Source organism: Triplophysa rosa, linkage group LG6, assembly GCF_024868665.1.
Source record: "Triplophysa rosa linkage group LG6, Trosa_1v2, whole genome shotgun sequence".
Lineage (NCBI taxonomy): Eukaryota > Metazoa > Chordata > Actinopteri > Cypriniformes > Nemacheilidae > Triplophysa > Triplophysa rosa.
The window spans coordinates 23,889,473-24,151,430 of record NC_079895.1 but is presented as its reverse complement, the minus strand read 5'-3'; the positions used below and the strand labels follow the sequence as shown (position 1 = coordinate 24,151,430).

Genomic DNA, 261,958 nt, shown 5'->3' with positions numbered 1-261,958 from the left:
TAAATATGTTTGAACTTCAGCATCACCAGAGTTCAACAGTAGAGTGAAGCTGATATTGCTCTTGAAAGATCCTATAAAGAGAATGCGGAGGATGGTTGATCACTGTCCAACAGGTCTGTGTGTGTGTTGTACTTTGCTATGACTGCTTTATTTCATATTATTAACATTTATAGTATGAAAATCTAAATGTTAAGAATATTTATATACTATATAATAGTTATACAATATTTCTATTAATAAAATATATTAATATTGTTGTCATGCACAGATTGTGTTGGTTAGAAAGTATCACTTTTTCTGGGGGGGTTCTGAAGAAACTGAGTTCATGTTGACAGCATTACACATAATGCATATAACAAAGAATACTTCTGTATGGACCACTACCGTCAAAGATTTAAACAATAGCAATATTTAAGGTTGAGAACTGACGCTATATGCTTGATTTATGATCGAAAATTGGCTGCGTGCGAAAGCTTAGGCAGCTGACTTGTTGCCTCACTGTCTCATCAGGCAAGGACTTCGGAGGCAGCTTTTAGTCATGAAAACAACTCCGAGAAACACATTAGACAGCCTTCAGAGGCAGCGTAACGGAATTCTGTTTGAAATATAAACAGAGGGTGCCTTTGTGATAACTAATCGAATATTTTAAAACTACAATACTACCAACTAATTTCTCGCAAGAAATGCAATCAAAAGTTGTAAAAAGAGAAAATAACTGTATTTGCACAAATACTGTGCTACAGCCACTTTCTTGGCCGCCATTTAATTTTTTTTGAACCCGACCTTTTTTGACCAATCATAGTCCCTGTGCGAGCTCACGCATAGAATTGTGCAACATTGAAGGCAGCAACGGACAAGTATCCCAGAGTGCAGTTTGGACGATGGGGCGGTATGACACATTAGGCGGAACAATGTGTCGCCCCGCCAACGTCAACTTTCATTGGTTCATGATTAGGAACAGTTTATTCGTTTAGACAAGTGTGACGCTTTGGACGGATTGAAACGAGGAAGTAGACAAAAGCGACATTAAACAACAGAAAAAAAAGAACGAACTAGGATAATATATAGAAAGTTCTATTTAGCAAAAACATCAACAATAAAGCATAGTTTGGGTTCCTAGCAAACATTAAAGAAATTTATATGCACGAACACAAACAGTGGTCTGGTTATATCAACAAGCTACCGCAACAAAAGTGATGTAAGAGCAGTGTGTATATATATATATATATATATATATATGTGTGTGTGTGTGTGTGTGTTGTGGTAAAGGCTGTTCTCCATCCAGGAATCTGCATTAGACAGCAACTTCTGCTCCTGTGTCTAGCATATCTTAAGTTTTCGGCTCAATACGTTATGATATACAAACAGAATTGAGATAATCTGTGTCCCGTTTGTGGAGGACAAGGGGCTGCTACGATGAATAACGCTGATATTGCAGGATATGTTGTTCATACTGTACATAGTTAACAGGATTTCAAGATCGTGGGTTCGAATCCCAGGGAACACATCAACTGATTAAAATGATAGCTTGGATAAGCTATGGATTCTGCTTAATGCATAAATGTAAATGTAAAAAATGTAAATGATTAAGGTTTTATAACATATAGTAATAGGCACAGCATACGGTCACAATGTTGTCAATAAATGTAATGTCCTTGCCTTAAATAGGAGTTCACGAGCGAAGACCACGCCACTCTGATATTTGAGAGTAGCATTCGTTTATTGAATGGATGTGGGGATGAGGGGGAAGGGGTAGGATGGTGGAGAGGTCGATCCGAGTGTCCGATGTCATCGGATTAGTGAGACTCAGAGTGGGGGTATTGTCTCTGTTACGTACAACCGAGCAATGAGAACCCCCCGATTCGACCTAGAGAGGAAGAAAAGATGGTTAGTGGATGAAAAGGGGAGGGTTGAGATAACGAGATCAACCTGTCACGGTCCCACCGTCTTGTTTATGAAATTCTAGTCGTGTGGTGGGATCGGGGCAGAGTCCTTAGATTGTATGTGAGAAGACCATGAATTGTTTGTTTATTCCTCTCATGTGTTTTCTCGTGTCTCGTCATTGGCCCCGCTCCTCTCGTTTCCTTGTGATCTTTCCCTGAGTGTTTGATTAACCACACCTGCCCCATGTCGTTAGCCCTCGTTTGTGTTTCCTATATATACCCTCATGTTTCTTTGTCCTGTGCTAGTGGATTGTACTGAGTTCTGTGCATGTGCTACGTTGTGTTTGTTACTGCCCGTGTGTCGAGTTGTTAATTTCGTGTGTGGATTACCCTTATTCCCTTGTGAGTTTTGTGTTCCTACCCTGTAATGTCGTGTTTAATTTTAGACGTTTGGTCGTGTCCTTAGTTTAGTTTCACTGTTCTTGTTTTCATTTTGGCCCCTCGTGGGAAGTCTTTTGTTTAATATATAGTTCTAAGTTCTGTTTTCCCCCATTGTGGGTGTTTTTGTTCTGTTTTTGTTGTTTTAATTAAAGTCTTGTGTTAACCCCTTCACCGCCTGCCTGCATTTGGGTTCTTCCAAACTCGATCCCTGACACAACCGAGCTAAAGGGTAGTGTCGGTATAAGTAAGCTAGGGCGAGAGGTGATTGGATGATGTGGCAGAGAGAGGCGTGGTCTTGCTCCCGAACCTATGTTAAATGATTAACATCCATTAATGTGAAGAAACGTGAACAAAAAACGGGTGTAAAATGTTAAAGAAGGTGATGTTTTCTCCGTCTTTTACGGATGTGTTATTTCCAAACAGGCTGCAAAAACCACGTTCCATTTGTACAGTTTCCAATTGTCATCCACGCACATGGATCTTTACCACATGAGACACTGTGTTTGTAAAATTACAAAACTAGCACAGTTTAATAGATAAAAACATCATATTTTTCTCTGGTTTAAATGGTGTGGTGCTACTTCGTGTTTGTTGGAGATACGATTAGTCGGTAGTTGTCGCTGATATTTTCTAAAGTAGCTGCGTCCGAAAGCTTGTTGCCTTTCTGCCGTGTCATGCAATGACTTCGGAGGCAGCATTTGTTAAGTAACTAGGCTATGACATATTAAATTCTTGAACATTCTCGAAGGATACATCTATGCTGCATTTAAAAATCATCCTGATGGAGATATCTCAGGAGACAGGAAGTAAAGCAAAGATTGAATTCAGACAAGACTAAGGCCCAATTCTATTTTCTACCCCTTCGCCTACCCCTCGCCCCTTCCCCTTGCCCCTTGAAACAAAGTGGCAAGGGGAAGGGTTACAAATTTTCCGCTAAGAAATAGGACACCACTACTACACTGGTATACGTCATCATACGTCGTTGCTAGCTCCTAATGTTACGTCAGAGGACATGTGCCGATGCACCGGGTATATGACATAAAAATATATTTTCTAATATCGTGCCATCAGTGCTGTCCGCTAGCAAACTTTAACGATTTTTTTTTCAAACGTTACAAGAACATCACCGTAAATACAAACACAAGATTGAATGTAACATACATAAAATGAAAAATTGTCATAAAAATCCTTATTAATGCCAAAAATGACTTACATTTGGGTCTGCTTGCTCGAGTGAGCAGCCATGTTGGAAATTTCTCTTAGCCCTTCGTTTGAAGTGAGGTCCCGAAAAATCTTAATTTGAAGGGCTATCTGGCCCTTACCCCTACCCCTCCAACCAAAAGAGAATAGAGGGTATGCACGTGTCGTCACTTTCCCACGTGAGCACGCCGGAATGCACCTGCTTGAGTGGCAAAACACTGGGTACTGGGTAAAATTAATGGTTACAATATCATTAAACGCAATTCCGCGCAACATTTCCGTGTCTAAGAACACCTGATTCCTTTGTAATTCATAAGGTAGTCGTAACAATCACCGTCGAGTCCAGCTGCTTGTAGTTTCAGGAAATAATTGCGTGTTTTAGTCCCGGTTTTTTGTCCCTCCTATTGAACGCATCCATTTTACCTTAGTTTTACCACTCAAGGGAGCGTGTCCAGGGGTGTTCACGTGGGAAAGTGACGTCAATGCATACCCTCTACTGAGACACTAAAAGCTCTAAAATGCTGCCTTTGGAGGCAGCATTTCAAGGTAGGAAGGCATTAAGGCCCAATTCTACCCCTTACCCCTACACTTTCCCCCTACCCCTCCGTTTGGCGCATTCCGTGAAGGGGTAGGGGTAAGGGGTAGAATTGGGATTGGGCCTTAATGCCTTCCTACCTTGAAATGCTGCCTCCGAAGGCAGCATTTTAGAGCTTTCGGACACCATTGTAATAAAGACATTTTAGACACTCATTGTTTGCATTTGGGCACTTGACGTAAGTAAATTTAAACAGTGATCAGTAGCACGTGTGTGAGTTTGTTACTGTAAGTCCTTACTCTTATTATTGGTAATAATCACATTACTGGTGCACATGTAAAACATACTTATTGCCAATTAAAATGATTGCCAATAAGATTATTGCTACATATTGTGTTAAACTACTCAACCCTAAACCAAGGTACACAGCATATCAGCAGTGTATATAATGTCAATGCAATCTCAAGGCAAAACAGAATTATATTATGAGGTGGCTAATTTTGGCTAATTTGTTTGAATTTGTACGATTTCGTGCCAGTGACGTTAGGTTTAGGGGCGGGGCTTTTGTGTTGCTTTGTTTCTAGTAACCATTTTGTACGATTTACAATTAACGTACGACGAATTCATGCGAATTAGCCACCTCGTACAATAGTTACGAATTCCCTTGAGATCAGGTTGATTATCTTCATTGTTATCTCTGTAATTACTGTGCTAAATAAATACATGTAGATGTTTCGTGTTAACATGTTACACAATATGTCTGCTCACAATTTTTCATTTATTTAACTAAACCTTAAAATCATTAGGGCATGACTTTATTTCTGTTTGTGTCATTGTGTTTTTCCTACCATTACTTTCCTACCCTTACCACAACAGCATGTGTGTAAGCCTCAACCAGAGGATGGCGCCCTTGAAAAGGACTTTAATACTTATGCAAGGAATAATAAATTATTACCCACCTTATTTTATAAACGTTTAGCCACACCATGAGAGATAAAGTTTGTAATTAGGAGCACACATTTTATGTTTCTTAGTCAAAAGAATCTTAGTTTTTCTTTCAAATCTGTGCTCTACTGGTTATCAGACTGAGAAATGAGGTGCGAATGATAAATTGACTTTTAATGAAGCCTTGTGTGGGGTGATTATTTGTAATTAAAGAGAGTGCCATAGCCAACAATGCTTCTTCCACAATGACAGGATCATCTATCATCATTACTAATGTGTATGAATCAACACAAAAGCAGCTTTTCAAAGCTGCTGACGCAAAAGGATAATTGGGAGGTTTTTCTTTTCTGCAGTATCGGTGCTATTCAGAGCAAACAACCACTACGCATTTGCTCCTTAGGGATTTTTAACTTTATAAATATCAGAACTTTTGCCACCCAAGGAAAAAGTTTTGTCTGAACTATTTATGTTAGATTGTGTAGTCTGTTTATAAACACATTTCAGCGGATGTCAGTGTTGAAATGACACTGGGCATAGTTGGATTTCTGATGGTTTGGTGTAGGAAGTATGAGGAGTGCTCTTGCACATTATTACATCATAGATGCCCATAGTGGCACTCCAGGCAGAGCTGTCAGTCAAATGTTGTGGAATAATAAAAACCTGGAGCTCAGCAGCTGAGACCCCATAGAGAATATACTGTGTGTGTATTGTAACACAAAGTCTTTTAAATAAATACGTAGTGCACATAGCGGTTTATCTCTTGTGTAAACATGTTGGACTATGCGTTTGACAGACTGCCAAATTTCCAAGTTAGATGAACGTGATTCTTGAAGTGTGCCGTGACATTTCTCAAGTACTTTCCTTTTTTCCGCTGAGGAAACCATTTGACACTTTACAGGGAAGCACGACTACAATTCCTGTGTCCCAGTGCTGAGTTCTCAGACGCCTGGAGGGGAAAAATGACTTAAGTCTTCACAGTCAGTATTGCTAAATCCTACAAAAATATTGGCATAATCTGTTTTTGAAACGAAACTCTTTTCTTCATAATTAGGACTTTACATATTTGTACATAAACATACAAATCAAACTAAAACACAACATTTGGGTTCTGTGGTCATTTTTTACATGAGACAAATGTCAAGGATTTGTACAATGTTGACATAATGCAAAGCACTGCTAGACATTCACTATGCTAATGCGTCACCGTTTCTCAAACATGACAGGAAAGTTGATCGGAACGTCCCTCATGGAAATTAAACACAGACTGCTGGGTCTCCAGACGTCACCGCAGACCTGCTGTGGGACAGTCAACACATAATTCTCTGTCTCTGCATCTGTCAACGTCAAAGATGTTGAGCAATCAACATCGGCTACACTTTATTGTAGCATAGTTTCATATAAAATGTTTATTGTGGAAAAACCTCCTTTGCGTTGTGAGGACTTCTAAATGTGCTGAATTATTGGACACACATTGCTCGATTATAAAGTCCACTGATTTTTTAGTCCTGCACACTCTGTACCATGTGAATATGCATTTAAAGCTGCAGTCCATAACTTTTGGCTCTCTATTGCCGTCTCTGTTTGAAATTCTGTAGAATCGCAGGTTACTTGCAGAGTAATTTTCTTTGCATATTTTGTGCTTCCGCACTGCTCCTCTGCATGCATGGCCTACATGTGCCTTGGTGCAAATCTTTTGTCAGGAATCGACATGACAGTGTGCAGCAGAAAAAAACATCTTTGAATCAATCTTCAATCCATTCTGATCTCACAGCATGTCACCACTTCTCAAAAGCCTGTTGGTGTTAACTCATGCTTTAGCATTGGCTCTGTCGCTAAACAGAACTTTCCAGAGTAAAAGCTGCCATCTATGACAACTGTTGTATGAACAAGCTACAAACACTCCACCATCCTGAGCACACAATACACTAGCCGGTTCCTCTTCTTTCTGTTTAGAGGCGTTGTGTAACCACACAAAGACATATGACGTCAAACTAACATTTCCTGCGAAATCCATCCCAACAGCTCAGATTATAAATCTTTATTGTAAGCTTATCATTGTGAATTTGGTAAGGGAAGGGTGTACTTTAATATACTAAATATATTCTAAATAACCTATTTTTAAACAAATAAAAGTTACAAATTGCAGCTTTAAGGAAGTTAAAAAGTGTTAGTATTAGGGCAGGTCCATTATTTTCAGGGTCCTATTTTGCCTACTTTTCAAAGTCTTTATTATGTTATTATGATGTGCTAAACAATTTCGATTTTCAAAAAATGCTTTATACAGTCCATATTTCACTTGTGCTTTACACCGTCATCTCGTTTCTCAGAAAACAGGTTGTTGAGTTGGTTCTATGAAGTCCCTCCTTTCGAAACGCTCTGATTGGTCAAGCTGAGCCAGTGTTTAATAATTGGTCTACCGCTTAAAATGTGTGTTGAGATGTCCCGCCCATTACCCTATCCGTGTACCAGAGGGCAGGGTCAATGTAAATTTTGGGATTCATGATGTCACTTACCCAGGAAAAATGTTGTTGTAGTCCCAATAAGCTGTTCATTGTAGTCTTTAAAAGGTAATTTCTGTAAAAGTGAATGTTTCCTTTCTTAGAACTTTGAGCGCTGCGACTTGGCAGATGTTGTTTTTGCACAAACAGCTATTCTACTCTCTAACCAAATTTAAAGAAGTGAAATTCCATCAGACCTCCCCTTTAAAGATACAAGCACTGCTTTTAACATGCTGACATAATTTTAACTTTGAATGGATGATGTATTGGCCAAAAGTTCAAGTTTTGAACAAAAAGAAGTTTGATAGGTTGTTATAATATTGCAAAATTAACACTAATGGTTTTTGGACACAGTTACAATAATGACATTTAATGTGAAATGTGGCATATTAAATACTTTTTGGGATTTGAAGAGTAAAAAACTAGGTAAAAATGAAAGCAATAAGGGAGCGAAGGAGAGTCTAAAAGGTTCTCACTTGCTCCAGTGCTCTCAGGGTCATCTGTTAGCTGTATGACGCACATTGAGCCCCGGTTAATATTGCACAGGAGGCGCTGGCGTCTGACTGAGCATTCCATTACAGCCCTTTCATGCTGGGTTCACTAAGCAGCTGTGTGCCGATTTAGTCTGCACCTCTCTCTCTCTCTCTCTCTCTCTCTCTCTCTCTCTCTCTCTCTCTCTCTCTCTCCCTCTCTCTCTCTCTCTCTCTCTCTCTCTCTCTCTCTCTCTCTCTCTCTCTCTCTCTCTCTCTCTCTCTCTCTCTCTCTACTCTACTCTACTCGTTCTCTCTGCCCTGAGATCAAAGCTTGGGTCATTTACCAACGTTGCCAAGAGAAGAGACATGATAGACATCAATGAAATGACATATTCACAGAACAGTTTTAATAGGCTTTTAAATCTACATTATTCTAAAAAGTATGAAGACAAACAATACAATGATAATGCATTAGTAATAAAGATAAAGGTGCTGTGTGTAATTTTTTTGGTGTATCTATTGACAGAAATACAATATAATATACATAACTAAATCTTCAGAGGTGTATAAAGACCTTATATAATGAAGCGTTATGTTTTTATTACCTTAGAACGAGCTATTTCTACAGTATGTCCCCTTATCTGGAATTTGCTATGTTGTTTCTACAGTATCGCTAAATGGACAAACTGGTCTACAGAGCGCGTTTCGTAAATGCATTATCTCATTCAGCAAAGAAGTGAAAACGTGATGACATCTTAGCCTTGTGTCAGCCACCATAGTGCTTCGAAAGGGAGGGGTGGAGTGAGCCATTGGTTGCAATTCGCAACCTCACCGCTAGATGGTGCAACATTTCACACAATGGACCTTTAATTGGACCACTGATTTCAGGGACGTAGCCAGAACTTTTTTTTAGAGGTGGCCAGGTAAGACCCAGTGATTTTATTAGGGTGACCAAAAAATCCTTACAGACAGAAATTCTTTAACTTCTACTATAATTTACACCAATTCTTCATTACACATAGTTTGCTAGTCAAAAACATACACAAAGAACGTAAAGTAAACAATTTATTTGCAATGTTTTCATGTGCTAACATTATTTTTAAATAATTCGCTAGCTATTATTTGCAGTAAGTTAGCATTTTTTATAGAAAATCTTATGTATAAACTAAATATGTACGGAAGCCTCCTAACGGAATAAGCTCTTGTTTCACTCGACATTCTTCAATGATTTACACACATGATAATGCTGACATTTACAGTCACTTACCTTTTAAATTAGAGAACATTATGTGATGACATTTAATTTTTGACTGCTCTAACACGAACCGTCCTAGCGCGCCTCCGTGTGTATATATCTGCCTGTGTTGTGCACGTCAAAATGAAATATCTTCTTTTTATTTAATTGGCGGTTGGAAGTAAAATGAGATCACCCATATTGCATGTCATTTATTATTGCATTAAGTAGGCTGTATTGTTTTAAACAGCATTTGTTTATTAATCTACTTTTAAATATGTTATTCATAAAAGGTAGTATTCTATATACCGTTTTTACCGTTATTATGTTAGGTAAAATAAGTTTAAATCAAGAATGTTTTGAAATTCACAACATTTCAACAAGTTTTTCTCACGAATTTAAAGGATGCTATTGGACTGTTGAAGGTAAATGTCATTATTATGCGACTATGCATTACTTTACGGAGAGCTTACGAACTAGCTACGTTCTGCCTTAAGACCAAATGGTGCAACCGAATAACATACAGATTTAGTTACAAGCTAACTAAACTACTAGCTAGTAGTAGTTACTAAGCCTCTAGTGTGGACTTTACGTTCACGTTTAAGAAAGAACTTACGAATGGCTGGTGCAACCCTACCCTGAGCCTTCTGCTCGCGATGAACTTCCATGGTACACAGACAGTACACTGTCACGAAGCGAAGCTGTTAGCAGCTGTTCAGCTAATAGCGCTCAGACTGTTTGCGTCAGTGCATCAGCGTATGACATCATATTAATGCGAGAGTAATGTTCTCGCGTTACTTTCAGTGCATTCGCTAAATGATCTGTGCAGCACTTTGTAAACTCCGACACGCATCTCAAAACTGCTTCACACAACAGAGGTGGCCAGATAGGTGGCCATCCATCATTCAGGGGTAGCCGTGGCCACCCATGGCCACCATGTAGCTACGCCCCTGACTGATTTATCTGGAGTAATAAATGCGTTCTGAATATATTTTGGACGTTGCAAGACTTCCTATTACAATAGTTTTGATATTGTATTATAAATTCATCATCCTAACATTTGAAGGCAACTGTCAAGACCATAAATGTAGATGTCATGTGAACATACTGTATATCTTTCAAGTGAAGCTGTTCTTCTAGGATAAGTGCTATTACATTTTAGTTTAGAAGCCGTCTGTTTCTAGTTGGTGACGCAAAGCTTTACTCAACCTGCAAATAGCATGTTTTTCTCTATAATCACCAGGGGTATAGCGCAGTGGAAAGGTTGTGTAACTAAGGGAATGGCCAAGGTGTTCTAATGACTTCGTTATCATAAAGGTTCTTTAGACCCCTCACTGTTTCACAACTCTGAACTCCAAGTGACTTTTGATTTGCTTTGTAAAATATTACTGCTATAAAACTAGGGCCAATCTAATTGAAAAAGTATTGTAATTTAGAGCTGAAAAGTTCTTTGAAACTAGAAACTTTCTTTATGTCAATACAAGATGCTTGAAATCATATAAGATTGTAAGTGACATATTCTTAAAATATCCTTACCACTTACTAGCCCACATGCACACCTATACACTTTCTCATCTATGTTAAGTTTAACTGCGTGGACAAAAAATAGCACACTAGCTTATAACATTTTAAATGTCTTTGAATGTGTTTGTCTTAAGTTCAGTGTCGTTCGAGCCCAGTCTCATAAATTTCGTATAAATAACACGCGCATTGCATTATCGTGAAATACGTACGCCAAAGTTCAATTTAAATACGCCTATTTTTGCGTGCATATGATACGCCAATTTAGCGCGTGTGCATTAACCGGCAATTTGTCTTATTAACATGTCCCCTAACCCAAACCCTAAACCTAATGTTAGCGTGCGTGCATATTATAACCTCTACCCTAACCCAAACCCTAAACTTAACAGTATTATTTTCATTATTTCAGTGTTTCCTCTTCATGTACGTTTCAAAATGGCTGCTCTCCAGCGAGGTGCATGCAATTGATACATTGGCATATCATATGCACGCAAAATCGAACTTTGGCATACGTATTTCATGATAATGCAAGAGCGTGTTATTTATACGAAATTCATGAGACCGGGTTGGTCGTTCCCAAACAAGTGCTGAAAGCTGCTAGTGTCACAGAGCTGGCCCTAAATGACCTCTGACAGATTCAACACGTCTCTCTCTCCTACCTATCTCAGCTTACAATCCTGGCCACACCATGTCCCAGACGGGAAAGGGAGAGATATGTGGTACCAAGATACTTCGGATTATCTGCCATGCACACGACTATTGCACTCGGCATCTCATCATATATACCCGGACCTCTCTAGAGACACGTGTTCATTAATAAACAGACATTCTCATAAATACAGTAGTGGATGAAATATTTGCTTTTATTGCTCCCTTGGAATAAAATGGACAACACTAATCTTGTAAGGTATAAAATGATGTGGCGAAAAGGCAAACCAATGTATCAGGTTGTGTTTATTTTGAATGTACAAAAAATGCATAGAAAAACAAAAAGCATTTTTTTATTAAAGTGCCATTTAATTAATATTACAGTAGGCCTAATATAATTTAGGTATCAATATTTATTGAGCCTCTTAGTTATTGTACGTGTGTAATTTTTTTTCAAAGCTGAGCTTCAGTTTATACTCCAAACACACCAATGCAACATGTATACATTTTTAATGCATCAAAGATGTCAGTTGTCTAAAGTTGGACAACACTTTTGGCCACTACTGTATATTGTATATACACTATACATTGTTTTTGCATACGAAAACATTCCACATGAATTAAAATTAAAATACTTTACTACACAATACACATATAAGTTGTATTACGATAATTTCAGCTTTAGAGTCAGGAGAAAGCATCCAACTGCCCGACATAAATATAATGTACCTTAATATTGCTTATTTAATTTTTTATGTATTTTTGGAGTGTTGTTGTTTTGGCTGTCAATTAATTTCACATCAGATTTAATGTCAAGACTGAAGGTGACTAAAGGTGCTGTTGAACTGAATTAAATAAACTGACAGTGAACTGTTCTTGTTTGTTATTGCTCCGGGCCCACATCCTAAGATTAACATGCAATCATTTCAGAGTAAACTTAAAGGCGGATTTATAAATTAGAATGTCTGTGAGCAGGCGCTTTGCTTATGGTTTAAACAGGATGGGAAGGGAAAATGATTGGCATGGACCACTGGCTTCAGAGCTGAACTTATGAAGACAGAATTCCCAGCATGGATCAATCCGAGCTCTCTGGGCACCCAGCCACCCGTTAGCTTACAACAGAGTGATGGGTGTACAACCAGTGGAATGTGTTTACTTGTATTTTATCTTTACTGTACCTGTGATCCTCTCCCCAGAAACTGTCACATTAGATTATATATACTATTCACAGCTGTGCTGCACACTAATTGTTACTGTTAGTAGCTGCGGTTTTCCAAGTTGTTTACACTGTAGGCTACAAATAAACTTCATGGCAAGTATTATTTTGTTGTTTTCATGGCATAATCGCATTTCCCACAAAATCGTACTTGACAGCTTGACTTATAAATCACTATTGTAATTTCAGCATGGTAAATCCATATAAGGTATGGGTTTTAAAATATAATATAATATATGGTAGTTTTTACATGCTCACTCAGTAACTGATTTGCGTTCATTTTTACCAAAGAGCAGCTTTGAACACCTTTAGGAATCTATTTAAGGCTTTAGCTTGGTTTCTTTTGGAACCATATGGAAAAAGACTTTTAAGAAGGGAAAGAGAAAATAAACCAACGCTAATTCCAAGTGGTGAATTTTTATTCAAATAAATAGCCACATAAATACAACATTATCTCTCAGGTACTTTCACACAACCATGTGTAATTCCTCTCACTTTGTGAGCACACATACAGTAAAAAGCAAGCAAACCAGGGAAATATAACAAATACAAAACAGTTATTCAACAAAACATGGTGTTTCAAAAGTAAAAAGTAACATTAAATTAACCTCATACGTATCTAAACCAGCAGTGGAAACACTATTTTTAACACAAGCAATTGTCACTATAAAGTGCATTATTGTCAGACAGCAAATTAAAATGAAAATATAAAATGGGGTTCTTTAACAAAAGCACATGATGTTCATGTCTGTAGCTTTCCGATGTTTTAAAATCAAACTTACACCCCCAATAGATTTGTTCAGAAAACGGCACAAGTGTTGTTGGTGAGCAGGTGAAAAGGGAAAATGCTTAATACTGTTTCTTCCATTATCTTCACTCATCTTTTTCTGCACCGGTTTCAAACACTTGTTTTACGACCCAGTTTGCAAACACAGTTATTTTCTAAACTTCTAGAAACCATTGCACATACATGTTAAATTAACACTAGACAGACATGCAACAGGATTGTGGAAACAATGCTTCAAGCAAACCTTTGAGTTTCAACAATGGTAAAACATGATTGTTCAATATACTGTAAATTACACACAAACCCAGAACACTTCTAAAATCTACCTCTAGCACCTAGATGCAATGTTTCATACGCAGGTTTTAAAACGAATCACAAACATGTGTGGAAAATGGAACTCTATTGCTACAAGATGTTTTCAACTGTGTGTATATGTGTGCATTTCAAATAAAACAGCATGGTCCTCCTGAGACCAGCTCTTTAAAAAAAATCTATTTGCTTATCAAAGATTTGTTAGCTAGAAGAGGCAGCTACCGTATCGTAGCAGTAGAACTGCTTTTGGGAGATTCTGAACGCGCTACACTTCAATAAACGGAGAGCTTTGCACCACTGGGACATCTGTAGAAAACGCAGCCATATCTCCTGTGCTTTCTCTCTTTGGCTTTACCTATTTCTGCAAAGCCAACCTGGACACAAAGGCAACCTGTGTCACAAAGAGTATGAGCAGTAAAAATAACAGAGCTCGTTTTTCTTATGCTATCGCAGAACATATTTAAAATAATCTTGTACATACAATCATTACAAATAGAAATAGAAATCATGTTCTAAATAAGAAATAATAAAATAACACGATCAGGCATTAAGTACCTTTTGCTTTCCTACAGCTTCTTGTCCTGGATCTACATTTCAATGTGAAATATTGCACTATTCTCATAATCTTTGTTCACTGACTTAAAGGAAAAATATAAAATAAAAATGTACATCAGTAATGAGGGTCAGGGGACTCATATTCATACAGTTTCTGTTCCAATACAGCCTTCTGAGGTGAATTATCAGTAATGCAGGAGGTAGTGGTGTGACGGAAGAGTTTTTCTAACAATGTCTCCTATTTTCCTTAAGCATAAGTCATTGGTTGGTGCTGTATGGATCTGTATGAGTAAATAGTCTAGTGTCTTTGTCTGGACCTGACAAAACATAAAGCAGCATTAAAAGTCAATGTCACAAACAGCACAAAGACACACATTCACACAACTTTCTACGTGAACATCTATGCAGTACCTCTTGTGCTTATCTAGCTTAAGCCTGCCTTCATTTTCCCACATAGTAAGGCGCCTCCGCTGACCTCACCGTTGTACGCAAATCATTGGCCGCATAGCTTGGCTAATTTGCGCAACGCACGTTTTCACATCACAGATGAAATGACAGTATTATTATTCTTTTCTTGGTTTTTGGAAGTTTAGGATACTCTGTTTCAAAACATCAAGGTAAGGAATCAAAGAGGCAAAAAAATAAAAATGCAAAGAGCAATCAGCTTTGGTCTTCTCCGGAGATGTGAGAAACAAACAAACAAAATGAAAAGCTTAAACCCTGAAAGGAAATTTTTGGAAAAATCTGTACGGAAGACATAACAATTCTATTTTATATGATAAAAAGAAAAAAAGTCTTTGACATAATCACAGAGGCTAGTTTAATATGCGAGCTGATCCACTCGCAAATACTTTAGACCTTAGAAACACTCTATCATTCCCTGTGTGTAGTGGCCTGTTCTTTATTGCTATGCAGACAGGAGCAATTGACAAGGGTTTATGGGCTCGATAAAGAGTTTGGTTATTGCTTCTTCTCATTTCCTCTGGTCATTCCATCACATACAGACACAAACGTGGAATTGCGTGATGTTCCAGAGATAGTACAAGTGTCTTCTTTGCATCAAAAACTGAGCTCATCACCAAAATAGGATGCTGAAGTATGTTCTCTGCTCAGCACCATTGTCCGTCAGCTCATTCTGGACCAAGAGTGGTGGAGGCATAACTCTTAAGATTTATCAATCTTTCAATAAGTCTTCTTGCTTTTTTCTTTCTTTACTTGACCATGACACAGCTGCTGAGCTGCTGTTTTTGATGAGCACAAGCCAGTTCCTGGACATCTGCTTCTGGATCAGTGCTGGTGTTGAGGCTCCAACCGCCCTGGTGAGGCAGGAGGGAGAAAAGCCCCTGGGGCTGGATGCTGGGCTGGATCAGCAGGTGCTGCTGGGTCTGAGGGTGTGGTTGGAGATGTGGATGCTGGCTGATGTGCAGACGAGCTTCCAGAAGATGGGCAGCGGAAGCCACTGGAGAGAGGGATGAGGAGTCAAGAGACTGCTGCTGCTGCCACAGGTTGTGCTGGAGGGTGATAGAGGTCCGCTGGCATGTAGGGAGGATAGGCTGAGTGGGAGGGTTGGAAAAGAGGGCAGCGGGGGCAAAGAGATTGTTGGATGGAGGAGACGAGGGGAGGGAGAACAGCACGGACTGCTGGGGTTGGGACTGGACTTGTGGCTGAGGTTGATGTTGAATCTGTAGCATTCTGTAGAAGAAAATGAAGGGAATGGTCAGGCATGATCAGAAAATGTAGGCAGCATTTAGCAATCCTAAGTATTTGGAGGTTCTTCTTACCTCTGCTGGTGTAGAACCTCTTCCAACATGTTACGACGCTCACGAGGACCACTAGAGGTCTGGAGGATTGAGGGAGGACACATGCTTGGTCCCAGTGAACCCCGGCTGCCCCTGGAGCATGAGGTCGGAGGGCACACCTGTCGTGCCAGACCTTTGATCTTGTTCAACCCCAGAAGGCCTTTCGTACGTGTGTTCTTCCTCAATTGCTGTCTGAATGCTTTCAGTCCTAGAAAAATAAGTCACCACCGTCCTGTTAGAAACTTCATATGTTCAAGAATTTCAACAATATCAATGAAAGTTTGATAAAAAAACTAACCCTGTGTAAGGGAGGTGTCTGAAGCCCTACGGCCCTCTTGGAAGCTGGCTGCAAGCATACTTCCTTGGTTCTGTAGGAGCAGGTTGGAGGATAAAGCTAGCTGTGTCCCAGCAGGAGCTAAGGCTCCGGGGCCAGTCCCAGAAACAAAGAGCGTGGAAAGTTCCCCAATAGCATTGGAGAGAGTTGGGTTTGGGTTGGAAGAGGACTTCAGACAACTGTCAGAAGAAGCACCGTCTGAGGGGCTAACCACTATACCTGTGAGAGAAATTCAGGTTAAAAAAACTATCTTGGCATTAAGTAGAGGTCTCTCAAGACCACTTGTTTCTTACTTACAAGGTGGATTGCATTGGTGGAATCGCGCAGAGACTTCAGCCAGCGTGTGTCTGCGGGAGGTGGTGCTGGGCAGATGGGGAGCCTGGACCTGCAGCATCCCCTCTTCCTCCTCAAGGTCATGAGGCCGCACTTCTTCATTGATGGTGGTCTCCAGCAGACTGTTGGGTGAGATGGATCGGTTCCACATGAGCCCTTTTAGACTGGCTTCCACTGGGCAAACCACACGCTGAGGAAGGGAGGGAGGCATCACGTTAGCCACTGCCTATTTCTAATGAAGGAGGGGGGTTGGGGGTGAACTGCATATCTGCAATATGAAACAGGACAGGGAGTCTATTTACTAAAGAGAGGGGTCTATACGAGCATACAGGCTTGAAAAGTGGGATTGAGCGCAACAGGGACCGCAGGATCCTTGTCTACATTTTTCCATTGATCTTCCCTAATAGTGACTTCTGTGCTTTGTAAATTTCTCTTTAGAATATAGGTAATCTAGTTCAACAGTAATTCACCTATTAGGTATAATTTTCTTAAAAAATAAAGTTGAAGTAACAGTCAAGTCTGGCTTAATCTCAGAGTTTACACTAGGTTTGTCTTTGAATAGGTTCAAAAAACAATTTCTCTAGTTAGAAAATAATTTCTCTAGTTAGAAAAAAAATCAATGGGATTTTTATCTTCTGCCCCCTTCTGTTGTGTCTCCTTAATGCAGGAAAAGGCAACAAACTTTCAATTGCAACTCACAATCTCACAGAGACTTTAATACTGACCTGAAAAAGTCCTCCTTGTTCGCATTCGCTCTCCGAATGGACAGGAGTGTTCACCTTTGAGGCAGCATGAAAAGCGGACGTCCTTAAGCTTTCAGATGACTCCATAATCACCTTGAAAATGAGATGAACAAAGGAAGAGCTGAGTTAGCAAAGAGGGATTGAATCTCACACAGGAGACATACACAGAGCAGTTCTTGCTTTGACATTCACCTCCGGGGTGGAGGAATCGGATGCCGTCCTGGATCTTGGATTCCAGGCCCCGCACTGGCGGCTGAGCTGCTGGCTGCGGTGCTCCTTCACTCTTTCTAGCAGCAGGTAATAAATAGCTGAGAAGTGGTTGTAACTACTGTTCTGGAGAGACTGCAGAGAAAAATTAAAGATCTGTTTTAGAAAGGCTGTGTATGCTGAGCGTCAGTTAAACAGGTGTGTTTAAATGCAAAAAGACTGAGTGAAGAATTAACTTCTTCAGGGATCTTAACGAAAGGCAACACAGCTTGGCGGCTTAAAAAACAGATGCTACTGGGTTTATCCTTTTGGTGCCAGCAGTGGAGCATATTTAAAGCCACAGGAAGACAAATAGGATGGCTGTTTTATTCAGCTGTGACAAATTGACAATTTATTACCATCTTGGTGGATTATGGTGCCAATTTAGCTGCTGAAACAGCGCAACTACGAGAATAAAACAGTACTGGTGAACCAAATGTCTTGTTTGTGAAGCTACTTAGAAAACTAGATGGAGACACCAGCCAAATAGCATTGCATGTTCAATATTGTGTTGTCTTTCATTTGCAAGCCCCTTTTCTCACCTCCACAGTCCTCTGTCTGTCAATGCCCAGTGTCTGCATGATCCCCAAGACAGGTTCACTGTAGTCTCCCAGGTTGGAGTTATAGTCAGTAAGAGACTGGGAGAGGATCTGGTGGGGTGCGCTGGGGTCCGCTAACATCCAGCGGTGCTGCTTGATCTGGGCTATGCTGATTCGCTTGGCTGAGTCGACCACCAGCATCTTCCGAATCAGGTTTTCACAGTCTGGAAAAGGTGACATGAAGGTCTTGGTGAAAAAGGTTTTCTTTGCATGGCTTAGAATGACATTGTACACGAGGAGAGGAATCACTGAGATTTACCTTGTGACATAAAGAATGGTATTCTGAAGCGGCCCTCTGTAACTCTCTGTCGCAGGGCAGGAAGACTGTCCCCATCGAAGGGCAGGGACCCACACACCAGCACATACAAGACCACACCAAGACTCTGAAAAACACAAATTTTGAGCATTAATGCAATAAACTATAAAGTCAATAGTATTTCCAGATGGAAGATGTCATTTTAAACCTTTATGACTTTCTTTAATCACCAGAACACAAAAGAAGATATTCTGAAGAATATTGGTAACTGCTAATTGCTAACGTTTCTCAAAATATTATCTTTTGTGTTCCACAGACGAATAAATCATATACAGGTTTTGAATGACATTAAGGTGAAATAATTTATGTATGAATTTGTATTATTTTATGAACTATCCTTTTAAGAAATGGTCAACAGCTGTGTTATGGTGAGACTCAAACAGTACAACTAGAACATACCCAAATGTCCAACTGTGGTCCCTCGTATTCTTTGCCCTCGAAGACCTCCGGGGCAGCGTATGGTGGACTTCCGCACCATGTGGAGAGAGGCTCACCAGCATTATAAAAGTTTCCAAATCCAAAATCTGGAGGGTTGTAAAAAAGAAATGAGTTCTTTGTTGAACATATGGCTTTGATTACTTATAAGAACTGCCTTAAGCTATGCGAATGGTGAATTCTTCACGTAGTGTTACATAAACTGCTATAATGGATGAATTGTCTAGCTACAGAAAAAGCCTCTGTATAATTTCCCCGACACAGAGCAGACTACTCCGGTTACATAATTGAGAGTCATTATTTTATTAGTGATCCTAACCGTAAATAACGCAATTACTTTTCTTCTTAGTAGACCCGCCACTGAGAAGTATTTACAAGCCTGGCCCAGAAATGAGCGTAGTTTCTCTGCTCACCTGCCAGTTTGATGTTCATGTTGGCATCTAGCAGCAGGTTTTCAGTTTTGAGGTCTCTGTGGACAATGTGGTGCCGATGGCAGTAGTCCACCCCTGTCAGAATCTGCCAGAACTTCTTACGAGCCTCATTTTCACTCATCCGTCCGTTAGACGTCAGATAATCTGTAAAAAAAAAACGCATTGTAGGAAGGGAGCAGGTATCTCAATAGAAACATCATATAAATATCATATAAGTGTGGCAGGCTTGCAGTTTATCTGAGAAGGCAGACATTGTTTTCCCAAAGGCCAAATGTGAGACGCGTGAAGATACAGATATGTCATAGTGTTTAAACCCGCAGGTACTAAGGGAAAGCAGAGGTACGACAGCTAATCCCTTTTACAGAGTTATATAAAGCTTGAAATCCCACACCTGCTCCTCTCTGTGCTCACTCACTGAGTCAATGCTATGACGGCAATGCTGATCTAAATAATTCTCTCCTCATCCGTCGTATGCACCTGCCAGTCATTTCAGAGATTATCTTAATGAATTTATAAAAATCTACTTACCAAACATCTCTCCATTTTTTGCGAACTCTGTCACAATGTACAGCATGTCTTTGGTCTCCATAACCTGTAAAGATAAAAACATCTCTTGTTTAATCTTTTAACAACTCTTATTTGAGTTTGATAAATTTATACAATAAAAAGTATTTTGAGAAACATATTTTTTACATGGGAAAAAAAATCATCAATCTTACTAAATAAGCACTTCAATGAACCATTGAAAATGGTGAAGGCATGAAATATACACATTGCTTTTTGCATTCACATAAACGTTAACCTAAAAACACTCATGGAAATGTTTTGCGTCAAGTTAGTACCTAAATTATCTGAGCTCTGCTTCTGTTTCTAGCCAAATTTCCTCTTTCTGTCAACTCCTTTTTGACGGTTGTCGTTCATACATGACAGGGCGGTTTCCCATGATGTGCACCATTGCATAAGAGAGCAGACAACCATTTCATGAATGGCCTTTATTTTTAGCAGTAGGCCTACATGAACGCACACACATTTGACCCATCACTGCCAATAAACTGCCACATAATGACAGCCGAAACTTAATCTGTAATAACCTGTTTCGTTTGAACCATAAGACGCATTCAAAAGGATCCGAGATGTACACAAATGGAATTACAGTTGAACAATTAATACTGCATTAAACCTATAGTGTAAGTAAAAAAATACTTTGTGACGTCCTCACCCTTTTCGGGAATGTCATTGAACTTCCCAGGAGAGGCCTGAGGGAGAAATACTAAACGCTTACACGTTGCCAGCAGAAAGTGTTGCACAACTGGTTCTGTGCTTGCCTCTTTTACTATCTCCTGTGTAATCATCTATACACATACTCAAGACACTCAATACTTCAGGTCAGCTATGTAACGTGTAATAATACACGTAGCCAGGCAGAGAAACTGGGCAACCGCAGGAAAACAGCATTTTATCTCCAGATAAGCTAAACGTCCAGCCTTTAGTGTCGACCCAGAGGTGCTAATGATGTCACAGCTTCCTTAGAAACCCCGGTCCGTTCGGCCCACAGAGACATTTGCCCTACCATGGAAAATGAGGACCTAAGAGTTCAACTGATAGTTTTGAAGAGAACGAGATAATAGACTATTTGCACAAAGAGCAAAAGTACAGAAAAGTTTTATCATGAGGGGTCATGGGTCGCTAGATTCACATTTTTTATTCTGAGCGCTTTCTTCTCAACTCCCACTAGATCCTTTAGATAAACAGGGTGAGGGACTTTGCTTCAGTTATGAATGAAGAGGACAAAACTAAAGTTGACTTGAGTTGACTTTTCCAATCTGACGCGAGATTTTAGGGGGACTTTTTTATGGACCAAAGTCAGAGGCAAGATTCCATCTGAAGCCAACTGGAATCAGCTGAAAATCCTTTCGTTGAGTTTTTTAAACAAAATTGCTGATCACTTTTTATTTTAACAATACTTAAGACAATACTGGACCAGTAGGCTACAACCATGCAGCTCATATCAAACTCAATTCCCACAACTTCCCACTGAGAAAAAAGTGAGGTCAGACCCAAAGCAGCTTGCTTCCAAAAGTTTTGGTTTTCCAGGCATGTTTACACAACCTCAGTCCTCTAGTATAATCCACAAAATGATAATCCACATTTTAGCAAAACAAACTCAAGTGGTAGCTATGAGAGAAAGAATGCGCTGACGTATTTGCAGCCTGTATTTGCCTGCCGCTATTTGCATGTGTGTGTGCCAAGCTATGGTGTGAAAACAAGTCGAGGGATCAGATCAGATTGTAGTTCTTAGAGATTTTTCCTCCATACGGACAGTTAGCTTCACGTGACACTGTAGACACACTGCACTTTACTTCCACTAATGCGAATTAAGTCGTAGACTTAGACCCTGTATCCCTCTCACACTCTTTCCCTCTGTGCACCTCAGACAAATGTTTTGGCAATACAGAATGACATGGATTTGTCCAAGACATTGATATTTTAAAACTAATTTGTAAGTTGACAATTTACCATAAAACGTCTAGAAAGACAAAAAAATTCTAATTAAAAAGTGCCATAATTTTCTATGCTTATGCTTGAATCAGTCACTTGAATGAGAGTTTTCAATTGCATGCAATCTGTTTACGTAGATTTCACCACATTACGCACTTTTAGGTTTAAACATTGTAAAAAATAGTTTTACAATGTACTGTGGAGGACAGAGTTGCTATCCAAAAGCTGGACGCAAGTTAGTTGGTCTATTTATACATCACATGCTATCCAGATGCACTCTCAGAGAAAAGCACATCACGCCTGGCCAACAGTACTCTCACACATCAAACCACACTTTCTCAACTGACCACGCTAAAAGTACACACTAACTCTTTTTAACTGACATTAACCAGAGATTTTGTCAGATCAGTTAAACAGACAAACTCAACATTTGAACGTACCTGATAGAGCTTAATGATGTGAGGGTGATTGAGCAGTTTCATGATCTGAACCTCCCTGTAGATCTTCTCCAAGTTCTCAGAGTTCAGTCTTGTCTTATCAATTATTTTAATTGCAACCTGCATTAAAATATAATCAAATGCATCTTGTTTGTGAATTATTATCATTGTTACAATTTAAAGATAATCATAAAAATAACATATAAAGGTAAAAAAAAATATTTTATAGAAAATATGAATGATGCATAATGCCTACCTGTGTTTTTGTCACTTTGTGTCTGGCCAGTTTCACCACAGCAAAGTTTCCTTTGCCGAGTGTTCTGATGATTTCATAAAAGCCGACCTGTAGAGGCCTGGCCCCAGCTGGACTGGACTGAGAGCCCGTGCTGCTGTCTGTCATAATAACCATGATGTTGGATCTGTGCGTGTCTAAGTACAGCGACGTGTCAAAGACTAACTTTTAGTATGACCTGTCTGCAATGAAACATAAAATGCAATTTTACAAATGCGCACAAATTTGAGTGAGGTATTTCCAGCAATAGCATACGTAAAAAGTTACGCTGTTATTATTAAAATCATCATTCTTACACATGCAAACGCAAACCCATTACAACATCACATAGGAGCCTTGTAACACATTTCTTAATACATTCAACGTAAATATTTGATTTTGAAATATACATAAATAAATAAAAAGTTTAGCTCTCTAAAAATACACTTTTTATGAAACAAAATAATTATTTTTAACTTTATACTAATCACAAAGCAAAATATAAATATCAGTAAACATCCATAAGAAAAAAACATATTTATCAGAAATACATTTATCATAGTTTTCGTTTTTGCTGAATTTGACATTTCTACAGGTTATTTATGTCATCTGAAAATAAAAAATATCCAAAGTATTCTTACCTTCAACACAAGAATTCTACAGTCCTCCACAGTAGAAACGAGTTTTAAATATGCATTTAAAAGTCATTCCACGTGTCCTAGAAAATAATATTATTTCGTCCAAAATATTCAGCATATATGTTGATATTATTTACAATATACAACGAAATATACTTTTACGGAGGGAGCCGTAAAAGAAGCGCTACTATTTACAGGGTGCGCTCCCGTCCACCTGCGCCCCAGCTCAACTGAACTGCTCTGCGCTAGGCATGCGGACAAACGCTGCGGGCTGACAGTGGTGTGATGGGGAAGCTCCGCCCCCTCCCGCCATAACAAATTGATACCCGCCTCATTAACGTCACACTCGCGTCAAAGCTCGGAGCGGAGCGCGAGGCTGGGCGAGCGCACAAGGCACAAGTTGCCGAGCAACTGTGCGGGTTCGTCGTACGGTGACGTCAGTGCTGATGGAGGGGTTGCTTGGAGATGAAGTTGATGACGCCAGTGCCAGAGATGTGTCGCCGCTCTCAAGCTGTTAGTGTTATGTGGAGGGGAGAGATAAGGCTCAGGGTGAGCTCCACCTGCTGGAAGACACACGCGCTGTGGCGAAACTTTCCAGTCGCTTGTTGTTGTGTTTGTGAAATAGGCTATGGCATGCATACTGGAGACAGGGAATAAAAATGATTCATGAACGTAAACCGTTAACTTGTCACTGCAGTGCACATACTGCTTTGAATAAGTAGCCTGTACGTGTGACCAATTTGAAGGCTGTTTTTAATATTGCAACATATCGTGTTCATGTAATGTTTAATATATATTTACAAAATAGCAAGAAGTCATTTAGCGGATGCTTTTATCCGTAGTAATTTTTAGTGTATATATTACAGTGACAGTGGAGAACCCAAGCCCCTCCCCCAACACACGCACATTAAAATGATCTATAATATTTATTTCTTTTCATAAAACAAGTACAGGATAAAGATCATGCCCTGTAATCCATTTGCAATATATGTGGGAGGAATTTGCTTTATGAACAAAGTATAAAACATAAATAAAACAAAATGTAATAAACATATATTTGCTCAAATAGGCCTATTATGAATATGAAATACTAATGTTTTATTAAATGTATATATGAAGAGTTTGGAAACTCCGTTTTTAGAATTTTTCAAAAATCATGTTTTGTATATTTTTCTATTTTTTATGTTTTGTCTGATACTAATTTAGGGTATACCAGGTGACTCAATTAACCTTACATCATTATAATATTGTTGTTTATTAAACATTGTTTGCATACAGCACATTTGCAATTATTCTGCAATATTTTCAAAAAAGTAGAATGTGGATATACAAGTATGTACATGTGCAGTGATGTCATAAACAAAGACAATTATGTTCTGGTAGGCTCTTGGCAAGATTCAGATCTCAAATTTGTGAGAAATCTGCGCTCCTGCTTAATGGGTTGGGGGTGTACCATTCATTGTGTATGCACAGCAGAGATCAATATGTGCAACAGCCACAGAGAGCACGCTGATCGAAAATGTGCATGCATGCAGACTTTTGCTTGCAAGCCTATCCCTCTGGACACACATAATCTCATTCGTGCACACACTATAGATATATGCCTAAGGCAACCCCGCAGAGGAATACAGCATCTTAAATCTCTCATGCAGACAAAGATCTGCATGTAATTAGTGCGTCAACATCGATGTCGATGCAGGAAGCTACCAGACGATGATGGCAGCAACATATCACATGGTTAACAGTTTGTAGAAACAGGAACATAGACCACCAATGTCTTTAAATACAGTAGATGAAGAAAATTATATTCCAAAAAAGGTATTGGTTCATTTAACCCAGATACATAAACCAGACATGCTTCCAATTAATCAAGACAACAGACTAAAAACACTAAAACGACTAAAAACCATGTTATTTTCGGTAGGGAATACTGTAGGAAAACCTAATTTCTGGCTTTGTCACGATCTGTGAAGACTTTATTTAGGATACTGACTGGTTGATTGCCTAAAGCAAGACTTTTAACTTCACAAAAGGAAATGCGGGGACTCCGTTTTGTCTTCATGTCTCTGAAAAGAAACCACAGTATTATCATCACACCATGACATTAGTGAGGGGTCTCCCTTACACACAACCGACCTTTTAGAAACACAGGATACACCGCCAACGTGCAAAGCTGTGAACGTTTTCAGAGTTTCTTGGTGTCGGTGGTAAGACATATGTGAACGCACACCCACTCAGCCACACAAACAAGTCTTTTCCGCTTCATAACTAGTGGCGTGAAAAAGTTTTCTGAGTCACTGTGGAAATAAAAAAGAAAATATACCGGCATAAACAAAGAAAACAGACTAAAACACCAGAAGAAATACCAATCACTAGAAAAAAAGTGGAAGAAAATTTGGTAGAGGGGTGGGGTGAGAAAGCAATATGGTAACTCATCCACATACGGAGGACGAAAGGTAGAAAAGCATATCTTCCCACGCTGCCGGTTAATCATTGCTCAGATGGAGGAATGCAGACACAATGCAAAGAAACCAGCTGACTCAAATGTCAGATACGTTTACCTGACCGTAACCAATGATGCACCAGGAGTCGAGCGTGTAATACAGTATAGTTTGCATTGCAGATGGCTAACCCAACCTGTTTGCATATCTCTCTGCTTTGAATATAATTTGACTTTGGTATGATCCTGTTTGTTATGCAACCACTTTCATGAGGGCACCTGCGCTCTGACTCCTGATTTGAGAGAGCGATTAAATCCAGACATTAGGTCAGCGCAATTCTATGAACAATTTTCACAACATTACACCTTTTAGAGTCTAATTCTGAGAGTCGTTGCCTTGAATGTTACATAAATATATCTGCACAATGCTCTTAGTGTCTTCATGACTTATTAACATGATGAAAGGTCATTCTCTGACTGCGTGACATATACTGCATCTTAAGCAAATAAATATAGAGTGTATCTGGGAGATGCAATGTGAACTTTCATCCAAAGGGTTTCTTTTTAACAGAAATGTGATCTATGAAAATATTATTGATTGGAAAGTAATATCATGAATTTCACATACAGTATGTATACCCCCCTAATAAAGTCAATATGTAGATAATGCATAAAATGTTCTGGTAACGTAATAAATAAAATGCTTGATCATTCCAGGAAATGCTATTAAATACAGTTCTTGATCATTCTTGGAAACGTGCATAATCTGATCTTAAAATCCTTCTTGGTCACATACACTCAAACACACACATCTGAGCAGCCCAGAAATGCTATTGGCAAGTGTAGCTATTCATAATACTCTCCTGGCAGGGTTTCTGTGACGCCATTGTCAAGATTATGGCCTAAGAGGATGTGTGAATGCTTAAGAGGGAGAGAGAGAGAGGGAGAGATGGAGAGTTTGAAAAAAAGGCAGTTTACATGGCATTTAACCAGATACCGTCTATACTGAAAACATCACACCTGATCAAAATCGAGGTGTTGGCAACATAAACAATCACTATTTATTCAAAGTCATTCTTTCTTAGTCACGTTGCCATGTGAGGCCACGCCCTTGCCTTCAATATTCCTTATCATAAAATAATGAAAAGGTCTCTCGTCTGTGTTTATAACTGCATAATAAACATGCATGGCATACTTTCAAACTGTATTGTTTGTCAACCTAATGCCATCACATCTGCTTTTCAAAGCCATTTTTTGCCTTACCCCATTGTTTGCAAATTCCTTGTTCTCGTACGTCATATGTCACCACAATGTGATTAATTACGCTGAGATATTTGGCTGTTAGTCTAATAGAGCATACAGAGCTATTATAAAAGGCATGACTGCGTTTAAAGTCTTTTCATACCAAAACTGGCTACACTGGGAGTGGCAAAATATCAGCAGCTTTTGTTATCACTCTCGACGTGGCATTTAAAAAGCTTTTCATATTTTGCACCTATGCGTTATGATGGGGAGAGCATTACTTGTGGTGGAATTTTTTTGTGTTTTTCAGGAGATACCACAACAGCAACCACTACCAACCTTAAATAGTCAAACTGAAATATGACTCCCACTGAATTGCATTCATACTTTTTAGGTTTACTAGATCTTGTTATCATTGTCTTAGTATTATCATTTCATGGTAATTGTTTTGTCATACGTTGCATTGTCTTTCCTATATAGTCTTTTCAATTACAAGTCTCTCATATATATACTCTTATTTATACAAACCTCATAATACAATCCAAAAGTCTGTACCTCCTACTGTATATTCACTGTTCAGGCTCAAAGTGTGTAAACCAGTGTTGATGTCTTGTTAATCTCACCCTTATGGCACGTACACGTGCCTTCAGTCTTATGCCGTGGTCAGACTTGACTTTGAGCATGCGAAATTCATTCGGACGGTGGTACAAAAATGGGTGGGAGCGATTCCTCCAATTTTTACATTTCTGTAACGAGAGGTCACGCTGTGACGTTTTGATCTTCTATTTTTCTCACACACTCACGTGACGCGAATTTGCAGGTCAGAGTTCACCAAACTTGATGCAGCGAAATATCTTCGGACAGGCTTGCGTTTCCGTTCTGATGCATTTGCATGCGTATGAATGGAAGTCAATGGAATGAAATGTCTAGTGTGACTGCGGCTTTACTGGCTAGCACAGTGTGACTTCGGAGGGTCTGTCACTTTATTTCATTCAGAGTGACTTGCTGGGACAGAATAATAATTGGCCAGAATAATGTACACTTTAAAAAATGCTGGGTTATGTTCAACCAAAGTCCGTTTACGAAAGTCGTGCCACTCGGTGGCCATGTTTGCAACACCTCCCAGCAGCTATTTACATCATAGCAAGAACGCCTCCGGGCAGCTATTTACATCACAGAAAAACAACAGGCAAATATTTCTAAAATAACTGGCAAAAATCAGAACTAAATATCATATATCTGATTTAATTAAACCTGACATGAACTGTGCCATAACTTGCTGAGCTTACATTGCGCTAAACTCACCTTTTTCGAGCGGCCATATTGAGTGTTGCATTCCTCCCCATTTATTGTAATTGCTGTGGTGCATCTTGTTAAAATCTATCACCTTTGGCTCAACACAGCATTGGGTAAAAAAGGGACAATCCCAATCATTGGGTTGTAATTTAACCTATGATGGGTTGTTTCATGCCAAAATGCTAGGTTGTTTTAATCCATTGTGGGTTAAATATCATTTTCTGGGTTGATTTAACCCAATGGCTGGATTTGTCTTTTTTGACCCAATGCTGGTTTAAAAAAATTGGAGTATACAAACTGAACCATGCTTCGTGGACAAATTCTAAAGACCTGTGAGTTTAGTCTAATTGTAACAATGAGTAACCAAGCACAGTAGATCCAAATGCAGTTTAGAATTTAATTAAATAAACAGACAAAACAAACCAAGGTAATCATCGAGCAACACAGGAACGTAAAAACAAAGACCAACACCAAACAAAGAAAACACTAGGGCTTAAAAACACTGGGATAACAAGGAAACAAGAAACACCTGGGGAAACTAACACGAAAAACTACAAAATACAAAAATTGTACACAAACAGGAAGTAACCTAAAAGTCCAAAAAAACAGGGGAACACAGAAAAGATCATAAGAGAGCTCCCTTTTAAGAGCGGCTTCCGGATGGGTGGTGTAGGGGCAGGACGGAGGGCCAGGTCCGTGTAGGCGCAGGCAGGGCGCTAGGGCAGCGCAGGACACCAGGGCAGTGCAGGCAGGGCAGGACGCCTTGGAGGCGCCGGCAGAGCTGGGCGACTTGGAAGTGCCGGCAGGGCTGGAAGCCTGGGCGTGGCAGCTATCTTGCCAACAGCCTCTGGAGTGGAAGAGCAGTGCACAGCCCAGACACACAGCAGAGCAGCAGCCATCACCGTCAGAGCAGACTCCAAGGGGAGAAACTCTGGAACCGACACCACCGAACTTGGGAACACCAGCCACCCACACAGATGCCAGAGGAGTATCCTCCAGGTTAGCAACCAGGCGCCTGTGCCTTGACACCATCATGCTGTCAGCTAGCTCTGGACTGGTGGCCATCTTGCGAGCGGGTTCTGGACTGGCGGCCATCTTGCGAGTGGGCTCTGGACTGGCGGTCATTTTGCGAGCGGGCTCTGAAATGAAATGTCCAGAAAGTCTTGAATATGGTCCTCGAGGTACGGTTACCTTGCCGCATACCGACAAGGACTACTGCTGGATCCATAGTGGATCCGGTCTTTCTGTAACACTGATGAACCAGACAGAGAGTAGATCCACACGCACTATTGAATTTAATGACATAAATTCCAAGAACTAAACAGGATCATAAAAACAAAGACCGACACCAAACAAAGGAAACACTAGGGCTTAAATACACTGGGATAACAAGGAAACAAGAAACACCTGGGGAAACTAATTAACACGAAAAACTACAAACATGGTACGCAAACAGGAAGTAACCTAAAAGTCCAAAATAACAGATCTATCACAGAACAGATCATAACACTATTATTATAGTTCTGATTTAAAACTTCTGTTGTGGGGATTAGAATCATGAAGAAAGAAATGAGGTGAGGGTAGAGAAATGGAGAAGCTTTTCGTCTTTGACTGATAATTAACTTTTTCCACTGTCTGTTGGTTTTGGCAGCTACATGCCCACCTCGTGAGTTTGTACGTCAAAGAACATTATCAAAGAAGGCCTTTTAAAAAACAACAGCGCTGACTATATGAAGCCTCTGAACAGAAATCTGAACAAACAAAGTTAATGAAAACACAACAAAAACACAAACAAAAAAGAAAGAACATGTTTGGAAGAGGAAATGTTATATTGCAGAATGCCAGCTTGGGTAATGGGTCACAGTTTAAAGTTCATAAAGCAAACAATGCTGGCATCTATGTCAGGCAAACAGATCATTTCCTGTTACTCAATCATCTCCACTGTGTTAATCAATGCTAAATGAGAGGCAGTTCCCAATGTTTATGGATTACCCTCTCTCAATTAGTCAATGCCTTGACGTGTACAGTACAGTACATTTTATACTGTGCTGATGGTACAGTTGATCCTTCCATGTTGTCATTTCATAAAAATTCCCATTGTATTCATTAGTTTTGATCAGAACGTGCTGTTGTGGATGCTTCTGTGTACATTATGACAATCTTCAGTTATATATTGATGGATGATGATAAAATACCTGATTGGGAAAGGCAACGTTTGGTCAATAAGTAACAAAGCAAATCTTGTGACAATATGGTGAAGCTTTATTGCTGGCTGAGTCTGCAAAAAAGAGGACAACCATTTTAGGTGTCGAGGATTGGCTGATGAGCATGGCTCACATTTGAGGTAAATGATAAATGACCTCTACTGTTGTATGAGGATAATGTTCTCTAATGCATGACAATATAATTTGTTAATCTAGTAAGTATTAATCTGATTGACTGACTTTACGCAACGTCAAGAAAAGGCACACAGGTTTTTAAAAATCTCTTACTCTAATAGCACAGTACATACTGAATTAGATGAAGTATTATGTTTGCTATGATGTACTAACAACATGGCTCGGGTTTTGTTAAACAAGTACAATTTAACCACAAGGAATACATTTCTTGTTACCTATATCACTGACACTTGATGAGAGCCACACGGCTCAGAGTTTTCTAAAACTTTACACTTTTTTAACTCGTTTTATTTGTCGGCTCCTCATCTCCAGAAGCCTAGAAGATAGAAAAGTGATAATCTAAAGCATACTCAAAAATCTCAATAGAAGCAGACCATCTAGATATTTCATGTTTAGCTACTGTTTTTTTATGCTAAATATTTGGACACTCATCTTGCATACTGATTTTCTCATACTATATACAGTAGGGAAATAGGCAATTGTAGACACACAGAGAGTCTTTACTTTCCATTATTTTTACAAGTCAGACAGACGTGTAAATATGTGGTTTTTAGCCCGTTTAATCTGTCAAATAAAAAGTGGGGGAGGAATGCTAACTAGCTAGCTTTCTTTAGGTATTAAACACACATCTTTGTCATATCTCTTGCTCAGAAATCTGATTTGGTTGGAAAACAAGTTCTGAGGACAGAACAAGTAGCAACAATAATCAGGCAAAATGAGGCAAATCGTGATACTACCACTCTCTCACGTGGTTTAAAGGTGGCTACACATGTGATGTTATCACAGGACTCAACTTTTGCTTCATTCTAAGTAGCCTTTCACAAGCTCTAGTGTAATACCCATGTGATTCAGAGGTATGTCAGCCCTTATGATCAGAGGAGAATGCGAGGAGAGACAAAAAACAATCATTAGGATGTTCTCAAACCTTTTTCAACAGGCAATGAATCACATTCTCTGGTATTTGAGTCATAGCATACAGTAGCATTAGTGAAACGTTAGTCAGCAGGAGCTTATTCACACCTGCTCCGGTGAAATGAGATGAAACCTTTTCCAAAAGCCCCAAATCCTGCATTAACTATATACTGAAAAACACAGCTCTTTACCTGGAATGCCTTCACATGCATTATGTTCAAGTACAGTTCACATTTCTCTCTCTCTCTCTCTCTCTCTCTCTCTCTCTCTCTCTCTCTCTCTCTCTCTCAGACCCCTCCTCCCGTTTATGTTTGTTCAAATGCCTCTCTGCACAAAAGCCCCATGTGCGTCATTGCTGGTAGACAGTCATTTGTCCCTAAGGAAAAAAAAGAGGCAGACAGACAGGGGTGATACAGAGAAAATGTGAAAATTAGGCTAAAAGCTAAAAAGGGATTTAGCAACATACAACAGGGAAGAGAGAGAGAGGCAAAAAGGTCAAACATTTAGTTTATTATGCAACAGATATTGGTCCCAAAATCAGGATGAAAGCTCATTAATATAAAATATCTAGGCTACCTCTGACTTACCTCTGACTAAATTCTGATTCAAAGCTGTGTTTGTAGTTTTTGAAAAAATTAAATCACAGAGTCTGCCGTGTTTGAATGTTCAACATTAACAGCCTCATGAAAAGAACTGACAAACACATTTCAATCTCTAGCCAATAGGCCATATTAGCAATGATTTGCTACCTGCTGTTGCTAAGTACAGATGGGGATGAGGTGAATAAGGAGAGTGTTTTATTGAGGCAAAAAATTAAACGTCAGATGAGTCATCAATATTTTTGGTCTGTTTTCTTGAAAGAGAAATCTGAAGTTTGTCTTTGTCAACTTTTAGGTGTACACAATTATTTTATTACTTAGACCAGGATTTTCATGTAGGGGTCTTTAAAGGAACATTTCACCCAAACATTTTGTCTTCATTTACTCATCCTAAAGTTGTTCCAAATCTGTATACGTTTCTTTGTTCTGGTGAACAAAGAGAAAGATATTAAGGGGAATGCTTGTAACCATGCAAACAGTTCTTGGCCACCTTTGACTACCATAGTAGGAAAAATTGCTTTATAAATTTCTTTAAATACTGAAGAAGATATTTTGAAGAATGTAGGAAAGCAAACCGTTCTGGGGCACTTTTGACTACCATTGTCATTTCCTACTGTGGTAGTCAATGGTGGCCAAGAACTGTTTGGGTAAAAGCATTCTTCCAAATATCTTTCTCTGTGTTCATCAGAACAAAAAAATGAGTACAGCAACCCACTGAGGAGAATTGAGGAAGATAGAAAGTGTATAATAACAGACTGTATTAATAGCAAATGTCAGGTGTGTGTGCCATTTCTATAACATACAAGAGAAAAATACCTCCATACTAAAATCTCTCTCCCACCAGGAATGCATGAGATCGTACACACACACCAGCCTTCAAGCAAGGTTAAAAGAGAAGACAGCTGCTGCTGATAAAGCCACAGGTGTCCTGTTTGTGATAGCAAATGCTACCACGAAAGCACAAGCCTTTATTTCTTAACAGTTTTTCTATACACAGACACAGTGATACAAATACAGATACAAATATTATGATGTGCAGATGTTCATGAAAATGACTCAAGAGGTTTGATTTCTAGAAAACACACAAACTAACATATGTGCAGTGTAAGTTGCGGTGGACAAAAGCGTGTGCGTCTGAATGAAGCATGCTGAATTAAACTGACAGGCTGATTATGGGTGAGGTATACGTTTATTGTTAGAAGAACATCTTGCATGGCATCTTTGCCCTCTGCCCTCTGAGATTTTCCTGGGCGTGGGAGCAGGTGGGTTGTTTCTCCGAACTGCTCTTGCCAAATTCACGTGCAGCGCTGGGTTTATCTCACATAATCTAATAGGCTTACACAACCGATTTCAGAATGGCCTCTCTTTACCACTGATGCTCTGACGCATCCTCGTGCTTCACTCCATGTACATCTGACAGCGTGTACCGTTCTTTGCCTGTGTGTACCGTTCTTCTGCCTTGACTCATTGCACATGGTTCCTTCTACAGGGTTTGTTGTGATACTGTACCAGCACAGGAACAGTAAACATTGAGCATAGGTGAATGTGTGTGTGTTTGGAGTCTAGTGCGTCTGCGAAAAAAGCAGCTCAGAAGGGATTAGGGGACGTACGTACGTGTTTGTTTGTGGGGCGTGGGAGGGGATGCCGGGCGAGGGACACCTGTTGTGCTCTCTTTGCCATGTGAGGGTAGAAATACACACAGGTGGGTACAAAGAGGCATATTGATCTGATAATGGAGTAAAAACAAGGATATAGTGTACGTTTCAATGAATGTTAAAGCAAGACAACGTTTTTTAAGTCATAGTAGTTTACTTAAAAAAAATAGGTTCTAAAGAAAAAAAAAATATTTGCATATATTTATTTATTTAAAGGACGCTCTAACCTGATAAAACTGGTAAGAAAAGAAGAACAACATAGAAGATCACAAAGTTATTCCGCGGTCACGTTTGACTTTTCGTTCCATTGACTTCCATTCATATGCATGCGCGTCAGAACGGAAACGCAAGCCCGTCCGAAGATATTTCACATTTCGCTGCATAGCAAAGTTCAAGTTGGGTGAAATCTGACCTGCGAATTCGCGTCACGTGAGTGCATGAGACTAATAGATGATCAAAACGTCACAGCGTGACCTCTCGGTACAGAAATGTAAAAAATGGAGGAATCGATCCCGCCCGTTTTCGTACCACCACATTAGCCAAGCACAAAAAAACTTTTTTTTTAAATCGATTTTACACAGGTTTCCAAAACACTCCCCCCTTCAGAGCAGTCAGAACTTCAGAATTCAACTTCAAATGGGAGGCCCTATTATCTATGTTTCAGCATATACTGTGAAGCTGGAAAAAAACACTGCAGTCTTTACAGTTTAATGGCACTCTGGGTAATGTCACATCACAGAAAATGGACTGTGTATTTGAGACAGAGCAGCAGACCATAAGTCAGGAAGTTTAGAACGCTCCTTCGAGTCTCAGTGACAGGAAGTAGGAGGAGCCGCACAGGAAGTAGGAAATGGAAAGCACGGTAGCACCTGCGTCACAGCGAGCAGAGAACTAGTGGAGGGAACACGGGAAACACAGTGGAAACGCCGTCTGACCTCAGTTAACTTAACAACACTGCCGCACTGGACTTTCTGACATTTTCCAGATTTAGACATAGTACTTTATTAAGTGGCTATCCAGTCGTGCAAACACAAACACAACATAAAGCAAATTGCTAAAGCAACCCTGGAAACTGCAAAAGTGTGAAGAACTGACAAACCTCAAACAGGAAATCATGAAGCACATCAATCTTGTGAAAAATGAGTGCAACGTGATGCTAACGAGTGTAAACCAAATAGCTTTAAGACCAACAGGCGAGGTTATATCATAAACGCAGAAGACTGTCTTGCACAATATATATTAACAAAAACTGATTTCTCTGATCCAAAATGCACTCAGTATTTTAGTTCATGTTGAGTAATATTCGATCCCCCTTCCCACAATTTTTTGTTCAACGTCCAAGCTAAAGTTGGGTCTTCTGCCAGAGAAATAAATCCAGAGAGACCTTTTCTCTCCTTGCCATACTAACATTGGAAAATACAGAGTAAAGAGGGAATAAACTTGTAAGGCAGAATTTTTAAGAACCTTTATAAACCAGGATTATTGCTAACTGGGATGCTTTGAACTTTTCCCATTTTTCGAACACTTTATTATATGAGAGTGCTTTAGTGTTATAAAAAGTGAATGTTTTAAAAAATAAAAATAAAAAAAATTCACAGGTAACCAATTTTCTACATAGCTGTATCACTTCTCATAACAAAACAATTTCATACCAAATCAAAATTTCATTGCCATTTATTGTATTATTACAGTCACAGTATGTTGTTATTATAACTTAGTTTCAAGTGACTTGTAAAGACAATGATACCGATTTAAAGGGACAGTTCACCCAAAAGTGAATATTCTGTCACCATGAATTCACCCTCAGGTAGTTACAAACCTGTATCGATTTCTTTGTTCTGTTGAACACAAATAAAGAAAGATATTTGGAAGAACGTTGGCCATTTTCAGTTCATCATTCACCATAGTAGAAAAAAAATTCAGTTCGGGGGCACCTTTGACTACCATTGAAATATTTCCTACTATTGTAGTCAATGATGTCCCAATACTGAAAATGGTTAACATTCTTCCAAATATCTTCCTTGGTGATCAGCAAAACAAAGTAATTTATACAGGTTAGGTACAACTTGAGGGTGAGTAAATGATGACAGAATTTGCATCTTTGGAAAAAACTGTCCCTTTAACTTAAAAATTCAATCAGCCTTAGAACTCTCTTTTCTACTCTTTCAAAAAAAAAATGTGTATACTGTGGTAGGCTATATGAGACCAGTTTTTTGTTGTCCTTTTGTTGTTCCAATTGCTTCCATTTTTTATCTCATTTGTAAGTCGCTTTGGATAAAAGCATCTGCTAAATGACAATGTAAATGTAGAACTAAAGCTGCAATGGGTGGAAATGTTACAGTGTATATATTCTGTTTGTGTGTGAAAAAAATACTAATTTGACAGAGCTGTGATAACAGATGGGTTTGTATAGTGAGTCAGCATGTAACTGTGTGTTTTATCCTTCCTTTCTTACAGCCCCTGTCTGTCCTTCTCTGTCTTTGTGATCCAAGTCTGTCTCTATATCTGTACCAGTCTGTCACTCCCTCTTCCAACATAGGCTCTCTCTCTCTCTCTCTCTCTCTCTCTCTCTCTCTCTTTCTCTCTCTCAGTAATTGAGAGCATATACCCTTTGGCTTTTGACCCATCTGGAGCCATGCATCAATTTCCATTTAAATGGTGAAAATGAGCCGGCGACATCAGGCAACCAGAAGTGTGTGTGGGACATCACTGAGCCAGACACACAGCAATGTGACCAGGACGAGGGTGGGGGTGGAGTGGATTAGGTTACCTGGGCAGGGTGACCTTGCATTCAATACAAGCAGAATACAATAAATTGAGTATGTTTGTGTGTGTGGTGGGGTCATGTCAGAACAGATGATTCTTCAATGTGCCAGTGTGATCTGTCTTAGTTTGTCACAAGACAGTTTGCACACTGTTTTGCACTGTTTGGCTGCTGACATCAGCTTTAGAAATTAAAGTTTTCGTATTTATTAATAGTCCTTGTAATATTTGACCTGTGTTTCTCTCCTTCATCTTAAATGCTCCTCTGAGATAACCACGCTGTGTGTGCGTGTGTGCGTGTGCGTGTGTGTGTGTGTGTGTGTGTGTGTGCGTGCGTGCGTGCGTGTGTGTGTGTGTGTGTGTGTGTGTGTGTGTGTGTGTGCGCGTGCTCTGTGCGTGTGGAGTTGTGTATGAACCTGTGTGCGTGTCTGTATTCTGTGTGTGTTCACTTTTTTTGTTTTAACTTGTATAACTTTAATGTTTTGCTTATAGTCAATATGTTTAATGAACAGCTGCTTTATTGTAACAATGAACATTTTAAAAAGCGCTGTGTAAATAAAGTTGACTTGACTGACTTGACTAAGTACATGTGACTCTGCTACTGTCTGTGGGAGATAAACACAACCTGACCTTTTTGCGTATTATTTTATAACAGCTTCAGAACTCTGTCTTCGTCTTGTAACTTGGCTAAATGGCACTGCCTACCTGAGGAAACCACCCCACCCTTTCTGAAAGTGTCAGTTTGCAGGGGTGATATTTGGACCGGCTGTCAATAAATGTAGTCAAGAGAACTGAGGTTAACCCGAGTGAAGGCCCACGTATGAGCCGAATAGTTTTAAAGGGCAGAGGTCAATGGTTTCATGCTACTGCATTTCAGACAAAGAATGTAAATAGGACAGAGGGCTACTGACATTAAAAAACACTGTCAGAGAGAGTTCAGATCACAGCGAGTTTCTGGCATCTTTTCACTATTCCACTCATTTTAGTTCAGTCCTTATTATTTTTAATGCACACAAATTATATTTTTCAGTAGTACAGTATGTGCTTAAAGGGAAAGTTCACCTAAAACTCAGCCTCGTGTTGTTTCAAATCTGTATTATTTCTTTGTTCTGTTGAACACAAAAGAAGATATTTAGAATAATGTAGGAAACCAAACCATTCTGGGGCACTAGTACCTACTATGGAAGTCAATGGTGCCCCAAATCTGTTCGGTTACAAACATTCCAAATATCTTCTTTTGTGTTCAGTGGAACATTATAATGTATACAGGTTTACTATGTGTATATTATGAAAATGTGTGTAATGTATATTGTGTACAATTGTCTATTATTTATTGTATATTGTGTAAATGTGTGTATATTGTTGTTTATGTATATTGTACATTTTCCATATCTTGTTGCTTGTACTGCCATGGCAGAGTCTTGTACCTAAGAATTTCACCATCAGTACAATTGTGTGTTTAAAAAAATAAAAAATAAAAAGCTTGGCTATGCAAGACTAAATCTTACTTCATAATCTGCATTTTTCATTCATCTGTTATTGGTTTCATATGCTCTTGTCACTTTTTTGTACGTAGTGTGTGTATTAGATGCGTTTGTAAATTTTGTGTTCTTCTGCTATCACAGTATCTTCTCATGTCATTATCCAGTTTCATTCTTTACATCACCAAGAGCTTGTTGTCTTCTCCGTTACTCTGTGCTGTGTTTCCTGTGAGCTGTGTGTGCTGGCAGAGCGTCAGGTCAGATGGTGAGATGGGGAATGATGTCAGCGCAGTGCGTCAGTCACAAGACGCATGTGCTCAATCTCACTCTATCAGCCAATGAATGAAGTTCATTACGCACCAGTCAGAGTGTACGGATCGACACGCTGCTTGTGACACGACACGGGCTACGTTTGCGCAGTCGATGATTGGGATCGACAACCGTATTTTCACATGTGACACTGTTTACATCAATGCATTTACCAGACACTTTTATTCAAGCATCGTAAAAAAGTAGAACATCACAATCCACACAACTTCATTCAGTAAATGAGCAGTGTTGTGGCATCAGGCTGTCTTTTCACTAAACCCAGCTTGATTGTGAATGACTTCATGTTTAACTACAGACATGACATCACTTTTATTATCGAACGTATTTGTTTAAGGCCATTTACAACAGGGATGACATCTACAACTCTAAAGTTTGAAAAACTCATTCACTGTATGCGCCCACAGAAAGACATACTCATACACAGACATACACAACAACACAAACTGTGCCGTTTGTCAAACAAAAACAGTCAGAATGGTCCATTAGAAGAAGTAATGTTGCCTAAGTGGCATGATTTTCTCCGGAGGTTGATCAATGAAGACGATCAATCACACCCAAGTCTCACTGATTTCGCAGCGCCCTCCAACTTTGACTTTCATCTTAGCAGGCAAACGGCACATGCAATATTCACTTTGCTGTTTCACACCAAAACCTGAAGAGATCAGCTGCACAATACATCACAAAACCTGTATATGACTCTTTCTTCACAAAAGAAGATATTTTAAGAAATGTCTCTGTGGTTTTGTGCATACAATTGAAGTCAATAGGGTCCAGTGTTGTTTGGTTACCAATGTTTTTCAAAATCTCTTCTTTAATTTTCTTTTGTGTTCTTCGGACAAGTGTTCTGCTGCCAACTTTCAGTGTTGACTGATTTAATATCATTAATAAAATCCTACACAGAAATTCAGTCTGTAGTTAATAAACAATTTATTGGGCAATTGCTTGTGAAAACAACCCAGAACAAAGCACAACAACCTTCTCCCTCCCTGCAGTATAAAAACACAGTCATAAGGACTGGGCCATGGACCATGCGACGCAATAAAATTGAGGTCATGGTGGATGACCCAACCACACACACGCAATCACAACCACACATTAGGAACATCCTCTGTCCAAGTATTTTCCCAAGAACATCATGACACAAAATTCATGACACAAACTATTTGCCTTTGCAACAGAAGTGCACAAGGTTGCAGGCACGACATAACAGCCGGTGCTAGATGGACGCGGAAACAGACAGCTTAATGCATTAGTTGTTTTGCTGTGCCAGTTAAAGTTCAGACCACACAAACAAAGCAGTTGTGTTGAATTTACGTCAGCCAGAGACCACAGACACAGTAGACCTTACTGGAGGGCACACACACGCAGACACATACACTATCAACGTAATAAAACGTTGCCATGGGTAAAAGGACAAAAACATGTGAAATGGAAAATAAAAAATAATAGGAACAGAAACTAATAAATTTAAGACATTAACAGATCTTTTCAAACAAAAGACCCAAAAGGTATGGTACAGATTGAAAAATGTCATGTAACCAATAAAGGTATAAGAGAAATAAAGCATTTATCATTGGCTCTGTTTAAAATGATTCAATATATTAATAAAATAAATGAATCTAATCAAATTTGCCTAATTTGTCCAATATGTTGTGAATTTAATTTTTGTACATCCCACAATATTATTGACAGCATCATTGAAAAATAACATATTATATAACTTATATAATTAAAGGGATAGTTTACCCAAAAATGAAAAATCATTTATTCACCCTCACTTCATTCCAAACATATGATTTTCTTTTTCGGCAAAAGAAAATATTTTGAGGGACATTTTTCAAAATTTCTTCTTTTTTGTTCCACAGAAAAAATTGTCACAACGAAGTTTTGAACCACATGAGGGTAAATAAATGATTTTTATTTTTGTAGTGAACTATCCCTTTAAGGTCCTCGGTATAGGGAATTGAGATTGAATTTGTTTCAAAAACGAAAATTCTGTCGTCATTTACTTCTCAAGTTGTTTCAAACCTGTATAAATGTCTTTATTCTGTGCAAAATCAAACAGTTCTGGGGCACCATTGACTAACATAGTAGCATTTCCCATAGTAGCCAATAGTGTCCCAGAACTTTTGGATAATATTCTTCCAAATATTTTTATTTGTGTTCAGCAGAACCCTTAGATTTACATAACTTGAGGATGAGTAAATGATGACAGATTTTCCATTTGTTTGGGTGAACAATGCCTTTAAGAAAGATTACATGCCAGCCCACAGTCTGAAGATTTCATTATTGTGTCATATTAAACTATGCGGCACAAGGGTTAGGTACAGAATGTCTTTTGACATTAAAAATGCAAGGGAGACTGGGTTCATCTTAGTGTGTCTGTTATGCAATTAATGGACTGAATTGCTTCATTATAAACCGACCCAACTGAGAACAGATAGAAGAGAAGGTACAGTTCTGATAACAGCAGGCACAGCAGCACTTACTACAAACATACTGTGACACTGTGTGCAATAACACACCGGCTCATAAAGCAGATTGAGTGGGTTCCTGACACAGCACAGCACTATAAGATCACATAAAAGCACAGTAACAAATAAAGCACCCATTTACGAGTCTGGCCTGTGGAAAAAGCTTACTTTTTTACAGAATGAGTTCAGCACTGCTAGCATGCAACAACCATGTCTCTCTTTCTGGGAGATGCAAGAAAGCGTCTTATTTCCTAAATGCGACACGCAGAATTTCGTAAATAAAGTCATTAAGCGGAGAAAATTCAGCCTGACTGACGTCAACAGTGTCCTGGGGGAACAGCACGATGGATATCGTCGGCCTGGTTCACATAGGTATTCTCACAAAGTGTGTATTAAGAGGTTCTGAGGGCAGCGCTTACGGGATCACAAGTGGAGGCTCTGATATCATGCCATTTGAAAAGTGGGTCAGACACACATACCTCTTTAACCGCTGCATGTACAGTGATGTCAAAGATTCTTGTGGAACTCACCCATACCAAGAAGATATATGTATATACAATTCACGCTTTTTACAATACAAAGAATGGTGCTTAACAAAACCTATAAGCAGGCTAAAGATAACATTGACCAGGTCAACTGCCTTCATGTCTGTACAGATGCCACATATACACACTTCATACAAGGATGTCCTTCTTTATTTTATTAAGTGTAACTGCACTATTTAAAGCCATTTATAGTGGTAACCAATGCTCACTACTTTAAATTCATTTATTTACCAATTTGTATACGCTGAAACATACATATGTGCACATTGATATAGATATTATTGTATACAGTATTGTATAGTTTTAGCTGCAACAACAAACAATATGTGGCCCAAACTCAACTTCCAGTAGACCTCCGCAAAGAATCTGTTGAGTGGCTTTAATTTAATTTCATATAATTCATATACAATCAAATATTAATATAAATTAATATTTATATATATTAGTTAAGTTAGAAGTTAACTTCGGGTCAGCGCGTGCGTCTGATGAAACCGTCCATACACTCTTAAAAGGTGTTTCAAAAGGTTCTTCGATGCCATAGAAGAACCTTTTGGTTCCATAAAGAACCTTTAACATCTTTGTGGCGAAAAAAGGTTCTTTAGATTATAAAAAAGTAAGAAAGGGATGGTTCTTTAAAGAACCTTTGACTGAATGTTTCTTTGTGGAACCAAAAATGTTTCTTCTATGGCGTCGCTGTGAAGAACCTTTTATGCACCTTCATTTTTAAGAGTGTAGTGCATATTATACAATCTCAGAAAAAGGTATAAAAACTGTCACTGCGGTACATTTTCCAAAAGTACACTTTTGCACCTAAAGAGGGCATATTAGTTACTAAAAGCTACATACGGGTACCAAAGACATATCTGTACTTCATTGGTACCGTCCCAGTGACAAGTTGTTCCTTTTTTTGAGAATACAGATCATTAGTATGTTCTACTGTACTATTTGCACTAGTAAATGTAATTATGCTACACTGTAAAACTTTTCTGTAGTTTTTGCTGCAGGTTTGCCAGTAACTTATTGTAGCACCATGTACATGGTGCGTACTACTATCTTACAGTAACTTCTGAAGGTAGATAATAACTGATAACGTAAATTAACTATAAATCAGTTAGGATTAAAGTGTCTACCAAATGCATAAATGTAAACAATATCCCATCGTCACAGATTATCTCATTGTGATATCAACCTCAACATTGGGACATTGTCATAAAAGATCCATGTGTGCTCAATAAACGTTATCGGTAACACTTTAGAATACTAATCCATCATTAATGAATAACTACACAGACACAAACGAGTAATTCAATATCAAGAATCTAGTAACTACTGTCAATTAACAAGAAACTCTGATTAACAATCTGTCATGGTTCTGCCCCACCTTGTCTTGCTTCTCTTGGCCTAGTGGCAGAACCATGATAGAACCTCTTGTTTTATGAGGAGAGTGACGTTTTGTCCCTGTTGGTCTTCCACTCTCTGGTGTGGCGTCTCTGTTCCCGCCCTTTCGTCTCGTTATTGCTTGTTAATTAGTTCATGTCCCGCACCTGTCCCCTTCTTGATTTAGTCCCCTTTATATAGTCCTCTTGTTTCATTGTCCTGTGCTGAATCATTGTACTGTCGTGTGTGTGTCATATGTGGTGAGTTCCTGTCTTGTTAGTGTAGTTTAGTTATTTTGTATTTAATTCGAGTGTTGTCTTAGTCTGGTTAGGTGTAGTTAGTCCTTGTCCTTGGTGTCATGTTTTATACCCTTGTGTTTTGTTATGTTACCCCCCCCCCGTCGGTGTTTGTTTTGTACTTATATTTTATTAAATGTCTGTTAACCCCTTACCCGCTGTCTGCAACTGGGTCCTCTGTCCTTGTCCTCACCACCCACGTTCATGACAGAATGATTCAGCCCTTTTGGACCCAGCAGACAGAGGGATCTCAGCGGGAGGGGTCGATGCCGCCGGACTCCCTTCCATGCCGAATCCGCCGGACTCCCTTGGAGGCCGCCGGGCTCCAGTCCAGAGTCGGGACCGCCGGACTCCCTTCCGGGGTCGAGACTGCCGGAACCCCGTCCAGGATCGAGACCGCCGGGCTCCCTTCCAGGGTTGAGGTTGTTGGATTCCCCTCCAGGGTTGAGGCCGCCGGTGTCCTGTTCCCGCTGCAGATCCCTGCCGGCCTCCCAGCTGGTGCCCAGGCCTGTCGAGTCGACTGTTTGTGTGTGTTTGTCCTTGTTTGCTGCCCAGCTGCCAGAGAGCGCTGCCCAGCCGTCGGAGATGCTGCCCAGCTGCCAGAGAGAGCTGCCCAGCCGCCGACATCCTGTCCTGTCATGTCGACATCCAGGCCTGCCCAGCCGGTGATAGCTGGTCTCCCAGTCGGCCTTCCAGCCGTCGCCATGTCCTGTCCAGCCGGCCATCCAGCCGGCACCATGTCCTGTCCAGCCGGCCATCCAGCCGATGCCATGTCCTGTCCAGCCGGCCATCCAGCCGACGCCATGTCCTGTCCAGCCGGCCATCCAGCCGGCGCCATGTATTGTCCAGCCGGCCTTCCAGCCGGCACCATGTACTGTCCAGCCGGCCTTCCAGCCGGCACCATGTACTGTCCAGCCGGCCATCCAGCTGGCGCCATGTACTGTCCAGCCGGCCTTCCAGCCGGCACCATGTCCTATCCAGCCGGCCATCCAGCCGGCGCCATGTGTTGTCCAGCCGGCCTTCGTGCCGGCACCATGTCTTTGTTTGGACTTTTTTTTCCCCTATGTATCACGTTTTTGGTCGTGTTTTGTATAATGTTTTTTTGTCACAGTCTGTCTAGTCTTGTTTGTTCCTTGAGGAGCATCAGGATGCTGCTCCTTAAGGAGGGGCTTCTGTCATGGTTCTGCCCCACCTTGTCTTGCTTCTCTTGACCTAGTGGCAGAACCATGATAGAACCTCTTGTTTTATGTGGAGAGTGACGTTTTGTCCCTGTTGGTCTTCCACTCTCCGGTGTGGCGTCTCTGTTCCCGCCCTTTCGTCTCCTCGTTATTGTTTGTTAATTAGTTCATGTCCCGTTCCCTTCTTGATTTAGTCCCCTTTATATAGTCCTCTTGTTTCATTGTCCTGTGCTGAATCTTGGTAGCTGTCGTGTGTGTGTCATATGTGGTGAGTTCCTGTCTTGTCAGTGTAGTTTAGTTATTTTGTATTTAATTCGAGTGTTGTCTTAGTCTGGTTAGGTGTAGTTAGTCCTTGTCCTTGGTGTCATGTTTTATACCCTTGTGTTTTGTTATGTTACCCCCCGTGGGTGTTTGTTTTGTACTTATATTTTATTAAATGTCTTGTTAACCCCTTACCCGCTGTCTGCACCTGGGTCCTCTGTCCTTGTCCTCACCACCCACGTTCATGACACAATCTAGTAAGTAATAGCACACAGATGAACGTGGTAGTTCACTAATAACTAATCAATAACTACAATTTTTTTTCATACTTCCCAGAGAACAACTGAGAAAGTTTCATAATTTATGCTAAACTAAACAATAACTAATGTTGGACAAATGACTTATCGTCAATGACTTAAAAAATTGTAGTTATTGATTAGTTATTAGTGAACTACCACGTTCATCTTTGTGCTATTACTTACTAGTTTGTTAATCAGAGTTTCTTGTTAATTGACAGTAGTTACTAGATTCTTGATATTTAATTATTCATTTGTTCCTGTGTAGTTATTCATTAATGATGGATTAGTATTCTAATGTGTTACCACTTTGTATTTTTCCTGTCCAATAACAGTAAAAATAGTTCAAAGTGCGTATTATAAAGCTCAAGAGAGACTTTTAAAATAAACTTGCCTCAACGGATACTCACTTTAAAAAAGTACATAAAAGTTTGAATTAGGATCTTCAACGTTTGTTGTTTTCATAGTACCTTCCAAATAATCTGATAAATTAGACAAAATCATATTTTAGAAAAGACGCCAGATAATGGCCTATTAAATATCATTAACTTGCATGAACATTGTGACACCCACAGAGGAAGCTGACATCGGGCTGTGCTTACTAAAGTGAGTAAACTCAGTATCATTTTAAATAATGTACTTCAACCCTGAAATTCCATTTAAATTCCCTGAGGTAAAGGCCAAAATAAATCCCAGCTGTGGAGGTTATGAAGAGGAAGTCTTTGGCCTCACAATCAATGCATCTTTGAGAAGATTATGACCAACGATGGATAAGCTGACGTGCAGGCTGACGGTAAGAAGAGGTCCGGCCTTCAAACACAAGGGCAGGGTCAAACCGTGGGCATGAATCACAGTTAAGTCCCGCTGGAAGATCAATCCATCCGCCTTTAAGGCATTCAGAGAGCATTTCATCTCCCAAGAAACTCTCTGGCATTTGACTAAACAAGGTCAGAAATAATGGAGCAGGCAGTAATTGCCCGTTTCAAATGTGTACCATTTAAGGACATACACATTCTAAACGCTCAAAAATTGTTCATGACCTTGTGTGATAAAGTCACCGTTCAACAACCTCGCTGCTTCCTTTTTGGATGACCGCCATGTGCTTGTGAGTTAATATAATGCATGTGATTGCAAGGGCTCAGCTGCTCAGTTTTAGTGTTTGGACCACAATAAGTAACTACTTCTGTAAACAACTCGAAAGTACATCCAGAGGGGTTTTTAAGGGAACGGTGATGATAAGACTTTGTCTCAGAGAGCACATGATTCTTTAGAAGGGGGGATGACCTGCTGAAGGAATTAGGGGTGGGCGGATCGATCCTGAAGTATCGATACTTCCGAGGTTGAATCAAAAAGGATCCTAACATAAAAATATCGATACTAATGTGTTTTTACTACTGATTTTATTTATTTACTAATGTAGCTAATAATTGTATATAATGAAGAAAAACTATTTCCCATACACCTAGTTTTGCACACGTTGCTCCTCCTGTCCTGCTGTGTTTCGTAGTCCGCTATCACGTGACTCAGCAGCGCTAATCGCAAGCACGCAGACGCTGCTGCAGCCAACGAAAAGAAGAGGAGCATCGTGTGGAGTTTTTTCACCTCAGTGAATAAAAACACTGCGAACTGCGATGTATGTCAGTAAGCCAAAGATTGAAAGTACTTTATTATTTAAGCACTTTATTTCCTTTTATTTCTCAAACAATTGTGTGCTCTTTGTTTATAAATTCACTTAAAAAAGTGTAATGAAAGGGAATCATGTTAATTTGTTCTATTATTGTGTCTAAACATAACACTGAACCAAAACTGCGCTTTTCCACCATCGCGCCGAATCGTTCTAAGCACAGTCTGAAACGGTTACAGTTAGCCTATGTTTCCACGTGAGCCTAGTTTGACACGACATGATTACAAACTGTTCTCGGCTCGGAATTTTGCCACACAAATTTTTCGTTTGTGTTTACATTCAAACAAATTTCCGTTATCAGCCCTGCGGTGGAAAATGAAACCATTTACATACCGGCTGGCATGGATCGGCATGGAGTGGAACGGTTAAGCAACGAAAACGATTCGGCGCCATGGTGGAAAAGTGCGTTCTTCAGTAATAATTTTGTCCACTTTGTTTTTTTTTTAAAGCTAGAGAAGTAGTACTGGGATAGTGAGAAATTGTTTTGTTATATATCGTTTTTCTGTTCTGTTAATCTGTTATTGTTACTGTTTTCCAGTAATAATTTGGTGCAAAGTTCTTGTTTGCAAATTCGATTACAGGAATAAATAACTAAATAAATAGATTTATTTGGTTTAAATTATGTCCCGTGTTTTAACATCTACATGATTAATTAGCCTACAGGCACATTAAGAGCACAAATCACAAAATATTTTAGTGGTCATGAAAATGTATTCAGATTTAGCATATTAATGATGCATTCATCTGATAAATCATGACATTTCATCTACAGGAAAGTAAATGTAAGTTCAAGTGAATGCTTTTTAAAAGTAAAAAGTATTGGTATCGGTATCGATATCAGCAATACCGGCCCTGCATTTACTTGGTATCTGATCGATACCAAATTTTACAGTATCGCCCACCACTAGAAGGAATGCAATGGAGTGAAGGACCGTGAACTTGTGACAGAAGAAGCAGAAAGGAGGGTGACAGTGGAAAAATGATCTGAGGTGACGCCTCTCCAGATGAGTCATTCATTTAGTTTGCCTTTGTGTTTGTACGACTGTGCAAATCATTTGCTGTGTTGTGCAGTGCATTCAGACAGGGAAATATTAAATATTTATATTAAGATTAAGATATAATGTTAAATTCTGTTAAAAAGCTTTCATCAGAGAAGAAAAAGTATCGATGTTGCTGTTTCACATAACACAAGATCGAAATCTCATGTAGGCCTAGATTTTATTCTTCAACTTTGTTTTCTTTAATTCTTTGCAAATGCATTAAATAATAAAAACGAAAGAACACAATTATTATAGAACCAGTTCTAAAAAACTTAAACCTGTGTGATAAAATGTAAAGAGTGTAATTTCTGTGCCTCCAGCAGAACCAAACACAACTGAAAAACAGGTTTACAAACACTGCCATAGGTCGGACAAACCGGTCTCGCCCAAACTCACACCATGGGTTGAATCAGTGTTGCTATGGTTGAATCAGGCTGTTCAAACAAACAGAGATGTCTTGAAAGCCTCACAGTATTTAAATTGATCAAAGGCTTACGAATGGGCTACTTATAGTTGTCTCTGCACAATGAACTCAGATAAGCAAAAGACTTAAACAATCACACACAAGACTAATGTAACCAAGATTCTTTAAACATCTTTAAACATTTTTTTGTTTTGATTGCGGACTTTGGCAAATTTGAGTTTAGGACAATGTTTAGATCCCAGAAAGATTCCTGGGGTTCTCTCCTCATAAAAACAGGAAAAGAGAGAGACTGCGGTAAAAGTCTCCATGTGCTCTTCATTTAATCTCATTGCTGTGTAAGAGAAAAAAATCGTGATTTTGTTTCTTTCCTGCTTTGTTCCCTGTTATGTTAATAAAATCAGAGCATAGTACAAATAAATAACACAACCGTACTCCATTTAATAATATGATTTGATCTTCCTTCCCAACCACTAGAGATGGACCTCACACAAGTGTGCGAGCATATATGTGTGTATAAGCAGGGTGACTATGTGCGAGCGCGTCCGCGCAAGTGCGCAAATGTGCACGTAATAAAGCAGCCGGTCTTAATCATCTCCTCTGCTTGACACGTGAGGCGGTGTCAGAGCTGTGAGGAGATAAAGAGTGATGTCATTGCCCCCACCTCACCTGTTGTGACACAGGCAAATTGAACTGCAGGAATTTCACTGATAAGAACGTGGCGGCTAGTAAACAAACAATCTTATATTGACAATCCCATTTCGCTGCCTATGTTTTATGACCATGTGGTAGTATTGATCAGATAGTAGTGTATAGCTTATCAATAATGATTGCAACCCCTGCACAGTGCACATGTCTCTCCCCAAGAGAAGGAATCTCCCTCTCTATTCCATATGATAGGATTATCAGGACTGGGGTTAGGAGATTTACCTTGGAAAATAAGATTAACACGGGGCTCTGGTCCTTTGGCTCTGATGGTGAGAGTAGTGCAGAGGCAATTTGTTAAACCTTTCTTACACACACACCAGAGACGAAGTAAACAGACAGACATGTTAGGATGACGTCAGCTACAAAACACACAAACACGGCAAACCAAAAGAGAAATAAGAAATGCAATGTTGGTATGTACAAGTGCTTGTGTTAATGTAATGAAACCTCTCAAGGATTTGCTGGGTAATGAATTAAGAATTTAGTAAAAATTACAATCGGAAAAAAGCTCACAACTACAGTAAAATTCTGAGATGCATTATGTAAAATTTGATGTGTATAGTGCATTTTTTTTGCCTTGGAATAGTCTTTATCTGAGCAGCATGCCTGTGATGGATCAAAATGCCACCTACGTAAGCAGCTCACTCGGTTTTGGATCCAAGACACTGTCAACAATGACCCTGAAAACAATCTATTCTCTGACACCCTGTTTTCACTTCTGTCAGTCCTGGTCAAAATCTTTAAATTCAAGCTAATTGAAATTTACAGATCCTCAGAGAGGTCATGGGGGTGAAACATTCACAAGAAGGGGGACAAACCCTGTCACAAAACTTTTGCGTTCTCTCAAATATTTGCATTATTTAGGAAATATTTTGCATTCTATCGCAAACATTTAGGGTCCCCCTGAGAATATTTTGCTCTCTCTCATGCACGGGGAACACAAAAGTTTTGATAGGGAATGCAAATGCTTTGAAAATATTTTTCTCTCCCTTCTCATAAATCACCAGCTTAAACCAGCCTCAGTTGTAGGTTCAATTTATTGTGGAGTACTTAATGGTTAGACTAATGTCGTTAAATGTAGTCAATATTTTTTATTGCTGCACATCTTTTTACCCTGCCTTTGGCCCAAGATGCTGGAACTGTCCCCGGACCTCTTTTCATTTAATCATCATAATGTTGTCGTGGGCGGAATAAAAACCCTTTCATCAGAAAACATTTTAATCAGTGATTTTGTTGGTGAGACAAAATGGGTGCTGGGCTGTGATACCTGTCCTGTGCTTTTTGGCGGATAACCTGAAGCTGGAAGAGAAACAGAAATCCCAGGAAAAGCATATAATCAATTTTCCACAGAATTTCCTGTCTTTCATCTTTATACTCAGGAAGTGTTGTGTAATGTCTTATTATTTTCTCTTTCTACTGCCCTCTTGATTTGGTGGAATACTTCATGTGCACATACTGCTTCCATTCTCTTATCCTCTCCCTTCCTCCTTTTCTTCCTCTTATCTTTGCAATGCACCTGCAAAACAAATAGACGTTTCAAGTTCTTCCTCACACTCTTTTCTAATTCTGTTTTTCTTCTCCATATACAGACACACAGAGAAAAATAAAGGAGCACTTTTTCATGTCTCTTGCACACAGATGCAACGTTACGAAGGGGGAAATACGTCAACGTGCTGCTTGATTAACAAAAGACAGAGCTCGTGCAAATAAGCAGTGAGAAAGAGAAACAGGAAGGGGAAACTTTGCCTGATGTAATCTATTATAGTGCATCTTAACCAGCTTTCAAGTGGTGGGATGTGTTTTCTGCTCTCTTGCAAAGATTTTGCATTTTAAGAGTTTTACAAAAACGGATGATTTTCAAAAATCATGATTTATATTCTATTATCATGTTTTTATTGTGTTTAATTGTGTTAGATGTGTTTTTGAGTTATTACTACTTAAGCAAAACAACCCAACTACAGTTTGATTTATGTTCATTGGAATACACAATAAAAACATGATATTTGAAAATCTTTAAAAACTGAGTGATTTGTTTTTTTGCAAAAGAACTCTTTGTTTGTCAATGCATTGTTTTATTTTATTATTTGCATTTAGCTTTCTTATTCATCCCTGATCCTATTAGAACCTTGTCTAAGATACATTTGAATACACACAGGATGCTCTTTCTTTCTTTTTTCCAAGTTATATTTTAGGGGCTTTTGCCTTCATTTGATAGGACAGTGGAGAAAAGAGACAGGGGAGTGGGACCAGCAAAGGACGATCGAGACGGGAATCGCAAGTGCACTGGCGCAAGTGCACTGGTGCTATATGTCGGTGCACTAACCACAGGGCTGTTGGTGCCAGCAAGACGCTCTTTCATAGATCAGGAGAGCCGATATGTTTCATTTTGGTATCAACTTTGTCTATGTTATTTTATTCCTACAGTAAATAGGCATACAGTAGCATTAGATATACTTACAAACAGTCAAGATCTGTCCTGCAATTCTTCTTTAGGGTGGCATAAGTTGAGAACTACTGACAATTCACACTCATGGCTCGGCTGAGCAATAAAGCCGTTGAGAAAAAGGTTTTGTTAGGAGTAGTCCATTAAGGACATGTTCTTTGAATGATGCGTCACTTGAAATGGAACGAGACAATGCCGTTGAGACGCTTTGTTGTTGAAATCAAGCGGACACTAGGCCCGAAGGGAAAGACATTCATGTGTACACTCCTTAGGATGCAGTCATTAATTAAGGACACTCAGATAAGCTTTTATTTTCATTGAAAGGTAGACTATAAGAGTCAGACTAGTGGGAAATGTCACGAAAACGCAGGAAAGAACCCAATTGCAGGCAGCGGGGATGAAGGGGTTAAACAAACAAGCAGTTTATTTAAATAATAAAACACAAAACAAGAACCCACGATGGGGCAAAACACAAACAGGATAAATAATAGTACGGAGACTAACTGACATTAAACTGAATAAACACTTGAAAAACTCAACTAAACTAAACACTTACTAAAGCAGATAAGGAAGCAACAGACGGGAACAAGAATGGGCAAAGACGGTTGACGCTGGACGAATAACAAGACTAACTGGGTACAGCACAACGCACATAGCACACACAATCCACGAGCACAGGACAAAGAAACATGAGGGTATAAATAGGAAAGACAAACGAGGGATAAAGACATGGGGCAGGTGTGGGAAAGATAACGAGGAAACGAGATGGCGGGAAACAGAGACGAGACACTGGAGAGAACGTATATTATTGTCAAAAGGACAATAATATGTTTCTCTCCACACATAACCAAAGGCTTTGCCATGGCTCTGCTACAGGACCAAGAAAAACATGAATAAGGAAGCAGAGCCATGACAGGAAATCTCTCTGAAAGACTTAGAGAGACTTACAGTATAAAGAGAAGCCCATGAGAAATTCTAGGAAATCCTTGCCAAAACAACCACAGACAAATAGGGATCTTTTGTACTTGACTTCTTTTAATACATTGTAATAAGCTATGTGATATGTCAGGTAATGCAGCCTACCAAGTCATTAGGAAATGCAATAGTTATACTTCTGCAATAGTTGCCATGGCTGTGTGTTACTTGCATACTTCATATACAGGCAATACACAGTTTTTCATCTGATCTGTTTTCAAGAATTTGATCACCAGTACTGCAAAACACTCTTGTAAACACATCTTCAATAACAACCTCTCACTATTCAATACTAGAACTGCATGTGCTGACTGCAAAGAACCTGTGTTTGGTGGTGGATGTGTACAGTGGGTATTTTTAGAGGTGGCTTATGTATGTGTTGTACAGTTGGTGTATGTGGTTCACTCTTAGAGGCGGGTTCCCGGACAGGGATTATCTTAAACCAGGACTAGGCCTTGTAGGATGTTTAAGTCATTGTGCATCTTGAGACAAAACAATCACACAGATATATTTTTAAGATATGCCAGTGCAGGTGCTTTCAATCAAGACACCTCTAACTTTTAAGTAAGATCGATTTCCAAATAGATATGTACAGTACATGAAACTACGTACATGGAAAACATTCACGTACACTGTAAAAATTGATTTGTTGTTTCAATTTCAAAAAAATTTGGTTTCCTGGCTGCCTTAAAATTTTGAGTTAATTCAAAGTAAAAATATTAGTTATTATGAAATTGTTGTGTTAACTAATATTTTTAAGTTGAATTAACTAAATATATTAAGGCAGCTAGGTAACTTAAAACAACAAATCATTTTTACAGTGTATTCATCCAAGCATGTGCAAGAACATATTACCCACATTTAATCAGCTGTCAGGTTACATAAAAGTACATTATACAGATGTTAGGGTTAGGTTAGATGATTGTGATATTATAATAGGGATAATATATTTCTATTTACAATTGCTGATAGAATTAAGACACCAATCAATAATTACAGTTTTTACTTCTAATAAAAAGTACTGAAGTTTAAGTTTTCATCAATGGACCCACTCATCGATTTAATCATACACTAGACTTGATTATATCTCACGGAGCCGATCTAACCAATATAGATATTATACCTCAAAGCGACAATGTCACTGATCACTATCTTATAACATGTACACTGCGCACTGCAGAAATCAGCCGTTTAACTCGTTATCGACAGGATAGAACAATTACCTCGACTACTAAAGATAGTTTCGCAAAGAGCTTGCCAGATCTGACTCCTTTAATAACCATACCAATAAATACAGAATCGCTCGATGACATGACCAGCAAATTGGGTACTATTTTCTCTAATACATTAGAAGCTGTCGCACCTATGAAGTCAAAAAAGATTAATGAGAAAAACGCAGCACCATGGTACAATAGCACCACTCGCGCCCTTAAAAGAGAAACACGTAAACTGGAGCGCAAATGGAAACAAACCCAATTAGAGGTCTTTAAAATTGCGTGGAAAGAGAGTGCAAACTGTTATAAAAAGGCACTAAAAGCAGCAAAGGCTGAGCACCTCCGTAACCTTATAGAAACTAACAAAAACAATCCAAGGTTTTTATTTAGTACAGTTGCTAAACTAACAAATAAACAGACTTCACCTGACCTGGGTATTCCGCCGCACCTTGGTAGCAATGATTTCATGAACTTTTTTACAGAGAAAATCGAAAACATACGAGACAAAATAGTAAAAACTCAACCTCCAAGTCTGTCCTATAAATTAGTACCAACCATCGCCCCAAAAGAAAGGCTACAGTGTTTTTCACCTATAAAACAGGAAGATTTAATTAAACTTATTGCAACATCTAAACCTACAACTTGCTTATTAGACCCCATACCAACTAAATTATTAAAAGAGTTATTACCCGTTGCAATTGAGCCCATTTATAACATTATCAACTCGTCAATTAATCTAGGCCATGTCCCAGGAGCCTTTAAACTGGCCGTCATTAAGCCTCTTATCAAGAAACCAAACTTAGACCCCAATGAACTAGGAAACTATAGACCGATTTCAAATCTCCCTTACCTGTCTAAAATACTAGAAAAAGTAGTGTCCACTCAGTTGTGCTCTTTCTTACAAAATAATGACATACACGAAAAATTCCAGTCAGGCTTTAGACCGCATCATAGTACTGAAACTGCGCTCGTTAAAATTACAAACGACCTGCTTATAGCATCAGATAAAGGTAACATCTCACTCCTAGTCCTGCTCGACCTTAGTGCTGCGTTCGATACTGTAGACCATAAAATACTTCTAGATCGCTTACACAATTATACCGGTATTCAGGGACAGGCACTACAATGGTTCAGATCTTACTTATCAGACAGACATCAATTTGTCCATTTAAATGGGGAATCATCAAATCTAACGCAAGTAAATTATGGATTACCTCAGGGATCGGTTTTAGGACCCTTGCTATTCTCCATATACATGCTGCCCCTTGGAAACATTATTAGAAAACATGGAATTAGCTTCCACTGTTATGCAGATGATACTCAGCTATATATCTCATCAAGACCAGATGATTCCTTCCAACTATCCAAATTGGCAGAGTGCATCGACGATATAAAGCATTGGATGACTTGTAATTTCCTTCTTTTAAATTCTAATAAAACAGAAATATTACTTATCGGACCAAAGACACGTGAGCAGAATATTTCGGATTATGACCTGCAAATTGAAGGCTGCACTGTTACTCCAACAAATACAGTTAAAGACCTTGGCGTTATATTAGACAGCAACCTGTCATTTAAAAATCACATCTCAAATGTCACAAAAACAGCCTTCTTCCACCTTAGAAATGTTGCCAAATTGCGAAATATTTTATGTGTGGCTGACGCAGAGAAGCTTATTCATGCATTTGTGACCTCAAGACTTGACTACTGTAATGCACTGCTTAGTGGTTGTCCTGCAGCATCAATAAACAAACTACAGTTAGTTCAGAATGCAGCTGCCAGAGTTCTAACCAGGTCCAGAAAATACGATCACATAACCCCAATGTTATCAACCCTTCACTGGTTACCCATTAAGTATCGTATTGACTTTAAAGTTCTTTTAATTACTTATAAAGCCTTAAACGGTTTAGCCCCTACCTACATAACAGAGCTTCTACCACACTACAACCCATCACGCTCTCTAAGATCTCAAAACTCCAGACTTTTGATAACACCTAGAATAACTAAATCCACCAAAGGGGGTAGAGCTTTCTCATACGTAGCACCTAAACTCTGGAATAGCCTCCCCGATACTATTCGAGGGTCAGACACACTCTCCCAATTTAAATCTAGATTAAAGACACATCTTTTCAGCCAAGCATTCACTAATACATAGCTAATGAACAGCAGCTACGCTAATTATTCTCTTTCTGTTTCTGCCCTCGCCTCGGGATGCCCATCCCGAGGTAGGGAGAGATTCCGCCAGGCCCAGATGAACGTCATATGCCCATCCACAACTAGAGATTACGCCAGCTACATCGGAAAATCCCGTGCCATCCTCCTGCGAGAGCCTGCGGACTGACTGACCATCCAGCTCCATCCAAGGCAATTCCATCACCACCCAAGAAAAAGGCGACCATCTGGCCGGCCCAGCTCAGACAATTCCATCCCCAGCCGAGAGCAAAGACGGACTACCTGTCACATAAATGCTAAATTTACAATACTTGGTATTTAATGCTAAACTTACATCACACGACAGCAGTTTGAAGTTATGGCTGCACTCAGTGACTTTGATTGGAGGTAGCTGGGTGGGTGTTGTGGGGAGTGGGGGGGCTTGTTGGTTGTGGTTCGGGGCGTTTCATTTGTTGGGACTGTGTGGATCTGGTCTGGTTGGTCTTGTTTTGTGGTCGATGTCGGACAACAGAGGAATAAAGTTAATTATGCCATTACTACTTTTCCCTGGTTGTTCCTCTGTTGTCTGTTGTTGATCGCGGAATGAGACCGGGTTGGACCTGCACGGTTTCGGCGGGTGGGGCTTCCTGGGTCGCGGCTCGTGGGCTCTCCCTGTTCTTCGTGGACGTTGCTCGGTGGCTTTGGTCGGGGTCACTGAGTGCAGCCATGACACGTCAGAGGAGATCTGGCCCTCCCGGCTGAGCCTGGTTTCTCCCGAGGTTTTTTTTTCTCCATTATTCAGCATTGGAGTTTGGGTTCCTCGCCACAGCAGAGCAGTGCAGTGTTGGCTTGCTCACCGGGAGACTGCATTTATTTATTTATTTATTCATTTATTTATTAGATATTATTTATTATAATGATCTTGCTTGGTCTATAAACACCATGCACTGTGCTGTGTTTTACCTTTCTGTGTTTTTCTTATTTGCTCCTGTAAAGCTGCTTTGGAACAATGCACATTGTGAAAAGCGCTATATAAATAAAATTGAATTGAATTGAATTTTAAGTTATATAGTTTATTTAAGTAATATTGAACATGAGCCAATTTGCTGGTGTTTATAACTGGATAGCAACATAGCAATATTCTGCTTTATAATAATAATAATAATATGACTTACTGATAATATACAGTTATTGTTAAAAATATGTAATATAACAACAACAATAATAATAATAATAATATGACTTACTGATAATATAGAGTTATTATTAAAAATATATAATAATAATAATAATAATGTAATACATGTGCATTTGCTGTTTACATTTGGACTTATGCAATCTTCATTATAATATAAATTCAAACAATATTACTTAAATTGAATATTTAACATAGAAAACTCCTACACCATCACAGACAAACACACATGCAAATTGTATTTTCTGTGGACAGAATATTCTCTTTCCAAAATGCTGTCTGATTCTCACGCTCTCTTCCTCACGCACATGCACTCACACCAGTGATGTGAACAGCTTCAGACATTATGGTTTTTCCTGGTCCTCCCCTCTGAGGCAGAGTGAATCCTCACAGCGAGGACTGGTATAAATATCTAACCCTCCTGCTTTTAGGGTCACGCTGACCAGGGCTGCTGGGTCTTCACACAAGCCCACATGGCTTCTGTCACACACACTCTTTATCTCAAGAACACACACAGATAGAGTCCATGACCTAACATACACCTCAACGAGCACAAACATACACAAAAGCGACCTGATATATTGAACAAACACCCTCCTCAAACATCTGGACACACACAGTGCACCTAGAGGCTGCCTAACACACACACACAGTGACATTAAGACAAGACAGGATTATCATGGTAGATATAAACCAGTAAGAGAAACCTGTGTATTTTAGGGGTTTGAAATTCAATGTGCCATTGTGTCCCATTGTACCATTTCCAGAAATGTGACAAAAATGCTGTTTTGTTTCCCAGTACTTTCAACTAACCTGACAATTGCTGTTCATTATACGGCTCATTGTATATTATTAAACCTAACCCTCAAATAACCCTTTTTGCATTTAGACCATTTAGTTTAATTTTTAAGTTTTTTTTCTCATGGGGACCAAAAATGTCCCACAAGGTCAGACATTACTGGTATCACAATTTGGTCCTAACACTGATAATGTTTACCAGGACACAGTTAACTCACCAAAAGTAAGTATTAAAAAGCAGACATTTGCAGACTGGGGGCTGAACACCTACAGTCTTATTTTAACAACCATAGACGTAGAGATAGGTGATACACACACACCATTACTGCCACTCACCTCTGCGTCATTGACTTTCATCATCCCACCACTCTAGGACCTGACTCATGGACCGCAGAGGGAAAAAAATGTGTTTGTGGACCCAGAGGAGATGGACCTAGACCATCAGCTTTGAGCAAAACATACATGCTGACGGCAATTTGAGGGACTACTTCTCTTTTCAATGGACATAAGGTTGATGCATTACCTCCCGGTGTCAAGAAGACGTTTGTATTGATTGCTCTCTATTGAAGGTCCCAGTCATTTCTGATGCACCTGCAATGAGCCCCCCACCACCATCACCCATGCAGGTCAGTCTGACAGTGAAAGAAAAACAGAGCTAGTGTAGAGGAAGGGTGAAAATAGTCTGATGTTTACAGACTGATAGAATAATGAACCTGCATTCCTCTAGCTGTGATAACAGGGCTCTGGGTAGCAGACTGGGCTCAGAGCCAATCACACATGCACAGTAGATTTAAGGCCTTAAGTGGTGCTGGAAAAAAGTAACTGGGCTGTGGGAGAAAACCATTTGGGGTGGGTGCTGCTTATCAATCAAGGAGGTTGGACAGCTTCTGTAAACTATGTAAAAAACTGTTAGGATTAACTACTACACCATGAGTAGTATATATGTGACCCTGGACCACGAAACCAGTCATAAGAGTACATTTTTTGAAAATCTAGAATCTGAGGGTGCAAAAAATCAAAATATTGAGAAACTCGCCATCGGGTCCATCAGAGGTGCTGTAGCAGGCCGTTGCTAAGAAGAAACAGGTTTGTTTTAAAGTCTCAGTGAAATAAAAAATTACAATGCCTATTTTTTTCATTAAATATTGCCGCGTTTAATGTAAATAGTTTATCAGTGCGGGTCATTCTGTTTTTAAAATTCGCGTGCCCTCATAATCTTTAGTTAAAATCTGAAAATGCAGTTCCTTCCTGTAATGACTATCCATCTTAAATGACGTATGTTAGACGGCTTGGGCGGCGCATCTGTTAACACCTCCCCCTCAACTGTCAGTCTTCTGCCAGTTCCATTTCAAAATGCAACGGATGTTTTTATACATCTAATTAAATCACAGAAAAAGACGAAAGCCACGCCCACCATTTTTCTCATTAGAAATTCCAGTTCACTCGGAAATGCGTCAAAATACAAAAGTAAAAACAATCGCAACTTCTGGTTCACGGGGACTTTAACGCTCTCTGTTGGCTTACCGCTGTAAGGACGTTGTGGAGAGTTGATTAACCTGAAAGCAGAAATTCTGAGCTTTATATAGATACCAAATTTGAGTGGACAATCCCCAAAAAGCTGGCAGCAGCGCGCAAAGTTTGTAGGCATGTTTCCGGCCATTTTTGTTGGTGATTTTGCAGCATCCACTCACGAGAATAAAGTTTTGATATATTTACGGTAGGAAATTTACAAAATATCTTCATGGAACATGATCTTTACTTAACATTCTAATGATTTTTGGCATTAAAGAAAAATTGATCATTTAGTCATTTAGGAGCTTCAGGATGCCAGTTTGTGCTTATCACTGCCAAACGTCTGATCACTGTGGTGTCTAGTAGCCTAGTTGTTGATTCTCAGAGGTGACATATTTATATCCAATGCATCTGCAACTGTTTACTGATAAGTAAGTGTGATTAAGTGAGTTACTAAGTAAGATTAAATGTAAATGATTGTTTTAGATAGATATAATTAAGATAAATCTTGATGTGTGTGTACATATTCTTGTGTTTATGAATATGTGGCGTTTAAGTAGTATACTGGTAGTACTGACCTACTGAAAATATGATGCATAGCATTTGTGTCCAGAAACAGACAGAAATGAGTGATTTATTTATAGACAGATCCATCTATGTGATGAGTATATCTATATCTTACGTCTTCGTTCTCAACATGTAACGAATAAACATTATTAAAAATATTTTCATCAGTTTGTAGAATTAAGCAATATTACCATCCCTGTTAAAACGTTTTTTAATTGTACTTGCATTTTAGATACACTATGGCCTGCTGAGCTCTTTTGCAGCTATTTTTCCCAGATATTTTTACTATTTTTCTCTCACTACCTGCGGAGCCCTCCAGGAACAACTGACACAGTGTGCAGACTCCGTCTTACATGGGAATGGAGAAAGATAATAAATCCAGTGGATAAACAGGATGTGGGAGCAATAGCAAAAACAGATGTGGAAAAAAATGAATAAGGGTTTTGTTGTACATGTACCTGACAACTCTCACTGACATCCGAACAACAATTTATTTAACAAAAGAGGCAAAAAGAAGAGAAGCATTACATAGAAGCATTACAAATGTTGCTTTTTTCCCATTAAATTTTAAGTTCAGGTTTGCCCTGAATACTGATGTAATGAAAATATTTATTGGCCATCTTGAAAACCTTTATTATTAAATAAAAGAATTTCAAAGAAAACTAGAAAGGTTCACAACAAACTTTGATGTTGGTTTAAAGGTGCAGTGATCTGGCCGTTTTTATTGTTATACTATTGTCTGATGTCTACTTATGACGTTCACGTGGTTTTTACATTCGAAAACATCAAAACCAATAGGTAATAGGCTATTTTCTATCCTGGTTTTGAGGCCGGCTGGAGAAATGCTCGGTTTTTAAGGGCGGGCCGCATAGAAGACTTGGAAGTAAACGCCCACTGCTATGATTGGATAGCAGCTTGTGTAGCTGACTTAGTTGGAGCCTTCTGTGAATTTGGTTAGACACGTATCACAACGTGATTTTATTCAAATTTACGGACTTATTTCCCGGGTGTGATGGCAAGGCTTTGCGTATAGTTTGTATAGCCTATAGTTGTATGGTGTTTAGTGATATATGACCGTAGATGTCAGCATTTAAGACCCGCGAACCGGACAGAAGATCACCGCGATCGCGGGTCTCAAATGTTATAGTTTTCATGATAAATAAACAAACGGTCGACTCCCGGCCAAAACGACAGTGTTGGCAGATATGGATATGACCAAGCACCAGAAATAATATCGAAACACTTCAAAACAGCCTCCATTATTCGCAAACGGTGGATAAAACCTTGAAAAATGATATATGAGCCCGCCAAATCACAGAGATGCCGATTACAATTATTACAAATGACTAGAGGTCCCCAGGTAATACTATCAGGGCATATCAAGCGATCTCTAACAAAGCAATAGTGACGCATAGTACAAATATGTTTTACTCACATAAGATTGCTGCGCCATTCCTATAGGATCCAATATTGACAGCACTGCTTTTTAATTTTAGTCTCTCCGCAAAGACTTGTTCAAGGAATCCGCTTTGAAATGAAGCAAACAAACGCTCAATGTTTTCCCCACGTGAGCTGGAACGTCTTTAAAAATGAACTTCAACCACGCATTCCTACTGTCGGAATCCGAAGGAAGGTTATGCAGTGACTGTGTTCTTCCACAACCAGGCACTGCACAATATTTTGCGATCTTTAACGGCATGATGCTTACACTCGCTCTATCTGGTTCTGTGCAGCTTGTGTTCAGTACTGTCATGCGCAAACCAGTGGGCAGGGCTCGAGAAGTAGGCGTTGATATTCTTCTGTGGAGGCGGTGTTCAACCTGTCCATGACGTCATAGATAGGTGCATTCCAGGACCTGCCGTTCGCTGAGCCTCGTGTCAATAACAGTTGATATTTCAGTAACAAGAGTGTTTTCAGGTCTGACACTTACAGGATGTTCGCTTGAATACGATTCCCTCTTATATAACAAAAGCTCTGTCATGGCTCTGCTTCATTTAGTCATGTCTTTCTTGGTCCTGTAGCAGAGCCATGGCAAAGCCTTTGGTTATGTGTGGAGAGAAACATATTATTGTCCTTTTGACAATAATATGCATTCTCTCCAGTGTCTCGTCATTGGCCCCGCTCCTCTCATTTCCTTGTTATCCTTCCCTGAGTGTTTGATTAACCACACCTGCCCCACGTCGTTATCCCTCGTTTGTCTTACCTATACATACCCTCTTGTTTCTTTGTCCTGTGCATTGTACTATGTTTGTAGTGCTTGTACTACGTCGTGTATGTGTATCGTGCCAGTCAGTGTTCCTGTGTTGCTGTGTAAAGAGCCCAGTCCAGTCTTAGTAAGTGTTTAGTTTAGTTTGTCAAGTTATGTTTAGTCAAGTGTTATGTTAGTTTAGTCCAGTCTAGTTTATTTTTCCTGTCTTGTTTTTTACCCCCCTCGTGGGTGTTTTGTTTCTGTTTTGTCTATTGTTTAATAAATATATTCCGTTAACCCCTTCATTGCCATTGCCTGCCTGCATTTGGGTTCTTCTCCACGCACCTCACCGTGACATAACCGAACGAGCCAGCAGAACCCAGCAGGCAGCATGCCGACTCCCAGCGATCCTCCTGACCCACGCCTTTTCGGGATCCCGCCAGGGGAGCCGGGCCGTCATGGATTACGTGGACTGAGTTCCTGGACGCGGCAGCAGAGTGGGTGTTCGGTGAGGAGGTAGCTCGGCTTCATTTTTAATCGTGGCCTCACCGAACCCCTCTCCCCTAGCGAGATGAGGATGCTGGGTTCCCCCAGCTTCGACAACATGATCTGGATTTTGGCTGACCGGGACAACCCTGAGTCCATCGCATCAGCCCGGGCATCCCTCCCACTAGCTACTGTGCCAGAGGGTCGCATCCTGGCCATCGCCACCATTGGGGGAACTCAGCTCCTCCTCCGCTCATCAGCATCCGTGGCCGGCGCAGACGAAGGGAGTCGTGGGACTCCCCATCCGACTCCTCCGGTACGGAGCTAACCGGGCTCCCCATCGCTTCTCAGCAACCGGCCACATGTCCTGTGGGCCGGTCCAGGAAGAAGAAGCCGAGGAGGGGGAGGTCCAGTCCGGTGCAGCGTGTCCAGTCTGTGTCCAGTCTCCAGTTTGTCCAGTCTGGTCCAGTCTTGTCCAGTCATGTCTCCAGTCCGGTGCAGCCGGTCATCCAGTCTCAGCCGGCGTCCCAGCCGGTGATCCAGCCGGCGTCCCAGCCGGTCCAGCCGGCTCAGTATCCAGCCGGCGTCCAGCCCGGTCCAGCCGGCGTTCCAGCCGGCGTCCAGCCGGCATCAGCCCTGTCCAGCCGGCCTTCCAGCCGGCGTCAGCCCTGTCCAGCCGGCCTTCCAGCCGGCGTCCCTGTCCAGCCGGCCTTCCAGCCGGCGTCAGCCCTGTCCAGCCGGCCTTCCAGCCGGCCTTCCAGCCGGTCCCGTCCGGCAGCAAGGCCCCTGGGAACTCCCAGGGCCAAGACTGTTCCCCCCAGGACTCCCCTAAGTCCCCAGGACTCGCGCCCTCGAGCGCAGCCGGGGACTAGAACTGTTCCCCCTTGGACTCTTTTGTTCCCCCATGAACTCTTGTTTTGCCCCACCCCCCCCTCCCTTGTTTGTTATTCTTGTTGTGCACCCCAACCCCATGATAATCTTGTTTTGTTTGCCTCTGATTTTGTTTTCCTTGTTCTGTCTTGTCATGTCACTGTCTCAGTCTGCCCTGTCTCGTCCGTCTACCCCTTGGTGAGCACCTGGAGGTGCTCATTAAAGGGGGGGCTTCTGTCATGGCTCTGCTTCATTTAGTCATGTCTTTCTTGGTCCTGTAGCAGAGCCATGGTAAAGCCTTTGGTTATGTGTGGAGAGAAAAATATTATTGTCCTTTTGACAATAATATGCGTTCTCTCCAGTGTCTCGTCATTGGCCCCGCTCCTCTCGTTTCCTTGTTATCCTTCCCTGAGTGTTTGATTAACCACACCTGCCCCATGTCGTTATCCCTCGTTTGTCTTACCTATATATACCCTCTTGTTTCTTTGTCCTGTGCTCGTGTATTGTACTATGTTTGTAGTGCTTGTACTACGTCGTGTATGTGTGTCGTGCCAGTCAGTGTTCCTGTGATCCTGTGTTGCTGTGTAAAGATCCCAGTCCAGTCTTAGTAAGTGTTTAGTTTAGTTTGTGAAGTTATGTTTAGTCAAGTGTTATGTTAGTTTAGTCCAGTCTAGTTTATTTTTCCTGTCTTGCTTTTTACCCCCCTCGTGGGTGTTTTGTTTCTGTTTTGTCTATTGTTTAATAAATATATTCCGTTAACCCCTTCATTGCCATTGCCTGCCTGCATTTGGGTTCTTCTCCACGCACCTCCGTGACAAGCTCGGGTTAAAATTGTGGTCCTAGTTCACTGCACCTTTAAAGGTCTTGACATTTTGAAGGTGTAGTAACCTTAGAAAGGCATTAAGTGTACAACACGGTCTCAGATCTTTGCATATACAGGTGTCGTATTTTTCTTCTTCATGGTAATCCGAAGTGAGTTCATTATTTGCTCTTATGCAAATAAATTGCAAAGCCATTATTTTGTGTGTTTGAGAGACATGAGCGAATGAGAAAATCTGTTTGGATTGCATTCTCTGTAAAGAGATCAGATAGTGTTACGGTGAGATCAGGTTATACGCTCACTTTCACTCATACTGACGCACTTTCATTCAACATTCCATACATTTCCTACCCCCGAGCATTACCCACTGACTGAAATCCAATTCTATGTGTGAGTCAGCCATGAGCATAATTACATAATATCCTACGAAAGTGAAGCGACTATTCCTCTGTTCACTTAGGAAAGTGAGCCTTCACTAACAGTAATCCATGGTGGCAATGACAGGGCATTGTGACATTAAGAAGGGTCATGAGATTCACAACACAGAAGACAAGCCTAGTTTGTTTATACTGAAGGGGCCTAAACAATGAGTTCACGTCATGGGAAAGTTGGACTCATTCATTCTGTTAGGTTTCCTGAAAGTGGAGAAGAGCAAATATTTCTGTGCCGAATTTTAAATTAATTTGACTACGTACTTTGAAAACAGAATAGGTAAACATGCAAATGACTTGTTACATATATATATACAGTATATATGGGCAGGCTCTGTTAAAATTGTCCTGAATTTCCTCACCTAACATGTACTGTACAATATACTTCTCATGAAATCGGTTCCAGCTGCCTCTCACAGGTGCAAAAGATATTTTACAGCTGTGGTATAAATTAAAGTTTATTAGCTATTTTACTAGAAAAAAGCGAAAAGCTCTTTTCGATATGAATCACCCCAATGTCCTGATAATTATGAGGTCGGAAAAATGTGCTCATCAAGCACTTTCATGGGGTCTTATAAGTACACTTTGTATATTTATAAATATATAAAGCTTTATAAAACAGTAAAAACATTATTGGTGATATTTCAAAAAGCAAGAAGGGTCCTTCTCAGAAAACCCTTGAGAAAGATTATAAAAGCACTTATTTCAGCACGTATGAGAAAAGAATGAATTTCAAGATTTAATCTCCTTATTTTCAGATATTTGCCACCGCCAGCCACCTGAAGTCATGCTGCACAACAGCACATTTCTAAATGATTATATCAGCTATAACTAAATGACTGAGTTTGGTTTCAAATAATGTCTTCTTTATACGATTTTAAGCAGACTCACTTACAGAAACTACAGCTCGATTCTTAACATGAAGTTAATGTGGAAAGCAACCTAATTTTGTCCAAACTCTGAATTCTCCATTGACATCGAATGCGTAAGAGGTGATGATTTTACGACACCAAACTGGTCCGAGTACGTAAGACTGAGAGACTCTGGAGAACTTTACACTCATTTTCCCATCTCATTTGCACATTATAACATTTTAGTCATCTGACATTTTCTTTGCTAATAATAATACTGTATGTGAAAAAGAAATACTCGTTAATCATATTTTAAAGGTCATATCTACATATCTACATATAAAACACCCATTGACTTAAGAATCCAGCGTAGGGCATTGGTGTTATCAAAATGTAACTATTTTAGCTTCCTATTCAATACAAAAATGTTATATTATATTAATAAAAAATAAAAGGCAACGGGAATCCATAGAGTTTACTTACAAAAACATTCTTCTATTGCATGCTCGTAGAACTGTGCACATGCAGGTCTCTTACCATCTGCAGAAAAAAAACTGAGTGAGATACAGGACTGTGTAATTTACCTAGAAATTATTTACTGTCATTCAGTTAAAGGATTATGTGACATTAACTGAGTAAAAACCCAACACAGAAACACAAGCCGACATTCCAAAAGTACACTATGTTCCAAATGACAAATGTAGCCTTTTCCAAATTACATAATTTTCATTGTTGGGTCTACGCCAAATTCTCTCCTCTGTGCCCAAAAGTATGCTGCACTATAGACACGTTAAACAGTCATTATCCTTTACATAATGATGTGAAGTACTTCAAAATACTGTTCACAAAGTACTGTAGGCATCTATTATCTTCACATGCATTTTATTTTTTTATTTTGACGACGTTGCATTATTAAAATAAATGATAACAGCACCAACAGACCAAACTATTCCTCTGAAACTCCCATTAAAAGAGTTGCTGCCACCTACCGTCTTCTAAGTGCATTTCCCTAATGTCTGGTGGAACTTCTCTCTGCAGCCCGGAGAACTGCATGTGGGAGGAGTTAACGCTACAAACTGCAAGTGGGAGGAGCTTAGGCCGCAAGTAGGCTGGATTTCACTCGATGGTTGAGAATGGCAGGAGGTAGAGAGACAGTGAGTGTGTTTACATGCACAAAATAAACGGATATCTATAAAAAATCTGCTTATAAAAGAAACCTGTTTTCACGTGCTTACATGCATATCAATAAACCGACTACGCAGAAAACCGCGTTTACATGGAAATTTGAGACTTGCCAGGTTTCTCGCGTACAGTGACGTCACCATCGACAGTCCGTCTAGTAATTAAAAATGCCACGGGAAATTATATTTTACTGTATTTTTATATCTCTTCTCGTGTCCGCAGTACCTGAAAATGCAACAATAGTTTTTCATTTTGCCGTTTCCACATCAACTGCATGATTCGAGAGCGGACTTTTATTTGTTATTTTACTGTTACTTCCGTTTGGGACTTTTACTATTGCGCTGTCAAACATGCGCACATAAAAAACTGAGAGAAAACCAGTAAACCGTTTACATGCAGCGCGAAATCGGAGTAATGGGCATTGGGCAAAAACCACCTCTGCAGAGCGGGTTTTACTTACGCTGTTTATGAGCTTTCCTCTATAAAAGAAAACCGTTTTACGCGTTAACATGCTTACTTGTTACCAGCTTATTAAGCATAATCGGAGTAAAGGTCTTTGCACATACAGTCCGACATTTTCGTATGCGTTTTTTCGTATTTGTCTCTCGTTTGTACGGTGTCTCTGAATTGTTATAAAAGGCCACTCAAAACGCTTGATACGAATGCGAAAACGCAGAAAATCGAACCCGGTCCGAATTTTTTAATGACGGGCGAAAATATGGAGGCGGTGTGTAAATGTGATTGACACAACGTGAGGTCGTATTTATTTTTTAACGTGCGGAAATTTCGGACGCAAATTTCGGACTCAGTGTGCAATGGGCTTAAGACTGTGCATTTAAACGCACCCAGTAATGAAACCACTATAAAAAAAAATAATTTTCACTATAGTGTAGGGGATTTACAGTAAAAGACCCGTAGACCAGTTATGATGAAAGAAGACTCAGAGTCAGGAATATAATTAATAGAATAAAATTTACTGAAGAAAAAGTTTGTAGTTTTGCCAGCATAAATCAGCTTCTCAAGGAGTTCCACAGGCCGACCTGCTTTAAATTTGAAATACAGTGATATTTATGCTAACAGAGTCAACTAAACTGCGTCATTACTTAGTTAAGACATCCTTCCGTGATTGGTTGGACCAAAATATAATCTCTATAAAAGGACAAAAGGTCCATCTCCTCTTTGTCCATCTGTGGCTTTCTTGCTCATTCCACACAACAAGGCCGCAATGCCCTGTTTGTTTGCATTCTCTTGCACAGACTGAGGCGATGTACCCAAAACATAATGATAAGATGTTTCTGCCCTTACAACTGTAGTCATTCTGCTAAGATTTAGCAATGACCTGTTATAAGAACTGTATTGATTTAAGGAATTAAAATAAGGGTCTCTGTGAGTTTTTACACATACCACAAAGACACCTGTCTGGCTCTAATTCTGACATCCTTGACATCTTGGAATGACACATGTTCCAGGAATAGATGGAACTACTACATATACTAACAATTATGCCATGAAGGGTTAACTACTGATTTGCTTGTAATCATAATTAAATCATTCTTAAGAAAATGTAAATACTGATCATATTTGATTAATAAATTCATAAAACCACACAGAAGGATATATCAGAAGCAAAATGGGGCCACCCGTCCCTTCAGTAGTTTAAAGTTTTTTTAAAAAACGGTCAGTTCTGGTCCTGGATTCGGATTGGTTAAGCCAAGTTCTAAGCCGTTATAAAATACCCCGATTTATAACTGCTGACCGCATTACATAGCCTAAATATCACTAAATTTACTTTATTTTATGAAACCTTGCTACGCATATGAAATAGCCGTTTTATAAACGCAATAATCCCCACGAAGCAGTGGTTTACAAGTGCATTTTTATAACAGCTGGGTTTCAGGCACTCTTCTCGCATCGTTCCACAAGGCCCTTAGCTGTTAAAAAATGCACTGTAACCCACTGCTTCGCGGGGCTTATTGCTTTATTATGCCTATTTTCATTTCAGAAACCACAATTTCTCTAAACCACTGCGAGCACTGCAGTTTCTGTTACCAATTATTAAAATGCCCCTCGAAACAGTGGGTTACAAGTGCATTTTATAACAGCTAAGGATTTTTTATAACAACGCCCTTAGCTGTTATGAAATGGACTGTAACCCACTGCTTCTTCGGGCTTATTGCTTTATTATGAGTCTTCTTTTTGTTAGTATCCCAAGAAGATACTACACCAACTGTGGATTATGAACCAATACTATAAAAAACCAATCAAAATCCTCTTGAGGTTTGTACAGCCCACTTGCGGCTGACCCGCCCATCTGCAGCTAGCTCCGACCTACGCTTTTACCTAACTCGGAACATCTAGAAGTTTATTTTGGCGGCTGGCAAACCAGTTATGTGGTGCATTACCGCCACCCAGTGGACTCAAGCGTGGCGCACAAAAGGAGGCAAATTAATACTGTAAATTCCTTTTGTATGATAATCCAAGTGTTATCTATTTACATCTTTTTTGTAAAGATCTCAAGACCTCAATGAAGACGGCCAAAACATATCTTGTTCATATCTTGTTTTATATACCAGCAATATCTGCATCCACACAGTTCTGTGTGGTTATCCATTCAAAACATGTGATGGTTTGCTGATTCTGATGCATTGCCTAATTCTTACCGTTGTGTTTCATTTTGCATAAGGCTTTACTAATTAATATCAAACAGAATGCGTTTCTGGATGCGTAAACTGAACAAGTGAACGAGGCAGCGTCAGCTTAAAGTAATTAATATTCATGAGTTAAGAATTCGCCGTCGAAGCGTCATTGGTCCTGCATACGCAGCTCACTACAATACAATACAACAATTACTCGAGTAACTTTTCTTAGTAGAGAAAGAAAACAAATCACAGTTATACTTTTCCTTTAGTCTTTTAAATGTGTGTGAAAAGATGCTAAACCCTTCTGCAAACGGCGAGTCATCCCATGTTGTGGTGAAATATGTTGAGGAGTACATGGACCTTGTCGAGTCTTTGCCGCTGGACCTACAGAGATGTGTGTCTCACATGAGAGAAATAGATGCCAGATATCAAGGTGAGAGCTCAGCGACAGCTTTATTTGTACGTTAGTCTAAAAACAAACGCTGCCTTGTTTTGAGAAGTGATTTTGGGTAACACGCTAGCTAGCCTGCTAGCGGCTAACTTGTTAGCACGTGAAACTTCGAACGTTAGTTTTCTTTCAATGGAGCGATTAATGGTTTTATATATTGATTTTGTAGGTTTTCTGATGACATTTCTGCATTTACTGTTGCGATAGTGTGGAGTGCATGATCGGTAACGTTACTCGGAAATCTGGCAGCTTCTGTATCGTTGCTAAACTTCCTGTTTATAATAAGTAAAGATATACCATTATTAACGTATGTTTTTAAACGGTTTAGGTAAATGGCTCTTTAAATATTAAGAAGATGTCACACTTATCGAAACGGCACGTGAAACATTCGTTAGAGACCTTTGTTGTCATGGCTACCGGCTGTGATAGTGAAGGTTAAATAGATAAATAACGTATCTAGATAGAAAAATGTCTGCATTATTGTATTTCATTATTAATTGTGGTTTATCATTGTAGAGATCCTCAAGGAATTGGATGAAAATTATGAAAAACATAGACAAGAATCAGATCCTGTACAGAGGAAGCGCCTTCTCCACTGGATCCAGCGGTCTTTGATCCGCACAGAAGAATTAGGAGATGAGAAGATCCAGATCGCAGGCCAAATGGTGGAACTGGTGGAGAACCGCTGTCGGCAGCTTGAGTGGCAGGGCGAGCATTTCCACACCTGCCAGGACTCACCGGAAAGCATTGTGTCTGTGGGCAGTGCCCCCAGTGCCATAGAAACAGTACCTATGACACCCCTCTCTTCCTCACTGCTGTCAGTGAGTAAACCATGTGTGGATAAAAAACGAGATGAGGCTCTAAGCTCAGTTGACAAGTCTGGTGGAAAGCGATCACGAAGGCAAAAGAATGGTTCAGAGAACCGGGAAAACTCAAATTATGGCATGGAGCACACTGAGGAGGTTGGTTCTTGCACGCCGAAGGAGAAAAAGGCTAAGACGTCATCCACGTCATCAAAGAAGAAAAAGAGGTCAAAAAGCAAGCAAGATAGAGAGCCATCACCAACAGATCTTCCCATTGACCCAAATGAACCCACGTATTGCCTTTGTGAGCAAGTTTCTTATGGGGAGATGATAGGTTGTGATAATGATGAGTGCACAATTGAATGGTTTCACTTCTCTTGTGTCGGTCTGCACCATAAGCCCAAAGGAAAGTGGTACTGTCCAAAGTGCAGAGGTGACAATGAGAAGACAATGGACAAAGCTTTAGAGAGATCGAAAAAAGAGCGGGCATACAACAGGTAGTGTGCAGTTTACCCGGTTGCTGTGTTAATTCCATATAGTGTGTCGGGCACTAAAAGTACCCAGTGTTTTAAGACAGGCTGTGTGATGTTCTAATAGATTAGGCTTGATCACTGGTTTGTATATATTTTAGGGATATAGTGGAGCTAAAGGCTTAGTGATACAAAGGGATCACTTTTCAGCTAGCAAGTATGTAAAATACTCTGTTCATATTCATAAGCATTTCATTGTTTTCAGTAACTTTGTGTTTTTGCTTTGTCTTACTGTATGAATGTTAATAAGACATAGTGCTGTTACATGTGTTCTTCCCACCTTCTAAAGATAACCAAGTATTTGTCAACTCCACATTTGCAATGGTGACAGATTTGTAATGGGTTGTATTAATCACTTATACGTGGACAATAGCTTGTCATGCGACCAGGTTCTCGCATATCTAAAGAAATGTGTGATCTGGTCTACATTTGTGTATTTAGTTCGTGTAAGTGATGCATTACTCATGAAGGTTGTTTCAACTTTTATTTAAGTATTTACAAGTGCTGGAAAATGAGATTGCCATCCAGTGCAAGATCTGACACAAAATTCAGATGTTTTGTATATACACAAGAGATTTGATGCAAGGACACACTCAAGCATTCATGCATGTAACAGCATACATTTGCAACGATAAAGGTTTTTAAATAGACCTGAAGACATTTGCTTAGACTCTGTGATGCAAGCTATGAAAGGATGCATGTTAATTAACTGCAGTTACTTGTAATCTCAGTAGGATTGGATATTTTGAGTAGTACCAGCAAATCTCAGTTTTTTTGACTAGTAAATGTTTTTATAAATGAATGAATTTTGCCATTGCTTTTTTCAATATACATAGAAACCCCATGTATGTCTACCAACATACACAAATTCTCATTGTGTGCCATCTGCTTACCACTGATGTGGCATGCCAGCTGCCCTTGTACAAATAAAACAAAAAGAGTCATGAATGAACCCCAAAACTGAAACCACAGAAATGTACACTTTTGCTTGCTTATGAGAGAAACAATAATGTTGTACTGAATACATTTTCACCAGACTATGACTTATATCTATGAGTCTTTTATCCAGGGGTATTTGCCTCTTTTTAGATCAGTGATCTTAATGAGATTTGAAAAGCACTCCAGTCGAAAATGTAGATGATAATAAAACAAAAATCACAATCTTACATGAGTAAAGTGCATAAAAACTTAAAAATGATGATTTGGAAAAACTACCCTCCAACAGAGCACGTTTCAGTGAGAAAATGTTTTTGAAAGTGGTCAACTGTCCCGCCAGCTCTGCTCTACAATCGCAGACACCCGCTTTTCATATTCTCGTTTATTTTCTTGATACAGTTGTGCTGCCTGGCTGTTTGCTGGGCTGTTGGGATTTGGTTCATCTAGAAGGGACTGTAAGGAAAGACCAATCACTGTACACCTTAGTTACAAGTGCTTGGTAAAACTAAGAAATATATACATTTTATTCAAATCAAGATACATTTCCTTATTTTCACAGAAGAGACATTTACACAAAACATCACTGAGAAAATAAGTATTGTATTATCTTGTAAGTTTAATACACATATTGAAAACTGTTCATAGGCTGAATGAAGTATCTCCTAAATAAGTATGGAATAAAAAAGATGAAAAGGTTCATAAAAATACCTGGATTGATGTCAAAATGGAAGACACGTCATAAGTTGGACTCCACCGATTCTGGAGAATATCTAGGCAGATACTGCCATCAGCATATACTGTGAATGACAGCAAGAAAAAAGTTGGAGCAACATTTCTCTACAGTATAAGCGATTCTATGTTAATAACTTTCAGCCTGTAAAATGGAAACATGTTCCTAACACAGAAAGAAAAGGTAACTAGCAATAAAACAAGTCACGCATTTAGTTTTGCAAGTATTTTGTGTCATCACAACACAGGCAGTGTATTAAAGGAATACTTCACCCAAAAATCATTTACTCACCTTCGAGTTGTTCCAAATGTGTATAAATTTCTTTCTTCTGATGAACACAGAGAAAGATATTTGGAATAATGCTTATAACCAAACAGATCTCAACACCCATTAACTACCATAGTAGAAAAAAAACAATGGTAGTCAAAAGTGCCCCAGAACTGTTTGCTGTCCTACATTCTTCAAAATGTCTTCTTTTGTGTTCAACAGAACAAAAACATGATAAAGTAATTTTTCCTACTATGGGAGTCAATGGGTGTTGAGATCTGTTTGGTTGTAAGCATTATTCCAAATATCTTTCTCTGTGTTCATCAGAATAAAGAAATTTATACACATTTGGAACAACTCGAAGGTGAGTAAATGATGACAGAATTTTCATTTTTGGGTGAAGTATCACTTTAACTGCTATGCTTCTATTCTGAGACACAAACAGGAAGTGTCACTTACCATTTGGATGAAACATCTTTGAGACAAACCGCACAGTTGGGGGCTTGTTTGGATATTCCTCTGTGAACTCAACTGTAAGCTTGAACGTACCTTGTATGCAAAAAAACACCATGTTTGATTCCAGTGAATTCATATTCTGAATGTTTTCTTTAAATGTGTTTTGGAATATTCTTGCCTGTATGTAGGTCAACACACTTACCATCCTCAAAAGGTGTTCCTTCTGGGCTGCACGTAAAACACAAAAACACATTATTCAAAGCGAAGGCAGAAGTTGGAAACTGACATTTAAATGACCCACCCTGTTTGGAATATATAGTTGAAGCCCCAAGTATAGCATGTTGACCATGATATCAAATAACAAGCATGGGCACCAGTTCAAGAGCAATAATTTAAAGTTCAGACTGAGGCCATGTTGACTATTGCTGGGTCTTAAGGTGACTGTGTGGCTTAAGAACAAAGCTTGCAGCTACATTTCTGCAAGCAACCTTAGACAATCTGCTAAAACAATCTAATATACAGAGGCCGAATAGAAGTTTTAAAACTCTCTGGGTGACAAAGGCTTTCATTCAGGCATTGTAGCTAAATGCTTCAATGTTAAATCAGGGTTCCCGTACTTTTTGATCACTGAAGTTGTATCGTTATTTCATGATCTTCACAAGATGGGAATGGATTAATTAGTATACTTAAGTAAATCCAGCAAGATTATAAAATTGAAGGAAATCTGTCAATTTGTTTAATGTACATCCACCACAACTCACAATGAGCAGCAATGAATTTGAGTGCAGGTAAAACTAGTAAAATTTTACCTTTACGAAGTTGAATAACTTTTCTATGACCCTTTTAAAATGTTTATATTTTCAGGTTTTCACTAACCAAGGGAACCCCACTTGACCAACTTTATTACTTCTCTTACCCAAATATTACTGCATTCCAGACCATTATGTTGTTCTCAGATGGAGCACCACTAACACCTGCTGGGGGATCCTCCTGGAGTCTGTGGGACAAAGGCCACCACAAAATGTGTAAATCTTAACTGACAGAATTGTATGATTGCAAGTACATGCATAATGAATTTTATGATTGCCATGAACACACAAAAAAATAGTTTGAGCATACGTTTTCATTTGATTTATTTGACCCCCAAATTATTCCCATATAATCTAAACAAAACGTAATGAATACGTTTGGAAGACGACATGTTGAACTTCTACAACCGGCTTTAAACACTCACTAGCCAGCTAAATTAGCCGATAAACTAAGACACGTTTTGTTTATAAACATCCACCGTTTTAACAGACAATACTGCATACCAAAATAACTTAACGTTTACAGTAAAAAGATGTCAAACGCAAAACATCGTCTTTTGATCTGATATATTACGTGTAATAACAGGTAGAGTGCTACTAAGCTAACGAGCTAGCCAGCTATTTCAACAAAACAAACACATTTCACAGGCACTCACCGCTTAAAATCCCGCATAAGTCGCCTTCTAGCAGGGGTAGACATCTTTTAACTACACTAAGGAAAACGAGTTCGCGATTATTATCAGTGCTATAACAAGAAATGTTACATTAAGAAACTGTATATGTCAACAGTGACGATTAACGTTCAATTTCTGTCCGTTTCCCTTATAAAGTACAACACGTCTTTTCACGAGTCAAGTTTATGCCACTTTCCCACACAGTTTTTTTTTTTTGGCTAAAGCCAACAACAACATATTGTTTTCATGTCCAACATATTGGATTTATTTTTATGATGATTCTTTCAAGTAAGTTATAGTATTTATGGGTTAAAAGATAAATATTGTAAATTCGGTGGTGTTTTTGACTGTTAGCCTCCGAATACATAAATCGCAGAACCCCCATTTTTCAAAAGCGTTGGTACGGTCTCAATGACGCCTCTGTGTGAGTAATGAGGTCAACTTCCGCCTGGCGGTCAAGGGCGGGAAGTGCAATGGGCCTAGATTACGACCTGAATTTGACGTGGAGGCAATTGCGCAACAGGTAAACTATTTTGTTTAGTTGCTGTGCTTATTTCACTTCTTATACTCTTTAACAAGGAGGAAAACAGGTACCAGTCCATTTTAATTTTGTTTTTAAGTTCAAAAAGGTGTGATGTAGTTTTTCAGAAATACTAATATCCAAATGTAAATGTCAATCAAAACTATGTCGATGCTTTGGAGCCATACAGGTGTTAATTCATCAACCATTTTATTGTCACAGCTCTAATTACTACACAAGAGATGACGGCAAACAACATATTCAGGCACCGATAATACATAGACGGTTCTTAGAAATAACTCAAACATGAACACCCTCTGGGATTCTCTATACAACAGAAACACAATATTAACATCATCTCAATTTGGCCCCAATTAGAGAATAACCTTTGAAATAAACTTTTTTTTTAACACAAATGTTACCTCTGAAATAAACGTTTTTGAAACAAATTTTATCTCAAAAAATAGAAATGAAAACAAAAATGCCATAATACAGTGTCCCTTTCAATGGACACGGAGAAAGCAATGCAGCACATTCTGTATGGATGTAAAGGCATATGACTCTGGACGGGACATTTTAACACCCGTGAAAGAGGTGCATGGTGTTAAAGGTGATGTGGTCATATTGCTTCTCGGCACTGACTGACTTAAGATGCTCTATCCGACTGCTGGCATCCTCCATGTTCTCGGCTGTATCTCCAAACCCATTATGATGCCCAAAGTGAAGCCCATGGTCAAAGTAATCCAGATGTGAGGAACTGCCCCTCTTTCCAATATGATCACCACTCCCAACCTCTGATGGGATGGTTGCCTTTCCATTCACATTTTCATGCATCATGTGCTGCTCATGAGGGAAATGTCCATTTAAAGGGAGTTCTGCTGTCAAAGAGAACAAAAAATTAAAATTCCATTCACAAAGACAATATTTGAGCGTTAATCACTTTACATGAATGCTTTTTGTTTTGCACGACAATTTCCTACAGGTTTCGTTTTTCATTTAAGTTAAATGTCAACATTTTTGGTCAGTCGTGGAACGAACAGTTCTTTCGAAGAACTTTTCTACCCCAACCTTAACCCATCTCTTAAACTACAGGGAGATACGCTTAGAAGAATTGTGTACCCAAGCGGAACACATCAAGATCTGATTTGGTCCTGGGCTGACATGGATGTTGATCCAGAAACATGTGGTACTTGGCAAAATCAGGTTCATTTACTGAGAACTCAAAGTTTGGAAAATCGCTGTTCCAGTTTGGTTTACGTAACACATCTGAACCATAGAACCTGAGATAAGTTCTGATTCACGTTGCTTACCTTGTTAGAACAGAACAATAGCACACTGCCCTATAGTAAATTAACTATAAACCATTTAACCGACATTTAACATTGAGACAAGGCAACGAAATGTAAATTAAATGTAGTAGAATCCACATACCAGTATAGCTACTATTTCGCCAATATGTTCTTTCTTACAACCAAATAAGTACACATTCAAGAGTCATTGTGGATTGTTTATCGACATAACATTTAATGAGAATAGTAGTTACATTGTGTCAAGCATCCTGCTACTCTACATGAACATGAATATATGAATATTTTTACTTAAATCTCAGACATATACAAAATTTAAATTAACACTTATATCAGATGTCTCTTGAAATGCAAGATACTAAAGAGTAGGTAATCATGCATTATTCAATATGCAGTGCAAAAAGTATTGCCGTTCTCATTTATCTCAGGTTTTTATACTGACTTATTTATTTGATGGAGCAAAATTACAATTTTTATATAAATTTAAACCACAATATAATTAAAGACACACGCCTGTCAATTTATATTCACATCGCTTAATATATGTAATATAACAAATGTCTGCACTACGTATGAAACTACAAAGTATTACCTTGAAAAGACCCTCCCCTCAAAAAAAAAAAAAAAAAATTGAATAAAGAATACATCTAACAAAATCATCTTAAACAGATTTTGCACTCATAGAAAGAAAACCATCACCTAACCTAACATCAAAAGGTCTAACGTTAAGGGAATAAGAATAAATAGCACCTGCTACTTTTTTAAAAGAATAACATGTCTAAAGCTGCACAGGAAAGGTCCATGGATGTACTTTATACATTCATGTTAAGATATGCTTTGGCATAACAAGAGAAATAAGACGAAAGACAGAGATGGAAAATGTTAAAAGTTTTTGCAAGTGGATCTTTTTCATAACATAAAATAAACTATGTGCGTCCACCTGGACTCTTATTTTTCGTTACTACTCAGGAAAATAAAATGGGTCACATATCAAAAGTACCAACAGTCTTAACCAAAATCTATAAATGTTACAAAACATTTGTGAATACAACTCACAGTAAAATCTGTGAAATTTTAATAAGATCTAAAAGGAAAATAATTTTTAAATAATTAAGTACGGACGTCATGGCATAAAAACTGCCTTCTAACATAATGCCACTATTTTAACGAGAAGAAACTACAATTTTCTTTTTCTTGGGAGCAACTACAGTAAAAATGACAACATGGAATTCAGGGAAGTTATTGTGCAAAACAAAACTCAACTTATTACTCAACTGAGCAAAACATATTCTCTAATTTTGTTTAAAACAAAATGCACACCACCTAAATGGACGGAATGGTGTGAAATAACTTTTATAATGAATAATTTTATATATACGATGTACGTTAACTGAATTATATTGCGTCTCGGTCACTAAAAGAGCATACATAAAGCAAAGGCCAATCCCCTACAAATAGGCATAGGAATTAGTGCAGCGGCATGGTATCTGCATGGAGGCTACGGTGAAGATCTCCTGCTCTTTGTGGGCAGAAGAAGATGAGCTCTCCATTCTGGCCACCTGGTCCTGTTCTGAATTCTTGTAGCCATTGGACCCCAAAGGAAAGGATCCATTTAGGAATCCGTTCCCACCTGTGGTATTGAACGCCGAACCAATCTCTATATGCATGTTCTCCATCTGGTCTTCTCCACTGGATCCATTAACTCCATTCATTGCCTGAAAACCTAGATCTGCAATGACAAGAACAGTTTAAGAGAATAAAATTAAAATTATAATATTGTTGCGAGGCCCAATGATATGCAAAATGAACATGACGTGATACAGAAAATTAAAATGATTTGAAAATACTGAAAGCTAGACACGTACTCAAAAAAGGAAGTTGAAATTGCAACTTGGTTCTGAACACAAATTCTATTTTACATTGATAAATGTTGCTTAAATTGTAATGACTTGTCAATAACATCAGGATCATCTAGGCACTAACTGGGAACTATAGGCGAGGTAACAAAAAATCCCAAACAAATCAAAACGTTGCTATATTTGACATTTTATTGGATATGACTTGCATTGAAATATAAGTATTTTAAAGATTAGGAAATTTAGCAGTTACAACTTACCAGCTGTTCTGGCTTTTTTTATTTTATTAGACTCCATGGAAACAAGAGACCTCTTTCGACTGGGTACCGCATTAAGGATGCCCCGCTCTTGGATTAGCTTGTGGTTCCCATAGCCCACAGAGCCATTGGTTGAGAGCCCATTTAGCTGATGGAGTTGCTGGTTCTGGGCATTGAAAAGCAGTTGGGCACACTCCTTAAAGCCTTGGGCATGGGCTAGGTCAGCTGCCGTCAGTCCACTAGCGTTCCTCATGCTGTGCAATGATAAAATTTGTGTGTTACCATTGCTGTTCTAATGCAAATGCTTGCAAATCACACACATACAGATACACACACACACCCACACACACAGACCCTTTCTGCCTTTTATACCTCATCTAAATTCTCTTACTTTGACACAGATTTCTTGAAAAATATTTTACATTTTTTCATATCAACTGCAATAGAAAATGACAAGAAGCGTGCACACACAAGACCAAGAATAAGATTTATGAACAAAGATGAACAAGTACAAAAGCCAGTGTCAAACATCAAATTAAGGAATTCATTTCACAAGAATGGTTTAAGAATTCCTCCACACTCACTTGGGAAATGAGGAGGATTTGTTTTCCCTTATCCAAGAATTCCCTGATGAGCTCAACAAATGATTAAGAATAATGTAGAAAGTATTTGGCCAAATAAGAAACAACGCTATTACTTGATTATTATCCTGTGATGGGTTCAGTTTTAAAGGAAAATAAATGTAGATGGTGATTAAATACACACCCCACAAGCATAAAAAGTGGTGGCAGTGGAGCCAATAGCTGTATAGATAGCATGAGGAATGAGAAGTACACAGGTCTTCTTGAAGAAACATCATGTGCTTCATAGCACGGTGTAGCTCTATTATTATTGAAGGGAGGAAGATTGAAGGAAGGAAAATAATGCGTCAATCCATCTTCTGATCAATAAAATGAAAAGGAGTGAAAAGAGACTTATATCCTGAATGGTGGGTAAATCTTCATTTTCATTGTTGAAAGAAGGAAACTTGGAAGAAACAAGAACACCAGGAAATGCTGGACTCTTTAAGTTATAGAAAAATGCAACGTCTTCTTTTTCTTCAAAAAGAAAAACTTTTAGATCAGAAAAGGAGTTAACCGCCAGCAGGGAAGCGTAAGATACCTGTTGGAAATTTGACATGAAAACAAAAGAATTGAGAGTGTGCATTTAGCATGAACATAATCAAGTCATTTTCTATTGCAGTGGAAAACCATAAGGAATACATGAATGAACAAAAATTTTACACTTACCCCTGGAGCTCCTAACATCCTATCCTGAATGTAGTGAGAATGCGGAAATGTCACCCCTTGGTAATGCAATATAAATGCATTAGTTGCATTAAGTTAACAAACACAGTTTCAAGTATTTTACTGAAGTTACTTAAAATGTCTTATTCGTGTTAAGTTCTTTCTATTGAATTTGCAGGATGGTGTGTTGGGGCAACTGCCAGCTTTATTGAAAGCTTGAACTTTTTTATTTTCTTACCAATGTGTTTTAACCTAAGATTGTTCTAACACAATATACATTATATACAGAATTTAATGAAGGTACATCAATGCAATAACAATAACAAAAGAGTACAGTAAATAACTAAAAATGTATGCTTTGGCTACGGGAAAAGAACAGCCCTGCACTTGTTAGGTTGTGGCTAAATGACCACAATAAGACTGTAGTGTGGATAAATTGCTAAACAAGCAATTCATTGTGAGCAAAGACATAATGCCCAAATGTCAATAGCTTGGCATTTTGATTGGACAGAGGACAGGACACGCTGGCAGTCTCCCCAATCCTACACCTCATTTTCACGAGCCTGAATGTCTGTGCTGTGGTGAGTTTCTTTAACAGTGAAAGCTAATCTGAATGGGAAAATGCGATCTATGTATAATATGTAAACTTAAAAGAACACAAAGCAAATTCTATTATTGCACTACCACTAAGTGACATCAGGGGTTTGCTTGTTGCTTTAAAAGAGGTTTGTTCATTCCTGGATTCATTGGAAGAAAAACACATTCACATACATGTATAAATAAATACTCTTACTAGATCAGTCCACACACATTCATTCCAACACAAAACACATTTTCAAGTCAAACAACTAAAAATGAAATACAATTTCCAGTGGAAAAAAACATGTTTCATTTGAACAGACCCTCCCCACTTACTCCTAACCACATATGAAGAAATACATGAATGCTTCCAGGTAGTTTTGAAATCAAACAGATTTATATAATAGTGAACATGTTGGTATGGTGTGTGGCAATCATGGCAGGTCTCAATCTTTAAATAACCTCTTAGGTGAAAGAAAATCCGAAATAAGTACAGAAACAAACAATGTGGACGATCGGTAATTAGTTGACTTAATCCATTTCTTGTCCGTTACTGAATTATTACTGTGGTCTAGAATTTATTGGAATTGAGAGATTATTCAGTAGTGCTTTTTATCTACTGCTTTTATAGGCTTTAAATATTTGTACATAACACAGTCTTCATTTTGCTCCACAAGAATTACTTTTAAATGATTAAATGTAAAGAAAAAGGCTTGCTTGGTTCCAAGTTTTTGCTGCTGGAGTGACAAGACAAAAAATGTCAATTCCTCTAGTTGCAGTATTTTTTTCAACATTCCAGCCTTTTCCAAATTGTCCACAATGTTTAATTGCTGTATATCAGATTTCAGTCACACTTTATTTCCCAGTACATGGACATACAGCGTATGTACCCTGCAAAAATAAGGTTAAGAGTTAGGGCTGAAACCTAATAATAACAGTTACACAATTAAGATTTTACCGGTATTACTACTCTTACCGATACCGCTTATCGGTCCAGTACTTTAACAGTACTCTTATAGGTTCTTTGGGATATTTTGTATAAAAATAAAGAAATTAAAAATAAAATTAACAATGCTTTATTTCTGCAAGGTAAAATACAATTTCTTAAGCTTGGATCAGCAGTATTAAAAGCGGGTTGGTTCATTATATTGCAACTAACAAAAGTTTAAAAATATTTAAACGTGGGACTGAAATTTACTGGACAGATTTTAGCAAACCAGTTAGACCGAATTTATGTTTGTTTTAAATGCGAAGTCAGGCGCTAATAAAACAAACGAATAGAGACAGGAGGTGCACATTTGAAGTTTAAACAGCTCATCTGTTTAGTTTAGGAGACACGCTGTTTTGGAAGATGCACAGCACGTAGCGGAGCCAACCACAAGCATTAAAAACCATTCAGACACAGGTTGCATGTGCTTCTCCAGTACTGAAAGCAGACCCGAAAAAGCTGGAGATTTTAGATGCTCCAGTCTTTTTCTTATTAAGCCCCGGGGCTAGTTTTATACCGGGTTTCAGTACTCAACCCTAATTAAGTATATAGTACATACATGTATAACAGGACTGTAAAATAAAGTGCTACCCAGATTTCTGACACCTTGAATTATAGACCATTATAAGTCTTTGAGCTATGCAACAGTATTTAGTATTTCTAATCTTTGATTAAAAATTTGTCTATGATACCTGAGAAAACCATCCATTTGCATCTCCCTCAGTACATGCATTTAAATACACTTTAAATGTTCAGTTTAAATGGACTTAAGCAATAATTTGACTTTAAAATGTCATGCAAATTCTGTTGGCGAAACATTACCATTTAATATAGGAAAAGACCATTTTCTATTTATTATTGAGATTACTTATTAAAAACAAGCGGCAATCATATTTATCTACATGGATTATTATTTATCAGATGTATTACATTAACTCTTAAATTATAATGTTTGTATATTTTGCCTTTGGAAGGACAATGTTGCACCCTTTTATAATTAGTACATATAATAAACATCATCAAATTAACTGTTTGTACCGAATTATATTTGATCCTTTTTTAGCTTCTAAGAACTCCTTTTGCTTTATTTACCAAATTTAGAATTTGTTACAGCATCTCCATCTGTAACATTCAGGGAAATTAACAACACCACACAAGCTGGAATTTTAATTTAGGAAGAAAAAAAAAATTGGTTTATTCAAATCATTTTACATAAAAAAAATAAGAATATCGCACAAGCATTTAAACGGTTTCATCTTAACAACATAAACAAACGTTACTACGCATACGCACTTTTGTGACCCCAACTGAACGTCCGGTACACATTCACAAATAATAATGCCTGTATATTATTTCTGATAACAAGTAAAAGAAACCGAGAAGAACCGTTTCTTGGCTAAACTTGTCTCTCCAATATTTTGAATTTAGACTGCGATACCAAGCTCAACCGCTAGAGGTTCATTTTAAATGCGACCCAACTACAGGACCCATTCAACAAATTGTTTATTTAATAAAATGAACATGAAACATAATTCAACAAATCGCTTATTTAATACAATTATTATACAGTAAAAAAATAATACAAATTAAATAAAATATAAATAGTTATAGTTATATTATTAGACACTAGCCAAACACAAACCGGAAGTTAACTGGGGGTCAGGCGCGTGCACGTCTGATGAAAGGGTCTATATACCTAGATATGTTAAACTTGCCAGATGTAAAATAAGACATCATAGGGACAGACTACATTCTTGTTAATCATTGCTAAATTATTTTGGGGTTGTCATTTCTTTCGAATGCAGATGTTAATACATATATAATAGATAAATAATAGATTTAACAAGATGTGTTGCTGCTGTAGCTGTCTGTTTGTGGGCTTTTCATTTACTTTCATACCATTAGCTTAATTTTGTAATGTAAAGCATGTATTTTGCCAGCTTGCTCATACTTAAAAATTATTATATATTAGGGCTGGGCGATATATCCTGCGATTCTTATGCTCTCAGTTTCTCAACGAATTACGGTTAAATGCCGCCACATCTGAAAGCCAGAGGGCGCTCTTGTGCAGACACTCCGAATATGGGAAACAGAAGAAGAACGATTAGTTCCAGGAAATGCCAATGGTCATATTCTATGGCTGTTCTTCAAACCTTTTCAGGTATTTTTATGATAATAAAGTATATTTATAGTGATGATGTTTGACGAGTGTCTTCACGGAAGAGCTGTGCATAAAACACGTATGATTAGCGTGAATCGTGATATATATTGCATATCAAAATTAGTAGAAATTTACCAATAAAATTTAGATAATGTAACAACCCTGAGCATTAATTATTAAATTTACCTTAAAAACAAATGGTTATTCGATCTGAATTTGAAGTATAAATGCATTCATTATATTAGGAAAACGAGAGCCTGGTTAGCAGATTAATGTTTGCAGGTAATTTACACTTGTGGTGTTGCAAATCTTCCAACTATTCTGACCAGTTTTTAGAAAACAGATTGAAAGCTGGAATGTCAAAGTAATATTATTTGTATCGTCGTTTATTATAGATATGGCGTAATAGAAGGTGAATTTGAGACCTGCCAGGTTTGCAACTGATGTCTGGTCATTTCAGTGTTAAACACACCATAAAAAACGGCAGCAATTTGCTACTGAATGACAAATTGTTTCCATAAGACAAAGAGGCATTCATTTTTCTCTTCACTCCTGATTTGCTTTGCTACTCTCTATTCTGACATCACACATTTTCTTCCATTTGTTGAGCCCCAACTCATAACTTCCTGAGTGCCAGTTCTCAGACCACGCTTACTTGTGTCGAGACTGAGAAGGGACTGATTAGACCTGTCCTACATATACGTCCTAGGGTTAGACTACAGAAAAAATAAAGTACATAGAAATTAAAAAAAGATACAACAACTGCATTGATTTAAGGGCATAATTAAGCAAAGCATGCAGGTTAAAAAAACTAGATCTAAAATCAAAAGCTGTGTCTTTTGAAACTTCTACAGTAGGTACAAAATGTCCTATCAGTAAAACCAATCACCGCATGAAATACCTCAACAGTTTGCCAGTGTGTTGATACTGAAGGGAGCGATAGTGAGAACACTCCTAATGCCACAACAGTGCAGTTTCGTTGAGGGAACTTGGAGTGAGTCAGCAGTGTCTATTTGGAATGCTCTCCCCCTTTTCTAGGATTACTTGAAAAAGTCAAGTCATTTCGAATTCAATAGCTGCAAAACATTGAGATGTTCTCTAGAATTTTGCGGTAACAGTTAACAAAATGCATCTTCATTTGTTCTGTCATCATGTCACTTTCATAAGGTCAAAGGTGACAGATGATTCATAACATGTTTTATCATAGTATCATATATGGGTAAAATCTGCAGGCGACATTGTAAATACAGACAGTTTCTCTCTATACAAAAATGTCGCAGGGTAAAAGATAAAGACATGTTAGGTATTAAAACAAAATACAGGTCTAGTAAATGCAAACCCTATTGATATTCAAGCCTAGCATTTTACTCTGATTTCCTATGTTGTTGTATTACCTGGACCCCACATTCTCCTGACAAACCTTGGGATTGAGGGCTTTGGAAAAGAAAATGATTAAGGTCTAGATATGAAAATCTTTGTCTATTTATTTTCTGTCCTTCATCGGCATGTTTTGGGGGTAAAATCAATTATGACCCACACTAGACCTGCATAACCCACATAAGCGTGTCGCGTGTAACTTTTTTCACTTTTGGTGCTGATAAACTGGATTTGAAGGAGTAAAGTTGGACATTTCGACTGGATATTTTATCTCCAATGTCTCCATTTTATATGAAACAAAATAAATATGAACAGTTGAAAAAGCTGAAGAAATGAGCCCCATGAGCTTTGTTAAATTCTCAAAGATTTTACAACAGGCAAGTGTGGAAGAAAAACAAAGGAATAAAGCAAGAAAATGGCCAAAAATAGATACATATCACATTTTTTAAGAAAACAGAAATGTTGGAGAATTAAATGTGTCTCAATATTCAGTCCAGATTTTAATGGCTGTACCCATCCACTGCAGAATGATTAGGAATGCAAGGAAGTCCTTAAAGCAACACTTTAGAACTTTTGCTCACGGTTCCCCCATGTGGTTGAAAAGTGCAATTGTCTGTTACCAGTGTCGTAAATAATGTTGCTGTATAAGCTTCCCCGTGGTCAGCACAAAACAGATGAATTTGTTAACCAAGTTGATGGAACCGGCGAAAGCAAAAACGTCGTTTGGACACCATGTCGCATTCTTCCGCAGGCCAGGGATGGGCGGGGCTGTGTGTACCGACCCAAACACAGAACTTACAGAGTGTGGTTGTAGCTGCTCTGAGGCTGCTCAGGTAGCAGCGGGAGTAGAAATTGTCCAGTTAAGAGTTGTTCAGATAAGAGACATTATTTTAAGGTGGAAAAACTACAAACTGTTGCTTTAATAAGCCATGAACAACAGCTAGGAACAATAAAGTGAGTGAACATGGTCAGTCTGGAGATTCTGTCTATTATGAAGACAAAACAACTAACAAACAAGATGTCATAACTTTGTAGAATTGTAGCTGATTTCAAGGACATTGTCCAGTTTGACAATCCAGGGTAAGTGGGAACAGAGGGGTATCCTTTTCATGAACTTGAGATGTGACAGCAGGTCATTTAAAACTGCAGTCTGAATAACGGAGGGCCTTAATCAAAATCCAAATACTGCATTTCTTCCCGACTCCAACAGGTTACAGCCACACTGCAACCAAGGTGACTTGAAGCAATATTCCTCTGTATGCCAGTCATGTTATTTCGGATTCAGTCCAACAGATCTAAGGGTATCCGTAGGAGGTGGTCAGAGTTTGGTTGCACTGAAACAACAGCACGTTTCTTGTGAATGTGAGAGCAACTTGGGTCCGCAATCGTTCAGGAAGTTAAATAACCTGGATAGCCATTTAATCTGATAACGAAAGCCAGAAACAGCAGAAAGCTGCCTTCCACTGGACATCTGATGAATTATGTCAGGCAGAACACCTATACAAAGTTGTTGTTAACTCTTCTGTTCATGTTAACACCAAAAAAAGGGCGAGTGTACTGTAAAACAATCACACTTAGAATCGGACTGCAGCAAACTTGCCCAGTGTAAAAAGTAATTCATATCTGGAAGTAAGAGATCTTGATGTGGTATTCTTCATAAACAAAGATATTAGAACGAAATAGTGTTCCATCAAGTGTAAAGAGACTGGTAGACATGGCTTCTTAAAAAAGAAAAAGTAACAGTTGTACGTGTGACTGAGGAAATTACGTAGAAACTTCTGGAGCTTAAGATAATTCTGGAGGAGATAAAATATCCAGTTTAGCACTCGCATTAATACAAATGTGATATTTCTAGAATAACTCCTACTCTACGGTATGCTGACAATATGGGGAACCAGGTATTTCTGATATGTTTATATGTTACTTGTGTAAATGTAAAGCTACTGCAAATGTTTTGAATTTGAGAAATTAGAAAATGCTGTTTTGCGAACATTAAACGCTTGGTTTCAATTTTTTGTTAGACAAAATGATAATCACTTTCTTTTATTTGCATTAAAGATGAATGTTCAAAAAACCCAAAGCCCTCTCTCCGTAATCTCCTATCTAAGCCCTACATATAAAATCCTTTTATTTAAAACCTTCTGTTCTGCTTTGAATGGGGTAAACACTACAGCTGTCACTGGGAAATACTCTTTCTGCTTAAATACTGCCTGAAGCTACAGTGACACTTTTAAAAGATTGAGCATGCTGCCATAATAAAAAATAAACATCCTGTTTGTCTGGTTGCTAGATGCACATTTCATCTTAGTCTCAAAAGCATTTTCAATTGGACAATAAAACCCACATGCACCAATATACATGACCCTTACACCCCCAAAGCCAATATGTTTCTCTTTCGCAATTATGAATGCCACATGTTATTCATAGATGTTACGTATATAAAAATAAGGTTTACCATGTATAACTCATGCATAATATCTTTTTAGTTAATGAATGTGGTTCTAGTTAATGGTGTTTTCTTCACATTGTGCCATATATACACCTAAATCTATTCAGGTGTGTGATGTGCAATAAATGTGACAGTGAGCCTTACAATTTTAAATCTCTTTCAAATTTAGAGACTAGTTAAAATGAAGATCTTACACAAATTGAATGGCCATATTTAAAATAGAATGTAAAATCTATTAATTTATTCATTTTTGAAGGTACCAAACACAAATTTAAGTTTTATGTGTATGTCTCTCAGTAATAAACTGAGAGTAAGCACACTGTAGACAAAAAAAAAACACCAATTTCAGCTGCCTTAAATTTTTAAGTGAAATCAAGTTAGCTTTATGAGTCAATTGAACTTAATTATATTGAACTGACTTAAGTTAAATTGAACTGATCTAACTCAATTTTTTTTTTAAGTTTAATTGACTCAAAGCTAATTTGATTTAACTTAAAATTTTAAGGCAGCTGAAATTGGTGAAATTTAATGAAGCTGTTTAACTTAAGTTTACGTTTTTATTTAGTTTTTTTACAGTGCACGTTCCACAATTCAGCCAAGATGCTTTAATATTTACTTCATAAAAAAAGCTACATTTCAGTTTACCTGCTAACTTAAATAGCAAAGAATACAACCAGTCATGATAGTAAAGCATATTTTAATTTGAGTGAATATTTATTTAATACTAATTATGTAAAAAAAATATATAATAAATTACATGAATGAATGTTAATGTTGTTCTTATACGGAGGTTTAACATAACCATGTGGCATTCAATTAAGTAAATATATAAAATCTGATATATTTTTTTATTTTTAGACCAAAAGCATGCAATAAAAATATCCAAGCGCACCAGCTTAGTTGATGTTCCGTAGAGGACATCACAACTTCTCATTAGGAACATTTAACTGCAGCCAACTACATTTTGGGGGAAAAACGATTGATGTAACCTATACTGCATATTTAACTATTCAACACTTTAAATAGCTAATACATTTAAACGTTTTCCACTATAATTAAATCAATTGAGCCAAAAGGTATTTAGTGGCAGTTCAGTAACTAATGTAAAGAATTTTCATGTATATGCCTCTAAAGAACATCACTTCCATTTATTATGTCCAACATAATTAAAGTATGCCTGCAAAGACTCTCTATCCAAAGTGGCATTTCACATTGTCAAGAGATGTGAAGTGGAGCATTTCTCCAGAATGAGCAACAAAAGCACTCCTGTGTGTGTGTGTGTGTGTGTGTGTGAGCACATTATCACTAAATGGGATGTGCTGGACAATTTATTCAAATGGCATTTAAGACATGCCAAAACACTCCATATTATGCTGGCTGTTATTACCCAGAACCAAATCTTTTGATGGGTGCCTTCAATTGACACTCTGGAGATGTTCAGACAAGAACAATTATCAGTTTCGTCAGAATACTTTTGCAAAATGGTCAGCAGCAAATTCTAAAACAAACGTTGTACAAGAATAACAAAGCAAGAACAAACTAAGCAAAATGAAATGCTTGATAAGCATACTGTGGCTCTACATACCCATATCTCCAGAGATATGGGGTTACTATTTTTCCAGTTGTTCCCATGTTTACAAAATTCCACATTCCAACTGTGCGGTTCCCACACATAGAATTAAAAATAGAAAACATCTTTGAACTAGAAGTGAAATAAAAGAGGCAATATTACTTTTAGGAACGTAGATTGTTTAAATATCCCAAATTATTATTATAATTAATCACAATCGCAAATTAAAATTTAAAATCATATATCCAAATGTTTCTAGGTATGAATTGGAGCAGTATACTGTAAGTGGTCCTCTTTTTGAACTGCTATAAAAATGTACATGTACATGTAAAAATTAAATTAACAATAATTTATCACCAACAACTAATCAAACAATTCTTCACCAAACAATCATAAATTGCACTCTTCATTTCCTGTTTACTAAACATCAGATAATGATAGTGAGCAGTCTGACCATTTGCAGAAACATTCTGAACTGTTCCTAACACCATGAGGTTTAAAATGGTCCCGTGCTCCATTTCTACACATCATAACAAGAGAAATGCCCCTCGGCCCCCAAATATTTAAAGCATTAGTTACTTTTGAGCTGTGAAGAAATGTGCAAAACTTGGCAACCTTGTAATAAAAACATTTAAAAACAAAATGTGAAGGAAACAAAAAGGATATTACCTCTGCACTTCACAGGGAATTATAGAAGACATGATAGAAATCATCAAATTACGGTATTCAGAATACATTAGACATTTAGCCAAACTTAGCCAGTATTACCAAATCTGGTTGAAGAAGAGCTCCATCAAAACATTTTAAAATGGACCGAGTATGTCACGAGTAGTTCACTTTCAAAATCAAATTTACTCATGCCATCCTCGATATATAGCCTCCTTCCTTCAGCTGAACACCAACAATTAAAATACTGGCATGTTACAGTCTTACACAGTACTTAAATTGCTGAAGCAAAATTAAAATCGCATGTCTTGCATGCGTTTCGTAAAAAAAAACACACAAAAACCAACGAGTTTTAAAAGTATCAATGAGCCGCCATATTTGCATGCAGTGCTTGGATCTGTTTGTTTACATTTTAATTACGTAAATTAAGCTCAAAAAGTGTTATTTGAATTATTTTAATGATGGATGTATGTGCTTTTTGAAGCGTCGCCATTTTGAGACGCATATTAAAATTCTGAACATGTTATTCTTTTTTATTATTATTTGAAGAAAGGGATATACATCTGGGATGGCATGAAGGTGAGTAACTACTGCAATTTAGCGTAAAAATCACTGACGGTTCTCAACTCTGATGGTTCTGAAAACACATAACACTGCACATTAACATATTAAGCTCAGTTCTAATGAGCTGATGACTTGAATTGGTTCTAAATTAAGGAGACACAAAATGCATCATGAATTACAGCATTAATCTAGAAGTTGAAAACTTAAGCAAAACCAACTCGCTAAACTTCACAAAAAATCCTAATGTACAGGTTAAACAGAAAATCAGGGCTCCAGACAAAAAATAATTAAGAGAGGTCAACTTAGTGAAAGCTCTTCAAATATAGGCTGCTGAATGTTTTTTATCGTCATTTGCATATGCACAAGACAATGCATGCGCTAATGGTGTAATTTCGTGAGCACTCGTTTACGTGATTGAATTTTTATTCTTGACTATTGTCATATTTCTCTGTCTGCTTACAACAAGTCACAAAAGATTTGTTGTGCATCATGATTAATCTTAGCCATGAGGTGTTCATCTGGTATTTTTCATTTTGACATGGTTATCTTTACCCATCTGTGTTCTGGTGCTCTAAATTAATGAAACACAACTGCTAAAAGAGCACAGATTAACACAATTTACAGCAAGTTTGTGTGAATTTCTATTGTTGGTAGTGGCAATCTTTGCAAAAATATCACTTGCAAATTAATTTTTATCTAATATTTAGGTGCAGTCTGGAGCCCTGAAATGTGAGATTAATGAGCGAGATGCGCTAAAATATTTTGGTAAAGATGCTTTGCAATAGTACATGTAGTATGTGGCTAATTTCTCTTTATAGTGATGGCTCAGTGATTCTCTTCAAGATGATCGAAAAAAAAGTGGCTTGCTTCACAGTGGTGCAAAAGTAACAGTTCCAAATGTTTAAGAAAAACAATGAAACTCTTCAGTGTTGATGGAGCCCTTCCTAAATAAAACACTAGTGGGGAAATTGCATAAATGAAGAGGACAGAGAGAGAGATACAGTTACTCTGAACGACTTCTGAGCAACAGTTAGATAAGACTTACTCTGCCTTGGCTCCCTGGACCAGAAGGGTGTTAATGCATTCAATGCTACCAGCACGAGCCGCTTTGTGGAAGGGGGTTTCTCCCACATAGTCCTACAAAACAGAGACCAAAAAGTTAATGTAAGCAAGCCAATAACATGTTTTTTTCACTATTCCCCCACAGGCATGTTAATCCATCTGCCCACTTGAATAGGGAGACATGAGAATCTCTGAAACAAGAATATGCTTAAATAACACATTTTAAGGGCTTAAAGAGAGATACAAGTGAAAAACCAGTATCATGTTTTTCAAAAGATGATAGGTATCTTATAGCTGACTATGTAATAATTGTAGCAGGCATAATATTGCGAACAATAACGTAACATTCATTCTTCACTAGTTCAACCAAAATTGTGAGCACATCCTATTGGATCATACTTTTTTCCACCAATGCCTGCGAACCACTCTGTAGATTAAAGGTTGTGAAAGTGCAAATTCTCGGTCACTTCCCAGCATCATCATTTATTTAGAGCTTGTGGATCAGCCAGTGAGTGCAGCACAGGCACTCCTAACAGGAGGCTTGAACTTCTCACCCTGACAGAAAACTACAGAGACGGCCTATAAACGATCCAGTGAGCATCACCCAGCCCTTGAAACACAATTTTGAGTCACTGGAGAAGAATGTAGGTCAGTCTTTTACGCCCAGTAGCTTTTCTCTCTAGCAGGATTAATCCAAGCAGTAAAAGACAAGACTGTGTATAAGAGATCAGTCGAGGGGGCGGCCATGTCCTTAAATGATTAATGTCCATTTGCCTGAGCTAAGGGGATCTGAAACAGGCCTATATTTGGAGAACAGCAACACACCACTGGTTATGTAACAATGGCCTACTGATCTAATTGCTCTGCAGTAAAACACCAATGAATGGCAGGGGCGGAGAATCTAAAAAAATTAAAAAAGGCTCAGACGCTGATGGGGAATTCCAAATCCTACACACGAGAAAAGCCACAATACTGATACGGTATAATAGACAATGGGTTAATCGTACAGTGTCCTTGGCCTCAGAATTAACTCAGTTGTGGTCTGATTTGTCATCAAAAACAAGTACAGCAAAGGACAGTACAGTCTAAAACAAAACTTTTTTGGGGAAACTTTTTATTACGGTTGCCACTTTGTGTAATCCATCATAATGTTTAAAAACAACTTTAATTTATTTGTTATTTGAAAAGTAAGATATTCCATATTTTAAATATTTAATGGCACTTACCTGTCTGTTGATATCAGCTCCAGCTTGCAGTAGCCAAAGCAAGCACTGAGGATGACCCCCGAAGGCAGCGATATGAGCGGGCGTCTGGGCGAAGCGAGAAGTCATTGAGTTCACACCACATCCCACCTGCATTAGACGCATAACACAGTCCAGCTGGGTGACAGAAGAGAGGCAACAATGAAAAGAAGTTTAATTACAACAATGTGGGGTTTTCAAAGGTTGAAGCAAATATAAATATTTAGGGGCCAGCATCCCCACATCCAAAGTCACTGTTCTGCATTTACTGTTTTGTGATGACATTTCTCAATCATATTCAAATATGGATTTAATTCATATTCAAAATTCATATGGATTCATATTTATATGATGGATTTAATGCAAATATGCATTTAATATGGATTTTAATGGTTATATTTAGGCTTCTTTAGTATGTCAAGTAGGGTATGGAATCGAAAATCAATTCCAATTTGGAATCGGAATCGAAAGGCTACACTGTAAAAACGCCAATTAATAAACGTTGGAAGGGCAAAAATATCTCAGTTGAACTAATATTCTTGGTTGGACTTAGTTGAGACAACGTGTTATATTAAGCCTGCAAAATTATTTTTAAAAAACATTAATGAAGACTCTCTATGCCCTTGCAACTGTCAACACTTACTCGGTCATCGAGTTGACCTTTTTGAGACTTTGGAGCTGGGACAATGGCAAATGTCTCCACCCATTTGATTGATCACTTTTAACATGCAGTCACCTACATGCAGTTACCAACAGACTATGACCTGTCTTACCTAATGATTAGTGTATTACCTTGCCTTAGCTATGTGTTAAAAAAAGCTAAACAACTAAATTATTTAAATTACATTTTAGAGAGTAGTACATCATATTGTAATTTATAATAACTTGTGCTTTGAGTTATACTGTTGTAGCTAGGGCTGTCACGATTATTAAATAATCGTCTCATCGCGATTGTTTGACCTCATCGCGATGGTTTCAGATCATCGCAATTATTGCACATCTCTATAGAAGACACTAGGGGGAGCTGTAGTGCATATGCATATTGCATAATTAAGTGTATATATTGTTACTAAAGCATGGTAATACTTGTGTAAAATGTACCACCACAACACAATCACTTAAAAAAAACTAAAACATATACAAATTACCTGCAGTACAATTTAATATTATTTAAGCAAATCTCAGTGTGAAAACCAGTCTACCAAAATTTCATTAACATACAAGTAAAATTGTATTGTACAGACTAGAAGCTTTTCTATTACTGATAGTATTTTAATGGTGGCTTCAATTCACACCTGATCAATTTACTTAATTTACAAGTATTTGGTGGTTGTATTATTGACAGGTAAAAGCCTAAACCTTAAATATATGATGACCCAATTTTTTCCGATGTATTTCCAAGAAAAAAACAGTCTTGTATTCAGAACAATATGGTCATTTCAATCGCTGAATCAAAAATGTATGAGAATTAAACGTCAAAGCTCAAAAACAGATAATTAATCGTCAAAGCCCTAAAACAGACAATTAATCGTCATAATCGCAATGATTTATTAGACAATTAATCGTCAATCAAATTTCATAATCGTGACAGCCCTAGTTGTAGCCATTTATTAATTCTCATTTTATAACAATTTCATGAAAATTATTAACAATACAAAAGCAATTATTGAATACACATACCAAACTATTTAATTTTTAACTTCCTGTTAAGATGCCAAATATGTAGATCCACTGTGCACTTTTTGCGCATGCTCTGTTGTACGCGCACGTTCGCGCGGTCTCAAAAAATGGGCTGCAAGCGGATGGGGTCAAAATTCAAACGATTCCCATTGTCAAGTGTTATGTTGTTAAGTGTGTAAGAAAGAAATAACACCAGAGCAGATTTCCAACAATTGCTTCATATGATAAATAAACCCATTTAATTTAAGCTTTTATTCACAAAGTAGCTTTTTGTCATGCATTGATCAATGCTTTTATGTATGATCAATGTATATATATCGCTATAAAGCAGACCTCTTTTCCGTTGCGGTCACTTGTAATAAATCATAATGATTAAAGCCCTATGCAATGCAATTAATTGCCATAATCCCAATTATGTATTAGACAATTAATTGTCTGTCAAATTTCAACATTTGTGAGAGCCCAAGACAATATTAAATAAAGATTCATTTTACATGATTTACTTAAATCCACTAACAAGACTGACAAGAATGTATCTACAAAAACCAAACAGGCATTCTTAGCTGAAGCCAAGAAGGTCAAGGTCTGGCTGGCTAGCCAGTACGCCCCTACTGGTAGATGTCATAACTACACCATTCTGAAGCTATAATGTACCTTTTATCATTAATGCCCATTTTGAAAAACTAAATAAAAACATTTTGCAGGCAACATACAGTATTAATTCCAAATATTTAATTATATAATGGTTCAATTGTTTCGCAAATGTATTATAGGCCTGCTTGGGTAAAAAGATCTGGTCATAACTCAAAATGGGAAATATTAAGAATAAAAGTATCCTTCATGTTCCAGGGAAAGAAACATCCGCACGTGACACATATCTGTAAACCATTTTATACATTTTCAGACAAGGCCATTTTGCTTCAGCATTCTCTGACTCTTGTTCCTACAAAATCTCAAATTTCACCCTGCATCTTCCTGTTTTTCATCTACCCGCCCGAAAAGACTCGTCCAGACACTCCTGTGCTCTAAAAATGTTATACACACCCAGATAAAGCCCACAAACGAGAAAGTGGGAGCGGCACAAGACAAAAGTAGAGAAAGATTTATAGCTTCCTCATAACTATTTTTATGAGTCATCTGAGATTCTGCCCTCCCTTCTTATGATTTAACTGAAATTGATCTGAAACCATTACAGCACAGATTTCTCTTTCAGCATACGCAACCTGAAAGAAAATCAATAAACAAAACACTAATACCATATGTCACGGCGATGTTTATGTTACAGTATGTGTTGCAGAAAATATCTAACAATTAAAACCAGGTTGCTTGCTATATCAGCTTACTTAACGTTACTCCTGCACATATCTTGCAATTCGTCTAGTTTGGTAAGCTCAAGAAAACCAAGAACACGGCAACTACACAAATGATAGTCGTTTTACGAGTCCAACATCATTATTTGAGGCACTCACACACATCAGTTCCCTAATACTACACTCTATAACGAAGTTCGTGTATTTTATTTAGACGTATTATGTCGAAGTTATGTAGAAAACCGATCGATGAATTGATTTCTAAACTTTCATTAAAATGATTAAATTCGGCGGTAAATAGCCGTTTTGATTATTTTCTGACCACGTTTTTGCTTTTTACATTGCTGGCGCAGGTTGCATAAACTAAGTATGTTAAAACCAGACACTGTAGATGTGGATGACAAACCAAATGGAAAAAAACGATAAAGGCAGTCTGTCTGCAATTCACTTAACGTTACTTTATGTGTGCGTTTTTAACTAACGTTAAATTGTTAGTTTAAAGCAGATTACGGATGTGACATTTGCGCTAATCTGATGATATGGTGCTGCACATTGCGGATTGCACCCAATTAAAGTGTAATCCAAGAATAACTTTACCTTTGATCTTGCCCAAAACGGCGACTTTATAAACAAATGTAAACACATACGAAATGGATTGAGTAGATTATACATGAATAGCCCAATACATACATTTATATATTATGTGTAGTGCAAATTTAGTCTCTGTGCACATTGTAACGTTACGCGTTGACGTCTGGCCGATGTTGCGCTGCAATGCCGCTCGTTAAATGAATAAAGCATTGTTTGTCTTATGACGTCCAGTGCACTTATTCATACCCATTAGACAATAACAACTAATATATTGCATGACTACCTTTCCAAAGTGTGCAGCCCAATGTAAAGGGGTCCAACCGTAGAAAGAGTCTTCGACGGAAAGCTGATCTGTGCTACACTGGAGGAGTGAGCACAGCGCGCCCACATCTCCATCTCTGCACGCGCGATGAAGAGGAAAGCGAATGTTGAGCACCTCTTCGCTAGAAAATCCAGACTCCAGCCCCACCGACATTGGTGCAAGACAGAAATATCCGCTTTATAAATGTGTGGAAATAAGAATCGACACGAAAACCAGTGGACTTGACGAGGTACGATCTTATTAAACACGTCCTCAGCGAACAAAGCGCATCCAAAAAAAAAAGGCGGCGAGACGTACGGCGTGCCGTGCTCACATACACACAACTTGCGCGCTGGCGCAAGGTAAAAAACTTCATTTGAGGATTTCTGAAAAACAGAACTGGATTCCCCTGGAGTTACGCATGCCCAATACAACATAAGCCTGTGCTTTGCAAACCAGAAATGGACTTTTTGTGGCTCCGCTCTGAAGTCCCACAACAAGCCAAAAGACCAGAAGCGGATTTCTGTGACGACTCGGATTGGAGTCGCGCATGCCCAATACACTATCAACCAGTGCCTCAAAACAAGAAATGGAGTATCCTTGCTCTGAAGTCATGCAAATAGCCTCATGACCAGAAACAGATTTCTGTGATGATCGGACCGGAATCGCGCATGCTCAATACAACATTAACCCGTGCCTCAAAACCAGAAATGGAGTCTCTTTGCTCTGGAGGCAAGTAAGCAGTGTGCACCAATCAGATTTCTGTGACGAATCGGACTGGAGTAGCGCATGTCCACTACGTGCCTTAAAACCAGATGTGAATATTAGAGAATTTGGGTTATTGTGTGATTGGAAGGACAGAAAAGTACACGTTTGGTAGCTGTTGTAAGTACTAGTGACGGGCAGAGCGCAGGCTTCGTGAAACAATGAAACAGTTGAATCAAATGTGCCGTATCGTGTCGAGGCTTCGAAACTATCCGACACCCGTCTCCACGGTGACACCTAATGGTCATTTGCGCGTGTTGCTCTAAGACACTTATATAACAACGATTTAGACAATCGCTGACGCATTACAATCTGTATGTTCGTGGGTGAGTTTGGCTGCGTCCAAATACCCCCACCTTGCGGTCTTTGCACTTGACAACTTGACTACTTTCATGACGTATTTCCTGTTTTTGGCCCAAGTGTTCTAGTGGCCGTGAAGATCCCAAGTGAGCATGTAAGTATTTCTAACCCGATGGGACACTTAGCAAGTGCAAACATGTAACGTTAATTAATGTGGTGTTTCTTATTATGTGATAAAAAAACAATTTTATAATATACATAACTCTGAAGTTTTCACCAATAAAATGTGCAACACTACGATTTACTACAAAATTATATGTAATATCTAATTATATAGTCAAGTCAAGTCAGATTTATTTGTATAGCGCCTTATTTGTATTGTATCAAAGCAGCTGTACCCAAAAAAAGACGTGTTAGCCAAACATAGAATAAATAAAGATATAGCCTAACCTTAAAAAGTAGTAGTATAACTTACACTGGAAAACTTTCCGCAAGATCTCGTGAGACCCGAGCAAAAAGTCTCATGATTTATATCCAGAACATGATGCATGATGGGATACACTTAGCTCGGAAGCGGTATTCAAGATAGGCCCTGTCCCAAATGCGGTCTTGAGGACCTCCTCTGAGTCCACACTTGGTGACGTCAGGAAGTGCAGACCTATAGGGCACTAGGCACGAGTCCACAAGGGTACATGGGAGTGCATTTTGGGACAGACTTGAGGTCATCACACCGGAAAGAGCAAGCGGTGCTTTCTAATCACTCTCGCGGTACTTTGTTGTCATTCGCTGATCAGTCTGCGCAGCGCCGCGTGAAGTCGACCACACTTGTTGTCCCATTGTGGTTATTTGGGACTGGAGCTGCCAGTTTTTATTGTTCTGTATTTCATATGTTGATATGCCACCAGAGCATTATGCAATAGATACTTATGTTTGCAATGCATTCATTTGTCACGACGTCATGAATGTATATTTATTCATTTGTTTACACTATACGTAAATGTGCATAATGTGTTCTTAATATGCATATATGTTGTTATTTAATATTTCTCTATATAATACAGAAGCTGTGTTGTTCAGCTTTACAGAGCCCAGAGACAACTAGATAAAAATCTACAACAAAACATGGCTTATTACCTTAAAGCGGCAGTCCGTAGGATTGGCCTCTTTGTCGCCATCTCAGTTTGTAATTGCTACTGCAGGTGATGTGCGGAGATATTTCTTTGCGTGAGTTGTGATTCGGCACTGCTCAACAGCGCGGATGAGTCTGATGTTAGAGTCGTGGCCTGTAGTGGTGGGCGATACTGTAAAATTTAGTATCGATCCGATACCAAGTAAATGCAGGGCCAGTATTGCCGATTTCGATACGATACCAATACTTTTTACTTTTAAAAAGCATTCACTTGAACTTACATTTACTTTGCTGTAGATGAAATGTCATGATTTATCAGATGAATGCATCATTAATATGCTAAATCTGAATACATTTTCATCACCACTAAAATATTTTGTGATTTGTGCTCTTAATGTGCCTGTAGGCTAATTAATCAAGTAGATGTTAAAACACTGGACATCATTTAAACCAAATAAATCTATTTATTTAGTTATTTATTCCTGTAATCGAATTTGCAAACATGAACTTTGCACCGAATTATTACTGGAAAATAGTAACAATAACAGATTAACAGAACAGAAAAACGATATATAACAAAACAATTTCTCGTTATCCCAGTACTACTTCTCTAGCTTTAAAAAAACCCCAAAGTGGACAAAATTATTACTCAAGAACAAAGATTTTAAAACTGCTTTTCTGTTTTTGTTCAGTGTTGTTTAGACAAAATAATAGAACAAATTAACATGTTTCCCTTTGATTACTTTTTTAAGTGAATTTATAAACAAAGTGCACACAATTGTCTGAGACACAAAGTAAATAAAGTGCTTAAATCAAGTCGAACAAGCCCAATGACAGCGTGAGCTGACACTTAAATGTGCAGCTGCACCTCTCATTTTTCAATGCAGATATTTTAATGCGAATGAAATGTCAGTGATAATGCGTTCAGACAGATTTATTTATACACTATGAGAAATAATGAGAAACCGAAGCATTTATAACTAAAACTTTCATGTTAGTTTAATAGAATAACAAACTATATCTGAAAGTGACAGCCACTTGAAATTCTTTGTAATACTTCGCACATACTTAATAAGGATGGTAAGTTATTGACAAAACAAGTGTTAGACAGCTTATTGTGAGGGAACATCAACTACAAAGGTACAGCATTTGTTTAAATACTTGAAAGTGAATGTTTTCAAGCAGACCAATAAATAAATTGCACCCAGTCCTGAAAACAGAGCAATTCATTCATATTAGGGACCAGTTAAAACAGTCTCTTGGCGAGTTAGGATATCCTCTACAAATCTAAAGACATTTGTAAACAAAACACATCTACAGACAAATATGTATTTATAAAAAACAGTGTATGACGTTTATAGAGGACTTTGCCACCACACAGACAAGAAAATAGACAAGCAGTTGATAGTGTATTGCAAAACTACAAGAGGCACTTTAAAACTAAAAGGAAAAAAATCAACAATGATTTTAGATGATCAACAATGTACTTCACTTTATTTATATGGAGTAGCATTGACATCCAGACCTTTATGTTATATTAAACAGACAAGAGTGTGGACTGTCATTCAGCTTTCAAACAACTTTTTGAAAGCGCTGCTTATCTCCTGGATCATGTCAGAGGTGGTCGTAGATCTGCCATGTTTGTGGAACGCCTGCCGATTACATTGCCTTGTTAGAGAAGTAGCACCAAACGCAGCTACCAGTGAGGGATTCATGCTGAGAAAAACCACACAAAAATGATGTTAACCTGAAAGTGATATTCAGCGACTCAATGAAGGACTGAAGAAAACCAAGCCCCTTACCCTTTAGTTGCATCTGAGGATGAGCTGAATGCCCAATGCGCAAAGACTCCCAAAGAGCCAGACAGCAGATCTCCCTGTCCCCCACAACGGCGTCCACTGCCTTCCTGACTACACTTAAGCACTGAAAACAGACAGAAAAGACATGAGTTAGAGAGAAAGATAAAATCAACTGAACCATTAAAATATTTGAAGAAAATGACTGACTGTTTTTTCCGTCAGTAATGATGTCCTCCTCCCCCTTTAAAACCAAGGTTAGGTTACCCATGGCGATGCTCAGTTGCTGTGCGCTTCTCTTGTGGTCGTTGCTGTCCAGGGGCTCGTGGTGCTAAAAATGAAGTTTGATTTAGAATGTATAATGACGTTGTTAGTTTACCTTCTATTTCCATTTACTTGTCAATCAGCTATTATAATTTGGCCATTGAGCGGCGCTTTTAACAAAAGCAAATGGACTTGGACACAAAGAGGATGTATGCAGTTATGAGATGTACACAGTGCTGTTTCTCTCTCACCATGGCTTCATACAGACGACTAAACTCCATAACGTTCGGTGTGAGGATGCCTTTATGATATCCTTGAATAACTGATGGTTCTTTCGCCACTAACCAAAGTCCATCCTGTTAAAATTCATACAAGCATGCATGCACAACTTTTTATTTTGTACAACCATCAAATAGCAAATAGATGGAGAACGCTTTTAATAACTGTTACACAGCTGTTTGGTGAATGACTGATGCCTTGGTAGGGCACAGCACGAACAATACCAAGGCCAAAGGTCTGATTCGCAGGGTAAACAGATACTGAATGTAAATAACTATTAGAATGTAAAAATTGGAAGTCATCGTGTAAGCTGAAACACTAAACATACATTTACATTTATGCATAAGTAGTCTCAGCCTCAGACATCACGCCCACGGACCGTTGGCTGAACGTCTGATGCATAAGGCACACTTTTCTGGAAACACTTCAGCACGTTCAAAGTATGAACTGAAGGTCTGGCTACGCGAGACTAATGCATAAGTGACTTAACATTTTTGGCACACCTTTTCAATACTGTCAAAATAAGCCATGTTTGTGCTGTAATTTAGTGAAACAATCAGTACTCACAGCATCTATGATGATTGGGATGCTTCTGAGTTTTGACCTCTCTATAATCTCCTATAAAGAAATAGAAAGAACCATTGTCAATTCATTGAAAACACTGTAATAACCCAACATAAATGTTAATGTTAATCTATGTGAAAATATGCAAAATATTGGCAAGGAAACGTACTTTTCAAAATGCCCTGAAATACTAGTCAAAAGTTTGACACTTTAGCTTCCTACATTTTATATTAAGTGTTTAAAATGACAAAAAAAATCCTAAATAAATTCTACTTTTGTACGAAAATACGTAGGCACAATTGATGTTTGTATACACAACTTTTTTTTTATATTTAAGAAAACGTTTTTAGATCAAAAAGCTTTTAAGATCAGTGTGTCCACAATTTTGTCTGCCACTTTGTACAGAACTTGGAAAATATTTCAAAAACGATGAAAAGCACTCTTGCCTTTGCGTTCTTTAAAAGCATATCCTCCCTTCCTAGGCCCGGACCAACAACCAGACTGTGAAGTCTCGGTAGCCATTTCTCGATCTCCTCTACGGCATTAGGACTGTCTCTAGTGGTACAGACAAGAAAGAAACACAGCACATTATAACATCATGCTCAAATCTCCCAGAAAGTGGCCCAGTGCCAAGTATTATATTCTTTGTCTATATTTGATTACTTGTAAGGACGTTTTGTTTGTTGGCCACCAGAGAAATTTAATACGATTCACTTGTAATACATGTATGTGTGTAATAAGATTTCCTACTCACAGCACTGGATGGACGATGAGTTCAGGACTGTAGGACTTGATCACTGGGGCTGCATCTTTGGTACAGAATACATGAGACAGATCAGCTCCCTGAAAAACAGAAAGATTAGAAGTTAAATGACCAAGGACCAGCTGTTCAAAAAGTTGAATCTGGATTAGAATGAACAGGATTTGGAAAAACATATTTTGCTATCTAGGATCAGGTAATCGGTTTTACTTTATTGGTGTTTTTTCAAAGCAAAACTGGATGGGATCAATCTGATCCAAATACAGACTTTTTAAATAGTGATTATTTCATGGCATCAAAATCAGTTTTTCTTTACTGTACGCTACTGGAAAGCTTAATAGGCAGCCTAATGTCTACTTGAAATGTATTATGTTAACAGGTAAACTAATCAAGAGCAAAATAAAATATAATGTCTGTGTTTACATTACATGATACCAGTGTTGTTTTGTTTTGACAAGTTTAACTACATTTTTGTTCCTGAAATCCACCGTTTTGCTGGGATCAGTACAGACGGTTTCATCAGACGCACATACCTGACCCGAAGTTAATTTCTGGTTTGTGTTTGGTGATAATCATTTATTTCATATTTATGTTTAATTGATTTTAATATTTTCTTATACATCAATTGTACTAATTTAAACTACTCAACAGTTATTGGTTCTTTGCAGAGGTCTAGCAGAATTTAAAGGAGTCATCGGATGAAAATCCAATTTTTCTGTGTTTAAGTGCTATAATCGGGTCCCCGGTGCATCTAGCCACCCAGAAAACGTGAAAAACAAGATCCCAGCAAGTTTGTTTTGATGAGCCTTTCCCTGCAAGCATGTGAGAAATCGAGCCGTTCAGATTTCGCTCCTGTTGTGACGTAAAAGCAGGATCTTATAATATTACCGCCCCTTAATCTACACAATTCCACCCATGGCGCTGCCGCCATTGTTGTTTTCACAAGTGACAGCGGTGTACGTGACGCCATGGCTAAAGTTCGTGGACAACATGCAATGTAGTCGCTGCACAGAGTCCTAACCTCGGAAGAGACAGGAGTGGATTTATTTTTAGTGGAAATCCCTCAGAAACCATAAGTAAAAACCTGCTTGTTTGCGCGAATCACTTCAAGCCAGAGTGCTTTATCAACCTGGGACAGTACAAGCAGGATTAGCTTCAAAGTTGTTTCTCAAGAGGGATCGAGACCAACTGAACGAGACAAAGCTACCGATGTAAGTCATATTTATTAACAGTCTGAATTGACGTAAATGTACCGTATATATAGGAGGATAACGTTAGCATATGATAGCTTAAACATGTTAAACTTACTCTATATTTATATGTTATTTGTCAAATGGGCACTTGGAGTTTAGCTGTATGTATGTTAATACATTATGTGCGTTAATATATTCAGCTGCGGCAAGCTGTTTGTTTTGCTAATGAACAGGGGCGAACACTGCGGTTAGTTTCATTTTAAACATCTCAAATCATTCGTCCTTAGGCTGAAAAATCTGTCACAGCATACTAGTTATGCTCTCACGTTGTGTGTGTAACGTTATAACTTGTCAACGACAAGCGCTAAATTCCACGTAAATCCGCTGAGATCTGCAGGTGCGCATTCCGTGGATTTTAGGCAAGCATACACGCACAACGTGAGCGCATTAGGGCATTAGGATGTTTGCTGTGACAGATTTTTTAGTCACCGGACGAATTATTTGAGACATTTAAAACGAAACTAACCGCAGAGGAGTTCAGGAAACATAATTCAGCTAAACCATTGCCATGGCAGTACTACACGTGTGTTGTGTTGACACGCCGGACGGAAGGGGGGTGGGGTGCGCTGTAACTCATTATCATTTAAAGAGACATGCACCAAAAAGGGTTGCTGTGAGCATAGCTATTTTTGACGAGGCAAAAAGGATTTTGTTTACACAGCCATTGAGTGTTTTTAAGCAAAATATGTTCCAGACATTTCATGAAGACCCTAATAAATCATACCAACTTGTTGAAAGTGCTTATCCGATCAGTCCTTTAAGTTTGGGCCACATAACGTTTGTTTATGTTGTTGCCACTGAAACTGTCTATAATCCTGCTATTTTTGGCTCAAACATATCCAAATCTTACTAAAGGTTTTTGAACAACACAAACTGACGATTTGATCCAGATCAAAACCTAGATTGGATTTTGTGACCTTATCCAAATTCACATTCCTTTTTTCTTTTGAACAACCCATTTTTCTAAGATTTGATCCAATAGCCAAAACACAATCAGATTATTTTTTTAACAACTGGCCCCAAAAGACATGAAATAACAGGGCTAGTTCATCCAAAGATAGACATTCTGTCATTATTTAACCAAATTTTATTCAAAACCTGTAAACACAAAATATATTTTGAGAATTGTCTAAATGGTGGCCAATGTTGTTTGGTTACCAAAATTCTTCAAAATATTTTCTTTTGTGTTCTGCAGAAGAAAAAAAGTCATACAGGTTTGGAATGACATGATTGTAAGTAAACCAGCAGTTAGTAGTTTTTCTAGGTTTCCATTTTCAAAACCATCTTTCAAAGATATGTCCACAAACCAAACCATGCAAATGATAGCCAAGCAACTATCATTTTTACTTTCTTACTAGAAAGAAAAATGCAGATGACAAGACCATAATAAGGTGAACCATGAATAGAATACTTACTGCTTTTAAAGCCGAGATAGCTGCAAAATAAGGTGCTCCCGTGTACCTACCCAAAATAAAAAAGTATATTTTACCAGGCAATTAAAATCTAGAGAATGAAAGGTGAAGAATGAAAATACTACTACGGTCATTGCGCAGGTTCATCACAGCACATTGTACTTTGAGAGTTGCTTCTTAGCTAGTCATTTGTCAAGTGTATATATCTGAGATAGATCTGAGAGTTGCTTCTTAGCTAGTCATTTGTCAAGTGTATATATCTGAGATAGATCTGTGCATCACTTACTCTTGACATCCACCAATGATTCCAATACGCCCATCTTGACCCTTGTGTTTTTTGGACGTCAGCTGAGGAATTGTGTTTCTAACAAGAGGTAAGACATTGTCCATCGCAGTTGTGCCCAGGGAGAAGGAGCGCTCTATGACTGAGAAAAGAACAGCAACAATGATCAGTTTAATAACATTGTGTTCTATACATGTAAGAACTCATGCACCAGTCATTTCAAAGGGGAACAATTCAAGCAAGGAAAACTTGTGTAGTCTGCTATTTTGTTTAACACTATGAATTGAACTTTGGTCTGTTCCTTATACAAAGTTAGCATAGCAAACTAATAAACATCTAAAAGATGTGAAACAATAAAAACGACAACATTTAGGAACAACACAAAAGTAATTAATAGCCAAATTGTTTTTCAGTAATGCTACAAGTCAGAGATTTTAGCAGTAAACCGTTCTCGGCTTTGGCTGCATAATAAGAGGAAGGTCATTTTTAGAATATGACTTCAGACGAACATTCAACGTCACCCTCTTCCATGAGCAGACCTGGGCCAGCTGGTTGGCTGTGGCTGGCAAACTCGGTCAAGGCAGGCGGACGGTTACGATTTCCAACAGAGGGATGCGAGAGGGATACGGTGGGGTTAGTCTGGGGTGTACCGGTGGGCTGCGGAGTGGGTGGTGGTACAGAAGAGGCTGTGCTGATGCCCGTGAAAATCTGGCCCAGCATCTGAAGCATCTGCAACTCTCTGGAATGTTCTTCCTCTCTGCGCTTATCCTCGGCTTGAAGACGCTGCTCCTCGAGCCTGTAAAAGTTCTCTTCCGCTTCCATGCTCTGTTCCAAAAACTTCTCCATCAGCTTCTCCAGCGACATGTTCGCAAACCGCTTCTTGGTTCGCCGTGGCCTGCTAGTGGACGACGAGGCGGCGTTCGCCTTGGGCGGGTTGCTCGGTTTAGCTGGAAAGGAACCTTTGAAAACAAAGTGCACAGGAGCGTTAAAAAAAGCGAACATATGTGAGAAAGATCATTGATGAAACATGGCAGATCATCGTCATTCTGACCAATCAGAATAAGTTGAGGCGTATGAGAGACGAGTACATACTCATGCCACCCACTGTCACCGGAATGGGGAAGGATGGATATTCAGTTTTCACTTGATGCTCCATAAAGGAGCATTCACCACTGCCATCCATCTGAGTTTCGTGCAACAGTTCAGCACTCTCAGCATCTTCATCCATCGTTTCATCTCCTCCAACAGCAACACTATCAATGTCATGCCTCTCTACAAGGGATCTATTGCTCAATATATTCTCCATTTCGTCGTAGAATTTGCACATCTTGTGGTACTGCCCATTTTTCTTGGATCCCTCCTTCGCCTGATAATACTGCCTCTTTAAGCTCTTAACCCGTATCCTGCATTGGTCTGGTGTCCGATCGAAGCCCAACTCGCACAGGCGGTTCGCGATGTCTCGGTATACGTGGCTGTTCCGAAAGTTTCCGTCCAGAGCCGTCTGCACGTCGTGTTCACCCCAGATATTCAACAGCGCCCTGGTCTCCATGTCCGACCACAGGAAACCCCGCGTTGCATTCACTAACATGATGTTGTGTACAGGCAGCCGAGCGCTTCAGCAAACTGGCGGAAATACCGCGGTCTTGCATCTATTAAACCGGCAGATCCGCGTCTCGGTTTGACGATGTTTCACGCGGTTTTCGAGCGCATGGCGACAAAGGCCTAGCCGAGTTGCAGAGATTAACAGAGCTGGTTTATGCAAAGCTCCTTAGAACTTCACCAGTGTGTTTACTCGCGCCAACAACACCGAGAACGTCACTGGAAGTTGCGCGCTACGTCATCAGGACAGTGCAGTTCGCAGCGCAATGGTGAACGCTGTGTGAGAAAACGACCATAAAAATGCGTTTCTTAAGCAGCTGATTAATGTGTATTATTAAGTAAGGCTAATAATAAATTACAACAATAACATACTCAACGGAATACAAAAATATAAGAGCACACCGACGAATCTGGGATTCAAAATGTAATTTAAACCTGAATATATAACGTTACAGACAGTTTTACAGTTTGAGAATAAAAAAACACATCGTTACATATGTTTCACGCTGTGACACTGACCATAAATCATTTGCACCACACAAGTACCTTTTTAGTCATGTTGGCAATGGCATTACATGAGTAAATAAGTTTTGCACAACCTTATCCATGGCAGCTCGAGATGGCCAAAAGGTCCTCTTACCATTTGAAGTTTTCACTCAAATTCATGTCAATAATTTAATGAAGCAATTCGCATTAAATCACAATGCAAGTCCCCAGTGATCTCTGACTTTCGGACCTTACTGTGCGTATGCTATAGATTTATCAACTACCAGTTTCGACTGCATTTGCTGTACATTTACCTTTATCATACAGCAACACTGCTGCAATTGTAACGATTACAGTAATCACGGCGAGAAGTGAACGTCCATGCATTCCGTCCTTCTCAACCTACTCATAGTTTGGAAAACCAACCAACGATGAACTGCGATCTTACCAATTGACAGACTTAGTGGCTGTTCAGAGAAAATGAAGGTGGCACGTTTGAGCAGATTCATCAAGTTCACTGGTTCAAGCAGGAAGAGAGAGAGAAAGCTGTGGAGCTTTGTACGGGGACTGGCTGCGATATCCAATCAGACGACAGGAGGAACGAAGTTCAGTATTTATTTTGCTTATGTATATGATTCACACGAGTTTACTCGTTTAGATAGAAATACAAGCATATATTCGTCCGCCCTCTTAATGATCAGACTTCCGCTGACGTTTTCTGCGCTCCCGCTTATGCGTGGTGACATAAGCCAAATTCAGTCCGTGTTTGACATTTACCAAAAAATGCTACAGCAATGCTACAGAGTTTGGCAAAGTGTGGTTAAAAATCATGTTGAAACGTCAATAACAAAATGTTTACGTGGCCCCGCCTCCACAGCGTACTTCCTCTGACGTAGCCCTGAAGTTGAGTCGGCGCCGCCTACCAATGTTAAATCCAACTTCAAACTAGTCTTGCGTGTTGAAGAACTGGTGTGGTTGTTAACTTTATAGAAAGGAAACAGAACATGACAATCGTGTAGTATCGAATATACGCGAATGTGCTTTGTTTTGCAATGTCGTGTATGGAGGATGTTAAACCGGAGGATGTTAAATCATGCACTTTAATACACAGACGCCCGTCAGCTGCGTTGTTTATGTTGTGCTTTTAAATCTCGTTGACTTTGCATGAGTGGCATGTGTTTGGAGTCATGCCTCAAGCCACAAGGACCAAGAAACCCGACGTGAAAGTCGTCATTCTGGGGGACATGAACGTGGGAAAGACTTCTCTCCTCCACAGATACACTGAAAGGAAGTTTAAGGACACAATAAGCACCGTCGGAGGGGCGTTCTTCTTGAAACAGTGGGGACCCTACAACATATCCATATGGGACACCGCAGGTAGGACATGGCTGTGCTTTATTTAGTCAAACAGGTGTTTCAATCCAAAATGACACAGACAACATATTTTGAGGAATTCAAGTAGTATTTTTGATACACACACGTTATACAAACATTTTAGGCGGAAAAGTTTATGAAACATAAAATATGTTTTTCTTAATTAATTAAAATAAAAACACTTAATTTGTTTATTTGTAAAACATCCTTTCTTTTTTCCTGTATTTCTTTCTTTTTATATTTTTCATATCCTGGTTTAATTCTTACTAACACTGAAATGATCATTTTGTAGATGGTAGCACTTTTTGTTCCTTGTTCAGATGACATTTTTAAAAACTGGCCATGTTGCAAGCGAAGTTTGCTCTGCTGACTGCATGTCTTTAATTGTACAAGTAAACGTCCCCTTAAGATAAATGTTTTGGTGAATGTTTGAAAACTTCACCCATTAAAGGCAACAATTAAACAACATTTTACTTTCTTGAGGAATAATCAGTCATTCAAACCCTTGGTTTAGAAATTAGCAATCATATTACTACTTAAAAAGATAACTCCAGACAAATTTGTAGAGAAACAGCACTGCAAAAAACCATCTCTTTACTCACTTCCTATGGAAGTTTGTTCTGTTACGTAAAATATGTATGACCCCCTTTACAGATTTGTTTTATTCTGCCCAGTCATTTCCTATGGAATTTTGTTCTGTTACGTAATATATGTATGGCCCGTTTTACAGAAAACATTTCTTCATTCTGCTCTGTCACTTCCTATGGAGTTTTGTTCTGACGGATGACCCCGTGTAATAGTGTTTGTGGTCTCTTATCAGGCAAAAGTCACATGCTTGTGAGCTAGTCAGAGAGTCTGTGTGTAAGGAAACTCAAGGTTCCTCACTGTTCACTCTGGCATAAAGCTGTAGATTCTTAACTTATGAAGTTGGCCATTTTCATTTTTTTCCACAAATCCTTATTAGTCACCCTTTTTGTTTGTCACTGGGTTTTGTAAATATCTAACCAATAAAGTGTATTAGAAAGTACTTGTCAACTTTGACAACACAGTATTTAATCATTTAAAAAGCAGTGTTCTTTACATGAAAAAGGTTTTGGAAGGACGGTAATGATTGAAATTTGGAAGGACATTATTTTGACAAGATAGAATTAATTAAGTATATTTATCTAAAATCCCCAAAAATTTAACTGAGTGTGTGACACACAAGTTATAAACATATTTATTTGCTGAAGAAGAAGAAAAACAAACAGAGTCTGTGTGACATTGTTAAACTGATGGCAGGTGTCAAATGGAGCTTTAGAATCAAAACTGTGATGTTTTCTAAATTATTTAGAAAATAGTTTTCCCTAAACATCTGATGATGTTTTCAAGATTCAAGATTTTCAAGTCAGCACAAAGGGCTTATGGTTCGTTTCAATATACATGTTTGTATTTCTGTTTTATCTGTGAAACGGGTAATATATATTTTATTTGTAGAGGTAGTGCCATAATTTGAGAAAGAAATCTCTGAATAGTTTCAAGGTGGAAATGTTTCCTAGTTAAATGGAAATGAATGGCAGATGCAGAATCTGTGAAACATGAAAGATGAACAATTGACATCAAACACATCAGTACTTTAGCCAGGTGTATAACCTGTTCTGTTGTGTAGGAGAGGTCTTTATTATTAACATTATTTTACATTTGGAGCATGAGGTGGAGCACGAGAAACAAAGCCGTCTTACATCCTTGTGTAGCTTCACACAGACAGTAGAAGCAACTGTAGGAGCCACTGCATATTTCTACAACAACGAGCTCTTGTGTTTGTATAGCTCTAAATATTCTCTTGAACCTTGCCTTTCTTTCTGTTAAAGGAGAAAGAACATTTTGCAATCTTTCCAAAAGTAGATTCGGCCCATTAGAAGGATTGTTTTCCTCAGTGTTTGTTTGGCTTTAATTCTGTTGAACTTTGTACCTTGTTTGCGCTGTGCAGGTCGGGAGCAGTTTCACGGCCTCGGCTCGATGTACTGCCGTGGAGCGGCTGCAGTCATACTCACATATGATGTTACAAACTGGCAGAGCCTGGCTGAGCTGGAAAACCGCTTCCTGTCCCTGACCGACACTGCCAACGCTGACTGCATTTTTGCCATTGTGGGTAACAAGGCGGATCTGACCGACACTCACGTTCAAGGGCCAGACACAGACGGCGAGCAAGGGGATGAGCCTCAACCCGTCGTCACGTGTCCGACTTCTCCCGCAGTTCTGCACAAACAGGTGAGCAGGGAAGATGCCATTGCCCTGTACAGCCACGTGCTGCGCTATAAAGGTCTGGAGGAGAAGGCCTGCCTGCCCGCTGACAAGATGTGCTTTGAGACGAGTGCTAAAACAGGTTACAACGTGGACGCTTTGTTCGAAACTCTCTTTGATCTTGTACTACCCTCCATTCTGAAGAAAAGGAGCGAGGGGGAGAGCTCCACAGTGGACCTGGAGTCACCCATGGCGGTCAAAACGAATAAAGCAGGATGTTGTGCCTAGTGCAGAGGATTATGGGATTGTTGGTTTTGTCAGTCATTGCCAAAGGAGAAATGAATCAAAGATAATCATATTGACATAAGAATACTTTTAGCTACTACTTTGAAAAAATATTTCAGCACAGTATTAAAATATTTTTTTTCTGTGAATAAAATGTTGAAAGCACTTGGTGATGTTTGTCCAATTTTAATTTTAGTAAGTTTTATTATGATTTTATCATTTTTTTCTTTAATTCATTTGGAATGGTCATGATTTTGTTTAGCTTTTATATTGAAATTATATATGGGTCACATTATAGTTTTGAAATTAAGGATTTGTTTCATTTTTTTCAAAATGTTTTAAAAAAAAGGAATAAATGAGTAAGTCTGCATTTGTATGAAAGATCATGTAATGAAGTTTGTATATGATGGAAACGGTGTACTTAGTCAAGGTAGACTGCAATTTTAATACGACCCTTGTAGGCACATTTTCATTCATGGCATCAACCTTAAGGTCTATTCGGTCATTGGCCAGTATGCTGTTTTCTCAAGTTTCCAAAAAAACCCTGTTTTGTGTGGAAAGTCATCTTTGTGTTGTATTGACATTGTGAAGGATGGGATATGTTGTTCAAAAGTACTGCCTGCATAATAACATTTCCAAATGCATGTTTTTGGCAGGGTCAGAGTTCTGTTTTACAGAAATGATTTGCCTGTTCTTGGCTCTATATTCGTATTTGTTATATGTATAGCCTAATGCTTTAAAATGTATTATCATATACTGTATTATTCCTCTTAAACAAGAAATAAGACACAATGTAACAAACAAAAGCATTTATTTTGACAGTCAATAGCAGTCATTCAAAAATCTTCATATATTCCACATAATTACATTAAAGGGATACTTCGCCCAAAAATGAATTAAATTCATTTAATTCCCCCCCCCAATTGACTCCCATAGTAGGGAAAATATCGTTTTTGGGTGAAGTATCCCTTTAAAAGTACAGTGACATTTTTATAGCAAAAAGGTGGTGCTAAATTATTATCTTGTGATTCTTTTTGGTATCAAATGCTAGTGGTTTATGTGTGTTAGGGTAAAAAAAAACTTGTGCAATGCGCATTAACAATAAGCAAAGCTGCTCAAAGTCTAAGTTGAACATTTAGTTAACCCATACTTTTGGTTTAGTCATTGTTTACATACTTTTAAGTTCTATCAATGGAATAATGAGAGCCTGCATTATGCATACATGAGCAAAAATCATGAGTCATCTAGTACACATTGACCTTTCCTTGTATCGACGTGTCCTGTAAACCTCAGTAAAATCAGTGCAATTGGTGTTAACCATGAGAGGGATCAAACAAACCAGAAGGACCCCTTTGTTTGAATAAACTCTAGGGAAAAGTTTCAAGTTAAGAGCTTAAGATTTTACGTGAAAATAAATAAAAAAATGTCACATTTCCTCACCATGGGACTATAGTGTTGTTACAGGTGTGAAAACAAAGGGCTAATACAGATGGTTTAATACAATTCTATCAACTAAAAAATAAAAACACAAAGCAAATATAATGTACAGGCAGATGATGTTAGTGTAAGCATAATATATTAGCGTAACTGTTAGCCCTTAGCCTAATTTAAAACTGAGCCGGCTATATTGTGGTTGAACATTTGGTTGGTGATTGTGATAGATGTAATGGCTTTTTATAGGGATGGGAATCATAAATCAAATTGTAATTTTTATTCTTAAAATTTAGATTTGATTGAACAAAATTATTTTAGTAATCCACAAAGGGGAACAAAGTTCTAATAACGATTTAAGTATTAAAAAATAGAAGTAATAATTTACTAATAAGCCAGACATTTGTTGAAGATTTCTCTAATCACATTTATTGCATTATTAACTTTGAAATTTTTAGGGGGGGGGTGAATGGTTGAGAGAAAACAACATTGTTCATTTACAGTATGTGTGGCGCGCACAGAAAATAAGTTCTGAATTTATTTTGACAACTGCAGATATATTGTTTTTTAACAACGAATACGACGGTTTTGTATTCCCAAGCAAGTTTTAAATGAGACTGATAACACTGACTCACCTCATGATATAGAAGGGCGGAGCAGTGCATAAGCATGGCTTCTTTGGTTCAGCTGTATGTTATTGGTAATATTATAACAAAGAATCAGGTGTTATAATGCCGAGGTAATAAGTTCGAAAGTAAGCACCATTTCATACGTATAAAAAGTACATAGGTTCAGTGAAATATAATGTCTATGCTTTTCATGCATCTCTGGCTTTTCATTCTGCACATTTAAATAACGTCAGTCATAAGGCACACAGTAGTGGTGAAAAGAAAATCTTTGGGCTTTCTGTGGATGCAAAAATGTCTTTTTAGAATCATGTTAGAAACCTGTCTAAGACGTTGACGTCCATTCAGCAGGTTGGAATGAAATATTCTGCTGCCAATGTAAATTGTGATGATGACACAGGTGCCATAGATTACAGGTTCTTCATACACACTTGGCATCGGCTGATGCGTGAGAGGAGCTGACCAGCTTTTAGCGTCTCAGAGGCTGGGGACGTCTGGAAGCTCTGATCAATAGACGTCAACCAGAAACTCTGCTTGTTGGCGAAGTAGTGACACGTACCCTTGGCCCCGTTACACTCGATGAAGGGAGTGGTGCGGAAATCTTCTAGACAAGAGCCTGGAGAAACCAGCGATTGACCGCCACCCTCATCTCCAGCTGCCGTGTGCTGTGCAAGCGTGAGAAAAATGACAATTTAACTAAGTTTCACAGTAACATTCATGTCGGTAGCGCAAACCGTTCATATTTTCCCAAGTCTCACCATGAGGAAGGAATAGCCAATCCACAGACTTCTCCACCCTGCTGGGCATTGTGGGATAGTTATATCTTGACTGTGTATTGCAATGGCCACAGATGGGGCTTCACACACAGAACAGCGGCTGATGTACGGTTTTATCTCTGCCTCCTCCACGGGCATCATGGGAATTGGCGCAGTAGTGGACAGCCAATAGGATTTGTCATTTCGGCTAGCATAGTAGCATACGTCACCAGGATTGCAGTACAGGAAAGGCATGGTGTTAAAACGAGGGAGACACGACCCGGCTAGACCTGGATAACGAAACAGAGAACCACAATAATGAAACATTTTGGGTTAACACAAAAACAAATTATTCAAATATTTCATTTCATACTAATCAACATATGGACGAAATCAAGTTCCGCCCCGTTTGATCTTACTGCAGAAGCCATTTTGGTCAGATTGCTCCCAATACGAAAAACAACAACATCGCTACTTCATTTCACAACGATTTTAAATATCAGATGTACACTCTGTTCGAACTGTTGTATGTTTTTCAATAAATTATCCATTCACGAGTTCACCTCGCATATAATAACTACAGATGGGGGGTGGATATTATGCGTATTTGGCGTGCTGTCCCGGGGAGAGGGCTCGCGCTCGCCTCTTGTCCGGGGAGAGGGCCCCAAGCCCGGTGTGTGCCCGGACTCGGGTCGTTCCCCCTGTTATGCTGCGGTAAAATAGGCTGATGGTGAGGAGTTGGGGTGGAGGAGGGGGGAAAATGTAAAGAGAATGAGGGTAAGGCGTCTTGTCTATTTGTAGGGGTTTTTCTCCCGGGCTAAAAGATTATTGGTGAGATTGGTTATTGGAAGCCCGCCGGGTTAGTTATCTGAATGGTGAGATTGGTCATGGCAAGCCAGCCGGGTTAGTTATCTGCACGTACTCCTCCCGAACTTTGTTAATAAAACATCATATAGTATCGCTTGCCATGCTCCAAATGCGCATAACAGTTGGCTTACCCAGGTCTTGGTTGTGGGCCTTCTCCTGCCCCTCAAAGTATAGCAGACTGTATCCATCCCATAATTTGGACATGCCCACAGGGCACATAGGAATCTGATCAGACTGGCTGTGCTTCACCAGCAGGTAACCAACACTGACACTGCGGCCAGGCATTCCGGCATGACCAGGTAAACCAGGCTGTCCTCGGTTCCCTAGACATTAAAGTGACAGTTCACCCAAAAATTCAAATTCTGTCATGATTTACTCCCCCTCTTGTCATTTCAAATCTGAATGACTTTCTGTCTTCCGCAGAACACAAAAGAAGATATTTTGAAGAATGTTGTTAACCGGCACGCATTCACTTGCATTGGTTTTGTGCTCAAACAATAGAAGTGAATAGGTGCTGTTCGGTTACCAACTTTCTTCAAAATATCTTCTTTTGTGTTCTTCAGAGGAAAGAAAGTCATACCGGTTTGAAATGACAAGATGGTGAATAAATGTCCTTAATTATTATATTATTGTCATGAAATTCACGTCATTTGTTATATTTGTTAAATGCACAGTTGGAAAAAAGCCTCTGAATCATTTATAATAATGACCCGTCATACGTAATCCGTAATTCACTAATCTAGCCCAGAATCCTCATGTATTTACATTCACACAAGCACACCATATACCTTCCTCTCCCTGCAAACCAGGGTACCCCAATGGTCCAGGTTCACCACGGAAACCTGGAGTTCCTGGTACACCGGGGAGACCTGGCATGCCCTTGTGCCCCTTTGGACCCACAAACCCTATAAACAGACACCAGTAATGTAAACCGGAAACAGACAGACAGAATACAATTCAGACCGTTGGCTCGTGTTTATTTAGTGAAATATCGATCTTTGTGATTAATTGTGATTTAATTGCTAAAGGCTTGGAATTCTCTCACCTTCATCACCAGGAGGCCCAGCAGGGCCCATATTCCCAGACCGTCCCATTGGTCCATGAATACCCATTGAACCAGGAGGTCCTCTTTCCCCTGGTAATTTTACTGGAATTGGAGGAAGTCCTTTATCACCAGATAAGCCAGTAGCACCTAGGAACAAGAACAAAGAATAAAGGTGCTGTCACACTAGATAAAAGAAATGAGAGCAACATGATGTTATGCTCCAGGGGTTTTGTTTTGGAGTAGTTAAAGGGATAGTTCACCCAAAAATGAATGTTGATAACCGAACAACGGCGGTACTCATTGTGTTCATACAGTGGAAGTGAATGGATACCGCCGTTGTTCGGTTACCAACATTCTTCAAAATATCTTCTTTTGTGTTCTGCAGAAGAAAGTCATACAGGTTTGAATGACAAGAGGGTGAGCAAATGATGACAGAATTTTCATTTTTGAACTATCACTTTAACACATTTTTAATGCTTTTTAGAACCCGAATTGTTGTGAAACCACATATTTTCCACTTAAGATCACTTACAGCTGTGGGATATGAAAAGATTCTTACACTTTTTTATTATTATTCAGGAAAGAACAAAATCACGGAGACAAACACAATCACCTGGGGGTCCAGTGTCTCCTTTAGGTCCAGAAGGTCCCCTGTCACCTTGAAAGCCACGTCTTCCTGGAAATCCCATCATTCCTGGTTGCCCTCTTTCACCTTTAATTGAAATAATACATTTCTACATGACTCTTTAATTCTCATGGATAATAATTATCATACCCGAACAAAACGAGCAACAAAAAAAGCTAAACACGTGTAACCAAGTCAGTAGGGGGTGCTGTATGGAGCGAAAATTGTGCCTAAACTTAACAAACAAATCCAGCGTTTTGCAAACAAACGCAACCTTTTTTTGCAAAAGAAACTAAACTCTGAACCAAACAGAAAGCGTTTTACAAATACATAATGCAATTCAAGAGAAAATACAAAGGTGTAACATATAAATGTACTGTGTTTAAGTCTCACCTTTTTATGAGATTCTCTCAGCTTGATTTTCTCACAAATGTGACTTCCAGATTTTCTCACAAATGTGATCGTCCAGATTTTCTCACGAATGTGATCATCCAGATTTTCTCACAAATGTGACCGTGCAGATTTTCTCACAAATGCATGTACAACAGCAGGTGGTGCTATCGGGAATTAGTTTCTATATGAAGAAGCCATGAACATTACCTTGCGTGCCACCCTTGCCAGTGCCAGAAACTGAATTAATTTCATTCATCAAGTTTCATTCAGTTAGTCTCATGAAATTTATTGAAACTGTTAATAATAATAATCAGTTGCTGTTCTTAATAATAAATAATGAATTATGCATTGGTTTTAATATACAAATAACATACAACAACCTTGATGCATTTGCAATGTTGTCACCCCATCTCATTCTCTCGTTCTTGTTTCCCAACCGTTTACGTTCACAAAACAAACTACTTTTTCAAGGATACTTTCTTATAAGGGAATTTTGACATCATTTTGTGTTTATATCAGGGCCAGCTCTAGGCATGGGCAGGGGTGGGCTGAATCCCCCTAAACATCTGTTTTGCCCACCCAATGAGAATAAAAAAATAACACCAAAAATTGTTGTATTTTCTATTGGCTGAAAGCAACGTCACTCTTCACTTCACTGCTCTGGCTTTAGTTTGTAACAGAGAAGTATGCTACATGCTACAGGTGGAAGCAAAATACTGTGCAAAGGAATTTTAGACGCACTGCACATATGTAAAATTAAGCATGTCAAATTAATTGTGCTGTAAAATCAGATTCATTTCTTCGTTTTTGCGGTCTTATTTTGTGCTGTTAACAAACAGCTATTATTTGCTTGCAATATATAGGCTAGATTTTAACCTATTGACTTTCAGTAATGACTGAAAGCTCCATCTTCGAAGCTCCCGCTTCAGAAATAAATCTGTTTCTCTCCATCTCAAACACCCCAATTCACGCTGCAGGTGGTAGCGAAAAAATGTGCAAAATAGTTCAGTTTAGGCGCGATGCGCGCTCACGATACCACATAAAAAACAGCAGACACGATGTAAAGTTCATTGTGCAGTGTAATCAGATTAATTCATTCAATTCATTAAAAGAAATTAAACAGAAATCAGTGATCGTTCAGTGAATGGGGAATGTTCTTAGCCCACTTTATTTTGTAGGCTTCTATTTATGTCCAGTTTACATAACCGCTTTATTTAAGGTGTAAAACATCAATGAAATGTTGTCTGTTTTTTATATTTATATAAAAATAAATCATTTAAATCCTGCATGTATTGCAGTCATATACTGCAGTGTTTGTTGAATTCCAACAAAAGCAAACCTCAAGAGTGACTGAGCACGATAACAAACTAATTTAAAAAAAATCTGGGTTATTTCATAAAACATTTTTTTACGTTTTCTAACGTTTTCTTAGTTTTGTGTTGCTTAAAACTAAATATGAACTTGTTTTTGCTGTGTTTCTGTTTTAAAAATGCAGATCATCTTTTCTGTTTTCACCTGCTTTCACCAGTTCATTTTCTCCAAATAAATAAAAATAAATTATATGAAATTTGGGAGAAATGTTGTCAAAAGTTCACAGAAATAAACAAAAATGATAATTTTACCAAATCACATTCTTATCAGAAAAAGAGGAAAATACTTTTTAAATGGACTCTTAATTTTGTCTGCAGCTATACTGTCTGTGTGGTTGGGGTATATCCCCACCCAGGATATCTGCTAGTCCACACTTCTGCACCTGGCAGGAACCGGGCCTGATTTATATTTATTTATATTTTTATATGTCAATTTTTTGTAAGATTTCAGTATAGTATTTTGCGCTCTTTCTGAGATGCGACTCGGTTTTTAGTGATTTTTCTGCATGAAAGTTGCACTGATACATATGTTTGACTTTTATACATAACAACTCATAGATAAAAAGTATTTAACATTATGTCTAAACACTATGGCATTAAAGTAGAGAGCTTTCTAGGCTATAAAAGATGGAAAAGCAAATAAATCGTCGTGGCAGTTGTTTCAGTCAGTCGTCGGCTTTGTTTGGTTGCCATTAGCCTATTTAGGTTTAAAATAATGCTCTATTTTTTTGGCTATTTCAAGCTATTTGGGCAATTTTTGAATAAAATAAACCAGCACAAAAAAACAGTAATATAAATCTAAGTCAAACAATTGAACTATCTGCTGTTTTGGGAGAAGTTGCATAACTGAGAAAATCTGTACGGTCACATTTGTGAGAAAATCTGCACGGTCACATTTGTGAGAAAATCTGGACGATACATTTGTGAGAAAATCTGCACGGTCACATTTGTGAGAAAATCTGGACGATCACATTTGTGAGAAAATCTGCACGGTCACATTTGTGAGAAAATCTGGATGATCACATTTGTGAGAAAATCTGCACGGTCACATTTGTGAGAAAATCTGGACGTCACATTTGTGAGAAAATCTGGACGTCACATTTGTGAGAAAATCTGCACGGTTTAAGGTGAGACTTAAACACAGTACATTTATATGTTACACCTTTGCATTTTCTCTAGAATTGCATTATGTATTTGTAAAACGCTTTCTGTTTGTTTCAGAGTTTAGTTTCTTTTGCAAAAAAGGTTGCGTTTGTTTGCAAAACGCTGGATTTGTTTGTTAAGTTTAGGCACAATTTTCGCTCCATAGTGCTGATGCATTTTGTTTCACTGGCGACACCTGCAGAAATCTTGAACATGGTAGATAAGATCAAGAGATTAGTTTGATTTCTTTTTTAGTCTGTTCTGGGTATGCGCTGTGGAAATAGTTTCAGCTCGTATTGGTGGATGTGGAAAGATTTGTACAGCACAGTGCACGTGAGTTGTAGACGGATAATTAAAATGAGTCAATCAGTTGTACACAGGGTTTTTCCTGCATAGAGAAATTGGAGGTGGCCGCCTCTGTCAAATGTCGTGCCGCGCCGCCTCAGGCTCTCGCCAAAATTATGTTACGAGTCTTCACAAGAAATGCTGCGTGCATTTAACAGACTGTCATTTGTAACTGCAGTTGCGGCATTACGCCACAGTGGAGGCGCTGTTTCGTTATCAGCACACTGAGGTGCTAAAAAGAGTTGCAGAACAAGAGCTGGCTGTGTTTCACGGCTGTTTGTTTTGCATCCAAGTACGTTTAATTTCTTGAAATTTATTAAATTAACATGACGTACATCATTGTAATGTGGTCGTTGGATCGTTGAATCAGCGTATACTGTACACAGCGAGTTCGCCAGTATGAACGCACATTGCGTTCAGAATGACTCGCACACGAATGACTCATTTGAACCGATTCATTTAAACTATTGAACTTTTCAACTAGCGAATATAAGAGATCCTTGAATCATTTAAAGTGAACCACAGAGAATGCAAGATGTGAATGAGCTTTGCTCATTTAGAAAGACTGGTTAATTCAGTTGGCTATTGTGGGCTGAAAAGTTAGTTGAAATTATAAAAAAGCGTTATTTGTTTAAAAAAACATTTCTGTTCGGTTGAATAAAAGTAATGTTTTATACAAACCCGATTCCAAAAAAGTTGGGACACTGTACAAATTGTGAATAAAAAAGGAATGCAATAATTTACGAATCTTATAAACTTATATTTTATTCACAATAGAACATAGATAACATATCAAATGTTGAAAGTGAGACATTTTGAAATGTCATGCCAAATATTGGCTCATTTTGGATTTCATGAGAGCTACACATTCCAAAAAAGTTGGAACAGGTAGCAATAAGAGGCCGGAAAAGTTAAATGTACATATAAGGAACAGCTGGAGGACCAATTTGCAACTTATTAGGTCAATTGGCAACATGATTGGGTATAAAAAGAGCCTCTCAGAGTGGCAGTGTCTCTCAGAAGTCAAGATGGGCAGAGGATCACCAATTCCCCCAATGCTGAGGCGAAAAATAGTGGAGCAATATCAGAAAGGAGTTTCTCAGAAAAAAATTGCAAAGAGTTTGAAGTTATCATCATCTACAGTGCATAATATCATCCAAAGATTCAGAGAATCTGGAACAATCTCTGTGCGTAAGGGTCAAGGTCGGAAAACCATACTGGATGCCAGTGATCTTCGGGCCCTTAGACGGCACTGCATCACATACAGGAATGCTACTGTAATGGAAATCACAACATGGGCTCATGAATACTTCCAGAAAACATTGTCGGTGAACACAATCCACCGTGCCATTCGCCGTTGCCGGCTAAAACTCTATAGGTCAAAAAAGAAGCCATATCTAAACATGATCCAGAAGCGCAGGCGTTTTCTCTGGGCCAAGGCTCATTTAAAATGGACTGTGGCAAAGTGGAAAACTGTTCTGTGGTCAGACGAATCAAAATTTGAAGTTCTTTTTGGAAAACTGGGACGCCATGTCATCCGGACTAAAGAGGACAAGGACAACCCAAGTTGTTATCAGCGCTCAGTTCAGAAGCCTGCATCTCTGATGGTATGGGGTTGCATGAGTGCGTGTGGCATGGGCAGCTTACACATCTGGAAAGGCACCATCAATTCTGAAAGGTATATCCAAGTTCTAGAACAACATATGCTCCCATCCAGACGTCGTCTCTTTCAGGGAAGACCTTGCATTTTCCAACATGACAATGCCAGACCACATACTGCATCAATTACAACAACATGGCTGCGTAGAAGAAGGATCAGGGTACTGAAATGGCCAGCCTGCAGTCCAGATCTTTCACCCATAGAAAACATTTGGCGCATCATAAAGAGGAAGATGCGACAAAGAAGACCTAAGACAGTCGAGCAACTAGAAGCCTGTATTAGACAAGAATGGGACAACATTCCTATTCCTAAACTTGAGCAACTTGTCTCCTCAGTCCCCAGACGTTTGCAGACTGTTATAAAAAGAAGAGGGGATGCCACACAGTGGTAAACATGGCCTTGTCCCAACTTTTTTGAGATGTGTTGATGCCATGAAATTTAAAATCAACTTATTTTTTCCTTAAAATGATACATTCTCTCAGTTTAAACATTTGATATGTCATCTATGTTGTATTCTGAATAAAATATTGAAATTTGAAACTTCCACATCATTGCATTCTGTTTTTATTCACAATTTGTACAGTGTCCCAACTTTTTTGGAATCGGGTTTGTATAATAATTGTCATTTTTATCTAATTTTATTAGAGTTTTTAATATGTCAAACTCAACGTCACTTTGGATAATCCACTTAAAGGTACGGTAGGCCTACGTGTGTGTACAAGATCAGGATGGCACCACCTCCGCCTCATTTTGAGCCAGGAAAAACCTTTAGTCGACTAAGACTAGGTATGTATAACAGTGTTTTTCTCTTGTAGTCAACTCTGTTTATATGTTCTGGAAAATTGTCACTGGTGAAGAGTGGTGAGACACGCTGCACTGAACGAATGAAATACGTTGGAAGTCCCTTCGGGCTTTCAGATGCAGCTAAAAGCTTTTAATACATCTAAGAGGGTAATGAAGTGTGAATTGTCTTCTTTTGAAGTGTGGCGTACTCTTAATTTTCTTTTTGAGAGTGTCTGTAACCCCTACTAGCTACTGTGTATGCCAGTTTTGCCAATCCAGATCTATATTAAATCCAAAGAGAACTAACTTAATAAATGTGCTGATTGTTTTATAGTAATGTTGGCCTAGGTTTATTCATTTGTTTGGATAACTGTGTGGGAAGCATTGTCTTCTGTCTGGGATCTCCTACCCATATAAAGTGGAGTGGCGTAGTCATAAGTATCTGAACACTATATACATATTGTATATAGCCCCGTCCACACACATCAACTAAACACATCAATAATAATTATGTTTGGGTTTGAATACTTTCTTCAATGAGCTTCACACTTGGTGTCTACACCAGAGGTGATGTGACATTGCAACATATTAGAAAATGTATATTTCCATATTATTTACAGCGATTGTTAAGGATAATAATAGAAACGGTTCTTTTTTCTAGTGTAGACACGGTGTCAGAATATTCATAATCTACCTTTTCTTCCTGACACTCCAGGATCTCCTGACGGTCCTCTTTCTCCTCTGTCCCCCAGGGTTCCTTTTTCTCCAGTTAATCCTCCTTCACCTAAATTCCCTTTCTCTCCTTTTGCTCCGAATTGAGAAGGGAAACCTGGGATTCCTCTGGGTCCAGGAAAGCCTGCAGCAATTGGTATAAGATTAAGATCGTCATAAAATAATAAAAGATTAATTTACAATTTAAAACCACACATTCAAACTGTGGTGATTTCTAAGAAATTTCTTTTCAAGAAATTCCTAAAGGTAATGTAGTACAGGGACAAGTTTACCTTTGTATTTAAAAATGTCACAATATCTACGTTAATCCGCTTTAAAACATTGATAAATATTTTATATATTATATATATATATTAATATGAAACATGAAAAAAATGGTATGTTATTAGTTTAGTGGTAGCAAAGTTCCTTTAAATAAAGCCAATTCACTCGGCAGCCATCTTGACAATGAGCTACTTTCTATTTAGGCAATATGCAAACAAGTATAGGCCCTTTTTTACAAATTGTTAACTTAAGAGACATTAACATAAGGATAAACGCTCAAATTAAACCAAAATACATTTTCTTGACACCGAAGCTAATATAAAATAAAAGTGACAATGAAGCAGTCCAAATTTTCATTTTTTTATTCAATTTCATTAAAATGAAATTATGTCAAATAATGTCAAAAGAATATATGCACATTTGAATTGTATTATGTTAATGTATGGTTTAATGTATCATTATATTATGCTAGGCTACTGTATGGGTCAACACATTAAAGGTCCAGTGTATGAAATTTAGTGCCATCTAGCGGTGAGGTTGCGAATTGCAACCAACGGCTCACTCCTCCCTTTTGAAGCACTACAGTGGCTGACACAGAACTAAGATGTCGTCACCTTTTCGCTTCTTTGCCGAAGGTGATACTGTATTTACGAAACGCGCTCTGTAGAGCAGTTTGTCCATTTAGGGCTACTATAGATACAACATTGCGAATTCCATGTAAGGGGACCCGCGGTGTAATGGCATCCTCAATTCTATCTGTCATATTTAGAGTTGTACTTAATTTTGGCCTATTCAGAACTACTTCTATATTAAATACTAGCATTTATTCTAAATATATTTACATTTATTCATTTGGAAGACTCTTTTATCCTAAGCAACTTACATTGCATTATATTATACATTTGTATCCGAGTATGTGCAATCATTGGGATCGAACCCATGACATTGGCGTTGCTAGCGCCATGCTCTAAACACTGAGCTACAGGAAAGCTGTATATATTGTACAAACAGTACTTTACCTGGTAGTCCCTTAGTGCCAGGAAGTCCAAAGTCACCTGACACTCCTTTTTTATCAGAGAACCCCTGCGGGCCTGGAGGCCCCTGTACACCGGGAGCTCCATAGTTACCCTTAACACCTGTGAACATGGCTGGCTGGTCAGTCTTCTGAAACTATGCATAATCCTGTAGTTTCTTAATAAGAGAAAGAATATGCATTTTTACCTGCATCTCCAATGGAACCTTTGAAACCCAAATCTCCTGGGATGCCAGCCTGTGTGCTGGGGATACCGGTCTCTCCTTTCTCTCCTTTTTGTCCCGAGTCACCTGAAGGACCCCAGCTGTCCACACCTGCAGTGGACAAAGTGTAACCAAGAGATGGTCAATTTTTGCAGAAAGGTCATAAAATTAATATTCATATGTTATATTTTCATAACATGTGTAATATATACTATATAAGGTTAATAATGGACTCATTCTTACATCTTTTAATAAGATTACAAATACAGTAAGTACCTGGAATACCCTGGACACCCCTTTGACCGTTCAGGCCATCCAAACCAAATATTCCTTTAAGACCAGGATATCCTAGAAGAAAGCACCAGATAAAACGTAATCATGGTCTAACAGCTCTTCAGACCCTTTTGACATGTGAAGTGACAGGACAAATAAATAATACAATTAGTTGCACTTTGTCTTCAGACAATCTAAACATATTAAGTGTCAGAACTACACACCTTTTTGTCCAGGTTGGCCTTGGATTCCAGGTGTTCCTGGCTGTCCCGGTTCACCTCGCCAGCCTTTACTACCCTGGTTTCCTGGGAAACCCTTTAGTCCATCAGAACCTGACAAAAGACTTAATCCATTAAAACCAAAATAACAAAAACAGCAAAGAACATTCATCAAACAATTGAGACTGTTGTACCTGGGGGTCCCGGTGTTCCAGGTTCTCCTGAATGACCTTTCGTCCCATCAATTCCATTAAAACCTGGGCTTCCTCTATCTCCAGGTTGACCTAAGAGTCCATTCTCACCTAATAGATGCACATTAAAACTCATTTAAGTATTGATTCACAGGAACAGTCACATATTAAAATAGTGTAAGATGCATTATAAAATAGGTGAATTCCTAACCGGGGGGTCCAGGTAGACCAGTTTCACCACTCAACCCTTTTGCTGCTTTAGGACTGATTGTAAGACCCGATTCACCTTGAATAAAGGAAAATAATAAGTTCAAACTTTTTGGAATGTTAGAAAATGTGACTGTGGGAATTATGTTGTGACCAAAAACTATCCAAAACACATTAAACTGTTACATTTTGGCACCTTCAATGTTGTCAGTGTTTGCCTAGAATTTGTAAAAATGTACTTTTGGCATTTTATCATTCAGCTTCTTGGCAACTAATCCTGGGGTGCTTTTAAAACACTATTGAAGGAGTTTCCATCTATTCTGACGTCTTTAAGACATCCATTTCAAAAACCTTTTTTTGTCCACAAAACATTTAAACATATTCAGATCAGGGTGTTTCGAAGTCAACATTTCATCAATGATCCTAAACTTTACAGCCATTTAAATGTTTTTTTTAACATTTTTAAACATTATGTATCATAGATTTTTTGTACCTTTGAATCCCTTGATTCCAGCTTCTCCAGGTCGCCCGTAAGCACCAGGTGTGCCTCTGTCACCCTGCACCATAAACACTCAAACTAGTCAAAAACACCAAAGCAACTTTCAAATTTAAGGAGATTTTGTGACATGTTTTAAATCATCCTACCGTAGGTCCATCCATTCCAGGGAAACCCTCAATTCCAGATAGTCCTGTAGGGCCTGGCATTCCCTTGGGCCCTGCGTTTCCTTCTTCCCCTGGTGGACCCTCGGTACCTTTTGTATCACTCGGCTCTCCTGGATGTCCGTCTCCCCCTTCTGTTCCTGGAACACCTGGAAAACCCTTTGGGCCTGGCCACAAATGCAAGGTGAAGGAAAAGTTAGAAGTGTCTGGTTAAAATATTCCTGTAAATGAAAAAAATGTGTGATGTTTCTTCTGGAGGTATAATCTAGTCAGGCTTTTAAGTTTTAGGTATAATTTTTAAGTATAAAAATAAAAAGTACTTTATAAATTTCTTTGTTCTGTTGAACACAAAAGAAGATATTTTGAAGAATGTAGGAAAGCAGTTCTGCGGCACTTTTGACTACCATTGTCATTTTTCCTACTATGGTAGTCAATTGTGGCCAAGAACTGTTTGGTTACAAACATTCTTTCAAATATCTTTCTCTGTGTTCATCAGAACAAAGAAATTTATACAGATTTGAAACAGGTCGAGGGGGAGTAAATAAAGACAGAATTTATTTTGTGTGTGATCTGTCCCTTTAATTACAAAACATTATAAAAATAGAATATGCTGATTTTTATCCAATGGCTCTTTACCCCAGAGCTCTCATAGATCCTGTAGTTCAGATAAAGTATGTTATTCACTGTGCCGTATACAATACAATACAATGCAACACCATACAATAAAATATAACGGTCCTCACCTCTGGGACCAGTGAAGCCAGGTTCTCCATTGTTTCCAGTTTCACCTTTAGCCCCCTTCATGACCTCTTTCATGTGTGGTGTTATATGTATAATTGGCTTTTCACCTGGAGGGCCTGACAGGCCTCTGTCACCTTCACAACAAAAAGATAAGAGACATTTAAATGTATATGGCCACATAATTTGGATTTGACCTTTCAAGACATTGTAACATTTTAAAAAGGAAACAGTATGTAGCCTACACTAACAACTGCCACATCAAAGGGGTGAAATCACAAGGAATACATTTTTCGTTTATAATGTCAAATTGAAGTTTTAATACTTCGAACTTAGAACTTCTTTCTCAATTCGAAAAGTAAAAATTAGTTTAAAAACGTATTCTGAACTTAAGCACCATTGACTATGTGCAGTAACATTTACAGCCGATCAGGGTTTTTTGAAACTTTTCATGCTTTTGAAAAGTTTCAATGCTTCTGTGATGACCTTAGCATTTTTCATGCCAAGGACCCCCACTTTAGTACAGTCTCCTACTTCTTTTCTACTTTCCTACCCCCCCCAAAAAAATCTTAGCTTCGTATACTGTGATAGGCTGACTGAGACCAGTTTTTACTGCACCTATGCATTGTTGTTCTTTTGTTGCACAAATTGCTTCTATTGTTTTCCCCTACTTTGTACGTCGCTTTGGATAAAAGCGTCTGCTAAATGACTAAATGTAAATGTAAATATGATGAACCTTTTGCGAGGGACCCCCTTTCTAAAATACATACATATTTTTTGTATAAAGACGCATTTAAACTGTTAGCAAGTACGTGTGATATTGTAAAGACAACATATTGTTTACAGTAATCAAACCGTAATAATCTTCAGTAGAATTTTACAACTTTTGCTGTATTTGTATCTCAAGGGGACCCCTTAGAACATTCTGGGGATCCCCGGCTGGACCCCAGTTTGAAAATCCCTGGGTAAAATAATACAAATACTGTGAGGTATCTACAGTATTGTATATGTATATACATAAAATTGCTCTAATCTCACCTTTTACACCGTTGTGGCCTTCAAAGCCATGAATTCCACTTTCACCTGGAAGGCCTGTCTCTCCTTTCAGTCCTTCAAATCCTTTCAGACCCTTCTCTCCAACCTTTCCATGGAAGCCTTCCATGCCATCGCCCCCTTTGACACCTTTGTTGTAAAGTACAGTATGTACATTTCAGTGCTATTCAAACTAAAAAACATGATGATGATGATGAACAGTGTTGCTTCCCACACAGGTCGATACATAAAAAAATATTTACACTTTGTTTTGGCATAATAACTAATCAAGTTTCATGAATCCGCTAGGAAGAGTATACATGCAAAAAACCCACATTAAATCCAAAATGGCTGACTTCCTGTTGGGTGGAGTTAATGACTGTAATTTTGAAAGATGTTCGGTTTGGTGAGAACAACATATGTGCCATGTCTGGTGACTCTATTGGTAAAACTAACCCCACCACTTTAGTCAAAAGAGGGGGCGCTACAGAGCCCCCCACCATGCCCATCTCTAAGCTTTTACCCACATCCAATGGACAACAAGTCACATGTGCCAAATTTCATAAAACAAATTTAGCATTAAAGTTTGATGTGTTGCAGTGACCTTCAGTAAAAGAACATTAACCTTTAAGCCCTTGGAGGCCATCAAAACCAGGAGTCCCTGTTTGTCCTGGTCCTCCCGGTGTTCCAGTGTTTCCTGTCACACCAGCATTTCCAGGGTCTCCAATGACACCTTTAAATCCCCTGACCCCAGGGGGACCAGGGTCACCCTCATCTCCTCTTTCTCCACTCAAACCTATAAAGATAAAATACAGAATTATTAGGAGAAGGTTGTTTTACAAACCATTAGCAGCCAATGTACGATATATGATGTACCAGTCAAATATTGGGATGACAGAATGTATATATATCTACTAATCTTCAAGGCCCAAAGGAGTTTTGTAGACAAATTATATTTTTACTAGTGCTGTCAATCGATAAAAAAAATTAATCGGATTAATCACACATTTTCTGTGATTAATCACGATTAATCACACATAACAATAATATTTTAAAATATACTTTTACATTTTAATAATTTCACATTTAATCTTCAAATTCATGTAGAAACAACATATTTCTTTAACAGCGTCATTTTACGAATGAAAGAAAACATTTTGATATTAGTACTGTAACTGATGTCTCTAATAAACTGATTATTTTAACATTAATTATAGCCATTCAACAATATAATTGAGAGCTATCATGAAATATACAGAAATTGAAGGAAGTTCTCAAACACTTTACAGTCTTTAATGCTAAATTATCAATTAAATGCAGAAGAATTCTCATTAAAGCTACAAAATCACATTGATTTCTTCTTTTATTTTGTTCTTTGATTAACATTAGTGACAGGAGTCACAGCAGCACGTTTAAGAACGTGGCCCCTTTAAGAGCTGTCTCAGTACGCAGATCTGACCGTCACCGCACTCCCATTTTCACAACTCTTTGCATTCATTTAAGATTTTATTTTACACTTTGAAGTCTTGCTTAAGAAAATGCTAGACAAAACGGGTTTTCTGACATAATCTTGTATGGTTTTATCCATTCAAGCACGAAAGAGAACTTAACACGGATGCGCTGTCTGACAGAGATTCACCGACGCAGCCTTCAGCCCATGACTGTTTACACCAGACTGGACCTCGCGTTGCGTTTTGCCGCATCCCACAGTTTAGAAGCTGTCTATCTTCATTGAATGCGTCAAAGCAACTGTTTAAAAGAGCAACGCGCTTAAGTGGTTTAAAAGCCTGTACACGAATAAGAGCGTGATTACATAATGTAATGCTAGACAAAGAATGTCAAAACAAAGGATGCTGCGTTAATTGCGTTAAATATTTTTCACGCGTTAATTTGAAAAATTAATCGCATGCGTTAACGCGTTAACGTTGACAGCCCTAATTTTTACCCTTTGGTTTTAAGCATTAGTTTTGTTACCTGGTGGTCCAATGTTTCCAGGTGGTCCAGGGGCTCCTGTTTTACCAGGCTGCCCAGGATATCCAAATATTCCTGCAGGTCCTGGACTTCCTATCTCTCCCTGAAAACCTGAAGGGCCAGTTTCACCCTTACGGCCAATGATACCAGGCATCCCTTCCATACCTGTGTGTCAGTGAATGCTTTAGTGAGTCTTGTGGACATTAGAACAAATGATTAATATTTTGACAGTTCTGTGTGTCTCTGGTTTCACCTGAATGTCCCTTAAGGCCTGGATCTCCAGAAAAACCATGGACACCCCTTTTTCCTGGCAGTCCTGGATCTCCAGGGGCCCCAGAAGATGCTCCTAAAACTTCCCCATGTTCACCCTTTTCCCCTAAAGCACCATCTACACCTGGTTTACCAGGCTGCCCTGGAGATCCTTCTTCCCCTTTAAAGCCAGGAAGTCCCAAATCACCACGAGGTCCTACAAAACCTGAGTGACCAAAATCAGATTATCAGAGGTGAGAAAAGAAGTGTGGTAGACACAGTCTATATATAAGTACGATGACAAACAATCGATTTAAGCAGGCAGCGGTCTTACCTATTGGTCCAGGAGGACCTCCTCTTCCTGGTTCCCCTAGCACTCCTTTGACTCCAAGATCTCCAGAAAGACCTCGGGGGCCTTGTGAACCTGGTACCCCTTGAACACACAAATGTGGGCAAACATAATGTAAATAGAGACAACATATATGAAGAGGTTTGTATGTGGAAAAAGTTAAAACAACCAACTGAATTTACCAGGAAATCCATCCAATCCTGGAACACCAGGCACTCCGGTTTCTCCGGGTCGTCCGTGATCTCCAATACAACCTTACAACATCAAAGACAAATATGACATCATTTGGCTGCATTGCATACACATATTTGACTTTTATGTATAAAAAACAAAGCTGACCACCAATCCAGCTACAATACCTGCAATGTTCAACTGCTCTCCTCCACTTGAGCTGCAGTCTCCTGTAACACACATGTACGACAGAATATGTACACAAAGCTAACAAGGCAATATCAGAATGCTGGAGACGTGCAAATGGTGTTCATTATTAATACTGACGATAAAATAAATGCAGTCAGAGACTGCCAAAGGAGTGGAAGAGATCCTCACCTGATTCACCAGGCAACCCTGGATGTCCATCTGGACCAATTATTCCTTCATCTCCAGGAGGGCCCCTTATCCCTTTGATCGCTCCAAGAACTTGACCAGATTCCCCTAAAAGACCTTGTGGGCCAGAGGAACCAGGCCTACCTGGGTAGCCCTTCTCTCCAGGTTCACCGACTGGACCTTCTCCCTGGCAAAGTATATGTAGACATTGAGGACCAGTACCCGGATTAGTTTATTTGGCATCAGAGCATTTCTACAAATGAAACCCCTTTACTTTTGAATGGTTTCACGTTATTATATATAAATTCTACACGTAGTTGTTGCCTTTTGAGAGACTTACATGAGGACCTTGAAAACCAGGAGCACCATCTTCTCCAAAATATCCAGTTCTGCCAGGCTCTCCTGGGTAACCACTGATACCTGGGTCCCCCGGGTCTCCAGGTGATCCTACATATCACAAGCATGTGCAAAATAGTAAAACTTCTCAAATACATCCTCCTGTGTGTTTTTTTATTCTAGTTTATTATTGTCTTTTGGACCTTTCTCTGTAGCTACAGTCAGGTTTCCTTTTCCCCCCTTGGGTCCAGGTAACCCACGAGCACCAGGAAAACCCTGTAAAGATTGTGAATGTATTATATACTGTATATATATAATGTTTTATTAACTAATTTCTTTCATGTTCACTTATAATAAGAACCCTGTGGTCAGTGACAGTGAATGAGTGATGCCTTAAGATACTCTCACAACAGTGCACAAAGCCACTTTGCCCTTCACTGTCTCATGTGACCTAAGCAAGAGACAAGAGCAGAGATGATGACATGTTTACTTACTGGCATCCCATTGATGCCTCTTGGTCCAGGATCTCCCTGATCACCATGCTGACCCCACTCGCCTACCATGCCATAGTCACCAAGCTCACCAGGAGGGCCCGGAGGGCCAGAGTCAGATTGTGTGCTGCATTCACACAAACCATGGTCACCTGATCAGATGATATAAAACAGCTGCATTAAAAAAATGTCACCAGCAGTAATCATCACCAGGTGCAGCAAAATGATCATACCTTTCGGTCCCTTTCTTCCCGTACTTCCTGGACGTCCACGTGGTCCTTGTGGACCTCTGAAAAAGTCTTCCACTGTATCAATCACATTAATAATCATTAAGTGTGGTCATATATCAAATCAGCAATAAAATATGTCAGTCTTGTAAACTGCCTTAGCACAAATCACTATAAACAACTGAATTTCAATTTTCTAATTGTATCTCATATTCTTTATATTACTTCTCATGTTGGGATGGTGCATGCCCTTTCATGCTTTATCACACTCACGTGATCCCTTGGGTCCCGGTGGTCCACTGGGTCCAGGCCGCCCATCAAAACCATTTGGGCCAGGCTGGGTGGCAGGATTGCCACTTTCTCCAGCTTCACCCTTGATTCCTTTTTGTCCCTTTGGTCCTTCTGCAGCCCAGGGAACCACTATGGGTAAACAATCAAAACAGTGATGGCATTTGGTTACAAATTTGCAAAATACTCATACAATTTTAAACAAATGGTTCAACCAACACTGAACATACTGTTAAAATAAAGAAATTGTGGATGAAGGCGAAGATGAGCTAGAATGGTTGTCATTAGGTGAACTACTCATTTAATGTTCTCACTTACCTGTTTGTTCAGAAGCAGGAGGACCTGGGATACCTTGTTGTCCTTTTTCACCCTTAGGACCAATATTTCCTATTGGACCACGCTCTCCTCGAGGTCCCGGAGGACTCACTATATGGCCAAGACAATGAGAGAAAAATGAGGGGTGTATAAAAGAATACAGAGAATGCGATATATTACAAAAGTGAGATGTGGCATCAGAAGAAAAGTGCTGTAACAACAAAGAGATTAAATAAGAGTTTATCAGGGAAATTGACTAAAAATTGATTTTAGTACCTATGGTTTGGTCAAATGAACTTGCTGGCTCTCCGGGTTCACCTCTTCCCCCCTATAAAAAGATATACAGATTCATACAGCCTTTAATACAGATTGTAAAAAATGACAAACAAAAAATAGCATTGAACAAATCATAAAACGCATTTCTAACCTTCTGCCCCTTGCTTCCTGGGGCACTTGGTTGTCCAGCATCACCCTACAGACAGGCAAAGAGATGTAAAGAAAGGCTTAAAATAAACACAAATGCTGTGATTAGTTGCTATATTTTAATAAAAATGTTATACCCTGGGTCCTGGCCAGCCATTTGATCCTGGGGGTCCCTAAAATAAATAGTAATAGTAATTGGTTACATCATTATTAGATGTTTTTAGATTTAGGTTATCCAATTGTAAATGTCACAAATTTCAAGGCTTAATGTGCACTCAGTCATTTTTCATCAAAACTCATCAAAACAGTTTTAGGCTTTACACAGAAGCATACATTTTATTTTATACATAAAATACAACCAAATACATTTATATGAAACCATGCAAACTATGTTAATAAAGAAGTCTCCAGTCATATAATAACCTATAAAAGTTAATATTTTACACAGAACACGATCAACCGATCACTACAGATTTTATTTGAGTAAAAAACCTTTGTTATTGGACACTTTCCGTTGGAATTAATTCATTTAACATAAATGAATTATGACTGACTGTATGCAGTATGTAAGTTTAGCTTTGGAGTTATTCTTCCTCCAAGTCACTAGGTGTCAGTCCAAGACTACGTCAATGTTTGCAACATAAACAAAAAATTACTGAGTGCACCTGTACCACTGATACAGTATATGGGTTCATACCCGTGGCCCTGGGAACCCTGAAACACCCCCCTCTCCTTTGGAGAAGTAAAATTCCTGGAACAATAAAAAATCAAATTAGTATGCATGTAATCCCAATGCCCCTTTAAGACAAATTCACTCGGTGGTCATTTTGGCAACCATCCTTTGGACGCTACTTGTTTCATTGACATGTTATATCAGCAATCATATCAGACATAACATTTGCTTATTCATTAGTTTAAATCCAGCTAACATGCATGCCATAAAAAGCCAGGACAATGAGTGAAAGATTAGGACTATATAAAAGAAGGCAGCGCTATTTGCACTAAGTGAAAATAGCAGCATTTCTTAGCGATATGCTATTTACACTAACTGAAAATAGCTGTATTTTCTTTAAATTAACTAGTTAGATGCAATAGGTAGGCCTACTTTTAAATAGTGGCAGATAACGTTACTATTTGCACCTCAGTATTGTTGTGCATTAAACATTGTGCAATAACAACAGAGTGTAAATCATTATACAGGGCTCTAGACTAACATTTGAGAGAGGTGGCACTGGTGGCACCAGCCCTTAATTTTGGTAGCACCAGAGTCGTGGGGTGAGGTAAGAAAAAAGAATCACTAAAACTTCATTCAAATGTGTTTAATACATTAATAAATCAATTAGAAATTAATATAAATCATTGTTTATGATTTAATGATTTTTATAACTCTCTCAACACTTTTCAACACCATATTTAAAGCACATCTTTCATAAAGCTACTATCTTCCTTTATTTGATGTGAACAACTCATATAAGAGAACACAATTCCTTTAATATAAGTGAGTGTTTTTGGGCCCGTCCTTTATAATGCTGCTGCTACGGCTGTTCGATTCTGAATTTTTGGGTGTCGATTCCGATTCTAATTCCCGGTTTGGGAATCAAAAGAATTGATTCCAAGAATCGATTCCTAGGTGCTGCTTTCGATTCCTGCTCAATTCCCTGTTTTATTACGGATTTTTATTTATTATTAAAAAATGTACACATTTTTAATGCAATACAATTTTCTAAGCTGTCACTTTTTACATTTATTAATTGCTTATTGTTTCTATAACAAAAACCTTAACCAAATATGTCAATCTTGTCCTGCAATTCCAATGTATCATAATAATACTATCATTAATAATCTAATTTACTAGCTGTTTTCAAAATAAAGCACAGGTCAAATTACTATTAACTATTTTTAGAGTTTTTCAGCAGTGTACATAAAAATACTTGAGGAATATAGATAGACAGATTGATAATCAGTAAATTGTATAAAAATATGTAAGAATACTGTGCATATTCTGTAAGTGTAAATGACAGACAGATATCTAGAGATTAGGGCCCGGTTGCATAAAGCACCTTAAGTTTTTCCCTTAAGTATGACACTTAAGGGGTGATTTTCCTTTACCAAAGACAATAGGAGAATAACTTAAGTAAAACTTAAGGTATACTTAAGGACACACTTAAGGGAAAATTACACTTAAGGTGCTTTATGCAACCGGGCCTAGGTACTAAGTTGTCATGACTCTGCTTCATCATGTCATGTCTATTCTTGGTCTTGTAGCAGAGTCATGGCAAAGCCTTAGGTTTTATGTGGAGAGATTGTTGACCTTTCGGCCTTCCATACTATCTCTCTCCGGTCGGCGTCTCTGTTCCCGCCATCTCGTTTCCTCGTTAACTTTCCCTGAGTGTTTTATTACCCACACCTGCCCCTTGCTAATTATCCCTTGTCTGTCTCCCTATTTAATACCCTCATGTTTCATTGTCCTGTGTTCGGTCATTGTGTGTGCTGTATGCCTTGTGTTGTCCAGTTCCTGGTCAATGCTCGTGGTCCTGTTTGTGAGCTTTCAGTAAGTCTAGTTAGTGTTAGTTTGTTGTATTTGGTCTAGTGTTGTACTTAGTCTTTGTTAATGGTCCTGTTTACCTGTTATATCATTTCCCCTGTTATAGTGTCTTGTTTTCCCCACCGTGGGTTTTTGTTTTACATTTTTTTGTGAATAAAAAGTCATTTGTTAACCCCTTCACTCCCGCCTGCCTGCAATTGGGTTCTTCACCACGCAATCCCTGACACTAAGTAGCTCTATTTTGTCTTTTCTTTGACTAATAGATTCATACACGTTTTTTGCTATTGCTCTTTCTAATCTTGTCATTTGATGTTAAATGCAAGTAGTGAAGACAGGTGTTGAAAAAATGTTAACAGTCCAAGTAAATATGTTGCGAGACTGTGCTTTATATACATGTAATTCTCTTCACGCACATACTGAGCTCATCAGTAGAGAGTAAGAGAAGACGGTCCGTTTACAGTCCGTCTGAAGAGACAAACGTACTTGTATCATTTGTTAAATGTGTGGATACATGTAATTATATCTGCATTGTGTGTGCAAACAAAGCGTTTGCTTTTATGCATGCAGAATATTTTGTCATTCCACAGCTCTAGACCATCAGTTTTTTTCTGAAGTCTGTACTGTTTTTAGACAAGAAACTAATATGATTTAGCTGACCGATGACGTCAGCTAAGGGGCGGGGCTTGCACTTATGAAGGCTCGGCTTATGAGGGAGTCCATTTTTTTTGGAATCGATTCCCAGCCCAAGCTGCTGCCCCTTTAAGAGCTTGCGCACTATACTGTACCATACATGCGTTTTGTTTCCCAACTGTTTGTTCACGAAACGGATTATTGTTAATATGGGAATTTTTACATAATTTTGTGTTTATATATCCGTTTTAGAGTAAGAAAGCGTGAAAGAGAACTCAATTTAGTATTTTGTTAGGATCTTAACTCATACAGTCGGTATGGACGTATCAAGTTTGTTTTTTATTTATTTTATCAAGATTGTAAATGATATTAATGATACAGATATTCTTGTCCGGCTATTGTTACCGGGCAAATGAAGAACAAAGTCTTCTCCGCTGTCGGCTTTACTGTAACAGGGTGAGGAACAGACTTCCAGAGTAAAATGGGCCTTTACGCTTGTTTTCTTATCAAGAACATGTAAACAAAATACAAAAATTAACCATATACCACAGACTATCAATAAACATTCTGTTTTGTCAGTTTTTTTAACGTTCTGTTTTATGCGTTTGCTCCACGTGGGTTTATACGCAGTTTTTATGCATTTTTCTATTCTAGCCGGCCGATTTGAACAATTTAACAAAAGAAACTATGAAACGTAGTGTTAGTTGCCCGACATGCTTTCACAGGTGTCACTAACGTTCTTTTGTTGCACAAATTGCTTCTATTGCCAGCCATTGATGCATCAGTTTTTTGAGTCCCCCTGAAACACTTCTGTTGTTGTCTGAAACACTTCAGCGTTTCTGTGTTTGTTTGTGTTGCCAGTATTTGCAGGGCATGTGTCACCAAACTATTGAAGATGCTTTCTGAATTTTCTGGTGTTTTTTCTGTTTGCATGCATTTTCTTCCGTTGCATCACAGTGAAACCTAGCGGCGACCGTAGTACGGTGCTTAAAGTTCAAACACGTATCCTGCTTTAGCTTCACATGCATACAATACACGCAACACATTTTGTTATCTTTGCTGTTTTGTACCTTAGCCGGGAAAATTCTTGTATTCGGCAAAACATATTTATTTCAGTTGCAAGATTGAGCGCTTCTTGAGCTTCTCTGTCGTTCCTTCCGCTTCATCATTGCATTAAATGCGCCTGCGCATTACGTCTTTGGGGGCGGGGGCACTGATAGATAATTGAATGGTTGAAGGAGGGGAGACGAAAACGAGTGACCGAATGCGTCGCTTGCGCAATATAACATTAATGCGCATTAAAATTATAATTCGCAGTCTAGACCCCTGTTATATTTATTAAAATGATGGCAACTTATTGAGATATTAAAGCCCTACACCAACCCCTAACCTTACTCTAGACCTAAACTTTATGAATAAAAATGAGTTTGAAGTACATACATTTTATTGAAAACAAATGCCTTTATGATCTCTAATGTAACAGAAAAAGTAAAAGTTCTCAGCGAGAGGTGGATTAGAACCCTGGTCTCTACTGCCAAGCTATACAGACTTTACGCCTTACGCCATTGGAATCGCTGTTTGAAATAGCGTCGTTCTTACACTTTCTCTATTCCAATCACATATTGGTGGGCGGAGCAAGGCTGGATATTTGTACTGAGTGTAAATAGACACTCCGATAAAAGAATATTGAGAATGTAGTGACAAATTTATTAATTAATTTTTTTATAATATTTGCTTATTTATTGCTTATAAAACTGTTTTGTCTGGCTAACGGCCATGACATAAAAAGCCTTTTCCTATTTGTTTATGTATGAGAATCTCCTAACTCTTTGGATATTAAGTGTTAAATGAAATGAAGTTAAGGGAAACCTATTATGAAGATCAAAAACTTAAATGTCACATACCGCAGTTCCTGGTTCGCCCTTAAAACCTTTTTGGCCTTTCACACCCTGTTTAAGAAAATCCATGAAATGAAAGAGATGAAAATGACAGTATAAGACACTAATAATTAAGACCAAATCTATTTGATAATTTTTATGCAACTCGAAAAAGTCATGCTCTTCTTGCCTGAAAATCTGTGAGGGGTGGACGGGTAAAGGGGTAAAACCCTGGTGGGCCTGGTTCTCCAACGTCACCCTATAATAAGTATACTATATGAAATACAATCTGCTTCTCCCAGTGTTAACATAAAACATTATATTTGACATTATATTAGACATTACCGACTCTCCTTTGACTCCTTTTAATATTCTAGTGCTTTCACCCTGTAGTGAAATAAAACATGTTTATTTATATCCACGGAAAGATGCTTAATTAATAAAAGGACTTACAAGAGATCATGTGCTGTCACAAAAAGTTCTGATTATTGATTCTCATTAATATCTTTTGTAAAGGAACAGACTGAAGAATTTAAGGATGTACGTTTCTTAAAAGTAAACTGTGTGTGTATTATCTCAGAGGTGACTAAAATTCTGACATAAACTTATGCTGTATTTTACTTGTTTTTATCCTTTTGTTTATTTACTCATTCCTAAATATTTTTGGGTGTGTATTGTCTTCGCAAGTACAGATAAGGGAACGTCTAAATCTCAAAGTTTTAAGGGCAATCTTGTGCAAAACTGCAGTTTTTTACCCTTTGTCCTTTTGTTCCTTTAAGACCAGGAGGGCCCTGAAGAAAGACAATACAGATTGAGGTAAATGTTGTAGGTTTAGAATAATGCAAGCACAATTTTGTTGTACATAAGATAAACCTACCATAACACCTCCATATCCAGGTGGACCTCTGTTACCTGGGTAACCATCGGGTCCCTGTAGTAATAAAATTGGATTAATCATAAGATATGATTAATTAATTAATTATATTATTTTTAAATAAAATTATATTAATTAAAATAATGTTTATTATTAATTTGATGGAGAAGAAATAAAAAGAAATTTACAGAGATTCCTGGGTAGCCTGGCTGTCCTGGGTCTCCCTGTAACATGAAAAAAACATTTAAACATTTACTATTGCATTACTTTTGTACTAATGAAGATACTCGTGTTTTCACTATTCACTATTGTTTGATTAATGGAGGCACTGAATATCATTAAATACACTCTTTTAAGTCTTGAACATAGAACATAATCCTGTATGGAATATTTTATAATCATTTTGTGCTGATTTTTTAAGTGTTTCTTTGGTCTCTTTTGGAGCAGATAAGGTCACTATTTAATTGTCATTTAGAAAGAGCATCTGATGCCCTTCTTACCCTGAATCTTTCCATATAGATCCAAACGTCCAAGGGGTCCCCTTTCTCCCCCTTTAAACCTGGCCGGCCCTAAAGTAAAAAAAATAAGATAAGTACACAGAGTAGAGAAATTGATTGAAATATAGAAATATTAAAAAAGTATTGGGGGTAAAAAAGTGTTTATATATAAGTTTTGTATACATTCTGTGTGATGTCTCAACAATACATATGACACATAAAAACTTACTTGAAATCCAGGTGTGCCATCCATTCCTGGAAATCCTAGTATTCCAGAGACTCCACGTGTTCCATTACAGCCATCAGCTCCAGGTTTTCCTCGATGACCAGGTTGTCCTGGGTGTCCCTGAGGAGAGTTCAGAAGAGCGTAAATCAGATTAATTATTGTTTTTAATTACAAACAGTTACTGTTAAAATATTTAGCGTCACAAATGTTTTTGAATGTCATGAAAACTTTTTGAACTGAATGTGTATGATTGTTTGAGATGAATTATGTGGAAAATTAAATGAAAATGAAACTTTTACCAGCACAGCAACAAAAAATGTAGGCCTAGTTTTTTGTTCCTTTGTTTGATTTCTGTTGTCATGCCTTACAGAAAAGACACACGAAATTCACATGTGCAAAAAACACATGAGCACATGTGAAATGTGTGTTTTTGGAACATTTTGGTCTGAATTCCATGTGAATTCCCATGTGAAACCCATGGGATAACATGTGTGACTTGTCTCCACATGTGATCACATGTTCTTCACATGTCACCACATGTTGCACATGTCATCCCATGGGTTTTTTACATGTTATCCTATGTGTTTCACATGGAATTCACAGCAAAATGTTCCAAAAACACACATTTCACATGTGATCACATGTGTTGTTTGCACATGTTAAACACATGTTGTATACATGTGATCACACACAGGTTGAGAACACATGAAATTGCTTGATAAAATGTAGTACATTTTTACAAGTTCTAGGCAAAGGTTGACTACACTGAAGTATAACACCGTGTCTACACCGGACGCGACGCGGCACACGGCTTGTTCTAAAGGGTCCAGTGTGAACAGAATTTAAAATTATAATTGGTTCTATGTCGCGCCGCATCCGGTTTAGACATGGTGTAAGCATTTCATCAAAAGTTGCTGTTTGAATTTAGAACATAAACAATGTGTAGTGCGACCTCTTGTGGCTGATTCCTTTATTTTATAAGTAAGGGATAATATACAGGCAGCCGGTTGTTATCGCAGAAATAAGCCCCGACAGTGTGATCAGGACCCGACGCAAAGCGGAGGGTCTTGTATCACACTGAAGGGGCTTATTTCGCGATAACAGCCGGCTGCCTGTACATTATCCCGCTTATTACACGGCTACTTGCCACATGAGAAAACTGGACATAAAATGTGAATTTAAAATATTTTATTAGCTCGTTTTTACCGAATGCAGACCTTCCGCGAGTAAAAGCCGTTTAGTTTCGGTTTTAAAGTAAGAAACGACATTCAAACGTCACGAACAGGCAAATTGGTTTAATCATTTGTGAATATAATATCATATATGTTATTAAAATACATATTTATAATACATTTTTGTGTAATATTAAACTGCCCCTCTCAAAATGATTTGCAGCATCCGGGTTACAGGGTGTTATACACTCTAAAAAACGTTGGGTTATTTTTGTAACCCAATAGTTGGGTTAGAGATATTGGGTCGTTTGTTGGGTTATTTCTGACGTTCATTGGGTCATTTCTGTAACAACCCAGCCAGCTGGGTTAAAATTGAGCTGCGTGAGCGGTTATTTAAAATTTCAACGGTCGACCGGCGCCACTGCTGACAGACGAGAGGTAAGTTAATATTATTAATACTTTAATTAAATAAAAAGTGCGTTCATGTGTGTGCATATATACGGTATACATGTTTGTATGCCGTGTTTTTTTCATAGCAAAACAAACGTACATCTCTGTAGACTGTTTTTATAATCTGCATGACTGTCGACGCCAACACTTTATAACCATCCTATTTCAAACGTAGATAAAAATAATTGTTTGGGACGCACCCTCGCTTTGTTTTTCTTTGTACGAAACTTTTAGGTAAGTCATAAACGTTTGTGGAAATCATATTTTAGGTATTTGGCGGCGAATTCGGGATTTAGGACTCCAACCGCTGCAGCGCCACTCAGTCAAAGGCACCGGAATTCAAATGACGAGTGTTTATTTTATTTCGTTACATTTATTACCTTTATCATACGTTTAAAGCAAATAGCAGAAAATACATTATTTTGGCGTTCATTGACCACAAAACACGATCGGGAGCTTGCCTCAGTGGCATTTTCGTTTTCTAGACTTGCAGCATTGGCCTTCATTGACAAGCTTTCAATTGATCTATCTTTTAGAGATTATATGCGAAGGAAATCTTCAGAAGTGGGAGCCTGAAGCCTTAACTGACAAATTTGCAGGTAAGAGATTAATGTCTGAAACTTCCTGTTAGTACAGTCGTGTGAAAACGGACCAACAATGTTTCATTTTTTATATTTAGACAAATACGTAATGAAACGTGTACATAATAATAAATTAATATAATCTATCATATGACACATGAAATGAACACTGTGTACTAATTTTTACAATTAAAGTCAATAGGAAAAGTGTGACCCTACAGGTTATCAGGCTAAGATGTAAAGATCTATGAATTTGTGGTATCAACATGTGCTTGTACTTTTTTCCACATGACTGTACATCATTTTTGACAATACCGTTTTAATTATAAATAATTATTGTAATAATAAAAATAATAATGTGTATGTGTGTATATTTACAAAAGAGAATATCTGTTTATAGGTTGGAAAAAACATCATTCATCAGGAGCAATGGATGGAAGACTTTCATGTTCTGCGGCTTGGGGATAAAACCGGTTCCTCTTAAGTCTTCGTTATTGTGGGAAGAATGATGCTGGAGGAAGACCGTCTTTTACAAGCAGTTGATACGTGTTGTATATTTATATTTTGGAGTATGCCAAGCCTGGTGGTGCTGTAACTTTTTATAACTGTATAAGCTAGACTAGCCTCTGTTCTGTTTATTTATTTGATTCTTGTAAATGGATACTTAACTGCTAGTAACATTATGATCAAAGGAAGTACATTAATAAAACAATTGCAACCAATCTTATTGTATTGGAAATAAAGATTTATAAAGGTATTTCTATGTTGTGCATTATTTGTTTACACTGCAATCAAATAATAATAAATAGGATGGCCCAAAATAATAAACAACAAATATAACAATAATAAGAAAGCAACAAATAACATGTTGGCAAAAATAACCCAACAAATTAGTTATTTCATAACCCAACTGATTAGGTAAAACTTGCAACCCAATATATTGGGTTAAAATAACCCAACAAGGGGTCGGTGCTATAGTAACCCATCTATGGGTTAAATGTTGGGTTATTTTTAACCCAACTGTTTTTAGTGAGTAGTTTTGAGCGGTTGTTTGTAATGTCGCGACTGGCCAATCAGAATCAAGCATTCAAATGAGCCATGTAATAAACAATTCTAAAACAAAAGATAATAATTTGTATATAAACTAAAACAATTATTACTTACAGGTACGCCATCTGCTCCATCAAACCCTGGAACCCCTTGCATTCCCTAAAGAAAACCAAAAATATGTCAGAATCTAAACATATTAGTTCATCTGGACATTAAAAGCTATAGATTTTCTTTTCAAATCTGCTTTATTTTATATTGATTCCCAAATTACATGTGTCAATATTAGTCTGTATTTATGATTCCTATTGATTCCTCCAGACACACATATGCATGCACTATCTTGGAATGGTCAATTTCAGATTCTTATTTTCCATGTTTTGAAATAGAGAGGTTGGCTATGGTTTAAGGCAGTGGTTCTCAAACTGGGGGCCGTGGCCTCCTGGGAGGCCCCAAGACGGTTCCAGGGGGCCACAGATTTTGTGGCATTTTAGAAATACAGATATTTATCATAAATTTTGTGCAATCAAACATCAGAAAAACAACGCCACCAACCAAAAGAATTGATGTTTTAGCATTGTTTAACTGAATATTTTCTTGGTTTAATTAAAATTTTAAGTTTAAGATTATAAGTCTTTATTTGGGGGCTGCAAAGCAATGCACTCTAAACAAAGGGGGTCTTACAACAAAAAAGTTTGAGAACCACTGGTTTAAGGAAAAGACCCATGTGCATCTAAAATAAGTCCGTACACAATATAATACAATATACAATACATATAATATAAAATGAATCTACCATGTAGGGCTTGAACATCTCTTTAGATGTTGGCACCACATATTTAATTTCAATTGAATGGAAATTAATAAAATCAAATTCTGTATTAAAAACTAGCCCTGCTGGCACATATAAATTTAACCCCTACATTCTATTTAAACAGTATCTATATAAGCTTTTCCATAGAGGTTGACTTACCACACTTCCTTTTGGACCCATAGCCCCTCCTTTGCCATAGTCTCCTTTCTCTCCTTTAGGGCCCTGGAGGCCTGGGTCTCCTTGGCGGCCTTGCGGGCCGGTAGGGCCCTGGCGACCGAGGGGACCAGGGAAACCCTACGGTTGGTTCAGACACAAAGGCATGGTCAGTTTACTATGCATAGAGATTTTAATAAGATGAAAGTATACACATTTACAAATCATGAGGTTTTAGAGCACAACATGTGTAAATTTATCATAAAAGCATTACATGTTGATCATGTTTATCATTTCATATCATATCAGGAAATGTACACTATAATTCTATCTAATTTGGAAATAAAACTGAACCACTAGATGGCAATCTTTGACCAGACATGTTCAAGCTCTAGCGCCATCCAGTGCTCTAAAGGCCACACTACATAACGAGTTTAGGACAAATTGGGGGTTTCGATAACTATTGTATTGTTCTTGCAATTTACTATCCAATAACCTACCAGACTTCTTGACCTTGCTTAATTCAAGTGAGATTTTAATCTGACTTGATGAATGACCTGACACATCTGTAAAACAGCAAATTATCACCCAACATATATCTGATGTAGACCTCATATCTTAACCTTATCCTAAAACCTTACACGTTTGCACTTGCTGTTCTTTGATTAAACTATGATATTAGATGAGTGTCATAGCGATTGGGAGTTTGTGTTTGTTTTGAAGTCTGTCCCTCTTATCTGTGGATCGCTCTGCCGCTTAGCAGTGGTGCATATCCATGGACAGGCTGCATGTGTTAAAAACAGCTTTTTATGTGATTATTATGCAGCAGGTTTCATAAGTACGTTTTTTTTCTTGATCACTAACGAAATAATTTGAACAAATTGAACAAATAATGAGTCATGAGATGCTAGAGAATTAAACCAATTGGCTTTTAGGTAACTTGCATACAACATGCTTCTTAAACCTTTTCATTGTTAGTAAAATTTTAGTGCAAACCATTTTGGGATTCACATTTTCATCATGAAGTACAGGTCACATTTTGGTCAGAATCGTGTTTGTGTGTTTATGCAGATCTGAGATGATTAAGAACAGAACACTGAACAAGCTCCTCTGATTGGCTGGATTGATTAAAAGACGCCCTGCTGTCTCGCCAACAACAAGGTTTTCATGAAGAGGGTTGCATGATACACAGAGGTGTTAAGGGTGCTCATCAGTCAAACTGAAGTGAAACGTGTGCGTGAGATGTTCGGTGGTCTCAGAGGTCAAGTACATAAACCCCCGACCTCTGAAGACAATATCTGCCTATACTGTTTAAGCTGAGCTACTAAAACATGTTTTCTCAGACGGAATGCAAAGGTGGCATGGAGGCATGTCTGAATTCAATTCTATGTTTGCATAATGTTATGTCAACTACGATGTCTTCATTTGGTCAATATTTAAAGGAAATACACAAGCGTGTATTTCGACAGTTAATGGGGGGAAAAAAATACGTTGGTGCTGGGGAGGGTTTAGGGGCTTGGATACAGATGCATCAAATATTTCCCATGAAGCCGAGAAATGAACAAAGAAATAAAAGTGGATCTAGAAATATAAGACTTCTAAATGATAAGATAATCTATTATAAACAAGCTAAGATTTCGTTGAAAGTCATGGGAGAATATACAAAAACATCTCATGATTGAGCAACTTATTACCATGGAAATGGGGCAAGACGAATGTTTCAAGGGAAATAACTCTTGACTATTAGAGTGACTAAAATAACACTGAAACACTGGCATGACTGCTCGATTTTTTGTTGTTTTTAAATGACAAACCTAATTGAACATATCTGTTATAGAGACAGTGGGCCCTATTGTACACCCGGCGCAACGCTGCGCAAGTGTTTTTGCTAGTTTCCGCCCGACGCAGTTCTCATTTTCCCGTCCTGCGCCGCGTTGTTTAAATAAGCAAATGCATTTGCGCTCATTTGTGCACCCGTGGGCGTGTTGGTCTAAAAAAGAGGTGTGCTCAGGCGCATTGTTGGCGCGTTGCTATTTTGAGGAACTGAAAATAGACTGCGCCATAGACCAACTCAAACCTGGTCTAAAGTCTAAAGTCAATGGCGCAATATTTTTTTTTGTTTAAAAAAAGAGCGCATTAGTAGAAAATGCAAATACAATATTGGTCCAAAATACAACGCGCTTTCACTTTACTTATTACACAGAGGGAAGCGCAGGAGCACACAAACATGCCCAATATAATAAAGAAATGGATTAGGCTCCAATGTAAAAGATTATTATTATGTACATAAACATAAAAATCCGGCTTGTCATGTAGATGATCTCCTCCCGCGCTTTAACCTCACGCACGAGCAGATGCGTTTCCTCTCTAGAGAAGCATCTAGTCTTTGCTCTTGCAAATTCCGCCGTGTAAGTAGCGAGTCCGCCATGGCGCGAGCGCAACTGGCTCTTTAAAGGGAATGAGAGATGAGACTCTGATTGGTTTACTGCACGTTACGCCCAAAAAACACCCATTACTCATTAAGAGAATCGGGACAACCCGTTTAGACCATGCGCCCGGACGCGCCCGCAGTTTTACCGTAGTTAAATTACAAAAGTGGATTCGGACACGCCCTGAGTGCACCTGCGCTGTGCGCTTTAAACCGTGCGCTTTAAACCATGCGCTTAGGTCGTGAAAATAGGGCCCATTAGGCGATAGTGATCATATACTGTAACCACAGAAATATGTAATTTATATTAACCCAAGCTAAAGGTCTTAAAGTATAAACATAGGCTCTGTCTCCTCAGCGTTTCTCATCTGATAAGGTTTGTTCTGTTCAAGTGGGTCTGCTTAGCTGGATCAGGTACTATAACTGTTTTTGATCCTTTATTTCAATTTCTGGCATACTTGTCATAGCAGATGTATTATGCACCACTTTTCTCTTCTGTTTATCCAAATTTACATTATCCTGTCCCCTCTTTCAAATATCCAACAAACATTATGTACATTCACAAAATACAGAACACAAAACATAACTATACGTGTTGTGTCATACAGTCTCTGGTTTACATGAATATGTTACATTACGAAAGTAAAAATGAGATGTGAACATTGCTTGTTAGAAACAGAATAAGAATCGATCATATGCATATATCAAGTTTTTGTCATTCCCAGGACTATCTTCAGTGACCAATTCAATCCCTTGTTGGCCTTTCCACATCCTGTCCCATCCCATGGGTCATGATTTCTTGACCCACATTCTCTGATCTGCTAAACAGGAGATAACCAGTCCAAGACTCAACATCCAACTATCAATCATAACCCTACAAGCTGCAACAAGGTATGTTTATCTGAAACAAAAAGGCTATGAATGGAGAAACACTGATTTGTTACAAAATTGGAATTTGGTCATCAAAACAGACATTTCTCTTTTTATGGAATATTGCAGCAATTATTGTAAAAAAATCCAGGCCATTCGTAATGTTTTGTTATGCATGTGCCCTCATAATATTGATCAAAAACTTGAACCTTCCCTCGCCCTCCAAATGACATCACCCTCCAATATTGACTGTCCAATGGTCAAGATTCTAACTACTACAATGTAAACAATTCCTAGAGGACGAAATCAAGTGTCGCCGTACATTTTTTTTCTCATTCCAAAAGTATTTTTTATTCGACACAATACCCAACTTCAGTTAACAAATGTTATTGAAAATATCTACCAATTTTTTGTCCATTTGTTTCTAATTTTGGTGATTTTGGTGATTGTTCTGGGGCGGCACCCTTACAAAAAGTGCACCATTGCACCTAAAAAGTGCATGTTAGTACCTCAAATGTACATATTGGTACCAAATGTGTATGGTATATATCAAAGGGTACTGTCCCAGAGACAGCTTGGGTACATTTCTTTGACCATTTTGTTCCGTCAGTGTTGTTCAGTACGAAACTATGTTAGATGTCGATTCAACATTTTGTTTTACTCAAGTGTTCATAAAAATCTTTGCAATAACAAAAAACAGAGGACAATTGAGCTACAATTAAGCTATAATAGCTCTACATCTTCACCTCGCTGCAATATTTCGCTTTATTCCTAAATACTAATGCCATGATGGGGTCTTTACAATGAAAGTGACAATGCTCTTCCATAGTCCGTACATTAAAGGTGCAGTTTGTAACTTGTTTGCCATGAAATATCCAAAAACCACTAGGCAAGTTTTATATATTTCGTTCAGTTGAGTACTTACAATATCTCAAATGTTTCCAACTATTTGTAAATCGTGAGAAAATTGCCATTTTAACCAGTGACACGGACCGTGCCTGGCAGTTGCCTGTCAATGGCGTCATATCCATGTTACCAAAGACAGCGGAATGAAGGAAAGGATACGAGGTGGCTGTATGATTGGCTGAGGTGCCTCACGTGATTCGTGTAAGCCGTTACGCTCTCTCCAGACCTTGCATCTACCTAATAACACAGTCTCTGGCATTACCCTTGGTTTCCTCTTTTACTGCCGTAGAAACCATGACAACACAGTCTTGTGGACAAAGTGTAACGTATATATTGTCATGTATATATTTACTGAACAAGCAGTAATTGTTTTTAGATCATCTGACTAAATAGTAATAAATTAATTTTATGAATTACATCTAATTCATTATAATGAAATAAAATCATGTCATAAAATGCAACATTTATAAAACTTTATTATTTTACATAATCCATAAACGTGATTTCTCGTGCACGCTCCTTCACAGCGTCATCAAGCTACGCCGTTGTTGTTGTTTTGAACTAGTGATGCGTGGGTTGTCTCATATTTCTAGATCCACTTTTATTTCTTTATTCATTTCTCGGCTTCATGGGAAATATTTGCTGCATCTGTATCCAAGCCCCTAACGGGTAAAGAAATTGTTACTTTATTTGCGGGGTGGCTTGGGGCGGGTCATTAAAAAAATAAACATGTATGTTGCGTGCAATTCCCTATAGCCTATATTATATATTTGGAATATATAGTTTCATATTTTATTAGGTTCTTTGATAAGGTTACAATACGTAGGCCTACGTAGCAACGTAACTTGCGTGATGTCCCCAAACCAAACACGTCACGAAAGCGCCAAGCAGTTCCCGCCGCCAGCCACAACAAAACAAACGGAGAAATAAAAGTGAAGATGGAAGACGAAGTGCGGGAGAAATTGAGGTCGGGAATTTACATCGGGTTGTAAAAATAGATACAGCGGTGCGAGGCGGGCTGGGGCAGCCAAATAATTTCATAAAAGAGGGAAAAAACCCTGACCCGCGCAGCACTATTTTGAACATATCTGTTTTGAATGTGCGCCCTCTAGCGGCGGCTTTTACAAACTGCACCTACAACTGAACTGAGAAACAGGTACAAACACTGGCAATCTGATTGAAATTCTTGGCACACTGAACAGCATATTCACTCAAATGAGATGGTTCTTGGCCCAGATCCTACCTATCACAGATTAGAGGGAATGTGCATAAGTGTGTGCATGTATGTAAAGATGAAGATTCACAGCTGTATCCTTCTATGCACCTGCATAAACACACAAAGATGAAGTCTGTGTCTCTGATGAACTCTCTCTTAACTTCTGCACAAGGGCGAGGATCTCTAAACCATTTTTTCTTCTTTATTCTGATCATCTGGTATTGCTGTGCAGATATGCCTGCCTAAAAACATCATTCAACTTCACTGATTGCATTTTCCCTACTGTCCTTTCTCATCTTATCAGAGTTGGTCTTAATGGGTAGCGAGTGGCTTGACTGAGACAGGACTTAGAACTGATAAAAAGATAATGAGAATATGAAAGAAAATCAGCCGAAGTTCACCCAAAGATGAATCGTCTGTCATCGTTTTCTTAAGGTCCTTGTATACACTATATATAAAAAAATCTATTTCTATTTAAATCCATTTTAAAATCTTTATCCAAGTTCCCTGAAGTCACACAAGAGGTTTGTGTGATGAACATGGTGAAAAGACCGAAAGCCATTTTTCACAGAATAATAATATACAGTACTATTGGTAACATTTTACCATTTAAAAATCCAGTTTAGATACTAATTCCCCATTCACTTACCTTACATAGGCACAAGGGACGAAGATATTTCTTAAAATTCAGAGAATTTCACAGAAGGAAAAAAGTCATAACAGCACATAGCTGGGTAAAATATAAGTTGTCAATTTCTGGGGGTTAGAGGGAAGACAGGGTCAGAAAAAGTGCAAAAACAAGTCTAAAAACTCGCAACCAAAGGAAGGGGAGAGGGCGACTGAATGGCTCGTAATGCATTTAGAAAAACACAGACATCGCCCCAAGTGTTCGTTTGTGTGAGGAGGAAATGAGCGATAAGACATTAGTTAAAGTCAATGACAGCGTTTGGGAGTGCCAGGTGAGGGTGAAACTCTCCCAGGGTTCTCCAGTTCAGAGTGAAGCTTTAAAACTTCAGGTCATTTCCTGTTTCCGTCACCCGTTCCCTCTGCCTCACACCATTGCTTCCTCGCCGCATAAATCCGCTGTCCTTTGTTTAGCCATTCTTTCATTTTATTGGCCTCTCTTACCACCATCCGAGATAACTTTGTTTAAATTCCTTGTTTCTTTATCTGCTGAGCCCGAGTGGATTTAACAAAATTCAATGTCTCTTGCACTTCCCATGTTCTTTTTTTTGTTTACATACTTAATTCAGTGTTTTCCATGTAAAACCTCTTGTGTGTGTGTGTGTACAGGTTTAGCTATATTTGTGAGGGCCAAATGTCCTCAGTAATACATTGAATTATCATTACAACCCACTTGTGAGGACATTTTACTGGTCCCCACTAAATAAAAAGGCTCATAATTTGGTCAAATGCTCTTTAAATTGAATGTCTTGCACATGTTTGTGTTATTATTAGGTTCAGGTGTTGGGGTAGGGTTAGGGAATAGAATGTGTGTGTGTGACAGGAAAGTGACATTTAAAATGTCAAGTGTCTCCTCGCCACCTCTATTACCTCATCGGTCAAGAATCTGAAGGAGAAAACAAGCGACAAGGAAGAGCTGTGTATGTATTTATGTCTACTACTTAGCAGGATGTTTTTCGAGAGGATGTTGCCTTAAATCTTTTAATAATGTAAAGACGGGACTATATAAATATTATGTTAATCATGCTGTACACTTCAAGTGAAATTGACAAGTAGTCTGCCCCAATCTATATTAACAGTACAACAAAATCAGAATATATGATCAAAATTGGGCTACTGTAAAAGTTCAATAAAACGATCTGACATGAGCCATCTACATTCTTCTAATGCGAAATAAATGTTGATTGTGATTGTTTGTGAAGTATATTGTAATTGTAAAGTGATTGTTGGTGGTCTGCTCTGTAATGTCTAAATTGAAATAGCAGTGAGCAGCAGTACACATGAGCTCACAGTCACGTGTTGGTGCTTCTCTCATTGTTGAAACACTGTTGAAGTAAAAACAGAAGCTCTAATCTGAGAGAGTGACTCAGAAAACAGGAAAAGCTCTGGAGAGTTCTGACAGGAAGCAAATGCCTGAGCATCAGGACTACTGTATATGGTCTTTTCTGAAATAGCATCTTAAAAGGATAATGAAAGTTCTTTCATCATTTACTCATTTACCTTCATGTCATTCCGAACCTGACTTTCTTCTCCAGAATATAAAAGAAGATATTCTGAAGAATGTAGATAATAAAACAACATTGGCCCCCATTGACTTCCATTGATATCTCCTTTTGTGTTCCACAGAAGAAAGAGTCATATACAGGTTTTGAACACTGGCGATCGTGACTCCTCTTCAGGGGAAGCAGTAATGCGAAGCTCGGGAAAACATGTATTTAGCCCGTCATGTGTGGCGCATCATGTCAAAATACGTGCCTGCTGCAGATGCGTCGAAAGGGTTTTTAATAAAAGAGACGTTCGCCTTTGCTAGATACTCGCTTAGTCTCATGTGTAATCAAAGTTAAGTCAGGCCCGGTTCCTGCCAGGTGCAGAAGGGTGGGTAAGCAGGTATAATGGGCGGGCATATACCCCAACCAGAAAAAATTAAGAAACCATTTAAAAAAAATTTTTTCATTTTTTTCTGATAAGAATGTGTTTTGGTAAAATTATCGTTTTTGTTTATTTCTGTGAACGTCTGACAACATTTCCCTCAAATTTCATATAAAAAATGTTGTTTTTATTTGCGATTATTTGCCAAAAAAGAACTGGAGAAAACTGAAATATCGCAAAAAAAACAAAACAAGTCCATATTTAGTTTTAAACAACACAAAACTAATGTTTGTAGGCGTATATGTATTAGAAAAAGTTCAAAAGATGATTTATGAAATAACCCTGCTTTTTTAAAATTAGTTTATTATCATGCTCTCAGTCTTTCATATTGCTGTTGGGTGACTTTCAACAAACACTGCAATATATGACTTCAATACATGCAGGATTTAAATGATTTATGATGTTATAAATATATAAAACAGACATTCATTACAGAAGACTGCAAGATTAAAACAAAAATAATTATTGTTGATTATTGCCCTTCATATAGTAATTGTGTGCGTTTAATTTTATAGATGTTTTACACATTAATAAAGCGGTTATGTAAAATAAATAGAAGCCTATAAAGAAAGAGGGCTAAGAACATTCCCCATCACTGAACGATCACTGACTTCTGTTTAATTTCGCAAAAAACTCCCGTTTTAATGAATGAATCTGATTACACTGCACAGTGAACTTTACATCATATCTGCAGTTGTTTATGAGGTCCGTGAGCGCGCAGCGCGCCTAAACTGAACTCTTTTGCACAGTGTTTCGCTACCACCTTCACTATGAATTGGGGTGTTTGAGATGGAGGGAGACACATTTATTTGTAAAGCTGGATCTTTCAGTCATTCCTGACGTTCGATAAGTTAAAATCTAGCCTAAATATTGCAAGCAAATAGCTTAGCTGTTTGTTAATGTTACCGCTCGCGTGACGCGTCCTTCTCCTTCACAAAATAAGACCGCAAAAACTCCCATTATAATAAATGAATCTGATTTTACTGCACAATTAATTTTACATGCTGTTTATAATAAACTCAAAGCATGCGTGCAGTGCGCCTAAAATTCCATTATTTTGCATTCACCAGCATCTCTGTGAGTGAAGAGTGACGTTGCTTTCAACCAATAGAAAATACTGCAATTTTTGGTGTTGTTTATTTATTCTCATTGGGTGGGCAAGACAGACGTTATGGGCTCAGCTCACCCCTGCCCCTGCCTGGAGCCAGCCCTGAGTTAAGTGTTAACGCAGTGTCTTCTGAACGCGAGCGTCTCCTTTATTATAAACCCTTTCGACGCGTCTGCAGCAGGCACGTGTTTTGAACCATGTGAGGGTAGATAAATGATAGGAGTTTTTATTTTGGTGAACTAATATAGGGTCAAAAATTGCTCTGTCCTGTTATTCCAAAGCCCAATGCTGTTATTCTCACTATGGCTGAAAACACAAAAGCTGGCAGTTTCCAAGAAGCATAACAGATCTCCTGCCTTGCAATGACAATTCATAATGACCATGGCTATCAAACCCTACAAATAAGAAAAGCATACTGTAAAACAATGGAAATAAAGTATAGACTATGGTGCTTTTCTGTGTTTTGGAGCTGGACAGTTATAGTCACCACTGTAAGTACTGCCATTGTATTGCAGGAGTTATGCAACTATTCTTGGAATAATTCTACTGTGTGTACCCTGGAAAATTAACATCATACAGGTTTGGAACGTCCAGACGATGAAAATGCCACAGAAGCTCAAATGTCCCCCCATTACGTGTTGAACGTTCTAATACTGCATAAAAATGGCAGGAATCTATGTAGTGTAGCATTTCTGCCAAACAAGTTTTCAACACCCATTCCAAATGGGCTGGGATTTTTCAGCAATCCGCGACAATTCCAAGTTTCCCCACCTGCTTGTATGAGAGTATAATATAATGTTCCACTGCAGTAGTGAGATCCAGACCAAGCTCTGGATGTTATTAGTCATAAGCGGCCCTTTAAAACATTAGTTCTGCATGTTCCTCACACCCCTGTTCCAAAACGTATGTCCCAAACAGCTTAACACAGATATGAGGAAAAGAACAAAACAAACAGACAGAGAGTTTCTCACAGCTGACATCAACTGTGTTTTAGTTGTACCTGTGTCACTATATTATTTTGATACCGTGACAAGAACTGCCTAGCTGTTACTTCACCATCCACCCACACTCCTCAGCGCTGACACAAACAAGCATGTGCAGATGAGCTGAGTGCTGAAGGTGTTAACTGAGAATGATTCATAAATCTAAAGGTGTTTGTGTAGTGACTGGATGCTTTCAGTTCTATCAAGACACTAAACTCTGTCCTTCTCCCACACTTCACAAACACAGCTTTTTCACTCAACCCTCAATTGAGAGATCAAAAAAAAAGAAAAAAGAAAGTAGTCTACTTCTACTACTGTGTTTGTCCACTGTACCTGTAGTCAGATAATAACAACAACAGGTTGATACACCTGATTGAACAACCTACATAAAAATAAAATGGTGAAATTTCCAAAAATGAAAATTCTGTCATCATTTACTCTCAAACCCTTCTTCCAAACCTTTATCAATTTCTTTATCAATTGTGTTTCTGCTAAACACAAAGGAAGATATTTGGAAGAATGTCAGTAACCAAACAGATCTCATCCCCCATCTCATTACTGCCATAGTAGGAAAAATAAAGAATATGGGAGTCAATAGGGGACAATATATGTTTGGTTACTGACATTCTTCTAAATATCTTCCTTTGTGTTTAGCAGAACAAAGAACTGTATAAAGGTTTTGAACAATCTGAGGGTGAGTAAATGATGACAGAATTTGTCATTTTTGGGTGAACTATTCCTTTAAAACATCTAGAATGGACAAGGGAGTAATTTATGCTGATTATGTCAGCGAATGTGAAGATGATGTGTCTATCTTCATTCTCTTTGTTTTAACAGATTCTCTAAGGCATGGCCCGAAGAAAATGGACTTTAACAGAAATAAATACCTTCATGTGATTACATGTGACATCATCCTTCTGTGTTAAACATGAGTCACTGGAGCAGGTGCGGAGGGCCCTGCAGGGCTCAGTTAATCTTTCCTCCAAGTTTTCATTGTTTTCATTGAGCAAAACTTCATTAGGAAGAAGATAGTTCAGTCACCTGAGCAAAACATCCACATACACGCCAAAAAATCACGCAGAACAGTTTGTTTCTTTTTTGGTAGAGCACCTCTTTGAGGGTGTGTTGACACTTGGTTTGATTAAAATGAACTTGTACAATTGCTCCGTTAGTGTGGTTTATTTGAGTATATGTGAATGCTGCCATCCGAACCCTGTTGGGCACCAAACACGTGGACCTAGACTGCTGAAAAGATGGGCCTCGGTCTGCTTTTAAATGAGCTCTGGTGTGGTTTGATTGAAAGGTGAACGCAAAATGGACCAAAGGCATGCGAACCAAAGATGTAAACCTGAAATTCTAGCAATTTGGTCAAATAAAAGGACCGTTTCTTAGATCTGCATTTGAGCATGTAACAGAGGAATTCCTGGTGCTGTTTTGACTGCGTTGAACACTATATGACACTTCTCGAGTTATCGGCTTGGTAAAAATGGCATCATATGTGCACGCATACACTGCATGCGCATGCATTAGCTAGCACAGACCATTGTTTAAATCATCTGGTAAGTTAAATACACTTCATAAAACCTGTACTTTAACCTTCACTGTTGAAATGCCAGTGTGAATGCTAAGCAAACCAGGACTAAACTTATTTTTTGTATCTTTGTAATGTATTTTCTTTTTTGGTCCAGACCAAAATAACCAGAAGGACCCCACTACAAATTTGAACATACACTGAATGTTTTATTTCATACAGTACAGTAAATATATAAAAAACATTTCAGCTAACCATGCCAGGATGACTTGCATTATTGTTATTTTATTCCATTGAATTTTATATTCCTACCACACAGTATTTATTTATTCATTATTAATTCTGGACAAATTAATGTATACAAATAGTGTAGTAAATTAACTTAAGTTCCTACAATAAAAACGACTTATTCTGCACCCAAATGTTCTTTCTTATAAACACCTGTCTCTACCCCTCACTGTTTCCCATCACTGCAATATAAACAGTTATTACGAATTTACTGTAAATTTGACGAACTGGTTATCAGATGTTGCAAAAACATCAGTACCATGCAGTGATCTGCAAAATATGTATTTATGAAATGGCGAAATGAGTTCACATCTGCACAACCCCCAAAGATCTGGCATTTACAGAATGCAAAACTCACTGTGGGAACTAAGCAACTGCTGCATAGTAACTTGGACTGTTGTTTGACTTTCTCTTCATTTGTTTGACATCTCATTTAGCCTCACTGTTATTTAGATCCTAAGATGAGACACAGGCTTATGGAAGGGGGTATACTGAATGTAACATCAGCATCTGTGGTGTGCAGATCCAGTGAGCATGTCATGCAGTGATTTTATAAAAGTTAGGATGTGCCCAAGTAAAAACCTTCTACAAAATCAATCCGACTGTCTGAGTAACTTAACAAACCAGATATAATACATGGGTTAGACATGTTGGCTCAGAGTAGAAATATTTCAGCCTGATGAAAGGGTAAAGCCAATCAGTAAGATCTGAGCATGGGTTCGAGTGATGTACCTCCAGCAAATGCAGTCTTGATTTGACCTCTGTCTGACCATAAAGGAAGCTGTACAGAGAGGTACCAGAGTTCTGCCCAGCTCCCAGCCTTTGGCTTTAAAAGGTAAATGTGAGCTTCATTCTCTTGACATCCCCTAATGGGTGCCAATAAACACACAGAAACAAAGACAGAGTAGGCGAGAGAGAAAGACACACAAACACGCCAGAGAGAGAGCAGAAGACAGTGGATATGAGGAAGTCCAGACCTGTATGTGCATTTATATGTGTGTGTGTGTGTGTGTGTGTGTGTGTGTGTGTGTGTGTGTAGGCATCAATACTATCATGCCAACAACTGTACAGAATGATATACCCCCTCAGGGCCATATACAGTCATACTGAACTCTCTAGAGGTTTCAAACACACTCAAATGAAACTCAGTCTTCCCACGGCCTTCTGACAGGAATTCACAATGCACTCAATGCTCTGCATTTACACATTTTGCTGAAGCTGTTTACGTGTGATTAAGAGGGTCAATGTAGTTTTTTGGAAGCTATTTTTGAACCCGGAAAGGTTGCTTAACATTATTAATGTCTGGCACGCAGAAAGACTATCAATTTAAATCTACTTTGACCACTTAATCTCCATTGGGAGAATTTAGGAAGAAAACGATGGGAATATTGCTAAAAGTAGCTTCAACTCACTAAAACACAAACAAATAAACATTCTTAAACCCTGGTTGTGCAGCGTGATGTGAGGATGGGAAAATCCTTCTGGTTCTGATTTCAATATAGCCTCTCTGGAGCATCAGGCCAAGGGTCTAAGGTCATAGGTTGGGTTATAAACGGCCACAGATTCAAATGAAACGTCAAAGCTTCTTCTCCTTGTTAAGACTATAGCCACAAATACAGCTGAAACTTATTGAGCTATTGAGAGCATTCATATGAAGCTAATAAAACATGGATGACAGCACAGTTCTGTTACTTACTGGTCCATCAGTTTTGCAAGAGAGGCTGTAAGTTCATTGTCAGCCTTTACCACTTCACTTTTAATTGAGACATCTTCAAAAAATTGTTGTGTGAATGTTTCGAATTTAATATTTGATTCGTTTCTAAATGTCTTTTTACCTTTTAAATAAAGGAGTGCGTTTAAAAGCACATTTTGCTATATTTTCAAAACCAGAATGGAGAATCATAAAACTACTGGTTTTGTTATGACTATAGAGTATGGGATTCCTTTTGTGCCAATAAAAATGAACACAAACTTTTAAAAAACTAACAAAAATATACAATGAGAAAGAAAAAAAACACTTTGATAATGAAAACAATAAACTCAATTGCAAGAATGTGACATGATTTTCAAATAAACTGCTATTTATAATATATTTTATAACAATTTTCTAAGTTTTGTTTTTGCAAATAATAGTTTTGAATTCGCTGCTAGATTTTTCATTTGCACTTTCCGAGTTTTCGTTTACGCTTCTCAATTTTTCGTTCGCCTTTCTGGCACAAATCTGACGTGTGGGCGGGATTTGTGATATTAACAAATCAATAATGAAGAGACAAGAGGGCGGGAACAGAGACGAGCCCGGAGAGAGCATATGGAACACACAAAGGGTCAAAATGCCTCTCTCTACATTAAACAAGTGATCCTGCCATGACTCTGCCACAAGATCAAGAAAACGTGACATGATGAGGCAGAATCATGACACGTGCACTTGGATGGGTTAAATGCAGGTCACAAATTCCGAGTATGGAACACCATACTTGGCCTCACATCACTTTCATTTCACTTTCCCAAATGTATACGCAAGTAAGGTAGGTACCTGTCAGTACAATTGCTTTGGAACCTGATGTTCCAAATATGGTAAGAGGCGTCACATTTCAGTCACACGCTTGCAGTATTCGACCAATCACTACGCACTGGTTAACTGGCCAATCATAGCACACCTCGCTTTTCAGAGTCATGAGCTTTGTAAAAAATCAGCGCGTTTCAGAGAGGCGGGGCAAAGAGGAGATACCAACATCCACGGTATGTGGAAAATACAGCGTTTTTGAACCTTAAATTGTGTATACACATTACATTACAGCTAAAACAAACCATAATATTCATTTTAGCCGTGTCATATGACCCCCTTTTCAACTGCTGAAACTAAGCTCAATATTAATGCTTCGTATTTAAATTCTATGAATTAAAACTATGCACAATATAAAACATGGTCAATTTAAGAACAAAGCAAGGTCAATGTTAATGTTACATTAGCTTCACAATAATTAACAACATGTCGCGTGGTATTCTGTCCCGTGGGCTCATGGGATATAGAGCATCTCAAGTATCCGTCGCTGAGTACTTCTAAATCTGGGAGTAACCAGTAAGCCATCCGGGAATTTCTTGCCTACTCTTTTATGAATACTGACGATTCGGACATACTACTCTGTTCAAGTACTGTTTTCTTCTACTACATAGTAGGTAAGTAGGCGTATTCGGACACCACATTAGTATACGCACGTCAAAATCTCACATGAAATAGTCCACCACACAGGTATTTCTCGCCTACTGTTTTGTGAATACTGACGATTCAGACATACTATTCGTTCGTCTACTGCTTTTTGCCTACTATATAGTAAGGAAGTATGCCATTTCGGATTCAGCCCGAGTCTCTAACCGTTAGGCCACGACTGCCCCCTTTTTTAAAATAAGTTTTGAACCTTAAATCGTGTATACACATTGCATGACATCTAAAATATACGAAAATATTTGTTTTAGTCGTGTCATATGACCCCTTTAAACATAACATGAACTATGTCATAACTATGGTTTGCTAAGCTTAAATTACGTTAAAAATCACCTTTTTCGAGGTCTTCTCATCTACTGAGCCTGCGCACAGGCTGGCAAGCGCCTCACGAGAGCCCCACTCCAGAGAATCGTCAGTCTTTACCGATTGTCTTGTTTTACTGGAAGGCGGGACTTCCTTCGCTAGAGTGGCCATTTTGAGTGTTGCATTTAGGGCTGTCACGATTATGAAATTTGATTGACGATTAATTGTCTAATAAATCATTGCGATTATGGCGATTAATTGTCTGTTTTAGGGCTTTGGCGATTATGACGATTAATTGCCTGTTTTTGAGCTTTGACATTTAATTCTCATACATTTTTGATTCAGCGATTGAAACGACCATATTGTTCTGAATACAAGACTATGTTTTTTTCTTGGAAATACATCGGAAAAAATTGGGTCATCATATATTTAAGGTTTAGGCTTTTACCTGTCAATAATACAACCACCAAATACTTGTAAATGAAGTAAATTGATCAGGTGTGAATTGAAGCCACCATTAAAATACTATCAGTCATAGAAAAGCTTCTAGTCTGTTTTTTTCTCACTTGCAAGACTACAGTAAAATTTTACTTGTGTGTTAATTACATTTTGGTAGACTGGTTTTCACACTGAGATTTGCTTAAATAATATTAAATTGTACTGCAGGTAATTTGTATATGTTTTTTTTTTTTTTAAGTGATTGTGTTGTGGTGGTACATTTGACAAGTATTACCATGCTTTAGTAACAATATATACACTAAAATATGCAATATGCAGATGCACTACAGCTCCCCCTAGTGTCTTCTATAGAGATGTGCGATAATTGCGATGAGGTCAAACAATCGCGATGAGACGATTATTTAATAATCGTGACAGCCCTAGTTGCATTCCTCGCCATTTATTGTAATGGCAGTGGCACATCTTGTCAATATCTTTGCCATAGTGTAGTCTGTTTATAGCATCATGTTTTACTTCTGCCGATTGTATTTAGGCTTCAAAAATATTGTGTTAATATGTAAAGGATATCTTGATAGACAAAGCGTGTAAGTGTCACAAACTTTTGTTAACCACAGAGCTTATTTTTTGTGATCTTCCAAAAGTCTAAGGTAAAAATCCATAGGCTTTCAGTCGAGGGAACCAGTGCGTGGCTAACTTCCAGGTTGGCCTACAAAAATACGTCATCTCTGCAGTACTAAATTGGTACTGTGAAAACCCTACAGTAATTCAGAATAATGCAGAAACATGCATGTGTTTGGGACACCTGAAATGTAAAATCAACTGGACAAATCTTCACAGGCCAAACATCCATATATATACTCCTGCCATATGGATAATGTATTAATATACTCTATGCATAAAACAACAGTTGCATTATGCAGATTAATGCTTCTTATTCATCTGGAGGTATACTGTATATCTGTAGACCGCATCCCAGTCGGAGGTTGCAGTTCGTTTAACCTCCCCTTGGAGCTCATTTTATTTAGTCTATGATTAATCTTCACAATGAAATATATCCGGTCCTTGGGAAATGCGATAGTGGAAATACACGTGAGGCTCGAGGGCTGCTCCCATGCAGATGCAGCACATACACCCCAGCCTCATTTTTCCTCTCGATTTTTTCCCTCAGTATTTACTTTGTTGCTCAGTAGGCTAAAGGGCTGGAACTGTTGCCATGGTTCAGACTGTTGGTTTAGTAACAGATATCTCCCATAAGGAACGCAGGAATCTAAACAGGATGGTGGACAGATAGATAGAGGCATTAAGTGGGTGTCTGATAATGTCAATATGTTGAGTGTCATCCTTGTCTGAGACCATATTTAAGCAAAACATTACAATGGCCTCAAAAAGTTTTAAACCGTTAAGTTGATTTTGTTGTTAAAAAAATCAAACCAAAAAAGTATTTTTTCCTTATTTTTGCCCCAAGGTTGTTTTTAATGGATGCATGTTGAAGTCGTCCACAGATGTGGTTCATCACAATAACTGAAGTTTAATCTTTAACTTTTAATGGTATAAAATATATTTTCATTTCAATGTATCATTTAAAATGATATATCACTCACTGTAAAAAGTTGCCTGAAGAAGATATCACGTTATAATTTGCCTTAGATATCATGTAGTGCCAGTAAAAGGGTTAACTGTATTTTTCTTTGGCGTGGTGACATAATGGGGTGTCAGAGGTGTCTAGCTTTTAAAACAGAATAAAACCACAATGACTAAGTTAGTGAAGTGGCCCACAGAAACGCTTTGAATCTCTTGGACCCGGTCCTTAAATCAACATCCTGGGGGGACAAAGCCAAGCAATGGGTGCAGAAGAGGAAAAAATTGTATGACAGAACCAACACGCAAATTAGCATCTGTAGACTAAGAAAGAAAGAAAGAAAGAAAGAAAGAAAGAAAGAAAGAAAGAAAATAAGAAAGAAAGAAAGAAAGGAAGAATAAGAGTATGATTCTGTGACTCTATCCAGCCATAATAAGTCATTTTCTGACACTCTCCTGATAACTGGCCTGAGTTCAGAGGACGTTTTCAGAACAGGTCTGCTATATTGAAATCCTGTGTTTATTATACTTCAATGTGTTTAGATTTGGCCATTACTGGTCTAGACCAGAGGTGGACAGTAACGAAGTAAATTTGCCTGAGTACTGTACTTAAGTACACTTTTTGAGTATCTGTACTTTACTTGAGTATTATTTTTTCTGAGTACTTGTACTTTAACTTGACTACATTTGAAAGACAAATATCATACTTTTTACTCCACTACATTTGTAAAAAGGTCCAAAAGTAGAAAATGGTTTCTATGCAGCGGGGTTTCCTGTGTGCACAATTTATCTGGCTTGCGATCTGCCAGGACCTTTTACTGTTGCCAAGTATTTCAGTTTTTCTAAGCTCGCGGTTTTCCGGCAAGCTTTGAATGGCCATTTGGCAGATTTTTTTAACGCAAATCTGGCAACTCTGGGATCTTCCCCGCTAAACTAATGTAAACGTAGTCGCTGCTACATCGTTGATAGCGCTCTGAAAAGGCAAATAGAACATTAAAAGAGGAAAAGGCACATGTTAAGTGTGGTGTAATCATCTGTGGTTACGATCAGTCAAAGATCGTTGAAACATTGTCATGAAAATGATCGGCATAACGGCTAAACGGTAAATAAGCATCACATACACCTTGAGCTACACGTGCGTGTTAACTTCTGATCTGCTGTTATATCATTTAAAGCGATTTGGAAAATGAATGATGTTTTTACTGAAGTAACTATAGTTGAAGTATTCCTGTTGAAATAAAAACAATAGAACCCTGCCCAAAATACAACATAAAATGTAATGGATTTAATGGTTATAAATGGGAATTGTACTATGGATACTATGTTGTCTACTTGTATGTGATGGATTCTATTGATGGGATGGTAAATCCTATTGGAATAAAACCCAAAACACACTACAAAGAGGAATTTAATTTAAAAATCTCATTCTAATTAAAAAATTCATTGTTTTTTTTCAGCAGGGATGGTATTTGCATTAAAACCACAGTATCCACAAATTTACCATTTTCTAAATATAGGAACCATCTCCAATTAACAGAGGTGGACGAAGTACACAACTTCCTTACTTGAGTGAAAGTACAGATACTACTGGTCAAATATTACTCCACTACAAGTAAAAGTTGTAAAGACAGATTCTTACTTAAGTAAAAGTACAGAAGTACGTGCTTTTAAAAGTACTCAAGTATTAAAAGTAAATTTCCTTTATGTCAGTTGTGCATTGTTTTATTGTCGTATACCTTATGCCTCTGAAGCAACCTACTGAATATACTGAGTAGCTCACAGTATCAGTTGTATTAAAGGAGTAGTTCACTTCAAAATTTGCCCCCATTGACTTTCCATAGTCATTTTTATTCCTACTATGGAAAGTCAATGGGGGCAAATTTTGCAGTGAGCAACTCCTTTAAGAGCTTTATATGTTTAGCACACATACATTATGTTTAGTTTAGATGTAATCCTGTATGATCATTTAGCCTAATTATCTTCATTAGCCCCCTAGGCCTATATGTATTTATGAGCAGTGTTCTTTTATTTTGTCTATTCCCTTTACCAGTTTTAGCAGCAATTTACCAGTAAGTAGTAAGTTTCTTGTAAATAGTAAAGTGTAGAAGCCATGTGTTTGTTGGATTTATTACCATTTGTATTACCATAATTTAACTACAAACATAAACTATAGCTAGTATAATGAAACTATGGTATGTTTAGTTGCTGTGGTTTTACTAAAGATTATTAATTGGAGTATGGTTCCTATATATAGAAAATGGTAAATTTGTGGATACTGTGGTTTTACTGCAAATACCATCCCTGCTGAAAAAAACAATGATTTTTTTAATTAGAATGAGATTTTTAAATTAATTTCCTCTTTGTAGTGTGTTTTGGGTTTTATTCCAATAGGATTTACCATCCCATCAATAGAATCCATCACATACAAGTAGACAACAAGTATCCATAGTACAATTCCCATTATAACCATTAAATCCATTACATTTTCTGTTGTATTTTGCGCAGGGTTCTATTGTTTTTATTTCAACAGGAATACTTCAACTATAGTTACTTTAGTAAAAACATCATTCATTTTCCAAATCGCTTTAAATGATATAGCAGCAGATCAGAAGTTAACACGCACGCGTAGCTCAAGGTGTATGTGATGCTTATTTACCGTTTAGCCGTTATGCCGATCATTTTCATGACAATGTTTCTATGATCTTTGACTGATCGTAACCCACAGATGATTACACCACACTTTAACATGTGCCTTTTTCGTCTTTTAATGCTCTATTTGCCTTTTTAGAGCGCTATCAACGATGTAGCTGCGCCATCGTTTACATTAGTTTAGCGGGTAAGATCCCAGAGTTGCCAGATTTGCGTTTAAAAAAATCTGCCAAATGGCCATTCAAAGCTTGCCGGAAAACCGCGATCTTAGAAAAACTGAAATACTTGGCAACATTAAAAGGTCCTGGAAGATCGCAAGCAAGATAAATGACGCACACCGGAAAATCCGCTGCATAAAAACCATTTTCTACTTTGGACCTTTTTATAAATGTAGTGGAGTAAAAAGTATGATATTTGTCTTTCAAATGTAGTGAAGTTAAAGTACAAGTACTCAGAAAAAATAATACTCAAGTAAAGTACAGATACTCAAAAAGTGTACTTAAGTACAGTACTCAGGTAAATTTACTTCGTTACTGTCCACCACTGCCAATTAATAATCTTTAGTAAAACCACAGCAACTAAACATACCATAGTTTCATTATATTCATTATTATACTAGCTATAGTTTATGTTTGTAGTTAAATTATGGTAATAAGTCCAACAAACACATGGCTTCTACACTTTACTATTTACAAGAACCTTACTACTTACTGGTAAATTGCTGCTAAAACTGGTAAAGGGAATATACAAAATAAAAGAACACTGCTCATAAATACATATAGGCCTAGGGGGCTAATGAAGATAATAGGCTAAATGATCATACAGGATTATATCTAAACTAAACATATGTGTGCTAAACATATAAAGCTCTTAAAGGAGTTGCTCACTGCAAAATTTGCCCCCATTGACTTTCCATAGTAGGAATAAAAACTACTATGGAAAGTCAATGGGGGCAAATTTTGAAGTGAACTACTCCTTTAATACCACTGATACTGTGAGCTACTCAGTGTATTCAGTAGGTATTGCTTCAGAGGCACAAGGTATACGACAATAAAACAATGCACAACTGACATAAAGGAAATTTACTTTTAATACTTGAGTACTTTTAAAAGCAAGTACTTCTGTACTTTTACTCAAGTAAGAATCTGTCTTTACAACTTTTACTTGTAGTGGAGTAATATTTGACCAGTAGTATCTGTACTTTCACTCAAGTAAGGAAGTTGTGTACTTCGTCCACCTCTGGTCTAGACACATCATCTTTTTTGGTCTCTGGCACACGGACTGCCGCTGTAACAGGATGACCGCAACATTTTTTAATACTGATGAGGGAACCTCATCTGCCCAAAAAGAAATGACAAAATGAAAGTGTTCTTTGACAAAAGCATGTGAATATAATGTTTATTACAGAGTAAAATCCTACATTTGTTCTGTATACCAATCGATGTTTGGTGTGGTATTTTTACACAGGCCGTTAAGTACAACACAGTTTTTTTTACCCCAAATAAAATCCTTCCCCTCAGTCCAACGTTTTTACAATATAATCAACTTCAGCAAAACAGGTGTTTAGGACTATTCTTTGGTGGTTTTGTTGCTATTTAGTAATCTGTAAGAAATGAAAATCAAAAGTGCCCATTTACCCAAGAGGCCCTTCTGCTGCATAGCTCAGTCCAGAGACGAACAGACAATACAAGAAAGACACTGCAATAAACGAAGCAGCAAGTAAACACAGTGATCGTGGGTGAGAGATTGATGGGAGGAAGAAAACAAATATGAGAAGCATTGCTGGGGCAAAACAGTTTTGGTTTTCCAGATGCCATGCGTGAACCCGATTTTCTCCATAAGCATGTGTGTCTGAATGCGTGTGGCTTTGTACATGCAATTCACGTGCGCACGTGTATCTCCGGTTTGGGGGACCTGGGTGGGCCCCCCGGGCATTCAAAGAGGTGTTTGGATCCAGGCACCTGCACTGTTGCCTCAGGATTCAGGAATGAGATATACTGTACAGTAAGAGCAGACAGGACACAGCTGTGATGTAAGTGAGCGTGAGGCTAGGGAACTCTTTAATGTATATATAAGAATTCAAGCACTTCAACCAAACAATAATATAGACCCATTACTGTATCTCTCAAATCTTACAGACATGCCCACGGGAGCCAGACCTCAGAATAATACTGTAATATCAAATGCACATTATGTTTCCTTTGAGAAAATCATAAAATGCATATGTAGCTTTTGGGTAACTTTCTTTTTATTCTTTACAGATTTACAGTAAAGATCTAATACAATATGACAGACACCACACATAGCAGGTCAGGGATGAGTTAAATATTATGGACTCTTCAAAATATTTCACACAAATAAACTTGCCACCAGTCCCAGCTGTGCTAAAACATTGCTCTTCAGCTGACCAACTGGCCAAGCAGGGCAGAGATCCAAACGTGGGAGGACTGAAGGCCAGTAGTTTGGCTCAGTGGTTCAGTCCACGAAAGGAAATCTTCACACACAATAGACCTTTGAGGGGAAGGATGCATTTGGCCACCAGACTAAACCGCAACGGATTAGACTGTGGGATTAGTCATCCCTTCCTCTGCAAAATTTGTAGTACAGAAAGTGCCAGTGCTATCAGCAAGCTGGCTTGAAAAATATGTTTTGAGCATTAGCAGTGCCCTGAGGGAAGCAGGGGGGTTTGACGGGAACATGTGTGGTAGTTTGGTTAAACCACACTTGTATACTTGCAAATTTTCAGTGTGAAAATCAGCGTCAATCCTTAATACATATTGAATTGCAATGATTCATAATTCTCATAATGCTTCATTCAGGTATCAAAACCTCAAAAAAATGTGGCATTGGTGTGAATACGTTTGGTGCAACTAAAACAAATATTTGCATTTAATTTAGTTGTGCTGTGTTTAGACGTTTTAGACTTCGTTTAAAAATGCCTTTACTTATTTGACAGGTCCCTAAATACTCCAGATGGAGAATAAGAACTTTATACCAAACAAAAATTAGAGATTATCCAGAAAAAGAATAAACCTGTACTGAATTGTGGTGACATTTTGTGTGACAGCTGGATGTTATCATATAATGTCACTAAATCACTGATGGCTTCAATGTGGCCTTTCAACTGAGTTCTGTACTGATGTCTTACAACAAACTCCTTTTTTGGCCTGTCTGTTTGAAAAGTTCTTTGAAATGCATGTGGTGTCCATCCCATGGTCTGTTTATCATTATGCAGAACTATCAATGTGACATGTATGTACAGTAAATGCATATGAAAGTGGTGCGTGAGCCAGAACACGTGTGAGGGGTCTGGGTGTGTTTAGAATCGTATGGGAACCGTTACTCCGGGTGGAGGTTTTTAACAGTGAACGAGACATACCATAACATGATCTGATTGTATTAACTACAGTATGATGTCACTGATAGACTGATAACTGTTTCTAGCTGTCCACACAAACTGTAGATGACCAGGAACGCCCAGAAAGACCAACTATTAAAAGTTACTTTTTTATTTACTATATATAAGCAATTTACAGCATACATCTGTTACTACCATTAAGATGGTAAAGATTAGAAATAGGTAAGGCTACTGAATTTTGACAATGAACATCCCAACGGTAGGTGTGGCAAAAAAGTGAAGTTTGAACACATACAGATGGATAAAAGATTACGTAAGATACCACTCACTGACTGGAAATCAATTGAGGAAGGTAAGATCTATACACCTGTCTGAGAAAGGCTGACGCATGTTTTGAACATATGTCAAAAGTCATCAATGTGCATCTTTCTGTTTGCTTTGAAGTCACTCTTGGTGATTACTCTTAGATCATTGTTTAGACTGCCTATTGAGTGAAAACTGCTGGTGTAATTCCTGTGTTGAGACTAGCACACAAAAGACCAGAGGCTTTAGTAAAACAGGGATACACTTTTATCACGTACTGTAGCCTAAATAGACAAGAGTGAACTGAAACGGCAGTAAAAGGGGCTTTTACTAGTCTACTGTAAATGTCATAGGTATTTAGATAGCCTACTGTAGTAACTGTGACATACCGAAAAGTGATCATACTGTGCTTCACAACTCAAGGACAGTTTTTCCTTTTGACATTCTTGTGTAAATATTGTTAGAAAAATATCCAATAAATCAGCGAAATCACATTTTTGTATATGTAGACATTTTCAGCAGTCGTCTATGGGAGTTTATGTCCAATACGTTATATGACAGCCAGTCAAACTGAAGGAGAAATCAGAAAATTTGGATTTAAAAAACATATATAGACAGAAAAATTTAAGAGAGCATTCCAAATGTTCATTTAATCAGCATTTCCAGATGTATTGTGGCCATTTCAGTCCAGTGTCCGTTGCATTTCAACAGCAAGTCATCCAACAGCAATGTGAAAGACTGACAGCATGACAAGACACATGAAGACTGTCATAAAAATCCAGATTATCACATAAAATGTACAAATATTACCGCTGTATTGCTCAAAAGTGAATATGAACTTGTTTTCTTTGCAGTATTTGAGGTCTGAAAAATACAGAGCATCTTTTCTGTTATTCTTATTTTTTAAACACATTTTTTATTTAAAATCTGGGGGAAATATTGTATAGTAGTTCACAGAATGAAACAAAAATGATCATTTTACCTAAACACATACCTACCAATTGGAAATTCAGAAAAAATTGAAATGGTCTCTTAATTCTTTCCGCCACTGTATATTTTAGAAGTGACAATTTAACATAATTTAACATATTTATCAGAAGAGCCATTAACAAAAATAATGATAAAAAAACATGATACTACTGCTGAATGCTTTGTTTTGTCCCACAAGCAAATGCAGGCACGGAATTACAGTCTCTCACATGCGGGGTCAACTCTACATTGCCCATGAGAGTAATTACAGATGTTTGGAATGCCCAAATCCCACCCACCCCAATACCCCCGATAGGCGCCATAAGAAAAGAAATCTCTCTATGCCTACTCGTATCGTCTGCTTCGCTCTGCTCACAATGCTCTTTTTGTCTATATATGTGTGATCTTTAAATCTAAAATACATGCAGTGTTTTCCAAGAGTCTAAAAAAGAAGTCAAAGTCAGAAATGGAAAAGGAACAGGCGGAGTGGAAGGGGTGACATATAAAAGAAGTAAAAAAAGTCCTTTAAGCAGAGTGAGAAAAGAAGAGTTTCTTTCAGTAATGACATATGAAGAAATAAAGCAGTGGGAAAAATGAGCAGCCGGCATTCGGGTAACAGCGGAAACTTCCACAGAATTAACCGGATCGGCACAGGAAACTAATAAAATACCACAAAAGATGCAAAAACTCAATAAACAATATTGGTCCCTTGACGTCACAGCAAACATTCAGTATAAGGAATTTGCACTTGTTAGGGTGTGTTTTGTTTTTTTCCAGCATAACATGGAAAAATGCTCATAAAAATGGCAGAACATTTCCAGGATTCTGCCTAATAGCAAGCAGGCTTTTAGGTTTCTATAGTAAAGTGATGAAAGGTTGTTGCTGTAATAAAAAACACATGCTTAAGGTTAATTGTGGTAAAAGTAATTAAAAAAACTTGGGAGACTGGAATGGATGTGAACAAATCAGGTCCAGAGATTTTTCCTCTCATAGAGACAGGAGATTCAAGACTTGCAACTGCATCCTCTCTCACACAGGCACAACTTATTTACATGGAATATGGAAATCCATTTATAGAGACCCCCTAAAAAAGACGAGCGAGAGGGATGTGTCTTTTTCCCACCATAAGAAATAAAAGAGGCAAAAATGATCTTATTGTCAGGGAAACGTAGTCCACACAGGATGTTTCTACTAAGGAGGGTTACACAAAACGGAGCTTTATTCACAGTCAAAACACTACGAAAGTACACAGAAATAAACATGCGGACATTAAACTACACCTGACTACGATGGGGCAAACAGAATGAGTATAAATAGTCCACTGGTCATGAGGCTGATGACTGGCAGATGTGGGGATTTCAGATGAGACACAGGTGTGGGAGCATGACGGATCGTGGGAAATGTAGTCCGGGGGAAAACACGGTGAGAAACAGAGGGAACCGTGACAGAACTCCACCCTCCCGGAAGGTGCGCCCTCGCGCCTATGAACAACAAATGGGGAGGGGGGGTGGGCGTCCTGGATGGGGGTGCCGGTAGCTCAGGCGGCCACGGTGTTGTGAGCAGTTCAGGTGGCCATGGAGGTGCTGCCCACACCGGGAACTCATTGGAGCCAGGAGACGAGGAGCGGCGGTCCACGGCGGTCGTGGCGAGGAGACTGAAGAGGCATAACACGACTGCGGCGTACCGAGGCCGCTTGTGGTAGCGGTCCTCTTGGCCGTTTTAGGGAAATCCGGGACGTCCACTTCGTCCCGACACTGCCCCCCCAAAAAAAAATATTTTGGGAAAGTCCAGGGATGCAGTGGCCGCCCTGGCGCAAGCTAGCGCCAAGGCCATGATGGCCACCGCAGTGGAGAGCTCGGGGAACTGTGGAGCGGGGAGTTTGGGGAACTCTGGAGCGGAATCCAGGGGGAACTCTGGAGGCTTGGCAGCGGGCTCTGGCGGCTGGGCAGCCGGCTCTGGAGACTGGGTAGTGGGATCTGGAGACTTGGTAGCGGGCTCTGGAGACTTGGCAGCGGGCTCTGGAGACTCAGAGAAGTCCAGCTGCAGCCGGTCCACCAGGCTGAGCTCGGGGGTGGGAGTTTGTGGACAGAGGGGCCGGGAAGTTCGGGAGCGGTGAAGTCTATCAGGTCAGGGGAGTTACGAGGCACTTGCTTGGGGGGGGTTTGGGGGGGGGTCGAGTAGTGGAGGAGTGAGGTGTGGTCCCTGGGTGAGCCGGAACGAACCCAGGCTAACTACTGCTAACTACTGGTGCTGGACGACCATCGCTCAAGTCCCCATCAGCCATCCGCTTGGAGGACTCGATTTATGAAGGCCTCCAGCGGGTACTCACCCACATCGGGGAGCATGATGAGGACGAGCAGTTCGTCATCCAGACCAGTCAAAAATACACGGTTAAGTATGGGACTAAGACCACCCAAATGTATACGGAAGTAAGGTGGGCATACCTGCCAGTACAATTGCTTTGGAACCTTATGTTCCAAATATGGTAAGAGGCGTTACATTTCTGTCACACGCTTGCAGTATTTAACCAATCACTACGCACTGGTTAACTGGCCAATCATAGCACACCTCGCTTTTCAGAGCCATGAGCTTTGTTAAAAATCCTCACGTTTCATACATACAAACATATAAATAGTATAAATAGTCCACTGGTGATGAGGCTGATGACTGGCAGGTGTGGGGATTACAGATGAGACACAGGTGTGGGAGCGTGACGGATCTTAGGAAATGTAGTCCAGGGGAAATCATGGGGAGAAACAGAGGGAACCGTGACACTTATGGTCCACATTGTGTCAACTTTCTGTCATGCATGGCATGCATGCATCCCTTCCTTCTATAACATGGGTGTGTGTTTTTCAATATAATGCCTCCTTATAGTGATGTTTAAAATGGCATGTTATTTATTTATTTGCTATTCTTCTATTTCTTGTTTTTCTCGCTAAAGTGTAATCTCTTTATTTTTCTTTTCAGGCAATTCACAACTTCTGCAAGAATGATGCTGATATGGGATATTTTGGCTGCTGGGCACTATTGGTCTATGTTATCTTCTCAAAAAGTTATCTTCACTAAATGACCCTCAAGTTAAATATCCCCATTTATGCAGTAAAGCTGTTTTGTCTTGCTTTGTTGCTGAAAGATACAGCAGAACATTTTAAGGACAGTTCACAATGCTATAACAAACAACATTCCAGCATTGTGGTGTTTTAATGAATCAGAGTGTTACGCCTGTTGGTGTTTGTTGGAGCAGATTTTATGTCTCCCAACATTTTGAATTTAACATCCAGCTTTCGAACACAGAAAAACAGTGAATACTGTGAATTACAGTGAATATCTGAAATGGTGTTATTATATGATACAGTTTTGGGATATTTGTGAATTGCTTGCCAGAATCAGTCCAACACTAAAATTTCCCATGTAAAAAGCTATAAATATTTTTTATTGTTTGACAGAATTTGAGCCATGGGAAAACAGCTTTATACACTTTTGCCAAGGTACCAAATCTGATATTCATAAATTTGATAAACAACATAACGTGCCTATTCTGAATTCATCTGATTATCTTTTAAGATTTATTTGATTGTTTGTTACTATGACAAATACCCATGTAAATAAACCTATATCACTTGTATATTGTTTTGTATTATAGTTGTATTGTTTTATTCGGTATAAAAAAATATTTTATTTTTTGTTTTACTAAGCTCAGAAAAAAGTTTGAAATATCAACAGTTACTCAGTACATATCTCACACCTTCCATGTTGAAAACAAACAGTCCTGAGATAATTAAACATATTGTATTGCTTTCTGGTTTATTTCCCGCTGACCTCACATGACAAAGATGAACATCCGAGAATCACAAGGGACCTGAGATGTGAACTGTGTCCAAACATCTGTATAAACATCATTCACATATATCAAACTGAGGACATTAGGAGAGGAAAAGTGTGTTTGACTAATTTAAGATGGTGAAAGACTGTAAAAGTAAACAAAAGATCTCACTAATATTGAAAACTGTTACACAAAGCTGTTTGAGTATCCGAGTTACGCACCAAAGTTGAATATTTTAGTGTTAGGAATGTTTTAGCTTTAGTAATAGTGATAATGTTATGGTGTAACACAAGCAATAATGTGAATGTGTGTTGGGGTGCGTTTCCCAAAAGCATCGTTAACCAACTATGGTCGCAAGTTCCGTCGTTCCAACATAGCTCAACAATTTAAGTGTTTCGCAAAACCATCGCTCCAACGATCAATTGCAAGCAGCATCGTAAAGTTGCGTGGTTGGAACTACAGGTCTAGAAGAATCGTTCCTTATTATTATGACATGTAGACTTACATGCATCAAGCTTTTGATCAAAGTAAGGAAGGAGCACGCAGTGCATTCTATATCCATCATTCTAAATATATACAAATTAAATTTGACATCTTTTAAATTGTGCTTTATAAAGAAAGAAAAAAACAATCGGAGCCCTTTTCCTGCTACTGTAGAGTGCAGGAAAAAGACAACTGAACGGACATCTCAAGCTATACTCACAAGGTCCTTCATATCCTGACTTTTTTGCTGAGGAATGTATTTCCTCTCTCCCCCACCCTCCTTTAAGACCTCTCCCTTCTCCACAGATGAGAAAGGTCAGCGATATGGTGAACAAACAAACTACGTCTTGTACAGTTAGATATACTATCAAGCAATGCCGGGACTTTTCATACAGTAAGTAACATCTTACATGTTGTTTCACTTCCATAAACCTAAAACTTTTTAGATTCTTGAATAGAAAAACACAATTTTATATGGTTTTAAATCATTTGTTTAGGGAGACACTAGAAGTGTCAGTAAACCATGTTTATTTGGTTATAACCATGTAATATAACACTTTCTGTTACTGCTATGATATTCACAGCGGTCAGCTCCACTTACAGCTGTATACATCCCTAGTATCCAAGCCATAACGGTGGCTTTGTCCCAAACAGCACATTAATGTGAATTTGTTGTCTTGTGGACGTGCAATGACCGTTGAGTGCACGTGTCTGTAGGGTGTCCCGTTTGTCATGCTGATACTGAATGGTGCTCACGAGCCCTTTATGTGTGCTATGCAACTGCTGTGCTGCTGTTGGTCACTGTTTTACCAACAAACGTCAGATGAAAAACACTACATTAACACGCACACACATAGTCTATGTCTCCTTTTCAGTTCTCCTCTTCCATTTATATAATTAAATATTAACAGTGTAACAGACCTGCTGTCACAAATTGGTGTTTTTTTCCCCACTGACTAGTGAAACTGACCCTCCAAACTTTTGGAAACCTGGTGATGTTGAGGAGCAGGTAGTGGAGACTTTCTTAATTTCATTCATTCTTCATTTCATTTTAATTCCACCACAGAAGCACAGAACCCTGGTTGAACGGAAGACTGAAACAGACTTACCCTTGCGCCCTTCTCGGGATAACACTGACATCCACCACTGCAGTCTCTCCCTCCGCATGGGCCATCATACTTCTTGACCCCCTGAGAACAGAAAAGAGAGAGAAAAGATGGTAAGGTGACATTTGGGAGAAATGTTAACCCTGTAAAGAACAAGACAGAATTGAATGTGAAGTATATCTATCAGCACATACAACATCTTCTGCAAGATCCAATATTGTTGATGTAAATCCCTGTCGCATTCAGGACACATTAGATGCTACATGATAACTTCTCTTTAACTGTGGGGTCTTTAAAACGTGAGATGACAATCAAAGATACGTCAAGTGAACACAGTTTAAAACGTCTATGTGAAAAAATGTGTAAATGAATTTTTTCAGCTATAAGCACTTTTATGTTCACCCATAACCATGACTTTTAACCATAAAATATGAGAATTAATCATTTACAGTAAAGATTACTTTTTAAATCATTAAACATAAAATAAACACTTTTTGTGTGAAAAAGATGTAAGACTAATAGACAAACTAGTAAAACTGTGAGGGGGTCACATTGTTGACCAAACATCCAAAGATGTAAGTCATAAATCCATAACTTACACTAAAGGCTCTCTATGTTCTATAAAGCATGACTTTATGTTTGACCACACAGTTGTAACTGTAAGCATTTCACCATGACATCAAGTTGTGCATTAACGCATGACAGCAATTCATTGTGGGAATTCTTAGAGCCCTGTAGATGAATGTTACTGAACTAATGAATACTTTACATATTTGTGAATAAATCTCTTTGTGGGGGGGACTTTTCTTTTGGAGGGCCTCATTCTATGACGGCAGCACCTCCTTTCACACCTACACACTGATTCTGACCACTGAAACATACTGTGTGTTACCATGTCACATCACTCCTTTAATAAAGGCAGAATAAAACTGTCTGCTATTTTTTCTGGTACGGGACTGAGTGCTTCACAGCAATTCTGTCTAGTTCGTCTGATATGAGATGTTAGGGAAGCAACAGACAAAGGCCATATTGATGCTCCTGTCCTAAGTCACAATAAATTCATTTATGGACAGTGATTTATGATACTCCATAAGAATTCCCTTCCTCTCACATATTTTGCCGCAGAGCTCAGAATTACAACGAAATAAACAGATATCCTTCACAATAAATCATTTGTGTATACGTACATTTTATTGAAAAATGGCGAGGGTCCACATAAAAGTGCACAAAATGTTTAAACACACCCACACTTAGATAATTTTAATGGTCACAAGTTGTTCGTTGAAAAACCCACACCATTTGACCACAAATTAAAGCCTTGGGTTTGGAACAATGTATGAAGCAGCTCCAGAGGAAAGTGGAGGTATTGTCTTACATTAGGTGGGGATGATAAAGGACTAAACAGAAGCACCAAAATCATTTCAACATAACTGAACAATGACCTGCCAGTTTCAGCATATTGCTGAACAGTTGATGATCAGAACAGATGATGAGAGGAGTATTGTTTTCTATCCTGTTCCACCCCACGCTTTCCCCACAAAAATGACCTTATCCACCACTACCTGGAAAAACATTTTCCAACAAAGCCTGAAACAATGATCACCTAATTAGTATATGTTTGTTCCCGTCACAGCCAAGAAGTTTGAGGTATATGGGGCAAGAATGTGTTTTTGTCATCTAGTTGCCACTGGAGGTCTGATGTTAATGAGCAATTATGAATAATAAAACAGAAAGTATGCACAGAACAGCTCAGAACAGACATAAAGTTTCTTTGGATGAATCCAGACATGCTGATTCTGTTTTTCTCTGTTTCTTTTTTTGTTTCACAAAAGCCTATTTTAAATTCACAAAATATTATTCACAAATTCAAAACAAAGTTTAATGTGTTCAAAAATCTAAATGTTCACCATGCTTTTCAGCATTTGCATACAGTCACACGTTTGTGGATTTGGTTACACATTGTATATTTATATCAGGGCTGTCAAAGTTAATGCGTTAACGCATGCGATAAATTTTTTACAGATTTAACGCGTTAAAATATTTAACGCAATCAACGCAACATCTGTTTATTTTGCCATCCTTTGTCTGGCGTTACATCATATAATCACGCTCTTATTCATGTAAAGGCCTTTAAACCATTTAAGCACGATTCGATGTTGCTTTGACGCGTTCAGTATAGATAAGGATACGGATAAGGCACAATGCAACACGACAACGGTCCAGTCTGGTGTATACAGTCACGGGCTAAAGGCTGCGTCAGTGAATCTCTGTCAGACAGCGAACCAGTTACACTTTATTAAGTTCTATTATAGCATTTTCGTAAACACAGATTTCAACGTGTTAAATAAAACTCTAAATGAATGCATAGAGTTGTGAAAATGGGAAAGGGCATCAGATCCTCGTAGAGTGGCAGCATTCTTAAACCTGCTGCTGTGACTCTTGTCATTAATGTTAATCAAAGAACAAAAGAAAAGAGGAATTCAATATGTTTTGTAGCTTTAATTCTGTATTTAATTTTAGAATTTAGCATTGAAGACTGTAAATTGTTTGAGAACTTAATTCAATTTCTGTATATTTCCTACCTGTTAGCTTGATAGCATGATAGCTCTCAATTATGCTGTACTTCAGTGTTTAACGGCTATAATTAATGTTAAAATAAAGAAAAATTATCAATTTAATGGAGACACCAGTTGCAGTACTAATATCAGAATGTTGGTTTTCATTCATAAAATGATGTTGTTATAGAAATCTGTCGTTTCTACATTCATTTGGAGATTAAATGTGAAATTATTAGAATGTAAAAATATATTAAAAAAATTAATGTTATGTTATGTTACTTATTAATCGTGATTAATCACAGAAAAATGTGTGATTAATCAGATTATTTTTTTAATCGATTGACAGTACTAATTTATATTCAATCCATTCATTATTCTCAAAAGGATTAAATCAAAATGAATCATTGTGATCATTTAAACAATAAATTTAACTGAATCTACTTGGGAATTACAAGTTTTAATAAGTATTCTTGTATCACATGGGAAAGAGACGTGTCTTTTCCAGTGAAAAATGAATGTACTTAGAGCAAGAATTGTTTAAAGTCCACATGACACAATGTGGTTCAATGCGCAGTATGTTCAGCATTACAGGAAGGTCAGAAGACATGAATGTCTAAAATGCTATGTCTAAAACCAAACAAAAACCAGACAAACCAGACAAACAAATAGAAGACAATAAACACAGATCTCAACACTTTTGTTATTGTAAGGCCCAGAAACGTCACAGACAACAGTGATAACTGACCTTAAAAGAACATCCCACAAAGAAATAACATGCTACAGCATAGGACAGAATAGAAACTTTAGCCCTGATGCCTTGGGGGTTTAATCTGCATGATACATGGGTTTCCTGAAGATCAATTGGTAAGCTTTAACTGTGTTAACAGTGCCAAAATCATGTGTTCGATCCTGGGAACACACAAAAAACTTACCCTGAATGTTCTGCAAGTCAGTTTGGATAAAAGTGTCTGCCAAGTGCATAATGTAAATCTACATTTTGGAAGATGAATAATGAAAAAATGTCGGATAGTGGACCATCTAAAAGTTCACAATCTTTAAATGGAATATTAAAGGGATAGTTCACCCCAAAATGAAAATTCTGTCATCATTTACTCACCCTCAGGTTGTTCTAAACCTGTATACATTTCATTGTTCTGCTGATCACAGAGGAATATATTTGGAAAACTGTCAGTAACCAAACAGATCTCATCCCCTATTCACTGCCATAGTAGGGAAAATTGGTTACTGACATTCTTCCAAATATCTTCCTTTGTGTTTAGCAGAACAAAGAAATATATACAGGATTAGAACAGCCTGAGGGTGAGTAAATGATGCCAGAATTTTCAATTGTGGGTGAACTTTCCCTTTAAATGGATATTTTGATTTGTTAGTCACGGTCAAACATAATTTTAAGACGACCCCCACAATATGCCATGCAACAAAACTATACAGTAGGTCATCATAACCTGCTTGCACCTAGAGGGTTGTTTTATGGATGAGGACAGGCTCCCTTAAAAACAATTAAATTGATCCACAAAAACCAACATATTAGCAAGTATAAAACTTCACAAGAACACTTATACAAAACACAAATCTGGGAGCACACTAAACCAAATGCAGTCACAATTATGCACACACCGCGTAGTTTGTTTTATCACTTGGTTCAATTGCTTTTTCCAAACTCAAGTTTGCAATGTACCTTTGGCTCTCAACTGTGATATATTCACGTCATCAACATAAGTACCACTTTGAGTACTGGCTCCAGCTGTGTACCAGGACAGCCAGTTAATGGAAATGACGTCAGTTTTTAAGAATGGGTCCCCTTGTATTTACAGTCAAAACCGCACACAACTTATCTGTAGACAAGCAGCTATATAAAAATATATATTTTTATAGTTAAAGACATTCAAAAATGCAAAGTATATGTCTTTGACACAACAGATCGCTTCTATACCATTTGTGTACCAGAGTTTACATTTACCCTATCCTGGCGCACCTTTTGGTACAGTAAAAATCTTTCACAGCTTATGAAATGAACTATGATGTCAAATGAACTCGGATTCCCATCAAAAACGTCATTATAAAAGTGCCTATCCACTGTAGACATGTTGCTGGTGTAGATGTGTTATGTACCGTCAGACATATTTATGATGCATATTTCGAAGCCATTTAAGCCTTGTTGTTATGTAGATGGAAGCTGAGCATTCAATAGGGCTCTTTCATTCGGAAACATTTAAGGCCCCTAAAATAAGACATGGGGGAAGACTATGTTTCATTCCAGAGCCCTGACTTCAGATTAGCCAGAAACAGTCTGCATTCATCTGCAATTACACTAAATTACACCAATGTCTCAAGCAGCCAAGATATTAATAACTCAATATTCAATATCAGACCACATTATGAACAATTATGCAATGAATGCACCCAGCGTTCACATTCTTATTAGGTATTAATTGCTTTTCCTCAACTTTCAAAATGTGACTTTTTACCAGTTATTACAAAACCTCCGGTAAATGTCTGAAAATACACAAAACCTTTATGGGCTTTTTAATGATTAACTGTTACTGACACTCAGATGTTACTCATCTAGTATTTATGTACTACTACACAGAAATAGCTTATATTCTATCAGTGGCATCTACACAGATCATTCATTTATCTTTCTTAACAAGTGTCTGGACAAATGTCTAAACTTTTACAGTTTAACATTTACATTTGGAAGGATAACACGAAGAATGTTTTGAATGGAAGACTCTTTATAATAGAAACCCAAATACTGTGGATAAATCACATTCCTATTTCATATCCACATTCATACTTGATGTGTGTCTCTGTTGTTAGACATACTGTAACCCAGTACAGTGTTTACCAGACGACGTGACTGTCTGTTTACATATCTGTGCGGGCACACGGCAGAGAAAAATACTATTACTGTAAATGACGATAACGTGACAGAAAGATCCATGTATGGTCGCCAGTGTTTGCCTCTGTAGTCAAAGACAATATGAGTCATGTTCTTAATGCACCATAGTCAAAACTGTCTGTGCAGCCATAATTCCCACAGTCATTTCAACCCCAAGTGTCTTCCAGCTCTGGCAAAGCCCCGCAGCAGGTGTCTGGAAAAGACCAGATCCAGATGCTACACTGGAAAATAGAATCCGTGTGAAAAGTGGTCAAAGAAAAAGAAGCTTGTTAACGTTTTTAGATAATGTTGGATTATAAGATTATAAAACTGCATTGAGGGACAGCACATGGACACAATCTTCAGAAAACACAGCAAAATGCTTATGTGGAATAGATAACAAATGAGCAGCAATCGTTCGAATATTGTTACACGGATTGTTACACCTCATATAAACAAACTGAGATGATGTAGACAAGAAATTTAAGAGTGTCTTTACAGATGAGATTCTCAGTAAGCACTGCATGATACTGTGGGTGGGTTACAATTTCAAAATACTGTATGCTATGAAAATGGCTGTCCCCAGATGACAGCCTCACGTGACTGACCTTTGGTTTGATCAGGGCTGGAAATGAGGGGGCGAAGTCCAGGAAGTAGATTTTAAGGGGGGACAGAGGTCCACCTCAAAATGTAGAGAATTTTCTAGAGGATTGCATCTGTAGTTTAATAACATAAAATATGTCCCCACCAGAGTCTCTTCAATGAATCTCAGCCATCTCCACCACTAGGCGTGATATTTCAAAGATTTATTTTGATGGAAACTTAGTTTAAATATCTAAAACAATCTTAGGGTAAAGAATAAACACTCCTCATACCAAACCACTTTACCGAGCCGTAAATAAAGATGAGAGCTGATGTTTAATACCTGCACATGGATTGGCTTTAAATTCAGTCAGCTCTAAGCTGGAGGTTTACTCGATCTGTCTAATTTATCAGAGGGAGTTTTGTAACTGAATATGACTTTCAACCACTCACACACTGAACGCTGACCCAACAGCATTCGACAATCTCACATTGCTTTAAAACTTCCTGAGCACTGCCTTTTGCCCTCTGCTGTGGATCTTTCACCTTAACTGTGCTCTTATGTCTGCTTGTGACCCTACCGGGAAAGAGAACATGCGAATGGAGCGTCTATCTTTTAAGGTTTTAATTATATAGTCACTGTTTGCTTTGAATGTATGTCTATAGGGATTAGAGTGTTAACAGCAACAGGAAATGTCATAAGTCACATTCACTCACAAAAGCACTGCAGCTCTGTGTCACAAAGCATGTGCTTGGCATGTGCATGGACTGGTTTTTATTCTTGATTGCGGTAACATCAAAGACAAAATGTGCAGTAATTTAATAGTAAATCAAATTGTCTCATATCACAGATGTCATACAACAACAGTTTTGTTCCTAGCTTTTATTTACTATTCTGGCCATGGACAAAGCTGTTCCCAAACAACGGCATCATTATATGGCCACATGAACCGCAGACAAACTTCCCTTTGAAGCACCACCAATTTCCACTTCAATTTACATTTTCGATTCCTCGGTTTCCTGTTATCACTCTCATGTCTTGAATCATTTATTCATTTGTTCTCTCGTTTTGTAATCATACACCATTTTTTTGGGGGGGGGGTGCACCAGTGGCCTAAACCAGGCAATGCAAATATTGTAATTCTGTGAAAATTCATATTGAAATTCAAGTTTAAGTTAGACTATGACAGATAAACTATGACAGAATTTTCCGTTTAAAGCGAACGTGTTTAAATGGAAATTTCACAGTATTTTACATTTATGCACTTGGCGCATTTACCCAAAAATAAAAATTCTGTCATCATTTACTCACCTTCAAAATCTGTATAATTTCTTGGTTCTGAAAAATTACTTTATAATTGTTTTGTTCTGTTGACCACAAAAGAAGACATTTTGAAGAATGTAGGACAGCGAACAGTTCTGGGGCACTTTTGAATACTATTGTAATTTTTTCTACTATGGGAGTCAATGGGGTCCAAAAATGTTTGGTTTCAAGGCATTCGTCAAAATATCTTTGTTCAACCAAACAAAGAAATGTATAGCTACAGGTTTGGAACAACTAAAGAGTGAGTAAGTCATGACATAATTTTATAATTTTCATTTTTGAGTGAACTATCCCTTTAATCCACTTAAGTGACTTGCATTTATGGTACATTTTATGATGTGTGTTTTGGGGGAATTTAACTCACAACCACTGTGCTGCTAATACAATGCTCTGAGAAACAGGATTTTTAGAATCTTTTTCTGTATTGACCTATATATTTGCATAAATGTACATTTAACATTTACCTGCTTGAAAAGTCCTCACATGCCTGCTCAATTTGCAAATGAAGCTGAGTTTGGTTACTCAACAGACTTTTATAATATCTCCTCTAGACAACTTTGAGGAGGAAACTCAACTTGAAGTCTGACAGACTGGAGGAGGGAGCCATGCCACCTGCCAATTAAAAGACTTTATAATGAGTTGATCGAGTGCGGAATGTGACCTGTGTGTACGCGTGTATGTTGGCCATACAGGTCAGTGGGAGTTCAGGATGTGCCTGTGTTCAGGGAGTGTGGATAGCAGCTGGGCTGTAAAGTTTAGAATACCAGCGTGCTTTATGAGTTTCTTCAGCATTTCACCATGACGTCCTGCTGATGCACATATGTTCTAGCGCATGATACTATGTGAAGGGATCAACCACACATAAACAAACAATTATGAACGGAATTATGCAGCCTAGTGTTATACAATGTAACTTGGGTTTCAAAGTAGCTTCCCCAACACTATCCACATATGTTCATGTGGCACATAAAATGTGTTTGCTGGGTGAAGGTTACACAGTTAAGACAGGACTTTATCTTGGCTTCGTAATAAGACAAAATGTACACATTAGCCCCTAATCCAGAGCAGAGCCACATGAATGATAACAGTGTGACATGTATGAGCGATATGAATTAGAGATGAGAAAAACACCTCTAGGCACCTGTGAAAACCAACTAATCTGTATGACATTCTTTGGGGAATGTTAATGTACAGTCCACTCTGGAAATGCACAAAAGCCCTGAAAAAAAACAAGAGTATAAGAAATGTCTTGTCGACCATGTTCTGTGCATGATTGTAAATGGGAAGTTAAAATACTATTTAAAGGGATACACTCCCATAGTAGGAAAAAATACAATGGTAGTCAAAAGTGCCCCAGAACTGTTTGCTGTCCTACATTCTTCAAAATGTATTCTTTTGTGTTAAACAGAACAATTATTTTTTAATTTTAATGGGGGGGGGGGGGGGGGAGAGATCTGTTTGGTTATAAGCATTCTTCCAAATATCTTTCTCCGTGTTCATCAAAACAAAGAAATTTATCCAGATTTGGAACAACTCGAAGGTGAGTAAATGATGACAGAATTTTCATTTTTGGGTGAAGTATCCCTTTAAAGCTGCAATCTGTAACATTTTTGGTTAAAAACAAGGTGTTTCAGGTGTTAAAACATATACTATATGGCGATACTGAGGCAAAAGTTGTATTGCAACTTTAAAGAGATCCCAAAAAGAAAATTCGGTCATCATTTACTCTTGTCATTTCAAACCTGTTTGACTTTCTTCTGCAAAACACAAAAGAAGATCATTTGAAAACCGTTGGTCTCCGAACCACTGCGATACCCATTAACTTTATGGAATTCCAGACCTGACTTAATTAAAAATAAATAAATACAAAAATAAATCCATGAAGAAATGTAAAAAATTATATATTTTTTCACGTTTATTTATTTTTTCATTTATTTATTTATAAATAAATAAATGAAAAAATAAATAAACGTGAAAAAATATATAATTACCCATAAATAAAGAAATAAAAGTATAAATACTCATTTATTTTTGCTTTTTTACATTTCTTCATGGATTTATTTTTGTATTTATTTATTTTTAATTAAGTCAGGTCTGGAATTCCATATAACTTGCATTGGTTTTGTGTCAATACAATACAAGTGAATGGATACCGCCATTGTTCGGTTACTGACATTCTTCAAAATATCTTCTTTTGTTTTCTGAAAGAAAGTCTTAAATAACAAGAGGGTGAGTAAATTATGACAGAAATTTCATTTTTGGGTGAACTATCCCTTTTAACATTACTATTTAAAGTTAAAATGTATGTTTAATGAAGTATGCGAATCTGATCAATGTCAATAAATCAATAAATTGGACAAATTACTGTATTTTTCCATGTAGGCTTTCAATGAATATTTCATAAAACCGTACATTTGCAATAAAAATGCTGTTGAAAATTGTTTTAGTTTAATTATAGCATGTCGGACACTATGACGTCAACCTCCCAAATGCAAGAGCACAAAGGAGACAGTGATCTCTTATTCAAGAGAGGCCCATTCAGTTCTTTTTGATGCTGATCTTTATTATCCCCTCTTATCTTGAGTTCAGAGGACCTTTCTCTGCTGAGACAGAGCACCAGCATCCCATCCAGCCTGGCATAAAGACAGGAAGCCGAGGACGCTGGGTAAAAAGGGGGTGTACAGATGGCCACTATGGGTAAATACTGAGTAACACGAACCACAAGAAATCAGGAGAAAAGTGTACAGAATACGAACCAAAGTCGGGTAAGGTCTATGAAAGTGGGTTGTGTCTAGAACGACTGATTGTATTGACTCCAAGTCCAAAGTACCTGAGCAAGGTACCTAACGTTCAGGTAAAGCACGCTACGCATATAAAGTGCACAAAGCAAACACTTACTCTAAGTTTATTTACCTGAAAGAAACCACTGTTTACTGTAAACATGCAGACATCCAACACAGATCAACAGATGCTAATGCTTATTGAAATTAGTGCTATGTTCATGTGTGCAGCATTTTCCTATTGCCATGCAGCTGTTTAATTTCATTTGTCACTGCTGCTAAGCCAACAACCACTTACTTTTGCTTATCTAGGGCCTGCATCGCAACATGCTAAATAGAACTAGAAAGACCTCTGCCACGGCATGGTAATTCCTTCCCTGGCAACCACACACAACACCCTTGCATCATGATGGTAACACATGCAAACACTTTCTTCACAAATGGCCTCTTTAGAGGTACACTAATATTAGGTGTCCTTTGTTTGCTTGCGTACTTGCATATACTTCCGCATACATGTTGCTGTTACATTAGTAGCCACCCCATGTTGTTTTTACAGTATCCCTAAATGGACAAGCGTTTCACGATGACACCTTAGTCCTGTGTCAGCCACCGTAGTGTTTCAAAAGGGAGGGGTGGAGTGAGCCATTGGTTGCAATTCGCAACCTCACCACTAGATGCTGCTAAATTTCATACACTGGACCTTTAAACACACACTAGCATAACAATTGCCAGATGTTGCTTAATAAACACAACTGGTACAAAATCTTTAATGAAAACAAAGACATAGCCTACACAAAGACAGTGTTGGGCAAGTTACTCTGGAAATGTAATTAAATTACTGATTACTCCTTTTAAAAGTAATCCAATTACTGGTCTGATTACGTTATTTCAAAAGTAATTAGTTACACTACTCGTTACATTACTACCCCCCACCCCTCAAAAACACAAAATAACCTCTTTAGCCTTCTCAAGACTAAACTTTATTGGGAAGTGCATACTCTACTCTATCTCGTCTTTAATTATTGTAATACATTCTTTCTGCTTATTCCATACTAAAGCCTGTCATAAATAATAATAATAATTAAACTCTGTGACATTTTAACTTAAAACATTTTTTCATATGTTAACTGGTATTTCTAAACCTGCATACTCCATAATGTAAAAAGTCTCTCCTTAGCTTCTTATAACTTGTATATCTTAACTAGTGCTTCTGCATATTTCTATGATGATTTCTTCGTCATTTAACAAATATAACAGCGTTAGAGCAGCAAAAACTAGTCTGACAAAACATAACATGTTGCTAATAGCAGCCTGGCACTCGACAGTAGAAGTTGATTCATTGCTCTCGGTGCCCTGTGACGTTACTTTCTGCAGAAGTTTAACCGTGCTGTACTGCCCTTTCAGGTTGTTTTTCGCAGGAGAGAGGGTTTTGCTTACCTCCACATGACCGACAACGCACAACAATGTTCTTACCTTTGACAGAAATAAACTCAAAATAATTATTGTATTTCCAGCTACAGAACGCATACGTTTCTCTCTCCATGCTGAGTTTGTTTTCGCTGGTAGTACCAAAGATTGTCTTGTGATAGGGAGATGTATGGGTCTGTAATACTTACAATTGGAGCTTAAAGGCTAAAGGTCAGTTTATGGTTCTGCGTAGGACCTACGCCGTAACCTACGGCGTAGCCTACGCAGAGCCGCGTACCCTGTGCGTACCCTACGCCGTAGCCTGACGCGCACCTCTCCAAAAATGTAACAACGCGTCAACTCAACGCGGACCCTACGCGGACCGCAAGCGCTGTGATTGGTCGGTTTGGCAGCATCGTACTTCCTTCTACGCATTTCCGGCATCTTCTTCTCTGGTGTCTTCTTCCGGCAAGTTCAGAGTCCACAAAAGAACAACATGGTGAGCATCGACATCGACCAAGTTACTGAGCGTCTGATTGAAGAGGTTCGGAAATACACGCATCTGTATGACTCCTCTTCGGCGGACTATAAAGACTGTCAGATGGCGGCGAATTCTTGGAGAGAGATTTCCTCTAACGTCGGTTTGGCTTCCATTGTCATTTGCAAACACTAGCATACACACACACAAAACATCGGCGAAGAAGAGCAAACCCATGAAAACACAAAGAGCCAACTAGCGTTTCGGCGGTGTAATTGCAGTATGACGCATACTCTCAACGCAGAACCATAAATGTTCATGACGGCGTCGTCTACGTACGTAGGCTACGCCGTATGTTACGGCGTAGGTCCTACGCAGAACCATAAACTGACCTTTACATTGATCACGAGAGGCACCTCAGCCAATCATATCCGGTGTCTAGTCTCCTTGCCTGCGTTCCGCGCGGCGATAGCATTGGCCGTTACGAGTTTTTAGCTTAAAATGGCAGGCTTTTCATGGAGTGGCTTTGGAAGTACTTTCTGCGCAGGCACGTTTCAGTTTGATGATGTCGTGGGTGTGACAGGCAGGCATCCAGACTTTGAAAAAGCTATTTCGCTTTTTACAATTTAAATGATAAAACGATACAACAGCAACAATGTAACGCAGCTGTAACGTATAGTTACCTGGGCTTGGAACTATAATCTAATTTCTATTTTAGGAATTATGACGCGTTAAATTACTCAGTTAACAAAAAAGTAATCAAACTACAGTAACGCGTTACTGCCCATCACTGCACAAAGATAAAAAGTAATCAACAAAATTTTTTTTTTGTTTTGAAATAATATATTACACAAATGTCAGACTTTCTTGTTTAGGCCACGATTACACGATGAAAAACGGAAAAGTTTCACATACACATGACAGCGTTATCAAAACGGTCTGCATTTACACGGATCCAGGAAAACGGATAAAAACACTGTAGTATGCATGCCAGGCCAGTGGATGGTGATGTCGTTGTGTAAAGAAACAGGACGTGCCTTGGCACATACACATGCACAGTTTTTTGCACACATGGACGTGTTTTCACGAAGTTAGACTTTGAGACCCGTTATCGTTTTCAGTCCCCCAAAACGCAGTTTCCGTCTAAATGAACGGCTAAAACGCTTAAAAAGTTTTCAGTTGAAAACGGCATCGTATAAACAGCCTCTTAAACTATCCATAAAAGCCTTAATTAAACAAGCTCGTAAAACTAGAAAACCGTCACATTTTCTTCATAAACATTTTAAGTTGTTATTTTTCTTCAGAACATCATGAGCTTCTGATTACTCTCTTCTCAAATACAGAACATCTCAAACATCTGAAACTAAGTAAAGATTTTGTTTCAAAAGAAGAATTCCTTAAAAGTAATATTGGTTTTGAAACAATTGGGAGGACGAGTAAATGAAGCACGCGGCTTTGAAGCAGAGAGACAATAACTTTATAATTCATAGAGTGAGGGTCATGACGGCTGGTCTCTGTCGGCTGACAGACTGAATGTGCTGAGGGGAAAAAAGGGTACCAGACGGAAACTAAGGACATTCCATTAGCCCTTACACGTAAGCAGCTGTGGGTCTGTACACAGGATATCCAGCTGTTGAGTCCAAGCTCCTACATTTCTGGAAACCTCTGTATTGCCCAATTTCATTTCAAAATGCTTGGCTTTGTTTTACTAAACAGGGTAAATGTAACGAAACTACCACGGCAAGAAAACAAAAATATCAGACAGCTCATCTGTGAATGAACAATTACCAAATCAAATTCAAGCCATTGTTCAGTAAACATGAAGATACACATATGCCTGCCTTTAGGGGAATCTTCCCATTTATAAAACTGTGTATTGACAGGTCTGACACAAATGGACAAGACATTTTTTTGACCGTATGGCCTCAATTCGACTAAAAGCTGAGTGCTTTGAAAGTTTAGAAGCTTTGCACCTACAGGAGGATTTCTCAGCTAAAACAATGATTTCCAGATGGCTGATATCCATCCATTCTCCATCAGGAAAGACACATTAGAAGCATAGAAACAGAGAAAAACAAGGAAAAGGGACATTGAAATTTGGATTTGGACATTCCGGATGTTGCACTGACAACAATTTGGAATCACTCTGGAGACAAAACATTCCACCAGAATCCTTCGAGGAGTTACGGATGGATGAGAGAAGCAGTGTGAGAGATGGATAGACAGAGCACTGGGGGAGTGAGATGGGAGAAAAGGAATGAGAGAATGGACAGGACTGGGATATCTCCGGAAAAACACATTAAGAAAAACTGCCAAGCTTGAGAACTGTGAAGACTTGCAGATTGAGGAAGAATTGTTCATTTGCCAGCAGCGTAAATGTTTGTTCACATGTGTGATGTGCACTTACATTTGTCTGCAGCACATTTCAGAACAAATCAGAAATGTTAGTACCTTATGCCATTCCTAAACATTATGCATTAAAAGTAAGTCATATCTACAGTCACTGCATTGAATTCACCCAGCTGCATATTTATTACATGATCTACTTTTGTGTTCAGCAGACAGAATGTCATGATGATAACAATGATGAATTTTCATTTTGGGTGAACTATTCCTTTAAATACCCTGTGTGATGTTATCATAACCAGCATACTGTAGTGTAGTGGGTATCTCCATCAGGGTGCGTCATCAGGTTCAAACTGAGAGCTCAGCACAATTCATATGTCTGGAAAAGCATACTGCCTTACAAACTGTTTCTGTAGTATGCACTCTATACTATACTCTATTCTTTATGCTTGACTGTATGCTTTAAAACCTGGAATTAGTCAATATGTACAGTATTCAAAAGAAGAAAATAGCATTTGGTGTAGCAAATAATGCAATGCTTTAGAATTTGCAATCTGTGACAAATTAGCAAGGGAAATAATATCAGCAGTGATTTTTACAAAACAACAAATTTTCATTTATAAATTAAACAATTATGAAAATGTAAAAATTTACAACAACAAAAAATAGTAGACAGTGCATGCTGTCAAGTATGCAGTATGTATTACGCTACTGTTCCATAGCCTCAGACTCAGCCAGACAGAATACTGAACAGATGCCAGTCATTCTGAGTCATATCATTGGTCAGAGTGTGGGAAAATAATACACCACAAAAAAGAAATAAATATTTATATATACAGATCCATTCTTTTTACAACCTCTCAAACTACTACAAGCTAATAAAACACACGATGCTTTCAGAAGAGACTGAAAGTAGTACTTGGCCTATGTTCTGGGTAGTTGTCAATGCATTGATAGGTGGTTGCGAAGATGTTCTGGTTGGTTTCACAATAATTGCTTAATGACCCTAGCCCACCTAGTCTTTTGATTTATAGGCCAGTCAGCAATTACAAGGACTCCGTGGTTTGCCTCTTTCAGTGTAATCCTATAGGATGTTTTTTCACCCATTTGGGCATGGCATCAAAAAAGAACATTCGATGAAGTTTGAGTAACTTTACTCTTACACAGAGTCGAGGTTCAGACGCTTTGGCAAAATGAGCAGAAACAATCCTTCTGTCGCAGATCACTGCTGCAGTATACACAAATTCATAAGGGGACAATTTAAGTGGTATTCTGAAGACAAGCAACATGACCGGCTCTGCACGTGCAGAACAACACACAATCATAGAGAGTGAACGAGAGAGAAAGAGAGAGAGAGACAGACAGAGAGAAATTGAAGACTAGAGCAGCAAGCAGACTATAAAAGGAAATGAGAGGCATCCGGAAAATAGTGAGCATTGTGAGATCGCCACATGTCTTTGTCTAAACTCCATGGGTGCAGAGAATTATCACAGGCTCGCTTGTCTATAAAGCACCACATTACCAACATAAAAAGCATTGAGGAACATGAAATCGGATTATTTTGAGTTTCTAGCACTTCAATCAGTATTCAAAAATGTGTCTACAAAGCCCTAGGGCAACAACTACAAGAAGATTTTAACGAAGAAAAGGGGGTTTACTGTGTGATGAGGACAAGACTGGAATGTTTGCAAGTTCAAAAGGAACACGTCAGATAAGTGACACGAATAACAAGATGAACCACAGTCAGAGATAGCAGAGGATGAATATGTCATGCTCCATCCACCATTGATTCAGGCTGTAGATTCTAGATAAGGTCTTGTGTCTAGTGTACAAGACATAAATGAAAGAGCTAAAGATTTTGGTCTGACACACTTTTGTTATCTGTATAATCAGACTGTAGTGTCTTAACTGTGTCTTCTTTAGCAGTAGCCCTTCTACTAACTCTCATCATGGCATGGGCAGCTGACAAAGTGACAGAACTGTGCTGTCTTTTAAAGAATGTATTGGGTGGCAGCACCAGAACTCTCAGCATGTGGTCATAAGAACCATGCAATGGTTTACTTTAGAGCTACATGCTTTAAGTAATGCGGTCAGAGGATTTTATGCACCATTAACAACCTCCATCAGTGCAGAGAAAGTCAATTATTACATATTCACAGAGGGGGTACAAATGTGAGTACAGGTTTGGCTATAGGCTACTGACCACATCTTTTAAACTTGTGTAGTGAATATTGCGAGACATTTTGAAAAATGAAAAAATAATGAAAAATGGTTTTAAATTGGCTATCATGTTGTATTTCACAAAACGTAATCTCCGATTTAAAGATTTTTCTACCACCCTATTCTTAAAGTCCCACTGCATTCAATTATTTTATCACTTTACAGTCATCTTTAAGCATTAAAATAGCATATATACAAGTTTTTTCCTGTTATAATTTCTTCATATCTTAAATTGCTTTTTTATGTAAAGAATACTGCGCAATGGATTGAAATGATGAATTTGCACATGGTTTATCTTACGCCCCTTTCAGACTGCCAGAAACTAGCAGCGGCAGAGCGACGCGATCTCATTCATTTCAATTGAGAGCTGGCTGACTTCTGGCGACACGAGCGACAGGAAGTGGGCGTATCCAGCGACGGGAGTCAAGCGACAAAAGTTGAGACTTTAATCAAATGATGAGCGACTTTTGCGAGCGACTACCAATAGGAGTAAAGCAGTGGAGCTCACGTCATCCGTCTCTCATCAGTTACTGGAGGGTTTGTTCAAACTGTTACTAGGACAAACAATTCTAGGAATGCCTTCAAATGATCTCATAGCAAGAGACAAACGCGATGCGATGAGATTTGATTGTCTATACAGAGCGCAAAAAAGGGGCGGGACGCGACAATCAATCACAAAAAACAGCCAATCAGAACAGTTTTTCTCTGTCCGCGCACCCTCTCACACTGCAGATGAAGAGTGCACATAGAGAGATGTGTCCTGTTCTCATGACTTCAGTGATGCCTCACCGGACGCTATGCTAATTTCAGAATCTAAACGTATCTAATCAAATGTATATAGCCTGTCCTCATCCATGTTTGGCGATTAATATTCATGAGGTGCAGAACTTACATCGAATGAGATAGTTGTGTGGGCGGAGCTGTCAGCTGCGACGTCGCAGAAATAGAAACCCTGGCTGCGTCCGAAATCGCATACTGTGACAGTACGTACTGAATTTGAATAAGTACCTACCTATCAGCCGTCAAACAGTGCGTTCTATATAGTATGAGTGGGAGTAGTATGAATACATTTTGGACATACTGCGTCCGCCATGTTTTATGGTCATGTGACCCGTATGCTCTTTGACCTATGACGTGTTAACAACAACCTACACGTGAGAGTTGATAAAAACATAATTTAGTCATTAGAAATTAATTTATTGGCACTTACATTAAAAACGGACGTCCGCCTTAAAGTTTTCCGCTATATTTATTTGATTTACTTCTGAAATTTGACCGTTGCTCAGCTCCCGTGGCATCATGGGATAGAAAAGTGTCCATCCGATCCACACTCACGAATCTCGGCGGAAGTAGTAGACCATCCGGGTATTTCTCGCCTACTGTTTTTTGCATACTGAGGTTTCGGACATACTATTCATGACTCATACTCATTTTCGCCTACTATATAGTATGGAAGTAGGCGATTTTTCTAAAATAGAAACGGCCTCTGCTCGTTGCGCAGCGCTGTCGCGGTTCGTTATGACAAAACCTCTGATTAACATGGAAAAGATACCTTTTATCGCGTGTTACGGTGTCGCATCGCGTTTGGTTAGCACACGGTGTTATGCTGTGTTCACACCAAATGGGAAGCATCGCTTTCATCGCTCTTTTTTACTCGCGGGAACAGTTTGTTATTTTCGCGTGAGTGATGTAAAAAACATTGTGCGACGGGGAGTGTCTTCACACTTCAGGACGAGTCAAACTGTAGGCATCAATGAGCTAATCGCAAGAGTGTCCAATCGCGGCACCCGATTTGCACCATTCGCGTTGCCAAGCGTCATTCGCGTCTATTCGTGTCTTTGAATTGACTTTGTATGTAATTTACTTGTGCAAATCACTTAATTTGCGTTTGGTGTGAAAGCAGAAGCATATTAAAAACACCACATGGACATAAACAGCATTAAAAACTTGATTTTCACCACAGAGGGACTTCCCTTACGAACAAAAGTACATTACTGCATTCAGTTCTACTTAACTGCATCATATAATGGGTATATAAATGTCTTCCAAACCAAAGAAACAACAAGCTGAATTCACTAGAGGTAATTACCTTTCCACACAGTGTACTTGGAAGCACATTATACCGCAAGGCATGTTGTGCAGAAACACTGAGTCACTAAGGCCTATGGAACGTTTCGTGTGTCAAAAGGCCACATGCTCTGCTCGGACATGTGACAAACTCATGGGATTATATCAAAAACAAGGATGTTTTCTCTCATTAGCTCTTGAAGCATAGACAGAAAACACAGAAAAAGCAACAAGCAAATAAGAAGAACAGGGAATGTAAATATTTAGGTTGAATGAGAGCATTTATCCTCCAGTCTTGTAAGAGATCTTACTGATGTCAGTGCAGACGAGTTGTGTTTCAACACTCCAGTTTTCTAGACCTTTCTAGACATTAGGAATACTGTGAAACAGAGGGATGGGACTAAACCGGAAAGTAATAATCTAAATATTCATGAAACATGAATTCATGAAAATGACACAATAAATGCAAAACAAATCCTGTCATTTCTATTATTTTAAAACAATTCAATGCCAACTTGCATAAAAATATCAATTTAAAGGGGTCATATGACACGGCTAAAATGAATATTATCGTTTGTTTTAGATGTAAGGCAATGTGTATACACAATTTAAGGTTCAAAAACGCCGTATTTTCCACATACCGTGGATGTTGGTATCTCCTCTTTGCCCCGTCTCTCTGAAACGCGCAGATTTTTAACAAAGCTCATGGCTCTGAAAAGCGAGGTGTGCTATGATTGGCCAGTTAACCAGTGCGTAGTGATTGGTCGAATACTGCAAGCGTGTGACGGAAATGTAACGCCTCTTACCATATTTGGAACATCAGGTTCCAAAGCAATTGTGCTGACAGGTACGCCCACCTTACTTGTGTATGCATTTGGGCGGTCTTAGTCAACTCATACCACGAACTGATGTAGATTTGTGGGGGTGTGGTTACACGAGGCGTTTCAGGCAGGTCTGGGTGAGCATTCGCTTTTAGATAGAATGCATCTTTTGTTCCGACACTTTCATTTAGCAATTTTACGCGTCTAATGGGCAACTTATAACACACGAAAGACACATAAAAACTCGTATTCGCCCCATATGACCCCTTTAAGTTTTTCAACTCATTAGTAATGTTTACTTAAATGCACTTACAATGTCATTTTAAGTATATTGCTCATTCCAAACTTATGATACTTACACAAAAGGCACAAACAGAACACCATGCTGAGGTCAGGAGGGTCGTTTTTGGCACAGGACATGGGTGGCAACGCTAAAATTCATTAATTAAACTACATCTCCAGTGAGGGTTAAGGAAGCCTCATTTTATAGCATGCTGCCAGCTATATGTACAGTCCATCTAAACAATATATTTAACATCTGTAACAAAACATACAGTATATTTCACAAATGTTTATGGGTACACTTAGGTGTAAGACCCACAGCAAAAAGTTTCTCTGTATAGGTCTTCCCTTCGGAACAATTTTACATCCTGCCTCGTTCCCTCTAGTCGAGCACAATAGATTTTCCCCCAATTGTTTTTTGCTTTTGACCAAGCAGATTATTTTGGCAAGCAATGTAGCAGCTTTTTTCCTGTTCTTATCACCCACAGACATCTTTTGTGTTCCACCCATTCAGATTGATATAAAGTGCACACACTTCACGTGCACTCTTATTCTCGTGCACCACCTCAGGAACCACACTGTGACCGTCTATTTCCTCTTACCTTATATGGACACTGCTAAAATGCATGCATTTGATGAATGTAACATTATATTTTTTGCTGAAAATATCACTAGCACTATATGAGAACAGAAGTAACCAAACCATCATAACATGTAGGTTACATATCTAATTGGTTCATTCGGGAATATGGTACATTATTCAGCACTATCTTAATAGTTTCTTATCAAAAGTTTTATTACAAGAGAAAAATTGTCACAATATTAAAACACAGCCCAAATGTTACATCTTGCAAGAGGCCAAACCTACAAATTTGATTGAGATGTTTATGTTTTGAACTTTCTGTTAATGCAGTCTTCCTGCTTTTTAAAACCCTTTCCCCAACAATTTTCCCATAGGGGAAAACCTGTGTGAGATTAATTTCCATCACAACAGTAAGATATACAGTATAGTAACCATATAGTGTGCTGTAAAATAACTCTTCAGTGGACAGACATGAGCATTGATATGCAGGTATAAAAAACTTTCATTTAAAGCAGTACATTTATACATCTGTAATTACTACTGTATAAATGTGTACAGAAAATGTGCAGAAAATAGCATTCTATCACTTTTTAATATGAGGACACATATTGTTGTTAGATACATTATATTAAGGCCCAGACAGAATCTGAAAACTGTTTTTACATTTTCTGTGTTGACTGTATTCTAAAGAGGAAAATATGCAGAATGGATTCAAATGGAGCTCAATACACTTCTAAACTAGTATAAAACGGGGGGAAAAGGGGATTTTTTTGTCTGTTCCACAACAAAAGTCTTAATCCTCTTGAATGTATTTACAGTATATTGCTTTCTACAGCATGGTGTAAAGACAAGTATACAGTGAAATCGTATTTCTTTATCATAGGTTTTGCACCAATTGCAATGTTGACTGGATATGAATCACTATTAATGGTATATCAATATTAATGGTATATCAATAACTGCAAATCAACATTTGGTCTGAACAACTAGACCTGACTTAGCCCCTCACACAGACTAAATTTACAACCCTGTTACCAATTCTGAATCGAATTATGTTGAAAATATGTTGTCAACTCTCACTTTAAGGTTCTCCTTTGTACCCTATTCATGGATAATTCAGATATAAACACAACAATAAAAGCATATTGAGTTCTCAACAAAAAACTAATTGATGTAAATTTTGGACATTTCTACTTGAAATGAGAAAAAGCTCTGACTATGCTGGGTCAAATCCATGTGTAATAATAATATACTGTACACCATATTATCCATACGCTCTATATAGTCTTGCCCCAATGAGGTCACTTACATGCAGTGTTGTGTAAGTTACTCTGAAAAAGTAATTAATTACTTATTAATACTTATTATTTATTAAAAGTTACTAATTACATATTCAATAGTGTAATTAGATTACTGTACAAATTACTCTCTCCAAAAAGTATTTAATAACTTATTACTAATTACTTTCTATATCCTACATCAACCTTGATTAGAATTGATTCAAGGAGAGACATGAAACGACTTATTTAATTCATTCAAATAAATAATAAATAACTACATAAATTATTCTTATTAACTGACCAAAGTTTACAAATGTGAGAAGGATACATTAAAGCATACATTTTAAAGTTAGACTTATAATTTTGATGTCATTTCCACTACTGAATATATTACACAGTATTTAGTTCAATTACATCAGAAGTAACTGTAATTAAATTACAGAAAAATAAGAGTAATTACCTTACCTTACTTTTTCAATGGAAAAGTAATTAAATTACAGTAACTAATTACTTAGTAACTAGTTACACCCAACACTGCTTACAGGACCATACCCTGCACCCTGTGCCCAGCAGGACAAATTACTGCCGGGCTAAAAATAGGTTGGCCTAAATCTAAAATCACTACAGTCCTTGTACTGGTATAATGCACACACATTCTGCCCTTAGTGGAGTCACAAGTTTTTGATCAGGGAAGCACAACATCTGATAAGGCTTTAGACAATATGGCTTCTTATATTCAAATAAATGTTAAATGCAAAAAAACTAAATGACAGTACTCATCACCGGGTTGTTTCAAACCTGCGTGACTTATTGTAGTATATCCATGTGAGGATTGACCATCTTAATACAACATCATTATTGACTATACTGACACTTTGTGATCGATCCACCACACTTTTCCACATTTCCATATAAGGAAATAGGTTACTGGATGAGGAATGGGACTGCCCAGCTTCAAAATGACAAAAAAATATATATATCCAAGTCAAAGCAACAATGAGAGCTTGGGTGCATTGGGTAACAACAACCCAGCATAAGTTAGTTCTTGACCCAACAATTGATTTTTTCCTTTTTTTATCAAACCATGAAAAAACCCAACATTTCAATCGGATTGAATAATTACCGATTTATTGCTACACTTCTATTAGCTACTTATTTAGAGACAGAATTTTATTACTCAGCAAGTACTTGCTTTACCTTGATTTACTATGGTAAACCTACAACAACAATTTTGGAGTGCCGGGTCAGATTTGGCGTTCTGCATTTACATCATGTCCCTAAATAAAGATAAGAAGCTTGAGCTATTAGCATGATGCGGTGAAAGGTGTATATAGTCTGAAGCTGAAAGCTTGTAGCCACAACAAATAAACAACATTGACCAAGGATCATACTGGGGAATAACCCACTGTAAATATAAAGAGACCTTGTGCTGAAAACTATAATAAAACATGAATCAACATCTGTTTGGCATTTTAGAGGTAGTGATAAAACTAAAAAGATATTAAATGTTCCTTTGCAAGTTGTAGTTGTAGGCAAAGTAGCTTACATTTTAGTCTGTTCCTTAAAAAGAGCTGTCATAGCTACAGCATTAAAAGTTCACTTTATTTCTAGTTCACTTTATTTTCTTTATTTTAAAAGACTTGAAAAATAAAGTCACAAGGACAAGTGTTTATCTGTATAATTTTTAAGAATATCTGAAGCAGAATAAAGGTGATTCTTCAAAAATTCACCTTTTGTGCTCCATGGAAGACAAAACATACAACTCTTTTTCAACACACTCTATTGGAAGTCATCGACTTACAATTTAAAGAAGCAGATGGTTATATTAAATCTATGTGCCAAGCAAGCATTGGCATTGTTTTAGCAACTTCAAAAATTTCCCAAGCTGTCACTGAACAGATATGTACAATATACATTTGGTACCAATATTTTGTATTTTTCAATATATATTCAACTAATTTCTATTATTCTCCATCTGTGATCTTTGAAAAGTCTTTGGCCACATTTGCAACATCCATTAAAAGTCCAGTCCATTAAAACTTCTTAATTATTGCCCTGATGTTGTAAATGGGAATTTTTATTGTTTCAACCATTTCCTTTTAAATCCACTTTCTTTTTTCTGTTGCTCAACAATCTTTTGCTGCACGTCAGAACTATATTCTTTGGTTTTATCCATTGTGAAGAATGATTAAGGGGGTTTGGGCTTTGTGTTACTTAATATTATTCTCCTGTGCAACAATAAGTCATGACTGGACAACATCATGTTTCTAGTCACCTTGGTGTGCTCAGAAAATTTAAATATTAATGGGAATATACTTGGGAGATATTTTACTCATTAGAATTACCAGGGGTGCCAATAATTGTGAGCAGGGTCTATTAGCGAAAAGAAAAAAGTACAATGTGATATTCCGCCCACTTCAAATTGTTTACTTGAATGAAATTCAAGTAATTTTGTTGATGTTTTTTAATAAAAGATCAAAACGAGAAATGATGCAGATTTATTTTTACAGCCTTCTTTGATCATATTTACCAAGGGTGCCAATATTAGTGGAGGGCACTGTACCTCTGATGTACTAATATGCACTCTATAGGTGGAAATGTGTACTTTTTAAAAGGGTACCTCCCCAGTGACAGCTTGGGTACATTTTTATCTGACAGTATTTTCTTCAGAAAGATTGCATATCACAGCTACCCTAAAGTAAACGAATGAGGTTATAAGCTAAAGGAGCATTTACAGGTGGCTGGAAAACCTACAGCTCGATTGAACCTGCTGTGATTGCAGCTGGTGCGGACGGTGCAAGAAATACATATCAGCATGTGGATCAGCAAAATAAAGATGTGCTCATGGTAAAATCACCCCTAGTGTAAGAGCTCTACTCAGTCATTTTAACACATAAGAAACTGTATTTTAGTAAACCTACACATATTCTGTCACACGATGCTATATGCAAAACATAAGATTAGAAAGTTTTACATGTTGGAATTGACAATTTAGTTCCAAGAACGATGAAAGCAAAACAAAACTGTTTTACCACAATAAATAGCCACAAATGAATATTCCAATATTAGTCAAATTTAGTAAAGTATTACATGCAGCCTTAAAAGGAGAATGGTAAAATGAAGAATAATGTTTAACTGGTATTTTAAAAAATGTTAAGGGTTAAAAGTTTCGGAATTGTAGTACAAACCGGGACACTCCCACTTTGATGGTCTGAGTTCAAGTTTTTTCTTCTATGTAGCACCATGAGTGATGCACAAATAATACACCTCAACCTGCACTTTTCACATCTTGTTCACATAATACATTAATAAGCACTTACTGCGTTTACTTCTGTCGTAAGGATAAGGACTGCAAGGCACATCGACAAACATCTACAATTTAAGAAATAAAGTAAATATACGTATTCGCAAAGAGAAAACACATGTTTCTAAAACAACAACATGCACAAGCTTTACCTTAATGTGTTCCAGTGCTGTAGATGGTTGTCACCCTCCATCCAAGCGTACTAACAGATGAACTCTCGCCCAGTGTCCTATTACTGCATGCTCAATGTCCTTAAAGTTACAGATGGACTAAAGTTAGTAACGTTCGCCGTTTTATGTCATGTTTAAATAGATCGGCTCTTGTCAGGTCTCGCGTTGATGTTGCACTATCCATGCAGTTTCACATAACTCAATTTATCGTCATTCTCTGATCCCTTTTAATTATAATAATATCGACTTTAGCTTATTGGTGTTACTAATATAAGCTATATCTTGTCTAAGTGAAAGTTTAGAGAAGTAACGACTTTCTTACCTCGATTCACGCAGACTCCAGGCGCACGCGCTCAATCGTGCGTTCACGCTTGTTCGTCGTCCTACCTAAAATCCAACCTGTCAAAGTTGTATTTTAAGGATATTTCTGATCTTCAGACATAAACGTCCTCTAACAATGCTGAAATGCAAGTGATAGTTTTTCTAAACAGGGTTGTGTCGTGCGTATTGATGGGTGGTCGTGCTCCTGACAGGGGGTGTGGTGGGCTCATCTACAAGACTTTACTTTCAACTACAGTCACATAACGTTTAGAGCAAAGATGCAGACAAACGTATAGTTCAGGCTCGGTAGAAGATAGGCAACATTTGCTTGAAACGGTGAAGAATCCGTCAATAAATTGTCCTTTCGGACATTATTCAAAGGCGTGAAGATGCGGATTCCATGTGGCACTCTTTTTCTTCTGACAGTCTCATTGAGCATAGACAAGAGTACAGCTAAGGTAAGTTCAAATAAAATTAGCACATATCTTTAAGTTGTATGTTATTTAATTAGTGCTGTCGACCGATTTATGGTCCGTTAGAAGCTCGCGAGTGGCGCGCAGAGAAGTGCGTAAAAGTCGCGCGCGACAAGCTCGAGCTCTAGTTCCAGTATTTTTACTTGTAAACATTTTCACTTGACACATAGACGACAAGTTAACTTCGTAACTGTATGTAGCCGAACATTTTCAGGATAAGCAAACGTGAATTGATCCGTTATCCTTATAGTGCTGATATAATATAGTTATTAATATGGCCCACCTCCATATACCTAACTGTATAGTATGAAAACTGTTTGGAAATTCTGCATTTTTACTTGTTTTTTTGACCACTTGTCTAGCCAAGGTCTGGGGGCATAGTTTGCTTTACTTTTGTGATTTTTGCAGACATTAGCCATTTTATTAACCCAGTGTTGTATACAGTCTAATGTGATACAGCTCTCTGCTGAGGCGTTTCTCTCCGCATTTTATATTTGCCACTCCTTTTAGTGTCATCTGGGGGTTGGATTACTCCTCTCTCTCTCTCTCTCTCTCTCTCTCTCTCTCTCTCTCTCTCTCTCTCTCTCTCTCTCTTTTTAGCCATCTGGATTTTGTTTTCCTTTTGTTGAAGGCATTTCACCAGTCAATACACAGACAAAGTCAGTTTATGAATGAGCCCCACCACAAATTTGGTTGAAGAGAATTCAAAATATGCAGCTCGTGTAGTTGTATAATGAATTTTTACATATATTTTATTTGAGAGAGGGGGAATTTTATTAAGGACATGTTTTTTGGGGGTGTGGCTGTGGGAGGGAGTCCAGTGAGAAGCATGTGCAAAGCATGGACTCTTGACGGGACAGGTGTCATAAGAGTGGAGGATGATTTATGGCGATAATGATGAGATAAATGCACAAAACGGTTACTTCCACTGATTAATAGGATTTTCTGCATTCATACTGCAATGCATTCATACTTGCCTTATTCTGTAGTGAAATATTGACTGTTTTCTACTGTAGGCCTATTAGCTTTTTCTCTCATATCACTTTTTCTCATATATTTTGAACTTTTTTGAAGTAAATAACCATAGTATTGTAGGGTCAGCCATTCATTGTCTTAGCGCAGGGTCTGTCAGGTTACTAATAATGCCTTTTGTGACTGGCAGAAAAGTCATGATTGTGTATAGGCTACTGTGCTGTTAACATTACACAACAACAACAATACTGAAAACAATAACATAGTTTTTCCTAAATTGTGTGTGACAAACACCAAAAGGTCTAGCCATTTGTTTTTCTAGTTGCTGCTGTTATTTTAGAGAAAGAGTTCCCACGGTCATTAAAAACCTTAAAAAAATCAAAATTTTAATATTAAAGGATTATTTAAACATTTAAGTGTTTGCTGGGTTGTCCTGGGAGTCTGAATGTTTGTTAAAGGGATAGTTCATCCAAAAATGAAAATTCTGTCATCAAACTCACCTTCGAGTTGTTCCAAATCTGTTTAAATCTCCTTGAGAAAGATATTTGGAAGAATGCTTATAACCAAACAGTTATTGGACCCTATTGACTACCATAGTTGGACATTTTTTGTTGTTGTTCAGCAAACAGTTTTGGGTGACTTTTGACTACCATTGTAATTTTTCTTACTATGGTAGTCAATGGGGTCCAAGAACTGTTTGGTTACAAGTATTTGTCCAAATATATTTCAACCTAAAAAATGTATATAGATTTGGATCAACTATAGTAAGTAATTCATGACAGAATTTTCATTTTTGGGTGAACTATCCCTTTAAAAGAGGACATTTAGGGATGATTAAAGATACAGAATACTTTCACGACAGCCATTTTGTCTTCCTGAGTAGATTGGTGGTTGAAAATTCAAAGGGTAAAAGTTATTATCAATTTAGCAAATCAGTGCTTTGCGTATTCTCATTTATATATACATTAATGGAAGGCTGGTCATCCAGATGAGTTTCATTTAGCTGCATACCATTTCTTCCATGCTTGTTTATCCACTGTGATTCTCAAAAGGCCATGGGCCCACATGTCTACAGTTCAGCTTCCATCAGATTAGTGGGACTGTCCCCTAGCACAGTAGTTCTCAAACTGGGGGCCGTGGCCCCTGGGGGCCTCAAGATGGATCCAGGGGGGCCACAGATTTTGTGTCATTTTATGAAATTGATCATAGATTTTATGCAATCAAACATCAGAAAAATAAGACCACCAGACAAGAGAATTGATGTTTCAGCATTGTATAACCGAATATGTTTTTGTTTAAATAAAAATGTTAAGTTTAAGATTATACGTCTTTATTTGGGGGGCCGCAAAGCGATGCACTCTACACAAAAGTGGCCTTACAACGAAAAAGTTTGAGAACCACTGCCCTAGCACACTTCATGTAGTTAATTCACTTCATTAGGGTGGTCACACAGATTAGATTCCCCACTTGAATGTAATGAAGGTGAACTCAGCAACCCTACTTGATTGTAGTGCGATCACTGAGCAAACTCAATCACACTACAAGGACCTTAGGCGAAAACGAGAAAATTAATTATGAGAGAATTGATGTTTTGTCTGATTGCTTAAAAGTTTGTTGAGGCAACGTGTTTCAGAGCTTGGAAGTGACAACCACATTTAAAGTAATAGTTCACCCAAAAAATAAAAATTCTGTCATCATTTACTCACCTTCTTTTTGTCATTTCAAACCTTTATGACTTTCTTTCTTGTGCGAAACATAAAACCATATATTTGAAAGAAATTAGTTAACCCAACAATGGCAGTACCCATTGACTTTCATTGATTTTGTATCTATACAATTGAAGTGAATGGGTACCGCCATTGTTTGGTTTATTGGAGATGCTGCTTTTGCACATAAAGGACTTGAAATATGCAAAAGCTTTTACTGGTACTGGTAAATACACACACATCACCTACATGTTACACCAGTCTTATCACACCCTCTGTTGGTGAAAGAAATTCCTCAGTTGACATATGTGCAGTGTTGTATTTCTGCCCGCCCTGCCCCTTGAGACTGCCTGTGAAAGTAGTACGTGTGTGGGTCTTCTGTCTATTTCTTGGAAACCGCACATGCTATGATGGGTGTTAAGTGGGGAAAAGGAGAATGGATGAGGTCTAGTTGGAGGGAAAATGTGCAAGATCTGATTGGCTTACAAACTGTTCTTCCTTCACCAGATCAGGCTGTTCCAACATCTCCCGAGAGAGAGCGGGTGGAATGCCAGTACAGAGGAAGCAACAGTTACAACTGTTTATCTCTGTTCCTTTCTCCCTTTTCTCCCCAGCTTTCTTCACTTCTTTCTCATGCCATGAATACAATCATATGAGAATCAGTTTGAAAGCGTGAAAGAAAGCTTTAAATGTCAGTCACTTTAGCATTTTTGAACATTTTAAATTAAAAAAGCATCTTTCTATCAGTTACATTATGCTCGCTTTAACTGATTTGCTAAAAGGAGAATGTTTCGTGAGCACCAGCCCACCATGTTTCGGATAATCTAAATGCAGATTGCAGAAAAGTGCCCAGTTTCATCTTAATTTAAACTCTTAATTGCTTAGTGACTGACCACCCTTTTCTTCCTAAATTGAAAGACATTAGCAGCCACAGAGGAACAGTGTTGGGTAAGTTACTCTCAAAAAGTAATGCATGAAAGGGCTCTTTTAATTCATTTAAATAAATAATATTAAAATACATAAAGTGGTATTATTAACTGATCAACGTATTTAAAATGTGAGAATTATACATTAAAGCACAGATTTTAAAGTTAGACTTTGAATTTTGATGTCAATTCCACTATTGCACACACATATATTACACAACGTATTTAGTTTAATTACATCAGAAGTAACTGTAATTAAATTACAGAAAAAATAAGAGTAATCCCTTACTTTACTTTTTCAAGGGAAAAGTAATTAAATTACAGTAACTAATTACTTAGTAACTAGTTACACCCAACACTGCAGAGGAAAATGGTGGGATAGTCATTGTTATAATATCGTAAATTGTGATAATCTCATTTATGTTTACTTCAAAGCGCATTTCATTGACAATGAAGTACGAAGTGAAACGCTATACCGCTGTAACATGCAGTAATCTGACCACACACACAACTTGTAAAATGCTGTTTAATAGTGTGTGTGTGTGTGTGTGTGTGTGTGTGTGTTTTCCTGGGTGGTCTTGAAGTTGTCACTTGTCTTTATGCTCTGAACCTATTGGTGTACAACCCAACAATTGTAAGTCTTGTCATTATGTCAAGCAAGACTTTACTTAAAAACTTAACTCGATGCTGTATTTATGTAACGGAGGCCAGCTAGCGAAGAGCTGTGCAGTGTGTAAACCTCACTCCCCGACCAACAGAGATGCTCTAGCGACAGACGCTAGAGACTGCGGTCTTTAGCCTCCTCGTTAGAGCGCCCCGAGGAGGCTAAAGACTGCAGTGTCTAGCGTCTGTCTCCCATCCGGACCGACGTCGGTTCGAGGCCCGCGCAGAGCGGGGCGAGTAGGACCGGTTACATTTACTAATAAAGCACTGACTTACACATACACATTTGTTATGGCTTAAAAAAGTTGTGCTTTTCATCAGCTTTAATGGTGGCCCATGATCAGAACTGTAAGGTATTCAAAGATATCGTTGAAAAAATGATACAGATAATATCGTCGCTGTCCTTCCAAAACCTCGGATGTCTAAATTAACTGTTTTGGAGGAAATTGAAAAACACTGTACTTTAAAAAACGAATTAAATACTTTGTTGTCAAAGTTGACAAGCACTTTTTCATACTTACTTGGGTAGATATTTGCAAGACCCAGTGACAAACGTAAAGGGTGACTAATAATAATGATTTATGTCAACAACAAAAAAATCACGAAATGTCTGTTTTTCTGTTTTACATTATGTAAATTATTTTTATATGTGGTATAAAAATGCAAAAGTTTCTACCCATGGTTGAATAAAATATGGATAAACCCATCCAAGGGTTGAAAGGATTATATTGAAATTTCACTTAAGGCGTGGGAATACCATGTGAAGTTAAAGGGCACCTTTTTTTAGACTATTTGGACTGGTGGGTCCTCTGATTTATGTGATGTGCACTACACAGTCCTTACAGGGCAATTCTTTTTCTGCATTGTTTAAATCATGGCAAAGATTTATTCACAACACATGCTTTATTCCACTATTTAGTTGGTAATAAATCACATCTATTTCACACTCTCAGAGCTTTTAATTGCCTTATTACACTGTGACTGTGGAGATTGGTCACAGTTTACATGGAGTCCCAGGTCTCAGGGTTCCTCAGCTGGAATGTGGGCTGGACCTGGGCAATACCCATAGCAGATCCTTTGGTCTCACCCTCTGGAACTCAGCCAGCTCTTTTGGCTCAAAATGCATGAGACACCCATCTGCCCTGTCAGTCAAAGGCATGTGGAGCGATAACTTAGGGACAATGTCTTTATCAGACTAATATTACTCTGATGATGAAAATATAGTATTGTACTGTCTTTCATAATATTATTATAGTAGATCATTGTGACATGTTGTGTCAAGTTTATGTTTGAGTTTTTAGGTACAATCTTAAAAAATAAAGGTGCTAAATGATGCCACAGAAGAACCATTTTTGGCTGTATTGTTGCATAAAGGAACATCTGCATAACCATATTGTTTTAACAAAAGGTTCTTATTGTGGGAAAAGGCTCGTCAAACTACCAAAACATAAGAAGGAAATGCAACTTTTAAGAACCTTTGACTGAATGGTTCTTTGGGGAAGCAACAATGTTTTTTTCTAAGGCATCATTGTGAAGAATCTATTGTAGCACCCTAACTTTTTAGATTGTAGCCTCTCACTTTGAACACTTTTGTTCCACACCATGTATCCACACCTTGTTCTCGGTGGTTTGTTTATGCAGCTGTTTTTGTCTGCCTCAAAAGTGAGAATACATGTTCTGACTATTTGGCACCATTTCTACTCCAGGCCATAAAACCTAGAGAACACATTTTTTTCCCATTTGAGACCTTAAGACCCCGTGAAAATCACAATGCAGCTGTTGAGCCAGACTCTTACAGAAATGAGGTCAGGTTTAAGAACCCTATCCACAAGTCACGAAATCTGAAGATCTGTTCAACCCCAGCATGAATTGATAATGGAAGCAAAGAAATCTGACCTTTTGTAGAAATTAGTTTTTGATGTGAATGTCACAAATTATGGGATTAGTGATCATTGGATAAGTGACCTAAAATTGCACATCTTGAATGTTTCTTTTTCAATGTACTTTATAACTTTCCTAAGTACTTTATTACATCTTTCAGAATCCTTGAATTTTCTGTTTATTTTAAATGCTTTTCCAGGACTTTGACTTTGGGATACTTCACCCAAAAATGAAAATTCTGTCATCATTTACTCACCTTTGAGTTGTTCCAAATCTGTATAATTTCTTTGTTCTGATGAACACAGAGAGAGATATTTGGAAGAATGCTTATAACCAGACAGATTTCGCCCCCATTGACTTCCATAGTAGGAAAAAATACAATGGTAGTCAAAAGTGCCCAGAACTGTTTGCTGTCCTAAAGTCTTCAAAATGTCTTCTTTCATGTTCAACAGAACAAAAAAAATTATAAAGTAATTTTTCCTACTATGGAAGTCAATGTGGGGCAAGATCTGTTTGCTTATAAGCATTCTTCCAAATATCTCTCTCTGTGTTCATCAGAACAAATCAATTTATACACATTTGGAACAACTCGAAGGTGAGTAAATGATGACAGGGTGAAGTATCCCTTCACAGCAAAATCGCCAGTGTTAAAAAGGGTCAAATTAACACTCACAGTGTATATATAATCCACACTCTCAAAGTGTGGATTATATAAACACTGTGAGAGTTAACTTGACCTTTTTAACACTGGCGATTTTACTGTGTTGAAGTACAATTTCTCTATACTACTTTTAATCAAAGTTCATCCGTAACCACAAACACTTTGGCACAACATACAGTACATGTTTTTTTTTTTGTATGTACTTAACAAAATACAATTTTGGCATTTCACAAAGCCACGTGAAATACATGAAACCAGAATTTTATAGAACAAACAACTCAAATTGTCATCACTCTTGCAGATCAGATGATCAAGCTGATCGCTCAGTCTGAAAACACTGCTGACGATGTCAGCAAGAGTCACCGCGAAATGATCACATATGTTTATAAACAAATAATTCCCGATTCATATGATTCCAACAGAACGAGGCAGATAATAGACGACTCTGTAGAATCAGGCCTCAGAGAGCATTTATATGTAGGCCTAAAGGCTTCCGTGCAATTTTTTGGAGAACAGATAACTATTGTTTATGACAGCCTCACTTGCCAGCGCTCTGAATGCAGGGTTTCACATGCAGTTTGATTTCTTTATCGCTGTATTGTTCAGTAGACCAGCAGGGGTTCACAAAAGGCTCCCTACTACATACACATGAAGCCAGGACCTGTGGGTGTCTGTTTCTAGAATTTCTTGGCTGTAGTCCTTTTGTGCATTGTCATATTTCTGCGTGTGGGATTTCAGAAGAGAGTAAAATGAATTTGGCATTAGTCACTGCAATCTCTCTGTATCTGTACTGAAATCACTGCTGACATCACTTCAGCTTGACAAAGAAAAGGCAGAGCAACCGATAAACAAATGATAAACTTTGGCTAAACACAAATTGCTGTAATTGGTTACTCCACCCCTTGTTGTGCATCATGGGGAATTTGTTTACAGTTTTGATAGGCACAGTATGTGGAACTTGTGCCATATCCACATGGTGCAGTTGTATTAACATTACACTAAACAACATAATTGTTTAAGTAGCATGATTTAGACATTTTTTTAAATGTAAGTGACCTTGCACGATTTGATTTTGCTAAAGCGTTGCTATGCATGTGTTATGATTGGGTTTTAGTGCATTGCTAGGGTGTAATTGATGGTTGCTTGGTTATTCTGGGTGATTGATATAGATTGTTGCTTTTTGGCCCAAGTTAAAATATTCCAGCCCTTTGTCTCGATGATATTCTGGGGCCTAGATATAAACACAGATAAAGATGTTGACAAGTTTTTATATCTCAGCACACGATGAGAGGACTGAAACACTCAAGTTAGACTTATCACAGACAAATATAATAGTTGACCCATTCAGTGGAGAAGTGAACTGTTATTTTTTATTTTTATTTTCAGTTTTTTATATACAGTATTTAAAAATAGAAAAATCTGAGTGATTGCTGTTATAAAATGCCTTTGTAAACCATAAAATGACGATAAATTCCCAAAGTTTTCATGTCGATTGACAACCATGAGCAGCCTTAAAGAACCAGTTCACCCAAAAATAAAAATTCTGTTTTCATTTACTCAACCTGTTTGGTTACAAGCATTCTTCTAAATATCTTTCTCTATGTTCATTAGAACTAAGAAACGTATACAGATTTGGAACAAAATGAAGTAAATGAAGAGAATTATTTTTTTGAGGTGAACTGTCCCTTTAAGTTTAGATAATGCCTACATTACAACATCACATGGCATAGTGTTTATTGATGCATTGGATGTTGGTGTTTTTACCATGGTAAGGGGATTAAACACTTGGCTCCTAAGAACCCCCCATGGTAAAATCACTGTAACACACATTCTCCCCTTGCTTTAAAATAATCATACTGCTTTAAAATAAACATCTGGGGATGAAATACCTTCGACACACACTCCGTTCTGCACCTTAGAGGATGTTGTGGAAAGACCTTTTATATCATCTGGAAACCTATCAGACTGAAAGGAGACACATATGTTATTTTAATTACTGAACCCGAAGCACGTCTGACATGCAGACACTAAATATAGAGCAACTACAACTGCGTCTGTTCCAAAAACATAATAACCTGATGTTCCATCCCAGTCCTTCCTGATCTGTTCTGGACATCAAGTGGAGAGATTTCCTGTCTCTAAAACAATGTAGGTTTATTGTTTGCTTACGCATGAGCTGAGGGAAAGTCATGGCATTTGGCTGAGGAAGTTGTGATATTCTTAACTTTACAGTAGTTGACTTGTGTAGTATAAATTACTCATGTAAAAGAATGACACTGGGTGATTCCTGTGTTAACCACATCCAGATGTGTCTCTCGAACGGTGAGATATAGCAGTGCATGAACAGCGATGGCATCTTCATCTGTCATGTGAGTTTGTGTTGCCATACTTGGCCTTGCATTTCTGTATTACCTTTGTGACCATAAAACCAGCAGAAAGCATTTCCCCACCTTTCATCTGAATTAGTTCTCTTGAGGCCAAAATGGAAAGAGAAAAAACTTTTTATGGCTCTCACACTCACATAAGACTTCACAAACGGCTTGCTGAAAGCATTTTGTCTCTAAACTACAGTTATCAAGTGATTACACATTTCGAAAAAAGAAATTAATTGATCACAACTATTGGATTATATTGGATTAAATGGTTATGATGGGAATTATATTGGTTTTAATGGGAACTATAATAGTCTCTGTTGGGCTCTGCTGGTGTGTGTTGCATTCTATTGGTGGGATGTTTTCTGGCAGATGGGCAGCAAATAGAAAACCATTCAATTTTACTGGAATAATGCAGAAAACACACTGCAGTAAGATGGTTTTAATGGAAAAAATCCAAATGGTTAATAATAGTATTTTAATAGAAACTATTAGAATTTCTGCAATGTTTTATTATAGCTAGGATGGTAATGATTTAAAGTAACTGTATACAGTGGTGTAGCAAGTCAGTCCCCGGCCTATAGATGCCTTTCCTGTTAGTAAACATTGTGACGCGTTTTTGTGGGTGGAGCTTAGCTGTTTTAGCATGTTTTGTTTGCTTGCTTTTTGAGAATGACTCGAATAAAATCTGATTAAACTTTAACATTTAATGTCACTCACTGGCTAGGACCTAAATAGTTTTTTTTTTAAGTTTACGTTAACGCAAGGAATCTGGCCAACCTGTACACGCTCACTCAATGGATCCAGAGACGAACTGACATTACCTCCAGTTAAGTGGCCTGACATCTACACCTACCAGACAGAGAAACCAAGTGTTTATAGTAAAGATTGAACTGAGAGCGTATACATCTGTAGATGCCTGAGTGTGCTAACAGTGGCAAACGTTAGCAAATGCATTTACTTGAACACAAACCTGACACATAACATGAGCCTTCTCACTGTTCCCTCTCCCTTTGTACTAATGCACTTGTGACAACTAAAGAAAAAGAGATGACAAACAGTTTCTTTTATGTTTAATTTCTGGCCGATAGTTAACTGCTAGTTGTATAACTAACAAAGTTAGCAAGCATACCCAATGCATTAAAAAGTTAATGCTGTGAATGTGAAAAATAACATTGTTCCCCAGTTTCTGATTTGGGCATACGTGAGATATTTTTAGACACATACCCAAATCATAATCCACACCAACAAAGACACTCGTTTTTTAATCTTAGGTTACTGTTATGAAGTGAAACGCGAGCATGTTTAATGATCGTTTCTGTTCAGTCTGCTCGTTTTATTGTGTTTAACTACAGCTGTCGTCAATGTTTTTTTTGACCATGGCACGGGAATGTGTTAAAATATCAAATTGGAGACTGTATTCTGTCGATTGTGGCACTAAACAACACAACAAGATGATATTTTAAACTCCTTATGTAGCCGAATCTGTGCTGGTTTGTATTTGCCTTTGTTTTGCCTCCAGCTTGTGCCGTGACATAAGCGTGATGTCGGCGAGAAAGGGTCTGCAAACATTTTAGCGGGCTCCCCTCTGTCCTTTCGCGATTGCGTTCCGGGGGCGGGCTTCCCCTCTGTCCACTCAGGATCGCTTTTCAGGGGTTCCCCTCCATTTGTTTGCGATGGGCCCCAGTATACATGGATGCGGGCTCCCAATCTCCCCAAGCCCATATGCACCTGCATACCCTGCAAATACTTTCATGAAAGTATACATTTACTGTGTATTTAAATATAATGTACATATTAATTTATTAAATATTACATTCTTTCTCCTGTTTTCCATTAACAGTCCTACTTTAAACACAGAAACACTCATTCTTCTGTGGCCTACACCTTGTTTAGCTCAGGTTTATTATAGGCAGATTGAACACAGAGGAGTACCTCTGAACAGTTGTGTTATTTCTCAGCATTTTGCTGTCTGCTTACCACCTTTCTCTTTTCTCACGTTTCAGGCTTTAACTGCTGTTTTTAGAGTCTGGCCTGTGTTCTCGTTCCATTGGGATCTCACTGTGAATTTTCTCAGTGTCTTGCACTTTCCCACAAGAAACTATTCTGTGCAAATGCTTATATGTTCACCAGCCTCTTTTTGAGCCTCAAACAGTCTATATTGTGAATTAGTCAAACTATCAAATGACAAAAATGTAAATGTAATTAGGTTTTTGTATAGTGCTTTCCCACGCAGTGCACATGAATTCAGTACAGTAGTTCCATGTCATTATCTGGTAGTTATGTTATGCCTTAATGTATCTGTCTATAATACAAGGAAACTACAGCAGACTGTGTTGAAAAATGAAATATTTTCACATAAAAATAATAAAAAAACAGATTAATATAGCATTTGCCTGTGGTTTAACAATAAACACAGTGTCATGTCTAGTTTATCCCATGTCACTTGTCTTACCTCAAGCTTTTTTTTATTAGCATTAATATCTAAAACATGACAGATAATGTTGTGTTTGTGTTCATGAGTTGTTTTGGTGAGTTTAAAGGGACAGTTAACCCAAAATTGAAAAATTTGGCAGTATTTACAGATAAGTTGTTCCAAAACTGTATGAAATTCGTCGTTCTGTTCTGGGGCACCATTGACTAGTACCATATATTCATATTTCAGTGTAGTTTTTTGTTTCCTACTATGGAAGTCAACAGTGCCCCTGAACTATTTGGATACAAACATTCTTCTAAATATATTTTTCATGTTCAGTGACAATGAAATTTACACAATGAATAAATGATGACCGACTTTTATTTTTGAGTGAATTATCCCTTTAAAGTTACTGTTTCCATAAACATAAGCATTGACTAGGGGTGTCACGATTATTAAATAATCGTCTCATCGCGATTGTTGCGATGGTTTCAGTTATTTCAATTATTGCACATCTCTATAGAAGACACTAGGGGGAGCTGTAGTGCCTGCATATTGCACATTTTAGTGTATTTATTGTAACTAAAGCATTGTAATACTTGTAAAATGTACCACCACAACACAATACAAACTAAAGCATATACCATAAAAATAACCTGCAGTACAATTTAATATTAGTTAGGCTAATCTCAGTGTGAAAACCAGTCTACCAAAATTTCATTAACATAGAAGTAAAATTTTATTGTAGTCTTGTGAGAAAAAAACAGACTAGAAGCATTTCTATGACTGATAGCATATCAATGGTGGCTTCACTCCTGATCAATTGACTTAATTTACAAGTATTTGGCGGTTGTATTATTGACAGGTAAAAACATTTTTCTTTGCAAAACTCTCTTTTAAATAGGTTTAGTAGCTTGATCATATTACACGTATCCTCACATGTCGCATGTAGCACAGAGACATTACTGTAGAGTATATGTGACAGGCTGTCTTTGCATGTGTGTGCATTAACATGAAGCTGTTTTCTTGACAGAATGCTATTAGTCTTTATTGAGAGCTTGTGGACAGAACATAACCATAGTCTTTTAGCATCCTCTTAAGGCAGGGAAACTCCTCCATGGCTGAAGGATTAGTTTGGGAGTTCCTTCCGTCTTGTGGTTCTGGTAGTACTCCTACATAGAGAGAATTGGTTTCACAGTGCAATGATTTGATGAGTCAGAGTCAGGGGGGGCTGATGTGGTGCTACTTCATCATTCATCAATATTTATGCTCTGTCTCAAAAACTAATGTGATGAATTGTTGTCTTGCTTTCTGGCTGAGGGACTCAATTCATAACTGATTTTCATATAGTTTGGTATGTCGCTAACCTAAGCATGATACTTCAAAAAGCACAAAAATTAGTTTTTTCTCCCACTTTGTCCACCATGTTGGAATTTTTTGCAATCAATTATGGCATTGGCTTTTGCAGATGTAGACAGTTTACTAGGTTTACAAAGGTATAAAAGACAAACACATACAAACACAAATGAAGAAAATCAACATCAGCGGAGTAAAGGACATGGTTAAGGGTCAGTGTACAGACAGTGTATGCCTGTAGACGTCGGATAAACACAACCCAGGCTGGACGTGCCCCCAAAAGGTCGTGTGACAACTGAAAATCTGTCCCAGCTGAAATCAGATGTTCAGGGGTCATCTTTTTCAAATAAACCTCCCCTGATTCCTCTCAGAATGTGCTCTTCATAAAATGTGCTTGACTGTGTGAAGGAATGTGTTGCAGATTTTATGTTAATGAGATGATTTATCTTTCGCATAAATTCTCAGACAAGTAAGAATGTTATGGGAGACACTCTATGCCCCTAACTTGTTTATCGGTTCCTTGTGGAACAGCAGCTGTTGACAGCTTTGCTCTCTTGTCACTTTTTAGAGCGTTGGATGGTGTTCTAATGGAGTCATGATATGATCCATTTAGATTTCTATAGCACTGTATGCTTTCTTTTTGGCAAAAATGGTGCATGTAACCCTTGTCACTTTTTCAGAATTCAGCGCAGACAACCAACTTAGTTATCGCTAGTACAAATTGCTCTCATTTGTTGACTCTTTACAGATAAAAACAGTTTGCAACAGCAGTGATAATTTAACATTTAAAGCGGCCCTAACACACACGGTTTCTGCCAATCTCATATTAATCTTGAGTACCTATAGAGTAGTATTGCATACTTTGTATCTTCGAAGAGTATTTAGTTTGATCACATTTATAAAAGATAGATACAGCTGTACGAGTATTTACGAAAGCATAAGGCGCGTGCGGGGGGGAGGGGTAGGCTGAACTAAAGCATGTGTGCACCCATTGCCAACAAAACACAGACATCAATTTAACTCACTGCATGCGGTTCATGTCCGGCATCTTTTAGCGCTGGGATGGCTCCATATACAGTATCAGTTTCAAACGATCTCCAAATCCAGTGTTATATCCACCGTTTATATAACATTCATCACCCAAATGCAGTGAACAAACAAACACCTGAACTTCACGAACGTATGCTCTCTCTCTCTCTCCTGCACACAAGTGAAAGTGACGTCTGCGCATGCTCCTTCTCCTGCTGCCGCGTGGGCATGCCGCATGCTTTTCCGGGAGAATTGTCCAATAAGGGACTAAGAAAAATAGTTACGAAAAAACTTTCTGAAACCTGTACGATCACTGGGGGAGTGTATCGAGCACAGAAATACTACGTAATATGCCTAACTCATTTTTTGACAAGTTGACCATGTTAAGCATGAGAAGACAGCACGTTTAACATCGTAAAGAAGTCAGAATGCATGACACACCGTTGCATCACCCCTTTAAGCCTTAAAGGTTTTTTTAAGGTTGTTAAGTGTTACATTTCCACATTACCAGTTAAGCTAGTGGCCCTTATGTGGTTGAGGATTGTTTTATGGCATTGCAAAGGCTGTGGGTTCATCTTCCAGAGACAACACACATAATGATAAAATGTATACTTTGAATACGCTGTAGGTTGCTGTAGATGAAGGGGTCTGCCATATGCATACATCTTTATGTAAATATAAGAGCTCGTTCTCATGGTGACATCAGCAGTATCGTGACATAAGTTGTATCCAAAACTGAGGGCTCGGGGTGAAAGACAACTGGATGCAGGTTGTGTACTACTACAGCTTAGCAACTGTAAATGAGATGCAATATGATGCAGCTGCGCACACTGTGCATACTTCTTTTCAAAGAATTATTTGGAGCAGCTTCTCACTCAGTTAAACAGTGAATGGTTACTTTTATAGCACCGAGAGCCAAACAGACAATGAAGTGAAGTGAATGGGTGAATACCATTGAAACAGAACATGCAAATGAACCTTGTTGCTTGCTGTTATTGAAGTGCATATGTTTAACCCTTTCACGCTTAGAGTCACTTGAGTGAACAATAAATGTATTGTCTATGCATGGGGGTTTTGATGGGATAGTTGCACATCAGCCACGTATTGACAAGCAATTTAAGTGGTCATCAAATAATCCCTATTTGGATTTTTGAAAATATTTTTTGCCGTTAAAACGCATAAAAACTGGCCGAGGTTGTCAGTTTAGACATTTAAGGGTTATAATGTAATAGAAGAATGGGAATTGGAACAAAGCCATTTCTTTCTCACATAATCCTAAAATCGTATCTGGTATTGCCTCCTACAGTACATTTAGACTTTTTATTGGAAATTTGATCCTCAAAATCTATTCTTTAAATCTCAGTTGGCTGTTCTTAACTTCTCATTCTAATATGATATATTAGGACCCACTTTGAGAGTTTGTGTGCATGTACATATTTGCGCAAATGTATGTTTCATGTGTCACACGTTGTGCTGAATGTAACCAGAGCCCTGCGGAAGAGTCCTGACAGAAAAAAAACACTGCAATTTCTACCCTTGATCTAACAAGGCTCATGGGTAAAGCACTGTGGGAAACAAACAGAAGTGAAGAAAGGTGGACAGAAATATTTAAAAAAATTCACAACCTTGGCTAAAAACAACAACAGCGTGCTTTTAATTACGCTAAGCCCTGGGGTAAATTAGTGAACGCCACACTTTCTATTACAGGACATCTGGTGTGTGTTAAAAAGTGTATGTTTTCTAGTTGCTATGAATACCTTCTGTACGATAGTGATGTTCAGAAAGTACAGAAAGCACTGAAATACAGCAAATCTGATGGGCCCACCCGCAAACATTATTGTCATGCAACTTATTTAGTGGGAGTGAAACAGTTGGAAACAGTGCTATTTTGGAAACTGTAGAGCAGTGTTTTATTGTTTTCTTTTTATTAAGTAGCTTGTGATTGCCGAGATGTTTTCTTTCATCTGAAAATCCTATCATTTGAGAAGTTTAAATCTGCGGGCCAACAAACCTTATCATTCAGTGTTTTTGCTATCTGGAAATGAATATTCAAAGTAAACAAATTCAACTCACGTCTGCTGGTTTAATAACATCTGCTCACTTTCATGCCATCTATGGCAGGGAATCCAGCATGACCACTCCTGAGAGAGCAGATGGGTATTAATGGTTTCTACTGCGTTATAGTAAATTGAAAGAGGGTACTCACAAAGTCCATTTTATCGCTGTAAAAATACATTACATTATTTCTTCATCATTTCAAGACATTTTTTGCAGCAATACTAACATCATGTGTAAAATTAGTTTGCTACTTTATAGCGAACCATAGTCAATTTTAAATGTACTTTTTCAATATCTCTAATTTTGTTTCAGTTCAACATTCATGCGCCAGTCCAGCACAAATCATGCACACAAAACACAATGGTACATTCTGTCATTGTTGTCCGATGAAGTCATTTCCAGCCTCCAAGCATGTGTAGGACAATGCATGTCGACCCTCGGATAATGGAGCGTATAGGCCTGTGGCTCTCTCCGCATGTCGACGTATACATGTTGAAACAATAAAACGCTGAATGACTGCGTTCATGTTTAATGTTAGCAACCGTGGGAAAAAGATCGACTGTATCTGAGCATGCCGCTGGAATACAGGTAGTGGATTAAAGTACAGATGGTCAGTTAATCGCAGTAACGACAATAGCACCTATAAAGGGCCATGACTTCATCCGAAAAGGGATGATCCCGTATTTGAGCTGGTGTGGAATCACCAGATTTCCTTTTATTCTTCTTGTTATAGAGAGCATTTCCTATTGGCAGTGCTTTTGGCTCCAGTAGCAGATGTCAAGTGCTGAGACAAAGACATTATTAGAGTAAATGTGCTACTGTAATGAATCACGGTTGACCAGGAAAGCCACACTTCCTGTTAAAATGGGATGTTATACATTCCTGTATTGAACAAAGAGGAAAGAGTGGTAGGAAGCATCCTTTGGACTTGACTCAGACATGCTTCATGTTAAGTTCACCCTAAATACTTTATATGTTTTACACCCTGCATATGCAGCCAATAAGCAAAGTGACAAACATGAGCTCGATGCTAAAATTCTTAATGCTGTTTTTATGCACACAGAAATACAAACGTTTTGCCTATGTGCTGCACATGAAAGATGTTTAAAGCAGGTCTTGGATGGTATAGTTTCTCACAGTGAACTCAACCTGTTAGTTTCATTGCAGTTTTAGTGTTTAACAAGCTGAGGTTACACCCTCGAGCAAAAATGTAGCTTTTCGCTTTGCTTTGCTAATGAAATCATTAGCAGAACCTTGTTTTACGTGGTAACACTATCTTAACTGCCTCCATATGGCAGCTGTAATCTGTGATGTTTTAGCGGGAATGTCGTGATTTTACGGCCCTGTACACCATTTGTTAAAGTGTAGGTAGATGCTGAAGACTAGGGATGGGTATCGTTAAGATTTTATCGATACCGATATCGATACCGCTTATCGATACCGGTACTTATCAATACTGTTATCGATACTACGCTCTATAATTTGATGCAAAAACACATGATGTGACAAGATGTTAAACATTTTAAGTTTCTTTATTACAGCGAGCTTTAGAACGGCAGTTTACAAATGCTTCTGAGCAAACAGAAAATGCCACATAACAAAACGTGTGTGTGTTCCTTAGCATACCACTTACGGCACTTAGCATGTGCATAGGAGCACATCATAATGTAATTCAACATATTTACTTTACATCACTATGGTTATTTGGCTGGTAGACCGTATTTCTTTTTTCCTTTCTGGTTTTAGGTCTACATAAATTTAAGTAGGCCTACTATTAGTATAATGTAATATTTTTTTAATTATATGTACTATTTTTTATAATTTTACTAGCACATTTACTTCAATTTACTAAAGTAAGTAAATATACTCCGTGGCCGAATTATTAAAAACAATGTTATAACTTGTTCTCAAATAAAGGACTTTTATATTGACGGGTTTCCGCAAAGGGGTGTTTGAAGGAAGCTTCCTCGTTGTGAAACGCGGATGCTGAAAGCTCCACAAGCGCAACCACGCCACTCTTTCACTCATAAACACGCAAAACAAGCAGATTACAAATACACCGCGGAAATCATATGACCCTAGATATCACACATACGTCGAGCAAACTTCAGCCATTCGGACATCATTCAGGGATGGAAAATGACAGGCAGCAGCCTCTAATTCGCCATTTAACACACGAATACACAGAGATAAAACAATGCAAGTATCGATAACAGTATCGTTTGTCATGAAGCTTATCGATACTCTGGTATCGACCCAATTATGTACCGGTCCAAAAAAGTATTGGTTCTCGGTACCCATCCCTACTGAAGACTGGACATTCTAAACCCTTCTGTAATTCCTATTGGGAATCCTCCAGTAGCTGTGTTTTGCAAGATGATAGCTGGTTTCCAGGAATCCTGCATCCTGATAGGACCAAGTAATAGTTGTTAGCTATCACTGTTAAAAAAACGTAATTTTACAGAATTTTTCTGTTATTTTTTACAGATTTTCCACGTAAAATGTAAAATTGTACTTTTTTTTACAATTTTTTAATGTATTTTTTATGTACAAGAAAAACGGGAAAAACTATTTATTATATATCCTTATATCCTGTAATTTTACAGGAAAAACGATTATTTTACGGTATATTTCTGTCAATCCAGCTGACAGAAAATTTCTGGCTTTTTTCTGAATTTTTTTGTAGTTTAAAATAATCAATAAACTAATGCCAAGAAACCAGCCTTTATGTCCAGAAACCCAAGCTACAAGCAGGGAATGTGAGGTTATTGAACACATTCCTATCTATAAAGGAAGGAAGCCGCCCTACTTTTTACAGATATGAGAAGCAAGATAGACTGAATGTTGCATTTGGCAGGGCATATCCAACAGGAAAGCTTTTGTTTTAGTTTTTTAGAAAACAACAACAATACTCCGATTCTTTTTAGATAAACATACCTCAAGATAAGGCACACAGAAGTAATCAGGCAATCTTTAAGAGGCTTGAAAGAAAGTGCCCTCACGTGTCTAAACTACAGGAAATAATTGTGTGATTGTGAGACTAATGCTCTCTCATGGTGTACATATCTGTCGTCTTGTCCATTTCATTCTCACAGCAATGTTCCCACACAGCTGCCCAGATGTTATGTTATTGCTCAGAGGGTGCTTTTACATAGCTCACGAAATTTGATGTAGTTCTTCATGATGTTTTATATATTTTGGTATCAGTTGTGTAAAAAAAAAACATAATTTTACATATTATTTCTGTAATTTTTTACAGATCTTCCACATACAATGTAAAAAAAACTGTTTTTTACGGTATTTTACAAAATATGGGCAAAAACCCCAAAATGACAGAAAAATACAGCAAATTTACAAGAAAAGAAGCGAAACACGTAATTTTAAAGGGGAAAATGTATTTCTGGTGACCCAGCTTCCAGAAAATGTCAGTTTATTATGGGATTTTTTACAGTTTCTTTTTGAAAATATTGTCAAAAACTGTAACATTACAGGAAAAGACAGCAAATTTGCAAGAAAATTGGGAAAACATGTAATTTTACAGGAAAACATGTAATTTTAAAGGAAAACCTGTTATTTTACGGTTTATTTGCCAACTCTAAATTTGTCATCCCATGATGTTTGATGTTGTCCAAGAGCACCTTTGACTACCATAGTAGGACAAATTACAATGGTAGTCAAAAGTGCCCCAGAACTATTTGCTTTCCTACATTCTTCAAAATATCTTCTTTTGTGTTCAAAAGAACAAAGAAATGTATATAGCAAATTTTCATACTCAATGGTGGCCAAGAACTGTTTACAAGCATTCTTCCAAACATCTTTCTCTGTGTTCATCAGAACCAAGAAATTTATACAGATTTGGAACAACTTGAGGGTAAATGATGACAAAATTTGATGCATTGTGTCCAGGTCATTGCTCAACGTGACCAGTTACTGATTTACTAGAAATGTCCCCCCTGGTGCATGCGCATGCCATGGATTCTCTTTTAATAATAACTGTTGATTTTATTAGACAGCTGATATAATTCCTTCCCCCTTTCCACCACTGCATTCTGTCAGTGAAAAAGATCAACATGACACATGCTGTTTCTATCTCTCTTCTCACATACATTACACACTACATTTGTCTTCCACACTGTTTAAGGTAAAGACAGCCCGTGCTGGGTTCTCAGTGCTGAAATACACATGGAAGGAAGCCAAGCTGACAGAATCCACCCAAACTGTTTGTACCTCAGGGATTTAAGGGCCTAATTCCACAATCTTTTTCACTATTTAACACTCCCATCTCTATCTGCACTCAACGTGAGGAGCTTTTAAGTGGCCTCTAAACGCTCTCTTAAAACGCCATGTACATTTTAATTGCACTTGTACTGGCCTCTAATCACATGTCACATGTCTTTCGAATCTTGAGGCTTTAAAACTCGCAAGAACACACGTAGACTAACACAATCTCGTGCAGCGATTTTACAAGGTGGCTTATTTGTACGTTTTTGTACAAAATGCGTTCACCCAATGATCTTCCTTTACTATAATATTCGTTCGTACGTTTGTACATGATTCACATCGCACAAAGCAAAAAAACAAATGTTTTTAGTTGTTTGCAGTGTGAATAGTGCAATAATACTGCTTAGCGTAGTTTAATAGTTCCTAGAAGAAAAATGAGATTTGTGCATTGCTTTGACATATGTACCCTATTCATGGAAAATGCCTTGTTTAAGAAAAACAAATAGTGGACATGGCAACGGATACACAGAGCAAAATAAGCTATTAAAAACAGTTCGTTTCGATCGATTTATCATTTGCTTGCATGCACAGTCATGCAAAACAAATCTGTTTAATGTTTATTCTTTTTGCCTCAAAGGAACACAAAATAACTGCTCATTCACAAAATAAATGCATGTTTATAAAACAATCTCTCGAGGCTTGTAACAAATAACACACAATACTTCCTCCACAACATAAGTGAATGATTTGCCCGAAGCCAAATAAATGACATGTTAAAAAATCTGCCTTCTGCTTACAGCAAAGGTGTCAAATATCTCACTTATTCAACTTTTAACCAGCACAAAAGCAAAGGTGAGAACAAGTTGTGTCTGCGTTTGCCTGCCCGTTTCTTTTTTTAACGCTGTCGAGAGTTGTTTGCTCTGAGAACACTGCAGTGAGGACTCTGACAAAGCTGGTAAAAAGAGCGTTGATGTATCTATAAAAACATGTTAGCATTTACACTCAAAAGATCACACACAAAATCTACAGATAACACACTCGGACAATCTCTCTTTTAAAGCTAAGACATTTCAGTACTATAAAACCATTACTTGTTAAGAGTTTTATCAACACTCTTGTCTGCTCGTGCTATTGTTTTGCTCATGTCATGTTTGGGTTTACTGGGATGCAAGACCGACTCAGGAAGGAAAAACAAAATATTTCAAAGCAGTTCCCGTGCTGTTCTGATTCATGCTGCAGATTAACCTGCTGCGGTTTGAAGCGGCTGATAGGAATCGCAGGATCTCTGAGCGCTAAAACCCACACTCGATCGATAAAGCAATTTACACATATGCGTGGAGATCATGCTACTCATGCCATGTGTGACGTTTTTCAAGGGCGGGGTATGACCTCAGTCATGCGATGGACAAACAGGAATGTCTGATACTCAACAGATCTGACTTTGGCCTTCAGAGATCTGATGGTCGAGTCTAACAGGAAAGAGAAGAGGGGAGAAAGATCTCTTTATAATCCTATTTGAAGATCTGAGAGTCAAAAGGTTCTTTCAAATATAATAAACTGCTTGAAACTTCTTTTGGACGCTGGCCTGGGTAACAGAGTTGAATGTTATGTCATGTCATGTTACTAAGATATTGATATGATAACAATTGAGTGGTTAAAATTTGTAAAAAAAAAATGTTATGCTGTAGAAAGAGTCTTGATGATGTTGCCTCTTTGGAAGAATGTTGTTTTTATGTCATGGGGGCATGGTAGCAGTGTTGCACACAAAATACATAACATAACACAACACATCACAGCATAATTTTCAACTTGTTACCCAGTCCAGCATCCAAAATAAGTTAAATTATATAAAATAATATTAAAAATAATCAATTTAATTAAATTGTATTTATATAACGCTTTTCACAAGCGTTTCACAAGTAGTTTTTATGATAAATATTACTTCAATTTCAAAAGATGATGATATTGTTGTATAGTACTGTACAGCTATGGAGCTGAGAATGTCAACACCTCTCAACAGGTGAGACCGGCCCCACCCCATTAAAGCTTAAAGTCCCCGTGAACCGGAAGTTGTGATCGTTTTTACTTCCGTATTTTGACGCATTTCCGAGTGAAATGGAATTTCTAATGAGGAAAAACAGTGGGCGTGGCTTTCGTCTTTCACTGCGATTTGATTGGGTGTATAAAAACAGCCGTTGCATTTTGAAATGGAACTGGCAGCAGACTGACAACTGAAGGGGAGGGGTTAACTAATGCTCCACCCAAGCCGTCTAACATACGTCATTTAAGATGGATATTCATTTCAGGAAGGAAGTGCATTTTCAGATTTTAACTAAAGATTATGAGGGCACATCAATTTTAAAAAGAGCATGACCCACATTGATAAACTATTTACAATAAACGCTGCAATATTTCATGAAAAAATAGGCATTGTTTTTTTTAATTTCACTGGGACTTTAAACGTTAAATTGAAATACATTTCATGCTAGTATAATTTTAAGCTACATAAGTTCATCTATTTTATCAAATATCTTATTTCGTACAAAAATATGCAATTTGTGCCTATGGTAATGCCTGGTGGTCATACAGTGATGGTCTTCTTATTTGCCTTGTTTTATAGATGAAACTAAACGTGTTAAAGCTGCGTAGCACTTTGTTAGACGATTCAAAAACAACGGTGATAGAATGCATGGGCGTTTTACTTGCATGACGTTCTGTTCCCTTGTAGTGTAGTAATGCAGACAAGCGTGTTTGTGAAGATTACATTAGGGATGTCAGGTCTAATGTTATTGCCTGATCTCGGGTCGTTCACATACGGCAATTATACCCCAGGGTTGGAAAGCGTTTGTAGAAATGGCCAGAACCGGCCATACCAGAGGTGATACTTGAGACTGAAAGAAGTGATTCTCATGGTCCTCAGCACCCACACATTGATTCAGTTCTGATATTAGGAGGGCTCACGGGTGGGGGCAGTGCAGTCTCATGCCAGACCACAACAGCTGGTGGAAGTGCTCGCCAGTCCTGATTCTCCAGATGTGATCTGGCTGCAGATATTTGGCTTGTTGCCCCACAAATCAGGGAGAGAACGGCTGGACGTGGAGTGATAGAGGGATTCATGGATGGAGGAACCGAGAAATGTAGGTCTGTTCCCAGGGTCCGGTATCATGTATGCTCAGACCAACTATTTGGGTCTTCGGTTTTGTTACATTCTTTTGCCAAACGAAGCCTGTCTATATGATACAGTATGACATCTTGCAGTACAGATAGTGTTGGGAGGACCAGACAGTCTGTATGCATGCTAACTAGCTCTTTTCTCCTTATGGTACTGTGTGTGTCGCTCTGGAATACTTGATTCTGGCTGGTCAGATGTGACATTCTGAGGTCAGTTTTTCAGACAATGTATGCCAAAACTGATAACAGACTATGTGTTTCATCTTGATTATCATGCATACTGTGACTAAGATCCATTATGCACACATATTTAATTCACTCTTTGTAAACAAAGCAGTTTTTCCAGCTGTGTTCATGATAACATAAGTATATTGACCACTTGTTTACAAAACAAATGAAAAAATCCATTAGTCATTGGTCATCAATGGCATCTCTGTGAACCTGCTGCAAATGAGAATATAAAGGGTTTACTGCCTCCTGGTGGTTATGTGTGGTATTGTGGATGTCATTTATTTTATGTTCTTTTCTCTCTTTTTGCAGGGAGGATGCACAGGGTCTTCATGTGGAGGATGCAACTGCAGTGGTGTTAAGGGGTCAAAGGTGAGTATTTTAAAACTTTTATTTGTACAATAAAGATTATTACAAAGCATGTATGTCATTTTTCTCTGCTGCCTCATTTCTTTTATAACCACTGAGTCTGTCAGACACCTTTAATGACTTCTAATCATTTATTAAGCATATATATAGATTTTGATATCTGCTATACATTTATTTGGAATAGGCCTTGGCCCTGTTCAGTGCTCTGGTCCAAGAGCCTTATTGTGTCCACCTTCTCAGCGTGAGGGGTCAAAATTCAAGCAAGGGTCAGGATCAATGTCTGGGGGAAGGGAGAGTTTGGGGTGTGGCGTCCCAGGAGGTGTAATTTAGGGGAGGCAACATATTGGTGTAGGGATCAAGCAATAGTAGGATTTGGAGGTCGGGAGGTTGCAAAAAGGGTGTACAGTTGGTTAAGGTCAGTTCATGAGGTTCATCAAACGTACTGGTTAGAAAACATGTATATTCTTTTCTTAATACTCCCAAACACAAGAACATTTAGGTCGCTTGAGTTCATTATTTTAATCTCAAATAGAAGAGTCTGTTTCGCCATCTAGTGGTGATATTATGGTAACAGCAAAGATTCCATCACAAGGTCAGGTGATGTGCAAAGAATGTGTATGAGGGGTAAATATAAAACGTGCTAAGGTGAATGTTTTCAGCTAAGTTGAAACAACAGGATATTCAATGAGAATATGTCATTTAAATTAAAGGCGCAATATGTTACTTTTTGATCAAAGTCAACAAGAATAAATTCCGTAAATATGGTACATTTTTATATGAAGTGTAATTTATTTTGTTTGTCATCATTAGGGCGAGGGAGGGCTCCCAGGTTTGCCTGGTATGGTGGGATTTCCTGGATTACAAGGTCACGAGGGTCCCACAGGGCCAATGGGACCAAAGGTACAGTATATACTAAGAGCATCTTTTCAGCCCTTAGGTGTCACTTTGGTTAACAGCATGTTGATGGCCATGAAGCTATCTTTTAAATATAGAATTTGCTATCTGATTGCTTGGAGGCCAAAAGGCCAAGTCATTTTACAATTCCACAATACACATTGTTTCAAGCAGCTTTACAGAAAATCATACTGCAGTGTTTGTAGTTCTTCCAATACTGTTGTTATGTTTTCTCACAGGGGTCTGCAGGCGAGCTAGGTACCCCAGGATCGAAAGGAAACAGAGTAAGTTTTTTATTTCATGTTTAGGTATACAATTCAGTTCAGATGTATAGATTTTGTTTTAATGATTTGTCTTTAACAGGGCCCATCTGGTGTGGCTGGTTTCCCTGGTCGTCCAGGTATTCCAGTAAGTTGAGGTTCTTTTTTAAGAATAGTGATATCAATTAACAATGGTTTTAGGGAGGTACAGTAAATCAGCATTGTAACATCTGCTTATGTTTCTGCTACAGGGTCTTCCAGGTCAAGAAGGTGCACCAGGACCTGCAGGAATCCCAGGATGCAATGGAACGAAGGTACACAATGTTTTGGGGCGATTCTTGTGAGACTTGCGTTTAAGTAATCATTCAATTCACACGGTGGATTTGTTTTGTGGTTTGCAGGGGGAGCGTGGTTTTGATGGAATTCCAGGTGTTCATGGACTACAGGGACCACCAGTATGAAAATAGTTTTAAATGATATCATATGTTTCTAATCTGTCAAATGTTTGTCAATGGTTAGTCTATTGTGACACTATTCAAATGTATATTATATCTGCAATAACTGACTGATGAATTTCTTTTTAAATCAGGGTCTTCCAGGTTTGCAGGGAATGAAGGTATGTAATCCATCCATAAAAATATAACCAATACACAGGAGTGCATTTGCATGCATTTTACAGTGGCGTATCCATATAACATTTAGTTTCACAATCGACATATTTCTATATTCATGTCTGAAAGAAAATTTGAATTTAACTCTCATAGGGAGACCCAGGGGGTATTATCGGAGGACCCATTCCCCTGAAAGGAGACAGGGGCTTGCCAGGACAACCAGGTTCAGCTGTAAGCATTTAGGAGTTGAAACTGTTCCGTTAAATTTGAAAATGTAAACTTTCTGATTGCATAATTGGTTGTAGACTGTTGCATGTTGTTTCAATGATCAGATTTTCTTTTTCTTTTTAGGGACCACCTGGTTTTCCAGGACCACCAGGGCCAATTGCCCCTCCTGGACCAGCAGGACCCTCTGTAAGTCTCTGTGTTAGAATCTGGAAAACATATAATAGTTCTCAATGAGTTATGTTTCATTAGATGTCTTCTCCTAAAATTATTTAGTAAAAATATGAATGGGCACAAATGAAACAATTGTTGACACCATGCTAACATAGCATGGATATTTTGATGAGAAATGCCAAAAATCTTTGGTTTTTGATTATAAACGTTGGTATCTTTTATATCTGCTTTAGTTATTTTCAACATCTACTAATATTCTTAAATCTTAAATCAGGAAACTAACCAAAACATACAGTACTATTAACAATTGTGTACTGGATTATAGTCAGTTCCTATGCATATATTTATTTTTGTTATATTTTACGTTTTGAAGGGAAGGCCTGGTAATCCTGGTCAAAAGGGAGAGCCGGTAAATGTTTTATTGTACATGCTTAAATCTTTTAACACACATTTAGGCAATGTTGGTGTCTAGAACTGACCAATGTTGCCTGTTTTTGTTGCAGGGTGACAGGCTGACATTTCAAGGGGAGAAAGGAGACAAGGTAAGGCAGGGAAAATTTTGACTCGCTTGTAATGCATCGGTCAATCATGAGACATGACGTGTGGTGGTAACAATTTTGCTTGAGTTGTGAAACCTGCCATACCTATGTCAAACACTAAAGTCATATGACTAGACCACATATTTAGCAATATTCTTTGCTGTATGTGTGTTTCATACAAAGGTTTAGTTACTTGTCGACAAAATTAATTCCGAACAGTAATTGTTTTAAAGATATAATATATTTTAAAGACAAAATATATTACTTTAATAGTCTAAAGAACTTTTTTCCTCTACAAAGAACATTTTGTGAAACAAACACTGCAGAAGCACTTCGGGTTTAATTTTCTTATTTTAGTTTTTATTATTACCTAATTAAATCTTAAAGAAATTTCTATAGCATTTTGATTTGGTAATGTTCCGTTTGTGAGCATTGTGTTCAAACTTCCAAAAAGTTATTTTGGACCAGCATTGTTTACGAGTGGTAAATAGAACTACTTTAGTATATTATATTATATCTGTCGTAAAATTCCTAGATAGACCACTATAGTGTTTTGGAATCTTATCATAGTACACTACAGGATTTCCTAATTTATATTCACAGATGAATTCACACAAATTCACAGTTAACATGGCAGAATACTTTAGGAAGTATACATTAACAGTGTAATAATTACAAAATACTGTATACTACTATTTATTAGTAAACACTATAATATTCTAGAATACTTCGATTTAAAAGATTTGTGATTTAAAACAATGCGATACAATTACAATTTAAACCGTATTTTAGGATGGATGTGTCGAACCCGAAATATTTTTTTCGAACCTGAAATAGTAATCCACTGCTGTACGTCTTTTACGTAATCATCCTCTTCTCTATGAAATGCAAAGCGGCAATACATATTTACAGCAATAGGTGGCAGTAATGAGCCATTTTAGTTTGTGATTACAAGCCAGAAGAAACTGCGTCTTGAAGGTTCCACAAACAGCAGCTACACCCTGCGTTCCATTTCGAAGGGCTCATCCCTATGCCCTAAGCCCTTCGAATGGTTTACCCTCCGGAGTGAGAGCTTTGAAGGGTTAACGGGTGTAGGGGACCAAACAACTGCTTCTTGAAGTGCCCTTCTGCGTCATCATCCCGCGCCCATAAGGAGGCGGCGTCACCACGCAAAGAATCTGCACAAAGAATCATGGGAGCCCGAAGTGACCATCAGTTGTACCCTTCGAAATCCTTCATTCTGAAGGGCCCTTTGAAGTGGCCAGTTATGAGCACTTCGGTTTGGAATGACCCTTCAATATGGCGGCCATGATTGTTGTCACTTCGAAGGGCCCTTCAGAGAGCGATATATCCCAGTTGGAACGCTGGCACCGCCAACGTATGTTGCTGGAAAAAGTATTTAACTACTTGCAAAGCTACACTGTTTAAAAAAGGGCTGAGCTACTATCTAGCTACTGACAAATGTAGTTAGTTGAGTTAGTAGCGTCGCTACTTGTAGCTAGATACTCCCCAATACTGTACAAAAAGCTCATTAACAGAAACACCTGATTGGATATTCGTATGAATATGTCTCTCTATTACTTAGTATCAGACTTAAAGGTGGGGCGTCCGATTTCCGAAATACACTTGTTTAGACAAATTCGGGGCCGAGTACCAAAACCACCTTGTAGCCAATCAGCAGTAAGTGTACAGTGCACAGGACGGACATTAGTTGAGCCGAGCGCTGACGAAAGCGAAAAATGGGGGTAGGGGTGTGTCTGTTTTGGTGATTTGAACATCAACAATGGGTAAGAGAAATCGGACACCCCGCCGTTAAAAGGCATATTTAGTCATAGTGTCATGTTTATTTCTGTTCTTCTTTAAGGGAGAAAGAGGTTTACATGGTCCCCCTGGTCCACCTGGAAAGAATGATGAAGCTACAGGTCCAGGCGTGACAACTTATATTCCTGGACCACCGGTATGATGTTATCATATTGCTAGGATTCATTCTGTTGTATAGCAATTAACCAGTATTGACAATTACCGTGAAATGAATTACTCTACAGGTACCAAACATAAAATGATGTATCGTTTTGGGTACATAATTGTACCCTACTGTGTACAATGCAATTCCATGTAACGTAAACAAATTCTTACTGAAGGCACATTTGCCCATGTGTTTTGAATGTTTTCTAGGGTGACACGGGCGATAGAGGAGATAAAGGAGAAAAAGTAAGTAGTAACACAGAATCAGTCACATATATGTGTAAATAATGTCAAACAACAACTGGGTGAACTACAGATTCATTTTTATGTAATGCAACTATCCATTGATATGTACATCTTATCTGTAAACAAACCTGTACCCTTTTGCACAAAGGCGTCTTGCTTACCACATCTACCAGGAATCAAAGGTGAGCCAGGACCACCAGGACCTCTGGTAAGTTACTGATTGTAATTTAGTAAATTATGCCGTTATGCTCTAATGGCGAAATGGATGCTTTTACTCTAATTCATTATGAGTTTTCAACACAGCGTATGTTGAGGCATAAAGAAATAACACGTTACGGTCAATGATATGATTTGTTCATATTTATTTTTATCAAAATGATTATTTGCATGATTGATTTCTAGCACTTCCATTGTTTTGTTTGGGCCCTATTACAGTAGCTCATATGAGCCTTCATTTGATGTTTTCTAGGGGAAACCAGGAAAAGATGGACTGAATGGAGAAAAGGTAGAATAGGTGGTTTTGGCCAAATGACTACTGCTTCTCATCTCAATGCAAAACCATCAGATGTTGTCCATCTGTTATTATCATTTTGATCATAATTTTTCATATACTTTTAACACAGTGCATGAGTTATTTTTTATGTATGTTTTTGATAGGGAGAAAGGGGCTTTGATGGTTTTACTGGAACTGATGGCGTAAAGGTAAATACAGTAATCTTGAATAAGCAAAAAGCACTCCGACTAAAATGACTTTTGTCTGACTAAACTATGGATTTGTTCATGTAAGGGTGACAAAGGAGAAAGAGGACCACCAGGTTATGTAAGTACTACTCTTTCTATAAGTGTAGTAAAAGATTATTCTTGAAGATAAGTATTAGAGTATACTTTAAAGTGAATATTTAAGAATATAATAGTGATATAATAAAATCTCAAAAGCTGTTCAACATGTGCTATTGCCCGAAAGGCTCAACAGTGTGAAACACACTGCAAAAACGAGACCGAGAAATGTTCAGTACCACCTAACCATTGACTTGGTGTTTTACGGCCCTGCGAAAAATCGTATGGATCAGTAATTGTAGTAATTATTTTAAAGGGTGGTGGCCATCCTGGACCCCCTGGTCCTCCTGGTCTTCCTGGAGCAGAAGGAGAGAGAGGTGAACTTACACAACATTATTCCCTGTAAAGTATACAGCTGTTTTGATGTCTGTCTAAGATGATTCACTAGTTTGGACCACCATGTTCAGAAAAACTCCCATATTAAAAAGCATACAGTTGTATAGTCTGTTTATGTATTCAGTTGTTTTCTTTGTGTGTAAGGTTACCCTGGAGAGCGTGGAAGTCCTGGTGCCCCAGGTGAGTGTGGCACAGTATATAATATATAAAGAATTCTGGCTTATTTCCAACCCATGGTTAGGTCAAAAAGGGACAAACCCCATTGTTGGGTTAAAAGAATACAAAAACCTTTAGATTTGGCCCAACCATGGGTTGAAATAAATCAGCATAGGTTAAATTATAACCCAAAGGATAGGCTCGTCGCTTTTTGACCCAGCCATGGGTCGAAACAACCCAGCATTTTTTACAGTGTTGTGTTAGGTGCAATTATGTGAGTTTCATTTAAGTCACCTCTTATTTCTCTCACATACACGGACGGCTGCAGGCAGATATATTGAAGGCCCTCCTGGACCTCCTGGTTTCCCTGGAGAGATTGGCCAAGTGGGAGACAAAGGTGCTGATGGTCAATCTCTTAGAGGAGCAAATGGAGCTGATGGACCTCCTGGACAACCTGGACCCCCAGGAGAGATCAGTAAGACTACTTCAGATATGAGTAACTTTTTCTTGCTATGGTAATAAACATTAATCGTTAACATCATGGAAAAAGCAGACTTAGCATGTTGTACTAGAAAGCGTCAATGATACAGCTACATTTTCATGAGGGAAGGGTGGTTCATTTGATTGGACATTCTGCAGTCTTTTCAGCTTGTTACCAGCATTTTTATTTTATTTTAGATGGAGATTGTAATATTGCTAAAGGACCTCCAGGTCCTCCTGGACCCTCAGGTTTGCAGGGGGAGGTGGGACAAAAAGGTGAGGCGTCCAACAGTTCATTGATTTGTTCACTAATTCAGTCATTCTGACATGCATTTATTCATTTATTCAGTGCTGATTTGTTGTCCTCAAAAGTTGTTCATAATTCCTGTTTTATCAGGTGATCAAGGCGACACATGCACTGCTTGCACAGCTTTCGGGGACCCAGGATTACCTGGCGTCCCGGGCCCAAAGGGTCAGCAAGGTGAGAAGAAATTATTGTGGATTTGTATGTTGAGGTGTCCTAATGCCTGTGTTTTTGTTTGAATGAACACTGATAGACCATTTTCAACTGAACATTTTTTATGCATTTGGTCATTCATTTACATGACAACAGCGCTTTGGGGGAACGCAAACATTTGAAAACGGGTCTCAAAGTGCAAGTTTTTGCATCTCCGTGTATAATACACTTTTTGAAAAAAATTGTCTTTACTTGGGTGACCCAAAACAATATGGCGGCTTCCGGCACTCTGTGCTGGTGCTGCTGGACATATGTATTAACGTTTCTCCAGCAAAAAGTGGATTTACTGCACCACTAAGACCAGCGGAGACACATTATTTACATTCGTCAGACAAACACAAATTTAAGTCAACCAAGGGTATTAAAAGCACTTTTGGCGCGCAGGCACGTCATGTTTCTTTACATCGCAACATCGCCATCCACTGGCCTGGCATGGATAATATTCATTTTTATTCATTTTCCTGGATCCTTGTAATGCAGACCGTTTTAACACAGCTGTCGTGTGTACTTGAAACTTTTCAAAAAGGCAAAAGAAAAACTTTTTCATTTTTCATCTTGTAAACATACTCGGAGTTGTTATGTGTTGTCCATATGTATGCATCATGCTGGATGCTTTTATTTTAGGTTTTCCTGGAGCAGCGGGGAGTAAAGGAGAGAAGGGTATATCGGGACCTTCTGGACCTCATGGAATTCCGGTATGTACATATGCCATTGTTATTAAGCAAAATGCAGTAATGATTCTGGTAATGATAGTTCCCACTGTATGCATCAGACAGATGAGTGAAAGTCTTTTCTTTCACTTTTACTACATTTTAAGATGCATTTTCTCTTCCAATCAATACTACTGTATCATTAATAGTGTTGCATCCATATTTTTTATTTTGAAAATTCTAAAAAGTGTACTGTGTACTACAGTTAAAATGTACTATTTTTGCAGAACAGTTGTGAGAATAAATAAAGTACTGTTTGACTGGATTTAAGGCCGCAGCAATCTGAGCACAATTTGAGACACTTCATTGCAACTTCATTGCAACCTTTTACAACCTTGTTTAAACCAGAGTTATTTATTTGAGTTTTTATTAATATTTTGAATTAGCTTTAATTTTTTATTTTTATTTAATATTTAGTATTTATTTTTATTATTTAAATATTTTATTTTAGTTACATTTTTAGCTATTTTGTGATATCCTTTTTGGTTTTATTATTGTTTTTATTTTTTTTAATATCGCTACTTGGGTTAAATTTAATTTATTTCAGTGTTAGTTCAGTTTCTATTTGGGGTATGGGGCGGAACTAAAGCACGTGCGCACCCGTTGCCAACAAAACACAGACATATTACCCAGTTTCACTTACATCTTTCAGCGCTGGGACGCGCCATCTATCAGTTTCAAACGATCTCCAAATCCAGCGAGATATCCACCATTTAAATAACATTCTTCACCGAAATGCAATCAAATAAAAACAGCTGAACTTCGCGAACGCAGTGCTCTCTCTCTCTCTTGCTCCAGCTGGTTGACGTGTGTGCATGTTCCTTCTCCCGCTCTCCCTGGTTGACGCATGGGCGTTTAACATAGTAAAGAAGTCAGAATGCACGATACACCGTTGCACATCCCCTTTAACAGACATGTTCTGGAATTGTTCCTGGCAATATTACTACAGTTTGATTCAGGATTTTTTTTCGGGCATCAGCCTGCATTCACACAGAATTTTCTGAAATCAAACCTTAGTAAAGTGTAGCTTGGGAGATGCATGAAAGACTACTCTGATCTTTTTCACTACTATTTGATCTTCATTTAATGATTAGTGTCTTGGAGAAAAAGTTAAAAAGAGATCTCTCATGTGATTATTTGCATTCATGCATTTGGTAGACATTTTCTTTCGAAGTAACTTAGTGTGCGTTCAGGTTATACGATATATTTATCAGTATGTTTGTGAATCAAACCTGGGGCCTTTGCTAACGTAATGCTCAAATGTTTTCAAACAAATAATGCTTGATCTAAATGCTGTCTACTAATGATGTTCAGAATCCAACCAGATTGGAACCAGACATATCTTTGTTTTTTAGGGTGTGGGTGGCACTCCAGGTTTAATGGGTGCCCCTGGTGCTCACGGCGAGCCTGGTGATATATATGTTGCGCCGGGGCTGAAAGGAGATAAGGGTTTACCTGGTACAACAGGAGAAAGAGGGTTTCCAGGCATTGATGGTATCCCAGGAACAGATGGTCGACCTGGCCAACCTGGTCCCAAAGGAGAGCCTGTGAGTACAGTTCATAATGGAAATGATGGACCTGACAATAAAGTGACAAATATTGCAAATACTTGCTTAATCCCATAGTGTGTTCTGTTAAATGTTAATTTAGCCACACAAATCTGACCTTTTTCTGGTGTTCAGGCTAGAGTTGGTATAAAGGGTGAACGTGGCCTTGACGGAGATCCAGGTGTACCTGGTCTCTCAGGTGAGAGAGGTCCCCCAGGTACTCCGGGAATTGGTCGGCCAGGTGAACATGGTGAAAAAGGCACTCCAGGGTATCCAGGTGCACCAGGAAGGCCAGGACCACCAGGTGTGTAACTGAGTTACATTTACTTAAGACTGCCCATTACTGCTGTGCTATCTGAAATAACCATAATCCCAAATATCTTGTAGGACGTAAAGGTGAATCTGGTCCAAATATAAGTTTACCTGGACCTCAGGGTTCCCCGGGGCCACGTGGGGAGACTGGCAGACCTGGTCTTCAAGGTAAATTCAAATATCTTGAAAACGTGTCACTTGGGTTTTGCATTATACCAGTAGTAAAAATAAACATACTACCGGTATATGTTATATTCCAAATACTAGGCCTATATCATATTTTTGCTAATTGATACATTGATGTTCTGACATTGTGATAATGTGTTACCACAGCGTTTTAAATAGTATTATCAAGTTATTAGATTCTGGTACGATATCGAAGTCAAGATTATGGTATCGAACCAACCTTATGTGGGACCTGTACTGTACTTGAAAACTGCATGGCTGTGAGACAGAGCGGGTTGGTGACAGCTTTATCAAATTGTCCCTCAGGTGATAGAGGTCCATCAGGTGAACCGGGGATTCCAGGATTTCCAGGAGAAAAGGGTGATCCTGGGCTGCCAGAAATTGGCTCTCCAGGTCCTCCGGGTCCAAAAGGTAAATTATATATGCTGTTTATATCAAATTTAAACAGATATATAAGTAGCCTATATCAGTTACTGGTAGAACACCATATATAATCACTATACAGGGCTATACGACTAAATGGTCGCATCTTATGACCAGTTTTCAAGAGTTTACAAGTACTCGCGCATGTGCAACCTGCAAATTTGGAATTTCTTCTAGTTATTTTATGTGGAAGGATGAGTAGAACGCGAGCCCGCCACCAGTGCAGGCTGTGTGTGATAGTCAGCTGTGCGCCAGTGGCCAGGTCACTCACGTGTCACCGTTTCCCGCTCCAGCGGACGCGCACAATCCAGGTGGTCATTGACAAGTTTACACACACACAACGTGAGCGCATTACTATGAGTCGCGGTTTGCTGTGACAGATTTCTTTAGCACGAGGACGAACGATTTGATATTTGAGATGTTTAAAACGAAACTAACCACGGAGGAGTTCAGGAAACGTCATGTATCTATAATACTTGAGACAGCACTGGATCATTTCAAATCCGTTCACAGCAAGAATGCTTTTGTTAAGTTTTATTTGACATTACATTTACATGTGTTGTGTGAACATGAGTAAAAGTGTCCTAACGTAAGAACATAACACAAGACCTTTCATTTTGCTTTGATGTGTAACACTGTAAACAATTAAATATATACTTTTTGACAAGCACAATTTGTGTTGGTTCAAATTATTTCAGATTACAGTCTCTCTATTTAACACCAATCAATAACAAAGCTTAGACTCTGCCTTAAATAAGCAGAACCAAATCTGCTGTCATCAAGTAACTTATTTGTCAGTATAAGTAATACAGTTATTTTTGGGGAAAACATTCCAGGCTGATTTAAGGTGTGCCCCTAAATTTTTTGAATGCACTCCTAAAATTTTAATTCAGGGGCCACAGTGCTCCTAGTAAAAAATGTTAGTCTGGACTCTGGTAGATGTACATGTTTGTCTGTCCAAATACATGCATAAATGATCATCAAGGTATGATTCTCTAATGTCTTTCTGTTTATCTCAACCATGTGATTTTTCTTTTGCTAGGGTATTCTGGGATTCCAGGAGCCGCTGGCCTTCCGGGAGAGACTGGTCAGCCAGGTCAGGATGGCTTTCATGGTCGTTCAGGGACACCTGGGCAAAAAGTATGGATGTCATTTAGATTTTTGATCGCTTTTTATTGGATGTCTTCAAATACTGTATACTTACCTATGAAAAAAGTACAATTTAGCAAAACGTACATACACAATATGTGCATTGTGTACATCTTTCTAATGTAAGATGTAAAGTGAGTACATATTTTTAAAAATCTTATTGAAATATCAGATAAATTAGTTCAATAATAGTGTTAATGTTTTTATTGACTTTACACTGTCTACCATAGGGTGAACCCGGCAGGGGTCTTCCAGGTCCTAAAGGCTCCATAGGTCAGCCAGGGGTGTCAGGATTTCCAGGAGAGAAGGGTAAAGCTGGTATGCCAGGGGTTCCTGGAACTGAAGGACGTACAGGTTCACCTGGGTCTCAGGGAATTAAAGGTAAAATTCTGTGTTGTTTTTTGTAATACCTTTAAATTTCAAATATCGCCGCTGTCCTTCCGAAACCTCGGATGTCCAAATTTGGGCAAAATCTGGGGTATCATAGCTTTAAATTCATGTTGATGTTTGCAGGTGACCTTGGACCACCAGGACCTCATGGTTTGGCTGGACCACCAGGGTCTCCAGGGCCTGGAGATCCTGGGCCACCTGGACCAATGGGTCCACCTGGAGGCCCTGGACTTTTCGGTGAGTCTGCCAGCAAAGTAGACAACATGTAAATTTAATAACACTAACAGGTGTATAGCATATGAATAAACATGCAGATTTCTTTACGTATTCGTTTTTAACAAGACTCCATGATGTCTCAGGTCAGACAGGTATAAAGGGAGAGAAAGGTTTACAGGGACTACCTGGTCTGGAAATGCCAGGCCCTCCAGGAAGCAAGGGTAGCCCTGGTGTCCCTGGGTTACCAGGCTTAAAGGGGTGGTCTGGAGCAGCAGGATTTCCTGGAAAAGATGGTTTTCCTGGTGAGCGTGGTAAGTGCTTCTTCATATGTTTCTGCAACTGTCCTGGCAAATCTTGGTTCACCGTAAACTACCGGTTGCTGATTAAACGTATGAATGTTATTTATTTCAAGGTCCAAAAGGACAAATGGGACAAATTGGGATTACAGGACCTCCTGGATCACCAGGTACCTTTGGAGACCCTGGGGCACCTGGGCCAAGAGGTATTGGAATGCACATTTAGAATAAGAGTTACTGAAAGTCTCAGCGGTAGATCTTTTCTCTACAGTAAATTACAAAACTTTTATTTCAAATGGTGTGTTAGTTTAAGGAGCTGAATTAGTTAAATCATCATGGTGTTGTCTCCTTCAGGTGACCCTGGCTTGACTGGACCCAGGGGAGACCCAGGGCTGACTGGTATCAAGGGTGAAAGAGGAGAGACTGGTCTTCAGGGGCCACCTGGTAACATGAGTGATGTCGACATGGGTCACATGAAAGGGGACAAAGGAGACAGTGGAAACAGAGGTATTAACAGCAAGACAGAGAGATGATATTTTTGAAGAAATTCTGCACAATAACGTGAATTAGAGTTTTAAGGAGGCATGCACCTCTGGAGGTTTATTGATTAAAGGTGGAGTGGCTGATTTGGAAAGGTGCTAACTTTAGCCTGCTAGCACTGAAATTATAATCCCACTCTATGCGATTCGCCGTCCCAAGCCACGCCTCCTACAAACACATGAATGTATTTCGTAAATCCACATAACGAATTACAAACTAAATCCATTAGATTCTTCTCGAAGCATGTACATACCTGTCCAAAAGAAAGAGAGCAACCATGGCATCGTTTTTCAGACCCTTCGCCTGCCGGAGCTGTCTCCATGTGTAAAAGCATTTTTTTCTCTTTCATGATCTGGACATTTTTTCGTCACTGCTTTTTCAAAAACAGACTTTCGTTTTGTAGATTTACTTGTTGTCGGTTCCGCAGGAAAGTTTATTTTTCGCTGTTTGTCCGCCATTCTCCCTACATTGACACAGCGGATGTGAGCGTGGCGGCGCTGATGACGTATGATGTCTGCGTGAACAGGGTGCGCAGTGGTATGCAAAATTAGTTGGCTGAAAATGTACACATGACCAGTCACAGCGTTTGGCCAGAACATTTTGATTGGGCAAACATTTTTTGCTCCCACGCCTTTCACAGACGATATATAATTATAAAAATATTATTTGACCACTATACTTCTTGATTGCTATCAGGATGTTAAAGAGTACATTCCTCAATATTTTTAAGGGCTTATTTTGGTTTATGGAGTGTCCGACAACAAGTTTATGTACATACATGATGTAAAAATACTATTATTTCGTAATAATAAGCAGTTTTTATTACCTTACTTCTTGACTGACTCTCAAATGATTCGTTCCGCGATTCATCTGTGTAATCTCCGCCTTTCCGCCAGCGTAGTCTGATCTGATTGGTCAGATAGTGTAGTCTGCTGTGATTGGTCAGATGGTCTAGTCTGCTGTGATTGGTCAAATGGTCTAGTCTGCTGTGATTGGTCAAACGCGTTCAGCATGTGTCGCAAATGGACCGCCTATCATTACTGCTGTATTACGGTTTGCACGTGGTTGGATATTAACAGTGTATAGAGAGAGATGGCGTCGATTTTTTCTTACAAGTTCGAGCCCGAGTCTGACGAATCATTCTTTAATCCTTATACAGATGCCAGTAAGAAAAAGGACTGTTTTAGACACTTCTCTTGTAACAGTTAGTTATCACGGCATACAGTGTACGGTGTTCGTATCTTCAGATGTTATTATAACTATAGTACACCACGCAGTTCTTGAAATAAAGACTTTGCGAGTTAATATGGTTGAACACTTACATTAGCGCAACGAGTTTATAGCTAACGTTAGGTAAACAAACAGTAACAACCCCAAAAATAACGGTAACGTTAGCTAAACACAGACATGAGATAACGTCACACAAATTTAATTTTAAGTAAAGACAAAAATAAAGAGTCACACTTACAGGTTGTGATTCGGTGGAGCTTACAGGTCCAAATAAAGTTGGTATTGCAACATCTTTTAAGGAAAGACGTTTAATGTATCCTGCAGTAAAGGCGCCAAGATTGATGAAGCAATCTTCGGTAAAATGACGCGCGCAAAGTAAAACGTTCGGTTTATACTCCTTTGGTGTCGTTTGAAAAATAAATAGTAACCATTTTTTCCTCAGAAGTTCTTCCTTTGGTAGTGAAAATAAGACTGACTTCGTTTCACTACATAGAACACAGCTTCTCTTAGACATGATGCACACGTCACGAACGAGCTAGTACAGTGTTTGGGGAGGAGAGAGTTAAGTTTTCGCAGTCAGTAGGCGGGGATTTTTCTAGTGACGTAGGTACATTGTGGTTAAAGATTCGGACAGGTCATGGCTTGTTCGCGTGATTCAGAGTCGATTACCTTTTTTATAAGCTAATAACTTTGTTATTTGTTCACCTTCGGATTTACAACTTGGCAGATTGCTTACATTCAAACACGGCAAAATTAAACACTTCATGAAATGTATTTTTTATGATCTCGAGGAATGTACTCTTTAAGAGATTTCCAACCAACATGACAAAAAATGTTTCTGGACAGGATCACCCAACCTGCCTTTAAAACTGAATGATCTGTAAACTCTTTCAACATTCTTTGTCAGGTGATCCTGGTCCTACAGGAACAAAGGGGTACCCTGGAACAGCCGGAGACCCTGGAATGCCGGGAAAAGATGGAATGCCAGGATTAGATGGACAGCCAGGTTAGTTCCCCAAGCAAGATTTACAAAGTCAAAATAAAAGTGTGGTGACTACTAAACTCATGTAAGGGATGAAAGCAATTGAGTTTTCCATTTCCCCTGCAGGTGACAAAGGTGACACTGGAGTTCCTGGGTTGCCAGGGCATATCGGAGACCCTGGAGACCCAGGTTCAAGAGGACACATGGGATTACCAGGTACATACTCTTCTCTTCTACATACATGATGTTACTAGGTAAGGGTCATAACAATGGTTTCTACGTTGAGATGCACCGATACTACATTTCTCCACCAATACCGATAGCCTATTAGTCATAGTTATACCGATACCAATTATTGGCCAGTATATCATTGCATCTCTATTTCTAAGTAAACCTTTTGTGGTCTTCAGGTCCAATGGGGCCAAAAGGTGGTAAAGGTACTAGTGGGTCACGGGGCCACCCTGGATTTAAGGGCTTTGAAGGGGCCAAAGGAGATAAAGGAGACCCGGGTACGGCAGAAATAGGATTCCCTGGTCCCCCTGGGGATAAGGTACGTGATTTTGCATGAACGTTAACTTCACGTCTTTTGATTTGCTGTGCTAATGGTTGACTTCTGTGGTTTTATTTCGTTTCTCTTCTCTCCACACCTTTTAATCTTTTAGGGAAATGAAGGAGCCAAAGGTTTACCTGGTGGACTTGGACAGAAGGGACATGAAGGCACAATGGGAATTCCAGGTATTCCTGGAAGTATAGGACCTAAAGGAGACCCAGGACTGACTGGTTACTCAGGCAAGTGTTAATTTTTTTTACATATTTGTATATGTTTTTATTGATTATCAACACACAACTGAGACAATAATACATAATACACTTTGCGAATCATATTCATTGCTAAACAGGTACTCCAGGGAAGCCAGGTGAGAAGGGTGCCAGTGGATTGTCGGGTTCTTCAGGAGATCCTGGATTTCCAGGGCGTCCAGGTAACTGATATGATCACACAAAGTGTTTGGTGGTTTGTTGTTGTATTTATGTGCATTTGCATTTTACATCAGAAGTATCAGACGTAGAAACTTCCTGAAATGTCAATTACAACTGTAGTCAATATAGATTTCTACAGAAAACATTGGGATGGCACTATCCAGTCATTGCTGTAAATTCTCATGAGATTGTTTTTTGACCAGGTGATCCTGGTCTACAGGGTCCTTCGGGTCCACAAGGAGACAAAGGAGAAGCAGGAGTTGATGGCATTCCTGGATTTTCTGGAGAGAGAGGAGAACCTGGTTAGTGTCTGTAGATGTAAATGTGTTTGAAGAAATGTGGAGAGTGGAATTACTGTAAGGTGTACAAACACAACCTACTGAGTGCCAACCCAAATAGCACAGGGTACGTCTGTAAGATGTCTTCTAGAGATCTGGAAAACATCTGCTGTGTAAAAACATCACACAAACGTCTTAAAAAAGCAGTTTTACATACATTCTAAATCATAAACATCTTACAGACATCATCTAAAGGTCTATATGACAACTGACAGGAAATACGTCTTGCAGATGTAAATGCTGACATCAAATAGATGTCTCCCAGATTCTCATTTTCATTCATTTTGGATGACTTACTGCTGTCATTACCGAAATTAAATCGCATGTGGCTAATAAATAAGATGCAACACGGACTCCCTTGTGTTCTTCCTCAGGTCGTCCTGGGAAAGGAGTTCCTGGTACCAGTGGTGAACCTGGCAGCAAAGGTCAGCATCACAGATCCCCAATTGTAAAAAAGAAATAACGTCTAATGTAATAACGTCTATACATAATTCACCTCATGTTTAATAAATAAATGAGGGATGTGTTAGTGAAACTCTGAAGTTTTTCTAAAGGTGATAAAGGCAACCCTGGTCATCCTGGCATTCCTGGGAGTCCAGGTATTCCTGGAAGCAAAGGAGAGAAGGGTCTGCCAGGTTTTCCAGGGGAACTAGGTCGCCCTGGAGAAATAGGATTTCCAGGACCATCCATGGACGGGCCTAAAGGAGACCGAGGATCTCAGGGGGAGCCGGGAGAAAAAGGTGAACACTGCACACCTCTCCATAGAGAACTGCTTTGATCATTAATATAGAAGAAAGCTTTATGCCTTATTAAATGAACGGTCACATTACTTATAGTTAGTTACTTATAGTTGATCTTTTTGCTCCAATGAACTTCAAAGCTTTATTAAAGGTCTAATGTGTAATTTTTTGAAGATCTATAGACAGAATTGCAATATAATACACATAACTATGTCTTTAGATGCGCTATGTCCTAATCGTTTTTACCACAGGTGTAACAGGTGCAACAGGTGAACCAGGTCTACCAGGTGCTTTTGGAGCTAAAGGAGTAAAGGGAGATGTGGGCTACCCAGGTCCACAAGGCTCTTACGGCTTAAAAGGAGACAAAGGTTTCACTGGCATTCCTGTGAGTTTACACCATCATCCACCAGCTCTATAGTTTTGCTTTTAACCTAGTCAAGTATAACAAACTGAGTCTTACGTAAATGTGTGGATATCACAAAAATCGATTCCTGTTAGGTTTTGCCCTGAGATACTCCAAGACGCCACTTGGTATCTAAATGATCTTAGGGGTAGAGAAAAAAATTGAAAGCTTTAATACATATGTGCTTATTAGGGTGAATCTGGACTACCTGGTTATAATGGACCAAAGGGTGAGATGGGACAACAGGGCGTTCCTGGTTTCCCTGGTAAGAATCTTCACCAAGTTGGACTTGGCAAAATATTGTCATTTTTTATACTTATATTAAACAGTGCTTGATAGAGATGACTGGTTTGATTCAATAGCTCTGTGTCTCTCCAGGTGCTAAGGGTGAGGTTGGAATAATAGGTTCTAGGGGTGAGATTGGTGACAGAGGATTTCCTGGGCTTAAAGGTAATAATAAACACTGTTGCATTTGTACATGAAATTGCAGAAATAATTATTTTTGTGCAGTTTGTGTTTTCTTTTTTTTTGATGAATGAATCACACTACAAAATACGAGTGTAGAGAAGTAAAAAGAGTTTGTAACCACTTTGGCTCTTAAGGAAAACTTTGAAAGGGTCCTACTGAATTATTTACGACTAACCATATTTGTACTATTAACATGATATTTATGTTCATGGTTTTTAATATCACAGTTAATGTTAACGACTGTATATTGTGACACCCTTAATCTGAAGTTTGCAACATATAGAATGTTACATATCAGGATTGTACTTGTAGCTTAGGCAGGTGGATGTCTTTTGTATTCACTTTTAAGATTGCATTAGCCTCTTGAATGAGTCTTCATAAATGGAAAAAAAAGGTATGGTGAAATGGCTAAATGACTTGAATTTTTGCAATGTTTTAGGTAATGAAGGCCCCCCTGGATCCCCCGGGCCACACACATTTGTAAAGGGAGATCCCGGTTCACCCGGACCGCAGGGTCCCCAAGGTCCACCTGGACTCGAAGGCTTCCCTGGACCAAAAGGACAAGAGGGTGACTGTTGCAAATATCTAAACTGGCAATCTTAATACAAAGAGTAACAGTAGAGATTTAAAATTTACGTGTCTGGAAACCACACTTCTAGGCATGAATGGTCCTCAAGGTTTAAAAGGAGCTGATGGGACACCTGGCTATAATGGACATCCCGGGGCAAAAGGAGAGCCTGGCCCAGCTGGAGTCACTGGTAGGTGCAAATGATATTTGATTAATATTCCTGGATGAATTTCATAGAACTAGAATACTCTTCATTCAAAAGGTTCTACACATGCAAAAACAAAAAAAGCCTTGGCAATACTATCACAATCCAAATGTACATTTTCTATTAATGCAAACAGATGCTTTTATTCTAAGCAATTTAACCTTTTTTTTAATTCTCTGTCCTATAGGACCCAGAGGTTACCCTGGACCCCCAGGGCCTGATGGTATCCCAGGTCACATTGGCCCTCCTGGTCTGTCCTCAATGGACCATGGCTTCCTGGTAACTCGTCACAGTCAGACTGTTGAAGTTCCACCATGTCCAGGGGGTACCACGCCCATATACGATGGATACTCCTTGCTTTACGTCCAGGGCAACGAGAGATCACACGGGCAAGACCTAGGTCAGTCTAACAATCATATCACACATGTACGGTAGTTAAAGGGCTCCTATTATGCTTTTTATATTGTCGCTTGATAATTAAAAAGGTGTGTGCACAGTGGGAAAGCTCAAAAGCTTCACTTTTCCAGAATTGCAAAAACAGCTGGTTTGTCAAATGTGACATAAGGATGAATCATGACAGAATTTACATAACAAAGATTAGTAAAAGATACACAGCATCTGACCCCTTTAATCTATAGGTACAGCCGGTAGCTGCCTAAGGAAGTTCAGCCCTATGCCTTTCCTCTTCTGCAACATCAACAACGTATGTAACTTTGCATCTCGTAATGACTATTCGTACTGGCTCACCTCTCCAGAGCCCATGCCCATGAGCATGGCTCCTATCACTGGCCAGAGCATTAAACCCTTCATCAGCAGGTTTGTGTCGTTTTATGACCCATTTGATCATACTTCTCATTTGTGTGTACTGTACATTCTCATGTTTGCTTGTGACAGGTGTGCGGTATGTGAAGCACCTGCCATGGTGATAGCAGTACACAGTCAGACCATCCAGATCCCACTCTGCCCTCGAGGATGGGATTCCCTGTGGATCGGATACTCTTTCGTCATGGTGAGGAGATTGTAGCAATAATTCCTAAAGAAAGCAATACTGTAAATCATTGTTAAGAGTGTTGAGATAATAAGGCAGGGCCCTAGACTGCGACCAAAACGGTCGCAAATGCGATCGTTTTTTTATAGCGTGTGAGGTTAAATTTCACAGGGTCGCATTGGTGGGAGTGCGTAAAACTAATTTTTGCCCCGCCAAAGATTTTTTGTTAACATTTAATGTGATTTATGAGTGGTGAACGAAGCATAAGTGCAGGAAAGAGAGAGCAGAGAGCTTGTGCACTCCCTCTGTCTCCAAACTGAAGTGTGTGTTTGACGACTTTCTGTGTTGCGCAGACCGAACAGCATAAAAGCATCGAGGGAATGGCATAAAAGCATCTCTCCATATGCTTTTAAAATGCTCTCATGGAACATTGATGTAATATTTTGATCATTCTGCGCAGTGCTTAATGAATTCGAACACGTCGGTTTCTGTGGAGAGACCCTCACACGTTAATCAAGCAAGGTCGGAAGACAGAATCCATGTTTCACGTGGCGCATTCAGAGAATATTACAGCCGGGTGTGAATGTTCACAAAAAACATGTTTTCTTCCCTAACAAGTGTACCGCACATGCAGCTGACATAAAGTGAAGTGTTTTCCATGTTAACTTCTACCTTTTGCGATGTCTTAACAGCTGTGAATAACAAACAACGTATCAATGTCCGCTTATAGTATGTCCGTAAAAATAAAGATGTTGTTTAAAAATAAGGTCTGGCAAATGAAGGCCAGTGGCAAAATGACAGCTTTTTGCAAAGAGGGCAATAAAGGAGGATTGTGAGGAGTGACAGGTTATATTTGTGTCAGATCATTTCATAACCAATATATAACTTGAAAGAAGTTATAAAACTTAATAACAACAACTGTATAAAATTAGCAAATACAGTGTTTCTTTACATTTATTTTGAATTTATTGGGCTCGCAGTTCACAAGTAGGGTACTTTTAACTGTGGATGACCATGGTCATCACCCACCACCGAAGACCGTTTTTGACCCAGGAAAAACCCTGCCTGTTAACCAATCAGGTTCGATTCGCCCCTACCTACAAGCGCACAGTGCACAGATAATAAAACACAAGCGTAAAAGCGCAAATATGAAGCGGTCTATAGCCAAATATTTTAAAAGACAGAGTGACAATTTACAGAATTGATTTATCAACTTCGGTCATTATGCAAGGTCATTATGATTACTATAAAAAAGTTTGCGACCAAATTGTAAGTTGGTGCGACCAACTGAGAAAGTGAGTCGCACCAGAGCGACCAGTGGGAAAAATTAGTCTAGAGCCGTGTAAGGCATAATAAACAGTCAGTTTATAATAATTCACAAAATAAATCATAAGAATTAGAAAAAGTGTGGCACTGTATAGTTCATTAGCAAGAGTGGAAGCCAAATCTCATAAATTGACATATGTCGCTCATAAGCATTATACAATTTTGGTTGATCTGTCTAATAATCTCTCTCACTCCTAACAGCACACCAGTGCTGGTGCTGAGGGTTCAGGTCAGGCTCTTGCCTCTCCTGGCTCTTGTCTGGAAGAGTTTCGCTCTGCTCCCTTCATCGAGTGTCACGGACGCGGCACCTGCAACTACTATGCTAATTCATACAGCTTCTGGCTAGCCACCATAGACGACAGCGATATGTTTACGTAAGCTTGAACACTCTTTTCAGAGCATTTATCGTAAGCATTTATTGATGGATATGACATTTTGTTTCTTACTCTTAATCATTTTATCAATATTTGTCTGTAATAACAAAGCCACACTAGGGTTTTTTTAAAGGACCCCGAGATGGATAGAGCGCAAGGATCCATCTTGTATATAATGTGAAAAATTGAACATTTACAGCCTAACATATGTGCAGTACTGTATGAATGTATTTGGATAGTTAATGATGCCTAAGATCAGTGCTTCCCAACCCTGGTCCTCGGGGCACACCTTCCAGAATGTTTTAGATTTCTCCCTATATAAAACACCTGATTCAACTCATCAATCAGGTGTTTCATATAGTCATATAGGGAGAGAACTAAAACATTCTGGAAGGTGTGCCCCGAGGACCAGGGTTGGGAAACACTGCCTAAGATCATGGTTTGCTAAACCATAAACTGTAAAAGGGATAGTTGACCCAAAATTCTGTCATCATTTACTCACTCTCAGGTTGTTCTGTATAACCTGTATAAATGTTCTGCTGAACACAAAGGAAGATATTTTTTGAAGAATGTCAGTAACCAAACAGATCTCATCCCCCATTTACTTCCATACTAGGGAAAATCAATTCTATACGAGTCAATGGAGGAAGAGATCTGTTTGTAATGACATTCTTCAAAATATCTTCTTTTGTGTTTAGCAGAATTTTTTTTTTGGTGAACAATCCCTTTAACACACAATAGATTTTAATATGCAAACTCTGCTCTTTATTTTAATTAAGTTTTAATATTTATACCATTTTTGCTTAATAATGTAAATAAAAGTCAGAGCCAAATGTAGAACACACTCTCTTTATCCACAAGGGGGTGCAATCTTTTTCTAACATCACAAGGCACCTTAATCTTCATTGTTGCCCCACAAGTATTTTCAATATTCAATTCAGTTTTATTTTATTTATACTGTATAGCGCTTTCCATCTTTGCTCTTGGTTGTTGAGGTTATTGAATATAACTGATAAGCAGTCAGTTCAAAGTCAAAAGATTAGATAAGTCGAACATTGTCAGCAAAAACTATTTTACCCGACAGTTTGTACAGAAGTTAGGCTTAATGTTCTCATTATTTTGAAATGGTGTAAATGTGACCACAGTGTCCAATGGTAAAAGTTACGCTTTAACGGTAAGAAATGTAAATGTTTTATTTTTCTGCCTTCCTTACTGTGTGTGTTGTGGTTTGCAGGAAACCTGTCCCTACAACTCTAAAAGCGGGGAGTCTACGAACTCACATTAGCAGGTGTCAGGTGTGCATGAAGAGGGTATTATAGACCAGTCTCAACATTACATCTGGTCTGTATGTTCCAGCTTTATGAACAAACAACAAAAATATATGGTGCTACTTCTATGAAAAGCCATGGAAAAACGTCAAGGAAACATGTTCAGAAAATACACACCTTCTCAAGATCCCAGAAACGGAAGATCGAGAACTTTTCTTACAGAGTGCTTAACTAACATCGTTCCGTTGTGTCTTTCATGAGTGACACCTGTTTACACTTGCACTGAGTACATCTGTTACTAAGCAGGTATCATCTTGACCAACAGTCTACATGAATGGGATGCTCTTCCGTCCAGCCCTTTTCTTATCTTTATTTATCATGCCACTGAATACTATCAAATGCAAATATCCTGTTTATTTCTGTCTCTCTTCATTTTATAGTCAACTATCACTAACATTAGAGATACGTATTGTTTTGTAATTCACAGTCAGCGAGTTTGTCAGCACCCTCTTTGTATGATGTAGGAAAGGCAAAGTTCAAGCTTTGTTGTAAATACAATTCTTTGTTTAGTACTTAACACTATGTCACCATTAACTTTTAAGGTAAATTGATTTTGTTATACTTAATTATTTATGAAAGCGTATGAGAGTTTAAGCACCAAGAGGCCTTTTCTGTCAAAAATTAATGGTTGATTACTTCCACTGCAAAGTAGCATCTTGGCACATAAACTGTAATATTCTGCACTGTTTTCTAATGCCCGCGTGTGGCCTTTAGACTGAAACCTAACATGTTTCAATTCATGCTTTTGGTGTGTATGTGTGCGTTCATGCCTGTGGGTGTGTCTGGTCCGCCTGTGTTTTGGTGCAGTAATGTTGTCATTAATCTTGGATAATGGCACAGTTTCGATCAGGTGGCCATGCTTTTTCTTGCCAGTGATTTTCCCACGAGGCCGTTCAAACTATCTTCTATAAACAGATGCTCGAATGCTCCTGTCTTCCCTTCCGTTTACTGTATGTATACACGAATCAGACATTAACAATACCTTTAACAAATCTAAGTCAGAAGGTGAATAAGTTCACCTAAAAACAAAAGTATTATTAGGTATTTTGAGCCAAGATGACTTCTGACACAACACAAAATGTGTTCCCTAAATGTTTAGGATGACTTAATCATTCCTTTTTATTTTTTCTAGATTGTAGAATAATAAAAGAAATCAAAGATGTTATATTTTAGTGTCTTCCAAATAGCTACTATTTGCCTTGAATTGGCATTTGATCAGACAGTTTCTTCAAATGCTTTTTAAACATTTCCTATCTATGCTGCGCTTTTATTGGCTGACCTTTCCTCATTTTTAGTCCAAATCATTTAAAATGTTTGTTTTTTTAAGTTATAAGTATCGGCTACAAAATTATTTAAAATATATAAGCAAATGCCTTTAGAGCAAATTATTGTTTCAGTCAAGGTATCCTCGATTAAACAGTCGTTTAACTATTTCACAAAGTGGTGATTTTGTATGAATTTGTACAATGTACAAAAATCTAAATTTTTAGAAAAAAAGCAACAATTAAACCACACCCCTAAACATAAAAAGATACTTAAACGTATTCATAGGAATTACAGTAGCCACCTTATAAAATAGTTACCATTGCCATGAGATTGCGTTTGTACCTTTCACGATTAAATTTAGCAATTAAGGTCGATGAAATTCTGTCATCTTTATATCCCCTTATTGCTTTAATACCTGACTTTTTCCCATGGAACTTAAAGGAAGTTAAAGTAACCGATTGGTAACCGAACAATGGCGGCACCCATTCACTTCTATTGTACAGTAGACACAAAACCAATGCAAGTCAATGGGTACCGCCGTTGTTCGGTTATCAACATTCTCCAAAATACCTTCTTTTGTGTTCTGCAGAGGAAAGTCATACAGGTTTGAAATGACAAGAGGGTGAGTAAATGATGACATCATTTTCATTTTTGGGTGAACTATCGCTTTAAAAAAAGTCAGAATTGTGTTTTCCTTACTATGAACAAAGTCATCATTACCAAAAGTTCTATTTTATTTTTCTTAGTTTGCTACAAAGGTCTTTCCCCTTGCACACACTAAATGAAAACTTATCTAACACTACCCGAATAAACGTATTATTGTTCTTTTGCTCGTGTTGTGTCTCGCTGAAGGCACAGAGAAGCTAAATGGAGGCATGATGCTCATGATCGCTGTTGACTTACAAAATCTTTTTGTCAGGAGTTCACATGAACTACATCTTGTTTGTTGACTTTCCATTTGACATTCTATTGACCTGGACCCAACAAACAGCCTTGGATTCCTACGTCTTGGATTACCTTCAAGCCTCGTTACAAAGGGCTTATCCAGAATGTAGAGTCTGAGGTGAAGATTTCTTGTCATGTTTCATTTGAACAACAATCTCATTGATTTTATGTTTGGTCTCAATGCATCAGATACTAGACCAGTGCACATGTCCCATCTATAAAGAGGAGTTGTTGCTTATGCTGTTTATATTTTTGTCATTTACATTACACTGATAATACTTGACTATGTAATCTACACTACTTGGCTCTACCAAAACCCCTTGTATATAAAGTTCACTACAGTACAACCAAAGCTTTTCGACATATTTAGCCAAAAGAAAATAGCTAGTTGTGTTTTAAAATTGTTTTGAAAATGTGCCTTGAATTCAGGTGTGAAGAGTCACAGATGTGTTCTAGAGCCCACACACACTTGTTCTGACTTTCTGTAATGTCACTGACCTCACACACCCCCTGGAGCTATGTGCATTGTTGTATCCATGAAAGTCCATTTCCAGGATTAACAGCTTTGTTTTGGAATACGTTCAATACTACAGAGATTGGTGACATTTGAAAAAATACTTTTCAAATAATTTCAGTGATGTCCTCCTCACCCCATACTGTGTCATACAATAAAACGTTTGTATAAATGTGTGATGATGCACGTTTGTTTTTATACCAAGAACGTTTTCATTTTATTTCTCCTACAGTTCAATAAAGTAGTAATAGTCTTTAGAGAGATTAAATTAAAGGGACTGTTCACCCAAAACTAAAAAAGTTCATAATTTATACTCCTACATGAATTACTTTATTAGAACGCAAAAGAAGATATTTTGAGAAATGTCTCAGTGGTTTGGTGCGCATACAGTGGAAGTCAATGGGTGCAAATGTTATTTGGATACCAAAGTTCTTCCAGATATCTTCTCTTGTGTTCTGCATAAGAAAGGAAGCCATACAGTTTGGAATGATATGAGTGTGACTACACGATGAAAGACTTTTCATGTTGGGATGAGCTGTTCCATGCAGTTTAACCGGATCATAATTGCTTCCAAATGCAATATACATACTTATATTGTTCTTGTGTACAATGTCTGTAAATAAAATGCACAAACACTGAAACGTTTACCCTTAAAAGGCACCTAATAACACAAATAATATTAGTACATAGCAGTGAAAATGTACACATTTAGTGTACTAAAGTGTATGCGTTAGCCTATGATGTTTAATGGGTGTAAACAAAAAAAAACAGCCTACAAATGGATTACAGCTGTAATCTGCACATCAAATTGTGACAAAAATACATTTTAACAAAAAATTACACTTGTCGTGAATTTTCCATATAAAATAACTTGACTGTTAACGGCCACAAGAGGGCACTCTAAGTACACTCATTTCTTACAACGTGGCTGCTCCATTAGAGGTCTGACTTGTAAAGTACAGGTATTAAATTACAAAGCAGTCCTAAAGTCTTTTTGCCAGAATACATTGTTTACTTTGCCTTCTGATCCTTAATTCAGAGCCAGTGTGGGAGTTTTGATTGATCTCAATATCAATTCGAATCCTATAAGCTCACGATAGATCTGGTCAAAGATGATAAACTGGGTCCTCATTTATAAAATGCTGCGTAGAAACCGACCTAATTTTGATTTTACGATCATTTCTCAAAGTGCGTACGTATGATTCATAGTACGCATAGAACGCGCGTGCACGCCTATCTGTCAGATGTGATCGTGAAATTGCGCGCAGCTGAACAGTTTCAGATTTCCGCATTTTAATGATGTCTAATTAATGTCATTTGTGTTTATGAAAGTGCACCTGGCTGTCAACGTCCAAATCCTATACGAGCGGTAAGAATGACCATATTTCCAAAATNGATGTCTAATTAATGTCATTTGTGTTTATGAAAGTGCACCTGGCTGTCAACGTCCAAATCCTATACGAGCGGTAAGAATGACCATATTTCCAAAAACTTGCAGCACCCGGACAAGCAAAAGTGCGTACGTCTGCTCAGACCCTGACGTGGCGCTAGGGCTGGGCGATATTGACCAAAATTCATATCTCTGTATTTTTTGATGAAAGGCGATATCCGATATGTATATCGATATTTTCGACAAAGTGGAATAAATGTTTACTAGCAAGTCAAAGCCTCATGTGAGATGTCACAATCACCTTTATTAAAATGGCTTGTGAAAAGAAATTCAATGACAGTTTTTTTCCCCTATTCGAAAACACACAGGGTTTTTCCTGGCTCAAAATGAGGCGGAGGTGGTGCCATCCTGATCTTGTACACACACACGTAGGCCTACCGTACCTTTAAGTGGATTAACCAAAGTGACTCTGAGTTTGACATATTAAAAGTTCTAACAAAATTAGATAAAAATGACAATTATTAAGTTATATAAAACATTACTTTTATTCAACCAAACAGAAATGTTTTTTTTTAATCAAATAAAGCATTTTTATCATTTTCAACTATCTTTTCAGCCCACAATAGCCAACTGAATTAACCAGTCTTTCAAAATGAGCAAAGCTCATTCACATCTCATTCTCTGTGGTTCACTTTAAATGATCTCTTATATTCGCTAGTAACTGAAAAGTTCAATAGTTTAAATGAATCGGTTCAAATGAGTCATTCGTGTGCGAGTCGTTCTGAACGCAATGTGCGTTCATACTGGCGAACTCGCTGTGTACAGTATACGCTGATTCAACGATCCAATTGCACAGCTAAAGACATTACAATGATGTACGTCATGTTAATTTAATAAATTTCAAGAAATTAAACGTACTTGGATGCAAAACAAACAGCCGTGAAACACAGCCAGCTCTTGTTCTGCAACTCTTTTTAGCGCCTCAGTGTGCTGAAAACGAAACAGCGCCTCCACTGTGGCGTAATGCCGCAACTGCAGTTACAAATGACAGTCTGTTAAATGCACGCAGCATTTCTTGTGAAGACTCGCAACATAATTTTGGCGAGAGCCTGAGGCGGCTGCATCCAATTTCTCTATGCAGGAAAAACCCTGTATACAGCTGCACACCACTTGTTTAAAACATGTAAATTGCGGGGTCCGTCCAGTTCGCGCGCAGAGCAAGAGTGCTCGGCTCACTCTGCGCATGGGTACTGCGCATGTCAGACACCACAGAGCCGCTTCAAGTTGAACACACCCCATATCGATATTAACGATAATGTCTAATCCCGCATCGCGTTGAAAAAATAAATCGATATATCTTAAAAATCGATATATCGCCCAGCCCTACGTGGCGCTATAGCACTTCTCCACGTTTTTGTAAATATGAACGTTGCCGTGGAATTTTGCGTACGCACGCTTTACGATCAAATCTGCGTTTTATAAATGAGGCCCGTGGTGTCTGACAGCTCAGTTAGAGTATGACTCATAATTTTTCCCTTATATGTTTCCATCTATATCCCAGGAAAAAGTATGTTTTTGTGTTGATACTCCCCAGAGGTTAATATGCAACAGAATCTGATTTTCAAGAATGTTTTCCACATTATTTGACAACATATTCTGAGAAATACTAGTGGCAGTTTTAGCTTTTCCAGTGAATAACATCAGTTTCAATATGTATTTCCGAAGTGGGTCATTAGTATTTCCATAAAGTTAATGGCACACCTTAATTCTGCCAAAGAAATAATCCAGCCTTACTTTGTGTTTAACATTGATGCAACAGACAACCATTTTCTAAGGTTTCCTTGTTAGCTTTCCTAGAAATGTTTAAGGTCCTCAAACATGTTTACTTGCTAATTATTGACCAATAAGACGGCCCAAAATCACTCACACTTTACAACCCCTCCATCTGAGTTTAAACAGCACTGGACAAAATGCACGCTGATGGACGATACTGAAGTGCAGTCATTTTTAATGTGGCCCTGTGCTTGTGTAAGATGGTTATAAAGCGTGCTATGCATTTGTGGGTTATCAACATACTCTAATGTGTGTAAAGCAGAATGCGGGAGCGTCCAGTTTCTGGGCTACGCACACAGATCAATAAGCATGATTGATATATCCTCTCTTTTGATTGAGAGAATATATCGGCCCGTATGATCGGTGGCTGTTTATAAACTATATAGCTGACAGTGTGAAAAATCTTTTTTTTAATCAACCCATAAACGGCTACCGATTATTGGCCGATATACTGGTGCATCTCTAGATCAAAATATGAGGTGTAGGGTGAAAATGGAAAAAAGAAAACTTTTATTAAAAAGTTACATTACATACTGGAAAAAATCCCGTAAAAACAGTAATATTCAGCCAGCTGGGGTGGCAGGAAAAAAAACATTAAATGTAAAATTACATGTTTTTCTACATTATTTTAGACCAAACTTAAATTTAGTTTATTTCTGTCATTTAACATTTTTATTGAATTAAAAAAATATATGACAATTTCGTATATTACAACAAATTATTTTTTAGAAGTATTAATTATTAAATGTATATATATATTTTGCTTATGCCTATAAAATAAATAAAATAGTATTTTATTTTATTTACAATAAAATAAATTAACAGTGACTATAATTTTATTTGTTAATAATATATTGTAAATATAAATTATAAATGAATTCTTTTGTAGTAACATTTTGTAGTTATTCTCCTGGGCCTCGACTCAGTAAGCTTTACGTAAAGTAAAATTAAGTAAAATTACATGTTTTTCAAGTTATGTTACACCAAACTTGTAAATGTCTGTAATGTAACATTTTTATCACAAAATTCTGTTACAGTTTTTTTTACAGTGTATAATATTACAAATCATTTTACAAGTATTAATTATTAAATATAATAATTTGATTTACTTATGCATATAAAATAAAAATATATATTTTTATTTTATTTACAATAAAACGTTACACTAACTATTCTTATCAAGCTGTGCTTCAGTTTACATGTAAGCACAACTATGCAACATGCATACAACTTTTTAAATTCTTTGATAATATATTTACATCTTTAACAACATAATTAAATATAAGGCAGACACGTCAAGTTTGTTTTTGGTCACTAATATAATATATCTGCTAAATCTGGAGAGTGCTCAATAAGAATAAAAGGAAACATAAATTGCCTTATAGTGTTTTAGGCTATAAGTTTGAGTTCCTGTCCGTTTCAAAGTGACCTTCAGTAACAGTTATTTAAGTGTGAGTGTTTATGGGGTGGAAGGAGGAGCTGAGGAGTGTTGTGAAACCCTGTTGGTCAAAGGCAACACACTGCAAAGAGAGTATGGCGGTAGATTGAGGTGAGGGGTCTCCGCTGTCACCTCTAGGAATGGGGACAGAGACATAATAGATAAACGCATTGACCTCACTAACGTTGAGAAACACTTGTAAAGTCGACACACCATCCAAATGTCATTAAAAAAACTAGTACCTTATCTAAGAACTTATGAGATGCAGAACAAATATGTCTGTGGTTGGCCAATGAGATGAATGAGCATAGCCACATGACCAAGAAATGGAGGTGTGAGTAGATATTTTCACACACTTATCAGGATTTATCAAAAATGGACAAATCTTAAATATGTGCACACACTACAAATGCTCTTGTGCATACGCAAACCAATGCAAAGTTTTAAAAATGACTCCCCAGGGGTGCCGCTGGTGCCCCCTCGATAAAACCACAGGTGCCCTTGTCCATGTGCCCAGACAGTTGTGTTCAGATGAATACATGTTGTGAATAAATCACATCCCGAAAGTGGCTAAGGTTATTTTTTTGTCATCTCTGCATTAAAACAGGTCGATCTGAGCTGTGTGTTTCTCTTTGATAACGTGAATACTCATGATATGCAGTGGCAATGTTTTCCTCCACCCCCACTTATCTTTTGCCAAGAGCACACAAAGGGCAAGTCTGAACACTCAACAGACTTTTTTTCTTAAGGTTATTCTCCCTCTATCATAATGAAGGCAAACAAAGAACCATTTTGCTTCTGAGCCGTGACTCACAAGAGAAGAGCGAGGTAAGTTTTTGTCTGCTGTGCCCGGAGGCAAACTGGCACAGCTTGCACAGCCCTATCACCTGTGTTCACCTGTGACTGCTGTGGGCATGGACAGCCAGCAACACACTGTTAGACAAGCACTCACATTTGTAATTCATCTTATCCACACCATTGGCTTTTTTATATTGTCATTTGATGTTAGATTTTAAGATGTTTTTTGATATTTAAATCACAAGATCTGACTATGTGCTTTAGTGATTTTATTATGTATACTGTAATTATTATTAGGGATGCCACGATACTAAGCTCATGTACTCGTACTCGTACTCGTTAACGCACCGATACCAAGAACAGATACCTCATGTGATATAACTGACAGAAATTTGTTGTGAAATTTGCTTTGAAAGTTTGTGAAAACCACAGAATTGTATTTATTTTTCATAATGTGTTTAAGGAGGAGTTGTTTGTAATTATGAAGCTATTCTATTTTCATTAGTCTCACTGTGTTGTGAAAAGGTACAGGCATCGGTATCAAAAGTATTCACCCCCCTTCATTTTATTCACATTTTGTTATGTTGCTGCCTTATCTTACTTACTTTGATTTGGAGCGGCACATACCTCTCTATAAAGGGTGCAACAGCTGAAAATGCATATCAAAGTAAAAACCAAGACATGAGGTCAAAAGAACTGCCAGTAGAGCTTTGAGACAGGATTGTATCAAGACACAGATCTGGGGATGACTTCTGAAAAAAATCTGCTGTATTTAAGGTTCACAGAAGCATGTAGCCTCCATTTATCCTCAATGAAAGAGGTTTGGAACCACCAGATCTATTACTTGAGCTGACCTCCTGTCCAAACTGAGCCATCGATGGAGAAGGGTCTTGGTTAGAGCGGTGACCAAGAAGCTGATGATTACTCTGGTTGAGCTCCGTGATCATATATGGAGATGGGAGAAACTTACAGAAGGACAAACTTCACTGCAACACTCCACCGATCTGGGCTTTATGGTAGAGTGGCCGGACTCAAGCCTTTGCTCAGTGAAGACACATGGAAACTTGAAATGTGCAAAAACGTACCTTTCAACAAATCTTTCAAACTGTCAGAAACAAGATTCACTTGTCTGATGAATCTCAGTTTCATGCATCATGTCTGGAGAAAAACAAGCACTGCTCAACACCTGTACAATACCATCTCAACAGTAAAGTGTAGTGGAAACAGCATCATGATGTGGGGGAGTTTTTCAGCTGCATGGACTGGGGCATTTGTCAGAGTAGAAGAAAAGCTCAATGGCAGAAAATACAGAGATAATGATCATGTAAACCTAGCCCGGAACATTCAGAACCTAGGACAGGGCAGAAGGTTCATTCTCCAACATGACAATGATCCTAAGCACACAACTAAAACAATGCAAGAGTGGCTTATGGACAACTCTGTCTATGTCCTTGAGTGGCGCATCTAGTGCTTGGGCTTGAACCCAAGGCACTGTATTATATTCCCTACATTAAGTCACTAAAACGAAAACTAATAAAAATGAGAAAAGTTATTTTTCAAGGCTATTTTTCTTTTGAAAGGAAATCTCATCATTTTGGCACTCATTATTAGTTTAAAACCACGATTTAAAATGAAATGTTGTTCAACAAAGTATTGATGTTAAACAGGTTAAGTAGAAATGTACATGAGTCAGTTTGTACTGTACAGCATGTCTTAAGCTGTTTCGCCAGGGGCGAGTGGACACCAGGTCAATTTCACTGACTGATTGTGTCCTCACTCTCTAACCACATGACCTCAGCGTGTGCCAACCACAACTCCAGATCACAGCCAAATACAGCATGTTCCGTGTTTATATGATCTGAACCTGTACGCCAAAAATCCTGCAAAACATTCACATTGTTGAACCGTCAAAGCTGTTTTCTGTCAACCTGCGGTACTTCTTTTCATAACATTACACTATTTTATAGCTGCGATGTTCTGTACATGGAATTGATCTGTAAATCGTTTGAAAGGTTGGTTTTCATTTAGGTTTTTGACATAAGTGCCGCTCACCCTCTGATTCAGTGTCAACGCGTCGGTGATTCTTTAGGCTAATGTGGAACTTCTGGCTAACTTGGTTGTGTTGAAATATTTATCAGTTGTAGCATTAGCCATATGCAATGGTGCCAATAAAGCATGCGATGCAGTATTAAAGAGCTCCAGGAGGTCTTCTCTTTACATCTTCTATGGCACATTCTTTCACTGAAGTGTTTTTCTCGTCCAGTTTTGCTCTTCAGCTTATTGGGTTTGAATCATCTTGGTAAGCAAGTCACAGAAATAGACTCTCGATGCAATCTTCCTTTGTCTCATTATAGGGTACCGCCAGGTTCTGTCAAGGTATTTGAGCATGGCGTGAGCATGCTGTTCCAGAACAGCAAGATTGCTCTCATAGCTATTGGAACACTGTGTGTATGTGCCAAAGAGTGCTCTGTCTGCCAAATAACTCTACTGTTGGCAATACCCAAACAAACAGCAACCTTCCCCCACCATACACGTGCCGAAAAGACCAGCCATTCATTTCGAGACTGGATTGGACTGATCTATGCTGATTAGTGGTGGTCTAGCTGGTGGACCAGGGTAGTTGAGCTGGTTAAGCAGAATGATATTTCTGGCAAAGCTGGTTGAGCAGTCTTGCTGATTTAAATAGTCAAGAAGTCTGATAGGAGCATGCTGGTATCCACAACCAAATGACAACATACTTTATGCAGGTCTTCTTTCATCATTAAAGATTCTTTAAAGATTAATGATTCTTTTCATCACACTCCACTTGTACCATCAACAGTAACATTATACTGGAAAATTGTTTTTTCAGGCATCAGACAGGAGTTTGTTGTTAAACGTCCCTACAATCTCAAAGTCAAACATGATTACATGCATATGCTTTGCAAAAATCGATACTGGTCCACCAAGGAGATACATTGGGGCCAGTGTCCAAAACAGTCTGCTTTTTTGTTTTTTTATTTTCACAGTATACTTGTGTAGTCACCAACTGTTTGCACTCAGAGCTGTGGTGCCATCCACTATTCTCAAGCTCAAATATCTTTGTTCATCAATGTAATAATTTTAGTTCAAATTATGTTTGTTATACTGAGGCACAACCTGCACCCAAAATGCTGTAATACTGTACATGCCAAGCATTACATGTTTGCGATAAAGGTTCGTATATTAAACACTATTTTATGCCATAGGCATGAACTGACATATCAGCATTGATAAAGTGAAATCTGTGAAGGATTGCACAAGTTGAAACGACCCCTAACCTTTTCTTTGAGGCAGGACTGTGTGACATGGTAGATGTAGAGGAGACCTTTGTGAAAACAATGATACATTTTCCGCTTCTGTTTGGTGGTGCTAGTGCCGCAGAAACGATATATATTTTTCTATATGAGTCATTCTAGAGAAGTGGTGCAAAATTACGTTCCCCATACATACGTTTAAAAAAACATAGAAACCAACACATATTTACAAAAATAAATGAAGAAGTAAATTACTATAAGATGCAGTATATAAAGCATTCCTTATACTTAACTGTTTCCTATATTTATTGCAAATTTTTGATGGATTTTTGGTAGTGACTAGTGTACGGCGGCCGTAAGGTGCAAAACAAAACAACAAATACCTTTCCGGTTTGACTGATTTGTCGTTGTGTTTTCTGACTTGCTGTTGTGGTTTCTAACTTATTTTGTTTCTGGAATTGTTGTTGTGTTTTATGGCTCGTTATTTTGTTTTTAGATTTGATATTGCATTTTCTGATTTGTAATTTTGATTCTGGATTGTTGATTTTGTTATTAGTTTTGCAATTTGTTGTTTTGTTTTGCACCTTACGGCCACCGTACTAAAACTGAGAAAATGCATACAAAGATTTCAGCGTAGCTAAAAGATAAAAACATTCAACCTCATACAAACCTGACTTTGCACCACTTCTGTAAAATGACCCGTACGTTAACTGTCAATATATTAAAATATTTAATATATAAATAATACATTGGTAATATATTACAATATATTGAATAAATATGGAATTGGCACTTTTCACTTAGTTCAAGTGTATGTAAATGTATTATTTAATAAGGGAACATACATGAGCTTTAAAACCCAACTCACATTCACAAACAAATTATGTGCACACCCATTATTGAGTGCTCCCACTGTGTGAATTGAAAAGTGTGTACTTGATAATTACACCTTGTGAAGTATGCATGGGTATCAGTTAAATTAATGACAAATAATAAAATATTCATGAACCCATGTGGAGCTGTTTTTCTCCAGGAAAGTCTCACACATCATTGGTGATTACCGTGGTTACATGTGTAAGCAACAGTAGCACGATGAATGACTTAAAAGAGCTGTGTTTTCCTCATGCATATGTCTAAAAATATGTGCATTCGCCTCTAAATTGAATGCAATGTGACAGATTGGATGCGGTATGACGTTTGATCAGTCCAAATCATATGAAAGGCTCATCCCTCAGGTCACCACCTAAACACTTGAGCTTTGCTGATCAGGGATAACCCCCGTACATAAACACACACACACACCCGCCAATCCGATTGGTGAGCAATGAAAGTTAAGGACACGTGGGGCTGAAATTACAGGCTGATTTGATTTGAGTGGCACAGGGTTCAATGCTCCGTAATGCTTAACTAGTTTCCCCGTTTTACCTCACAGATGTGAAACTGGGACATGCAAGTTGACACAAGGTCACATACGTAAAAGCCTCACGAATGGCATTAGACTTTCTAGGACTTTCCAATGGATAATATAGAATGCCAGAGCAGAGAAACGTCAATCACAAAACTGTTCTAAAGATGGACATCTCCCAGGATAGGAACTAACATAAATCCATGTATTCTAAAATTTTTAGATTACTTTGTAGGTCTCAAATATTCAAAATGGTCTTGGCTTTGTGGACCCCACTCTATGAGTTCATTTACGGTGCTTTTAATCGCTTAGTTGCCATTACAGAGAAAATAAATTACATACATCAACCGTTATTAGTGATCACATCTGTTGAGCTCATGGCTGAAGTATTCCATTAACATCAAAAAACCTGTATTAAGCAGAGCTAAAGTGCAGAAACCTCTATCCACACCGATGACAACATCATGCACCTGTCAAGCATGTCCTGAAGGCAAGCTGTGACAAACAGCACATTTATAACATATATGATGTAATAAATGTGCTGTTTGTTTCAAACGAAAGCCAATGAAAGACCAGAGAAGCATCTTCAGATCTCAGCAGCGGATGGTTACAAAGATGTAAACTTACACACTTTAAAGTGACAGTTCACCCAAAAAAGAAAATTCTGTCATCATTTACTCACCGTGGGGTGAACTGTTACCTTAAGGCTAATTCACAGTGATCCAACAAACTCAAACATCAAACGCAATCAGTATGAAACCAACATGAATGAGAATTTTTAATGTTGGAGTTTGTTGCCGTTTGTTGGATCACTGTGAATTAGCCTTCAGAAATTCAAATGAAGTCCAATTGTTTAGCATTAAATGTTGCTAAGCTAATGATGAAATTCTCAATCATATACATACTGTGTATGCACACATATTGGATAAAATAGCTCTACTTTTCGGTATAGGTTGGATTAGAAAAATCTCACTTCTCGTTTCATCTTCCATCTTGAAGCTTTTCCCCTCAGTGTGTTGCAGTGCATTTTGGGATTACATCTGTTATTAGAAGTTTGACTTAGATTTTATCAGCCTATTTGTTTATCCGTGACATTCTGTTTTGTTTGGACTGGTTGTGCAAACGGTATATCAGCTATGAAGCAAATAACTTTACGAACAAACGGGAGAAAAAAAACGAGTTACTCTGATTCCAGAAAGATGTCATTGGTTTACTGCTCTCTAGGTAGGAATGAAGCAAGATGTGACAAGAAAGGGAATGGTTTAGTTTTACACACTTTCACACACACACAACAGGTTTTAGAACAGGGTGGGGCTGTTGGCCCGGGTGTAATGTATCATTGACTTTGAAGGTTAGATACACACTCCAAAATCATAACAATAACTTGCAGGTCTTTGAGTTGTTGTGAATAGAAGATATAATACATCACCACAAGGGAAGAGGAACAGAGAAGAGAGCCATCGAAACCAACAGACTGTGGAAATGGTCATCAGATTCTTTCTCATGAGCTGTCTCATAAACAAAAAGACATTTTTTCTTTTCAACTTTTTGCAGACCCCGTTGGGCCACTAGCTGTTTTGGGCAACTAGTAATAATATTACTGTAGTATATTTTACGTTCATATTACATTCAACAGCAATTTCATAAATGTGGCCATGGACAATAAAACAAGTCTTAAGTTGATTTTACATAATCGGAAAGCTGAATAAATAAGCTTTGTATTGATATATGGTTTGTTAGGAGAGGACACTATTTGGCCGAGATGTAACTTTAAAACTCTGGAATCTGCAAAAAAATTCAAATTTTGACCCTTCTTACTATAGCAATGTTCTCATGCTTCTTAAAATTGGTTTTGGGATCCTAGGTCACAAATACTTTTGCCGGAAAACAACACCATAATTGTTCATAATTTATTACAATTGATGACTCTTATGATCAACCGCAATCATAACAGATTCTCATCTACAGTATGTGAGCCAGCATGTACTTTAAATCCATTTTTGACCCAGTAAAGTAAACTGACCTGAAACTTTCTCACACTGGCCCGCATCCTCAGGCAGTATATATACCGTCATACATGTTCCCTTCAGGGTCTGGAGTGTGGAGGTTGAATGAGGACATATATCATCGCACACAC

General features: G+C 38.2%; 8 protein-coding genes and 1 long non-coding RNA gene across 13 annotated transcripts; 3 read left to right on the top strand and 6 right to left on the bottom strand.

Annotated features, from left to right (window-relative positions):
* Positions 1-12,995: 12,995 nt before the first annotated feature.
* Positions 12,996-23,600, bottom strand: sik1 (salt-inducible kinase 1). Its single transcript, XM_057336169.1, has 14 exons — positions 23,333-23,600; positions 22,677-22,894; positions 22,424-22,540; positions 20,013-20,076; positions 19,467-19,628; positions 19,018-19,142; positions 18,562-18,685; positions 18,246-18,466; positions 17,650-17,799; positions 17,440-17,550; positions 16,679-16,904; positions 16,346-16,600; positions 16,030-16,255; positions 12,996-15,940 (listed from the first exon to the last, which is right to left on the bottom strand). Exons 2-14 carry the CDS (start codon positions 22,827-22,829, stop codon positions 15,460-15,462), a joined length of 2,415 nt encoding a protein of 804 aa, XP_057192152.1. The 5' UTR covers positions 22,830-22,894; positions 23,333-23,600; the 3' UTR covers positions 12,996-15,459.
* A 989-nt stretch (positions 23,601-24,589) lies between these two features.
* On the bottom strand, positions 24,590-25,929 carry LOC130555207 (uncharacterized). Its single transcript, XR_008963098.1, has 3 exons — positions 25,774-25,929; positions 25,466-25,626; positions 24,590-25,395 (listed from the first exon to the last, which is right to left on the bottom strand). It is a non-coding gene; the product is annotated as an uncharacterized LOC130555207 (long non-coding RNA).
* Positions 25,930-69,191: 43,262 nt separating this feature from the next.
* ing1 (inhibitor of growth family, member 1) lies at positions 69,192-71,173 on the top strand. The gene is made up of 2 exons (XM_057336944.1): positions 69,192-69,481; positions 70,013-71,173. Exons 1-2 carry the CDS (start codon positions 69,340-69,342, stop codon positions 70,798-70,800), a joined length of 930 nt encoding a protein of 309 aa, XP_057192927.1. The 5' UTR covers positions 69,192-69,339; the 3' UTR covers positions 70,801-71,173.
* A 123-nt stretch (positions 71,174-71,296) lies between these two features.
* On the bottom strand, positions 71,297-74,917 carry ube2al (ubiquitin conjugating enzyme E2 A, like). Its single transcript, XM_057336945.1, has 6 exons — positions 74,684-74,917; positions 74,135-74,215; positions 73,421-73,446; positions 73,222-73,311; positions 72,474-72,562; positions 71,297-72,218 (listed from the first exon to the last, which is right to left on the bottom strand). The coding sequence occupies exons 1-6, from the start codon at positions 74,725-74,727 to the stop codon at positions 72,090-72,092; spliced, it is 459 nt and encodes a 152-aa protein (XP_057192928.1). The 5' UTR covers positions 74,728-74,917; the 3' UTR covers positions 71,297-72,089.
* Positions 74,918-75,414: 497 nt separating this feature from the next.
* ankrd10b (ankyrin repeat domain 10b) lies at positions 75,415-96,894 on the bottom strand. Of its 2 annotated transcripts, none has more exons than XM_057336942.1 (6): positions 96,449-96,894; positions 92,570-92,722; positions 91,327-91,418; positions 78,645-78,895; positions 78,159-78,257; positions 75,415-76,099 (listed from the first exon to the last, which is right to left on the bottom strand). In XM_057336942.1, exons 1-6 carry the CDS (start codon positions 96,638-96,640, stop codon positions 75,798-75,800), a joined length of 1,089 nt encoding a protein of 362 aa, XP_057192925.1. In that variant the 5' UTR covers positions 96,641-96,894; the 3' UTR covers positions 75,415-75,797. The 2 variants fall into 2 exon arrangements, with proteins under 2 accessions (XP_057192925.1, XP_057192926.1); XM_057336943.1 differs by having other exon boundaries at positions 75,415-76,096; positions 96,449-96,893.
* A 2,302-nt stretch (positions 96,895-99,196) lies between these two features.
* naxd (NAD(P)HX dehydratase) lies at positions 99,197-108,071 on the bottom strand. 4 transcript variants are annotated; one of them, XM_057336673.1, is made up of 12 exons: positions 107,805-108,071; positions 106,364-107,146; positions 105,781-106,230; positions 105,275-105,413; positions 104,992-105,037; positions 102,318-102,406; positions 102,010-102,118; positions 101,567-101,617; positions 100,972-101,076; positions 100,667-100,787; positions 100,463-100,583; positions 99,197-100,376 (listed from the first exon to the last, which is right to left on the bottom strand). In XM_057336673.1, exons 2-12 carry the CDS (start codon positions 106,857-106,859, stop codon positions 100,226-100,228), a joined length of 1,878 nt encoding a protein of 625 aa, XP_057192656.1. In that variant the 5' UTR covers positions 106,860-107,146; positions 107,805-108,071; the 3' UTR covers positions 99,197-100,225. The 4 variants fall into 4 exon arrangements, with proteins under 4 accessions (XP_057192656.1, XP_057192659.1, XP_057192658.1 ...); XM_057336676.1 differs by lacking the exon at positions 106,364-107,146 and having other exon boundaries at positions 107,805-108,068; XM_057336675.1 differs by lacking the exons at positions 106,364-107,146; positions 107,805-108,071 and adding an exon at positions 107,671-107,790.
* A 235-nt stretch (positions 108,072-108,306) lies between these two features.
* On the top strand, positions 108,307-111,918 carry rab20 (RAB20, member RAS oncogene family). Its single transcript, XM_057336677.1, has 2 exons — positions 108,307-108,733; positions 110,700-111,918. Exons 1-2 carry the CDS (start codon positions 108,544-108,546, stop codon positions 111,239-111,241), a joined length of 732 nt encoding a protein of 243 aa, XP_057192660.1. The 5' UTR covers positions 108,307-108,543; the 3' UTR covers positions 111,242-111,918.
* A 114-nt stretch (positions 111,919-112,032) lies between these two features.
* col4a2 (collagen, type IV, alpha 2) lies at positions 112,033-199,672 on the bottom strand. Its single transcript, XM_057336670.1, has 48 exons — positions 199,520-199,672; positions 199,180-199,278; positions 199,044-199,095; positions 174,097-174,177; positions 143,900-144,034; positions 143,044-143,088; positions 139,680-139,796; positions 139,454-139,522; positions 139,142-139,177; positions 138,957-139,010; positions 138,835-138,870; positions 138,425-138,466; positions 138,270-138,338; positions 138,107-138,151; positions 133,725-133,778; positions 133,165-133,200; positions 133,032-133,076; positions 132,881-132,932; positions 132,608-132,715; positions 132,275-132,421; positions 132,008-132,079; positions 131,778-131,926; positions 131,487-131,559; positions 131,288-131,394; positions 130,951-131,134; positions 130,761-130,802; positions 130,584-130,655; positions 130,387-130,485; positions 130,057-130,278; positions 129,807-129,968; positions 128,458-128,628; positions 127,839-127,982; positions 126,806-126,937; positions 126,048-126,229; positions 125,896-125,959; positions 125,407-125,481; positions 125,199-125,306; positions 125,011-125,118; positions 124,790-124,861; positions 124,499-124,624; positions 124,297-124,413; positions 122,976-123,137; positions 116,576-116,674; positions 115,963-116,109; positions 115,706-115,822; positions 115,049-115,240; positions 114,054-114,340; positions 112,033-113,960 (listed from the first exon to the last, which is right to left on the bottom strand). Exons 2-48 carry the CDS (start codon positions 199,218-199,220, stop codon positions 113,706-113,708), a joined length of 5,004 nt encoding a protein of 1,667 aa, XP_057192653.1. The 5' UTR covers positions 199,221-199,278; positions 199,520-199,672; the 3' UTR covers positions 112,033-113,705.
* A 96-nt stretch (positions 199,673-199,768) lies between these two features.
* col4a1 (collagen, type IV, alpha 1) lies at positions 199,769-250,353 on the top strand. The gene is made up of 52 exons (XM_057336672.1): positions 199,769-199,976; positions 223,964-224,023; positions 224,831-224,920; positions 225,154-225,198; positions 225,278-225,322; positions 225,426-225,488; positions 225,576-225,629; positions 225,764-225,790; positions 225,939-226,016; positions 226,137-226,199; positions 226,558-226,593; positions 226,688-226,726; positions 228,588-228,680; positions 228,899-228,934; positions 229,083-229,142; positions 229,404-229,439; positions 229,592-229,636; positions 229,722-229,754; positions 230,028-230,088; positions 230,252-230,287; positions 230,592-230,738; positions 230,942-231,019; positions 231,141-231,224; positions 231,885-231,955; positions 233,326-233,517; positions 233,653-233,821; positions 233,905-233,997; positions 234,322-234,426; positions 235,481-235,578; positions 235,818-235,968; positions 236,101-236,214; positions 236,337-236,504; positions 236,606-236,695; positions 236,844-236,996; positions 239,167-239,265; positions 239,368-239,457; positions 239,652-239,791; positions 239,904-240,030; positions 240,141-240,221; positions 240,423-240,521; positions 240,932-240,982; positions 241,112-241,297; positions 241,549-241,682; positions 241,893-241,965; positions 242,079-242,150; positions 242,608-242,736; positions 242,828-242,926; positions 243,129-243,341; positions 243,580-243,757; positions 243,836-243,950; positions 245,457-245,629; positions 246,864-250,353. Exons 1-52 carry the CDS (start codon positions 199,908-199,910, stop codon positions 246,946-246,948), a joined length of 4,926 nt encoding a protein of 1,641 aa, XP_057192655.1. The 5' UTR covers positions 199,769-199,907; the 3' UTR covers positions 246,949-250,353.
* Positions 250,354-261,958: the final 11,605 nt, after the last annotated feature.

Excerpts from the sequence above, each read along its gene's own strand:
- sik1 (XM_057336169.1), bottom strand. The coding sequence starts at position 22,829 with ATGGTTATTATGACAGACAGCAGCACGGGCTCTCAGTCCAGTCCAGCT. Across the intron at positions 22,541-22,676 it reads ACAAAGTGACAAAAACACAG|GTTGCAATTAAAATAATTGA; the intron begins GTAGGCATTATG and ends ATTTTAATGCAG. Across the intron at positions 18,686-19,017 it reads GACCACAGTTGGACATTTGG|AGTCTTGGTGTGGTCTTGTA; the intron begins GTATGTTCTAGT and ends TGTGTTTTTCAG.
- ing1 (XM_057336944.1), top strand. The coding sequence starts at position 69,340 with ATGCTAAACCCTTCTGCAAACGGCGAGTCATCCCATGTTGTGGTGAAA. Across the intron at positions 69,482-70,012 it reads AATAGATGCCAGATATCAAG|AGATCCTCAAGGAATTGGAT; the intron begins GTGAGAGCTCAG and ends TTATCATTGTAG.
- ube2al (XM_057336945.1), bottom strand. The coding sequence starts at position 74,727 with ATGTCTACCCCTGCTAGAAGGCGACTTATGCGGGATTTTAAGCG. Across the intron at positions 73,312-73,420 it reads AGGAACACCTTTTGAGGATG|GTACGTTCAAGCTTACAGTT; the intron begins GTAAGTGTGTTG and ends TTTGCATACAAG. Across the intron at positions 72,563-73,221 it reads AAAGATGTTTCATCCAAATG|TATATGCTGATGGCAGTATC; the intron begins GTAAGTGACACT and ends TGTCATTCACAG.
- ankrd10b (XM_057336942.1), bottom strand. The coding sequence starts at position 96,640 with ATGTCGGTGGGGCTGGAGTCTGGATTTTCTAGCGAAGAGGTGCTCAAC. Across the intron at positions 91,419-92,569 it reads GAGCTGATATCAACAGACAG|GACTATGTGGGAGAAACCCC; the intron begins GTAAGTGCCATT and ends TCTGTTTTGTAG. Across the intron at positions 76,100-78,158 it reads TTCGGCGTTCAATACCACAG|CAGAACTCCCTTTAAATGGA; the intron begins GTGGGAACGGAT and ends TCTCTTTGACAG.
- naxd (XM_057336673.1), bottom strand. The coding sequence starts at position 106,859 with ATGTTAGTGAATGCAACGCGGGGTTTCCTGTGGTCGGACATGGAGACC. Across the intron at positions 105,038-105,274 it reads ATCATTGGTGGATGTCAAGA|GTACACGGGAGCACCTTATT; the intron begins GTAAGTGATGCA and ends TATTTTGGGTAG. Across the intron at positions 100,584-100,666 it reads CATTACTGACGGAAAAAACA|TGCTTAAGTGTAGTCAGGAA; the intron begins GTCAGTCATTTT and ends GTCTGTTTTCAG.
- rab20 (XM_057336677.1), top strand. The coding sequence starts at position 108,544 with ATGCCTCAAGCCACAAGGACCAAGAAACCCGACGTGAAAGTCGTCATT. Across the intron at positions 108,734-110,699 it reads ATCCATATGGGACACCGCAG|GTCGGGAGCAGTTTCACGGC; the intron begins GTAGGACATGGC and ends TGCGCTGTGCAG.
- col4a2 (XM_057336670.1), bottom strand. The coding sequence starts at position 199,220 with ATGGAGGGTGACAACCATCTACAGCACTGGAACACATTAAG. Across the intron at positions 125,119-125,198 it reads TGGAACACCGGGACCCCCAG|GTTCTGATGGACTAAAGGGT; the intron begins GTACAACAGTCT and ends GTCTTTTGTCAG. Across the intron at positions 116,110-116,575 it reads AGGAGACACTGGACCCCCAG|GTGCTACTGGCTTATCTGGT; the intron begins GTGATTGTGTTT and ends TCTTGTTCCTAG.
- col4a1 (XM_057336672.1), top strand. The coding sequence starts at position 199,908 with ATGCGGATTCCATGTGGCACTCTTTTTCTTCTGACAGTCTCATTGAGC. Across the intron at positions 199,977-223,963 it reads TAGACAAGAGTACAGCTAAG|GGAGGATGCACAGGGTCTTC; the intron begins GTAAGTTCAAAT and ends CTCTTTTTGCAG. Across the intron at positions 243,951-245,456 it reads TCGGATACTCTTTCGTCATG|CACACCAGTGCTGGTGCTGA; the intron begins GTGAGGAGATTG and ends CACTCCTAACAG.